General features: G+C 69.0%; 89 pseudogenes; all 89 read left to right on the top strand.

Annotated features, from left to right (window-relative positions):
• Nucleotides 1-1,251: 1,251 nt before the first annotated feature.
• LOC148757234 (5S ribosomal RNA) lies at nucleotides 1,252-1,371 on the top strand (annotated as a pseudogene).
• A 2,331-nt stretch (nucleotides 1,372-3,702) lies between these two features.
• On the top strand, nucleotides 3,703-3,822 carry LOC148757233 (5S ribosomal RNA; annotated as a pseudogene).
• Nucleotides 3,823-5,288: 1,466 nt separating this feature from the next.
• On the top strand, nucleotides 5,289-5,407 carry LOC148757232 (5S ribosomal RNA; annotated as a pseudogene).
• A 2,049-nt stretch (nucleotides 5,408-7,456) lies between these two features.
• LOC148757231 (5S ribosomal RNA) lies at nucleotides 7,457-7,576 on the top strand (annotated as a pseudogene).
• A 2,331-nt stretch (nucleotides 7,577-9,907) lies between these two features.
• Nucleotides 9,908-10,027, top strand: LOC148757230 (5S ribosomal RNA; annotated as a pseudogene).
• Nucleotides 10,028-11,493: 1,466 nt separating this feature from the next.
• Nucleotides 11,494-11,612, top strand: LOC148757229 (5S ribosomal RNA; annotated as a pseudogene).
• Nucleotides 11,613-13,661: 2,049 nt separating this feature from the next.
• On the top strand, nucleotides 13,662-13,781 carry LOC148757228 (5S ribosomal RNA; annotated as a pseudogene).
• Nucleotides 13,782-16,112: 2,331 nt separating this feature from the next.
• Nucleotides 16,113-16,232, top strand: LOC148757227 (5S ribosomal RNA; annotated as a pseudogene).
• A 1,467-nt stretch (nucleotides 16,233-17,699) lies between these two features.
• LOC148757226 (5S ribosomal RNA) lies at nucleotides 17,700-17,818 on the top strand (annotated as a pseudogene).
• Nucleotides 17,819-19,867: 2,049 nt separating this feature from the next.
• On the top strand, nucleotides 19,868-19,987 carry LOC148757225 (5S ribosomal RNA; annotated as a pseudogene).
• A 2,331-nt stretch (nucleotides 19,988-22,318) lies between these two features.
• On the top strand, nucleotides 22,319-22,438 carry LOC148757224 (5S ribosomal RNA; annotated as a pseudogene).
• Nucleotides 22,439-23,905: 1,467 nt separating this feature from the next.
• Nucleotides 23,906-24,024, top strand: LOC148757223 (5S ribosomal RNA; annotated as a pseudogene).
• A 2,049-nt stretch (nucleotides 24,025-26,073) lies between these two features.
• Nucleotides 26,074-26,193, top strand: LOC148757222 (5S ribosomal RNA; annotated as a pseudogene).
• Nucleotides 26,194-28,524: 2,331 nt separating this feature from the next.
• Nucleotides 28,525-28,644, top strand: LOC148757221 (5S ribosomal RNA; annotated as a pseudogene).
• A 1,466-nt stretch (nucleotides 28,645-30,110) lies between these two features.
• Nucleotides 30,111-30,229, top strand: LOC148757220 (5S ribosomal RNA; annotated as a pseudogene).
• Nucleotides 30,230-32,279: 2,050 nt separating this feature from the next.
• Nucleotides 32,280-32,399, top strand: LOC148757219 (5S ribosomal RNA; annotated as a pseudogene).
• Nucleotides 32,400-33,966: 1,567 nt separating this feature from the next.
• Nucleotides 33,967-34,085, top strand: LOC148757218 (5S ribosomal RNA; annotated as a pseudogene).
• A 2,049-nt stretch (nucleotides 34,086-36,134) lies between these two features.
• On the top strand, nucleotides 36,135-36,254 carry LOC148757217 (5S ribosomal RNA; annotated as a pseudogene).
• A 3,918-nt stretch (nucleotides 36,255-40,172) lies between these two features.
• LOC148757216 (5S ribosomal RNA) lies at nucleotides 40,173-40,291 on the top strand (annotated as a pseudogene).
• Nucleotides 40,292-42,340: 2,049 nt separating this feature from the next.
• On the top strand, nucleotides 42,341-42,460 carry LOC148757215 (5S ribosomal RNA; annotated as a pseudogene).
• Nucleotides 42,461-44,791: 2,331 nt separating this feature from the next.
• On the top strand, nucleotides 44,792-44,911 carry LOC148757214 (5S ribosomal RNA; annotated as a pseudogene).
• A 3,635-nt stretch (nucleotides 44,912-48,546) lies between these two features.
• On the top strand, nucleotides 48,547-48,666 carry LOC148757213 (5S ribosomal RNA; annotated as a pseudogene).
• Nucleotides 48,667-50,997: 2,331 nt separating this feature from the next.
• On the top strand, nucleotides 50,998-51,117 carry LOC148757212 (5S ribosomal RNA; annotated as a pseudogene).
• A 3,635-nt stretch (nucleotides 51,118-54,752) lies between these two features.
• LOC148757211 (5S ribosomal RNA) lies at nucleotides 54,753-54,872 on the top strand (annotated as a pseudogene).
• A 2,321-nt stretch (nucleotides 54,873-57,193) lies between these two features.
• LOC148757210 (5S ribosomal RNA) lies at nucleotides 57,194-57,313 on the top strand (annotated as a pseudogene).
• Nucleotides 57,314-58,856: 1,543 nt separating this feature from the next.
• Nucleotides 58,857-58,975, top strand: LOC148757209 (5S ribosomal RNA; annotated as a pseudogene).
• Nucleotides 58,976-61,024: 2,049 nt separating this feature from the next.
• On the top strand, nucleotides 61,025-61,144 carry LOC148757208 (5S ribosomal RNA; annotated as a pseudogene).
• A 2,331-nt stretch (nucleotides 61,145-63,475) lies between these two features.
• On the top strand, nucleotides 63,476-63,595 carry LOC148757207 (5S ribosomal RNA; annotated as a pseudogene).
• Nucleotides 63,596-65,121: 1,526 nt separating this feature from the next.
• LOC148757206 (5S ribosomal RNA) lies at nucleotides 65,122-65,240 on the top strand (annotated as a pseudogene).
• Nucleotides 65,241-67,289: 2,049 nt separating this feature from the next.
• LOC148757205 (5S ribosomal RNA) lies at nucleotides 67,290-67,409 on the top strand (annotated as a pseudogene).
• A 2,330-nt stretch (nucleotides 67,410-69,739) lies between these two features.
• LOC148757204 (5S ribosomal RNA) lies at nucleotides 69,740-69,859 on the top strand (annotated as a pseudogene).
• A 2,332-nt stretch (nucleotides 69,860-72,191) lies between these two features.
• Nucleotides 72,192-72,311, top strand: LOC148757203 (5S ribosomal RNA; annotated as a pseudogene).
• A 2,331-nt stretch (nucleotides 72,312-74,642) lies between these two features.
• LOC148757202 (5S ribosomal RNA) lies at nucleotides 74,643-74,762 on the top strand (annotated as a pseudogene).
• A 1,523-nt stretch (nucleotides 74,763-76,285) lies between these two features.
• On the top strand, nucleotides 76,286-76,404 carry LOC148757201 (5S ribosomal RNA; annotated as a pseudogene).
• Nucleotides 76,405-78,453: 2,049 nt separating this feature from the next.
• Nucleotides 78,454-78,573, top strand: LOC148757200 (5S ribosomal RNA; annotated as a pseudogene).
• Nucleotides 78,574-82,592: 4,019 nt separating this feature from the next.
• LOC148757199 (5S ribosomal RNA) lies at nucleotides 82,593-82,711 on the top strand (annotated as a pseudogene).
• A 2,049-nt stretch (nucleotides 82,712-84,760) lies between these two features.
• On the top strand, nucleotides 84,761-84,880 carry LOC148757198 (5S ribosomal RNA; annotated as a pseudogene).
• Nucleotides 84,881-87,211: 2,331 nt separating this feature from the next.
• On the top strand, nucleotides 87,212-87,331 carry LOC148757197 (5S ribosomal RNA; annotated as a pseudogene).
• A 1,605-nt stretch (nucleotides 87,332-88,936) lies between these two features.
• On the top strand, nucleotides 88,937-89,056 carry LOC148757196 (5S ribosomal RNA; annotated as a pseudogene).
• A 2,047-nt stretch (nucleotides 89,057-91,103) lies between these two features.
• Nucleotides 91,104-91,223, top strand: LOC148757195 (5S ribosomal RNA; annotated as a pseudogene).
• A 2,331-nt stretch (nucleotides 91,224-93,554) lies between these two features.
• Nucleotides 93,555-93,674, top strand: LOC148757194 (5S ribosomal RNA; annotated as a pseudogene).
• Nucleotides 93,675-95,279: 1,605 nt separating this feature from the next.
• Nucleotides 95,280-95,399, top strand: LOC148757193 (5S ribosomal RNA; annotated as a pseudogene).
• Nucleotides 95,400-97,447: 2,048 nt separating this feature from the next.
• On the top strand, nucleotides 97,448-97,567 carry LOC148757192 (5S ribosomal RNA; annotated as a pseudogene).
• A 2,329-nt stretch (nucleotides 97,568-99,896) lies between these two features.
• On the top strand, nucleotides 99,897-100,016 carry LOC148757191 (5S ribosomal RNA; annotated as a pseudogene).
• A 1,620-nt stretch (nucleotides 100,017-101,636) lies between these two features.
• LOC148757190 (5S ribosomal RNA) lies at nucleotides 101,637-101,755 on the top strand (annotated as a pseudogene).
• Nucleotides 101,756-103,804: 2,049 nt separating this feature from the next.
• On the top strand, nucleotides 103,805-103,924 carry LOC148757189 (5S ribosomal RNA; annotated as a pseudogene).
• Nucleotides 103,925-106,255: 2,331 nt separating this feature from the next.
• On the top strand, nucleotides 106,256-106,375 carry LOC148757188 (5S ribosomal RNA; annotated as a pseudogene).
• A 1,609-nt stretch (nucleotides 106,376-107,984) lies between these two features.
• On the top strand, nucleotides 107,985-108,104 carry LOC148757187 (5S ribosomal RNA; annotated as a pseudogene).
• Nucleotides 108,105-110,152: 2,048 nt separating this feature from the next.
• On the top strand, nucleotides 110,153-110,272 carry LOC148757186 (5S ribosomal RNA; annotated as a pseudogene).
• Nucleotides 110,273-112,603: 2,331 nt separating this feature from the next.
• On the top strand, nucleotides 112,604-112,723 carry LOC148757185 (5S ribosomal RNA; annotated as a pseudogene).
• Nucleotides 112,724-114,332: 1,609 nt separating this feature from the next.
• On the top strand, nucleotides 114,333-114,452 carry LOC148757184 (5S ribosomal RNA; annotated as a pseudogene).
• A 2,048-nt stretch (nucleotides 114,453-116,500) lies between these two features.
• On the top strand, nucleotides 116,501-116,620 carry LOC148757183 (5S ribosomal RNA; annotated as a pseudogene).
• A 2,331-nt stretch (nucleotides 116,621-118,951) lies between these two features.
• Nucleotides 118,952-119,071, top strand: LOC148757182 (5S ribosomal RNA; annotated as a pseudogene).
• Nucleotides 119,072-120,664: 1,593 nt separating this feature from the next.
• Nucleotides 120,665-120,784, top strand: LOC148757181 (5S ribosomal RNA; annotated as a pseudogene).
• Nucleotides 120,785-122,832: 2,048 nt separating this feature from the next.
• LOC148757180 (5S ribosomal RNA) lies at nucleotides 122,833-122,952 on the top strand (annotated as a pseudogene).
• Nucleotides 122,953-125,283: 2,331 nt separating this feature from the next.
• Nucleotides 125,284-125,403, top strand: LOC148757179 (5S ribosomal RNA; annotated as a pseudogene).
• A 1,594-nt stretch (nucleotides 125,404-126,997) lies between these two features.
• On the top strand, nucleotides 126,998-127,117 carry LOC148757178 (5S ribosomal RNA; annotated as a pseudogene).
• Nucleotides 127,118-129,165: 2,048 nt separating this feature from the next.
• On the top strand, nucleotides 129,166-129,285 carry LOC148757177 (5S ribosomal RNA; annotated as a pseudogene).
• A 2,331-nt stretch (nucleotides 129,286-131,616) lies between these two features.
• LOC148757176 (5S ribosomal RNA) lies at nucleotides 131,617-131,736 on the top strand (annotated as a pseudogene).
• Nucleotides 131,737-133,342: 1,606 nt separating this feature from the next.
• On the top strand, nucleotides 133,343-133,462 carry LOC148757175 (5S ribosomal RNA; annotated as a pseudogene).
• A 2,048-nt stretch (nucleotides 133,463-135,510) lies between these two features.
• LOC148757174 (5S ribosomal RNA) lies at nucleotides 135,511-135,630 on the top strand (annotated as a pseudogene).
• Nucleotides 135,631-137,961: 2,331 nt separating this feature from the next.
• Nucleotides 137,962-138,081, top strand: LOC148757173 (5S ribosomal RNA; annotated as a pseudogene).
• A 1,606-nt stretch (nucleotides 138,082-139,687) lies between these two features.
• LOC148757172 (5S ribosomal RNA) lies at nucleotides 139,688-139,807 on the top strand (annotated as a pseudogene).
• A 2,048-nt stretch (nucleotides 139,808-141,855) lies between these two features.
• Nucleotides 141,856-141,975, top strand: LOC148757171 (5S ribosomal RNA; annotated as a pseudogene).
• A 2,331-nt stretch (nucleotides 141,976-144,306) lies between these two features.
• On the top strand, nucleotides 144,307-144,426 carry LOC148757170 (5S ribosomal RNA; annotated as a pseudogene).
• Nucleotides 144,427-146,029: 1,603 nt separating this feature from the next.
• On the top strand, nucleotides 146,030-146,149 carry LOC148757169 (5S ribosomal RNA; annotated as a pseudogene).
• Nucleotides 146,150-148,197: 2,048 nt separating this feature from the next.
• Nucleotides 148,198-148,317, top strand: LOC148757168 (5S ribosomal RNA; annotated as a pseudogene).
• Nucleotides 148,318-150,648: 2,331 nt separating this feature from the next.
• On the top strand, nucleotides 150,649-150,768 carry LOC148757167 (5S ribosomal RNA; annotated as a pseudogene).
• Nucleotides 150,769-152,374: 1,606 nt separating this feature from the next.
• LOC148757166 (5S ribosomal RNA) lies at nucleotides 152,375-152,494 on the top strand (annotated as a pseudogene).
• A 2,048-nt stretch (nucleotides 152,495-154,542) lies between these two features.
• Nucleotides 154,543-154,662, top strand: LOC148757165 (5S ribosomal RNA; annotated as a pseudogene).
• Nucleotides 154,663-156,993: 2,331 nt separating this feature from the next.
• LOC148757164 (5S ribosomal RNA) lies at nucleotides 156,994-157,113 on the top strand (annotated as a pseudogene).
• A 1,606-nt stretch (nucleotides 157,114-158,719) lies between these two features.
• LOC148757163 (5S ribosomal RNA) lies at nucleotides 158,720-158,839 on the top strand (annotated as a pseudogene).
• A 2,048-nt stretch (nucleotides 158,840-160,887) lies between these two features.
• Nucleotides 160,888-161,007, top strand: LOC148757162 (5S ribosomal RNA; annotated as a pseudogene).
• Nucleotides 161,008-163,338: 2,331 nt separating this feature from the next.
• Nucleotides 163,339-163,458, top strand: LOC148757161 (5S ribosomal RNA; annotated as a pseudogene).
• Nucleotides 163,459-165,051: 1,593 nt separating this feature from the next.
• LOC148757160 (5S ribosomal RNA) lies at nucleotides 165,052-165,171 on the top strand (annotated as a pseudogene).
• Nucleotides 165,172-167,219: 2,048 nt separating this feature from the next.
• Nucleotides 167,220-167,339, top strand: LOC148757159 (5S ribosomal RNA; annotated as a pseudogene).
• Nucleotides 167,340-169,670: 2,331 nt separating this feature from the next.
• On the top strand, nucleotides 169,671-169,790 carry LOC148757158 (5S ribosomal RNA; annotated as a pseudogene).
• A 1,605-nt stretch (nucleotides 169,791-171,395) lies between these two features.
• On the top strand, nucleotides 171,396-171,515 carry LOC148757157 (5S ribosomal RNA; annotated as a pseudogene).
• A 2,048-nt stretch (nucleotides 171,516-173,563) lies between these two features.
• LOC148757156 (5S ribosomal RNA) lies at nucleotides 173,564-173,683 on the top strand (annotated as a pseudogene).
• A 2,048-nt stretch (nucleotides 173,684-175,731) lies between these two features.
• On the top strand, nucleotides 175,732-175,851 carry LOC148757155 (5S ribosomal RNA; annotated as a pseudogene).
• A 4,044-nt stretch (nucleotides 175,852-179,895) lies between these two features.
• Nucleotides 179,896-180,015, top strand: LOC148757154 (5S ribosomal RNA; annotated as a pseudogene).
• Nucleotides 180,016-182,063: 2,048 nt separating this feature from the next.
• LOC148757153 (5S ribosomal RNA) lies at nucleotides 182,064-182,183 on the top strand (annotated as a pseudogene).
• Nucleotides 182,184-190,638: 8,455 nt separating this feature from the next.
• Nucleotides 190,639-190,758, top strand: LOC148757152 (5S ribosomal RNA; annotated as a pseudogene).
• Nucleotides 190,759-192,806: 2,048 nt separating this feature from the next.
• LOC148757151 (5S ribosomal RNA) lies at nucleotides 192,807-192,926 on the top strand (annotated as a pseudogene).
• Nucleotides 192,927-201,338: 8,412 nt separating this feature from the next.
• Nucleotides 201,339-201,458, top strand: LOC148757150 (5S ribosomal RNA; annotated as a pseudogene).
• A 2,048-nt stretch (nucleotides 201,459-203,506) lies between these two features.
• On the top strand, nucleotides 203,507-203,626 carry LOC148757149 (5S ribosomal RNA; annotated as a pseudogene).
• An 8,455-nt stretch (nucleotides 203,627-212,081) lies between these two features.
• LOC148757148 (5S ribosomal RNA) lies at nucleotides 212,082-212,201 on the top strand (annotated as a pseudogene).
• Nucleotides 212,202-214,249: 2,048 nt separating this feature from the next.
• On the top strand, nucleotides 214,250-214,369 carry LOC148757147 (5S ribosomal RNA; annotated as a pseudogene).
• Nucleotides 214,370-216,700: 2,331 nt separating this feature from the next.
• On the top strand, nucleotides 216,701-216,820 carry LOC148757146 (5S ribosomal RNA; annotated as a pseudogene).
• The last annotated feature ends 51,017 nt before the right edge of the window (nucleotides 216,821-267,837 follow it).

The raw sequence follows: 267,837 nt of genomic DNA, 5'->3' as shown, positions 1-267,837 counted from the left end.
CCCCCTCTTTCTCTGTCTCTGTCCATGTCTCTCTGTATGTCTAGGTACATACAGGTACATATAGGTGTATATTTCGATCTCGCTCCCTCTTTCTCCTCCTCCCGTTCTCTCTGTCGGTCCCTGTCCTGCGGGGACTCTGGTCCCTCTGCCCGCACAAGAACGCAGGATATGGCGAGGCCAAGAGGGAACACCAACAGAGCCACGGATAGGGGGCTCATAGCACTATGTCTCACGGGCGGCTGGCTCGGAGACACGGCAAGCCGGAGCCGCCCGATCCCCAACCTGTCGGCCGCTTCTCTGCCAACCCACCGACACACCGCCCGTCGACCCGCCAAGCGGGCCCACTGCAATCCGCGCCCCTCTGCAATTTGCAGTCCACCATCCGCGCTTCCTAGCTTGGCCACCGCAGCTCCTCCGGTGGCCAGTGGCCAACTGGCAACAGCTGATGGCCAAGCGGTCACAGCTGATGACCATGCAGCCCGCAAGCAGCACCCCTCCACGCGAGGCCCAGAGCCTGGAGAGTGCTCTCTGCGAGTCTGTCCCCACAGTCCCCGTCTGTCTCTCTCCGCCTCTCTCTTGCTCCGTCTCTGGCCTTCTCTCATCCTCTCTCTCACCTCCCTGGGTCAGGAGAGGTGACGTGTAGCCAGTGAAGGGACCGGACATCGGGCGGGGCTCCGGTCGCTGACGAGGGTTCCAGGGCCCAGACTGAAGGCTTGTGACGAAGGGTGGCTGCAGACTGGAGATGCTGCACCCTGGTGGCGCGGGTGGCTCTCCCTGGCTTTGGGCCTGTGGATGGGTCCGGTCAGGGCCAGGGCCTGGGTTGCACGTCCCTAGGGCCGGAGGGGACTGAGAGGACCCTGCGACCCCCTCGGTGGCCCTGAGAGGTGGGGACAGCACAGCAGCAAGGGGGGTGTGCGGTTGTGGGGCTGGGGGGAGATGAGAGGGGTTGGGGTAGGGGGGCGGGGTGAAAGCCCTTCGGGGCCTGGGGAGGCCCAGGATGCCAGGGCGCCCAGACATATGTCACAGTCAGGGAAGTGACAGAGGCCCGTGGAGCCACTGGGGGGCGCGAAGGGGCCTCGCTGCTGGCCAGGAGTAGCCCGTCGCCCACACCAGCGGCGTCCGGAGGAGGCGGGGAGCGGGCGGCAGGCGCTCGGGCAGACGTGCTCGCCACCCTAGCGGCCCAGCAGCACGGCGCGCGGTCAGAGGCAGGCCGGGAGCAGGCTCTTGGGGCGCGGGGAGCCGGGTCCCAGCGTCTACGGCCATACCACCCTGAACGCGCCCGATCTCCTCTGATCTCGGGAGCTAAGCAGGGAGGGGCCTGGTTAGTACTTGGATGGGAGACCGCCTGGGAATAGCTGCAGGCTTTTGCTCGCCTCTCCTTTTGCGCCGCCGCCCCGGCGTGGCTCCCTCCGAACCCCTGCCGCCCTTTGCCCCTCTGCAGCCGCCCAGGCAGCCGAAGGTCCCCCTGGCCAGAGGAGGGTCAGTCGCCCGGCACTACAAGCTCGCATCCCCGGCCGCACACCAGGCCTGTCGGCCAGGGCTCCCCCCCACTCCCTCTTCTTAGTGCTCTTCGCCGAGGCAGGCCGTCAGCCTGCAGCAGTCAGCCGCGTCTCGGTCGCCGCCGCCGCCGCCACCGCCATCGCAGGGCTCCCTCTCGCTCCCCGACCCTGCCGCCGCCGCAACCCCCAACGCCCAAGCCCAGGGCTGCCTGCCGGCGCAGGCCTCCACCAGGCTCTCTCCATCCCAGGACGTGCCGGTGCTTTGCACCTCGGCCCGAGCCCAGGGCACGCCCATCCCTGCGCCTGCCCCCGGGACCCGACACACAGGATCGGCGTGTCCTCGGGCAAACGGGACGCCCACCCGCCCCGCCCCACCGGAGTCTTCTGTCTCCGCTGGCAGGCACCTCGCCCCACACCCCCGCGCGTCCCCTCCCGTCTCCCACAAGAGCCAGGAGCCCTCCCTTCCCGCCGGCCACGGTGTCCCTGAAACACAGGGCACAAAGAGCCGGGACAAACCAGGGGACGGCGGGAGCAGCACCCCAACACACCACGCGCCATCGACTCCGGGGGAGACCACCACAAGGGCAGAGCAGGCACGCAGGCGCACAACCCTCACAACCAGGGTGCCTGGGGGCTGCCACTCTCCTCCCGCGGGCGGGTGCCTGGGCGGGGCTCAGAGACCACAGGCCCTCCGGAGACCCTGGCGGCCCGCCCCGGAGGCTTCAATGGTGACTGCCAACGCCAGGGCAATGCCTCCTTAGCGGAGCCCAGCCCCGGGCACGACCACACTCCGGTGGAGGAGCTGCCACTTCAACACAGCCTCAGTGCGTCTGTAACAGTCCGTGTGCCCGCCTGTGCGTCCCTCACACCCTCCCCCACCCCATATCCGTCGGGCTCTGTGACGTGCCTGTTGGGCTCTGGCTCTGGCTCAGGAGCTCTCTCCCCGCGTGCCAGCCCCCTCTTTCTCTGTCTCTGTCCATGTCTCTCTGTATGTCTAGATACATACATGTACATATACGAGCATATTTCCATCTCGCTCCCTCTTACTCCTCCTCCCGTTCTGTCTGTCTGTCCCTGTCCTGCGGGGACTCTAGCCCCTCTGCCCGCACAAGAATGCAGGATTTGGCGAGGCCAAGAGGGAACACCAACAGACCACGGATAGGGGGCTCATAGCACCATGTCTCACGGGCGGCTGGCTCGGAGACTCGGCAAGCCGGAGCCGCCCGATCCCCAGCCTGCCGGCCGATTCTCTGCCAACCAACAGACCCACCAACCTACCGACCCACCAAGCCGGCCAACTGCAGTCCGCGCCCCTCTGCAATTTGCAGTCCACAATCCGCGCTTCCTAGCTTGGCCACCGCAGCTCTGCCGGTGGCCAATGGCCAACTGGCAACAGCTGATGGCCAAGCGGTCACAGCTGATATCCATGCAGCCCGCACGCAGCACCCCTCCACGCGAGGCCCAGAGCCTGGAGAGTGCTCTCTGCGAGTCTGTCCCCACAGTCCCCGTCTGTCTCTCTCCGCCTCTCTCTTGCTCCGTCTCTGGCCTTCTCTCATCCTCTCTCTCACCTCCCTGGGTCAGGAGAGGTGACGTGTAGCCAGTGAAGTGAACAGTGATCGGGCGGGACGCCGGTCGCTGACGAGGGGCGAGAACCCAGAAAGAAGGCTGTGTGAGGAAGGGTGGCGGCAGACTGGAGGTGCTGCCCCCTGGTGGCGGGTGGCTCTCCCTGGCTTTGGGCCAGTGGGTGGGGCCGGCCAGGGCCAGGGCCTGGGTTGCACGTCCCTAGGGTGGAGGGGACTGAGAGGACCCTGCGACCCCCTCGGTGGCCCTGAGAGGTGGGGACAGCACAGCAGCAAGGGGGGTGTGCGGTTGTGGGGCTGGGGGGAGATGAGAGGGGTTGGGGTAGGGGGGCGGGGTAAAAGCCCTTCGGGGCCTGGGGAGGCCCAGGATGCCAGGGCGCCCAGACATATGTCACAGTCAGGGAACTGACAGAGGCCCGTTAGAGCCACTGGGGGGCGCGAAGGGGCCTCGCTGCGGGCCAGGAGGAGCCCGTCGCCCACACCAGCGGCGTCTGGAGGAGGCGGGGAGCTGGCGGGAGGCGCTCGGGCAGACATGCTCGCCACCCGAGCGGCCCAGCAGCATGGCGTGCGCTCAGAAGCAGGTCGGGAGCAGGCTCTTGGAGTGCCGGGAGCCGGGTCCCAGCGCCTAAGGCCACACCACCCTGCACGCGCCAGATCTCGTCTGATCTCGGGAGCTAAGCAGGGAGGGGCCTGGTTAGTACTTGGATGGGAGACCGCCTGGGAATAGCTGCAGGCTTTTGCTCGCCTCTCCTTTTGCGCCGCGGCCCCGGCGTGGCTCCCTCCGAACCCCTGCCGCCCCTTGCCTCTCTGCAGCCGCCCAGCCAGCCGAAGGTCCCCCTGACCAGCAGAGGGTTAGCCGCCAGGCACTACAAGCTGGCAGCCCCGGCCGCACACCAGGCCCGTCGGCCAGGGCTCCCCCGCACACCCTCTTCTCAGTCCTCTTCAGTCCCGGAGGCTGTCATCTCGATCCCTTCGCCGACCTTCGATCGCCGCCCCCGCCAACAGCGCTGCCCTCGCCCCCGCCGCCACCGCCAAATCCGCCGCCATCACCGCGATCTCCACACCCCCCTCCAGCGCTGACCTCACCCCTGCCCCCGCCCTCGCCACCGCCATCGCTGTAGTGCTTCAATCTCCCGCCTCTGCTCTCCCCTCCTCCGCCGCCAGCACCGCCCTCTTCCCCGCTACCGCCGCCGCCGGCGCCAACCCTCCCCGCGCCCAGCGCCCGCCGACACAGCCCCCAACGCTGCCGCCGCCTCCATCGCCGACCTCGCAACCCTCCCGCGCCGCCGCCGCCGCGATCACCGCGCTCCCCACCCCCTCCGCCAGCGCTGCCCTCGCCCCCTCCCCGCCCCCGCTGCCGCCATCGCCGTACTCCCTCAAACTCCCTCCTCTGCTCTCCCCCCCTCGGCCGCCAGCACCGCGCTCCCCACCCCCGCCGCCGCCATTGCCGCACTCCCTCAATCTCCCTCCTCTGCTCTCCCCGCCTCCTGCACCGCCATCTCCCCCGCCCCCGCCCCAGGCCCGCCGCCGCCACCATCGCCATACTCCCTCAATCTCCCGCCTCTGCTCTCCCGGCCTCCTCCGCCCCCGCCGCCGCCGCCGACGCCGCCGCCGCCGCCATCGACCCCCGTGCCCCAGCGCCCACCGTCAAAGCCCCCATTGTCGCCACCGCCATGGCCGCCCTGGCGCCATCCTCGCGGTTGCCATCGCCTACCTCCCCACCCTCCCTCGCCTCCGCCGCGTCCCCCGCCGCCGCAGCCCCCCCCTCCGCAGCCGCCCAAGCCGCCGCCGCGGGGTCCTCCCACAACTCCCAAGCCCAGGGTTGCCTGCTGGTGCAGGCCTCCCCCAGCCTTGGGGGTGCGGTTGTTGGTAAACCTGGTGGCGGTAGGGGGGCGGGGTGTATGGCGGTCTGGGTCCGGGGAGTCCCAGGATGCCAGAGTTCCACGACTTCTGGCACCATCAGGGAAGTGGCAGTGTCCCATGGAGCCTCGGGTGGCGCGAAGGGGCCTCGCTGCCGGCCAGGAGTAGCCCGCCGCCCACGCCAGGGGCATTCGGAAGAGGCGGGGAGCCGGACTGGGGGGGGGGACGCGGTGCTGGCAGAGCCGGCCAGCGGGTCGATGCTCGCCACCGGAGCCGCGCATCTGCATGGCGGGCGCTCACGAGGCAGGCCGGGAGCAGGCTCTTGGCGCGCGGGGAGCCGAGTCCCATCGTCTATGACCATACCACCCTGAACGCGCCCGATCTCCTCTGATCTCGGGAGCTAAGCAGGGAGGGGCCTGGTTAGTGCTTGGATGGGAGACCGCCTGGGAATACCTGTAGGCTTTTGCTCGCCTCTCCTTTTGCGCCGCCGCCCCTGCGTGGCTCCCTCCGAACCCCTGCCGCCCCTTGCCCCTCTGCAGCCGCCCATCCAGCCGAAGGTCCCCCTGGCCAGAGGCCGGTCAGCCACCCGGCGCTACAAGCTGGCAGCCCCGGCCGCACACCAGGCCCGTCGGCCAGGGCTCACCCCCACACCCTCTTCTTAGTCCTCTTCGCTGAGGCAGGCAGTCAGCCAGCAGTAGTTAGCCGAGCCTGTGTCTCCGCCGGCAGGCACCTCTCCCCACACCCCCGCGCGCCCCCTCCCATCGCCCACAAGAGCCAGGAACCCTCCCTTCCCGCAGTGGCCCCAACACACAGGGTACAAAGAGCCGGGACAAAGCAGGGGACTGAGGGAGGAGCACCCCAACACACCGCACGCCCTCGGACTCCAGGAGAGACCACCACAAGGGGAAGTGCAGGCACGCAGGCACACAACACTCTCAACCAGGGTGCCTGTGGGCTGCCACTCTCCTCCCGCGGGGCGGGGGGTTCCTGGGCGGGGCTCGGAGCCCACTGGCCCTCCCGCCCGGCCCGGGGGCTTCAAGGGTGACTTTCAATGCCCGGGCACTGCCTCCTTAGTGGAGCCCAGCCACGGGCATGACCACACTTCGGTTGAGAAGCTGCCACTTCAAAGCAGCGTCAGTGCGTCTGTCCCAGTCCGTGTGCCCGCTTGTGCGTCCCTCCCCCCTCCCCCACCCCATGTCTCTCTGGCTCTGTGACGTGCCTGTTGGGCTCTGGCTCTGGCTCAGGAGCTCTCTCCCCGCGTGCCAGCCCCCTCTTTCTCTGTCTCTGTCCATGTCTCTCTGTATGTCTAGGTACATACAGGTACATATAGGTGTATATTTCGATCTCGCTCCCTCTTTCTCCTCCTCCCGTTCTCTCTGTCGGTCCCTGTCCTGCGGGGACTCTGGTCCCTCTGCCCGCACAAGAACGCAGGATATGGCGAGGCCAAGAGGGAACACCAACAGAGCCACGGATAGGGGGCTCATAGCACTATGTCTCACGGGCGGCTGGCTCGGAGACACGGCAAGCCGGAGCCGCCCGATCCCCAACCTGTCGGCCGCTTCTCTGCCAACCCACCGACACACCGCCCGTCGACCCGCCAAGCGGGCCCACTGCAATCCGCGCCCCTCTGCAATTTGCAGTCCACCATCCGCGCTTCCTAGCTTGGCCACCGCAGCTCCTCCGGTGGCCAGTGGCCAACTGGCAACAGCTGATGGCCAAGCGGTCACAGCTGATGACCATGCAGCCCCCAAGCAGCACCCCTCCACGCGAGGCCCAGAGCCTGGAGAGTGCTCTCTGCGAGTCTGTCCCCACAGTCCCCGTCTGTCTCTCTCCGCCTCTCTCTTGCTCCGTCTCTGGCCTTCTCTCATCCTCTCTCTCACCTCCCTGGGTCAGGAGAGGTGACGTGTAGCCAGTGAAGGGACCGGACATCGGGCGGGGCTCCGGTCGCTGACGAGGGTTCCAGGGCCCAGACTGAAGGCTTGTGACGAAGGGTGGCTGCAGACTGGAGATGCTGCACCCTGGTGGCGCGGGTGGCTCTCCCTGGCTTTGGGCCTGTGGATGGGTCCGGTCAGGGCCAGGGCCTGGGTTGCACGTCCCTAGGGCCGGAGGGGACTGAGAGGACCCTGCGACCCCCTCGGTGGCCCTGAGAGGTGGGGACAGCACAGCAGCAAGGGGGGTGTGCGGTTGTGGGGCTGGGGGGAGATGAGAGGGGTTGGGGTAGGGGGGCGGGGTGAAAGCCCTTCGGGGCCTGGGGAGGCCCAGGATGCCAGGGCGCCCAGACATATGTCACAGTCAGGGAACTGACAGAGGCCCGTGGAGCCACTGGGGGGCGCGAAGGGGCCTCGCTGCTGGCCAGGAGTAGCCCGTCGCCCACACCAGCGGCGTCCGGAGGAGGCGGGGAGCGGGCGGCAGGCGCTCGGGCAGACGTGCTCGCCACCCTAGCGGCCCAGCAGCACGGCGCGCGGTCAGAGGCAGGCCGGGAGCAGGCTCTTGGGGCGCGGGGAGCCGGGTCCCAGCGTCTACGGCCATACCACCCTGAACGCGCCCGATCTCCTCTGATCTCGGGAGCTAAGCAGGGAGGGGCCTGGTTAGTACTTGGATGGGAGACCGCCTGGGAATAGCTGCAGGCTTTTGCTCGCCTCTCCTTTTGCGCCGCCGCCCCGGCGTGGCTCCCTCCGAACCCCTGCCGCCCTTTGCCCCTCTGCAGCCGCCCAGGCAGCCGAAGGTCCCCCTGGCCAGAGGAGGGTCAGTCGCCCGGCACTACAAGCTCGCATCCCCGGCCGCACACCAGGCCTGTCGGCCAGGGCTCCCCCCCACTCCCTCTTCTTAGTGCTCTTCGCCGAGGCAGGCCGTCAGCCTGCAGCAGTCAGCCGCGTCTCGGTCGCCGCCGCCGCCGCCACCGCCATCGCAGGGCTCCCTCTCGCTCCCCGACCCTGCCGCCGCCGCAACCCCCAACGCCCAAGCCCAGGGCTGCCTGCCGGCGCAGGCCTCCACCAGGCTCTCTCCATCCCAGGACGTGCCGGTGCTTTGCACCTCGGCCCGAGCCCAGGGCACGCCCATCCCTGCGCCTGCCCCCGGGACCCGACACACAGGATCGGCGTGTCCTCGGGCAAACGGGACGCCCACCCGCCCCGCCCCACCGGAGTCTTCTGTCTCCGCTGGCAGGCACCTCGCCCCACACCCCCGCGCGTCCCCTCCCGTCTCCCACAAGAGCCAGGAGCCCTCCCTTCCCGCCGGCCACGGTGTCCCTGAAACACAGGGCACAAAGAGCCGGGACAAACCAGGGGACGGCGGGAGCAGCACCCCAACACACCACGCGCCATCGACTCCGGGGGAGACCACCACAAGGGCAGAGCAGGCACGCAGGCGCACAACCCTCACAACCAGGGTGCCTGGGGGCTGCCACTCTCCTCCCGCGGGCGGGTGCCTGGGCGGGGCTCAGAGACCACAGGCCCTCCGGAGACCCTGGCGGCCCGCCCCGGAGGCTTCAATGGTGACTGCCAACGCCAGGGCAATGCCTCCTTAGCGGAGCCCAGCCCCGGGCACGACCACACTCCGGTGGAGGAGCTGCCACTTCAACACAGCCTCAGTGCGTCTGTAACAGTCCGTGTGCCCGCCTGTGCGTCCCTCACACCCTCCCCCACCCCATATCCGTCGGGCTCTGTGACGTGCCTGTTGGGCTCTGGCTCTGGCTCAGGAGCTCTCTCCCCGCGTGCCAGCCCCCTCTTTCTCTGTCTCTGTCCATGTCTCTCTGTATGTCTAGATACATACATGTACATATACGAGCATATTTCCATCTCGCTCCCTCTTACTCCTCCTCCCGTTCTGTCTGTCTGTCCCTGTCCTGCGGGGACTCTAGCCCCTCTGCCCGCACAAGAATGCAGGATTTGGCGAGGCCAAGAGGGAACACCAACAGACCACGGATAGGGGGCTCATAGCACCATGTCTCACGGGCGGCTGGCTCGGAGACTCGGCAAGCCGGAGCCGCCCGATCCCCAGCCTGCCGGCCGATTCTCTGCCAACCAACAGACCCACCAACCTACCGACCCACCAAGCCGGCCAACTGCAGTCCGCGCCCCTCTGCAATTTGCAGTCCACAATCCGCGCTTCCTAGCTTGGCCACCGCAGCTCTGCCGGTGGCCAATGGCCAACTGGCAACAGCTGATGGCCAAGCGGTCACAGCTGATATCCATGCAGCCCGCACGCAGCACCCCTCCACGCGAGGCCCAGAGCCTGGAGAGTGCTCTCTGCGAGTCTGTCCCCACAGTCCCCGTCTGTCTCTCTCCGCCTCTCTCTTGCTCCGTCTCTGGCCTTCTCTCATCCTCTCTCTCACCTCCCTGGGTCAGGAGAGGTGACGTGTAGCCAGTGAAGTGAACAGTGATCGGGCGGGACGGCGGTCGCTGACGAGGGGCGAGAACCCAGAAAGAAGGCTGTGTGAGGAAGGGTGGCGGCAGACTGGAGGTGCTGCCCCCTGGTGGCGGGTGGCTCTCCCTGGCTTTGGGCCAGTGGGTGGGGCCGGCCAGGGCCAGGGCCTGGGTTGCACGTCCCTAGGGTGGAGGGGACTGAGAGGACCCTGCGACCCCCTCGGTGGCCCTGAGAGGTGGGGACAGCACAGCAGCAAGGGGGGTGTGCGGTTGTGGGGCTGGGGGGAGATGAGAGGGGTTGGGGTAGGGGGGCGGGGTAAAAGCCCTTCGGGGCCTGGGGAGGCCCAGGATGCCAGGGCGCCCAGACATATGTCACAGTCAGGGAACTGACAGAGGCCCGTTAGAGCCACTGGGGGGCGCGAAGGGGCCTCGCTGCGGGCCAGGAGGAGCCCGTCGCCCACACCAGCGGCGTCTGGAGGAGGCGGGGAGCTGGCGGGAGGCGCTCGGGCAGACATGCTCGCCACCCGAGCGGCCCAGCAGCATGGCGTGCGCTCAGAAGCAGGTCGGGAGCAGGCTCTTGGAGTGCCGGGAGCCGGGTCCCAGCGCCTAAGGCCACACCACCCTGCACGCGCCAGATCTCGTCTGATCTCGGGAGCTAAGCAGGGAGGGGCCTGGTTAGTACTTGGATGGGAGACCGCCTGGGAATAGCTGCAGGCTTTTGCTCGCCTCTCCTTTTGCGCCGCGGCCCCGGCGTGGCTCCCTCCGAACCCCTGCCGCCCCTTGCCTCTCTGCAGCCGCCCAGCCAGCCGAAGGTCCCCCTGACCAGCAGAGGGTTAGCCGCCAGGCACTACAAGCTGGCAGCCCCGGCCGCACACCAGGCCCGTCGGCCAGGGCTGCCCCGCACACCCTCTTCTCAGTCCTCTTCAGTCCCGGAGGCTGTCATCTCGATCCCTTCGCCGACCTTCGATCGCCGCCACCGCCAACAGCGCTGCCCTCGCCCCCGCCGCCACCGCCAAATCCGCCGCCATCACCGCGATCTCCACACCCCCCTCCAGCGCTGACCTCACCCCTGCCCCCGCCCTTGCCACCGCCATCGCTGTACTGCTTCAATCTCCCGCCTCTGCTCTCCCCTCCTCCGCCACCAGCACCGCCCTCTTCCCCGCTACCGCCGCCGCCGGCGCCAACCCTCCCCGCGCCCAGCGCCCGCCGACACAGCCCCCAACGCTGCCGCCGCCTCCATCGCCGACCTCGCAACCCTCCCGCGCCGCCGCCGCCGCGATCACCGCGCTCCCCACCCCCTCCGCCAGCGCTGCCCTCGCCCCCTCCCCGCCCCCGCTGCCGCCATCGCCGTACTCCCTCAAACTCCCTCCTCTGCTCTCCCCCCCTCGGCCGCCAGCACCGCGCTCCCCACCCCCGCCGCCGCCATTGCCGCACTCCCTCAATCTCCCTCCTCTGCTCTCCCCGCCTCCTGCACCGCCATCTCCCCCGCCCCCGCCCCAGGCCCGCCGCCGCCACCATCGCCATACTCCCTCAATCTCCCGCCTCTGCTCTCCCGGCCTCCTCCGCCCCCGCCGCCGCCGCCGACGCCGCCGCCGCCGCCATCGACCCCCGTGCCCCAGCGCCCACCGTCAAAGCCCCCATTGTCGCCACCGCCATGGCCGCCCTGGCGCCATCCTCGCGGTTGCCATCGCCTACCTCCCCACCCTCCCTCGCCTCCGCCGCGTCCCCCGCCGCCGCAGCCCCCCCCTCCGTAGCCGCCCAAGCCGCCGCCGCGGGGTCCTCCCACAACTCCCAAGCCCAGGGTTGCCTGCTGGTGCAGGCCTCCCCCAGCCTTGGGGGTGCGGTTGTTGGTAAACCTGGTGGCGGTAGGGGGGCGGGGTGTATGGCGGTCTGGGTCCGGGGAGTCCCAGGATGCCAGAGTTCCACGACTTCTGGCACCATCAGGGAAGTGGCAGTGTCCCATGGAGCCTCGGGTGGCGCGAAGGGGCCTCGCTGCCGGCCAGGAGTAGCCCGCCGCCCACGCCAGGGGCATTCGGAAGAGGCGGGGAGCCGGACTGGGGGGGGGGACGCGGTGCTGGCAGAGCTGGCCAGCGGGTCGATGCTCGCCACCGGAGCCGCGCATCTGCATGGCGGGCGCTCACGAGGCAGGCCGGGAGCAGGCTCTTGGCGCGCGGGGAGCCGAGTCCCATCGTCTATGACCATACCACCCTGAACGCGCCCGATCTCCTCTGATCTCGGGAGCTAAGCAGGGAGGGGCCTGGTTAGTGCTTGGATGGGAGACCGCCTGGGAATACCTGTAGGCTTTTGCTCGCCTCTCCTTTTGCGCCGCCGCCCCTGCGTGGCTCCCTCCGAACCCCTGCCGCCCCTTGCCCCTCTGCAGCCGCCCATCCAGCCGAAGGTCCCCCTGGCCAGAGGCCGGTCAGCCACCCGGCGCTACAAGCTGGCAGCCCCGGCCGCACACCAGGCCCGTCGGCCAGGGCTCACCCCCACACCCTCTTCTTAGTCCTCTTCGCTGAGGCAGGCAGTCAGCCAGCAGTAGTTAGCCGAGCCTGTGTCTCCGCCGGCAGGCACCTCTCCCCACACCCCCGCGCGCCCCCTCCCATCGCCCACAAGAGCCAGGAACCCTCCCTTCCCGCAGTGGCCCCAACACACAGGGTACAAAGAGCCGGGACAAAGCAGGGGACTGAGGGAGGAGCACCCCAACACACCGCACGCCCTCGGACTCCAGGAGAGACCACCACAAGGGGAAGTGCAGGCACGCAGGCACACAACACTCTCAACCAGGGTGCCTGTGGGCTGCCACTCTCCTCCCGCGGGGCGGGGGGTTCCTGGGCGGGGCTCGGAGCCCACTGGCCCTCCCGCCCGGCCCGGGGGCTTCAAGGGTGACTTTCAATGCCCGGGCACTGCCTCCTTAGTGGAGCCCAGCCACGGGCATGACCACACTTCGGTTGAGAAGCTGCCACTTCAAAGCAGCGTCAGTGCGTCTGTCCCAGTCCGTGTGCCCGCTTGTGCGTCCCTCCCCCCTCCCCCACCCCATGTCTCTCTGGCTCTGTGACGTGCCTGTTGGGCTCTGGCTCTGGCTCAGGAGCTCTCTCCCCGCGTGCCAGCCCCCTCTTTCTCTGTCTCTGTCCATGTCTCTCTGTATGTCTAGGTACATACAGGTACATATAGGTGTATATTTCGATCTCGCTCCCTCTTTCTCCTCCTCCCGTTCTCTCTGTCGGTCCCTGTCCTGCGGGGACTCTGGTCCCTCTGCCCGCACAAGAACGCAGGATATGGCGAGGCCAAGAGGGAACACCAACAGAGCCACGGATAGGGGGCTCATAGCACTATGTCTCACGGGCGGCTGGCTCGGAGACACGGCAAGCCGGAGCCGCCCGATCCCCAACCTGTCGGCCGCTTCTCTGCCAACCCACCGACACACCGCCCGTCGACCCGCCAAGCGGGCCCACTGCAATCCGCGCCCCTCTGCAATTTGCAGTCCACCATCCGCGCTTCCTAGCTTGGCCACCGCAGCTCCTCCGGTGGCCAGTGGCCAACTGGCAACAGCTGATGGCCAAGCGGTCACAGCTGATGACCATGCAGCCCCCAAGCAGCACCCCTCCACGCGAGGCCCAGAGCCTGGAGAGTGCTCTCTGCGAGTCTGTCCCCACAGTCCCCGTCTGTCTCTCTCCGCCTCTCTCTTGCTCCGTCTCTGGCCTTCTCTCATCCTCTCTCTCACCTCCCTGGGTCAGGAGAGGTGACGTGTAGCCAGTGAAGGGACCGGACATCGGGCGGGGCTCCGGTCGCTGACGAGGGTTCCAGGGCCCAGACTGAAGGCTTGTGACGAAGGGTGGCTGCAGACTGGAGATGCTGCACCCTGGTGGCGCGGGTGGCTCTCCCTGGCTTTGGGCCTGTGGATGGGTCCGGTCAGGGCCAGGGCCTGGGTTGCACGTCCCTAGGGCCGGAGGGGACTGAGAGGACCCTGCGACCCCCTCGGTGGCCCTGAGAGGTGGGGACAGCACAGCAGCAAGGGGGGTGTGCGGTTGTGGGGCTGGGGGGAGATGAGAGGGGTTGGGGTAGGGGGGCGGGGTGAAAGCCCTTCGGGGCCTGGGGAGGCCCAGGATGCCAGGGCGCCCAGACATATGTCACAGTCAGGGAACTGACAGAGGCCCGTGGAGCCACTGGGGGGCGCGAAGGGGCCTCGCTGCTGGCCAGGAGTAGCCCGTCGCCCACACCAGCGGCGTCCGGAGGAGGCGGGGAGCGGGCGGCAGGCGCTCGGGCAGACGTGCTCGCCACCCTAGCGGCCCAGCAGCACGGCGCGCGGTCAGAGGCAGGCCGGGAGCAGGCTCTTGGGGCGCGGGGAGCCGGGTCCCAGCGTCTACGGCCATACCACCCTGAACGCGCCCGATCTCCTCTGATCTCGGGAGCTAAGCAGGGAGGGGCCTGGTTAGTACTTGGATGGGAGACCGCCTGGGAATAGCTGCAGGCTTTTGCTCGCCTCTCCTTTTGCGCCGCCGCCCCGGCGTGGCTCCCTCCGAACCCCTGCCGCCCTTTGCCCCTCTGCAGCCGCCCAGGCAGCCGAAGGTCCCCCTGGCCAGAGGAGGGTCAGTCGCCCGGCACTACAAGCTCGCATCCCCGGCCGCACACCAGGCCTGTCGGCCAGGGCTCCCCCCCACTCCCTCTTCTTAGTGCTCTTCGCCGAGGCAGGCCGTCAGCCTGCAGCAGTCAGCCGCGTCTCGGTCGCCGCCGCCGCCGCCACCGCCATCGCAGGGCTCCCTCTCGCTCCCCGACCCTGCCGCCGCCGCAACCCCCAACGCCCAAGCCCAGGGCTGCCTGCCGGCGCAGGCCTCCACCAGGCTCTCTCCATCCCAGGACGTGCCGGTGCTTTGCACCTCGGCCCGAGCCCAGGGCACGCCCATCCCTGCGCCTGCCCCCGGGACCCGACACACAGGATCGGCGTGTCCTCGGGCAAACAGGACGCCCACCCGCCCCGCCCCACCGGAGTCTTCTGTCTCCGCTGGCAGGCACCTCGCCCCACACCCCCGCGCGTCCCCTCCCGTCTCCCACAAGAGCCAGGAGCCCTCCCTTCCCGCCGGCCACGGTGTCCCTGAAACACAGGGCACAAAGAGCCGGGACAAACCAGTGGACGGCGGGAGCAGCACCCCAACACACCACGCGCCATCGACTCCGGGGGAGACCACCACAAGGGCAGAGCAGGCACGCAGGCGCACAACCCTCACAACCAGGGTGCCTGGGGGCTGCCTCTCTCCTCCCGCGGGCGGGTGCCTGGGCGGGGCTCAGAGACCACAGGCCCTCCGGAGACCCTGGCGGCCCGCCCCGGAGGCTGCAATGGTGACTGCCAACGCCAGGGCAATGCCTCCTTAGCGGAGCCCAGCCCCGGGCACGACCACACTCCGGTGGAGGAGCTGCCACTTCAACACAGCCTCAGTGCGTCTGTAACAGTCCGTGTGCCCGCCTGTGCGTCCCTCACACCCTCCCCCACCCCATATCCGTCGGGCTCTGTGACGTGCCTGTTGGGCTCTGGCTCTGGCTCAGGAGCTCTCTCCCCGCGTGCCAGCCCCCTCTTTCTCTGTCTCTGTCCATGTCTCTCTGTATGTCTAGATACACACATGTACATATACGAGCATATTTCCATCTCGCTCCCTCTTACTCCTCCTCCCGTTCTGTCTGTCTGTCCCTGTCCTGCGGGGACTCTAGCCCCTCTGCCCGCACAAGAATGCAGGATTTGGCGAGGCCAAGAGGGAACACCAACAGACCACGGATAGGGGGCTCATAGCACCATGTCTCACGGGCGGCTGGCTCGGAGACTCGGCAAGCCGGAGCCGCCCGATCCCCAGCCTGCCGGCCGATTCTCTGCCAACCAACAGACCCACCAACCTACCGACCCACCAAGCCGGCCAACTGCAGTCCGCGCCCCTCTGCAATTTGCAGTCCACAATCCGCGCTTCCTAGCTTGGCCACCGCAGCTCTGCCGGTGGCCAATGGCCAACTGGCAACAGCTGATGGCCAAGCGGTCACAGCTGATATCCATGCAGCCCGCACGCAGCACCCCTCCACGCGAGGCCCAGAGCCTGGAGAGTGCTCTCTGCGAGTCTGTCCCCACAGTCCCCGTCTGTCTCTCTCCGCCTCTCTCTTGCTCCGTCTCTGGCCTTCTCTCATCCTCTCTCTCACCTCCCTGGGTCAGGAGAGGTGACGTGTAGCCAGTGAAGTGAACAGTGATCGGGCGGGACGCCGGTCGCTGACGAGGGGCGAGAACCCAGAAAGAAGGCTGTGTGAGGAAGGGTGGCGGCAGACTGGAGGTGCTGCCCCCTGGTGGCGGGTGGCTCTCCCTGGCTTTGGGCCAGTGGGTGGGGCCGGCCAGGGCCAGGGCCTGGGTTGCACGTCCCTAGGGTGGAGGGGACTGAGAGGACCCTGCGACCCCCTCGGTGGCCCTGAGAGGTGGGGACAGCACAGCAGCAAGGGGGGTGTGCGGTTGTGGGGCTGGGGGGAGATGAGAGGGGTTGGGGTAGGGGGGCGGGGTAAAAGCCCTTCGGGGCCTGGGGAGGCCCAGGATGCCAGGGCGCCCAGACATATGTCACAGTCAGGGAACTGACAGAGGCCCGTTAGAGCCACTGGGGGGCGCGAAGGGGCCTCGCTGCGGGCCAGGAGGAGCCCGTCGCCCACACCAGCGGCGTCTGGAGGAGGCGGGGAGCTGGCGGGAGGCGCTCGGGCAGACATGCTCGCCACCCGAGCGGCCCAGCAGCATGGCGTGCGCTCAGAAGCAGGTCGGGAGCAGGCTCTTGGAGTGCCGGGAGCCGGGTCCCAGCGCCTAAGGCCACACCACCCTGCACGCGCCAGATCTCGTCTGATCTCGGGAGCTAAGCAGGGAGGGGCCTGGTTAGTACTTGGATGGGAGACCGCCTGGGAATAGCTGCAGGCTTTTGCTCGCCTCTCCTTTTGCGCCGCGGCCCCGGCGTGGCTCCCTCCGAACCCCTGCCGCCCCTTGCCTCTCTGCAGCCGCCCAGCCAGCCGAAGGTCCCCCTGACCAGCAGAGGGTTAGCCGCCAGGCACTACAAGCTGGCAGCCCCGGCCGCACACCAGGCCCGTCGGCCAGGGCTCCCCCGCACACCCTCTTCTCAGTCCTCTTCAGTCCCGGAGGCTGTCATCTCGATCCCTTCGCCGACCTTCGATCGCCGCCCCCGCCAACAGCGCTGCCCTCGCCCCCGCCGCCACCGCCAAATCCGCCGCCATCACCGCGATCTCCACACCCCCCTCCAGCGCTGACCTCACCCCTGCCCCCGCCCTTGCCACCGCCATCGCTGTACTGCTTCAATCTCCCGCCTCTGCTCTCCCCTCCTCCGCCGCCAGCACCGCCCTCTTCCCCGCTACCGCCGCCGCCGGCGCCAACCCTCCCCGCGCCCAGCGCCCGCCGACACAGCCCCCAACGCTGCCGCCGCCTCCATCGCCGACCTCGCAACCCTCCCGCGCCGCCGCCGCCGCGATCACCGCGCTCCCCACCCCCTCCGCCAGCGCTGCCCTCGCCCCCTCCCCGCCCCCGCTGCCGCCATCGCCGTACTCCCTCAAACTCCCTCCTCTGCTCTCCCCCCCTCGGCCGCCAGCACCGCGCTCCCCACCCCCGCCGCCGCCATTGCCGCACTCCCTCAATCTCCCTCCTCTGCTCTCCCCGCCTCCTGCACCGCCATCTCCCCCGCCCCCGCCCCAGGCCCGCCGCCGCCACCATCGCCATACTCCCTCAATCTCCCGCCTCTGCTCTCCCGGCCTCCTCCGCCCCCGCCGCCGCCGCCGACGCCGCCGCCGCCGCCATCGACCCCCGTGCCCCAGCGCCCACCGTCAAAGCCCCCATTGTCGCCACCGCCATGGCCGCCCTGGCGCCATCCTCGCGGTTGCCATCGCCTACCTCCCCACCCTCCCTCGCCTCCGCCGCGTCCCCCGCCGCCGCAGCCCCCCCCTCCGCAGCCGCCCAAGCCGCCGCCGCGGGGTCCTCCCACAACTCCCAAGCCCAGGGTTGCCTGCTGGTGCAGGCCTCCCCCAGCCTTGGGGGTGCGGTTGTTGGTAAACCTGGTGGCGGTAGGGGGGCGGGGTGTATGGCGGTCTGGGTCCGGGGAGTCCCAGGATGCCAGAGTTCCACGACTTCTGGCACCATCAGGGAAGTGGCAGTGTCCCATGGAGCCTCGGGTGGCGCGAAGGGGCCTCGCTGCCGGCCAGGAGTAGCCCGCCGCCCACGCCAGGGGCATTCGGAAGAGGCGGGGAGCCGGACTGGGGGGGGGGGACGCGGTGCTGGCAGAGCCGGCCAGCGGGTCGATGCTCGCCACCGGAGCCGCGCATCTGCATGGCGGGCGCTCACGAGGCAGGCCGGGAGCAGGCTCTTGGCGCGCGGGGAGCCGAGTCCCATCGTCTATGACCATACCACCCTGAACGCGCCCGATCTCCTCTGATCTCGGGAGCTAAGCAGGGAGGGGCCTGGTTAGTGCTTGGATGGGAGACCGCCTGGGAATACCTGTAGGCTTTTGCTCGCCTCTCCTTTTGCGCCGCCGCCCCTGCGTGGCTCCCTCCGAACCTCTGCCGCCCCTTGCCCCTCTGCAGCCGCCCATCCAGCCGAAGGTCCCCCTGGCCAGAGGCCGGTCAGCCACCCGGCGCTACAAGCTGGCAGCCCCGGCCGCACACCAGGCCCGTCGGCCAGGGCTCACCCCCACACCCTCTTCTTAGTCCTCTTCGCTGAGGCAGGCAGTCAGCCAGCAGCAGTTAGCCGAGCCTGTGTCTCCGCCGGCAGGCACCTCTCCCCACACCCCCGCGCGCCCCCTCCCATCGCCCACAAGAGCCAGGAACCCTCCCTTCCCGCAGTGGCCCCAACACACAGGGTACAAAGAGCCGGGACAAAGCAGGGGACTGAGGGAGGAGCACCCCAACACACCGCACGCCCTCGGACTCCAGGAGAGACCACCACAAGGGGAAGTGCAGGCACGCAGGCACACAACACTCTCAACCAGGGTGCCTGTGGGCTGCCACTCTCCTCCCGCGGGGCGGGGGGTTCCTGGGCGGGGCTCGGAGCCCACTGGCCCTCCCGCCCGGCCCGGGGGCTTCAAGGGTGACTTTCAATGCCCGGGCACTGCCTCCTTAGTGGAGCCCAGCCACGGGCATGACCACACTTCGGTTGAGAAGCTGCCACTTCAAAGCAGCGTCAGTGCGTCTGTCCCAGTCCGTGTGCCCGCTTGTGCGTCCCTCCCCCCTCCCCCACCCCATGTCTCTCTGGCTCTGTGACGTGCCTGTTGGGCTCTGGCTCTGGCTCAGGAGCTCTCTCCCCGCGTGCCAGCCCCCTCTTTCTCTGTCTCTGTCCATGTCTCTCTGTATGTCTAGGTACATACAGGTACATATAGGTGTATATTTCGATCTCGCTCCCTCTTTCTCCTCCTCCCGTTCTCTCTGTCGGTCCCTGTCCTGCGGGGACTCTGGTCCCTCTGCCCGCACAAGAACGCAGGATATGGCGAGGCCAAGAGGGAACACCAACAGAGCCACGGATAGGGGGCTCATAGCACTATGTCTCACGGGCGGCTGGCTCGGAGACACGGCAAGCCGGAGCCGCCCGATCCCCAACCTGTCGGCCGCTTCTCTGCCAACCCACCGACACACCGCCCGTCGACCCGCCAAGCGGGCCCACTGCAATCCGCGCCCCTCTGCAATTTGCAGTCCACCATCCGCGCTTCCTAGCTTGGCCACCGCAGCTCCTCCGGTGGCCAGTGGCCAACTGGCAACAGCTGATGGCCAAGCGGTCACAGCTGATGACCATGCAGCCCGCAAGCAGCACCCCTCCACGCGAGGCCCAGAGCCTGGAGAGTGCTCTCTGCGAGTCTGTCCCCACAGTCCCCGTCTGTCTCTCTCCGCCTCTCTCTTGCTCCGTCTCTGGCCTTCTCTCATCCTCTCTCTCACCTCCCTGGGTCAGGAGAGGTGACGTGTAGCCAGTGAAGGGACCGGACATCGGGCGGGGCTCCGGTCGCTGACGAGGGTTCCAGGGCCCAGACTGAAGGCTTGTGATGAAGGGTGGCTGCAGACTGGAGATGCTGCACCCTGGTGGCGCGGGTGGCTCTCCCTGGCTTTGGGCCTGTGGATGGGTCCGGTCAGGGCCAGGGCCTGGGTTGCACGTCCCTAGGGCCGGAGGGGACTGAGAGGACCCTGCGACCCCCTCGGTGGCCCTGAGAGGTGGGGACAGCACAGCAGCAAGGGGGGTGTGCGGTTGTGGGGCTGGGGGGAGATGAGAGGGGTTGGGGTAGGGGGGCGGGGTGAAAGCCCTTCGGGGCCTGGGGAGGCCCAGGATGCCAGGGCGCCCAGACATATGTCACAGTCAGGGAACTGACAGAGGCCCGTGGAGCCACTGGGGGGCGCGAAGGGGCCTCGCTGCTGGCCAGGAGTAGCCCGTCGCCCACACCAGCGGCGTCCGGAGGAGGCGGGGAGCGGGCGGCAGGCGCTCGGGCAGACGTGCTCGCCACCCTAGCGGCCCAGCAGCACGGCGCGCGGTCAGAGGCAGGCCGGGAGCAGGCTCTTGGGGCGCGGGGAGCCGGGTCCCAGCGTCTACGGCCATACCACCCTGAACGCGCCCGATCTCCTCTGATCTCGGGAGCTAAGCAGGGAGGGGCCTGGTTAGTACTTGGATGGGAGACCGCCTGGGAATAGCTGCAGGCTTTTGCTCGCCTCTCCTTTTGCGCCGCCGCCCCGGCGTGGCTCCCTCCGAACCCCTGCCGCCCTTTGCCCCTCTGCAGCCGCCCAGGCAGCCGAAGGTCCCCCTGGCCAGAGGAGGGTCAGTCGCCCGGCACTACAAGCTCGCATCCCCGGCCGCACACCAGGCCTGTCGGCCAGGGCTCCCCCCCACTCCCTCTTCTTAGTGCTCTTCGCCGAGGCAGGCCGTCAGCCTGCAGCAGTCAGCCGCGTCTCGGTCGCCGCCGCCGCCGCCACCGCCATCGCAGGGCTCCCTCTCGCTCCCCGACCCTGCCGCCGCCGCAACCCCCAACGCCCAAGCCCAGGGCTGCCTGCCGGCGCAGGCCTCCACCAGGCTCTCTCCATCCCAGGACGTGCCGGTGCTTTGCACCTCGGCCCGAGCCCAGGGCACGCCCATCCCTGCGCCTGCCCCCGGGACCCGACACACAGGATCGGCGTGTCCTCGGGCAAACGGGACGCCCACCCGCCCCGCCCCACCGGAGTCTTCTGTCTCCGCTGGCAGGCACCTCGCCCCACACCCCCGCGCGTCCCCTCCCGTCTCCCACAAGAGCCAGGAGCCCTCCCTTCCCGCCGGCCACGGTGTCCCTGAAACACAGGGCACAAAGAGCCGGGACAAACCAGGGGACGGCGGGAGCAGCACCCCAACACACCACGCGCCATCGACTCCGGGGGAGACCACCACAAGGGCAGAGCAGGCACGCAGGCGCACAACCCTCACAACCAGGGTGCCTGGGGGCTGCCACTCTCCTCCCGCGGGCGGGTGCCTGGGCGGGGCTCAGAGACCACAGGCCCTCCGGAGACCCTGGCGGCCCGCCCCGGAGGCTTCAATGGTGACTGCCAACGCCAGGGCAATGCCTCCTTAGCGGAGCCCAGCCCCGGGCACGACCACACTCCGGTGGAGGAGCTGCCACTTCAACACAGCCTCAGTGCGTCTGTAACAGTCCGTGTGCCCGCCTGTGCGTCCCTCACACCCTCCCCCACCCCATATCCGTCGGGCTCTGTGACGTGCCTGTTGGGCTCTGGCTCTGGCTCAGGAGCTCTCTCCCCGCGTGCCAGCCCCCTCTTTCTCTGTCTCTGTCCATGTCTCTCTGTATGTCTAGATACATACATGTACATATACGAGCATATTTCCATCTCGCTCCCTCTTACTCCTCCTCCCGTTCTGTCTGTCTGTCCCTGTCCTGCGGGGACTCTAGCCCCTCTGCCCGCACAAGAATGCAGGATTTGGCGAGGCCAAGAGGGAACACCAACAGACCACGGATAGGGGGCTCATAGCACCATGTCTCACGGGCGGCTGGCTCGGAGACTCGGCAAGCCGGAGCCGCCCGATCCCCAGCCTGCCGGCCGATTCTCTGCCAACCAACAGACCCACCAACCTACCGACCCACCAAGCCGGCCAACTGCAGTCCGCGCCCCTCTGCAATTTGCAGTCCACAATCCGCGCTTCCTAGCTTGGCCACCGCAGCTCTGCCGGTGGCCAATGGCCAACTGGCAACAGCTGATGGCCAAGCGGTCACAGCTGATATCCATGCAGCCCGCACGCAGCACCCCTCCACGCGAGGCCCAGAGCCTGGAGAGTGCTCTCTGCGAGTCTGTCCCCACAGTCCCCGTCTGTCTCTCTCCGCCTCTCTCTTGCTCCGTCTCTGGCCTTCTCTCATCCTCTCTCTCACCTCCCTGGGTCAGGAGAGGTGACGTGTAGCCAGTGAAGTGAACAGTGATCGGGCGGGACGCCGGTCGCTGACGAGGGGCGAGAACCCAGAAAGAAGGCTGTGTGAGGAAGGGTGGCGGCAGACTGGAGGTGCTGCCCCCTGGTGGCGGGTGGCTCTCCCTGGCTTTGGGCCAGTGGGTGGGGCCGGCCAGGGCCAGGGCCTGGGTTGCACGTCCCTAGGGTGGAGGGGACTGAGAGGACCCTGCGACCCCCTCGGTGGCCCTGAGAGGTGGGGACAGCACAGCAGCAAGGGGGGTGTGCGGTTGTGGGGCTGGGGGGAGATGAGAGGGGTTGGGGTAGGGGGGCGGGGTAAAAGCCCTTCGGGGCCTGGGGAGGCCCAGGATGCCAGGGCGCCCAGACATATGTCACAGTCAGGGAACTGACAGAGGCCCGTTAGAGCCACTGGGGGGCGCGAAGGGGCCTCGCTGCGGGCCAGGAGGAGCCCGTCGCCCACACCAGCGGCGTCTGGAGGAGGCGGGGAGCTGGCGGGAGGCGCTCGGGCAGACATGCTCGCCACCCGAGCGGCCCAGCAGCATGGCGTGCGCTCAGAAGCAGGTCGGGAGCAGGCTCTTGGAGTGCCGGGAGCCGGGTCCCAGCGCCTAAGGCCACACCACCCTGCACGCGCCAGATCTCGTCTGATCTCGGGAGCTAAGCAGGGAGGGGCCTGGTTAGTACTTGGATGGGAGACCGCCTGGGAATAGCTGCAGGCTTTTGCTCGCCTCTCCTTTTGCGCCGCGGCCCCGGCGTGGCTCCCTCCGAACCCCTGCCGCCCCTTGCCTCTCTGCAGCCGCCCAGCCAGCCGAAGGTCCCCCTGACCAGCAGAGGGTTAGCCGCCAGGCACTACAAGCTGGCAGCCCCGGCCGCACACCAGGCCCGTCGGCCAGGGCTGCCCCGCACACCCTCTTCTCAGTCCTCTTCAGTCCCGGAGGCTGTCATCTCGATCCCTTCGCCGACCTTCGATCGCCGCCACCGCCAACAGCGCTGCCCTCGCCCCCGCCGCCACCGCCAAATCCGCCGCCATCACCGCGATCTCCACACCCCCCTCCAGCGCTGACCTCACCCCTGCCCCCGCCCTTGCCACCGCCATCGCTGTACTGCTTCAATCTCCCGCCTCTGCTCTCCCCTCCTCCGCCGCCAGCACCGCCCTCTTCCCCGCTACCGCCGCCGCCGGCGCCAACCCTCCCCGCGCCCAGCGCCCGCCGACACAGCCCCCAACGCTGCCGCCGCCTCCATCGCCGACCTCGCAACCCTCCCGCGCCGCCGCCGCCGCGATCACCGCGCTCCCCACCCCCTCCGCCAGCGCTGCCCTCGCCCCCTCCCCGCCCCCGCTGCCGCCATCGCCGTACTCCCTCAAACTCCCTCCTCTGCTCTCCCCCCCTCGGCCGCCAGCACCGCGCTCCCCACCCCCGCCGCCGCCATTGCCGCACTCCCTCAATCTCCCTCCTCTGCTCTCCCCGCCTCCTGCACCGCCATCTCCCCCGCCCCCGCCCCAGGCCCGCCGCCGCCACCATCGCCATACTCCCTCAATCTCCCGCCTCTGCTCTCCCGGCCTCCTCCGCCCCCGCCGCCGCCGCCGACGCCGCCGCCGCCGCCATCGACCCCCGTGCCCCAGCGCCCACCGTCAAAGCCCCCATTGTCGCCACCGCCATGGCCGCCCTGGCGCCATCCTCGCGGTTGCCATCGCCTACCTCCCCACCCTCCCTCGCCTCCGCCGCGTCCCCCGCCGCCGCAGCCCCCCCCTCCGCAGCCGCCCAAGCCGCCGCCGCGGGGTCCTCCCACAACTCCCAAGCCCAGGGTTGCCTGCTGGTGCAGGCCTCCCCCAGCCTTGGGGGTGCGGTTGTTGGTAAACCTGGTGGCGGTAGGGGGGCGGGGTGTATGGCGGTCTGGGTCCGGGGAGTCCCAGGATGCCAGAGTTCCACGACTTCTGGCACCATCAGGGAAGTGGCAGTGTCCCATGGAGCCTCGGGTGGCGCGAAGGGGCCTCGCTGCCGGCCAGGAGTAGCCCGCCGCCCACGCCAGGGGCATTCGGAAGAGGCGGGGAGCCGGACTGGGGGGGGGGGACGCGGTGCTGGCAGAGCCGGCCAGCGGGTCGATGCTCGCCACCGGAGCCGCGCATCTGCATGGCGGGCGCTCACGAGGCAGGCCGGGAGCAGGCTCTTGGCGCGCGGGGAGCCGAGTCCCATCGTCTATGACCATACCACCCTGAACGCGCCCGATCTCCTCTGATCTCGGGAGCTAAGCAGGGAGGGGCCTGGTTAGTGCTTGGATGGGAGACCGCCTGGGAATACCTGTAGGCTTTTGCTCGCCTCTCCTTTTGCGCCGCCGCCCCTGCGTGGCTCCCTCCGAACCCCTGCCGCCCCTTGCCCCTCTGCAGCCGCCCATCCAGCCGAAGGTCCCCCTGGCCAGAGGCCGGTCAGCCACCCGGCGCTACAAGCTGGCAGCCCCGGCCGCACACCAGGCCCGTCGGCCAGGGCTCACCCCCACACCCTCTTCTTAGTCCTCTTCGCTGAGGCAGGCAGTCAGCCAGCAGCAGTTAGCCGAGCCTGTGTCTCCGCCGGCAGGCACCTCTCCCCACACCCCCGCGCGCCCCCTCCCATCGCCCACAAGAGCCAGGAACCCTCCCTTCTCGCAGTGGCCCCAACACACAGGGTACAAAGAGCCGGGACAAAGCAGGGGACTGAGGGAGGAGCACCCCAACACACCGCACGCCCTCGGACTCCAGGAGAGACCACCACAAGGGGAAGTGCAGGCACGCAGGCACACAACACTCTCAACCAGGGTGCCTGTGGGCTGCCACTCTCCTCCCGCGGGGCGGGGGGTTCCTGGGCGGGGCTCGGAGCCCACTGGCCCTCCCGCCCGGCCCGGGGGCTTCAAGGGTGACTTTCAATGCCCGGGCACTGCCTCCTTAGTGGAGCCCAGCCACGGGCATGACCACACTTCGGTTGAGAAGCTGCCACTTCAAAGCAGCGTCAGTGCGTCTGTCCCAGTCCGTGTGCCCGCTTGTGCGTCCCTCCCCCCTCCCCCACCCCATGTCTCTCTGGCTCTGTGACGTGCCTGTTGGGCTCTGGCTCTGGCTCAGGAGCTCTCTCCCCGCGTGCCAGCCCCCTCTTTCTCTGTCTCTGTCCATGTCTCTCTGTATGTCTAGGTACATACAGGTACATATAGGTGTATATTTCGATCTCGCTCCCTCTTTCTCCTCCTCCCGTTCTCTCTGTCGGTCCCTGTCCTGCGGGGACTCTGGTCCCTCTGCCCGCACAAGAACGCAGGATATGGCGAGGCCAAGAGGGAACACCAACAGAGCCACGGATAGGGGGCTCATAGCACTATGTCTCACGGGCGGCTGGCTCGGAGACACGGCAAGCCGGAGCCGCCCGATCCCCAACCTGTCGGCCGCTTCTCTGCCAACCCACCGACACACCGCCCGTCGACCCGCCAAGCGGGCCCACTGCAATCCGCGCCCCTCTGCAATTTGCAGTCCACCATCCGCGCTTCCTAGCTTGGCCACCGCAGCTCCTCCGGTGGCCAGTGGCCAACTGGCAACAGCTGATGGCCAAGCGGTCACAGCTGATGACCATGCAGCCCGCAAGCAGCACCCCTCCACGCGAGGCCCAGAGCCTGGAGAGTGCTCTCTGCGAGTCTGTCCCCACAGTCCCCGTCTGTCTCTCTCCGCCTCTCTCTTGCTCCGTCTCTGGCCTTCTCTCATCCTCTCTCTCACCTCCCTGGGTCAGGAGAGGTGACGTGTAGCCAGTGAAGGGACCGGACATCGGGCGGGGCTCCGGTCGCTGACGAGGGTTCCAGGGCCCAGACTGAAGGCTTGTGATGAAGGGTGGCTGCAGACTGGAGATGCTGCATCCTGGTGGCGCGGGTGGCTCTCCCTGGCTTTGGGCCTGTGGATGGGTCCGGTCAGGGTCAGGGCCTGGGTTGCACGTCCCTAGGGCCGGAGGGGACTGAGAGGACCCTGCGACCCCCTCGGTGGCCCTGAGAGGTGGGGACAGCACAGCAGCAAGGGGGGTGTGCGGTTGTGGGGCTGGGGGGAGATGAGAGGGGTTGGGGTAGGGGGGCGGGGTGAAAGCCCTTCGGGGCCTGGGGAGGCCCAGGATGCCAGGGCGCCCAGACATATGTCACAGTCAGGGAAGTGACAGAGGCCCGTGGAGCCACTGGGGGGCGCGAAGGGGCCTCGCTGCTGGCCAGGAGTAGCCCGTCGCCCACACCAGCGGCGTCCGGAGGAGGCGGGGAGCGGGCGGCAGGCGCTCGGGCAGACGTGCTCGCCACCCTAGCGGCCCAGCAGCACGGCGCGCGGTCAGAGGCAGGCCGGGAGCAGGCTCTTGGGGCGCGGGGAGCCGGGTCCCAGCGTCTACGGCCATACCACCCTGAACGCGCCCGATCTCCTCTGATCTCGGGAGCTAAGCAGGGAGGGGCCTGGTTAGTACTTGGATGGGAGACCGCCTGGGAATAGCTGCAGGCTTTTGCTCGCCTCTCCTTTTGCGCCGCCGCCCCGGCGTGGCTCCCTCCGAACCCCTGCCGCCCTTTGCCCCTCTGCAGCCGCCCAGGCAGCCGAAGGTCCCCCTGGCCAGAGGAGGGTCAGTCGCCCGGCACTACAAGCTCGCATCCCCGGCCGCACACCAGGCCTGTCGGCCAGGGCTCCCCCCCACTCCCTCTTCTTAGTGCTCTTCGCCGAGGCAGGCCGTCAGCCTGCAGCAGTCAGCCGCGTCTCGGTCGCCGCCGCCGCCGCCACCGCCATCGCAGGGCTCCCTCTCGCTCCCCGACCCTGCCGCCGCCGCAACCCCCAACGCCCAAGCCCAGGGCTGCCTGCCGGCGCAGGCCTCCACCAGGCTCTCTCCATCCCAGGACGTGCCGGTGCTTTGCACCTCGGCCCGAGCCCAGGGCACGCCCATCCCTGCGCCTGCCCCCGGGACCCGACACACAGGATCGGCGTGTCCTCGGGCAAACGGGACGCCCACCCGCCCCGCCCCACCGGAGTCTTCTGTCTCCGCTGGCAGGCACCTCGCCCCACACCCCCGCGCGTCCCCTCCCGTCTCCCACAAGAGCCAGGAGCCCTCCCTTCCCGCCGGCAACGGTGTCCCTGAAACACAGGGCACAAAGAGCCGGGACAAACCAGGGGACGGCGGGAGCAGCACCCCAACACACCACGCGCCATCGACTCCGGGGGAGACCACCACAAGGGCAGAGCAGGCACGCAGGCGCACAACCCTCACAACCAGGGTGCCTGGGGGCTGCCTCTCTCCTCCCGCGGGCGGGTGCCTGGGCGGGGCTCAGAGACCACAGGCCCTCCGGAGACCCTGGCGGCCCGCCCCGGAGGCTGCAATGGTGACTGCCAACGCCAGGGCAATGCCTCCTTAGCGGAGCCCAGCCCCGGGCACGACCACACTCCGGTGGAGGAGCTGCCACTTCAACACAGCCTCAGTGCGTCTGTAACAGTCCGTGTGCCCGCCTGTGCGTCCCTCACACCCTCCCCCACCCCATATCCGTCGGGCTCTGTGACGTGCCTGTTGGGCTCTGGCTCTGGCTCAGGAGCTCTCTCCCCGCGTGCCAGCCCCCTCTTTCTCTGTCTCTGTCCATGTCTCTCTGTATGTCTAGATACATACATGTACATATACGAGCATATTTCCATCTCGCTCCCTCTTACTCCTCCTCCCGTTCTGTCTGTCTGTCCCTGTCCTGCGGGGACTCTAGCCCCTCTGCCCGCACAAGAATGCAGGATTTGGCGAGGCCAAGAGGGAACACCAACAGACCACGGATAGGGGGCTCATAGCACCATGTCTCACGGGCGGCTGGCTCGGAGACTCGGCAAGCCGGAGCCGCCCGATCCCCAGCCTGCCGGCCGATTCTCTGCCAACCAACAGACCCACCAACCTACCGACCCACCAAGCCGGCCAACTGCAGTCCGCGCCCCTCTGCAATTTGCAGTCCACAATCCGCGCTTCCTAGCTTGGCCACCGCAGCTCTGCCGGTGGCCAATGGCCAACTGGCAACAGCTGATGGCCAAGCGGTCACAGCTGATATCCATGCAGCCCGCACGCAGCACCCCTCCACGCGAGGCCCAGAGCCTGGAGAGTGCTCTCTGCGAGTCTGTCCCCACAGTCCCCGTCTGTCTCTCTCCGCCTCTCTCTTGCTCCGTCTCTGGCCTTCTCTCATCCTCTCTCTCACCTCCCTGGGTCAGGAGAGGTGACGTGTAGCCAGTGAAGTGAACAGTGATCGGGCGGGACGCCGGTCGCTGACGAGGGGCGAGAACCCAGAAAGAAGGCTGTGTGAGGAAGGGTGGCGGCAGACTGGAGGTGCTGCCCCCTGGTGGCGGGTGGCTCTCCCTGGCTTTGGGCCAGTGGGTGGGGCCGGCCAGGGCCAGGGCCTGGGTTGCACGTCCCTAGGGTGGAGGGGACTGAGAGGACCCTGCGACCCCCTCGGTGGCCCTGAGAGGTGGGGACAGCACAGCAGCAAGGGGGGTGTGCGGTTGTGGGGCTGGGGGGAGATGAGAGGGGTTGGGGTAGGGGGGCGGGGTAAAAGCCCTTCGGGGCCTGGGGAGGCCCAGGATGCCAGGGCGCCCAGACATATGTCACAGTCAGGGAACTGACAGAGGCCCGTTAGAGCCACTGGGGGGCGCGAAGGGGCCTCGCTGCGGGCCAGGAGGAGCCCGTCGCCCACACCAGCGGCGTCTGGAGGAGGCGGGGAGCTGGCGGGAGGCGCTCGGGCAGACATGCTCGCCACCCGAGCGGCCCAGCAGCATGGCGTGCGCTCAGAAGCAGGTCGGGAGCAGGCTCTTGGAGTGCCGGGAGCCGGGTCCCAGCGCCTAAGGCCACACCACCCTGCACGCGCCAGATCTCGTCTGATCTCGGGAGCTAAGCAGGGAGGGGCCTGGTTAGTACTTGGATGGGAGACCGCCTGGGAATAGCTGCAGGCTTTTGCTCGCCTCTCCTTTTGCGCCGCGGCCCCGGCGTGGCTCCCTCCGAACCCCTGCCGCCCCTTGCCTCTCTGCAGCCGCCCAGCCAGCCGAAGGTCCCCCTGACCAGCAGAGGGTTAGCCGCCAGGCACTACAAGCTGGCAGCCCCGGCCGCACACCAGGCCCGTCGGCCAGGGCTGCCCCGCACACCCTCTTCTCAGTCCTCTTCAGTCCCGGAGGCTGTCATCTCGATCCCTTCGCCGACCTTCGATCGCCGCCACCGCCAACAGCGCTGCCCTCGCCCCCGCCGCCACCGCCAAATCCGCCGCCATCACCGCGATCTCCACACCCCCCTCCAGCGCTGACCTCACCCCTGCCCCCGCCCTTGCCACCGCCATCGCTGTACTGCTTCAATCTCCCGCCTCTGCTCTCCCCTCCTCCGCCGCCAGCACCGCCCTCTTCCCCGCTACCGCCGCCGCCGGCGCCAACCCTCCCCGCGCCCAGCGCCCGCCGACACAGCCCCCAACGCTGCCGCCGCCTCCATCGCCGACCTCGCAACCCTCCCGCGCCGCCGCCGCCGCGATCACCGCGCTCCCCACCCCCTCCGCCAGCGCTGCCCTCGCCCCCTCCCCGCCCCCGCTGCCGCCATCGCCGTACTCCCTCAAACTCCCTCCTCTGCTCTCCCCCCCTCGGCCGCCAGCACCGCGCTCCCCACCCCCGCCGCCGCCATTGCCGCACTCCCTCAATCTCCCTCCTCTGCTCTCCCCGCCTCCTGCACCGCCATCTCCCCCGCCCCCGCCCCAGGCCCGCCGCCGCCACCATCGCCATACTCCCTCAATCTCCCGCCTCTGCTCTCCCGGCCTCCTCCGCCCCCGCCGCCGCCGCCGACGCCGCCGCCGCCGCCATCGACCCCCGTGCCCCAGCGCCCACCGTCAAAGCCCCCATTGTCGCCACCGCCATGGCCGCCCTGGCGCCATCCTCGCGGTTGCCATCGCCTACCTCCCCACCCTCCCTCGACTCCGCCGCGTCCCCCGCCGCCGCAGCCCCCCCCTCCGCAGCCGCCCAAGCCGCCGCCGCGGGGTCCTCCCACAACTCCCAAGCCCAGGGTTGCCTGCTGGTGCAGGCCTCCCCCAGCCTTGGGGGTGCGGTTGTTGGTAAACCTGGTGGCGGTAGGGGGGCGGGGTGTATGGCGGTCTGGGTCCGGGGAGTCCCAGGATGCCAGAGTTCCACGACTTCTGGCACCATCAGGGAAGTGGCAGTGTCCCATGGAGCCTCGGGTGGCGCGAAGGGGCCTCGCTGCCGGCCAGGAGTAGCCCGCCGCCCACGCCAGGGGCATTCGGAAGAGGCGGGGAGCCGGACTGGGGGGGGGGACGCGGTGCTGGCAGAGCCGGCCAGCGGGTCGATGCTCGCCACCGGAGCCGCGCATCTGCATGGCGGGCGCTCACGAGGCAGGCCGGGAGCAGGCTCTTGGCGCGCGGGGAGCCGAGTCCCATCGTCTATGACCATACCACCCTGAACGCGCCCGATCTCCTCTGATCTCGGGAGCTAAGCAGGGAGGGGCCTGGTTAGTGCTTGGATGGGAGACCGCCTGGGAATACCTGTAGGCTTTTGCTCGCCTCTCCTTTTGCGCCGCCGCCCCTGCGTGGCTCCCTCCGAACCCCTGCCGCCCCTTGCCCCTCTGCAGCCGCCCATCCAGCCGAAGGTCCCCCTGGCCAGAGGCCGGTCAGCCACCCGGCGCTACAAGCTGGCAGCCCCGGCCGCACACCAGGCCCGTCGGCCAGGGCTCACCCCCACACCCTCTTCTTAGTCCTCTTCGCTGAGGCAGGCAGTCAGCCAGCAGCAGTTAGCCGAGCCTGTGTCTCCGCCGGCAGGCACCTCTCCCCACACCCCCGCGCGCCCCCTCCCATCGCCCACAAGAGCCAGGAACCCTCCCTTCCCGCAGTGGCCCCAACACACAGGGTACAAAGAGCCGGGACAAAGCAGGGGACTGAGGGAGGAGCACCCCAACACACCGCACGCCCTCGGACTCCAGGAGAGACCACCACAAGGGGAAGTGCAGGCACGCAGGCACACAACACTCTCAACCAGGGTGCCTGTGGGCTGCCACTCTCCTCCCGCGGGGCGGGGGGTTCCTGGGCGGGGCTCGGAGCCCACTGGCCCTCCCGCCCGGCCCGGGGGCTTCAAGGGTGACTTTCAATGCCCGGGCACTGCCTCCTTAGTGGAGCCCAGCCACGGGCATGACCACACTTCGGTTGAGAAGCTGCCACTTCAAAGCAGCGTCAGTGCGTCTGTCCCAGTCCGTGTGCCCGCTTGTGCGTCCCTCCCCCCTCCCCCACCCCATGTCTCTCTGGCTCTGTGACGTGCCTGTTGGGCTCTGGCTCTGGCTCAGGAGCTCTCTCCCCGCGTGCCAGCCCCCTCTTTCTCTGTCTCTGTCCATGTCTCTCTGTATGTCTAGGTACATACAGGTACATATAGGTGTATATTTCGATCTCGCTCCCTCTTTCTCCTCCTCCCGTTCTCTCTGTCGGTCCCTGTCCTGCGGGGACTCTGGTCCCTCTGCCCGCACAAGAACGCAGGATATGGCGAGGCCAAGAGGGAACACCAACAGAGCCACGGATAGGGGGCTCATAGCACTATGTCTCACGGGCGGCTGGCTCGGAGACACGGCAAGCCGGAGCCGCCCGATCCCCAACCTGTCGGCCGCTTCTCTGCCAACCCACCGACACACCGCCCGTCGACCCGCCAAGCGGGCCCACTGCAATCCGCGCCCCTCTGCAATTTGCAGTCCACCATCCGCGCTTCCTAGCTTGGCCACCGCAGCTCCTCCGGTGGCCAGTGGCCAACTGGCAACAGCTGATGGCCAAGCGGTCACAGCTGATGACCATGCAGCCCCCAAGCAGCACCCCTCCACGCGAGGCCCAGAGCCTGGAGAGTGCTCTCTGCGAGTCTGTCCCCACAGTCCCCGTCTGTCTCTCTCCGCCTCTCTCTTGCTCCGTCTCTGGCCTTCTCTCATCCTCTCTCTCACCTCCCTGGGTCAGGAGAGGTGACGTGTAGCCAGTGAAGGGACCGGACATCGGGCGGGGCTCCGGTCGCTGACGAGGGTTCCAGGGCCCAGACTGAAGGCTTGTGACGAAGGGTGGCTGCAGACTGGAGATGCTGCACCCTGGTGGCGCGGGTGGCTCTCCCTGGCTTTGGGCCTGTGGATGGGTCCGGTCAGGGCCAGGGCCTGGGTTGCACGTCCCTAGGGCCGGAGGGGACTGAGACGACCCTGCGACCCCCTCGGTGGCCCTGAGAGGTGGGGACAGCACAGCAGCAAGGGGGGTGTGCGGTTGTGGGGCTGGGGGGAGATGAGAGGGGTTGGGGTAGGGGGGCGGGGTGAAAGCCCTTCGGGGCCTGGGGAGGCCCAGGATGCCAGGGCGCCCAGACATATGTCACAGTCAGGGAACTGACAGAGGCCCGTTAGAGCCACTGGGGGGCGCGAAGGGGCCTCGCTGCGGGCCAGGAGGAGCCCGTCGCCCACACCAGCGGCGTCTGGAGGAGGCGGGGAGCTGGCGGGAGGCGCTCGGGCAGACATGCTCGCCACCCGAGCGGCCCAGCAGCATGGCGTGCGCTCAGAAGCAGGTCGGGAGCAGGCTCTTGGAGTGCCGGGAGCCGGGTCCCAGCGCCTAAGGCCACACCACCCTGCACGCACCAGATCTCGTCTGATCTCGGGAGCTAAGCAGGGAGGGGCCTGGTTAGTACTTGGATGGGAGACCGCCTGGGAATAGCTGCAGGCTTTTGCTCGCCTCTCCTTTTGCGCCGCGGCCCCGGTGTGGCTCCCTCCGAACCCCTGCCGCCCCTTGCCTCTCTGCAGCCGCCCAGCCAGCCGAAGGTCCCCCTGACCAGCAGAGGGTTAGCCGCCAGGCACTACAAGCTGGCAGCCCCGGCCGCACACCAGGCCGCTCGGCCAGGGCTGCCCCGCACACCCTCTTCTCAGTCCTCTTCAGTCCCGGAGGCTGTCATCTCGATCCCTTCGCCGACCTTCGATCGCCGCCACCGCCAACAGCGCTGCCCTCGCCCCCGCCGCCACCGCCAAATCCGCCGCCATCACCGCGCTCCCCACACCCCCCTCCAGCGCTGACCTCACCCCTGCCCCCGCCCTCGCCACCGCCATCGCTGTAGTGCTTCAATCTCCCGCCTCTGCTCTCCCCTCCTCCGCCGCCAGCACCGCCCTCTTCCCCGCTACCGCCGCCGCCGGCGCCAACCCTCCCCGCGCCCAGCGCCCGCCGACACAGCCCCCAACGCTGCCGCCGCCTCCATCGCCGACCTCGCAACCCTCCCGCGCCGCAGCCGACGCCGCCGCCGCCGCCGCCGCCATCGCTGCTCGCGATCAGCCCCCGCTTCTCCCGCCGCCGCCGCCGCGATCACCGCGCTCCCCACCCCCTCCGCCAGCGCTGCCCTCGCCCCCTCCCCGCCCCCGCTGCCGCCATCGCCGTACTCCCTCAAACTCCCTCCTCTGCTCTCTCCCCCTCGGCCGCCAGCACCGCGCTCCCCATCCCCGCCGCCAGCGCTGCCCTCTTCCCCACCCCCGCCCCCGCCGCCGCCATTGCCGCACTCCCTCAATCTCCCTCCTCTGCTCTCCCCGCCTCCTGCACCGCCATCTCCCCCGCCCCCGCCCCAGGCCCGCCGCCGCCACCATCGCCATACTCCCTCAATCTCCCGCCTCTGCTCTCCCGGCCTCCTCCGCCCCCGCCGCCGCCGCCGACGCCGCCGCCGCCGCCATCGACCCCCGTGCCCCAGCGCCCACCGTCAAAGCCCCCATTGTCGCCACCGCCATGGCCGCCCTGGCGCCATCCTCGCGGTTGCCATCGCCTACCTCCCCACCCTCCCTCGCCTCCGCCGCGTCCCCCGCCGCCGCAGCCCCCCCCTCCGCAGCCGCCCAAGCCGCCGCCGCGGGGTCCTCCCACAACTCCCAAGCCCAGGGTTGCCTGCTGGTGCAGGCGTCCCCCAGCCTTGGGGGTGCGGTTGTTGGTAAACCTGGTGGCGGTAGGGGGGCGGGGTGTATGGCGGTCTGGGTCCGGGGAGTCCCAAGATGCCAGAGTTCCACGACTTCTGGCACCATCAGGGAAGTGGCAGTGTCCCATGGAGCCTCGGGTGGCGCGAAGGGGCCTCGCTGCCGGCCAGGAGTAGCCCGCCGCCCACGCCAGGGGCATTCGGAAGAGGCGGGGAGCCGGACTGGGGGGGGGGACGCGGTGCTGGCAGAGCCGGCCAGCGGGTCGATGCTCGCCACCGGAGCCGCGCATCTGCATGGCGGGCGCTCACGAGGCAGGCCGGGAGCAGGCTCTTGGCGCGCGGGGAGCCGAGTCCCATCGTCTATGACCATACCACCCTGAACGCGCCCGATCTCCTCTGATCTCGGGAGCTAAGCAGGGAGGGGCCTGGTTAGTGCTTGGATGGGAGACCGCCTGGGAATACCTGTAGGCTTTTGCTCGCCTCTCCTTTTGCGCCGCCGCCCCTGCGTGGCTCCCTCCGAACCCCTGCCGCCCCTTGCCCCTCTGCAGCCGCCCATCCAGCCGAAGGTCCCCCTGGCCAGAGGCCGGTCAGCCACCCGGCGCTACAAGCTGGCAGCCCCGGCCGCACACCAGGCCCGTCGGCCAGGGCTCACCCCCACACCCTCTTCTTAGTCCTCTTCGCTGAGGCAGGCAGTCAGCCAGCAGCAGTTAGCCGAGCCTGTGTCTCCGCCGGCAGGCACCTCTCCCCACACCCCCGCGCGCCCCCTCCCATCGCCCACAAGAGCCAGGAACCCTCCCTTCCCGCAGTGGCCCCAACACACAGGGTACAAAGTGCCGGGACAAAGCAGGGGACTGAGGGAGGAGCACCCCAACACACCGCACGCCCTCGGACTCCAGGAGAGACCACCACAAGGGGAAGTGCAGGCACGCAGGCACACAACACTCTCAACCAGGGTGCCTGTGGGCTGCCACTCTCCTCCCGCGGGGCGGGGGGTTCCTGGGCGGGGCTCGGAGCCCACTGGCCCTCCCGCCCGGCCCGGGGGCTTCAAGGGTGACTTTCAATGCCCGGGCACTGCCTCCTTAGTGGAGCCCAGCCACGGGCATGACCACACTTCGGTTGAGAAGCTGCCACTTCAAAGCAGCGTCAGTGCGTCTGTCCCAGTCCGTGTGCCCGCTTGTGCGTCCCTCCCCCCTCCCCCACCCCATGTCTCTCTGGCTCTGTGACGTGCCTGTTGGGCTCTGGCTCTGGCTCAGGAGCTCTCTCCCCGCGTGCCAGCCCCCTCTTTCTCTGTCTCTGTCCATGTCTCTCTGTATGTCTAGGTACATACAGGTACATATAGGTGTATATTTCGATCTCGCTCCCTCTTTCTCCTCCTCCCGTTCTCTCTGTCGGTCCCTGTCCTGCGGGGACTCTGGTCCCTCTGCCCGCACAAGAACGCAGGATATGGCGAGGCCAAGAGGGAACACCAACAGAGCCACGGATAGGGGGCTCATAGCACTATGTCTCACGGGCGGCTGGCTCGGAGACACGGCAAGCCGGAGCCGCCCGATCCCCAACCTGTCGGCCGCTTCTCTGCCAACCCACCGACACACCGCCCGTCGACCCGCCAAGCGGGCCCACTGCAATCCGCGCCCCTCTGCAATTTGCAGTCCACCATCCGCGCTTCCTAGCTTGGCCACCGCAGCTCCTCCGGTGGCCAGTGGCCAACTGGCAACAGCTGATGGCCAAGCGGTCACAGCTGATGACCATGCAGCCCCCAAGCAGCACCCCTCCACGCGAGGCCCAGAGCCTGGAGAGTGCTCTCTGCGAGTCTGTCCCCACAGTCCCCGTCTGTCTCTCTCCGCCTCTCTCTTGCTCCGTCTCTGGCCTTCTCTCATCCTCTCTCTCACCTCCCTGGGTCAGGAGAGGTGACGTGTAGCCAGTGAAGGGACCGGACATCGGGCGGGGCTCCGGTCGCTGACGAGGGTTCCAGGGCCCAGACTGAAGGCTTGTGACGAAGGGTGGCTGCAGACTGGAGATGCTGCACCCTGGTGGCGCGGGTGGCTCTCCCTGGCTTTGGGCCTGTGGATGGGTCCGGTCAGGGCCAGGGCCTGGGTTGCACGTCCCTAGGGCCGGAGGGGACTGAGAGGACCCTGCGACCCCCTCGGTGGCCCTGAGAGGTGGGGACAGCACAGCAGCAAGGGGGGTGTGCGGTTGTGGGGCTGGGGGGAGATGAGAGGGGTTGGGGTAGGGGGGCGGGGTGAAAGCCCTTCGGGGCCTGGGGAGGCCCAGGATGCCAGGGCGCCCAGACATATGTCACAGTCAGGGAAGTGACAGAGGCCCGTGGAGCCACTGGGGGGCGCGAAGGGGCCTCGCTGCTGGCCAGGAGTAGCCCGTCGCCCACACCAGCGGCGTCCGGAGGAGGCGGGGAGCGGGCGGCAGGCGCTCGGGCAGACGTGCTCGCCACCCTAGCGGCCCAGCAGCACGGCGCGCGGTCAGAGGCAGGCCGGGAGCAGGCTCTTGGGGCGCGGGGAGCCGGGTCCCAGCGTCTACGGCCATACCACCCTGAACGCGCCCGATCTCCTCTGATCTCGGGAGCTAAGCAGGGAGGGGCCTGGTTAGTACTTGGATGGGAGACCGCCTGGGAATAGCTGCAGGCTTTTGCTCGCCTCTCCTTTTGCGCCGCCGCCCCGGCGTGGCTCCCTCCGAACCCCTGCCGCCCTTTGCCCCTCTGCAGCCGCCCAGGCAGCCGAAGGTCCCCCTGGCCAGAGGAGGGTCAGTCGCCCGGCACTACAAGCTCGCATCCCCGGCCGCACACCAGGCCTGTCGGCCAGGGCTCCCCCCCACTCCCTCTTCTTAGTGCTCTTCGCCGAGGCAGGCCGTCAGCCTGCAGCAGTCAGCCGCGTCTCGGTCGCCGCCGCCGCCGCCACCGCCATCGCAGGGCTCCCTCTCGCTCCCCGACCCTGCCGCCGCCGCAACCCCCAACGCCCAAGCCCAGGGCTGCCTGCCGGCGCAGGCCTCCACCAGGCTCTCTCCATCCCAGGACGTGCCGGTGCTTTGCACCTCGGCCCGAGCCCAGGGCACGCCCATCCCTGCGCCTGCCCCCGGGACCCGACACACAGGATCGGCGTGTCCTCGGGCAAACGGGACGCCCACCCGCCCCGCCCCACCGGAGTCTTCTGTCTCCGCTGGCAGGCACCTCGCCCCACACCCCCGCGCGTCCCCTCCCGTCTCCCACAAGAGCCAGGAGCCCTCCCTTCCCGCCGGCAACGGTGTCCCTGAAACACAGGGCACAAAGAGCCGGGACAAACCAGGGGACGGCGGGAGCAGCACCCCAACACACCACGCGCCATCGACTCCGGGGGAGACCACCACAAGGGCAGAGCAGGCACGCAGGCGCACAACCCTCACAACCAGGGTGCCTGGGGGCTGCCTCTCTCCTCCCGCGGGCGGGTGCCTGGGCGGGGCTCAGAGACCACAGGCCCTCCGGAGACCCTGGCGGCCCGCCCCGGAGGCTGCAATGGTGACTGCCAACGCCAGGGCAATGCCTCCTTAGCGGAGCCCAGCCCCGGGCACGACCACACTCCGGTGGAGGAGCTGCCACTTCAACACAGCCTCAGTGCGTCTGTAACAGTCCGTGTGCCCGCCTGTGCGTCCCTCACACCCTCCCCCACCCCATATCCGTCGGGCTCTGTGACGTGCCTGTTGGGCTCTGGCTCTGGCTCAGGAGCTCTCTCCCCGCGTGCCAGCCCCCTCTTTCTCTGTCTCTGTCCATGTCTCTCTGTATGTCTAGATACATACATGTACATATACGAGCATATTTCCATCTCGCTCCCTCTTACTCCTCCTCCCGTTCTGTCTGTCTGTCCCTGTCCTGCGGGGACTCTAGCCCCTCTGCCCGCACAAGAATGCAGGATTTGGCGAGGCCAAGAGGGAACACCAACAGACCACGGATAGGGGGCTCATAGCACCATGTCTCACGGGCGGCTGGCTCGGAGACTCGGCAAGCCGGAGCCGCCCGATCCCCAGCCTGCCGGCCGATTCTCTGCCAACCAACAGACCCACCAACCTACCGACCCACCAAGCCGGCCAACTGCAGTCCGCGCCCCTCTGCAATTTGCAGTCCACAATCCGCGCTTCCTAGCTTGGCCACCGCAGCTCTGCCGGTGGCCAATGGCCAACTGGCAACAGCTGATGGCCAAGCGGTCACAGCTGATATCCATGCAGCCCGCACGCAGCACCCCTCCACGCGAGGCCCAGAGCCTGGAGAGTGCTCTCTGCGAGTCTGTCCCCACAGTCCCCGTCTGTCTCTCTCCGCCTCTCTCTTGCTCCGTCTCTGGCCTTCTCTCATCCTCTCTCTCACCTCCCTGGGTCAGGAGAGGTGACGTGTAGCCAGTGAAGTGAACAGTGATCGGGCGGGACGCCGGTCGCTGACGAGGGGCGAGAACCCAGAAAGAAGGCTGTGTGAGGAAGGGTGGCGGCAGACTGGAGGTGCTGCCCCCTGGTGGCGGGTGGCTCTCCCTGGCTTTGGGCCAGTGGGTGGGGCCGGCCAGGGCCAGGGCCTGGGTTGCACGTCCCTAGGGTGGAGGGGACTGAGAGGACCCTGCGACCCCCTCGGTGGCCCTGAGAGGTGGGGACAACACAGCAGCAAGGGGGGTGTGCGGTTGTGGGGCTGGGGGGAGATGAGAGGGGTTGGGGTAGGGGGGCGGGGTAAAAGCCCTTCGGGGCCTGGGGAGGCCCAGGATGCCAGGGCGCCCAGACATATGTCACAGTCAGGGAACTGACAGAGGCCCGTTAGAGCCACTGGGGGGCGCGAAGGGGCCTCGCTGCGGGCCAGGAGGAGCCCGTCGCCCACACCAGCGGCGTCTGGAGGAGGCGGGGAGCTGGCGGGAGGCGCTCGGGCAGACATGCTCGCCACCCGAGCGGCCCAGCAGCATGGCGGGCGCTCAGAAGCAGGTCGGGAGCAGGCTCTTGGAGTGCCCGGAGCCGGGTCCCAGCGCCTAAGGCCACACCACCCTGCACGCGCCAGATCTCCTCTGATCTCGGGAGCTAAGCAGGGAGGGGCCTGGTTAGTACTTGGATGGGAGACCGCCTGGGAATAGCTGCAGGCTTTTGCTCGCCTCTCCTTTTGCGCCGCGGCCCCGGCGTGGCTCCCTCCGAACCCCTGCCGCCCCTTGCCTCTCTGCAGCCGCCCAGCCAGCCGAAGGTCCCCCTGACCAGCAGAGGGTTAGCCGCCAGGCACTACAAGCTGGCAGCCCCGGCCGCACACCAGGCCCGTCGGCCAGGGCTCCCCCGCACACCCTCTTCTCAGTCCTCTTCAGTCCCGGAGGCTGTCATCTCGATCCCTTCGCCGACCTTCGATCGCCGCCCCCGCCAACAGCGCTGCCCTCGCCCCCGCCGCCACCGCCAAATCCGCCGCCATCACCGCGATCTCCACACCCCCCTCCAGCGCTGACCTCACCCCTGCCCCCGCCCTTGCCACCGCCATCGCTGTACTGCTTCAATCTCCCGCCTCTGCTCTCCCCTCCTCCGCCGCCAGCACCGCCCTCTTCCCCGCTACCGCCGCCGCCGGCGCCAACCCTCCCCGCGCCCAGCGCCCGCCGACACAGCCCCCAACGCTGCCGCCGCCTCCATCGCCGACCTCGCAACCCTCCCGCGCCGCCGCCGCCGCGATCACCGCGCTCCCCACCCCCTCCGCCAGCGCTGCCCTCGCCCCCTCCCCGCCCCCGCTGCCGCCATCGCCGTACTCCCTCAAACTCCCTCCTCTGCTCTCCCCCCCTCGGCCGCCAGCACCGCGCTCCCCACCCCCGCCGCCGCCATTGCCGCACTCCCTCAATCTCCCTCCTCTGCTCTCCCCGCCTCCTGCACCGCCATCTCCCCCGCCCCCGCCCCAGGCCCGCCGCCGCCACCATCGCCATACTCCCTCAATCTCCCGCCTCTGCTCTCCCGGCCTCCTCCGCCCCCGCCGCCGCCGCCGCCGCCGCCGCCGCCGCCATCGACCCCCGTGCCCCAGCGCCCACCGTCAAAGCCCCCATTGTCGCCACCGCCATGGCCGCCCTGGCGCCATCCTCGCGGTTGCCATCGCCTACCTCCCCACCCTCCCTCGCCTCCGCCGCGTCCCCCGCCGCCGCAGCCCCCCCCTCCGCAGCCGCCCAAGCCGCCGCCGCGGGGTCCTCCCACAACTCCCAAGCCCAGGGTTGCCTGCTGGTGCAGGCCTCCCCCAGCCTTGGGGGTGCGGTTGTTGGTAAACCTGGTGGCGGTAGGGGGGCGGGGTGTATGGCGGTCTGGGTCCGGGGAGTCCCAGGATGCCAGAGTTCCACGACTTCTGGCACCATCAGGGAAGTGGCAGTGTCCCATGGAGCCTCGGGTGGCGCGAAGGGGCCTCGCTGCCGGCCAGGAGTAGCCCGCCGCCCACGCCAGGGGCATTCGGAAGAGGCGGGGAGCCGGACTGGGGGGGGGGGACGCGGTGCTGGCAGAGCCGGCCAGCGGGTCGATGCTCGCCACCGGAGCCGCGCATCTGCATGGCGGGCGCTCACGAGGCAGGCCGGGAGCAGGCTCTTGGCGCGCGGGGAGCCGAGTCCCATCGTCTATGACCATACCACCCTGAACGCGCCCGATCTCCTCTGATCTCGGGAGCTAAGCAGGGAGGGGCCTGGTTAGTGCTTGGATGGGAGACCGCCTGGGAATACCTGTAGGCTTTTGCTCGCCTCTCCTTTTGCTCCGCCGCCCCTGCGTGGCTCCCTCCGAACCCCTGCCGCCCCTTGCCCCTCTGCAGCCGCCCATCCAGCCGAAGGTCCCCCTGGCCAGAGGCCGGTCAGCCACCCGGCGCTACAAGCTGGCAGCCCCGGCCGCACACCAGGCCCGTCGGCCAGGGCTCACCCCCACACCCTCTTCTTAGTCCTCTTCGCTGAGGCAGGCAGTCAGCCAGCAGCAGTTAGCCGAGCCTGTGTCTCCGCCGGCAGGCACCTCTCCCCACACCCCCGCGCGCCCCCTCCCATCGCCCACAAGAGCCAGGAACCCTCCCTTCCCGCAGTGGCCCCAACACACAGGGTACAAAGAGCCGGGACAAAGCAGGGGACTGAGGGAGGAGCACCCCAACACACCGCACGCCCTCGGACTCCAGGAGAGACCACCACAAGGGGAAGTGCAGGCACGCAGGCACACAACACTCTCAACCAGGGTGCCTGTGGGCTGCCACTCTCCTCCCGCAGGGCGGGGGGTTCCTGGGCGGGGCTCGGAGCCCACTGGCCCTCCCGCCCGGCCCGGGGGCTTCAAGGGTGACTTTCAATGCCCGGGCACTGCCTCCTTAGTGGAGCCCAGCCACGGGCATGACCACACTTCGGTTGAGAAGCTGCCACTTCAAAGCAGCGTCAGTGCGTCTGTCCCAGTCCGTGTGCCCGCTTGTGCGTCCCTCCCCCCTCCCCCACCCCATGTCTCTCTGGCTCTGTGACGTGCCTGTTGGGCTCTGGCTCTGGCTCAGGAGCTCTCTCCCCGCGTGCCAGCCCCCTCTTTCTCTGTCTCTGTCCATGTCTCTCTGTATGTCTAGGTACATACAGGTACATATAGGTGTATATTTCGATCTCGCTCCCTCTTTCTCCTCCTCCCGTTCTCTCTGTCGGTCCCTGTCCTGCGGGGACTCTGGTCCCTCTGCCCGCACAAGAACGCAGGATATGGCGAGGCCAAGAGGGAACACCAACAGAGCCACGGATAGGGGGCTCATAGCACTATGTCTCACGGGCGGCTGGCTCGGAGACACGGCAAGCCGGAGCCGCCCGATCCCCAACCTGTCGGCCGCTTCTCTGCCAACCCACCGACACACCGCCCGTCGACCCGCCAAGCGGGCCCACTGCAATCCGCGCCCCTCTGCAATTTGCAGTCCACCATCCGCGCTTCCTAGCTTGGCCACCGCAGCTCCTCCGGTGGCCAGTGGCCAACTGGCAACAGCTGATGGCCAAGCGGTCACAGCTGATGACCATGCAGCCCCCAAGCAGCACCCCTCCACGCGAGGCCCAGAGCCTGGAGAGTGCTCTCTGCGAGTCTGTCCCCACAGTCCCCGTCTGTCTCTCTCCGCCTCTCTCTTGCTCCGTCTCTGGCCTTCTCTCATCCTCTCTCTCACCTCCCTGGGTCAGGAGAGGTGACGTGTAGCCAGTGAAGGGACCGGACATCGGGCGGGGCTCCGGTCGCTGACGAGGGTTCCAGGGCCCAGACTGAAGGCTTGTGACGAAGGGTGGCTGCAGACTGGAGATGCTGCACCCTGGTGGCGCGGGTGGCTCTCCCTGGCTTTGGGCCTGTGGATGGGTCCGGTCAGGGCCAGGGCCTGGGTTGCACGTCCCTAGGGCCGGAGGGGACTGAGAGGACCCTGCGACCCCCTCGGTGGCCCTGAGAGGTGGGGACAGCACAGCAGCAAGGGGGGTGTGCGGTTGTGGGGCTGGGGGGAGATGAGAGGGGTTGGGGTAGGGGGGCGGGGTGAAAGCCCTTCGGGGCCTGGGGAGGCCCAGGATGCCAGGGCGCCCAGACATATGTCACAGTCAGGGAAGTGACAGAGGCCCGTGGAGCCACTGGGGGGCGCGAAGGGGCCTCGCTGCGGGCCAGGAGTAGCCCGTCGCCCACACCAGCGGCGTCCGGAGGAGGCGGGGAGCGGGCGGCAGGCGCTCGGGCAGACGTGCTCGCCACCCTAGCGGCCCAGCAGCACGGCGCGCGGTCAGAGGCAGGCCGGGAGCAGGCTCTTGGGGCGCGGGGAGCCGGGTCCCAGCGTCTACGGCCATACCACCCTGAACGCGCCCGATCTCCTCTGATCTCGGGAGCTAAGCAGGGAGGGGCCTGGTTAGTACTTGGATGGGAGACCGCCTGGGAATAGCTGCAGGCTTTTGCTCGCCTCTCCTTTTGCGCCGCCGCCCCGGCGTGGCTCCCTCCGAACCCCTGCCGCCCTTTGCCCCTCTGCAGCCGCCCAGGCAGCCGAAGGTCCCCCTGGCCAGAGGAGGGTCAGTCGCCCGGCACTACAAGCTCGCATCCCCGGCCGCACACCAGGCCTGTCGGCCAGGGCTCCCCCCCACTCCCTCTTCTTAGTGCTCTTCGCCGAGGCAGGCCGTCAGCCTGCAGCAGTCAGCCGCGTCTCGGTCGCCGCCGCCGCCGCCACCGCCATCGCAGGGCTCCCTCTCGCTCCCCGACCCTGCCGCCGCCGCAACCCCCAACGCCCAAGCCCAGGGCTGCCTGCCGGCGCAGGCCTCCACCAGGCTCTCTCCATCCCAGGACGTGCCGGTGCTTTGCACCTCGGCCCGAGCCCAGGGCACGCCCATCCCTGCGCCTGCCCCCGGGACCCGACACACAGGATCGGCGTGTCCTCGGGCAAACGGGACGCCCACCCGCCCCGCCCCACCGGAGTCTTCTGTCTCCGCTGGCAGGCACCTCGCCCCACACCCCCGCGCGTCCCCTCCCGTCTCCCACAAGAGCCAGGAGCCCTCCCTTCCCGCCGGCAACGGTGTCCCTGAAACACAGGGCACAAAGAGCCGGGACAAACCAGGGGACGGCGGGAGCAGCACCCCAACACACCACGCGCCATCGACTCCGGGGGAGACCACCACAAGGGCAGAGCAGGCACGCAGGCGCACAACCCTCACAACCAGGGTGCCTGGGGGCTGCCTCTCTCCTCCCGCGGGCGGGTGCCTGGGCGGGGCTCAGAGACCACAGGCCCTCCGGAGACCCTGGCGGCCCGCCCCGGAGGCTTCAATGGTGACTGCCAACGCCAGGGCAATGCCTCCTTAGCGGAGCCCAGCCCCGGGCACGACCACACTCCGGTGGAGGAGCTGCCACTTCAACACAGCCTCAGTGCGTCTGTAACAGTCCGTGTGCCCGCCTGTGCGTCCCTCACACCCTCCCCCACCCCATATCCGTCGGGCTCTGTGACGTGCCTGTTGGGCTCTGGCTCTGGCTCAGGAGCTCTCTCCCCGCGTGCCAGCCCCCTCTTTCTCTGTCTCTGTCCATGTCTCTCTGTATGTCTAGATACATACATGTACATATACGAGCATATTTCCATCTCGCTCCCTCTTACTCCTCCTCCCGTTCTGTCTGTCTGTCCCTGTCCTGCGGGGACTCTAGCCCCTCTGCCCGCACAAGAATGCAGGATTTGGCGAGGCCAAGAGGGAACACCAACAGACCACGGATAGGGGGCTCATAGCACCATGTCTCACGGGCGGCTGGCTCGGAGACTCGGCAAGCCGGAGCCGCCCGATCCCCAGCCTGCCGGCCGATTCTCTGCCAACCAACAGACCCACCAACCTACCGACCCACCAAGCCGGCCAACTGCAGTCCGCGCCCCTCTGCAATTTGCAGTCCACAATCCGCGCTTCCTAGCTTGGCCACCGCAGCTCCTCCGGTGGCCAGTGGCCAACTGGCAACAGCTGATGGCCAAGCGGTCACAGCTGATATCCATGCAGCCCGCACGCAGCACCCCTCCACGCGAGGCCCAGAGCCTGGAGAGTGCTCTCTGCGAGTCTGTCCCCACAGTCCCCGTCTGTCTCTCTCCGCCTCTCTCTTGCTCCGTCTCTGGCCTTCTCTCATCCTCTCTCTCACCTCCCTGGGTCAGGAGAGGTGACGTGTAGCCAGTGAAGTGAACAGTGATCGGGCGGGACGCCGGTCGCTGACGAGGGGCGAGAACCCAGAAAGAAGGCTGTGTGAGGAAGGGTGGCGGCAGACTGGAGGTGCTGCCCCCTGGTGGCGGGTGGCTCTCCCTGGCTTTGGGCCAGTGGGTGGGGCCGGCCAGGGCCAGGGCCTGGGTTGCACGTCCCTAGGGTGGAGGGGACTGAGAGGACCCTGCGACCCCCTCGGTGGCCCTGAGAGGTGGGGACAGCACAGCAGCAAGGGGGGTGTGCGGTTGTGGGGCTGGGGGGAGATGAGAGGGGTTGGGGTAGGGGGGCGGGGTGAATGCCCTTCGGGGCCTGGGGAGGCCCAGGATGCCAGGGCGCCCAGACATATGTCACAGTCAGGGAACTGACAGAGGCCCGTTAGAGCCACTGGGGGGCGCGAAGGGGCCTCGCTGCGGGCCAGGAGGAGCCCGTCGCCCACACCAGCGGCGTCTGGAGGAGGCGGGGAGCTGGCGGGAGGCGCTCGGGCAGACATGCTCGCCACCCGAGCGGCCCAGCAGCATGGCGTGCGCTCAGAAGCAGGTCGGGAGCAGGCTCTTGGAGTGCCGGGAGCCGGGTCCCAGCGCCTAAGGCCACACCACCCTGCACGCGCCAGATCTCGTCTGATCTCGGGAGCTAAGCAGGGAGGGGCCTGGTTAGTACTTGGATGGGAGACCGCCTGGGAATAGCTGCAGGCTTTTGCTCGCCTCTCCTTTTGCGCCGCGGCCCCGGCGTGGCTCCCTCCGAACCCCTGCCGCCCCTTGCCTCTCTGCAGCCGCCCAGCCAGCCGAAGGTCCCCCTGACCAGCAGAGGGTTAGCCGCCAGGCACTACAAGCTGGCAGCCCCGGCCGCACACCAGGCCCGTCGGCCAGGGCTCCCCCGCACACCCTCTTCTCAGTCCTCTTCAGTCCCGGAGGCTGTCATCTCGATCCCTTCGCCGACCTTCGATCGCCGCCACCGCCAACAGCGCTGCCCTCGCCCCCGCCGCCACCGCCAAATCCGCCGCCATCACCGCGATCTCCACACCCCCCTCCAGCGCTGACCTCACCCCTGCCCCCGCCCTTGCCACCGCCATCGCTGTACTGCTTCAATCTCCCGCCTCTGCTCTCCCGTCCTCCGCCGCCAGCACCGCCCTCTTCCCCGCTACCGCCGCCGCCGGCGCCAACCCTCCCCGCGCCCAGCGCCCGCCGACACAGCCCCCAACGCTGCCGCCGCCTCCATCGCCGACCTCGCAACCCTCCCGCGCCGCCGCCGCCGCGATCACCGCGCTCCCCACCCCCTCCGCCAGCGCTGCCCTCGCCCCCTCCCCGCCCCCGCTGCCGCCATCGCCGTACTCCCTCAAACTCCCTCCTCTGCTCTCCCCCCCTCGGCAGCCAGCACCGCGCTCCCCACCCCCGCCGCCGCCATTGCCGCACTCCCTCAATCTCCCTCCTCTGCTCTCCCCGCCTCCTGCACCGCCATCTCCCCCGCCCCCGCCCCAGGCCCGCCGCCGCCACCATCGCCATACTCCCTCAATCTCCCGCCTCTGCTCTCCCGGCCTCCTCCGCCCCCGCCGCCGCCGCCGACGCCGCCGCCGCCGCCATCGACCCCCGTGCCCCAGCGCCCACCGTCAAAGCCCCCATTGTCGCCACCGCCATGGCCGCCCTGGCGCCATCCTCGCGGTTGCCATCGCCTACCTCCCCACCCTCCCTCGCCTCCGCCGCGTCCCCCGCTGCCGCAGCCCCCCCCTCCGCAGCCGCCCAAGCCGCCGCCGCGGGGTCCTCCCACAACTCCCAAGCCCAGGGTTGCCTGCTGGTGCAGGCCTCCCCCAGCCTTGGGGGTGCGGTTGTTGGTAAACCTGGTGGCGGTAGGGGGGCGGGGTGTATGGCGGTCTGGGTCCGGGGAGTCCCAGGATGCCAGAGTTCCACGACTTCTGGCACCATCAGGGAAGTGGCAGTGTCCCATGGAGCCTCGGGTGGCGCGAAGGGGCCTCGCTGCCGGCCAGGAGTAGCCCGCCGCCCACGCCAGGGGCATTCGGAAGAGGCGGGGAGCCGGACTGGGGGGGGGGGACGCGGTGCTGGCAGAGCCGGCCAGCGGGTCGATGCTCGCCACCGGAGCCGCGCATCTGCATGGCGGGCGCTCACGAGGCAGGCCGGGAGCAGGCTCTTGGCGCGCGGGGAGCCGAGTCCCATCGTCTATGACCATACCACCCTGAACGCGCCAGATCTCCTCTGATCTCGGGAGCTAAGCAGGGAGGGGCCTGGTTAGTGCTTGGATGGGAGACCGCCTGGGAATACCTGTAGGCTTTTGCTCGCCTCTCCTTTTGCGCCGCCGCCCCTGCGTGGCTCCCTCCGAACCCCTGCCGCCCCTTGCCCCTCTGCAGCCGCCCATCCAGCCGAAGGTCCCCCTGGCCAGAGGCCGGTCAGCCACCCGGCGCTACAAGCTGGCAGCCCCGGCCGCACACCAGGCCCGTCGGCCAGGGCTCACCCCCACACCCTCTTCTTAGTCCTCTTCGCTGAGGCAGGCAGTCAGCCAGCAGCAGTTAGCCGAGCCTGTGTCTCCGCCGGCAGGCACCTCTCCCCACACCCCCGCGCGCCCCCTCCCATCGCCCACAAGAGCCAGGAACCCTCCCTTCCCGCAGTGGCCCCAACACACAGGGTACAAAGTGCCGGGACAAAGCAGGGGACTGAGGGAGGAGCACCCCAACACACCGCACGCCCTCGGACTCCAGGAGAGACCACCACAAGGGGAAGTGCAGGCACGCAGGCACACAACACTCTCAACCAGGGTGCCTGTGGGCTGCCACTCTCCTCCCGCGGGGCGGGGGGTTCCTGGGCGGGGCTCGGAGCCCACTGGCCCTCCCGCCCGGCCCGGGGGCTTCAAGGGTGACTTTCAATGCCCGGGCACTGCCTCCTTAGTGGAGCCCAGCCACGGGCATGACCACACTTCGGTTGAGAAGCTGCCACTTCAAAGCAGCGTCAGTGCGTCTGTCCCAGTCCGTGTGCCCTCTTGTGCGTCCCTCCCCCCTCCCCCACCCCATGTCTCTCTGGCTCTGTGACGTGCCTGTTGGGCTCTGGCTCTGGCTCAGGAGCTCTCTCCCCGCGTGCCAGCCCCCTCTTTCTCTGTCTCTGTCCATGTCTCTCTGTATGTCTAGATACATACATGTACATATACGAGCATATTTCCATCTCGCTCCCTCTTACTCCTCCTCCCGTTCTCTCTGTCGGTCCCTGTCCTGCGGGGACTCTGGTCCCTCTGCTCGCACAAGAACGCAGGATATGGCGAGGCCAAGAGGGAACACCAACAGAGCCACGGATAGGGGGCTCATAGCACTATGTCTCACGGGCGGCTGGCTCGGAGACACGGCAAGCCGGAGCCGCCCGATCCCCAACCTGTCGGCCGCTTCTCTGCCAACCCACCGACACACCGCCCGTCGACCCGCCAAGCGGGCCCACTGCAATCCGCGCCCCTCTGCAATTTGCAGTCCACCATCCGCGCTTCCTAGCTTGGCCACCGCAGCTCCTCCGGTGGCCAGTGGCCAACTGGCAACAGCTGATGGCCAAGCGGTCACAGCTGATGACCATGCAGCCCCCAAGCAGCACCCCTCCACGCGAGGCCCAGAGCCTGGAGAGTGCTCTCTGCGAGTCTGTCCCCACAGTCCCCGTCTGTCTCTCTCCGCCTCTCTCTTGCTCCGTCTCTGGCCTTCTCTCATCCTCTCTCTCACCTCCCTGGGTCAGGAGAGGTGACGTGTAGCCAGTGAAGGGACCGGACATCGGGCGGGGCTCCGGTCGCTGACGAGGGTTCCAGGGCCCAGACTGAAGGCTTGTGACGAAGGGTGGCTGCAGACTGGAGATGCTGCACCCTGGTGGCGCGGGTGGCTCTCCCTGGCTTTGGGCCTGTGGATGGGTCCGGTCAGGGCCAGGGCCTGGGTTGCACGTCCCTAGGGCCGGAGGGGACTGAGAGGACCCTGCGACCCCCTCGGTGGCCCTGAGAGGTGGGGACAGCACAGCAGCAAGGGGGGTGTGCGGTTGTGGGGCTGGGGGGAGATGAGAGGGGTTGGGGTAGGGGGGCGGGGTGAAAGCCCTTCGGGGCCTGGGGAGGCCCAGGATGCCAGGGCGCCCAGACATATGTCACAGTCAGGGAAGTGACAGAGGCCCGTGGAGCCACTGGGGGGCGCGAAGGGGCCTCGCTGCGGGCCAGGAGTAGCCCGTCGCCCACACCAGCGGCGTCCGGAGGAGGCGGGGAGCGGGCGGCAGGCGCTCGGGCAGACGTGCTCGCCACCCTAGCGGCCCAGCAGCACGGCGCGCGGTCAGAGGCAGGCCGGGAGCAGGCTCTTGGGGCGCGGGGAGCCGGGTCCCAGCGTCTACGGCCATACCACCCTGAACGCGCCCGATCTCCTCTGATCTCGGGAGCTAAGCAGGGAGGGGCCTGGTTAGTACTTGGATGGGAGACCGCCTGGGAATAGCTGCAGGCTTTTGCTCGCCTCTCCTTTTGCGCCGCCGCCCCGGCGTGGCTCCCTCCGAACCCCTGCCGCCCTTTGCCCCTCTGCAGCCGCCCAGGCAGCCGAAGGTCCCCCTGGCCAGAGGAGGGTCAGTCGCCCGGCACTACAAGCTCGCATCCCCGGCCGCACACCAGGCCTGTCGGCCAGGGCTCCCCCCCACTCCCTCTTCTTAGTGCTCTTCGCCGAGGCAGGCCGTCAGCCTGCAGCAGTCAGCCGCGTCTCGGTCGCCGCCGCCGCCGCCACCGCCATCGCAGGGCTCCCTCTCGCTCCCCGACCCTGCCGCCGCCGCAACCCCCAACGCCCAAGCCCAGGGCTGCCTGCCGGCGCAGGCCTCCACCAGGCTCTCTCCATCCCAGGACGTGCCGGTGCTTTGCACCTCGGCCCGAGCCCAGGGCACGCCCATCCCTGCGCCTGCCCCCGGGACCCGACACACAGGATCGGCGTGTCCTCGGGCAAACGGGACGCCCACCCGCCCCGCCCCACCGGAGTCTTCTGTCTCCGCTGGCAGGCACCTCGCCCCACACCCCCGCGCGTCCCCTCCCGTCTCCCACAAGAGCCAGGAGCCCTCCCTTCCCGCCGGCAACGGTGTCCCTGAAACACAGGGCACAAAGAGCCGGGACAAACCAGGGGACGGCGGGAGCAGCACCCCAACACACCACGCGCCATCGACTCCGGGGGAGACCACCACAAGGGCAGAGCAGGCACGCAGGCGCACAACCCTCACAACCAGGGTGCCTGGGGGCTGCCTCTCTCCTCCCGCGGGCGGGTGCCTGGGCGGGGCTCAGAGACCACAGGCCCTCCGGAGACCCTGGCGGCCCGCCCCGGAGGCTTCAATGGTGACTGCCAACGCCAGGGCAATGCCTCCTTAGCGGAGCCCAGCCCCGGGCACGACCACACTCCGGTGGAGGAGCTGCCACTTCAACACAGCCTCAGTGCGTCTGTAACAGTCCGTGTGCCCGCCTGTGCGTCCCTCACACCCTCCCCCACCCCATATCCGTCGGGCTCTGTGACGTGCCTGTTGGGCTCTGGCTCTGGCTCAGGAGCTCTCTCCCCGCGTGCCAGCCCCCTCTTTCTCTGTCTCTGTCCATGTCTCTCTGTATGTCTAGATACATACATGTACATATACGAGCATATTTCCATCTCGCTCCCTCTTACTCCTCCTCCCGTTCTGTCTGTCTGTCCCTGTCCTGCGGGGACTCTAGCCCCTCTGCCCGCACAAGAATGCAGGATTTGGCGAGGCCAAGAGGGAACACCAACAGACCACGGATAGGGGGCTCATAGCACCATGTCTCACGGGCGGCTGGCTCGGAGACTCGGCAAGCCGGAGCCGCCCGATCCCCAGCCTGCCGGCCGATTCTCTGCCAACCAACAGACCCACCAACCTACCGACCCACCAAGCCGGCCAACTGCAGTCCGCGCCCCTCTGCAATTTGCAGTCCACAATCCGCGCTTCCTAGCTTGGCCACCGCAGCTCCTCCGGTGGCCAGTGGCCAACTGGCAACAGCTGATGGCCAAGCGGTCACAGCTGATATCCATGCAGCCCGCACGCAGCACCCCTCCACGCGAGGCCCAGAGCCTGGAGAGTGCTCTCTGCGAGTCTGTCCCCACAGTCCCCGTCTGTCTCTCTCCGCCTCTCTCTTGCTCCGTCTCTGGCCTTCTCTCATCCTCTCTCTCACCTCCCTGGGTCAGGAGAGGTGACGTGTAGCCAGTGAAGTGAACAGTGATCGGGCGGGACGCCGGTCGCTGACGAGGGGCGAGAACCCAGAAAGAAGGCTGTGTGAGGAAGGGTGGCGGCAGACTGGAGGTGCTGCCCCCTGGTGGCGGGTGGCTCTCCCTGGCTTTGGGCCAGTGGGTGGGGCCGGCCAGGGCCAGGGCCTGGGTTGCACGTCCCTAGGGTGGAGGGGACTGAGAGGACCCTGCGACCCCCTCGGTGGCCCTGAGAGGTGGGGACAGCACAGCAGCAAGGGGGGTGTGCGGTTGTGGGGCTGGGGGGAGATGAGAGGGGTTGGGGTAGGGGGGCGGGGTGAATGCCCTTCGGGGCCTGGGGAGGCCCAGGATGCCAGGGCGCCCAGACATATGTCACAGTCAGGGAACTGACAGAGGCCCGTTAGAGCCACTGGGGGGCGCGAAGGGGCCTCGCTGCGGGCCAGGAGGAGCCCGTCGCCCACACCAGCGGCGTCTGGAGGAGGCGGGGAGCTGGCGGGAGGCGCTCGGGCAGACATGCTCGCCACCCGAGCGGCCCAGCAGCATGGCGTGCGCTCAGAAGCAGGTCGGGAGCAGGCTCTTGGAGTGCCGGGAGCCGGGTCCCAGCGCCTAAGGCCACACCACCCTGCACGCGCCAGATCTCGTCTGATCTCGGGAGCTAAGCAGGGAGGGGCCTGGTTAGTACTTGGATGGGAGACCGCCTGGGAATAGCTGCAGGCTTTTGCTCGCCTCTCCTTTTGCGCCGCGGCCCCGGCGTGGCTCCCTCCGAACCCCTGCCGCCCCTTGCCTCTCTGCAGCCGCCCAGCCAGCCGAAGGTCCCCCTGACCAGCAGAGGGTTAGCCGCCAGGCACTACAAGCTGGCAGCCCCGGCCGCACACCAGGCCCGTCGGCCAGGGCTGCCCCGCACACCCTCTTCTCAGTCCTCTTCAGTCCCGGAGGCTGTCATCTCGATCCCTTCGCCGACCTTCGATCGCCGCCACCGCCAACAGCGCTGCCCTCGCCCCCGCCGCCACCGCCAAATCCGCCGCCATCACCGCGATCTCCACACCCCCCTCCAGCGCTGACCTCACCCCTGCCCCCGCCCTTGCCACCGCCATCGCTGTACTGCTTCAATCTCCCGCCTCTGCTCTCCCGTCCTCCGCCGCCAGCACCGCCCTCTTCCCCGCTACCGCCGCCGCCGGCGCCAACCCTCCCCGCGCCCAGCGCCCGCCGACACAGCCCCCAACGCTGCCGCCGCCTCCATCGCCGACCTCGCAACCCTCCCGCGCCGCCGCCGCCGCGATCACCGCGCTCCCCACCCCCTCCGCCAGCGCTGCCCTCGCCCCCTCCCCGCCCCCGCTGCCGCCATCGCCGTACTCCCTCAAACTCCCTCCTCTGCTCTCCCCCCCTCGGCAGCCAGCACCGCGCTCCCCACCCCCGCCGCCGCCATTGCCGCACTCCCTCAATCTCCCTCCTCTGCTCTCCCCGCCTCCTGCACCGCCATCTCCCCCGCCCCCGCCCCAGGCCCGCCGCCGCCACCATCGCCATACTCCCTCAATCTCCCGCCTCTGCTCTCCCGGCCTCCTCCGCCCCCGCCGCCGCCGCCGACGCCGCCGCCGCCGCCATCGACCCCCGTGCCCCAGCGCCCACCGTCAAAGCCCCCATTGTCGCCACCGCCATCGCCGCCCTGGCGCCATCCTCGCGGTTGCCATCGCCTACCTCCCCACCCTCCCTCGCCTCCGCCGCGTCCCCCGCTGCCGCAGCCCCCCCCTCCGCAGCCGCCCAAGCCGCCGCCGCGGGGTCCTCCCACAACTCCCAAGCCCAGGGTTGCCTGCTGGTGCAGGCCTCCCCCAGCCTTGGGGGTGCGGTTGTTGGTAAACCTGGTGGCGGTAGGGGGGCGGGGTGTATGGCGGTCTGGGTCCGGGGAGTCCCAGGATGCCAGAGTTCCACGACTTCTGGCACCATCAGGGAAGTGGCAGTGTCCCATGGAGCCTCGGGTGGCGCGAAGGGGCCTCGCTGCCGGCCAGGAGTAGCCCGCCGCCCACGCCAGGGGCATTCGGAAGAGGCGGGGAGCCGGACTGGGGGGGGGGGACGCGGTGCTGGCAGAGCCGGCCAGCGGGTCGATGCTCGCCACCGGAGCCGCGCATCTGCATGGCGGGCGCTCACGAGGCAGGCCGGGAGCAGGCTCTTGGCGCGCGGGGAGCCGAGTCCCATCGTCTATGACCATACCACCCTGAACGCGCCAGATCTCCTCTGATCTCGGGAGCTAAGCAGGGAGGGGCCTGGTTAGTGCTTGGATGGGAGACCGCCTGGGAATACCTGTAGGCTTTTGCTCGCCTCTCCTTTTGCGCCGCCGCCCCTGCGTGGCTCCCTCCGAACCCCTGCCGCCCCTTGCCCCTCTGCAGCCGCCCATCCAGCCGAAGGTCCCCCTGGCCAGAGGCCGGTCAGCCACCCGGCGCTACAAGCTGGCAGCCCCGGCCGCACACCAGGCCCGTCGGCCAGGGCTCACCCCCACACCCTCTTCTTAGTCCTCTTCGCTGAGGCAGGCAGTCAGCCAGCAGCAGTTAGCCGAGCCTGTGTCTCCGCCGGCAGGCACCTCTCCCCACACCCCCGCGCGCCCCCTCCCATCGCCCACAAGAGCCAGGAACCCTCCCTTCCCGCAGTGGCCCCAACACACAGGGTACAAAGTGCCGGGACAAAGCAGGGGACTGAGGGAGGAGCACCCCAACACACCGCACGCCCTCGGACTCCAGGAGAGACCACCACAAGGGGAAGTGCAGGCACGCAGGCACACAACACTCTCAACCAGGGTGCCTGTGGGCTGCCACTCTCCTCCCGCGGGGCGGGGGGTTCCTGGGCGGGGCTCGGAGCCCACTGGCCCTCCCGCCCGGCCCGGGGGCTTCAAGGGTGACTTTCAATGCCCGGGCACTGCCTCCTTAGTGGAGCCCAGCCACGGGCATGACCACACTTCGGTTGAGAAGCTGCCACTTCAAAGCAGCGTCAGTGCGTCTGTCCCAGTCCGTGTGCCCGCTTGTGCGTCCCTCCCCCCTCCCCCACCCCATGTCTCTCTGGCTCTGTGACGTGCCTGTTGGGCTCTGGCTCTGGCTCAGGAGCTCTCTCCCCGCGTGCCAGCCCCCTCTTTCTCTGTCTCTGTCCATGTCTCTCTGTATGTCTAGATACATACATGTACATATACGAGCATATTTCCATCTCGCTCCCTCTTACTCCTCCTCCCGTTCTCTCTGTCGGTCCCTGTCCTGCGGGGACTCTGGTCCCTCTGCTCGCACAAGAACGCAGGATATGGCGAGGCCAAGAGGGAACACCAACAGAGCCACGGATAGGGGGCTCATAGCACTATGTCTCACGGGCGGCTGGCTCGGAGACACGGCAAGCCGGAGCCGCCCGATCCCCAACCTGTCGGCCGCTTCTCTGCCAACCCACCGACACACCGCCCGTCGACCCGCCAAGCGGGCCCACTGCAATCCGCGCCCCTCTGCAATTTGCAGTCCACCATCCGCGCTTCCTAGCTTGGCCACCGCAGCTCCTCCGGTGGCCAGTGGCCAACTGGCAACAGCTGATGGCCAAGCGGTCACAGCTGATGACCATGCAGCCCCCAAGCAGCACCCCTCCACGCGAGGCCCAGAGCCTGGAGAGTGCTCTCTGCGAGTCTGTCCCCACAGTCCCCGTCTGTCTCTCTCCGCCTCTCTCTTGCTCCGTCTCTGGCCTTCTCTCATCCTCTCTCTCACCTCCCTGGGTCAGGAGAGGTGACGTGTAGCCAGTGAAGGGACCGGACATCGGGCGGGGCTCCGGTCGCTGACGAGGGTTCCAGGGCCCAGACTGAAGGCTTGTGATGAAGGGTGGCTGCAGACTGGAGATGCTGCACCCTGGTGGCGCGGGTGGCTCTCCCTGGCTTTGGGCCTGTGGATGGGTCCGGTCAGGGCCAGGGCCTGGGTTGCACGTCCCTAGGGCCGGAGGGGACTGAGAGGACCCTGCGACCCCCTCGGTGGCCGTGAGAGGTGGGGACAGCACAGCAGCAAGGGGGGTGTGCGGTTGTGGGGCTGGGGGGAGATGAGAGGGGTTGGGGTAGGGGGGCGGGGTGAATGCCCTTCGGGGCCTGGGGAGGCCCAGGATGCCAGGGCGCCCAGACATATGTCACAGTCAGGGAAGTGACAGAGGCCCGTGGAGTCACTGGGGGGCGCGAAGGGGCCTCGCTGCTGGCCAGGAGTAGCCCGTCGCCCACACCAGCGGCGTCCGGAGGAGGCGGGGAGCGGGCGGCAGGCGCTCAGGCAGACGTGCTCGCCACCCTAGCGGCCCAGCAGCACGGCGCGCGGTCAGAGGCAGGCCGGGAGCAGGCTCTTGGGGCGCGGGGAGCCGGGTCCCAGCGTCTACGGCCATACCACCCTGAACGCGCCCGATCTCCTCTGATCTCGGGAGCTAAGCAGGGAGGGGCCTGGTTAGTACTTGGATGGGAGACCGCCTGGGAATAGCTGCAGGCTTTTGCTCGCCTCTCCTTTTGCGCCGCCGCCCCGGCGTGGCTCCCTCCGAACCCCTGCCGCCCTTTGCCCCTCTGCAGCCGCCCAGGCAGCCGAAGGTCCCCCTGGCCAGAGGAGGGTCAGTCGCCCGGCACTACAAGCTCGCATCCCCGGCCGCACACCAGGCCTGTCGGCCAGGGCTCCCCCCCACTCCCTCTTCTTAGTGCTCTTCGCCGAGGCAGGCCGTCAGCCTGCAGCAGTCAGCCGCGTCTCGGTCGCCGCCACCGCCATCGCAGGGCTCCCTCTCGCTCCCCGACCCTGCCGCCGCCGCAACCCCCAACGCCCAAGCCCAGGGCTGCCTGCCGGCGCAGGCCTCCACCAGGCTCTCTCCATCCCAGGACGTGCCGGTGCTTTGCACCTCGGCCCGAGCCCAGGGCACGCCCATCCCTGCGCCTGCCCCCGGGACCCGACACACAGGATCGGCGTGTCCTCGGGCAAACGGGACGCCCACCCGCCCCGCCCCACCGGAGTCTTCTGTCTCCGCTGGCAGGCACCTCCCCCCACACCCCCGCGCGCCCCTCCCGTCTCCCACAAGAGCCAGGTGCCCTCCCTTCCCGCCGGCCACGGTGTCCCTGAAACACAGGGCACAAAGAGCCGGGACAAACCAGGGGACGGCGGGAGCAGCACCCCAACACACCACGCGCCATCGACTCCGGGGGAGACCACCACAAGGGCAGAGCAGGCAAGCAGGCGCACAACCCTCACAACCAGGGTGCCTGGGGGCTGCCACTCTCCTCCCGCGGGCGGGTGCCTGGGCGGGGCTCAGAGACCACAGGCCCTCCGGAGACCCTGGCGGCCCGCCCCGGAGGCTTCAATGGTGACTGCCAACGCCAGGGCAATGCCTCCTTAGCGGAGCCCAGCCCCGGGCACGACCACACTCCGGTGGAGGAGCTGCCACTTCAACACAGCCTCAGTGCGTCTGTAACAGTCCGTGTGCCCGCCTGTGCGTCCCTCACACCCTCCCCCACCCCATATCCGTCGGGCTCTGTGACGTGCCTGTTGGGCTCTGGCTCTGGCTCAGGAGCTCTCTCCCCGCGTGCCAGCCCCCTCTTTCTCTGTCTCTGTCCATGTCTCTCTGTATGTCTAGATACACACATGTACATATACGAGCATATTTCCATCTCGCTCCCTCTTACTCCTCCTCCCGTTCTGTCTGTCTGTCCCTGTCCTGCGGGGACTCTAGCCCCTCTGCCCGCACAAGAATGCAGGATTTGGCGAGGCCAAGAGGGAACACCAACAGACCACGGATAGGGGGCTCATAGCACCATGTCTCACGGGCGGCTGGCTCGGAGACTCGGCAAGCCGGAGCCGCCCGATCCCCAGCCTGCCGGCCGATTCTCTGCCAACCAACAGACCCACCAACCTACCGACCCACCAAGCCGGCCAACTGCAGTCCGCGCCCCTCTGCAATTTGCAGTCCACAATCCGCGCTTCCTAGCTTGGCCACCGCAGCTCTGCCGGTGGCCAATGGCCAACTGGCAACAGCTGATGGCCAAGCGGTCACAGCTGATATCCATGCAGCCCGCACGCAGCACCCCTCCACGCGAGGCCCAGAGCCTGGAGAGTGCTCTCTGCGAGTCTGTCCCCACAGTCCCCGTCTGTCTCTCTCCGCCTCTCTCTTGCTCCGTCTCTGGCCTTCTCTCATCCTCTCTCTCACCTCCCTGGGTCAGGAGAGGTGACGTGTAGCCAGTGAAGTGAACAGTGATCGGGCGGGACGCCGGTCGCTGACGAGGGGCGAGAACCCAGAAAGAAGGCTGTGTGAGGAAGGGTGGCGGCAGACTGGAGGTGCTGCCCCCTGGTGGCGGGTGGCTCTCCCTGGCTTTGGGCCAGTGGGTGGGGCCGGCCAGGGCCAGGGCCTGGGTTGCACGTCCCTAGGGTGGAGGGGACTGAGAGGACCCTGCGACCCCCTCGGTGGCCCTGAGAGGTGGGGACAGCACAGCAGCAAGGGGGGTGTGCGGTTGTGGGGCTGGGGGGAGATGAGAGGGGTTGGGGTAGGGGGGCGGGGTAAAAGCCCTTCGGGGCCTGGGGAGGCCCAGGATGCCAGGGCGCCCAGACATATGTCACAGTCAGGGAACTGACAGAGGCCCGTTAGAGCCACTGGGGGGCGCGAAGGGGCCTCGCTGCGGGCCAGGAGGAGCCCGTCGCCCACACCAGCGGCGTCTGGAGGAGGCGGGGAGCTGGCGGGAGGCGCTCGGGCAGACATGCTCGCCACCCGAGCGGCCCAGCAGCATGGCGTGCGCTCAGAAGCAGGTCGGGAGCAGGCTCTTGGAGTGCCGGGAGCCGGGTCCCAGCGCCTAAGGCCACACCACCCTGCACGCGCCAGATCTCGTCTGATCTCGGGAGCTAAGCAGGGAGGGGCCTGGTTAGTACTTGGATGGGAGACCGCCTGGGAATAGCTGCAGGCTTTTGCTCGCCTCTCCTTTTGCGCCGCGGCCCCGGCGTGGCTCCCTCCGAACCCCTGCCGCCCCTTGCCTCTCTGCAGCCGCCCAGCCAGCCGAAGGTCCCCCTGACCAGCAGAGGGTTAGCCGCCAGGCACTACAAGCTGGCAGCCCCGGCCGCACACCAGGCCCGTCGGCCAGGGCTCCCCCGCACACCCTCTTCTCAGTCCTCTTCAGTCCCGGAGGCTGTCATCTCGATCCCTTCGCCGACCTTCGATCGCCGCCCCCGCTAACAGCGCTGCCCTCGCCCCCGCCGCCACCGCCAAATCCGCCGCCATCACCGCGATCTCCACACCCCCCTCCAGCGCTGACCTCACCCCTGCCCCCGCCCTCGCCACCGCCATCGCTGTACTGCTTCAATCTCCCGCCTCTGCTCTCCCCTCCTCTGCCGCCAGCACCGCCCTCTTCCCCGCTACCGCCGCCGCCGGCGCCAACCCTCCCCGCGCCCAGCGCCCGCCGACACAGCCCCCAACGCTGCCGCCGCCTCCATCGCCGACCTCGCAACCCTCCCGCGCCGCAGCCGCCGCCGCCGCCGCCGCCGCCGCCGCCGCCATCGCTGCTCGCGATCAGCCCCCGCTTCTCCCGCCGCCGCCGCCGCGATCACCGCGCTCCCCACCCCCTCCGCCAGCGCTGCCCTCGCCCCCTCCCCGCCCCCGCTGCCGCCATCGCCGTACTCCCTCAAACTCCCTCCTCTGCTCTCCCCCCCTCGGCCGCCAGCACCGCGCTCCCCACCCCCGCCCCCGCCGCCGCCATTGCCGCACTCCCTCAATCTCCCTCCTCTGCTCTCCCCGCCTCCTGCACCGCCATCTCCCCCGCCCCCGCCCCAGGCCCGCCGCCGCCACCATCGCCATACTCCCTCAATCTCCCGCCTCTGCTCTCCCGGCCTCCTCCGCCCCCGCCGCCGCCGCCGACGCCGCCGCCGCCGCCATCGACCCCCGTGCCCAGCGCCCACCGTCAAAGCCCCCATTGTCGCCACCGCCATCGCCGCCCTGGCGCCATCCTCGCGGTTGCCATCGCCTACCTCCCCACCCTCCCTCGCCTCCGCCGCGTCCCCCGCCGCCGCAGCCCCCCCCTCCGCAGCCGCCCAAGCCGCCGCCGCGGGGTCCTCCCACAACTCCCAAGCCCAGGGTTGCCTGCTGGTGCAGGCCTCCCCCAGCCTTGGGGGTGCGGTTGTTGGTAAACCTGGTGGCGGTAGGGGGGCGGGGTGTATGGCGGTCTGGGTCCGGGGAGTCCCAGGATGCCAGAGTTCCACGACTTCTGGCACCATCAGGGAAGTGGCAGTGTCCCATGGAGCCTCGGGTGGCGCGAAGGGGCCTCGCTGCCGGCCAGGAGTAGCCCGCCGCCCACGCCAGGGGCATTCGGAAGAGGCGGGGAGCCGGACTGGGGGGGGGGGACGCGGTGCTGGCAGAGCCGGCCAGCGGGTCGATGCTCGCCACCGGAGCCGCGCATCTGCATGGCGGGCGCTCACGAGGCAGGCCGGGAGCAGGCTCTTGGCGCGCGGGGAGCCGAGTCCCATCGTCTATGACCATACCACCCTGAACGCGCCCGATCTCCTCTGATCTCGGGAGCTAAGCAGGGAGGGGCCTGGTTAGTGCTTGGATGGGAGACCGCCTGGGAATACCTGTAGGCTTTTGCTCGCCTCTCCTTTTGCGCCGCCGCCCCTGCGTGGCTCCCTCCGAACCCCTGCCGCCCCTTGCCCCTCTGCAGCCGCCCATCCAGCCGAAGGTCCCCCTGGCCAGAGGCCGGTCAGCCACCCGGCGCTACAAGCTGGCAGCCCCGGCCGCACACCAGGCCCGTCGGCCAGGGCTCACCCCCACACCCTCTTCTTAGTCCTCTTCGCTGAGGCAGGCAGTCAGCCAGCAGCAGTTAGCCGAGCCTGTGTCTCCGCCGGCAGGCACCTCTCCCCACACCCCCGCGCGCCCCCTCCCATCGCCCACAAGAGCCAGGAACCCTCCCTTCCCGCAGTGGCCCCAACACACAGGGTACAAAGTGCCGGGACAAAGCAGGGGACTGAGGGAGGAGCACCCCAACACACCGCACGCCCTCGGACTCCAGGAGAGACCACCACAAGGGGAAGTGCAGGCACGCAGGCACACAACACTCTCAACCAGGGTGCCTGTGGGCTGCCACTCTCCTCCCGCGGGGCGGGGGGTTCCTGGGCGGGGCTCGGAGCCCACTGGCCCTCCCGCCCGGCCCGGGGGCTTCAAGGGTGACTTTCAATGCCCGGGCACTGCCTCCTTAGTGGAGCCCAGCCACGGGCATGACCACACTTCGGTTGAGAAGCTGCCACTTCAAAGCAGCGTCAGTGCGTCTGTCCCAGTCCGTGTGCCCGCTTGTGCGTCCCTCCCCCCTCCCCCACCCCATGTCTCTCTGGCTCTGTGACGTGCCTGTTGGGCTCTGGCTCTGGCTCAGGAGCTCTCTCCCCGCGTGCCAGCCCCCTCTTTCTCTGTCTCTGTCCATGTCTCTCTGTATGTCTAGGTACATACAGGTACATATAGGTGTGTATTTCGATCTCGCTCCCTCTTTCTCCTCCTCCCGTTCTCTCTGTCGGTCCCTGTCCTGCGGGGACTCTGGTCCCTCTGCCCGCACAAGAACGCAGGATATGGCGAGGCCAAGAGGGAACACCAACAGAGCCACGGATAGGGGGCTCATAGCACTATGTCTCACGGGCGGCTGGCTCGGAGACACGGCAAGCCGGAGCCGCCCGATCCCCAACCTGTCGGCCGCTTCTCTGCCAACCCACCGACACACCGCCCGTCGACCCGCCAAGCGGGCCCACTGCAATCCGCGCCCCTCTGCAATTTGCAGTCCACCATCCGCGCTTCCTAGCTTGGCCACCGCAGCTCCTCCGGTGGCCAGTGGCCAACTGGCAACAGCTGATGGCCAAGCGGTCACAGCTGATGACCATGCAGCCCCCAAGCAGCACCCCTCCACGCGAGGCCCAGAGCCTGGAGAGTGCTCTCTGCGAGTCTGTCCCCACAGTCCCCGTCTGTCTCTCTCCGCCTCTCTCTTGCTCCGTCTCTGGCCTTCTCTCATCCTCTCTCTCACCTCCCTGGGTCAGGAGAGGTGACGTGTAGCCAGTGAAGGGACCGGACATCGGGCGGGGCTCCGGTCGCTGACGAGGGTTCCAGGGCCCAGACTGAAGGCTTGTGATGAAGGGTGGCTGCAGACTGGAGATGCTGCACCCTGGTGGCGCGGGTGGCTCTCCCTGGCTTTGGGCCTGTGGATGGGTCCGGTCAGGGCCAGGGCCTGGGTTGCACGTCCCTAGGGCCGGAGGGGACTGAGAGGACCCTGCGACATCCTCGGTGGCCCTGAGAGGTGGGGACAGCACAGCAGCAAGGGGGGTGTGCGGTTGTGGGGCTGGGGGGAGATGAGAGGGGTTGGGGTAGGGGGGCGGGGTGAAAGCCCTTCGGGGCCTGGGGAGGCCCAGGATGCCAGGGCGCCCAGACATATGTCACTGTCAGGGAAGTGACAGAGGCCCGTGGAGCCACTGGGGGGCGCGAAGGGGCCTCGCTGCGGGCCAGGAGTAGCCCGTCGCCCACACCAGCGGCGTCCGGAGGAGGCGGGGAGCGGGCGGCAGGCGCTCGGGCAGACGTGCTCGCCACCCTAGCGGCCCAGCAGCACGGCGCGCGGTCAGAGGCAGGCCGGGAGCAGGCTCTTGGGGCGCGGGGAGCCGGGTCCCAGCGTCTACGGCCATACCACCCTGAACGCGCCCGATCTCCTCTGATCTCGGGAGCTAAGCAGGGAGGGGCCTGGTTAGTACTTGGATGGGAGACCGCCTGGGAATAGCTGCAGGCTTTTGCTCGCCTCTCCTTTTGCGCCGCCGCCCCGGCGTGGCTCCCTCCGAACCCCTGCCGCCCTTTGCCCCTCTGCAGCCGCCCAGGCAGCCGAAGGTCCCCCTGGCCAGAGGAGGGTCAGTCGCCCGGCACTACAAGCTCGCATCCCCGGCCGCACACCAGGCCTGTCGGCCAGGGCTCCCCCCCACTCCCTCTTCTTAGTGCTCTTCGCCGAGGCAGGCCGTCAGCCTGCAGCAGTCAGCCGCGTCTCGGTCGCCGCCGCCGCCGCCACCGCCATCGCAGGGCTCCCTCTCGCTCCCCGACCCTGCCGCCGCCGCAACCCCCAACGCCCAAGCCCAGGGCTGCCTGCCGGCGCAGGCCTCCACCAGGCTCTCTCCATCCCAGGACGTGCCGGTGCTTTGCACCTCGGCCCGAGCCCAGGGCACGCCCATCCCTGCGCCTGCCCCCGGGACCCGACACACAGGATCGGCGTGTCCTCGGGCAAACGGGACGCCCACCCGCCCCGCCCCACCGGAGTCTTCTGTCTCCGCTGGCAGGCACCTCGCCCCACACCCCCGCGCGTCCCCTCCCGTCTCCCACAAGAGCCAGGAGCCCTCCCTTCCCGCCGGCCACGGTGTCCCTGAAACACAGGGCACAAAGAGCCGGGACAAACCAGGGGACGGCGGGAGCAGCACCCCAACACACCACGCGCCATCGACTCCGGGGGAGACCACCACAAGGGCAGAGCAGGCACGCAGGCGCACAACCCTCACAACCAGGGTGCCTGGGGGCTGCCACTCTCCTCCCGCGGGCGGGTGCCTGGGCGGGGCTCAGAGACCACAGGCCCTCCGGAGACCCTGGCGGCCCGCCCCGGAGGCTTCAATGGTGACTGCCAACGCCAGGGCAATGCCTCCTTAGCGGAGCCCAGCCCCGGGCACGACCACACTCCGGTGGAGGAGCTGCCACTTCAACACAGCCTCAGTGCGTCTGTAACAGTCCGTGTGCCCGCCTGTGCGTCCCTCACACCCTCCCCCACCCCATATCCGTCGGGCTCTGTGACGTGCCTGTTGGGCTCTGGCTCTGGCTCAGGAGCTCTCTCCCCGCGTGCCAGCCCCCTCTTTCTCTGTCTCTGTCCATGTCTCTCTGTATGTCTAGATACATACATGTACATATACGAGCATATTTCCATCTCGCTCCCTCTTACTCCTCCTCCCGTTCTGTCTGTCTGTCCCTGTCCTGCGGGGACTCTAGCCCCTCTGCCCGCACAAGAATGCAGGATTTGGCGAGGCCAAGAGGGAACACCAACAGACCACGGATAGGGGGCTCATAGCACCATGTCTCACGGGCGGCTGGCTCGGAGACTCGGCAAGCCGGAGCCGCCCGATCCCCAGCCTGCCGGCCGATTCTCTGCCAACCAACAGACCCACCAACCTACCGACCCACCAAGCCGGCCAACTGCAGTCCGCGCCCCTCTGCAATTTGCAGTCCACAATCCGCGCTTCCTAGCTTGGCCACTGCAGCTCTGCCGGTGGCCAATGGCCAACTGGCAACAGCTGATGGCCAAGCGGTCACAGCTGATATCCATGCAGCCCGCACGCAGCACCCCTCCACGCGAGGCCCAGAGCCTGGAGAGTGCTCTCTGCGAGTCTGTCCCCACAGTCCCCGTCTGTCTCTCTCCGCCTCTCTCTTGCTCCGTCTCTGGCCTTCTCTCATCCTCTCTCTCACCTCCCTGGGTCAGGAGAGGTGACGTGTAGCCAGTGAAGTGAACAGATATCGGGCGGGACGCCGGTCGCTGACGAGGGGCGAGAACCCAGAAAGAAGGCTGTGTGAGGAAGGGTGGCGGCAGACTGGAGGTGCTGCCCCCTGGTGGCGGGTGGCTCTCCCTGGCTTTGGGCCAGTGGGTGGGGCCGGCCAGGGCCAGGGCCTGGGTTGCACGTCCCTAGGGTGGAGGGGACTGAGAGGACCCTGCGACCCCCTCGGTGGCCCTGAGAGGTGGGGACAGCACAGCAGCAAGGGGGGTTTGCGGTTGTGGGGCTGGGGGGAGATGAGAGGGGTTGGGGTAGGGGGGCGGGGTAAAAGCCCTTCGGGGCCTGGGGAGGCCCAGGATGCCAGGGCGCCCAGACATATGTCACAGTCAGGGAACTGACAGAGGCCCGTTAGAGCCACTGGGGGGCACGAAGGGGCCTCGCTGCGGGCCAGGAGGAGCCCGTCGCCCACACCAGCGGCGTCTGGAGGAGGCGGGGAGCTGGCGGGAGGCGCTCGGGCAGACATGCTCGCCACCCGAGCGGCCCAGCAGCATGGCGTGCGCTCAGAAGCAGGTCGGGAGCAGGCTCTTGGAGTGCCGGGAGCCGGGTCCCAGCGCCTAAGGCCACACCACCCTGCACGCGCCAGATCTCGTCTGATCTCGGGAGCTAAGCAGGGAGGGGCCTGGTTAGTACTTGGATGGGAGACCGCCTGGGAATAGCTGCAGGCTTTTGCTCGCCTCTCCTTTTGCGCCGCGGCCCCGGCGTGGCTCCCTCCGAACCCCTGCCGCCCCTTGCCTCTCTGCAGCCGCCCAGCCAGCCGAAGGTCCCCCTGACCAGCAGAGGGTTAGCCGCCAGGCACTACAAGCTGGCAGCCCCGGCCGCACACCAGGCCCGTCGGCCAGGGCTCCCCCGCACACCCTCTTCTCAGTCCTCTTCAGTCCCGGAGGCTGTCATCTCGATCCCTTCGCCGACCTTCGATCGCCGCCACCGCCAACAGCGCTGCCCTCGCCCCCGCCGCCACCGCCAAATCCGCCGCCATCACCGCGATCTCCACACCCCCCTCCAGCGCTGACCTCACCCCTGCCCCCGCCCTCGCCACCGCCATCGCTGTAGTGCTTCAATCTCCCGCCTCTGCTCTCCCCTCCTCCGCCGCCAGCACCGCCCTCTTCCCCGCTACCGCCGCCGCCGGCGCCAACCCTCCCCGCGCCCAGCGCCCGCCGACACAGCCCCCAACGCTGCCGCCGCCTCCATCGCCGACCTCGCAACCCTCCCGCGCCGCAGCCGACGCCGCCATCGCTGCTCGCGATCAGCCCCCGCTTCTCCCGCTGCCGCCGCCGCGATCACCGCGCTCCCCACCCCCTCCGCCAGCGCTGCCCTCGCCCCCTCCCCGCCCCCGCTGCCGCCATCGCCGTACTCCCTCAAACTCCCTCCTCTGCTCTCCCCCCCTCGGCCGCCAGCACCGCGCTCCCCACCCCCGCCCCCGCCGCCGCCATTGCCGCACTCCCTCAATCTCCCTCCTCTGCTCTCCCCGCCTCCTGCACCGCCATCTCCCCCGCCCCCGCCCCAGGCCCGCCGCCGCCACCATCGCCATACTCCCTCAATCTCCCGCCTCTGCTCTCCCGGCCTCCTCCGTCCCCGCCGCTGCCGCCGACGCCGCCGCCGCCGCCGCCATCGACCCCCGTGCCCCAGCGCCCACCGTCAAAGCCCCCATTGTCGCCACCGCCATCGCCGCCCTGGCGCCATCCTCGCGGTTGCCATCGCCTACCTCCCCACCCTCCCTCGCCTCCGCCGCGTCCCCCGCCGCCGCAGCCCCCCCCTCCGCAGCCGCCCAAGCCGCCGCCGCGGGGTCCTCCCACAACTCCCAAGCCCAGGGTTGCCTGCTGGTGCAGGCCTCCCCCAGCCTTGGGGGTGCGGTTGTTGGTAAACCTGGTGGCGGTAGGGGGGCGGGGTGTATGGCGGTCTGGGTCCGGGGAGTCCCAGGATGCCAGAGTTCCACGACTTCTGGCACCATCAAGGAAGTGGCAGTGTCCCATGGAGCCTCGGGTGGCGCGAAGGGGCCTCGCTGCCGGCCAGGAGTAGCCCGCCGCCCACGCCAGGGGCATTCGGAAGAGGCGGGGAGCCGGACTGGGGGGGGGGGACGCGGTGCTGGCAGAGCCGGCCAGCGGGTCGATGCTCGCCACCGGAGCCGCGCATCTGCATGGCGGGCGCTCACGAGGCAGGCCGGGAGCAGGCTCTTGGCGCGCGGGGAGCCGAGTCCCATCGTCTATGACCATACCACCCTGAACGCGCCCGATCTCCTCTGATCTCGGGAGCTAAGCAGGGAGGGGCCTGGTTAGTGCTTGGATGGGAGACCGCCTGGGAATACCTGTAGGCTTTTGCTCGCCTCTCCTTTTGCGCCGCCGTCCCTGCGTGGCTCCCTCCGAACCCCTGCCGCCCCTTGCCCCTCTGCAGCCGCCCATCCAGCCGAAGGTCCCCCTGGCCAGAGGCCGGTCAGCCACCCGGCGCTACAAGCTGGCAGCCCCGGCCGCACACCAGGCCCGTCGGCCAGGGCTCACCCCCACACCCTCTTCTTAGTCCTCTTCGCTGAGGCAGGCAGTCAGCCAGCAGCAGTTAGCCGAGCCTGTGTCTCCGCCGGCAGGCACCTCTCCCCACACCCCCGCGCGCCCCCTCCCATCGCACACAAGAGCCAGGAACCCTCCCTTCCCTCAGTGGCCCCAACACACAGGGTACAAAGTGCCGGGACAAAGCAGGGGACTGAGGGAGGAGCACCCCAACACACCGCACGCCCTCGGACTCCAGGAGAGACCACCACAAGGGGAAGTGCAGGCACGCAGGCACACAACACTCTCAACCAGGGTGCCTGTGGGCTGCCACTCTCCTCCCGCGGGGCGGGGGGTTCCTGGGCGGGGCTCGGAGCCCACTGGCCCTCCCGCCCGGCCCGGGGGCTTCAAGGGTGACTTTCAATGCCCGGGCACTGCCTCCTTAGTGGAGCCCAGCCACGGGCATGACCACACTTCGGTTGAGAAGCAGCCACTTCAAAGCAGCGTCAGTGCGTCTGTCCCAGTCCGTGTGCCCGCTTGTGCGTCCCTCTCCCCTCCCCCACCCCATGTCTCTCTGGCTCTGTGACGTGCCTGTTGGGCTCTGGCTCTGGCTCAGGAGCTCTCTCCCCGCGTGCCAGCCCCCTCTTTCTCTGTCTCTGTCCATGTCTCTCTGTATGTCTAGGTACATACAGGTACATATAGGTGTGTATTTCGATCTCACTCCCTCTTTCTCCTCCTCCCGTTCTCTCTGTCGGTCCCTGTCCTGCGGGGACTCTGGTCCCTCTGCCCGCACAAGAACGCAGGATATGGCGAGGCCAAGAGGGAACACCAACAGAGCCACGGATAGGGGGCTCATAGCACTATGTCTCACGGGCGGCTGGCTCGGAGACACGGCAAGCCGGAGCCGCCCGATCCCCAACCTGTCGGCCGCTTCTCTGCCAACCCACCGACACACCGCCCGTCGACCCGCCAAGCGGGCCCACTGCAATCCGCGCCCCTCTGCAATTTGCAGTCCACCATCCGCGCTTCCTAGCTTGGCCACCGCAGCTCCTCCGGTGGCCAGTGGCCAACTGGCAACAGCTGATGGCCAAGCGGTCACAGCTGATGACCATGCAGCCCCCAAGGAGCACCCCTCCACGCGAGGCCCAGAGCCTGGAGAGTGCTCTCTGCGAGTCTGTCCCCACAGTCCCCGTCTGTCTCTCTCCGCCTCTCTTTTGCTCCGTCTCTGGCCTTCTCTCATCCTCTCTCTCACCTCCCTGGGTCATGAGAGGTGACGTGTAGCCAGTGAAGGGACCGGACATCGGGCGGGGCTCCGGTCGCTGACGAGGGTTCCAGGGCCCAGACTGAAGGCTTGTGACGAAGGGTGGCTGCAGACTAGAGATGCTGCACCCTGGTGGCGCGGGTGGCTCTCCCTGGCTTTGGGCCTGTGGATGGGTCCGGTCAGGGCCAGGGCCTGGGTTGCACGTCCCTAGGGCCGGAGGGGACTGAGAGGACCCTGCGACCCCCTCGGTGGCCCTGAGAGGTGGGGACAGCACAGCAGCAAGGGGGGTGTGCGGTTGTGGGGCTGGGGGGAGATGAGAGGGGTTGGGGTAGGGGGGCGGGGTGAAAGCCCTTCGGGGCCTGGGGAGGCCCAGGATGCCAGGGCGCCCAGACATATGTCACAGTCAGGGAAGTGACAGAAGCCCGTGGAGCCACTGGGGGGCGCGAAGGGGCCTCGCTGCGGGCCAGGAGTAGCCCGTCGCCCACACCAGCGGCGTCCGGAGGAGGCGGGGAGCGGGCGGCAGGCGCTCGGGCAGACGTGCTCGCCACCCTAGCGGACCAGCAGCACGGCGCGCGGTCAGAGGCAGGCCGGGAGCAGGCTCTTGGGGCGCGGGGAGCCGGGTCCCAGCGTCTACGGCCATACCACCCTGAACGCGCCCGATCTCCTCTGATCTCGGGAGCTAAGCAGGGAGGGGCCTGGTTAGTACTTGGATGGGAGACCGCCTGGGAATAGCTGCAGGCTTTTGCTCGCCTCTCCTTTTGCGCCGCCGCCCCGGCGTGGCTCCCTCCGAACCCCTGCCGCCCTTTGCCCCTCTGCAGCCGCCCAGGCAGCCGAAGGTCCCCCTGGCCAGAGGAGGGTCAGTCGCCCGGCACTACAAGCTCGCATCCCCGGCCGCACACCAGGCCTGTCGGCCAGGGCTCCCCCCCACTCCCTCTTCTTAGTGCTCTTCGCCGAGGCAGGCCGTCAGCCTGCAGCAGTCAGCCGCGTCTCGGTCGCCGCCGCCGCCGCCACCGCCATCGCAGGGCTCCCTCTCGCTCCCCGACCCTGCCGCCGCCGCAACCCCCAACGCCCAAGCCCAGGGCTGCCTGCCGGCGCAGGCCTCCACCAGGCTCTCTCCATCCCAGGACGTGCCGGTGCTTTGCACCTCGGCCCGAGCCCAGGGCACGCCCATCCCTGCGCCTGCCCCCGGGACCCGACACACAGGATCGGCGTGTCCTCGGGCAAACGGGACGCCCACCCGCCCCGCCCCACCGGAGTCTTCTGTCTCCGCTGGCAGGCACCTCGCCCCACACCCCCGCGCGCCCCTCCCGTCTCCCACAAGAGCCAGGAGCCCTCCCTTCCCGCCAGCCACGGTGTCCCTGAAACACAGGGCACAAAGAGCCGGGACAAACCAGGGGACGGCGGGAGCAGCACCCCAACACACCACGCGCCATCGACTCCGGGGGAGACCACCACAAGGGCAGAGCAGGCACGCAGGCGCACAACCCTCACAACCAGGGTGCCTGGGGGCTAACTCTCTCCTCCCGCGGGCGGGTGCCTGGGCGGGGCTCAGAGACCACAGGCCCTCCGGAGACCCTGGCGGCCCGCCCCGGAGGCTTCAATGGTGACTGCCAACGCCAGGGCAATGCCTCCTTAGCGGAGCCCAGCCCCGGGCACGACCACACTCCGGTGGAGGAGCTGCCACTTCAACACAGCCTCAGTGCGTCTGTAACAGTCCGTGTGCCCGCCTGTGCGTCCCTCACACCCTCCCCCACCCCATATCCCTCGGGCTCTGTGACGTGCCTGTTGGGCTCTGGCTCTGGCTCAGGAGCTCTCTCCCCGCGTGCCAGCCCCCTCTTTCTCTGTCTCTGTCCATGTCTCTCTGTATGTCTAGATACACACATGTACATATACGAGCATATTTCCATCTCGCTCCCTCTTACTCCTCCTCCCGTTCTGTCTGTCTGTCCCTGTCCTGCGGGGACTCTAGCCCCTCTGCCCGCACAAGAATGCAGGATTTGGCGAGGCCAAGAGGGAACACCAACAGACCACGGATAGGGGGCTCATAGCACCATGTCTCACGGGCGGCTGGCTCGGAGACTCGGCAAGCCGGAGCCGCCCGATCCCCAGCCTGCCGGCCGATTCTCTACCAACCAACAGACCCACCAACCTACCGACCCACCAAGCCGGCCAACTGCAGTCCGCGCCCCTCTGCAATTTGCAGTCCACAATCCGCGCTTCCTAGCTTGGCCACCGCAGCTCTGCCGGTGGCCAATGGCCAACTGGCAACAGCTGATGGCCAAGCGGTCACAGCTGATATCCATGCAGCCCGCACGCAGCACCCCTCCACGCGAGGCCCAGAGCCTGGAGAGTGCTCTCTGCGAGTCTGTCCCCACAGTCCCCGTCTGTCTCTCTCCGCCTCTCTCTTGCTCCGTCTCTGGCCTTCTCTCATCCTCTCTCTCACCTCCCTGGGTCAGGAGAGGTGACGTGTAGCCAGTGAAGTGAACAGTGATCGGGCGGGACGCCGGTCGCTGACGAGGGGCGAGAACCCAGAAAGAAGGCTGTGTGAGGAAGGGTGGCGGCAGACTGGAGGTGCTGCCCCCTGGTGGCGGGTGGCTCTCCCTGGCTTTGGGCCAGTGGGTGGGGCCGGCCAGGGCCAGGGCCTGGGTTGCACGTCCCTCTGGCCGGAGGGGACTGAGAGGACCCTGCGACCCCCTCGGTGGCCCTGAGAGGTGGGGACAGCACAGCAGCAAGGGGGGTGTGCGGTTGTGGGGCTGGGGGGAGATGAGAGGGGTTGGGGTAGGGGGGCGGGGTGAAAGCCCTTCGGGGCCTGGGGAGGCCCAGGATGCCAGGGCGCCCAGACATATGTCACAGTCAGGGAAGTGACAGAGGCCCGTGGAGCCACTGGGGGGCGCGAAGGGGCCTCGCTGCGGGCCAGGAGTAGCCCGTCGCCCACACCAGCGGCGTCCGGAGGAGGCGGGGAGCGGGCGGCAGGCGCTCGGGCAGACGTGCTCGCCACCCTAGCGGCCCAGCAGCACGGCGCGCGGTCAGAGGCAGGCCGGGAGCAGGCTCTTGGGGCGCGGGGAGCCGGGTCCCAGCGTCTACGGCCATACCACCCTGAACGCGCCCGATCTCCTCTGATCTCGGGAGCTAAGCAGGGAGGGGCCTGGTTAGTACTTGGATGGGAGACCGCCTGGGAATAGCTGCAGGCTTTTGCTCGCCTCTCCTTTTGCGCCGCCGCCCCGGCGTGGCTCCCTCCGAACCCCTGCCGCCCTTTGCCCCTCTGCAGCCGCCCAGGCAGCCGAAGGTCCCCCTGGCCAGAGGAGGGTCAGTCGCCCGGCACTACAAGCTCGCATCCCCGGCCGCACACCAGGCCTGTCGGCCAGGGCTCCCCCCCACTCCCTCTTCTTAGTGCTCTTCGCCGAGGCAGGCCGTCAGCCTGCAGCAGTCAGCCGCGTCTCGGTCGCCGCCGCCGCCGCCACCGCCATCGCAGGGCTCCCTCTCGCTCCCCGACCCTGCCGCCGCCGCAACCCCCAACGCCCAAGCCCAGGGCTGCCTGCCGCCGCAGGCCTCCACCAGGCTCTCTCCATCCCAGGACGTGCCGGTGCTTTGCACCTCGGCCCGAGCCCAGGGCACGCCCATCCCTGCGCCTGCCCCCGGGACCCGACACACAGGATCGGCGTGTCCTCGGGCAAACGGGACGCCCACCCGCCCCGCCCCACCGGAGTCTTCTTTCTCCGCTGGCAGGCACCTCGCCCCACACCCCCGCGCGTCCCCTCCCGTCTCCCACAAGAGCCAGGAGCCCTCCCTTCCCGCCGGCCACGGTGTCCCTGAAACACAGGGCACAAAGAGCCGGGACAAACCAGGGGACGGCGGGAGCAACACCCCAACACACCACGCGCCATCGACTCCGGGGGAGACCACCACAAGGGCAGAGCAGGCACGCAGGCGCACAACCCTCACAACCAGGGTGCCTGGGGGCTGCCACTCTCCTCCCGCGGGCGGGTGCCTGGGCGGGGCTCAGAGACCACAGGCCCTCCGGAGACCCTGGCGGCCCGCCCCGGAGGCTTCAATGGTGACTGCCAACCCCAGGGCAATGCCTCCTTAGCGGAGCCCAGCCCCGGGCACGACCACACTCCGGTGGAGGAGCTGCCACTTCAACACAGCCTCAGTGCGTCTGTAACAGTCCGTGTGCCCGCCTGTGCGTCCCTCACACCCTCCCCCACCCCATATCCGTCGGGCTCTGTGACGTGCCTGTTGGGCTCTGGCTCTGGCTCAGGAGCTCTCTCCCCGCGTGCCAGCCCCCTCTTTCTCTGTCTCTGTCCATGTCTCTCTGTATGTCTAGATACATACATGTACATATACGAGCATATTTCCATCTCGCTCCCTCTTACTCCTCCTCCCGTTCTGTCTGTCTGTCCCTGTCCTGCGGGGACTCTAGCCCCTCTGCCCGCACAAGAATGCAGGATTTGGCGAGGCCAAGAGGGAACACCAACAGACCACGGATAGGGGGCTCATAGCACCATGTCTCACGGGCGGCTGGCTGGGAGACTCGGCAAGCCGGAGCCGCCCGATCCCCAACCTGTCGGCCGCTTCTCTGCCAACCCACCGACACACCGCCCGTCGACCCGCCAAGCGGGCCCACTGCAATCCGCGCCCCTCTGCAATTTGCAGTCCACCATCCGCGCTTCCTAGCTTGGCCACCGCAGCTCCTCCGGTGGCCAGTGGCCAACTGGCAACAGCTGATGGCCAAGCGGTCACAGCTGATGACCATGCAGCCCCCAAGCAGCACCCCTCCACGCGAGGCCCAGAGCCTGGAGAGTGCTCTCTGCGAGTCTGTCCCCACAGTCCCCGTCTGTCTCTCTCCGCCTCTCTCTTGCTCCGTCTCTGGCCTTCTCTCATCCTCTCTCTCACCTCCCTGGGTCAGGAGAGGTGACGTGTAGCCAGTGAAGGGACCGGACATCGGGCGGGGCTCCGGTCGCTGACGAGGGTTCCAGGGCCCAGACTGAAGGCTTGTGATGAAGGGTGGCTGCAGACTGGAGATGCTGCACCCTGGTGGCGCGGGTGGCTCTCCCTGGCTTTGGGCCTGTGGATGGGTCCGGTCAGGGCCAGGGCCTGGGTTGCACGTCCCTAGGGCCGGAGGGGACTGAGAGGACCCTGCGACCCCCTCGGTGGCCCTGAGAGGTGGGGACAGCACAGCAGCAAGGGGGGTGTGCGGTTGTGGGGCTGGGGGGAGATGAGAGGGGTTGGGGTAGGGGGGCGGGGTGAAAGCCCTTCGGGGCCTGGGGAGGCCCAGGATGCCAGGGCGCCCAGACATATGTCACAGTCAGGGAAGTGACAGAGGCCCGTGGAGCCACTGGGGGGCGCGAAGGGGCCTCGCTGCGGGCCAGGAGTAGCCCGTCGCCCACACCAGCGGCGTCCGGAGGAGGCGGGGAGCGGGCGGCAGGCGCTCGGGCAGACGTGCTCGCCACCCTAGCGGCCCAGCAGCACGGCGCGCGGTCAGAGGCAGGCCGGGAGCAGGCTCTTGGGGCGCGGGGAGCCGGGTCCCAGCGTCTACGGCCATACCACCCTGAACGCGCCCGATCTCCTCTGATCTCGGGAGCTAAGCAGGGAGGGGCCTGGTTAGTACTTGGATGGGAGACCGCCTGGGAATAGCTGCAGGCTTTTGCTCGCCTCTCCTTTTGCGCCGCCGCCCCGGCGTGGCTCCCTCCGAACCCCTGCCGCCCTTTGCCCCTCTGCAGCCGCCCAGGCAGCCGAAGGTCCCCCTGGCCAGAGGAGGGTCAGTCGCCCGGCACTACAAGCTCGCATCCCCGGCCGCACACCAGGCCTGTCGGCCAGGGCTCCCCCCCACTCCCTCTTCTTAGTGCTCTTCGCCGAGGCAGGCCGTCAGCCTGCAGCAGTCAGCCGCGTCTCGGTCGCCGCCGCCGCCGCCACCGCCATCGCAGGGCTCCCTCTCGCTCCCCGACCCTGCCGCCGCCGCAACCCCCAACGCCCAAGCCCAGGGCTGCCTGCCGGCGCAGGCCTCCACCAGGCTCTCTCCATCCCAGGACGTGCCGGTGCTTTGCACCTCGGCCCGAGCCCAGGGCACGCCCATCCCTGCGCCTGCCCCCGGGACCCGACACACAGGATCGGCGTGTCCTCGGGCAAACGGGACGCCCACCCGCCCCGCCCCACCGGAGTCTTCTGTCTCCGCTGGCAGGCACCTCGCCCCACACCCCCGCGCGTCCCCTCCCGTCTCCCACAAGAGCCAGGAGCCCTCCCTTCCCGCCGGCCACGGTGTCCCTGAAACACAGGGCACAAAGAGCCGGGACAAACCAGGGGACGGCGGGAGCAGCACCCCAACACACCACGCGCCATCGACTCCGGGGGAGACCACCACAAGGGCAGAGCAGGCACGCAGGCGCACAACCCTCACAACCAGGGTGCCTGGGGGCTGCCACTCTCCTCCCGCGGGCGGGTGCCTGGGCGGGGCTCAGAGACCACAGGCCCTCCGGAGACCCTGGCGGCCCGCCCCGGAGGCTTCAATGGTGACTGCCAACGCCAGGGCAATGCCTCCTTAGCGGAGCCCAGCCCCGGGCACGACCACACTCCGGTGGAGGAGCTGCCACTTCAACACAGCCTCAGTGCGTCTGTAACAGTCCGTGTGCCCGCCTGTGCGTCCCTCACACCCTCCCCCACCCCATATCCGTCGGGCTCTGTGACGTGCCTGTTGGGCTCTGGCTCTGGCTCAGGAGCTCTCTCCCCGCGTGCCAGCCCCCTCTTTCTCTGTCTCTGTCCATGTCTCTCTGTATGTCTAGATACACACATGTACATATACGAGCATATTTCCATCTCGCTCCCTCTTACTCCTCCTCCCGTTCTGTCTGTCTGTCCCTGTCCTGCGGGGACTCTAGCCCCTCTGCCCGCACAAGAATGCAGGATTTGGCGAGGCCAAGAGGGAACACCAACAGACCACGGATAGGGGGCTCATAGCACCATGTCTCACGGGCGGCTGGCTCGGAGACTCGGCAAGCCGGAGCCGCCCGATCCCCAGCCTGCCGGCCGATTCTCTGCCAACCAACAGACCCACCAACCTACCGACCCACCAAGCCGGCCAACTGCAGTCCGCGCCCCTCTGCAATTTGCAGTCCACAATCCGCGCTTCCTAGCTTGGCCACCGCAGCTCTGCCGGTGGCCAATGGCCAACTGGCAACAGCTGATGGCCAAGCGGTCACAGCTGATATCCATGCAGCCCGCACGCAGCACCCCTCCACGCGAGGCCCAGAGCCTGGAGAGTGCTCTCTGCGAGTCTGTCCCCACAGTCCCCGTCTGTCTCTCTCCGCCTCTCTCTTGCTCCGTCTCTGGCCTTCTCTCATCCTCTCTCTCACCTCCCTGGGTCAGGAGAGGTGACGTGTAGCCAGTGAAGTGAACAGTGATCGGGCGGGACGCCGGTCGCTGACGAGGGGCGAGAACCCAGAAAGAAGGCTGTGTGAGGAAGGGTGGCGGCAGACTGGAGGTGCTGCCCCCTGGTGGCGGGTGGCTCTCCCTGGCTTTGGGCCAGTGGGTGGGGCCGGCCAGGGCCAGGGCCTGGGTTGCACGTCCCTAGGGTGGAGGGGACTGAGAGGACCCTGCGACCCCCTCGGTGGCCCTGAGAGGTGGGGACAGCACAGCAGCAAGGGGGGTGTGCGGTTGTGGGGCTGGGGGGAGATGAGAGGGGTTGGGGTAGGGGGGCGGGGTAAAAGCCCTTCGGGGCCTGGGGAGGCCCAGGATGCCAGGGCGCCCAGACATATGTCACAGTCAGGGAAGTGACAGAGGCCCGTTAGAGCCACTGGGGGGCGCGAAGGGGCCTCGCTGCGGGCCAGGAGGAGCCCGTCGCCCACACCAGCGGCGTCTGGAGGAGGCGGGGAGCTGGCGGGAGGCGCTCGGGCAGACATGCTCGCCACCCGAGCGGCCCAGCAGCATGGCGTGCGCTCAGAAGCAGGTCGGGAGCAGGCTCTTGGAGTGCCGGGAGCCGGGTCCCAGCGCCTAAGGCCACACCACCCTGCACGCGCCAGATCTCGTCTGATCTCGGGAGCTAAGCAGGGAGGGGCCTGGTTAGTACTTGGATGGGAGACCGCCTGGGAATAGCTGCAGGCTTTTGCTCGCCTCTCCTTTTGCGCCGCGGCCCCGGCGTGGCTCCCTCCGAACCCCTGCCGCCCCTTGCCTCTCTGCAGCCGCCCAGCCAGCCGAAGGTCCCCCTGACCAGCAGAGGGTTAGCCGCCAGGCACTACAAGCTGGCAGCCCCGGCCGCACACCAGGCCCGTCGGCCAGGGCTCCCCCGCACACCCTCTTCTCAGTCCTCTTCAGTCCCGGAGGCTGTCATCTCGATCCCTTCGCCGACCTTCGATCGCCGCCACCGCCAACAGCGCTGCCCTCGCCCCCGCCGCCACCGCCAAATCCGCCGCCATCACCGCGATCTCCACACCCCCCTCCAGCGCTGACCTCACCCCTGCCCCCGCCCTCGCCACCGCCATCGCTGTACTGCTTCAATCTCCCGCCTCTGCTCTCCCCTCCTCCGCCGCCAGCACCGCCCTCTTCCCCGCTACCGCCGCCGCCGGCGCCAACCCTCCCCGCGCCCAGCGCCCGCCGACACAGCCCCCAACGCTGCCGCCGCCTCCATCGCCGACCTCGCAACCCTCCCGCGCCGCAGCCGACGCCGCCATCGCTGCTCGCGATCAGCCCCCGCTTCTCCCGCCGCCGCCGCCGCGATCACCGCGCTCCCCACCCCCTCCGCCAGCGCTGCCCTCGCCCCCTCCCCGCCCCCGCTGCCGCCATCGCCGGACTCCCTCAAACTCCCTCCTCTGCTCTCCCCCCCTCGGCCGCCAGCACCGCGCTCCCCACCCCCGCCCCCGCCGCCGCCATTGCCGCACTCCCTCAATCTCCCTCCTCTGCTCTCCCCGCCTCCTGCACCGCCATCTCCCCCGCCCCCGCCCCAGGCCCGCCGCCGCCACCATCGCCATACTCCCTCAATCTCCCGCCTCTGCTCTCCCGGCCTCCTCCGCCCCCGCCGCCGCCGCCGACGCCGCCGCCGCCGCCATCGACCCCCGTGCCCAGCGCCCACCGTCAAAGCCCCCATTGTCGCCACCGCCATCGCCGCCCTGGCGCCATCCTCGCGGTTGCCATCGCCTACCTCCCCACCCTCCCTCGCCTCCGCCGCGTCCCCCGCCGCCGCAGCCCCCCCCTCCGCAGCCGCCCAAGCCGCCGCCGCGGGGTCCTCCCACAACTCCCAAGCCCAGGGTTGCCTGCTGGTGCAGGCCTCCCCCAGCCTTGGGGGTGCGGTTGTTGGTAAACCTGGTGGCGGTAGGGGGGCGGGGTGTATGGCGGTCTGGGTCCGGGGAGTCCCAGGATGCCAGAGTTCCACGACTTCTGGCACCATCAGGGAAGTGGCAGTGTCCCATGGAGCCTCGGGTGGCGCGAAGGGGCCTCGCTGCCGGCCAGGAGTAGCCCGCCGCCCACGCCAGGGGCATTCGGAAGAGGCGGGGAGCCGGACTGGGGGGGGGGGGACGCGGTGCTGGCAGAGCCGGCCAGCGGGTCGATGCTCGCCACCGGAGCCGCGCATCTGCATGGCGGGCGCTCACGAGGCAGGCCGGGAGCAGGCTCTTGGCGCGCGGGGAGCCGAGTCCCATCGTCTATGACCATACCACCCTGAACGCGCCCGATCTCCTCTGATCTCGGGAGCTAAGCAGGGAGGGGCCTGGTTAGTGCTTGGATGGGAGACCGCCTGGGAATACCTGTAGGCTTTTGCTCGCCTCTCCTTTTGCGCCGCCGCCCCTGCGTGGCTCCCTCCGAACCCCTGCCGCCCCTTGCCCCTCTGCAGCCGCCCATCCAGCCGAAGGTCCCCCTGGCCAGAGGCCGGTCAGCCACCCGGCGCTACAAGCTGGCAGCCCCGGCCGCACACCAGGCCCGTCGGCCAGGGCTCACCCCCACACCCTCTTCTTAGTCCTCTTCGCTGAGGCAGGCAGTCAGCCAGCAGCAGTTAGCCGAGCCTGTGTCTCCGCCGGCAGGCACCTCTCCCCACACCCCCGCGCGCCCCCTCCCATCGCCCACAAGAGCCAGGAACCCTCCCTTCCCGCAGTGGCCCCAACACACAGGGTACAAAGTGCCGGGACAAAGCAGGGGACTGAGGGAGGAGCACCCCAACACACCGCACGCCCTCGGACTCCAGGAGAGACCACCACAAGGGGAAGTGCAGGCACGCAGGCACACAACACTCTCAACCAGGGTGCCTGTGGGCTGCCACTCTCCTCCCGCGGGGCGGGGGGTTCCTGGGCGGGGCTCGGAGCCCACTGGCCCTCCCGCCCGGCCCGGGGGCTTCAAGGGTGACTTTCAATGCCCGGGCACTGCCTCCTTAGTGGAGCCCAGCCACGGGCATGACCACACTTCGGTTGAGAAGCTGCCACTTCAAAGCAGCGTCAGTGCGTCTGTCCCAGTCCGTGTGCCCGCTTGTGCGTCCCTCCCCCCTCCCCCACCCCATGTCTCTCTGGCTCTGTGACGTGCCTGTTGGGCTCTGGCTCTGGCTCAGGAGCTCTCTCCCCGCGTGCCAGCCCCCTCTTTCTCTGTCTCTGTCCATGTCTCTCTGTATGTCTAGGTACATACAGGTACATATAGGTGTGTATTTCGATCTCGCTCCCTCTTTCTCCTCCTCCCGTTCTCTCTGTCGGTCCCTGTCCTGCGGGGACTCTGGTCCCTCTGCCAGCACAAGAACGCAGGATATGGCGAGGCCAAGAGGGAACACCAACAGAGCCACGGATAGGGGGCTCATAGCACTATGTCTCACGGGCGGCTGGCTCGGAGACACGGCAAGCCGGAGCCGCCCGATCCCCAACCTGTCGGCCGCTTCTCTGCCAACCCACCGACACACCGCCCGTCGACCCGCCAAGCGGGCCCACTGCAATCCGCGCCCCTCTGCAATTTGCAGTCCACCATCCGCGCTTCCTAGCTTGGCCACCGCAGCTCCTCCGGTGGCCAGTGGCCAACTGGCAACAGCTGATGGCCAAGCGGTCACAGCTGATGACCATGCAGCCCCCAAGCAGCACCCCTCCACGCGAGGCCCAGAGCCTGGAGAGTGCTCTCTGCGAGTCTGTCCCCACAGTCCCCGTCTGTCTCTCTCCGCCTCTCTCTTGCTCCGTCTCTGGCCTTCTCTCATCCTCTCTCTCACCTCCCTGGGTCAGGAGAGGTGACGTGTAGCCAGTGAAGGGACCGGACATCGGGCGGGGCTCCGGTCGCTGACGAGGGTTCCAGGGCCCAGACTGAAGGCTTGTGATGAAGGTTGGCTGCAGACTGGAGATGCTGCACCCTGGTGGCGCGGGTGGCTCTCCCTGGCTTTGGGCCTGTGGATGGGTCCGGTCAGGGCCAGGGCCTGGGTTGCACGTCCCTAGGGCCGGAGGGGACTGAGAGGACCCTGCGACATCCTCGGTGGCCCTGAGAGGTGGGGACAGCACAGCAGCAAGGGGGGTGTGCGGTTGTGGGGCTGGGGGGAGATGAGAGGGGTTGGGGTAGGGGGGCGGGGTGAAAGCCCTTCGGGGCCTGGGGAGGCCCAGGATGCCAGGGCGCCCAGACATATGTCACTGTCAGGGAAGTGACAGAGGCCCGTGGAGCCACTGGGGGGCGCGAAGGGGCCTCGCTGCGGGCCAGGAGTAGCCCGTCGCCCACACCAGCGGCGTCCGGAGGAGGCGGGGAGCGGGCGGCAGGCGCTCGGGCAGACGTGCTCGCCACCCTAGCGGCCCAGCAGCACGGCGCGCGGTCAGAGGCAGGCCGGGAGCAGGCTCTTGGGGCGCGGGGAGCCGGGTCCCAGCGTCTACGGCCATACCACCCTGAACGCGCCCGATCTCCTCTGATCTCGGGAGCTAAGCAGGGAGGGGCCTGGTTAGTACTTGGATGGGAGACCGCCTGGGAATAGCTGCAGGCTTTTGCTCGCCTCTCCTTTTGCGCCGCCGCCCCGGCGTGGCTCCCTCCGAACCCCTGCCGCCCTTTGCCCCTCTGCAGCCGCCCAGGCAGCCGAAGGTCCCCCTGGCCAGAGGAGGGTCAGTCGCCCGGCACTACAAGCTCGCATCCCCGGCCGCACACCAGGCCTGTCGGCCAGGGCTCCCCCCCACTCCCTCTTCTTAGTGCTCTTCGCCGAGGCAGGCCGTCAGCCTGCAGCAGTCAGCCGCGTCTCGGTCGCCGCCGCCGCCGCCACCGCCATCGCAGGGCTCCCTCTCGCTCCCCGACCCTGCCGCCGCCGCAACCCCCAACGCCCAAGCCCAGGGCTGCCTGCCGGCGCAGGCCTCCACCAGGCTCTCTCCATCCCAGGACGTGCCGGTGCTTTGCACCTCGGCCCGAGCCCAGGGCACGCCCTTCCCTGCGCCTGCCCCCGGGACCCGACACACAGGATCGGCGTGTCCTCGGGCAAACGGGACGCCCACCCGCCCCGCCCCACCGGAGTCTTCTGTCTCCGCTGGCAGGCACCTCGCCCCACACCCCCGCGCGTCCCCTCCCGTCTCCCACAAGAGCCAGGAGCCCTCCCTTCCCGCCGGCCACGGTGTCCCTGAAACACAGGGCACAAAGAGCCGGGACAAACCAGGGGACGGCGGGAGCAGCACCCCAACACACCACGCGCCATCGACTCCGGGGGAAGACCACCACAAGGGCAGAGCAGGCACGCAGGCGCACAACCCTCACAACCAGGGTGCCTGGGGGCTGCCACTCTCCTCCCGCGGGCGGGTGCCTGGGCGGGGCTCAGAGACCACAGGCCCTCCGGAGACCCTGGCGGCCCGCCCCGGAGGCTTCAATGGTGACTGCCAACGCCAGGGCAATGCCTCCTTAGCGGAGCCCAGCCCCGGGCACGACCACACTCCGGTGGAGGAGCTGCCACTTCAACACAGCCTCAGTGCGTCTGTAACAGTCCGTGTGCCCGCCTGTGCGTCCCTCACACCCTCCCCCACCCCATATCCGTCGGGCTCTGTGACGTGCCTGTTGGGCTCTGGCTCTGGCTCAGGAGCTCTCTCCCCGCGTGCCAGCCCCCTCTTTCTCTGTCTCTGTCCATGTCTCTCTGTATGTCTAGATACATACATGTACATATACGAGCATATTTCCATCTCGCTCCCTCTTACTCCTCCTCCCGTTCTGTCTGTCTGTCCCTGTCCTGCGGGGACTCTAGCCCCTCTGCCCGCACAAGAATGCAGGATTTGGCGAGGCCAAGAGGGAACACCAACAGACCACGGATAGGGGGCTCATAGCACCATGTCTCACGGGCGGCTGGCTCGGAGACTCGGCAAGCCGGAGCCGCCCGATCCCCAGCCTGCCGGCCGATTCTCTGCCAACCAACAGACCCACCAACCTACCGACCCACCAAGCCGGCCAACTGCAGTCCGCGCCCCTCTGCAATTTGCAGTCCACAATCCGCGCTTCCTAGCTTGGCCACCGCAGCTCTGCCGGTGGCCAATGGCCAACTGGCAACAGCTGATGGCCAAGCGGTCACAGCTGATATCCATGCAGCCCGCACGCAGCACCCCTCCACGCGAGGCCCAGAGCCTGGAGAGTGCTCTCTGCGAGTCTGTCCCCACAGTCCCCGTCTGTCTCTCTCCGCCTCTCTCTTGCTCCGTCTCTGGCCTTCTCTCATCCTCTCTCTCACCTCCCTGGGTCAGGAGAGGTGACGTGTAGCCAGTGAAGTGAACAGTGATCGGGCGGGACGCCGGTCGCTGACGAGGGGCGAGAACCCAGAAAGAAGGCTGTGTGAGGAAGGGTGGCGGCAGACTGGAGGTGCTGCCCCCTGGTGGCGGGTGGCTCTCCCTGGCTTTGGGCCAGTGGGTGGGGCCGGCCAGGGCCAGGGCCTGGGTTGCACGTCCCTAGGGTGGAGGGGACTGAGAGGACCCTGCGACCCCCTCGGTGGCCCTGAGAGGTGGGGACAGCACAGCAGCAAGGGGGGTGTGCGGTTGTGGGGCTGGGGGGAGATGAGAGGGGTTGGGGTAGGGGGGCGGGGTAAAAGCCCTTCGGGGCCTGGGGAGGCCCAGGATGCCAGGGCGCCCAGACATATGTCACAGTCAGGGAACTGACAGAGGCCCGTTAGAGCCACTGGGGGGCACGAAGGGGCCTCGCTGCGGGCCAGGAGGAGCCCGTCGCCCACACCAGCGGCGTCTGGAGGAGGCGGGGAGCTGGCGGGAGGCGCTCGGGCAGACATGCTCGCCACCCGAGCGGCCCAGCAGCATGGCGTGCGCTCAGAAGCAGGTCGGGAGCAGGCTCTTGGAGTGCCGGGAGCCGGGTCCCAGCGCCTAAGGACACACCACCCTGCACGCGCCAGATCTCGTCTGATCTCGGGAGCTAAGCAGGGAGGGGCCTGGTTAGTACTTGGATGGGAGACCGCCTGGGAATAGCTGCAGGCTTTTGCTCGCCTCTCCTTTTGCGCCGCGGCCCCGGCGTGGCTCCCTCCGAACCCCTGCCGCCCCTTGCCTCTCTGCAGCCGCCCAGCCAGCCGAAGGTCCCCCTGACCAGCAGAGGGTTAGCCGCCAGGCACTACAAGCTGGCAGCCCCGGCCGCACACCAGGCCGCTCGGCCAGGGCTGCCCCGCACACCCTCTTCTCAGTCCTCTTCAGTTCCGGAGGCTGTCATCTCGATCCCTTCGCCGACCTTCGGTCGCCGCCACCGCCAACAGCGCTGCCCTCGCCCCCGCCGCCACCGCCAAATCCGCCGCCATCACCGCGCTCCCCACACCCCCCTCCAGCGCTGACCTCACCCCTGCCCCCGCCCTCGCCACCGCCATCGCTGTACTGCTTCAATCTCCCGCCTCTGCTCTCCCCTCCTCCGCCGCCAGCACCGCCCTCTTCCCCGCTACCGCCGCCGCCGGCGCCAACCCTCCCCGCGCCCAGCGCCCGCCGACACAGCCCCCAACGCTGCCGCCGCCTCCATCGCCGACCTCGCAACCCTCCCGCGCCGCAGCCGACGCCGCCGCCGCCGCCGCCGCCATCGCTGCTCGCGATCAGCCCCCGCTTCTCCCGCCGCCGCCGCCGCGATCACCGCGCTCCCCACCCCCTCCGCCAGCGCTGCCCTCGCCCCCTCCCCGCCCCCGCTGCCGCCATCGCCGTACTCCCTCAAACTCCCTCCTCTGCTCTCTCCCCCTCGGCCGCCAGCACCGCGCTCCCCATCCCCGCCGCCAGCGCTGCCCTCTTCCCCACCCCCGCCCCCGCCGCCGCCATTGCCGCACTCCCTCAATCTCCCTCCTCTGCTCTCCCCGCCTCCTGCACCGCCATCTCCCCCGCCCCCGCCCCAGGCCCGCCGCCGCCACCATCGCCATACTCCCTCAATCTCCCGCCTCTGCTCTCCCGGCCTCCTCCGCCCCCGCCGCCGCCGCCCACGCCGCCGCCGCCGCCATCGACCCCCGTGCCCCAGCGCCCACCGTCAAAGCCCCATTGTCGCCACCGCCATCGCCGCCCTGGCGCCATCCTCGCGGTTGCCATCGCCTACCTCCCCACCCTCCCTCGCCTCCGCCGCGTCCCCCGCCGCCGCAGCCCCCCCCTCCGCAGCCGCCCAAGCCGCCGCCGCGGGGTCCTCCCACAACTCCCAAGCCCAGGGTTGCCTGCTGGTGCAGGCCTCCCCCAGCCTTGGGGGTGCGGTTGTTGGTAAACCTGGTGGCGGTAGGGGGGCGGGGTGTATGGCGGTCTGGGTCCGGGGAGTCCCAGGATGCCAGAGTTCCACGACTTCTGGCACCATCAGGGAAGTGGCAGTGTCCCATGGAGCCTCGGGTGGCGCGAAGGGGCCTCGCTGCCGGCCAGGAGTAGCCCGCCGCCCACGCCAGGGGCATTCGGAAGAGGCGGGGAGCCGGACTGGGGGGGGGGGACGCGGTGCTGGCAGAGCCGGCCAGCGGGTCGATGCTCGCCACCGGAGCCGCGCATCTGCATGGCGGGCGCTCACGAGGCAGGCCGGGAGCAGGCTCTTGGCGCGCGGGGAGCCGAGTCCCATCGTCTATGACCATACCACCCTGAACGCGCCCGATCTCCTCTGATCTCGGGAGCTAAGCAGGGAGGGGCCTGGTTAGTGCTTGGATGGGAGACCGCCTGGGAATACCTGTAGGCTTTTGCTCGCCTCTCCTTTTGCGCCGCCGCCCCTGCGTGGCTCCCTCCGAACCCCTGCCGCCCCTTGCCCCTCTGCAGCCGCCCATCCAGCCGAAGGTCCCCCTGGCCAGAGGCCGGTCAGCCACCCGGCGCTACAAGCTGGCAGCCCCGGCCGCACACCAGGCCCGTCGGCCAGGGCTCACCCCCACACCCTCTTCTTAGTCCTCTTCGCTGAGGCAGGCAGTCAGCCAGCAGCAGTTAGCCGAGCCTGTGTCTCCGCCGGCAGGCACCTCTCCCCACACCCCCGCGCGCCCCCTCCCATCGCCCACAAGAGCCAGGAACCCTCCCTTCCCGCAGTGGCCCCAACACACAGGGTACAAAGTGCCGGGACAAAGCAGGGGACTGAGGGAGGAGCACCCCAACACACCGCACGCCCTCGGACTCCAGGAGAGACCACCACAAGGGGAAGTGCAGGCACGCAGGCACACAACACTCTCAACCAGGGTGCCTGTGGGCTGCCACTCTCCTCCCGCGGGGCGGGGGGTTCCTGGGCGGGGCTCGGAGCCCACTGGCCCTCCCGCCCGGCCCGGGGGCTTCAAGGGTGACTTTCAATGCCCGGGCACTGCCTCCTTAGTGGAGCCCAGCCACGGGCATGACCACACTTCGGTTGAGAAGCTGCCACTTCAAAGCAGCGTCAGTGCGTCTGTCCCAGTCCGTGTGCCCTCTTGTGCGTCCCTCCCCCCTCCACCACCCCATGTCTCTCTGGCTCTGTGACGTGCCTGTTGGGCTCTGGCTCTGGCTCAGGAGCTCTCTCCCCGCGTGCCAGCCCCCTCTTTCTCTGTCTCTGTCCATGTCTCTCTGTATGTCTAGGTACATACAGGTACATATAGGTGTATATTTCGATCTCGCTCCCTCTTTCTCCTCCTCCCGTTCTCTCTGTCGGTCCCTGTCCTGCGGGGACTCTAGTCCCTCTGCCCGCCCAAGAACGCAGGATATGGCGAGGCCAAGAGGGAACACCAACAGAGCCACGGATAGGGGGCTCATAGCACTATGTCTCACGGGCGGCTGGCTCGGAGACACGGCAAGCCGGAGCCGCCCGATCCCCAACCTGTCGGCCGCTTCTCTGCCAACCCACCGACACACCGCCCGTCGACCCGCCAAGCGGGCCCACTGCAATCCGCGCCCCTCTGCAATTTGCAGTCCACCATCCGCGCTTCCTAGCTTGGCCACCGCAGCTCTGCCGGTGGCCAATGGCCAACTGGCAACAGCTGATGGCCAAGCGGTCACAGCTGATGACCATGCAGCCCCCAAGCAGCACCCCTCCACGCGAGGCCCAGAGCCTGGAGAGTGCTCTCTGCGAGTCTGTCCCCACAGTCCCCGTCTGTCTCTCTCCGCCTCTCTCTTGCTCCGTCTCTGGCCTTCTCTCATCCTCTCTCTCACCTCCCTGGGTCAGGAGAGGTGACGTGTAGCCAGTGAAGGGACCGGACATCGGGCGGGGCTCCGGTCGCTGACGAGGGTTCCAGGGCCCAGACTGAAGGCTTGTGACGAAGGGTGGCTGCAGACTGGAGATGCTGCACCCTGGTGGCGCGGGTGGCTCTCCCTGGCTTTGGGCCTGTGGATGGGTCCGGTCAGGGCCAGGGCCTGGGTTGCACGTCCCTAGGGCCGGAGGGGACTGAGAGGACCCTGCGACCCCCTCGGTGGCCCTGAGAGGTGGGGACAGCACAGCAGCAAGGGGGGTGTGCGGTTGTGGGGCTGGGGGGAGATGAGAGGGGTTGGGGTAGGGGGGCGGGGTGAAAGCCCTTCGGGGCCTGGGGAGGCCCAGGATGCCAGGGCGCCCAGACATATGTCACAGTCAGGGAAGTGACAGAGGCCCGTGGAGCCACTGGGGGGCGCGAAGGGGCCTCGCTGCGGGCCTGGAGTAGCCCGTCGCCCACACCAGCGGCGTCCGGAGGAGGCGGGGAGCGGGCGGCAGGCGCTCGGGCAGACGTGCTCGCCACCCTAGCGGCCCAGCAGCACGGCGCGCGGTCAGAGGCAGGCCGGGAGCAGGCTCTTGGGGCGCGGGGAGCCGGGTCCCAGCGTCTACGGCCATACCACCCTGAACGCGCCCGATCTCCTCTGATCTCGGGAGCTAAGCAGGGAGGGGCCTGGTTAGTACTTGGATGGGAGACCGCCTGGGAATAGCTGCAGGCTTTTGCTCGCCTCTCCTTTTGCGCCGCCGCCCCGGCGTGGCTCCCTCCGAACCCCTGCCGCCCTTTGCCCCTCTGCAGCCGCCCAGGCAGCCGAAGGTCCCCCTGGCCAGAGGAGGGTCAGTCGCCCGGCACTACAAGCTCGCATCCCCGGCCGCACACCAGGCCTGTCGGCCAGGGCTCCCCCCCACTCCCTCTTCTTAGTGCTCTTCGCCGAGGCAGGCCGTCAGCCTGCAGCAGTCAGCCGCGTCTCGGTCGCCGCCGCCGCCGCCACCGCCATCGCAGGGCTCCCTCTCGCTCCCCGACCCTGCCGCCGCCGCAACCCCCAACGCCCAAGCCCAGGGCTGCCTGCCGGCGCAGGCCTCCACCAGGCTCTCTCCATCCCAGGACGTGCCGGTGCTTTGCACCTCGGCCCGAGCCCAGGGCACGCCCATCCCTGCGCCTGCCCCCGGGACCCGACACACAGGATCGGCGTGTCCTCGGGCAAACGGGACGCCCACCCGCCCCGCCCCACCGGAGTCTTCTGTCTCCGCTGGCAGGCACCTCGCCCCACACCCCCGCGCGTCCCCTCCCGTCTCCCACAAGAGCCAGGAGCCCTCCCTTCCCGCCGGCCACGGTGTCCCTGAAACACAGGGCACAAAGAGCCGGGACAAACCAGGGGACGGCGGGAGCAGCACCCCAACACACCACGCGCCATCGACTCCGGGGGAGACCACCACAAGGGCAGAGCAGGCACGCAGGCGCACAACCCTCACAACCAGGGTGCCTGGGGGCTGCCACTCTCCTCCCGCGGGCGGGTGCCTGGGCGGGGCTCAGAGACCACAGGCCCTCCGGAGACCCTGGCGGCCCGCCCCGGAGGCTTCAATGGTGACTGCCAACGCCAGGGCAATGCCTCCTTAGCGGAGCCCAGCCCCGGGCACGACCACACTCCGGTGGAGGAGCTGCCACTTCAACACAGCCTCAGTGCGTCTGTAACAGTCCGTGTGCCCGCCTGTGCGTCCCTCACACCCTCCCCCACCCCATATCCGTCGGGCTCTGTGACGTGCCTGTTGGGCTCTGGCTCTGGCTCAGGAGCTCTCTCCCCGCGTGCCAGCCCCCTCTTTCTCTGTCTCTGTCCATGTCTCTCTGTATGTCTAGATACACACATGTACATATACGAGCATATTTCCATCTCGCTCCCTCTTACTCCTCCTCCCGTTCTGTCTGTCTGTCCCTGTCCTGCGGGGACTCTAGCCCCTCTGCCCGCACAAGAATGCAGGATTTGGCGAGGCCAAGAGGGAACACCAACAGACCACGGATAGGGGGCTCATAGCACCATGTCTCACGGGCGGCTGGCTCGGAGACTCGGCAAGCCGGAGCCGCCCGATCCCCAGCCTGCCGGCCGATTCTCTGCCAACCAACAGACCCACCAACCTACCGACCCACCAAGCCGGCCAACTGCAGTCCGCGCCCCTCTGCAATTTGCAGTCCACAATCCGCGCTTCCTAGCTTGGCCACCGCAGCTCTGCCGGTGGCCAATGGCCAACTGGCAACAGCTGATGGCCAAGCGGTCACAGCTGATATCCATGCAGCCCGCACGCAGCACCCCTCCACGCGAGGCCCAGAGCCTGGAGAGTGCTCTCTGCGAGTCTGTCCCCACAGTCCCCGTCTGTCTCTCTCCGCCTCTCTCTTGCTCCGTCTCTGGCCTTCTCTCATCCTCTCTCTCACCTCCCTGGGTCAGGAGAGGTGACGTGTAGCCAGTGAAGTGAACAGTGATCGGGCGGGACGCCGGTCGCTGACGAGGGGCGAGAACCCAGAAAGAAGGCTGTGTGAGGAAGGGTGGCGGCAGACTGGAGGTGCTGCCCCCTGGTGGCGGGTGGCTCTCCCTGGCTTTGGGCCAGTGGGTGGGGCCGGCCAGGGCCAGGGCCTGGGTTGCACGTCCCTAGGGTGGAGGGGACTGAGAGGACCCTGCGACCCCCTCGGTGGCCCTGAGAGGTGGGGACAGCACAGCAGCAAGGGGGGTGTGCGGTTGTGGGGCTGGGGGGAGATGAGAGGGGTTGGGGTAGGGGGGCGGGGTAAAAGCCCTTCGGGGCCTGGGGAGGCCCAGGATGCCAGGGCGCCCAGACATATGTCACAGTCAGGGAAGTGACAGAGGCCCGTTAGAGCCACTGGGGGGCGCGAAGGGGCCTCGCTGCGGGCCAGGAGGAGCCCGTCGCCCACACCAGCGGCGTCTGGAGGAGGCGGGGAGCTGGCGGGAGGCGCTCGGGCAGACATGCTCGCCACCCGAGCGGCCCAGCAGCATGGCGTGCGCTCAGAAGCAGGTCGGGAGCAGGCTCTTGGAGTGCCGGGAGCCGGGTCCCAGCGCCTAAGGCCACACCACCCTGCACGCGCCAGATCTCGTCTGATCTCGGGAGCTAAGCAGGGAGGGGCCTGGTTAGTACTTGGATGGGAGACCGCCTGGGAATAGCTGCAGGCTTTTGCTCGCCTCTCCTTTTGCGCCGCGGCCCCGGCGTGGCTCCCTCCGAACCCCTGCCGCCCCTTGCCTCTCTGCAGCCGCCCAGCCAGCCGAAGGTCCCCCTGACCAGCAGAGGGTTAGCCGCCAGGCACTACAAGCTGGCAGCCCCGGCCGCACACCAGGCCCCTCGGCCAGGGCTCCCCCGCACACCCTCTTCTCAGTCCTCTTCAGTCCCGGAGGCTGTCATCTCGATCCCTTCGCCGACCTTCGATCGCCGCCACCGCCAACAGCGCTGCCCTCGCCCCCGCCGCCACCGCCAAATCCGCCGCCATCACCGCGCTCCCCACACCCCCCTCCAGCGCTGACCTCACCCCTGCCCCCGCCCTCGCCACCGCCATCGCTGTACTGCTTCAATCTCCCGCCTCTGCTCTCCCCTCCTCCGCCGCCAGCACCGCCCTCTTCCCCGCTACCGCCGCCGCCGGCGCCAACCCTCCCCGCGCCCAGCGCCCGCCGACACAGACCCCAACGCTGCCGCCGCCTCCATCGCCGACCTCGCAACCCTCCCGCGCCGCAGCCGCCGCCGCCGCCGCCGCCGCCGCCGCCGCCGCCATCGCTGCTCGCGATCAGCCCCCGCTTCTCCCGCCGCCGCCGCGATCACCGCGCTCCCCACCCCCTCCGCCAGCGCTGCCCTCGCCCCCTCCCCGCCCCCGCTGCCGCCATCGCCGTACTCCCTCAAACTCCCTCCTCTGCTCTCCCCCCCTCGGCCGCCAGCACCGCGCTCCCCATCCCCGCCGCCAGCGCTGCCCTCTTCCCCACCCCCGCCCCCGCCGCCGCCATTGCCGCACTCCCTCAATCTCCCTCCTCTGCTCTCCCCGCCTCCTGCACCGCCATCTCCCCCGCCCCCGCCCCAGGCCCGCCTCCGCCACCATCGCCATACTCCCTCAATCTCCCGCCTCTGCTCTCCCGGCCTCCTCCGCCCCCGCCGCTGCCGCCGACGCCGCCGCCGCCGCCGCCATCGACCCCCGTGCCCCAGCGCCCACCGTCAAAGCCCCCATTGTCGCCACCGCCATCGCCGCCCTGGCGCCATCCTCGCGGTTGCCATCGCCTACCTCCCCACCCTCCCTCGCCTCCGCCGCGTCCCCCGCTGCCACTGCTGCCGCCGCCGCCGCCGCCGCCGCAGCCCCCCCCTCCGCAGCCGCCCAAGCCGCCGTCGCGGGGTCCTCCCACAACTCCCAAGCCCAGGGTTGCCTGCTGGTGCAGGCCTCCCCCAGCCTTGGGGGTGCGGTTGTTGGTAAACCTGGTGGCGGTAGGGGGGCGGGGTGTATGGCGGTCTGGGTCCGGGGAGTCCCAGGATGCCAGAGTTCCACGACTTCTGGCACCATCAGGGAAGTGGCAGTGTCCCATGGAGCCTCGGGTGGCGCGAAGGGGCCTCGCTGCCGGCCAGGAGTAGCCCGCCGCCCACGCCAGGGGCATTCGGAAGAGGCGGGGAGCCGGACTGGGGGGGGGGGGACGCGGTGCTGGCAGAGCCGGCCAGCAGGTCGATGCTCGCCACCGGAGCCGCGCATCTGCATGGCGGGCGCTCACGAGGCAGGCCGGGAGCAGGCTCTTGGGGCGCGGGGAGCCGAGTCCCATCGTCTATGGCCATACCACCCTGAACGCGCCCGATCTCCTCTGATCTCGGGAGCTAAGCAGGGAGGGGCCTGGTTAGTGCTTGGATGGGAGACCGCCTGGGAATACCTGTAGGCTTTTGCTCGCCTCTCCTTTTGCGCCGCCGCCCCTGCGTGGCTCCCTCCGAACCCCTGCCGCCCCTTGCCCCTCTGCAGCCGCCCATCCAGCCGAAGGTCCCCCTGGCCAGAGGCCGGTCAGCCACCCGGCGCTACAAGCTGGCAGCCCCGGCCGCACACCAGGCCCGTCGGCCAGGGCTCACCCCCACACCCTCTTCTTAGTCCTCTTCGCTGAGGCAGGCAGTCAGCCAGCAGCAGTTAGCCGAGCCTGTGTCTCCGCCGGCAGGCACCTCTCCCCACACCCCCGCGCGCCCCCTCCCATCGCCCACAAGAGCCAGGAACCCTCCCTTCCCGCAGTGGCCCCAACACACAGGGTACAAAGAGCCGGGACAAAGCAGGGGACTGAGGGAGGAGCACCCCAACACACCGCACGCCCTCGGACTCCAGGAGAGACCACCACAAGGGGAAGTGCAGGCACGCAGGCACACAACACTCTCAACCAGGGTGCCTGTGGGCTGCCACTCTCCTCCCGCGGGGCGGGGGGTTCCTGGGCGGGGCTCGGAGCCCACTGGCCCTCCCGCCCGGCCCGGGGGCTTCAAGGGTGACTTTCAATGCCCGGGCACTGCCTCCTTAGTGGAGCCCAGCCACGGGCATGACCACACTTCGGTTGAGAAGCTGCCACTTCAAAGCAGCGTCAGTGCGTCTGTCCCAGTCCGTGTGCCCGCTTGTGCGTCCCTCCCCCCTCCCCCACCCCATGTCTCTCTGGCTCTGTGACGTGCCTGTTGGGCTCTGGCTCTGGCTCAGGAGCTCTCTCCCCGCGTGCCAGCCCCCTCTTTCTCTGTCTCTGTCCATGTCTCTCTGTATGTCTAGGTACATACAGGTACATATAGGTGTATATTTCGATCTCGCTCCCTCTTTCTCCTCCTCCCGTTCTCTCTGTCGGTCCCTGTCCTGCGGGGACTCTAGTCCCTCTGCCCGCACAAGAACGCAGGATATGGCGAGGCCAAGAGGGAACACCAACAGAGCCACGGATAGGGGGCTCATAGCACTATGTCTCACGGGCGGCTGGCTCGGAGACACGGTAAGCCGGAGCCGCCCGATCCCCAACCTGTCGGCCGCTTCTCTGCCAACCCACCGACACACCGCCCGTCGACCCGCCAAGCGGGCCCACTGCAATCCGCGCCCCTCTGCAATTTGCAGTCCACAATCCGCGCTTCCTAGCTTGGCCACCGCAGCTCCTCCGGTGGCCAGTGGCCAACTGGCAACAGCTGATGGCCAAGCGGTCACAGCTGATGACCATGCAGCCCCCAAGCAGCACCCCTCCACGCGAGGCCCAGAGCCTGGAGAGTGCTCTCTGCGAGTCTGTCCCCACAGTCCCCGTCTGTCTCTCTCCGCCTCTCTCTTGCTCCGTCTCTGGCCTTCTCTCATCCTCTCTCTCACCTCCCTGGGTCAGGAGAGGTGACGTGTAGCCAGTGAAGGGACCGGACATCGGGCGGGGCTCCGGTCGCTGACGAGGGTTCCAGGGCCCAGACTGAAGGCTTGTGACGAAGGGTGGCTGCAGACTGGAGATGCTGCACCCTGGTGGCGCGGGTGGCTCTCCCTGGCTTTGGGCCTGTGGATGGGTCCGGTCAGGGCCAGGGCCTGGGTTGCACGTCCCTAGGGCCGGAGGGGACTGAGAGGACCCTGCGACCCCCTCGGTGGCCCTGAGAGGTGGGGACAGCACAGCAGCAAGGGGGGTGTGCGGTTGTGGGGCTGGGGGGAGATGAGAGGGGTTGGGGTAGGGGGGCGGGGTGAAAGCCCTTCGGGGCCTGGGGAGGCCCAGGATGCCAGGGCGCCCAGACATATGTCACAGTCAGGGAAGTGACAGAGGCCCGTGGAGCCACAGGGGGCGCGAAGGGGCCTCGCTGCGGGCCAGGAGTAGCCCGTCGCCCACACCAGCGGCGTCCGGAGGAGGCGGGGAGCGGGCGGCAGGCGCTCGGGCAGACGTGCTCGCCACCCTAGCGGCCCAGCAGCACGGCGCGCGGTCAGAGGCAGGCCGGGAGCAGGCTCTTGGGGCGCGGGGAGCCGGGTCCCAGCGTCTACGGCCATACCACCCTGAACGCGCCCGATCTCCTCTGATCTCGGGAGCTAAGCAGGGAGGGGCCTGGTTAGTACTTGGATGGGAGACCGCCTGGGAATAGCTGCAGGCTTTTGCTCGCCTCTCCTTTTGCGCCGCCGCCCCGGCGTGGCTCCCTCCGAACCCCTGCCGCCCTTTGCCCCTCTGCAGCCGCCCAGGCAGCCGAAGGTCCCCCTGGCCAGAGGAGGGTCAGTCGCCCGGCACTACAAGCTCGCATCCCCGGCCGCACACCAGGCCTGTCGGCCAGGGCTCCCCCCCACTCCCTCTTCTTAGTGCTCTTCGCCGAGGCAGGCCGTCAGCCTGCAGCAGTCAGCCGCGTCTCGGTCGCCGCCGCCGCCGCCACCGCCATCGCAGGGCTCCCTCTCGCTCCCCGACCCTGCCGCCGCCGCAACCCCCAACGCCCAAGCCCAGGGCTGCCTGCCGGCGCAGGCCTCCACCAGGCTCTCTCCATCCCAGGACGTGCCGGTGCTTTGCACCTCGGCCCGAGCCCAGGGCACGCCCATCCCTGCGCCTGCCCCCGGGACCCGACACACAGGATCGGCGTGTCCTCGGGCAAACGGGACGCCCACCCGCCCCGCCCCACCGGAGTCTTCTGTCTCCGCTGGCAGGCACCTCGCCCCACACCCCCGCGCGTCCCCTCCCGTCTCCCACAAGAGCCAGGAGCCCTCCCTTCCCGCCGGCCACGGTGTCCCTGAAACACAGGGCACAAAGAGCCGGGACAAACCAGGGGACGGCGGGAGCAGCACCCCAACACACCACGCGCCATCGACTCCGGGGGAGACCACCACAAGGGCAGAGCAGGCACGCAGGCGCACAACCCTCACAACCAGGGTGCCTGGGGGCTGCCACTCTCCTCCCGCGGGCGGGTGCCTGGGCGGGGCTCAGAGACCACAGGCCCTCCGGAGACCCTGGCGGCCCGCCCCGGAGGCTTCAATGGTGACTGCCAACGCCAGGGCAATGCCTCCTTAGCGGAGCCCAGCCCCGGGCACGACCACACTCCGGTGGAGGAGCTGCCACTTCAACACAGCCTCAGTGCGTCTGTAACAGTCCGTGTGCCCGCCTGTGCGTCCCTCACACCCTCCCCCACCCCATATCCGTCGGGCTCTGTGACGTGCCTGTTGGGCTCTGGCTCTGGCTCAGGAGCTCTCTCCCCGCGTGCCAGCCCCCTCTTTCTCTGTCTCTGTCCATGTCTCTCTGTATGTCTAGATACACACATGTACATATACGAGCATATTTCCATCTCGCTCCCTCTTACTCCTCCTCCCGTTCTGTCTGTCTGTCCCTGTCCTGCGGGGACTCTAGCCCCTCTGCCCGCACAAGAATGCAGGATTTGGCGAGGCCAAGAGGGAACACCAACAGACCACGGATAGGGGGCTCATAGCACCATGTCTCACGGGCGGCTGGCTCGGAGACTCGGCAAGCCGGAGCCGCCCGATCCCCAGCCTGCCGGCCGATTCTCTGCCAACCAACAGACCCACCAACCTACCGACCCACCAAGCCGGCCAACTGCAGTCCGCGCCCCTCTGCAATTTGCAGTCCACAATCCGCGCTTCCTAGCTTGGCCACCGCAGCTCTGCCGGTGGCCAATGGCCAACTGGCAACAGCTGATGGCCAAGCGGTCACAGCTGATATCCATGCAGCCCGCACGCAGCACCCCTCCACGCGAGGCCCAGAGCCTGGAGAGTGCTCTCTGCGAGTCTGTCCCCACAGTCCCCGTCTGTCTCTCTCCGCCTCTCTCTTGCTCCGTCTCTGGCCTTCTCTCATCCTCTCTCTCACCTCCCTGGGTCAGGAGAGGTGACGTGTAGCCAGTGAAGTGAACAGTGATCGGGCGGGACGCCGGTCGCTGACGAGGGGCGAGAACCCAGAAAGAAGGCTGTGTGAGGAAGGGTGGCGGCAGACTGGAGGTGCTGCCCCCTGGTGGCGGGTGGCTCTCCCTGGCTTTGGGCCAGTGGGTGGGGCCGGCCAGGGCCAGGGCCTGGGTTGCACGTCCCTAGGGTGGAGGGGACTGAGAGGACCCTGCGACCCCCTCGGTGGCCCTGAGAGGTGGGGACAGCACAGCAGCAAGGGGGGTGTGCGGTTGTGGGGCTGGGGGGAGATGAGAGGGGTTGGGGTAGGGGGGCGGGGTAAAAGCCCTTCGGGGCCTGGGGAGGCCCAGGATGCCAGGGCGCCCAGACATATGTCACAGTCAGGGAAGTGACAGAGGCCCGTTAGAGCCACTGGGGGGCGCGAAGGGGCCTCGCTGCGGGCCAGGAGGAGCCCGTCGCCCACACCAGCGGCGTCTGGAGGAGGCGGGGAGCTGGCGGGAGGCGCTCGGGCAGACATGCTCGCCACCCGAGCGGCCCAGCAGCATGGCGTGCGCTCAGAAGCAGGTCGGGAGCAGGCTCTTGGAGTGCCGGGAGCCGGGTCCCAGCGCCTAAGGCCACACCACCCTGCACGCGCCAGATCTCGTCTGATCTCGGGAGCTAAGCAGGGAGGGGCCTGGTTAGTACTTGGATGGGAGACCGCCTGGGAATAGCTGCAGGCTTTTGCTCGCCTCTCCTTTTGCGCCGCGGCCCCGGCGTGGCTCCCTCCGAACCCCTGCCGCCCCTTGCCTCTCTGCAGCCGCCCAGCCAGCCGAAGGTCCCCCTGACCAGCAGAGGGTTAGCCGCCAGGCACTACAAGCTGGCAGCCCCGGCCGCACACCAGGCCCCTCGGCCAGGGCTCCCCCGCACACCCTCTTCTCAGTCCTCTTCAGTCCCGGAGGCTGTCATCTCGATCCCTTCGCCGACCTTCGATCGCCGCCACCGCCAACAGCGCTGCCCTCGCCCCCGCCGCCACCGCCAAATCCGCCGCCATCACCGCGCTCCCCACACCCCCCTCCAGCGCTGACCTCACCCCTGCCCCCGCCCTCGCCACCGCCATCGCTGTACTGCTTCAATCTCCCGCCTCTGCTCTCCCCTCCTCCGCCGCCAGCACCGCCCTCTTCCCCGCTACCGCCGCCGCCGGCGCCAACCCTCCCCGCGCCCAGCGCCCGCCGACACAGCCCCCAACGCTGCCGCCGCCTCCATCGCCGACCTCGCAACCCTCCCGCGCCGCAGCCGCCGCCGCCGCCGCCGCCGCCGCCGCCGCCGCCATCGCTGCTCGCGATCAGCCCCCGCTTCTCCCGCCGCCGCCGCGATCACCGCGCTCCCCACCCCCTCCGCCAGCGCTGCCCTCGCCCCCTCCCCGCCCCCGCTGCCGCCATCGCCGTACTCCCTCAAACTCCCTCCTCTGCTCTCCCCCCCTCGGCCGCCAGCACCGCGCTCCCCATCCCCGCCGCCAGCGCTGCCCTCTTCCCCACCCCCGCCCCCGCCGCCGCCATTGCCGCACTCCCTCAATCTCCCTCCTCTGCTCTCCCCGCCTCCTGCACCGCCATCTCCCCCGCCCCCGCCCCAGGCCCGCCTCCGCCACCATCGCCATACTCCCTCAATCTCCCGCCTCTGCTCTCCCGGCCTCCTCCGCCCCCGCCGCTGCCGCCGACGCCGCCGCCGCCGCCGCCATCGACCCCCGTGCCCCAGCGCCCACCGTCAAAGCCCCCATTGTCGCCACCGCCATCGCCGCCCTGGCGCCATCCTCGCGGTTGCCATCGCCTACCTCCCCACCCTCCCTCGCCTCCGCCGCGTCCCCCGCTGCCACTGCTGCCGCCGCCGCCGCCGCCGCCGCAGCCCCCCCCTCCGCAGCCGCCCAAGCCGCCGTCGCGGGGTCCTCCCACAACTCCCAAGCCCAGGGTTGCCTGCTGGTGCAGGCCTCCCCCAGCCTTGGGGGTGCGGTTGTTGGTAAACCTGGTGGCGGTAGGGGGGCGGGGTGTATGGCGGTCTGGGTCCGGGGAGTCCCAGGATGCCAGAGTTCCACGACTTCTGGCACCATCAGGGAAGTGGCAGTGTCCCATGGAGCCTCGGGTGGCGCGAAGGGGCCTCGCTGCCGGCCAGGAGTAGCCCGCCGCCCACGCCAGGGGCATTCGGAAGAGGCGGGGAGCCGGACTGGGGGGGGGGGGACGCGGTGCTGGCAGAGCCGGCCAGCAGGTCGATGCTCGCCACCGGAGCCGCGCATCTGCATGGCGGGCGCTCACGAGGCAGGCCGGGAGCAGGCTCTTGGGGCGCGGGGAGCCGAGTCCCATCGTCTATGGCCATACCACCCTGAACGCGCCCGATCTCCTCTGATCTCGGGAGCTAAGCAGGGAGGGGCCTGGTTAGTGCTTGGATGGGAGACCGCCTGGGAATACCTGTAGGCTTTTGCTCGCCTCTCCTTTTGCGCCGCCGCCCCTGCGTGGCTCCCTCCGAACCCCTGCCGCCCCTTGCCCCTCTGCAGCCGCCCATCCAGCCGAAGGTCCCCCTGGCCAGAGGCCGGTCAGCCACCCGGCGCTACAAGCTGGCAGCCCCGGCCGCACACCAGGCCCGTCGGCCAGGGCTCACCCCCACACCCTCTTCTTAGTCCTCTTCGCTGAGGCAGGCAGTCAGCCAGCAGCAGTTAGCCGAGCCTGTGTCTCCGCCGGCAGGCACCTCTCCCCACACCCCCGCGCGCCCCCTCCCATCGCCCACAAGAGCCAGGAACCCTCCCTTCCCGCAGTGGCCCCAACACACAGGGTACAAAGAGCCGGGACAAAGCAGGGGACTGAGGGAGGAGCACCCCAACACACCGCACGCCCTCGGACTCCAGGAGAGACCACCACAAGGGGAAGTGCAGGCACGCAGGCACACAACACTCTCAACCAGGGTGCCTGTGGGCTGCCACTCTCCTCCCGCGGGGCGGGGGGTTCCTGGGCGGGGCTCGGAGCCCACTGGCCCTCCCGCCCGGCCCGGGGGCTTCAAGGGTGACTTTCAATGCCCGGGCACTGCCTCCTTAGTGGAGCCCAGCCACGGGCATGACCACACTTCGGTTGAGAAGCTGCCACTTCAAAGCAGCGTCAGTGCGTCTGTCCCAGTCCGTGTGCCCGCTTGTGCGTCCCTCCCCCCTCCCCCACCCCATGTCTCTCTGGCTCTGTGACGTGCCTGTTGGGCTCTGGCTCTGGCTCAGGAGCTCTCTCCCCGCGTGCCAGCCCCCTCTTTCTCTGTCTCTGTCCATGTCTCTCTGTATGTCTAGGTACATACAGGTACATATAGGTGTATATTTCGATCTCGCTCCCTCTTTCTCCTCCTCCCGTTCTCTCTGTCGGTCCCTGTCCTGCGGGGACTCTAGTCCCTCTGCCCGCACAAGAACGCAGGATATGGCGAGGCCAAGAGGGAACACCAACAGAGCCACGGATAGGGGGCTCATAGCACTATGTCTCACGGGCGGCTGGCTCGGAGACACGGCAAGCCGGAGCCGCCCGATCCCCAACCTGTCGGCCGCTTCTCTGCCAACCCACCGACACACCGCCCGTCGACCCGCCAAGCGGGCCCACTGCAATCCGCGCCCCTCTGCAATTTGCAGTCCACCATCCGCGCTTCCTAGCTTGGCCACCGCAGCTCCTCCGGTGGCCAGTGGCCAACTGGCAACAGCTGATGGCCAAGCGGTCACAGCTGATGACCATGCAGCCCCCAAGCAGCACCCCTCCACGCGAGGCCCAGAGCCTGGAGAGTGCTCTCTGCGAGTCTGTCCCCACAGTCCCCGTCTGTCTCTCTCCGCCTCTCTCTTGCTCCGTCTCTGGCCTTCTCTCATCCTCTCTCTCACCTCCCTGGGTCAGGAGAGGTGACGTGTAGCCAGTGAAGGGACCGGACATCGGGCGGGGCTCCGGTCGCTGACGAGGGTTCCAGGGCCCAGACTGAAGGCTTGTGACGAAGGGTGGCTGCAGACTGGAGATGCTGCACCCTGGTGGCGCGGGTGGCTCTCCCTGGCTTTGGGCCTGTGGATGGGTCCGGTCAGGGCCAGGGCCTGGGTTGCACGTCCCTAGGGCCGGAGGGGACTGAGAGGACCCTGCGACCCCCTCGGTGGCCCTGAGAGGTGGGGACAGCACAGCAGCAAGGGGGGTGTGCGGTTGTGGGGCTGGGGGGAGATGAGAGGGTTTGGGGTAGGGGGGCGGGGTGAAAGCCCTTCGGGGCCTGGGGAGGCCCAGGATGCCAGGGCGCCCAGACATATGTCACAGTCAGGGAAGTGACAGAGGCCCGTGGAGCCACTGGGGGGCGCGAAGGGGCCTCGCTGCGGGCCAGGAGTAGCCCGTCGCCCACACCAGCGGCGTCCGGAGGAGGCGGGGAGCGGGCGGCAGGCGCTCGGGCAGACGTGCTCGCCACCCTAGCGGCCCAGCAGCACGGCGCGCGGTCAGAGGCAGGCCGGGAGCAGGCTCTTGGGGCGCGGGGAGCCGGGTCCCAGCGTCTACGGCCATACCACCCTGAACGCGCCCGATCTCCTCTGATCTCGGGAGCTAAGCAGGGAGGGGCCTGGTTAGTACTTGGATGGGAGACCGCCTGGGAATAGCTGCAGGCTTTTGCTCGCCTCTCCTTTTGCGCCGCCGCCCCGGCGTGGCTCCCTCCGAACCCCTGCCGCCCTTTGCCCCTCTGCAGCCGCCCAGGCAGCCGAAGGTCCCCCTGGCCAGAGGAGGGTCAGTCGCCCGGCACTACAAGCTCGCATCCCCGGCCGCACACCAGGCCTGTCGGCCAGGGCTCCCCCCCACTCCCTCTTCTTAGTGCTCTTCGCCGAGGCAGGCCGTCAGCCTGCAGCAGTCAGCCGCGTCTCGGTCGCCGCCGCCGCCGCCACCGCCATCGCAGGGCTCCCTCTCGCTCCCCGACCCTGCCGCCGCCGCAACCCCCAACGCCCAAGCCCAGGGCTGCCTGCCGGCGCAGGCCTCCACCAGGCTCTCTCCATCCCAGGACGTGCCGGTGCTTTGCACCTCGGCCCGAGCCCAGGGCACGCCCATCCCTGCGCCTGCCCCCGGGACCCGACACACAGGATCGGCGTGTCCTCGGGCAAACGGGACGCCTACCCGCCCCGCCCCACCGGAGTCTTCTGTCTCCGCTGGCAGGCACCTCGCCCCACACCCCCGCGCGCCCCTCCCGTCTCCCACAAGAGCCAGGAGCCCTCCCTTCCCGCCGGCCACGGTGTCCCTGAAACACAGGGCACAAAGAGCCGGGACAAACCAGGGGACGGCGGGAGCAGCACCCCAACACACCACGCGCCATCGACTCCGGGGGAGACCACCACAAGGGCAGAGCAGGCACGCAGGCGCACAACCCTCACAACCAGGGTGCCTGGGGGCTGCCTCTCTCCTCCCGCGGGCGGGTGCCTGGGCGGGGCTCAGAGACCACAGGCCCTCCGGAGACCCTGGCGGCCCGCCCCGGAGGCTTCAATGGTGACTGCCAACGCCAGGGCAATGCCTCCTTAGCGGAGCCCAGCCCCGGGCACGACCACACTCCGGTGGAGGAGCTGCCACTTCAACACAGCCTCAGTGCGTCTGTAACAGTCCGTGTGCCCGCCTGTGCGTCCCTCACACCCTCCCCCACCCCATATCCGTCGGGCTCTGTGACGTGCCTGTTGGGCTCTGGCTCTGGCTCAGGAGCTCTCTCCCCGCGTGCCAGCCCCCTCTTTCTCTGTCTCTGTCCATGTCTCTCTGTATGTCTAGATACACACATGTACATATACGAGCATATTTCCATCTCGCTCCCTCTTACTCCTCCTCCCGTTCTGTCTGTCTGTCCCTGTCCTGCGGGGACTCTAGCCCCTCTGCCCGCACAAGAATGCAGGATTTGGCGAGGCCAAGAGGGAACACCAACAGACCACGGATAGGGGGCTCATAGCACCATGTCTCACGGGCGGCTGGCTCGGAGACTCGGCAAGCCGGAGCCGCCCGATCCCCAGCCTGCCGGCCGATTCTCTGCCAACCAACAGACCCACCAACCTACCGACCCACCAAGCCGGCCAACTGCAGTCCGCGCCCCTCTGCAATTTGCAGTCCACAATCCGCGCTTCCTAGCTTGGCCACCGCAGCTCTGCCGGTGGCCAATGGCCAACTGGCAACAGCTGATGGCCAAGCGGTCACAGCTGATATCCATGCAGCCCGCACGCAGCACCCCTCCACGCGAGGCCCAGAGCCTGGAGAGTGCTCTCTGCGAGTCTGTCCCCACAGTCCCCGTCTGTCTCTCTCCGCCTCTCTCTTGCTCCGTCTCTGGCCTTCTCTCATCCTCTCTCTCACCTCCCTGGGTCAGGAGAGGTGACGTGTAGCCAGTGAAGTGAACAGTGATCGGGCGGGACGCCGGTCGCTGACGAGGGGCGAGAACCCAGAAAGAAGGCTGTGTGAGGAAGGGTGGCGGCAGACTGGAGGTGCTGCCCCCTGGTGGCGGGTGGCTCTCCCTGGCTTTGGGCCAGTGGGTGGGGCCGGCCAGGGCCAGGGCCTGGGTTGCACGTCCCTAGGGTGGAGGGGACTGAGAGGACCCTGCGACCCCCTCGGTGGCCCTGAGAGGTGGGGACAGCACAGCAGCAAGGGGGGTGTGCGGTTGTGGGGCTGGGGGGAGATGAGAGGGGTTGGGGTAGGGGGGCGGGGTAAAAGCCCTTCGGGGCCTGGGGAGGCCCAGGATGCCAGGGCGCCCAGACATATGTCACAGTCAGGGAAGTGACAGAGGCCCGTTAGAGCCACTGGGGGCGCGAAGGGGCCTCGCTGCGGGCCAGGAGGAGCCCGTCGCCCACACCAGCGGCGTCTGGAGGAGGCGGGGAGCTGGCGGGAGGCGCTCGGGCAGACATGCTCGCCACCCGAGCGGCCCAGCAGCATGGCGTGCGCTCAGAAGCAGGTCGGGAGCAGGCTCTTGGAGTGCCGGGAGCCGGGTCCCAGCGCCTAAGGCCACACCACCCTGCACGCGCCAGATCTCGTCTGATCTCGGGAGCTAAGCAGGGAGGGGCCTGGTTAGTACTTGGATGGGAGACCGCCTGGGAATAGCTGCAGGCTTTTGCTCGCCTCTCCTTTTGCGCCGCGGCCCCGGCGTGGCTCCCTCCGAACCCCTGCCGCCCCTTGCCTCTCTGCAGCCGCCCAGCCAGCCGAAGGTCCCCCTGACCAGCAGAGGGTTAGCCGCCAGGCACTACAAGCTGGCAGCCCCGGCCGCACACCAGGCCCCTCGGCCAGGGCTCCCCCGCACACCCTCTTCTCAGTCCTCTTCAGTCCCGGAGGCTGTCATCTCGATCCCTTCGCCGACCTTCGATCGCCGCCACCGCCAACAGCGCTGCCCTCGCCCCCGCCGCCACCGCCAAATCCGCCGCCATCACCGCGCTCCCCACACCCCCCTCCAGCGCTGACCTCACCCCTGCCCCCGCCCTCGCCACCGCCATCGCTGTACTGCTTCAATCTCCCGCCTCTGCTCTCCCCTCCTCCGCCGCCAGCACCGCCCTCTTCCCCGCTACCGCCGCCGCCGGCGCCAACCCTCCCCGCGCCCAGCGCCCGCCGACACAGCCCCCAACGCTGCCGCCGCCTCCATCGCCGACCTCGCAACCCTCCCGCGCCGCAGCCGACGCCGCCGCCGCCGCCGCCGCCATCGCTGCTCGCGATCAGCCCCCGCTTCTCCCGCCGCCGCCACCGCGATCACCGCGCTCCCCACCCCCTCCGCCAGCGCTGCCCTCGCCCCCTCCCCGCCCCCGCTGCCGCCATCGCCGTACTCCCTCAAACTCCCTCCTCTGCTCTCCCCCCCTCGGCCGCCAGCACCGCGCTCCCCATCCCCGCCGCCAGCGCTGCCCTCTTCCCCACCCTCGCCCCCGCCGCCGCCATTGCCGCACTCCCTCAATCTCCCTCCTCTGCTCTCCCCGCCTCCTGCACCGCCATCTCCCCCGCCCCCGCCCCAGGCCCGCCGCCGCCACCATCGCCATACTCCCTCAATCTCCCGCCTCTGCTCTGCCGGCCTCCTCGGCCCCCGCCGCCGCCGCCGACGCCGCCGCCGCCGCCGCCATCGACCCCCGTGCCCCAGCGCCCACCGTCAAAGCCCCCATTGTCGCCACCGCCATCGCCGCCCTGGCGCCATCCTCGCGGTTGCCATCGCCTACCTCCCCACCCTCCCTCGCCTCCGCCGCGTCCCCCGCCGCCACTGCTGCCGCCGCCGCCGCCGCCGCCGCCGCCGCCGCCGCCGCCGCCGCCGCACCCCCCCCTCCGTAGCCGCCCAAGCCGCCGCCGCGGGGTCCTCCCACAACTCCCAAGCCCAGGGTTGCCTGCTGGTGCAGGCCTCCCCCAGCCTTGGGGGTGCGGTTGTTGGTAAACCTGGTGGCGGTAGGGGGGCGGGGTGTATGGCGGTCTGGGTCCGGGGAGTCCCAGGATGCCAGAGTTCCACGACTTCTGGCACCATCAGGGAAGTGGCAGTGTCCCATGGAGCCTCGGGTGGCGCGAAGGGGCCTCGCTGCCGGCCAGGAGTAGCCCGCCGCCCACGCCAGGGGCATTCGGAAGCGGCGGGGAGCCGGACTGGGGGGGGGGACGCGGTGCTGGCAGAGCCGGCCAGCGGGTCGATGCTCGCCACCGGAGCCGCGCATCTGCATGGCGGGCGCTCACGAGGCAGGCCGGGAGCAGGCTCTTGGCGCGCGGGGAGCCGAGTCCCATCGTCTATGACCATACCACCCTGAACGCGCCCGATCTCCTCTGATCTCGGGAGCTAAGCAGGGAGGGGCCTGGTTAGTGCTTGGATGGGAGACCGCCTGGGAATACCTGTAGGCTTTTGCTCGCCTCTCCTTTTGCGCCGCCGCCCCTGCGTGGCTCCCTCCGAACCCCTGCCGCCCCTTGCCCCTCTGCAGCCGCCCATCCAGCCGAAGGTCCCCCTGGCCAGAGGCCGGTCAGCCACCCGGCGCTACAAGCTGGCAGCCCCGGCCGCACACCAGGCCCGTCGGCCAGGGCTCACCCCCACACCCTCTTCTTAGTCCTCTTCGCTGAGGCAGGCAGTCAGCCAGCAGCAGTTAGCCGAGCCTGTGTCTCCGCCGGCAGGCACCTCTCCCCACACCCCCGCGCGCCCCCTCCCATCGCCCACAAGAGCCAGGAACCCTCCCTTCCCGCAGTGGCCCCAACACACAGGGTACAAAGAGCCGGGACAAAGCAGGGGACTGAGGGAGGAGCACCCCAACACACCGCACGCCCTCGGACTCCAGGAGAGACCACCACAAGGGGAAGTGCAGGCACGCAGGCACACAACACTCTCAACCAGGGTGCCTGTGGGCTGCCACTCTCCTCCCGCGGGGCGGGGGGTTCCTGGGCGGGGCTCGGAGCCCACTGGCCCTCCCGCCCGGCCCGGGGGCTTCAAGGGTGACTTTCAATGCCCGGGCACTGCCTCCTTAGTGGAGCCCAGCCACGGGCATGACCACACTTCGGTTGAGAAGCTGCCACTTCAAAGCAGCGTCAGTGCGTCTGTCCCAGTCCGTGTGCCCGCTTGTGCGTCCCTCCCCCCTCCACCACCCCATGTCTCTCTGGCTCTGTGACGTGCCTGTTGGGCTCTGGCTCTGGCTCAGGAGCTCTCTCCCCGCGTGCCAGCCCCCTCTTTCTCTGTCTCTGTCCATGTCTCTCTGTATGTCTAGGTACATACAGGTACATATAGGTGTATATTTCGATCTCGCTCCCTCTTTCTCCTCCTCCCGTTCTCTCTGTCGGTCCCTGTCCTGCGGGGACTCTAGTCCCTCTGCCCGCACAAGAACGCAGGATATGGCGAGGCCAAGAGGGAACACCAACAGAGCCACGGATAGGGGGCTCATAGCACTATGTCTCACGGGCGGCTGGCTCGGAGACACGGCAAGCCGGAGCCGCCCGATCCCCAACCTGTCGGCCGCTTCTCTGCCAACCCACCGACACACCGCCCGTCGACCCGCCAAGCGGGCCCACTGCAATCCGCGCCCCTCTGCAATTTGCAGTCCACCATCCGCGCTTCCTAGCTTGGCCACCGCAGCTCCTCCGGTGGCCAGTGGCCAACTGGCAACAGCTGATGGCCAAGCGGTCACAGCTGATGACCATGCAGCCCCCAAGCAGCACCCCTCCACGCGAGGCCCAGAGCCTGGAGAGTGCTCTCTGCGAGTCTGTCCCCACAGTCCCCGTCTGTCTCTCTCCGCCTCTCTCTTGCTCCGTCTCTGGCCTTCTCTCATCCTCTCTCTCACCTCCCTGGGTCAGGAGAGGTGACGTGTAACCAGTGAAGGGACCGGACATCGGGCGGGGCTCCGGTCGCTGACGAGGGTTCCAGGGCCCAGACTGAAGGCTTGTAACGAAGGGTGGCTGCAGACTGGAGATGCTGCACCCTGGTGGCGCGGGTGGCTCTCCCTGGCTTTGGGCCTGTGGATGGGTCCGGTCAGGGCCAGGGCCTGGGTTGCACGTCCCTAGGGCCGGAGGGGACTGAGAGGACCCTGCGACCCCCTCGGTGGCCCTGAGAGGTGGGGACAGCACAGCAGCAAGGGGGGTGTGCGGTTGTGGGGCTGGGGGGAGATGAGAGGGGTTGGGGTAGGGGGGCGGGGTGAAAGCCCTTCGGGACCTGGGGAGGCCCAGGATGCCAGGGCGCCCAGACATATGTCACAGTCAGGGAAGTGACAGAGGCCCGTGGAGCCACTGGGGGGCGCGAAGGGGCCTCGCTGCGGGCCAGGAGTAGCCCGTCGCCCACACCAGCAGCGTCCGGAGGAGGCGGGGAGCGGGCGGCAGGCGCTCGGGCAGACGTGCTCGCCACCCTAGCGGCCCAGCAGCACGGCGCGCGGTCAGAGGCAGGCCGGGAGCAGGCTCTTGGGGCGCGGGGAGCCGGGTCCCAGCGTCTACGGCCATACCACCCTGAACGCGCCCGATCTCCTCTGATCTCGGGAGCTAAGCAGGGAGGGGCCTGGTTAGTACTTGGATGGGAGACCGCCTGGGAATAGCTGCAGGCTTTTGCTCGCCTCTCCTTTTGCGCCGCCGCCCCGGCGTGGCTCCCTCCGAACCCCTGCCGCCCTTTGCCCCTCTGCAGCCGCCCAGGCAGCCGAAGGTCCCCCTGGCCAGAGGAGGGTCAATCGCCCGGCACTACAAGCTCGCATCCCCGGCCGCACACCAGGCCTGTCGGCCAGGGCTCCCCCCCACTCCCTCTTCTTAGTGCTCTTCGCCGAGGCAGGCCGTCAGCCTGCAGCAGTCAGCCGCGTCTCGGTCGCCGCCGCCGCCGCCACCGCCATCGCAGGGCTCCCTCTAGCTCCCCGACCCTGCCGCCGCCGCAACCCCCAACGCCCAAGCCCAGGGCTGCCTGCCGGCGCAGGCCTCCACCAGGCTCTCTCCATCCCAGGACGTGCCGGTGCTTTGCACCTCGGCCCGAGCCCAGGGCACGCCCATCCCTGCGCCTGCCCCCGGGACCCGACACACAGGATCGGCGTGTCCTCGGGCAAACGGGACGCCCACCCGCCCCGCCCCACCGGAGTCTTCTGTCTCCGCTGGCAGGCACCTCGCCCCACACCCCCGCGCGTCCCCTCCCGTCTCCCACAAGAGCCAGGAGCCCTCCCTTCCCGCCGGCCACGGTGTCCCTGAAACACAGGGCACAAAGAGCCGGGACAAACCAGGGGACGGCGGGAGCAGCACCCCAACACACCACGCGCCATCGACTCCGGGGGAGACCACCACAAGGGCAGAGCAGGCACGCAGGCGCACAACCCTCACAACCAGGGTGCCTGGGGGCTGCCACTCTCCTCCCGCGGGCGGGTGCCTGGGCGGGGCTCAGAGACCACAGGCCCTCCGGAGACCCTGGCGGCCCGCCCCGGAGGCTTCAATGGTGACTGCCAACGCCAGGGCAATGCCTCCTTAGCGGAGCCCAGCCCCGGGCACGACCACACTCCGGTGGAGGAGCTGCCACTTCAACACAGCCTCAGTGCGTCTGTAACAGTCCGTGTGCCCGCCTGTGCGTCCCTCACACCCTCCCCCACCCCATATCCGTCGGGCTCTGTGACGTGCCTGTTGGGCTCTGGCTCTGGCTCAGGAGCTCTCTCCCCGCGTGCCAGCCCCCTCTTTCTCTGTCTCTGTCCATGTCTCTCTGTATGTCTAGATACACACATGTACATATACGAGCATATTTCCATCTCGCTCCCTCTTACTCCTCCTCCCGTTCTGTCTGTCTGTCCCTGTCCTGCGGGGACTCTAGCCCCTCTGCCCGCACAAGAATGCAGGATTTGGCGAGGCCAAGAGGGAACACCAACAGACCACGGATAGGGGGCTCATAGCACCATGTCTCACGGGCGGCTGGCTCGGAGACTCGGCAAGCCGGAGCCGCCCGATCCCCAGCCTGCCGGCCGATTCTCTGCCAACCAACAGACCCACCAACCTACCGACCCACCAAGCCGGCCAACTGCAGTCCGCGCCCCTCTGCAATTTGCAGTCCACAATCCGCGCTTCCTAGCTTGGCCACCGCAGCTCTGCCGGTGGCCAATGGCCAACTGGCAACAGCTGATGGCCAAGCGGTCACAGCTGATATCCATGCAGCCCGCACGCAGCACCCCTCCACGCGAGGCCCAGAGCCTGGAGAGTGCTCTCTGCGAGTCTGTCCCCACAGTCCCCGTCTGTCTCTCTCCGCCTCTCTCTTGCTCCGTCTCTGGCCTTCTCTCATCCTCTCTCTCACCTCCCTGGGTCAGGAGAGGTGACGTGTAGCCAGTGAAGTGAACAGTGATCGGGCGGGACGCCGGTCGCTGACGAGGGGCGAGAACCCAGAAAGAAGGCTGTGTGAGGAAGGGTGGCGGCAGACTGGAGGTGCTGCCCCCTGGTGGCGGGTGGCTCTCCCTGGCTTTGGGCCAGTGGGTGGGGCCGGCCAGGGCCAGGGCCTGGGTTGCACGTCCCTAGGGTGGAGGGGACTGAGAGGACCCTGCGACCCCCTCGGTGGCCCTGAGAGGTGGGGACAGCACAGCAGCAAGGGGGGTGTGCGGTTGTGGGGCTGGGGGGAGATGAGAGGGGTTGGGGTAGGGGGGCGGGGTAAAAGCCCTTCGGGGCCTGGGGAGGCCCAGGATGCCAGGGCGCCCAGACATATGTCACAGTCAGGGAAGTGACAGAGGCCCGTTAGAGCCACTGGGGGGCGCGAAGGGGCCTCGCTGCGGGCCAGGAGGAGCCCGTCGCCCACACCAGCGGCGTCTGGAGGAGGCGGGGAGCTGGCGGGAGGCGCTCGGGCAGACATGCTCGCCACCCGAGCGGCCCAGCAGCATGGCGTGCGCTCAGAAGCAGGTCGGGAGCAGGCTCTTGGAGTGCCGGGAGCCGGGTCCCAGCGCCTAAGGCCACACCACCCTGCACGCGCCAGATCTCGTCTGATCTCGGGAGCTAAGCAGGGAGGGGCCTGGTTAGTACTTGGATGGGAGACCGCCTGGGAATAGCTGCAGGCTTTTGCTCGCCTCTCCTTTTGCGCCGCGGCCCCGGCGTGGCTCCCTCCGAACCCCTGCCGCCCCTTGCCTCTCTGCAGCCGCCCAGCCAGCCGAAGGTCCCCCTGACCAGCAGAGGGTTAGCCGCCAGGCACTACAAGCTGGCAGCCCCGGCCGCACACCAGGCCCCTCGGCCAGGGCTCCCCCGCACACCCTCTTCTCAGTCCTCTTCAGTCCCGGAGGCTGTCATCTCGATCCCTTCGCCGACCTTCGATCGCCGCCACCGCCAACAGCGCTGCCCTCGCCCCCGCCGCCACCGCCAAATCCGCCGCCATCACCGCGCTCCCCACACCCCCCTCCAGCGCTGACCTCACCCCTGCCCCCGCCCTCGCCACCGCCATCGCTGTACTGCTTCAATCTCCCGCCTCTGCTCTCCCCTCCTCCGCCGCCAGCACCGCCCTCTTCCCCGCTACCGCCGCCGCCGGCGCCAACCCTCCCCGCGCCCAGCGCCCGCCGACACAGCCCCCAACGCTGCCGCCGCCTCCATCGCCGACCTCGCAACCCTCCCGCGCCGCAGCCGCCGCCGCCGCCGCCGCCGCCGCCGCCGCCGCCGCCATCGCTGCTCGCGATCAGCCCCCGCTTCTCCCGCCGCCGCCGCCGCGATCACCGCGCTCCCCACCCCCTCCGCCAGCGCTGCCCTCGCCCCCTCCCCGCCCCCGCTGCCGCCATCGCCGTACTCCCTCAAACTCCCTCCTCTGCTCTCCCCCCCTCGGCCGCCAGCACCGCGCTCCCCATCCCCGCCGCCAGCGCTGCCCTCTTCCCCACCCCCGCCCCCGCCGCCGCCATTGCCGCACTCCCTCAATCTCCCTCCTCTGCTCTCCCCGCCTCCTGCACCGCCATCTCCCCCGCCCCCGCCCCAGGCCCGCCTCCGCCACCATCGCCATACTCCCTCAATCTCCCGCCTCTGCTCTCCCGGCCTCCTCCGTCCCCGCCGCTGCCGCCGACGCCGCCGCCGCCGCCGCCATCGACCCCCGTGCCCCAGCGCCCACCGTCAAAGCCCCCATTGTCGCCACCGCCATCGCCGCCCTGGCGCCATCCTCGCGGTTGCCATCGCCTACCTCCCCACCCTCCCTCGCCTCCGCCGCGTCCCCCGCTGCCACTGCTGCCGCCGCCGCCGCCGCCGCCGCAGCCCCCCCCTCCGCAGCCGCCCAAGCCGCCGTCGCGGGGTCCTCCCACAACTCCCAAGCCCAGGGTTGCCTGCTGGTGCAGGCCTCCCCCAGCCTTGGGGGTGCGGTTGTTGGTAAACCTGGTGGCGGTAGGGGGGCGGGGTGTATGGCGGTCTGGGTCCGGGGAGTCCCAGGATGCCAGAGTTCCACGACTTCTGGCACCATCAGGGAAGTGGCAGTGTCCCATGGAGCCTCGGGTGGCGCGAAGGGGCCTCGCTGCCGGCCAGGAGTAGCCCGCCGCCCACGCCAGGGGCATTCGGAAGAGGCGGGGAGCCGGACTGGGGGGGGGGACGCGGTGCTGGCAGAGCCGGCCAGCAGGTCGATGCTCGCCACCGGAGCCGCGCATCTGCATGGCGGGCGCTCACGAGGCAGGCCGGGAGCAGGCTCTTGGGGCGCGGGGAGCCGAGTCCCATCGTCTATGGCCATACCACCCTGAACGCGCCCGATCTCCTCTGATCTCGGGAGCTAAGCAGGGAGGGGCCTGGTTAGTGCTTGGATGGGACACCGCCTGGGAATACCTGTAGGCTTTTGCTCGCCTCTCCTTTTGCGCCGCCGCCCCTGCGTGGCTCCCTCCGAACCCCTGCCGCCCCTTGCCCCTCTGCAGCCGCCCATCCAGCCGAAGGTCCCCCTGGCCAGAGGCCGGTCAGCCACCCGGCGCTACAAGCTGGCAGCCCCGGCCGCACACCAGGCCCGTCGGCCAGGGCTCACCCCCACACCCTCTTCTTAGTCCTCTTCGCTGAGGCAGGCAGTCAGCCAGCAGCAGTTAGCCGAGCCTGTGTCTCCGCCGGCAGGCACCTCTCCCCACACCCCCGCGCGCCCCCTCCCATCGCCCACAAGAGCCAGGAACCCTCCCTTCCCGCAGTGGCCCCAACACACAGGGTACAAAGAGCCGGGACAAAGCAGGGGACTGAGGGAGGAGCACCCCAACACACCGCACGCCCTCGGACTCCAGGAGAGACCACCACAAGGGGAAGTGCAGGCACGCAGGCACACAACACTCTCAACCAGGGTGCCTGTGGGCTGCCACTCTCCTCCCGCGGGGCGGGGGGTTCCTGGGCGGGGCTCGGAGCCCACTGGCCCTCCCGCCCGGCCCGGGGGCTTCAAGGGTGACTTTCAATGCCCGGGCACTGCCTCCTTAGTGGAGCCCAGCCACGGGCATGACCACACTTCGGTTGAGAAGCTGCCACTTCAAAGCAGCGTCAGTGCGTCTGTCCCAGTCCGTGTGCCCGCTTGTGCGTCCCTCCCCCCTCCACCACCCCATGTCTCTCTGGCTCTGTGACGTGCCTGTTGGGCTCTGGCTCTGGCTCAGGAGCTCTCTCCCCGCGTGCCAGCCCCCTCTTTCTCTGTCTCTGTCCATGTCTCTCTGTATGTCTAGGTACATACAGGTACATATAGGTGTATATTTCGATCTCGCTCCCTCTTTCTCCTCCTCCCGTTCTCTCTGTCGGTCCCTGTCCTGCGGGGACTCTAGTCCCTCTGCCCGCACAAGAACGCAGGATATGGCGAGGCCAAGAGGGAACACCAACAGAGCCACGGATAGGGGGCTCATAGCACTATGTCTCACGGGCGGCTGGCTCGGAGACACGGCAAGCCGGAGCCGCCCGATCCCCAACCTGTCGGCCGCTTCTCTGCCAACCCACCGACACACCGCCCGTCGACCCGCCAAGCGGGCCCATTGCAATCCGCGCCCCTCTGCAATTTGCAGTCCACCATCCGCGCTTCCTAGCTTGGCCACCGCAGCTCCTCCGGTGGCCAGTGGCCAACTGGCAACAGCTGATGGCCAAGCGGTCACAGCTGATGACCATGCAGCCCCCAAGCAGCACCCCTCCACGCGAGGCCCAGAGCCTGGAGAGTGCTCTCTGCGAGTCTGTCCCCACAGTCCCCGTCTGTCTCTCTCCGCCTCTCTCTTGCTCCGTCTCTGGCCTTCTCTCATCCTCTCTCTCACCTCCCTGGGTCAGGAGAGGTGACGTGTAGCCAGTGAAGGGACCGGACATCGGGCGGGGCTCCGGTCGCTGACGAGGGTTCCAGGGCCCAGACTGAAGGCTTGTGACGAAGGGTGGCTGCAGACTGGAGATGCTGCACCCTGGTGGCGCGGGTGGCTCTCCCTGGCTTTGGGCCTGTGGATGGGTCCGGTCAGGGCCAGGGCCTGGGTTGCACGTCCCTAGGGCCGGAGGGGACTGAGAGGACCCTGCGACCCCCTCGGTGGCCCTGAGAGGTGGGGACAGCACAGCAGCAAGGGGGGTGTGCGGTTGTGGGGCTGGGGGGAGATGAGAGGGGTTGGGGTAGGGGGGCGGGGTGAAAGCCCTTCGGGGCCTGGGGAGGCCCAGGATGCCAGGGCGCCCAGACATATGTCACAGTCAGGGAAGTGACAGAGGCCCGTGGAGCCACTGGGGGGCGCGAAGGGGCCTCGCTGCGGGCCAGGAGTAGCCCGTCGCCCACACCAGCGGCGTCCGGAGGAGGCGGGGAGCGGGCGGCAGGCGCTCGGGCAGACGTGCTCGCCACCCTAGCGACCCAGCAGCACGGCGCGCGGTCAGAGGCAGGCCGGGAGCAGGCTCTTGGGGCGCGGGGAGCCGGGTCCCAGCGTCTACGGCCATACCACCCTGAACGCGCCCGATCTCCTCTGATCTCGGGAGCTAAGCAGGGAGGGGCCTGGTTAGTACTTGGATGGGAGACCGCCTGGGAATAGCTGCAGGCTTTTGCTCGCCTCTCCTTTTGCGCCGCCGCCCCGGCGTGGCTCCCTCCGAACCCCTGCCGCCCTTTGCCCCTCTGCAGCCGCCCAGGCAGCCGAAGGTCCCCCTGGCCAGAGGAGGGTCAGTCGCCCGGCACTACAAGCTCGCATCCCCGGCCGCACACCAGGCCTGTCGGCCAGGGCTCCCCCCCACTCCCTCTTCTTAGTGCTCTTCGCCGAGGCAGGCCGTCAGCCTGCAGCAGTCAGCCGCGTCTCGGTCGCCGCCGCCGCCGCCACCGCCATCGCAGGGCTCCCTCTCGCTCCCCGACCCTGCCGCCGCCGCAACCCCCAACGCCCAAGCCCAGGGCTGCCTGCCGGCGCAGGCCTCCACCAGGCTCTCTCCATCCCAGGACGTGCCGGTGCTTTGCACCTCGGCCCGAGCCCAGGGCACGCCCATCCCTGCGCCTGCCCCCGGGACCCGACACACAGGATCGGCGTGTCCTCGGGCAAACGGGACGCCCACCCGCCCCGCCCCACCGGAGTCTTCTGTCTCCGCTGGCAGGCACCTCGCCCCACACCCCCGCGCGTCCCCTCCCGTCTCCCACAAGAGCCAGGAGCCCTCCCTTCCCGCCGGCCACGGTGTCCCTGAAACACAGGGCACAAAGAGCCGGGACAAACCAGGGGACGGCGGGAGCAGCACCCCAACACACCACGCGCCATCGACTCCGGGGGAGACCACCACAAGGGCAGAGCAGGCACGCAGGCGCACAACCCTCACAACCAGGGTGCCTGGGGGCTGCCACTCTCCTCCCGCGGGCGGGTGCCTGGGCGGGGCTCAGAGACCACAGGCCCTCCGGAGACCCTGGCGGCCCGCCCCGGAGGCTTCAATGGTGACTGCCAACGCCAGGGCAATGCCTCCTTAGCGGAGCCCAGCCCCGGGCACGACCACACTCCGGTGGAGGAGCTGCCACTTCAACACAGCCTCAGTGCGTCTGTAACAGTCCGTGTGCCCGCCTGTGCGTCCCTCACACCCTCCCCCACCCCATATCCGTCGGGCTCTGTGACGTGCCTGTTGGGCTCTGGCTCTGGCTCAGGAGCTCTCTCCCCGCGTGCCAGCCCCCTCTTTCTCTGTCTCTGTCCATGTCTCTCTGTATGTCTAGATACACACATGTACATATACGAGCATATTTCCATCTCGCTCCCTCTTACTCCTCCTCCCGTTCTGTCTGTCTGTCCCTGTCCTGCGGGGACTCTAGCCCCTCTGCCCGCACAAGAATGCAGGATTTGGCGAGGCCAAGAGGGAACACCAACAGACCACGGATAGGGGGCTCATAGCACCATGTCTCACGGGCGGCTGGCTCGGAGACTCGGCAAGCCGGAGCCGCCCGATCCCCAGCCTGCCGGCCGATTCTCTGCCAACCAACAGACCCACCAACCTACCGACCCACCAAGCCGGCCAACTGCAGTCCGCGCCCCTCTGCAATTTGCAGTCCACAATCCGCGCTTCCTAGCTTGGCCACCGCAGCTCTGCCGGTGGCCAATGGCCAACTGGCAACAGCTGATGGCCAAGCGGTCACAGCTGATATCCATGCAGCCCGCACGCAGCACCCCTCCACGCGAGGCCCAGAGCCTGGAGAGTGCTCTCTGCGAGTCTGTCCCCACAGTCCCCGTCTGTCTCTCTCCGCCTCTCTCTTGCTCCGTCTCTGGCCTTCTCTCATCCTCTCTCTCACCTCCCTGGGTCAGGAGAGGTGACGTGTAGCCAGTGAAGTGAACAGTGATCGGGCGGGACGCCGGTCGCTGACGAGGGGCGAGAACCCAGAAAGAAGGCTGTGTGAGGAAGGGTGGCGGCAGACTGGAGGTGCTGCCCCCTGGTGGCGGGTGGCTCTCCCTGGCTTTGGGCCAGTGGGTGGGGCCGGCCAGGGCCAGGGCCTGGGTTGCACGTCCCTAGGGTGGAGGGGACTGAGAGGACCCTGCGACCCCCTCGGTGGCCCTGAGAGGTGGGGACAGCACAGCAGCAAGGGGGGTGTGCGGTTGTGGGGCTGGGGGGAGATGAGAGGGGTTGGGGTAGGGGGGCGGGGTAAAAGCCCTTCGGGGCCTGGGGAGGCCCAGGATGCCAGGGCGCCCAGACATATGTCACAGTCAGGGAAGTGACAGAGGCCCGTTAGAGCCACTGGGGGGCGCGAAGGGGCCTCGCTGCGGGCCAGGAGGAGCCCGTCGCCCACACCAGCGGCGTCTGGAGGAGGCGGGGAGCTGGCGGGAGGCGCTCGGGCAGACATGCTCGCCACCCGAGCGGCCCAGCAGCATGGCGTGCGCTCAGAAGCAGGTCGGGAGCAGGCTCTTGGAGTGCCGGGAGCCGGGTCCCAGCGCCTAAGGCCACACCACCCTGCACGCGCCAGATCTCGTCTGATCTCGGGAGCTAAGCAGGGAGGGGCCTGGTTAGTACTTGGATGGGAGACCGCCTGGGAATAGCTGCAGGCTTTTGCTCGCCTCTCCTTTTGCGCCGCGGCCCCGGCGTGGCTCCCTCCGAACCCCTGCCGCCCCTTGCCTCTCTGCAGCCGCCCAGCCAGCCGAAGGTCCCCCTGACCAGCAGAGGGTTAGCCGCCAGGCACTACAAGCTGGCAGCCCCGGCCGCACACCAGGCCCCTCGGCCAGGGCTCCCCCGCACACCCTCTTCTCAGTCCTCTTCAGTCCCGGAGGCTGTCATCTCGATCCCTTCGCCGACCTTCGATCGCCGCCACCGCCAACAGCGCTGCCCTCGCCCCCGCCGCCACCGCCAAATCCGCCGCCATCACCGCGCTCCCCACACCCCCCTCCAGCGCTGACCTCACCCCTGCCCCCGCCCTCGCCACCGCCATCGCTGTACTGCTTCAATCTCCCGCCTCTGCTCTCCCCTCCTCCGCCGCCAGCACCGCCCTCTTCCCCGCTACCGCCGCCGCCGGCGCCAACCCTCCCCGCGCCCAGCGCCCGCCGACACAGCCCCCAACGCTGCCGCCGCCTCCATCGCCGACCTCGCAACCCTCCCGCGCCGCAGCCGCCGCCGCCGCCGCCGCCGCCGCCGCCGCCGCCGCCGCCATCGCTGCTCGCGATCAGCCCCCGCTTCTCCCGCCGCCGCCGCGATCACCGCGCTCCCCACCCCCTCCGCCAGCGCTGCCCTCGCCCCCTCCCCGCCCCCGCTGCCGCCATCGCCGTACTCCCTCAAACTCCCTCCTCTGCTCTCCCCCCCTCGGCCGCCAGCACCGCGCTCCCCATCCCCGCCGCCAGCGCTGCCCTCTTCCCCACCCCCGCCCCCGCCGCCGCCATTGCCGCACTCCCTCAATCTCCCTCCTCTGCTCTCCCCGCCTCCTGCACCGCCATCTCCCCCGCCCCCGCCCCAGGCCCGCCTCCGCCACCATCGCCATACTCCCTCAATCTCCCGCCTCTGCTCTCCCGGCCTCCTCCGTCCCCGCCGCTGCCGCCGACGCCGCCGCCGCCGCCGCCATCGACCCCCGTGCCCCAGCGCCCACCGTCAAAGCCCCCATTGTCGCCACCGCCATCGCCGCCCTGGCGCCATCCTCGCGGTTGCCATCGCCTACCTCCCCACCCTCCCTCGCCTCCGCCGCGTCCCCCGCTGCCACTGCTGCCGCCGCCGCCGCCGCCGCCGCAGCCCCCCCCTCCGCAGCCGCCCAAGCCGCCGTCGCGGGGTCCTCCCACAACTCCCAAGCCCAGGGTTGCCTGCTGGTGCAGGCCTCCCCCAGCCTTGGGGGTGCGGTTGTTGGTAAACCTGGTGGCGGTAGGGGGGCGGGGTGTATGGCGGTCTGGGTCCGGGGAGTCCCAGGATGCCAGAGTTCCACGACTTCTGGCACCATCAGGGAAGTGGCAGTGTCCCATGGAGCCTCGGGTGGCGCGAAGGGGCCTCGCTGCCGGCCAGGAGTAGCCCGCCGCCCACGCCAGGGGCATTCGGAAGAGGCGGGGAGCCGGACTGGGGGGGGGGACGCGGTGCTGGCAGAGCCGGCCAGCAGGTCGATGCTCGCCACCGGAGCCGCGCATCTGCATGGCGGGCGCTCACGAGGCAGGCCGGGAGCAGGCTCTTGGGGCGCGGGGAGCCGAGTCCCATCGTCTATGGCCATACCACCCTGAACGCGCCCGATCTCCTCTGATCTCGGGAGCTAAGCAGGGAGGGGCCTGGTTAGTGCTTGGATGGGACACCGCCTGGGAATACCTGTAGGCTTTTGCTCGCCTCTCCTTTTGCGCCGCCGCCCCTGCGTGGCTCCCTCCGAACCCCTGCCGCCCCTTGCCCCTCTGCAGCCGCCCATCCAGCCGAAGGTCCCCCTGGCCAGAGGCCGGTCAGCCACCCGGCGCTACAAGCTGGCAGCCCCGGCCGCACACCAGGCCCGTCGGCCAGGGCTCACCCCCACACCCTCTTCTTAGTCCTCTTCGCTGAGGCAGGCAGTCAGCCAGCAGCAGTTAGCCGAGCCTGTGTCTCCGCCGGCAGGCACCTCTCCCCACACCCCCGCGCGCCCCCTCCCATCGCCCACAAGAGCCAGGAACCCTCCCTTCCCGCAGTGGCCCCAACACACAGGGTACAAAGAGCCGGGACAAAGCAGGGGACTGAGGGAGGAGCACCCCAACACACCGCACGCCCTCGGACTCCAGGAGAGACCACCACAAGGGGAAGTGCAGGCACGCAGGCACACAACACTCTCAACCAGGGTGCCTGTGGGCTGCCACTCTCCTCCCGCGGGGCGGGGGGTTCCTGGGCGGGGCTCGGAGCCCACTGGCCCTCCCGCCCGGCCCGGGGGCTTCAAGGGTGACTTTCAATGCCCGGGCACTGCCTCCTTAGTGGAGCCCAGCCACGGGCATGACCACACTTCGGTTGAGAAGCTGCCACTTCAAAGCAGCGTCAGTGCGTCTGTCCCAGTCCGTGTGCCCGCTTGTGCGTCCCTCCCCCCTCCACCACCCCATGTCTCTCTGGCTCTGTGACGTGCCTGTTGGGCTCTGGCTCTGGCTCAGGAGCTCTCTCCCCGCGTGCCAGCCCCCTCTTTCTCTGTCTCTGTCCATGTCTCTCTGTATGTCTAGGTACATACAGGTACATATAGGTGTATATTTCGATCTCGCTCCCTCTTTCTCCTCCTCCCGTTCTCTCTGTCGGTCCCTGTCCTGCGGGGACTCTAGTCCCTCTGCCCGCACAAGAACGCAGGATATGGCGAGGCCAAGAGGGAACACCAACAGAGCCACGGATAGGGGGCTCATAGCACTATGTCTCACGGGCGGCTGGCTCGGAGACACGGCAAGCCGGAGCCGCCCGATCCCCAACCTGTCGGCCGCTTCTCTGCCAACCCACCGACACACCGCCCGTCGACCCGCCAAGCGGGCCCACTGCAATCCGCGCCCCTCTGCAATTTGCAGTCCACCATCCGCGCTTCCTAGCTTGGCCACCGCAGCTCCTCCGGTGGCCAGTGGCCAACTGGCAACAGCTGATGGCCAAGCGGTCACAGCTGATGACCATGCAGCCCCCAAGCAGCACCCCTCCACGCGAGGCCCAGAGCCTGGAGAGTGCTCTCTGCGAGTCTGTCCCCACAGTCCCCGTCTGTCTCTCTCCGCCTCTCTCTTGCTCCGTCTCTGGCCTTCTCTCATCCTCTCTCTCACCTCCCTGGGTCAGGAGAGGTGACGTGTAGCCAGTGAAGGGACCGGACATCGGGCGGGGCTCCGGTCGCTGACGAGGGTTCCAGGGCCCAGACTGAAGGCTTGTGACGAAGGGTGGCTGCAGACTGGAGATGCTGCACCCTGGTGGCGCGGGTGGCTCTCCCTGGCTTTGGGCCTGTGGATGGGTCCGGTCAGGGCCAGGGCCTGGGTTGCACGTCCCTAGGGCCGGAGGGGACTGAGAGGACCCTGCGACCCCCTCGGTGGCCCTGAGAGGTGGGGACAGCACAGCAGCAAGGGGGGTGTGCGGTTGTGGGGCTGGGGGGAGATGAGAGGGGTTGGGGTAGGGGGGCGGGGTGAAAGCCCTTCGGGGCCTGGGGAGGCCCAGGATGCCAGGGCGCCCAGACATATGTCACAGTCAGGGAAGTGACAGAGGCCCGTGGAGCCACTGGGGGGCGCGAAGGGGCCTCGCTGCGGGCCAGGAGTAGCCCGTCGCCCACACCAGCGGCGTCCGGAGGAGGCGGGGAGCGGGCGGCAGGCGCTCGGGCAGACGTGCTCGCCACCCTAGCGGCCCAGCAGCACGGCGCGCGGTCAGAGGCAGGCCGGGAGCAGGCTCTTGGGGCGCGGGGAGCCGGGTCCCAGCGTCTACGGCCATACCACCCTGAACGCGCCCGATCTCCTCTGATCTCGGGAGCTAAGCAGGGAGGGGCCTGGTTAGTACTTGGATGGGAGACCGCCTGGGAATAGCTGCAGGCTTTTGCTCGCCTCTCCTTTTGCGCCGCCGCCCCGGCGTGGCTCCCTCCGAACCCCTGCCGCCCTTTGCCCCTCTGCAGCCGCCCAGGCAGCCGAAGGTCCCCCTGGCCAGAGGAGGGTCAGTCGCCCGGCACTACAAGCTCGCATCCCCGGCCGCACACCAGGCCTGTCGGCCAGGGCTCCCCCCCACTCCCTCTTCTTAGTGCTCTTCGCCGAGGCAGGCCGTCAGCCTGCAGCAGTCAGCCGCGTCTCGGTCGCCGCCGCCGCCGCCACCGCCATCGCAGGGCTCCCTCTCGCTCCCCGACCCTGCCGCCGCCGCAACCCCCAACGCCCAAGCCCAGGGCTGCCTGCCGGCGCAGGCCTCCACCAGGCTCTCTCCATCCCAGGACGTGCCGGTGCTTTGCACCTCGGCCCGAGCCCAGGGCACGCCCATCCCTGCGCCTGCCCCCGGGACCCGACACACAGGATCGGCGTGTCCTCGGGCAAACGGGACGCCCACCCGCCCCGCCCCACCGGAGTCTTCTGTCTCCGCTGGCAGGCACCTCGCCCCACACCCCCGCGCGTCCCCTCCCGTCTCCCACAAGAGCCAGGAGCCCTCCCTTCCCGCCGGCCACGGTGTCCCTGAAACACAGGGCACAAAGAGCCGGGACAAACCAGGGGACGGCGGGAGCAGCACCCCAACACACCACGCGCCATCGACTCCGGGGGAGACCACCACAAGGGCAGAGCAGGCACGCAGGCGCACAACCCTCACAACCAGGGTGCCTGGGGGCTGCCACTCTCCTCCCGCGGGCGGGTGCCTGGGCGGGGCTCAGAGACCACAGGCCCTCCGGAGACCCTGGCGGCCCGCCCCGGAGGCTTCAATGGTGACTGCCAACGCCAGGGCAATGCCTCCTTAGCGGAGCCCAGCCCCGGGCACGACCACACTCCGGTGGAGGAGCTGCCACTTCAACACAGCCTCAGTGCGTCTGTAACAGTCCGTGTGCCCGCCTGTGCGTCCCTCACACCCTCCCCCACCCCATATCCGTCGGGCTCTGTGACGTGCCTGTTGGGCTCTGGCTCTGGCTCAGGAGCTCTCTCCCCGCGTGCCAGCCCCCTCTTTCTCTGTCTCTGTCCATGTCTCTCTGTATGTCTAGATACACACATGTACATATACGAGCATATTTCCATCTCGCTCCCTCTTACTCCTCCTCCCGTTCTGTCTGTCTGTCCCTGTCCTGCGGGGACTCTAGCCCCTCTGCCCGCACAAGAATGCAGGATTTGGCGAGGCCAAGAGGGAACACCAACAGACCACGGATAGGGGGCTCATAGCACCATGTCTCACGGGCGGCTGGCTCGGAGACTCGGCAAGCCGGAGCCGCCCGATCCCCAGCCTGCCGGCCGATTCTCTGCCAACCAACAGACCCACCAACCTACCGACCCACCAAGCCGGCCAACTGCAGTCCGCGCCCCTCTGCAATTTGCAGTCCACAATCCGCGCTTCCTAGCTTGGCCACCGCAGCTCTGCCGGTGGCCAATGGCCAACTGGCAACAGCTGATGGCCAAGCGGTCACAGCTGATATCCATGCAGCCCGCACGCAGCACCCCTCCACGCGAGGCCCAGAGCCTGGAGAGTGCTCTCTGCGAGTCTGTCCCCACAGTCCCCGTCTGTCTCTCTCCGCCTCTCTCTTGCTCCGTCTCTGGCCTTCTCTCATCCTCTCTCTCACCTCCCTGGGTCAGGAGAGGTGACGTGTAGCCAGTGAAGTGAACAGTGATCGGGCGGGACGCCGGTCGCTGACGAGGGGCGAGAACCCAGAAAGAAGGCTGTGTGAGGAAGGGTGGCGGCAGACTGGAGGTGCTGCCCCCTGGTGGCGGGTGGCTCTCCCTGGCTTTGGGCCAGTGGGTGGGGCCGGCCAGGGCCAGGGCCTGGGTTGCACGTCCCTAGGGTGGAGGGGACTGAGAGGACCCTGCGACCCCCTCGGTGGCCCTGAGAGGTGGGGACAGCACAGCAGCAAGGGGGGTGTGCGGTTGTGGGGCTGGGGGGAGATGAGAGGGGTTGGGGTAGGGGGGCGGGGTAAAAGCCCTTCGGGGCCTGGGGAGGCCCAGGATGCCAGGGCGCCCAGACATATGTCACAGTCAGGGAAGTGACAGAGGCCCGTTAGAGCCACTGGGGGGCGCGAAGGGGCCTCGCTGCGGGCCAGGAGGAGCCCGTCGCCCACACCAGCGGCGTCTGGAGGAGGCGGGGAGCTGGCGGGAGGCGCTCGGGCAGACATGCTCGCCACCCGAGCGGCCCAGCAGCATGGCGTGCGCTCAGAAGCAGGTCGGGAGCAGGCTCTTGGAGTGCCGGGAGCCGGGTCCCAGCGCCTAAGGCCACACCACCCTGCACGCGCCAGATCTCGTCTGATCTCGGGAGCTAAGCAGGGAGGGGCCTGGTTAGTACTTGGATGGGAGACCGCCTGGGAATAGCTGCAGGCTTTTGCTCGCCTCTCCTTTTGCGCCGCGGCCCCGGCGTGGCTCCCTCCGAACCCCTGCCGCCCCTTGCCTCTCTGCAGCCGCCCAGCCAGCCGAAGGTCCCCCTGACCAGCAGAGGGTTAGCCGCCAGGCACTACAAGCTGGCAGCCCCGGCCGCACACCAGGCCCCTCGGCCAGGGCTCCCCCGCACACCCTCTTCTCAGTCCTCTTCAGTCCCGGAGGCTGTCATCTCGATCCCTTCGCCGACCTTCGATCGCCGCCACCGCCAACAGCGCTGCCCTCGCCCCCGCCGCCACCGCCAAATCCACCGCCATCACCGCGCTCCCCACACCCCCCTCCAGCGCTGACCTCACCCCTGCCCCCGCCCTCGCCACCGCCATCGCTGTACTGCTTCAATCTCCCGCCTCTGCTCTCCCCTCCTCCGCCGCCAGCACCGCCCTCTTCCCCGCTACCGCCGCCGCCGGCGCCAACCCTCCCCGCGCCCAGCGCCCGCCGACACAGCCCCCAACGCTGCCGCCGCCTCCATCGCCGACCTCGCAACCCTCCCGCGCCGCAGCCGCCGCCGCCGCCGCCGCCGCCATCGCTGCTCGCGATCAGCCCCCGCTTCTCCCGCCGCCGCCGCGATCACCGCGCTCCCCACCCCCTCCGCCAGCGCTGCCCTCGCCCCCTCCCCGCCCCCGCTGCCGCCATCGCCGTACTCCCTCAAACTCCCTCCTCTGCTCTCCCCCCCTCGGCCGCCAGCACCGCGCTCCCCATCCCCGCCGCCAGCGCTGCCCTCTTCCCCACCCCCGCCCCCGCCGCCGCCATTGCCGCACTCCCTCAATCTCCCTCCTCTGCTCTCCCCGCCTCCTGCACCGCCATCTCCCCCGCCCCCGCCCCAGGCCCGCCTCCGCCACCATCGCCATACTCCCTCAATCTCCCGCCTCTGCTCTCCCGGCCTCCTCCGCCCCCGCCGCTGCCGCCGACGCCGCCGCCGCCGCCGCCATCGACCCCCGTGCCCCAGCGCCCACCGTCAAAGCCCCCATTGTCGCCACCGCCATCGCCGCCCTGGCGCCATCCTCGCGGTTGCCATCGCCTACCTCCCCACCCTCCCTCGCCTCCGCCGCGTCCCCCGCTGCCACTGCTGCCGCCGCCGCCGCCGCCGCCGCAGCCCCCCCCTCCGCAGCCGCCCAAGCCGCCGTCGCGGGGTCCTCCCACAACTCCCAAGCCCAGGGTTGCCTGCTGGTGCAGGCCTCCCCCAGCCTTGGGGGTGCGGTTGTTGGTAAACCTGGTGGCGGTAGGGGGGCGGGGTGTATGGCGGTCTGGGTCCGGGGAGTCCCAGGATGCCAGAGTTCCACGACTTCTGGCACCATCAGGGAAGTGGCAGTGTCCCATGGAGCCTCGGGTGGCGCGAAGGGGCCTCGCTGCCGGCCAGGAGTAGCCCGCCGCCCACGCCAGGGGCATTCGGAAGAGGCGGGGAGCCGGACTGGGGGGGGGGGGACGCGGTGCTGGCAGAGCCGGCCAGCGGGTCGATGCTCGCCACCGGAGCCGCGCATCTGCATGGCGGGCGCTCACGAGGCAGGCCGGGAGCAGGCTCTTGGGGCGCGGGGAGCCGAGTCCCATCGTCTATGGCCATACCACCCTGAACGCGCCCGATCTCCTCTGATCTCGGGAGCTAAGCAGGGAGGGGCCTGGTTAGTGCTTGGATGGGACACCGCCTGGGAATACCTGTAGGCTTTTGCTCGCCTCTCCTTTTGCGCCGCCGCCCCTGCGTGGCTCCCTCCGAACCCCTGCCGCCCCTTGCCCCTCTGCAGCCGCCCATCCAGCCGAAGGTCCCCCTGGCCAGAGGCCGGTCAGCCACCCGGCGCTACAAGCTGGCAGCCCCGGCCGCACACCAGGCCCGTCGGCCAGGGCTCACCCCCACACCCTCTTCTTAGTCCTCTTCGCTGAGGCAGGCAGTCAGCCAGCAGCAGTTAGCCGAGCCTGTGTCTCCGCCGGCAGGCACCTCTCCCCACACCCCCGCGCGCCCCCTCCCATCGCCCACAAGAGCCAGGAACCCTCCCTTCCCGCAGTGGCCCCAACACACAGGGTACAAAGAGCCGGGACAAAGCAGGGGACTGAGGGAGGAGCACCCCAACACACCGCACGCCCTCGGACTCCAGGAGAGACCACCACAAGGGGAAGTGCAGGCACGCAGGCACACAACACTCTCAACCAGGGTGCCTGTGGGCTGCCACTCTCCTCCCGCGGGGCGGGGGGTTCCTGGGCGGGGCTCGGAGCCCACTGGCCCTCCCGCCCGGCCCGGGGGCTTCAAGGGTGACTTTCAATGCCCGGGCACTGCCTCCTTAGTGGAGCCCAGCCACGGGCATGACCACACTTCGGTTGAGAAGCTGCCACTTCAAAGCAGCGTCAGTGCGTCTGTCCCAGTCCGTGTGCCCGCTTGTGCGTCCCTCCCCCCTCCACCACCCCATGTCTCTCTGGCTCTGTGACGTGCCTGTTGGGCTCTGGCTCTGGCTCAGGAGCTCTCTCCCCGCGTGCCAGCCCCCTCTTTCTCTGTCTCTGTCCATGTCTCTCTGTATGTCTAGGTACATACAGGTACATATAGGTGTATATTTCGATCTCGCTCCCTCTTTCTCCTCCTCCCGTTCTCTCTGTCGGTCCCTGTCCTGCGGGGACTCTAGTCCCTCTGCCCGCACAAGAACGCAGGATATGGCGAGGCCAAGAGGGAACACCAACAGAGCCACGGATAGGGGGCTCATAGCACTATGTCTCACGGGCGGCTGGCTCGGAGACACGGCAAGCCGGAGCCGCCCGATCCCCAACCTGTCGGCCGCTTCTCTGCCAACCCACCGACACACCGCCCGTCGACCCGCCAAGCGGGCCCACTGCAATCCGCGCCCCTCTGCAATTTGCAGTCCACCATCCGCGCTTCCTAGCTTGGCCACCGCAGCTCCTCCGGTGGCCAGTGGCCAACTGGCAACAGCTGATGGCCAAGCGGTCACAGCTGATGACCATGCAGCCCCCAAGCAGCACCCCTCCACGCGAGGCCCAGAGCCTGGAGAGTGCTCTCTGCGAGTCTGTCCCCACAGTCCCCGTCTGTCTCTCTCCGCCTCTCTCTTGCTCCGTCTCTGGCCTTCTCTCATCCTCTCTCTCACCTCCCTGGGTCAGGAGAGGTGACGTGTAGCCAGTGAAGGGACCGGACATCGGGCGGGGCTCCGGTCGCTGACGAGGGTTCCAGGGCCCAGACTGAAGGCTTGTGACGAAGGGTGGCTGCAGACTGGAGATGCTGCACCCTGGTGGCGCGGGTGGCTCTCCCTGGCTTTGGGCCTGTGGATGGGTCCGGTCAGGGCCAGGGCCTGGGTTGCACGTCCCTAGGGCCGGAGGGGACTGAGAGGACCCTGCGACCCCCTCGGTGGCCCTGAGAGGTGGGGACAGCACAGCAGCAAGGGGGGTGTGCGGTTGTGGGGCTGGGGGGAGATGAGAGGGGTTGGGGTAGGGGGGCGGGGTGAAAGCCCTTCGGGGCCTGGGGAGGCCCAGGATGCCAGGGCGCCCAGACATATGTCACAGTCAGGGAAGTGACAGAGGCCCGTGGAGCCACTGGGGGGCGCGAAGGGGCCTCGCTGCGGGCCAGGAGTAGCCCGTCGCCCACACCAGCGGCGTCCGGAGGAGGCGGGGAGCGGGCGGCAGGCGCTCGGGCAGACGTGCTCGCCACCCTAGCGGCCCAGCAGCACGGCGCGCGGTCAGAGGCAGGCCGGGAGCAGGCTCTTGGGGCGCGGGGAGCCGGGTCCCAGCGTCTACGGCCATACCACCCTGAACGCGCCCGATCTCCTCTGATCTCGGGAGCTAAGCAGGGAGGGGCCTGGTTAGTACTTGGATGGGAGACCGCCTGGGAATAGCTGCAGGCTTTTGCTCGCCTCTCCTTTTGCGCCGCCGCCCCGGCGTGGCTCCCTCCGAACCCCTGCCGCCCTTTGCCCCTCTGCAGCCGCCCAGGCAGCCGAAGGTCCCCCTGGCCAGAGGAGGGTCAGTCGCCCGGCACTACAAGCTCGCATCCCCGGCCGCACACCAGGCCTGTCGGCCAGGGCTCCCCCCCACTCCCTCTTCTTAGTGCTCTTCGCCGAGGCAGGCCGTCAGCCTGCAGCAGTCAGCCGCGTCTCGGTCGCCGCCGCCGCCGCCACCGCCATCGCAGGGCTCCCTCTCGCTCCCCGACCCTGCCGCCGCCGCAACCCCCAACGCCCAAGCCCAGGGCTGCCTGCCGGCGCAGGCCTCCACCAGGCTCTCTCCATCCCAGGACGTGCCGGTGCTTTGCACCTCGGCCCGAGCCCAGGGCACGCCCATCCCTGCGCCTGCCCCCGGGACCCGACACACAGGATCGGCGTGTCCTCGGGCAAACGGGACGCCCACCCGCCCCGCCCCACCGGAGTCTTCTGTCTCCGCTGGCAGGCACCTCGCCCCACACCCCCGCGCGTCCCCTCCCGTCTCCCACAAGAGCCAGGAGCCCTCCCTTCCCGCCGGCCACGGTGTCCCTGAAACACAGGGCACAAAGAGCCGGGACAAACCAGGGGACGGCGGGAGCAGCACCCCAACACACCACGCGCCATCGACTCCGGGGGAGACCACCACAAGGGCAGAGCAGGCACGCAGGCGCACAACCCTCACAACCAGGGTGCCTGGGGGCTGCCACTCTCCTCCCGCGGGCGGGTGCCTGGGCGGGGCTCAGAGACCACAGGCCCTCCGGAGACCCTGGCGGCCCGCCCCGGAGGCTTCAATGGTGACTGCCAACGCCAGGGCAATGCCTCCTTAGCGGAGCCCAGCCCCGGGCACGACCACACTCCGGTGGAGGAGCTGCCACTTCAACACAGCCTCAGTGCGTCTGTAACAGTCCGTGTGCCCGCCTGTGCGTCCCTCACACCCTCCCCCACCCCATATCCGTCGGGCTCTGTGACGTGCCTGTTGGGCTCTGGCTCTGGCTCAGGAGCTCTCTCCCCGCGTGCCAGCCCCCTCTTTCTCTGTCTCTGTCCATGTCTCTCTGTATGTCTAGATACACACATGTACATATACGAGCATATTTCCATCTCGCTCCCTCTTACTCCTCCTCCCGTTCTGTCTGTCTGTCCCTGTCCTGCGGGGACTCTAGCCCCTCTGCCCGCACAAGAATGCAGGATTTGGCGAGGCCAAGAGGGAACACCAACAGACCACGGATAGGGGGCTCATAGCACCATGTCTCACGGGCGGCTGGCTCGGAGACTCGGCAAGCCGGAGCCGCCCGATCCCCAGCCTGCCGGCCGATTCTCTGCCAACCAACAGACCCACCAACCTACCGACCCACCAAGCCGGCCAACTGCAGTCCGCGCCCCTCTGCAATTTGCAGTCCACAATCCGCGCTTCCTAGCTTGGCCACCGCAGCTCTGCCGGTGGCCAATGGCCAACTGGCAACAGCTGATGGCCAAGCGGTCACAGCTGATATCCATGCAGCCCGCACGCAGCACCCCTCCACGCGAGGCCCAGAGCCTGGAGAGTGCTCTCTGCGAGTCTGTCCCCACAGTCCCCGTCTGTCTCTCTCCGCCTCTCTCTTGCTCCGTCTCTGGCCTTCTCTCATCCTCTCTCTCACCTCCCTGGGTCAGGAGAGGTGACGTGTAGCCAGTGAAGTGAACAGTGATCGGGCGGGACGCCGGTCGCTGACGAGGGGCGAGAACCCAGAAAGAAGGCTGTGTGAGGAAGGGTGGCGGCAGACTGGAGGTGCTGCCCCCTGGTGGCGGGTGGCTCTCCCTGGCTTTGGGCCAGTGGGTGGGGCCGGCCAGGGCCAGGGCCTGGGTTGCACGTCCCTAGGGTGGAGGGGACTGAGAGGACCCTGCGACCCCCTCGGTGGCCCTGAGAGGTGGGGACAGCACAGCAGCAAGGGGGGTGTGCGGTTGTGGGGCTGGGGGGAGATGAGAGGGGTTGGGGTAGGGGGGCGGGGTAAAAGCCCTTCGGGGCCTGGGGAGGCCCAGGATGCCAGGGCGCCCAGACATATGTCACAGTCAGGGAAGTGACAGAGGCCCGTTAGAGCCACTGGGGGGCGCGAAGGGGCCTCGCTGCGGGCCAGGAGGAGCCCGTCGCCCACACCAGCGGCGTCTGGAGGAGGCGGGGAGCTGGCGGGAGGCGCTCGGGCAGACATGCTCGCCACCCGAGCGGCCCAGCAGCATGGCGTGCGCTCAGAAGCAGGTCGGGAGCAGGCTCTTGGAGTGCCGGGAGCCGGGTCCCAGCGCCTAAGGCCACACCACCCTGCACGCGCCAGATCTCGTCTGATCTCGGGAGCTAAGCAGGGAGGGGCCTGGTTAGTACTTGGATGGGAGACCGCCTGGGAATAGCTGCAGGCTTTTGCTCGCCTCTCCTTTTGCGCCGCGGCCCCGGCGTGGCTCCCTCCGAACCCCTGCCGCCCCTTGCCTCTCTGCAGCCGCCCAGCCAGCCGAAGGTCCCCCTGACCAGCAGAGGGTTAGCCGCCAGGCACTACAAGCTGGCAGCCCCGGCCGCACACCAGGCCCCTCGGCCAGGGCTCCCCCGCACACCCTCTTCTCAGTCCTCTTCAGTCCCGGAGGCTGTCATCTCGATCCCTTCGCCGACCTTCGATCGCCGCCACCGCCAACAGCGCTGCCCTCGCCCCCGCCGCCACCGCCAAATCCACCGCCATCACCGCGCTCCCCACACCCCCCTCCAGCGCTGACCTCACCCCTGCCCCCGCCCTCGCCACCGCCATCGCTGTACTGCTTCAATCTCCCGCCTCTGCTCTCCCCTCCTCCGCCGCCAGCACCGCCCTCTTCCCCGCTACCGCCGCCGCCGGCGCCAACCCTCCCCGCGCCCAGCGCCCGCCGACACAGCCCCCAACGCTGCCGCCGCCTCCATCGCCGACCTCGCAACCCTCCCGCGCCGCAGCCGCCGCCGCCGCCGCCGCCGCCATCGCTGCTCGCGATCAGCCCCCGCTTCTCCCGCCGCCGCCGCGATCACCGCGCTCCCCACCCCCTCCGCCAGCGCTGCCCTCGCCCCCTCCCCGCCCCCGCTGCCGCCATCGCCGTACTCCCTCAAACTCCCTCCTCTGCTCTCCCCCCCTCGGCCGCCAGCACCGCGCTCCCCATCCCCGCCGCCAGCGCTGCCCTCTTCCCCACCCCCGCCCCCGCCGCCGCCATTGCCGCACTCCCTCAATCTCCCTCCTCTGCTCTCCCCGCCTCCTGCACCGCCATCTCCCCCGCCCCCGCCCCAGGCCCGCCTCCGCCACCATCGCCATACTCCCTCAATCTCCCGCCTCTGCTCTCCCGGCCTCCTCCGCCCCCGCCGCTGCCGCCGACGCCGCCGCCGCCGCCGCCATCGACCCCCGTGCCCCAGCGCCCACCGTCAAAGCCCCCATTGTCGCCACCGCCATCGCCGCCCTGGCGCCATCCTCGCGGTTGCCATCGCCTACCTCCCCACCCTCCCTCGCCTCCGCCGCGTCCCCCGCTGCCACTGCTGCCGCCGCCGCCGCCGCCGCCGCAGCCCCCCCCTCCGCAGCCGCCCAAGCCGCCGTCGCGGGGTCCTCCCACAACTCCCAAGCCCAGGGTTGCCTGCTGGTGCAGGCCTCCCCCAGCCTTGGGGGTGCGGTTGTTGGTAAACCTGGTGGCGGTAGGGGGGCGGGGTGTATGGCGGTCTGGGTCCGGGGAGTCCCAGGATGCCAGAGTTCCACGACTTCTGGCACCATCAGGGAAGTGGCAGTGTCCCATGGAGCCTCGGGTGGCGCGAAGGGGCCTCGCTGCCGGCCAGGAGTAGCCCGCCGCCCACGCCAGGGGCATTCGGAAGAGGCGGGGAGCCGGACTGGGGGGGGGGGGGACGCGGTGCTGGCAGAGCCGGCCAGCGGGTCGATGCTCGCCACCGGAGCCGCGCATCTGCATGGCGGGCGCTCACGAGGCAGGCCGGGAGCAGGCTCTTGGGGCGCGGGGAGCCGAGTCCCATCGTCTATGGCCATACCACCCTGAACGCGCCCGATCTCCTCTGATCTCGGGAGCTAAGCAGGGAGGGGCCTGGTTAGTGCTTGGATGGGACACCGCCTGGGAATACCTGTAGGCTTTTGCTCGCCTCTCCTTTTGCGCCGCCGCCCCTGCGTGGCTCCCTCCGAACCCCTGCCGCCCCTTGCCCCTCTGCAGCCGCCCATCCAGCCGAAGGTCCCCCTGGCCAGAGGCCGGTCAGCCACCCGGCGCTACAAGCTGGCAGCCCCGGCCGCACACCAGGCCCGTCGGCCAGGGCTCACCCCCACACCCTCTTCTTAGTCCTCTTCGCTGAGGCAGGCAGTCAGCCAGCAGCAGTTAGCCGAGCCTGTGTCTCCGCCGGCAGGCACCTCTCCCCACACCCCCGCGCGCCCCCTCCCATCGCCCACAAGAGCCAGGAACCCTCCCTTCCCGCAGTGGCCCCAACACACAGGGTACAAAGAGCCGGGACAAAGCAGGGGACTGAGGGAGGAGCACCCCAACACACCGCACGCCCTCGGACTCCAGGAGAGACCACCACAAGGGGAAGTGCAGGCACGCAGGCACACAACACTCTCAACCAGGGTGCCTGTGGGCTGCCACTCTCCTCCCGCGGGGCGGGGGGTTCCTGGGCGGGGCTCGGAGCCCACTGGCCCTCCCGCCCGGCCCGGGGGCTTCAAGGGTGACTTTCAATGCCCGGGCACTGCCTCCTTAGTGGAGCCCAGCCACGGGCATGACCACACTTCGGTTGAGAAGCTGCCACTTCAAAGCAGCGTCAGTGCGTCTGTCCCAGTCCGTGTGCCCGCTTGTGCGTCCCTCCCCCCTCCCCCACCCCATGTCTCTCTGGCTCTGTGACGTGCCTGTTGGGCTCTGGCTCTGGCTCAGGAGCTCTCTCCCCGCGTGCCAGCCCCCTCTTTCTCTGTCTCTGTCCATGTCTCTCTGTATGTCTAGGTACATACAGGTACATATAGGTGTATATTTCGATCTCGCTCCCTCTTTCTCCTCCTCCCGTTCTCTCTGTCGGTCCCTGTCCTGCGGGGACTCTAGTCCCTCTGCCCGCACAAGAACGCAGGATATGGCGAGGCCAAGAGGGAACACCAACAGAGCCACGGATAGGGGGCTCATAGCACTATGTCTCACGGGCGGCTGGCTCGGAGACACGGCAAGCCGGAGCCGCCCGATCCCCAACCTGTCGGCCGCTTCTCTGCCAACCCACCGACACACCGCCCGTCGACCCGCCAAGCGGGCCCACTGCAATCCGCGCCCCTCTGCAATTTGCAGTCCACCATCCGCGCTTCCTAGCTTGGCCACCGCAGCTCCTCCGGTGGCCAGTGGCCAACTGGCAACAGCTGATGGCCAAGCGGTCACAGCTGATGACCATGCAGCCCCCAAGCAGCACCCCTCCACGCGAGGCCCAGAGCCTGGAGAGTGCTCTCTGCGAGTCTGTCCCCACAGTCCCCGTCTGTCTCTCTCCGCCTCTCTCTTGCTCCGTCTCTGGCCTTCTCTCATCCTCTCTCTCACCTCCCTGGGTCAGGAGAGGTGACGTGTAGCCAGTGAAGGGACCGGACATCGGGCGGGGCTCCGGTCGCTGACGAGGGTTCCAGGGCCCAGACTGAAGGCTTGTGACGAAGGGTGGCTGCAGACTGGAGATGCTGCACCCTGGTGGCGCGGGTGGCTCTCCCTGGCTTTGGGCCTGTGGATGGGTCCGGTCAGGGCCAGGGCCTGGGTTGCACGTCCCTAGGGCCGGAGGGGACTGAGAGGACCCTGCGACCCCCTCGGTGGCCCTGAGAGGTGGGGACAGCACAGCAGCAAGGGGGGTGTGCGGTTGTGGGGCTGGGGGGAGATGAGAGGGGTTGGGGTAGGGGGGCGGGGTGAAAGCCCTTCGGGGCCTGGGGAGGCCCAGGATGCCAGGGCGCCCAGACATATGTCACAGTCAGGGAAGTGACAGAGGCCCGTGGAGCCACTGGGGGGCGCGAAGGGGCCTCGCTGCGGGCCAGGAGTAGCCCGTCGCCCACACCAGCGGCGTCCGGAGGAGGCGGGGAGCGGGCGGCAGGCGCTCGGGCAGACGTGCTCGCCACCCTAGCGGCCCAGCAGCACGGCGCGCGGTCAGAGGCAGGCCGGGAGCAGGCTCTTGGGGCGCGGGGAGCCGGGTCCCAGCGTCTACGGCCATACCACCCTGAACGCGCCCGATCTCCTCTGATCTCGGGAGCTAAGCAGGGAGGGGCCTGGTTAGTACTTGGATGGGAGACCGCCTGGGAATAGCTGCAGGCTTTTGCTCGCCTCTCCTTTTGCGCCGCCGCCCCGGCGTGGCTCCCTCCGAACCCCTGCCGCCCTTTGCCCCTCTGCAGCCGCCCAGGCAGCCGAAGGTCCCCCTGGCCAGAGGAGGGTCAGTCGCCCGGCACTACAAGCTCGCATCCCCGGCCGCACACCAGGCCTGTCGGCCAGGGCTCCCCCCCACTCCCTCTTCTTAGTGCTCTTCGCCGAGGCAGGCCGTCAGCCTGCAGCAGTCAGCCGCGTCTCGGTCGCCGCCGCCGCCGCCACCGCCATCGCAGGGCTCCCTCTCGCTCCCCGACCCTGCCGCCGCCGCAACCCCCAACGCCCAAGCCCAGGGCTGCCTGCCGGCGCAGGCCTCCACCAGGCTCTCTCCATCCCAGGACGTGCCGGTGCTTTGCACCTCGGCCCGAGCCCAGGGCACGCCCATCCCTGCGCCTGCCCCCGGGACCCGACACACAGGATCGGCGTGTCCTCGGGCAAACGGGACGCCCACCCGCCCCGCCCCACCGGAGTCTTCTGTCTCCGCTGGCAGGCACCTCGCCCCACACCCCCGCGCGTCCCCTCCCGTCTCCCACAAGAGCCAGGAGCCCTCCCTTCCCGCCGGCCACGGTGTCCCTGAAACACAGGGCACAAAGAGCCGGGACAAACCAGGGGACGGCGGGAGCAGCACCCCAACACACCACGCGCCATCGACTCCGGGGGAGACCACCACAAGGGCAGAGCAGGCACGCAGGCGCACAACCCTCACAACCAGGGTGCCTGGGGGCTGCCACTCTCCTCCCGCGGGCGGGTGCCTGGGCGGGGCTCAGAGACCACAGGCCCTCCGGAGACCCTGGCGGCCCGCCCCGGAGGCTTCAATGGTGACTGCCAACGCCAGGGCAATGCCTCCTTAGCGGAGCCCAGCCCCGGGCACGACCACACTCCGGTGGAGGAGCTGCCACTTCAACACAGCCTCAGTGCGTCTGTAACAGTCCGTGTGCCCGCCTGTGCGTCCCTCACACCCTCCCCCACCCCATATCCGTCGGGCTCTGTGACGTGCCTGTTGGGCTCTGGCTCTGGCTCAGGAGCTCTCTCCCCGCGTGCCAGCCCCCTCTTTCTCTGTCTCTGTCCATGTCTCTCTGTATGTCTAGATACACACATGTACATATACGAGCATATTTCCATCTCGCTCCCTCTTACTCCTCCTCCCGTTCTGTCTGTCTGTCCCTGTCCTGCGGGGACTCTAGCCCCTCTGCCCGCACAAGAATGCAGGATTTGGCGAGGCCAAGAGGGAACACCAACAGACCACGGATAGGGGGCTCATAGCACCATGTCTCACGGGCGGCTGGCTCGGAGACTCGGCAAGCCGGAGCCGCCCGATCCCCAGCCTGCCGGCCGATTCTCTGCCAACCAACAGACCCACCAACCTACCGACCCACCAAGCCGGCCAACTGCAGTCCGCGCCCCTCTGCAATTTGCAGTCCACAATCCGCGCTTCCTAGCTTGGCCACCGCAGCTCTGCCGGTGGCCAATGGCCAACTGGCAACAGCTGATGGCCAAGCGGTCACAGCTGATATCCATGCAGCCCGCACGCAGCACCCCTCCACGCGAGGCCCAGAGCCTGGAGAGTGCTCTCTGCGAGTCTGTCCCCACAGTCCCCGTCTGTCTCTCTCCGCCTCTCTCTTGCTCCGTCTCTGGCCTTCTCTCATCCTCTCTCTCACCTCCCTGGGTCAGGAGAGGTGACGTGTAGCCAGTGAAGTGAACAGTGATCGGGCGGGACGCCGGTCGCTGACGAGGGGCGAGAACCCAGAAAGAAGGCTGTGTGAGGAAGGGTGGCGGCAGACTGGAGGTGCTGCCCCCTGGTGGCGGGTGGCTCTCCCTGGCTTTGGGCCAGTGGGTGGGGCCGGCCAGGGCCAGGGCCTGGGTTGCACGTCCCTAGGGTGGAGGGGACTGAGAGGACCCTGCGACCCCCTCGGTGGCCCTGAGAGGTGGGGACAGCACAGCAGCAAGGGGGGTGTGCGGTTGTGGGGCTGGGGGGAGATGAGAGGGGTTGGGGTAGGGGGGCGGGGTAAAAGCCCTTCGGGGCCTGGGGAGGCCCAGGATGCCAGGGCGCCCAGACATATGTCACAGTCAGGGAAGTGACAGAGGCCCGTTAGAGCCACTGGGGGGCGCGAAGGGGCCTCGCTGCGGGCCAGGAGGAGCCCGTCGCCCACACCAGCGGCGTCTGGAGGAGGCGGGGAGCTGGCGGGAGGCGCTCGGGCAGACATGCTCGCCACCCGAGCGGCCCAGCAGCATGGCGTGCGCTCAGAAGCAGGTCGGGAGCAGGCTCTTGGAGTGCCGGGAGCCGGGTCCCAGCGCCTAAGGCCACACCACCCTGCACGCGCCAGATCTCGTCTGATCTCGGGAGCTAAGCAGGGAGGGGCCTGGTTAGTACTTGGATGGGAGACCGCCTGGGAATAGCTGCAGGCTTTTGCTCGCCTCTCCTTTTGCGCCGCGGCCCCGGCGTGGCTCCCTCCGAACCCCTGCCGCCCCTTGCCTCTCTGCAGCCGCCCAGCCAGCCGAAGGTCCCCCTGACCAGCAGAGGGTTAGCCGCCAGGCACTACAAGCTGGCAGCCCCGGCCGCACACCAGGCCCCTCGGCCAGGGCTCCCCCGCACACCCTCTTCTCAGTCCTCTTCAGTCCCGGAGGCTGTCATCTCGATCCCTTCGCCGACCTTCGATCGCCGCCACCGCCAACAGCGCTGCCCTCGCCCCCGCCGCCACCGCCAAATCCGCCGCCATCACCGCGCTCCCCACACCCCCCTCCAGCGCTGACCTCACCCCTGCCCCCGCCCTCGCCACCGCCATCGCTGTACTGCTTCAATCTCCCGCCTCTGCTCTCCCCTCCTCCGCCGCCAGCACCGCCCTCTTCCCCGCTACCGCCGCCGCCGGCGCCAACCCTCCCCGCGCCCAGCGCCCGCCGACACAGCCCCCAACGCTGCCGCCGCCTCCATCGCCGACCTCGCAACCCTCCCGCGCCGCAGCCGCCGCCGCCGCCGCCGCCGCCGCCGCCGCCGCCATCGCTGCTCGCGATCAGCCCCCGCTTCTCCCGCCGCCGCCGCGATCACCGCGCTCCCCACCCCCTCCGCCAGCGCTGCCCTCGCCCCCTCCCCGCCCCCGCTGCCGCCATCGCCGTACTCCCTCAAACTCCCTCCTCTGCTCTCCCCCCCTCGGCCGCCAGCACCGCGCTCCCCATCCCCGCCGCCAGCGCTGCCCTCTTCCCCACCCCCGCCCCCGCCGCCGCCATTGCCGCACTCCCTCAATCTCCCTCCTCTGCTCTCCCCGCCTCCTGCACCGCCATCTCCCCCGCCCCCGCCCCAGGCCCGCCTCCGCCACCATCGCCATACTCCCTCAATCTCCCGCCTCTGCTCTCCCGGCCTCCTCCGTCCCCGCCGCTGCCGCCGACGCCGCCGCCGCCGCCGCCGCCATCGACCCCCGTGCCCCAGCGCCCACCGTCAAAGCCCCCATTGTCGCCACCGCCATCGCCGCCCTGGCGCCATCCTCGCGGTTGCCATCGCCTACCTCCCCACCCTCCCTCGCCTCCGCCGCGTCCCCCGCTGCCACTGCTGCCGCCGCCGCCGCCGCCGCCGCAGCCCCCCCCTCCGCAGCCGCCCAAGCCGCCGTCGCGGGGTCCTCCCACAACTCCCAAGCCCAGGGTTGCCTGCTGGTGCAGGCCTCCCCCAGCCTTGGGGGTGCGGTTGTTGGTAAACCTGGTGGCGGTAGGGGGGCGGGGTGTATGGCGGTCTGGGTCCGGGGAGTCCCAGGATGCCAGAGTTCCACGACTTCTGGCACCATCAGGGAAGTGGCAGTGTCCCATGGAGCCTCGGGTGGCGCGAAGGGGCCTCGCTGCCGGCCAGGAGTAGCCCGCCGCCCACGCCAGGGGCATTCGGAAGAGGCGGGGAGCCGGACTGGGGGGGGGGACGCGGTGCTGGCAGAGCCGGCCAGCGGGTCGATGCTCGCCACCGGAGCCGCGCATCTGCATGGCGGGCGCTCACGAGGCAGGCCGGGAGCAGGCTCTTGGGGCGCGGGGAGCCGAGTCCCATCGTCTATGGCCATACCACCCTGAACGCGCCCGATCTCCTCTGATCTCGGGAGCTAAGCAGGGAGGGGCCTGGTTAGTGCTTGGATGGGACACCGCCTGGGAATACCTGTAGGCTTTTGCTCGCCTCTCCTTTTGCGCCGCCGCCCCTGCGTGGCTCCCTCCGAACCCCTGCCGCCCCTTGCCCCTCTGCAGCCGCCCATCCAGCCGAAGGTCCCCCTGGCCAGAGGCCGGTCAGCCACCCGGCGCTACAAGCTGGCAGCCCCGGCCGCACACCAGGCCCGTCGGCCAGGGCTCACCCCCACACCCTCTTCTTAGTCCTCTTCGCTGAGGCAGGCAGTCAGCCAGCAGCAGTTAGCCGAGCCTGTGTCTCCGCCGGCAGGCACCTCTCCCCACACCCCCGCGCGCCCCCTCCCATCGCCCACAAGAGCCAGGAACCCTCCCTTCCCGCAGTGGCCCCAACACACAGGGTACAAAGAGCCGGGACAAAGCAGGGGACTGAGGGAGGAGCACCCCAACACACCGCACGCCCTCGGACTCCAGGAGAGACCACCACAAGGGGAAGTGCAGGCACGCAGGCACACAACACTCTCAACCAGGGTGCCTGTGGGCTGCCACTCTCCTCCCGCGGGGCGGGGGGTTCCTGGGCGGGGCTCGGAGCCCACTGGCCCTCCCGCCCGGCCCGGGGGCTTCAAGGGTGACTTTCAATGCCCGGGCACTGCCTCCTTAGTGGAGCCCAGCCACGGGCATGACCACACTTCGGTTGAGAAGCTGCCACTTCAAAGCAGCGTCAGTGCGTCTGTCCCAGTCCGTGTGCCCGCTTGTGCGTCCCTCCCCCCTCCCCCACCCCATGTCTCTCTGGCTCTGTGACGTGCCTGTTGGGCTCTGGCTCTGGCTCAGGAGCTCTCTCCCCGCGTGCCAGCCCCCTCTTTCTCTGTCTCTGTCCATGTCTCTCTGTATGTCTAGGTACATACAGGTACATATAGGTGTATATTTCGATCTCGCTCCCTCTTTCTCCTCCTCCCGTTCTCTCTGTCGGTCCCTGTCCTGCGGGGACTCTAGTCCCTCTGCCCGCACAAGAACGCAGGATATGGCGAGGCCAAGAGGGAACACCAACAGAGCCACGGATAGGGGGCTCATAGCACTATGTCTCACGGGCGGCTGGCTCGGAGACACGGCAAGCCGGAGCCGCCCGATCCCCAACCTGTCGGCCGCTTCTCTGCCAACCCACCGACACACCGCCCGTCGACCCGCCAAGCGGGCCCACTGCAATCCGCGCCCCTCTGCAATTTGCAGTCCACCATCCGCGCTTCCTAGCTTGGCCACCGCAGCTCCTCCGGTGGCCAGTGGCCAACTGGCAACAGCTGATGGCCAAGCGGTCACAGCTGATGACCATGCAGCCCCCAAGCAGCACCCCTCCACGCGAGGCCCAGAGCCTGGAGAGTGCTCTCTGCGAGTCTGTCCCCACAGTCCCCGTCTGTCTCTCTCCGCCTCTCTCTTGCTCCGTCTCTGGCCTTCTCTCATCCTCTCTCTCACCTCCCTGGGTCAGGAGAGGTGACGTGTAGCCAGTGAAGGGACCGGACATCGGGCGGGGCTCCGGTCGCTGACGAGGGTTCCAGGGCCCAGACTGAAGGCTTGTGACGAAGGGTGGCTGCAGACTGGAGATGCTGCACCCTGGTGGCGCGGGTGGCTCTCCCTGGCTTTGGGCCTGTGGATGGGTCCGGTCAGGGCCAGGGCCTGGGTTGCACGTCCCTAGGGCCGGAGGGGACTGAGAGGACCCTGCGACCCCCTCGGTGGCCCTGAGAGGTGGGGACAGCACAGCAGCAAGGGGGGTGTGCGGTTGTGGGGCTGGGGGGAGATGAGAGGGGTTGGGGTAGGGGGGCGGGGTGAAAGCCCTTCGGGGCCTGGGGAGGCCCAGGATGCCAGGGCGCCCAGACATATGTCACAGTCAGGGAAGTGACAGAGGCCCGTGGAGCCACTGGGGGGCGCGAAGGGGCCTCGCTGCGGGCCAGGAGTAGCCCGTCGCCCACACCAGCGGCGTCCGGAGGAGGCGGGGAGCGGGCGGCAGGCGCTCGGGCAGACGTGCTCGCCACCCTAGCGGCCCAGCAGCACGGCGCGCGGTCAGAGGCAGGCCGGGAGCAGGCTCTTGGGGCGCGGGGAGCCGGGTCCCAGCGTCTACGGCCATACCACCCTGAACGCGCCCGATCTCCTCTGATCTCGGGAGCTAAGCAGGGAGGGGCCTGGTTAGTACTTGGATGGGAGACCGCCTGGGAATAGCTGCAGGCTTTTGCTCGCCTCTCCTTTTGCGCCGCCGCCCCGGCGTGGCTCCCTCCGAACCCCTGCCGCCCTTTGCCCCTCTGCAGCCGCCCAGGCAGCCGAAGGTCCCCCTGGCCAGAGGAGGGTCAGTCGCCCGGCACTACAAGCTCGCATCCCCGGCCGCACACCAGGCCTGTCGGCCAGGGCTCCCCCCCACTCCCTCTTCTTAGTGCTCTTCGCCGAGGCAGGCCGTCAGCCTGCAGCAGTCAGCCGCGTCTCGGTCGCCGCCGCCGCCGCCACCGCCATCGCAGGGCTCCCTCTCGCTCCCCGACCCTGCCGCCGCCGCAACCCCCAACGCCCAAGCCCAGGGCTGCCTGCCGGCGCAGGCCTCCACCAGGCTCTCTCCATCCCAGGACGTGCCGGTGCTTTGCACCTCGGCCCGAGCCCAGGGCACGCCCATCCCTGCGCCTGCCCCCGGGACCCGACACACAGGATCGGCGTGTCCTCGGGCAAACGGGACGCCCACCCGCCCCGCCCCACCGGAGTCTTCTGTCTCCGCTGGCAGGCACCTCGCCCCACACCCCCGCGCGTCCCCTCCCGTCTCCCACAAGAGCCAGGAGCCCTCCCTTCCCGCCGGCCACGGTGTCCCTGAAACACAGGGCACAAAGAGCCGGGACAAACCAGGGGACGGCGGGAGCAGCACCCCAACACACCACGCGCCATCGACTCCGGGGGAGACCACCACAAGGGCAGAGCAGGCACGCAGGCGCACAACCCTCACAACCAGGGTGCCTGGGGGCTGCCACTCTCCTCCCGCGGGCGGGTGCCTGGGCGGGGCTCAGAGACCACAGGCCCTCCGGAGACCCTGGCGGCCCGCCCCGGAGGCTTCAATGGTGACTGCCAACGCCAGGGCAATGCCTCCTTAGCGGAGCCCAGCCCCGGGCACGACCACACTCCGGTGGAGGAGCTGCCACTTCAACACAGCCTCAGTGCGTCTGTAACAGTCCGTGTGCCCGCCTGTGCGTCCCTCACACCCTCCCCCACCCCATATCCGTCGGGCTCTGTGACGTGCCTGTTGGGCTCTGGCTCTGGCTCAGGAGCTCTCTCCCCGCGTGCCAGCCCCCTCTTTCTCTGTCTCTGTCCATGTCTCTCTGTATGTCTAGATACACACATGTACATATACGAGCATATTTCCATCTCGCTCCCTCTTACTCCTCCTCCCGTTCTGTCTGTCTGTCCCTGTCCTGCGGGGACTCTAGCCCCTCTGCCCGCACAAGAATGCAGGATTTGGCGAGGCCAAGAGGGAACACCAACAGACCACGGATAGGGGGCTCATAGCACCATGTCTCACGGGCGGCTGGCTCGGAGACTCGGCAAGCCGGAGCCGCCCGATCCCCAGCCTGCCGGCCGATTCTCTGCCAACCAACAGACCCACCAACCTACCGACCCACCAAGCCGGCCAACTGCAGTCCGCGCCCCTCTGCAATTTGCAGTCCACAATCCGCGCTTCCTAGCTTGGCCACCGCAGCTCTGCCGGTGGCCAATGGCCAACTGGCAACAGCTGATGGCCAAGCGGTCACAGCTGATATCCATGCAGCCCGCACGCAGCACCCCTCCACGCGAGGCCCAGAGCCTGGAGAGTGCTCTCTGCGAGTCTGTCCCCACAGTCCCCGTCTGTCTCTCTCCGCCTCTCTCTTGCTCCGTCTCTGGCCTTCTCTCATCCTCTCTCTCACCTCCCTGGGTCAGGAGAGGTGACGTGTAGCCAGTGAAGTGAACAGTGATCGGGCGGGACGCCGGTCGCTGACGAGGGGCGAGAACCCAGAAAGAAGGCTGTGTGAGGAAGGGTGGCGGCAGACTGGAGGTGCTGCCCCCTGGTGGCGGGTGGCTCTCCCTGGCTTTGGGCCAGTGGGTGGGGCCGGCCAGGGCCAGGGCCTGGGTTGCACGTCCCTAGGGTGGAGGGGACTGAGAGGACCCTGCGACCCCCTCGGTGGCCCTGAGAGGTGGGGACAGCACAGCAGCAAGGGGGGTGTGCGGTTGTGGGGCTGGGGGGAGATGAGAGGGGTTGGGGTAGGGGGGCGGGGTAAAAGCCCTTCGGGGCCTGGGGAGGCCCAGGATGCCAGGGCGCCCAGACATATGTCACAGTCAGGGAAGTGACAGAGGCCCGTTAGAGCCACTGGGGGGCGCGAAGGGGCCTCGCTGCGGGCCAGGAGGAGCCCGTCGCCCACACCAGCGGCGTCTGGAGGAGGCGGGGAGCTGGCGGGAGGCGCTCGGGCAGACATGCTCGCCACCCGAGCGGCCCAGCAGCATGGCGTGCGCTCAGAAGCAGGTCGGGAGCAGGCTCTTGGAGTGCCGGGAGCCGGGTCCCAGCGCCTAAGGCCACACCACCCTGCACGCGCCAGATCTCGTCTGATCTCGGGAGCTAAGCAGGGAGGGGCCTGGTTAGTACTTGGATGGGAGACCGCCTGGGAATAGCTGCAGGCTTTTGCTCGCCTCTCCTTTTGCGCCGCGGCCCCGGCGTGGCTCCCTCCGAACCCCTGCCGCCCCTTGCCTCTCTGCAGCCGCCCAGCCAGCCGAAGGTCCCCCTGACCAGCAGAGGGTTAGCCGCCAGGCACTACAAGCTGGCAGCCCCGGCCGCACACCAGGCCCCTCGGCCAGGGCTCCCCCGCACACCCTCTTCTCAGTCCTCTTCAGTCCCGGAGGCTGTCATCTCGATCCCTTCGCCGACCTTCGATCGCCGCCACCGCCAACAGCGCTGCCCTCGCCCCCGCCGCCACCGCCAAATCCGCCGCCATCACCGCGCTCCCCACACCCCCCTCCAGCGCTGACCTCACCCCTGCCCCCGCCCTCGCCACCGCCATCGCTGTACTGCTTCAATCTCCCGCCTCTGCTCTCCCCTCCTCCGCCGCCAGCACCGCCCTCTTCCCCGCTACCGCCGCCGCCGGCGCCAACCCTCCCCGCGCCCAGCGCCCGCCGACACAGCCCCCAACGCTGCCGCCGCCTCCATCGCCGACCTCGCAACCCTCCCGCGCCGCAGCCGCCGCCGCCGCCGCCGCCGCCGCCGCCGCCGCCATCGCTGCTCGCGATCAGCCCCCGCTTCTCCCGCCGCCGCCGCGATCACCGCGCTCCCCACCCCCTCCGCCAGCGCTGCCCTCGCCCCCTCCCCGCCCCCGCTGCCGCCATCGCCGTACTCCCTCAAACTCCCTCCTCTGCTCTCCCCCCCTCGGCCGCCAGCACCGCGCTCCCCATCCCCGCCGCCAGCGCTGCCCTCTTCCCCACCCCCGCCCCCGCCGCCGCCATTGCCGCACTCCCTCAATCTCCCTCCTCTGCTCTCCCCGCCTCCTGCACCGCCATCTCCCCCGCCCCCGCCCCAGGCCCGCCTCCGCCACCATCGCCATACTCCCTCAATCTCCCGCCTCTGCTCTCCCGGCCTCCTCCGTCCCCGCCGCTGCCGCCGACGCCGCCGCCGCCGCCGCCGCCATCGACCCCCGTGCCCCAGCGCCCACCGTCAAAGCCCCCATTGTCGCCACCGCCATCGCCGCCCTGGCGCCATCCTCGCGGTTGCCATCGCCTACCTCCCCACCCTCCCTCGCCTCCGCCGCGTCCCCCGCTGCCACTGCTGCCGCCGCCGCCGCCGCCGCCGCAGCCCCCCCCTCCGCAGCCGCCCAAGCCGCCGTCGCGGGGTCCTCCCACAACTCCCAAGCCCAGGGTTGCCTGCTGGTGCAGGCCTCCCCCAGCCTTGGGGGTGCGGTTGTTGGTAAACCTGGTGGCGGTAGGGGGGCGGGGTGTATGGCGGTCTGGGTCCGGGGAGTCCCAGGATGCCAGAGTTCCACGACTTCTGGCACCATCAGGGAAGTGGCAGTGTCCCATGGAGCCTCGGGTGGCGCGAAGGGGCCTCGCTGCCGGCCAGGAGTAGCCCGCCGCCCACGCCAGGGGCATTCGGAAGAGGCGGGGAGCCGGACTGGGGGGGGGGACGCGGTGCTGGCAGAGCCGGCCAGCAGGTCGATGCTCGCCACCGGAGCCGCGCATCTGCATGGCGGGCGCTCACGAGGCAGGCCGGGAGCAGGCTCTTGGGGCGCGGGGAGCCGAGTCCCATCGTCTATGGCCATACCACCCTGAACGCGCCCGATCTCCTCTGATCTCGGGAGCTAAGCAGGGAGGGGCCTGGTTAGTGCTTGGATGGGACACCGCCTGGGAATACCTGTAGGCTTTTGCTCGCCTCTCCTTTTGCGCCGCCGCCCCTGCGTGGCTCCCTCCGAACCCCTGCCGCCCCTTGCCCCTCTGCAGCCGCCCATCCAGCCGAAGGTCCCCCTGGCCAGAGGCCGGTCAGCCACCCGGCGCTACAAGCTGGCAGCCCCGGCCGCACACCAGGCCCGTCGGCCAGGGCTCACCCCCACACCCTCTTCTTAGTCCTCTTCGCTGAGGCAGGCAGTCAGCCAGCAGCAGTTAGCCGAGCCTGTGTCTCCGCCGGCAGGCACCTCTCCCCACACCCCCGCGCGCCCCCTCCCATCGCCCACAAGAGCCAGGAACCCTCCCTTCCCGCAGTGGCCCCAACACACAGGGTACAAAGAGCCGGGACAAAGCAGGGGACTGAGGGAGGAGCACCCCAACACACCGCACGCCCTCGGACTCCAGGAGAGACCACCACAAGGGGAAGTGCAGGCACGCAGGCACACAACACTCTCAACCAGGGTGCCTGTGGGCTGCCACTCTCCTCCCGCGGGGCGGGGGGTTCCTGGGCGGGGCTCGGAGCCCACTGGCCCTCCCGCCCGGCCCGGGGGCTTCAAGGGTGACTTTCAATGCCCGGGCACTGCCTCCTTAGTGGAGCCCAGCCACGGGCATGACCACACTTCGGTTGAGAAGCTGCCACTTCAAAGCAGCGTCAGTGCGTCTGTCCCAGTCCGTGTGCCCGCTTGTGCGTCCCTCCCCCCTCCCCCACCCCATGTCTCTCTGGCTCTGTGACGTGCCTGTTGGGCTCTGGCTCTGGCTCAGGAGCTCTCTCCCCGCGTGCCAGCCCCCTCTTTCTCTGTCTCTGTCCATGTCTCTCTGTATGTCTAGGTACATACAGGTACATATAGGTGTATATTTCGATCTCGCTCCCTCTTTCTCCTCCTCCCGTTCTCTCTGTCGGTCCCTGTCCTGCGGGGACTCTAGTCCCTCTGCCCGCACAAGAACGCAGGATATGGCGAGGCCAAGAGGGAACACCAACAGAGCCACGGATAGGGGGCTCATAGCACTATGTCTCACGGGCGGCTGGCTCGGAGACACGGCAAGCCGGAGCCGCCCGATCCCCAACCTGTCGGCCGCTTCTCTGCCAACCCACCGACACACCGCCCGTCGACCCGCCAAGCGGGCCCATTGCAATCCGCGCCCCTCTGCAATTTGCAGTCCACCATCCGCGCTTCCTAGCTTGGCCACCGCAGCTCCTCCGGTGGCCAGTGGCCAACTGGCAACAGCTGATGGCCAAGCGGTCACAGCTGATGACCATGCAGCCCCCAAGCAGCACCCCTCCACGCGAGGCCCAGAGCCTGGAGAGTGCTCTCTGCGAGTCTGTCCCCACAGTCCCCGTCTGTCTCTCTCCGCCTCTCTCTTGCTCCGTCTCTGGCCTTCTCTCATCCTCTCTCTCACCTCCCTGGGTCAGGAGAGGTGACGTGTAGCCAGTGAAGGGACCGGACATCGGGCGGGGCTCCGGTCGCTGACGAGGGTTCCAGGGCCCAGACTGAAGGCTTGTGACGAAGGGTGGCTGCAGACTGGAGATGCTGCACCCTGGTGGCGCGGGTGGCTCTCCCTGGCTTTGGGCCTGTGGATGGGTCCGGTCAGGGCCAGGGCCTGGGTTGCACGTCCCTAGGGCCGGAGGGGACTGAGAGGACCCTGCGACCCCCTCGGTGGCCCTGAGAGGTGGGGACAGCACAGCAGCAAGGGGGGTGTGCGGTTGTGGGGCTGGGGGGAGATGAGAGGGGTTGGGGTAGGGGGGCGGGGTGAAAGCCCTTCGGGGCCTGGGGAGGCCCAGGATGCCAGGGCGCCCAGACATATGTCACAGTCAGGGAAGTGACAGAGGCCCGTGGAGCCACTGGGGGGCGCGAAGGGGCCTCGCTGCGGGCCAGGAGTAGCCCGTCGCCCACACCAGCGGCGTCCGGAGGAGGCGGGGAGCGGGCGGCAGGCGCTCGGGCAGACGTGCTCGCCACCCTAGCGGCCCAGCAGCACGGCGCGCGGTCAGAGGCAGGCCGGGAGCAGGCTCTTGGGGCGCGGGGAGCCGGGTCCCAGCGTCTACGGCCATACCACCCTGAACGCGCCCGATCTCCTCTGATCTCGGGAGCTAAGCAGGGAGGGGCCTGGTTAGTACTTGGATGGGAGACCGCCTGGGAATAGCTGCAGGCTTTTGCTCGCCTCTCCTTTTGCGCCGCCGCCCCGGCGTGGCTCCCTCCGAACCCCTGCCGCCCTTTGCCCCTCTGCAGCCGCCCAGGCAGCCGAAGGTCCCCCTGGCCAGAGGAGGGTCAGTCGCCCGGCACTACAAGCTCGCATCCCCGGCCGCACACCAGGCCTGTCGGCCAGGGCTCCCCCCCACTCCCTCTTCTTAGTGCTCTTCGCCGAGGCAGGCCGTCAGCCTGCAGCAGTCAGCCGCGTCTCGGTCGCCGCCGCCGCCGCCACCGCCATCGCAGGGCTCCCTCTCGCTCCCCGACCCTGCCGCCGCCGCAACCCCCAACGCCCAAGCCCAGGGCTGCCTGCCGGCGCAGGCCTCCACCAGGCTCTCTCCATCCCAGGACGTGCCGGTGCTTTGCACCTCGGCCCGAGCCCAGGGCACGCCCATCCCTGCGCCTGCCCCCGGGACCCGACACACAGGATCGGCGTGTCCTCGGGCAAACGGGACGCCCACCCGCCCCGCCCCACCGGAGTCTTCTGTCTCCGCTGGCAGGCACCTCGCCCCACACCCCCGCGCGTCCCCTCCCGTCTCCCACAAGAGCCAGGAGCCCTCCCTTCCCGCCGGCCACGGTGTCCCTGAAACACAGGGCACAAAGAGCCGGGACAAACCAGGGGACGGCGGGAGCAGCACCCCAACACACCACGCGCCATCGACTCCGGGGGAGACCACCACAAGGGCAGAGCAGGCACGCAGGCGCACAACCCTCACAACCAGGGTGCCTGGGGGCTGCCACTCTCCTCCCGCGGGCGGGTGCCTGGGCGGGGCTCAGAGACCACAGGCCCTCCGGAGACCCTGGCGGCCCGCCCCGGAGGCTTCAATGGTGACTGCCAACGCCAGGGCAATGCCTCCTTAGCGGAGCCCAGCCCCGGGCACGACCACACTCCGGTGGAGGAGCTGCCACTTCAACACAGCCTCAGTGCGTCTGTAACAGTCCGTGTGCCCGCCTGTGCGTCCCTCACACCCTCCCCCACCCCATATCCGTCGGGCTCTGTGACGTGCCTGTTGGGCTCTGGCTCTGGCTCAGGAGCTCTCTCCCCGCGTGCCAGCCCCCTCTTTCTCTGTCTCTGTCCATGTCTCTCTGTATGTCTAGATACACACATGTACATATACGAGCATATTTCCATCTCGCTCCCTCTTACTCCTCCTCCCGTTCTGTCTGTCTGTCCCTGTCCTGCGGGGACTCTAGCCCCTCTGCCCGCACAAGAATGCAGGATTTGGCGAGGCCAAGAGGGAACACCAACAGACCACGGATAGGGGGCTCATAGCACCATGTCTCACGGGCGGCTGGCTCGGAGACTCGGCAAGCCGGAGCCGCCCGATCCCCAGCCTGCCGGCCGATTCTCTGCCAACCAACAGACCCACCAACCTACCGACCCACCAAGCCGGCCAACTGCAGTCCGCGCCCCTCTGCAATTTGCAGTCCACAATCCGCGCTTCCTAGCTTGGCCACCGCAGCTCTGCCGGTGGCCAATGGCCAACTGGCAACAGCTGATGGCCAAGCGGTCACAGCTGATATCCATGCAGCCCGCACGCAGCACCCCTCCACGCGAGGCCCAGAGCCTGGAGAGTGCTCTCTGCGAGTCTGTCCCCACAGTCCCCGTCTGTCTCTCTCCGCCTCTCTCTTGCTCCGTCTCTGGCCTTCTCTCATCCTCTCTCTCACCTCCCTGGGTCAGGAGAGGTGACGTGTAGCCAGTGAAGTGAACAGTGATCGGGCGGGACGCCGGTCGCTGACGAGGGGCGAGAACCCAGAAAGAAGGCTGTGTGAGGAAGGGTGGCGGCAGACTGGAGGTGCTGCCCCCTGGTGGCGGGTGGCTCTCCCTGGCTTTGGGCCAGTGGGTGGGGCCGGCCAGGGCCAGGGCCTGGGTTGCACGTCCCTAGGGTGGAGGGGACTGAGAGGACCCTGCGACCCCCTCGGTGGCCCTGAGAGGTGGGGACAGCACAGCAGCAAGGGGGGTGTGCGGTTGTGGGGCTGGGGGGAGATGAGAGGGGTTGGGGTAGGGGGGCGGGGTAAAAGCCCTTCGGGGCCTGGGGAGGCCCAGGATGCCAGGGCGCCCAGACATATGTCACAGTCAGGGAAGTGACAGAGGCCCGTTAGAGCCACTGGGGGGCGCGAAGGGGCCTCGCTGCGGGCCAGGAGGAGCCCGTCGCCCACACCAGCGGCGTCTGGAGGAGGCGGGGAGCTGGCGGGAGGCGCTCGGGCAGACATGCTCGCCACCCGAGCGGCCCAGCAGCATGGCGTGCGCTCAGAAGCAGGTCGGGAGCAGGCTCTTGGAGTGCCGGGAGCCGGGTCCCAGCGCCTAAGGCCACACCACCCTGCACGCGCCAGATCTCGTCTGATCTCGGGAGCTAAGCAGGGAGGGGCCTGGTTAGTACTTGGATGGGAGACCGCCTGGGAATAGCTGCAGGCTTTTGCTCGCCTCTCCTTTTGCGCCGCGGCCCCGGCGTGGCTCCCTCCGAACCCCTGCCGCCCCTTGCCTCTCTGCAGCCGCCCAGCCAGCCGAAGGTCCCCCTGACCAGCAGAGGGTTAGCCGCCAGGCACTACAAGCTGGCAGCCCCGGCCGCACACCAGGCCCCTCGGCCAGGGCTCCCCCGCACACCCTCTTCTCAGTCCTCTTCAGTCCCGGAGGCTGTCATCTCGATCCCTTCGCCGACCTTCGATCGCCGCCACCGCCAACAGCGCTGCCCTCGCCCCCGCCGCCACCGCCAAATCCGCCGCCATCACCGCGCTCCCCACACCCCCCTCCAGCGCTGACCTCACCCCTGCCCCCGCCCTCGCCACCGCCATCGCTGTACTGCTTCAATCTCCCGCCTCTGCTCTCCCCTCCTCCGCCGCCAGCACCGCCCTCTTCCCCGCTACCGCCGCCGCCGGCGCCAACCCTCCCCGCGCCCAGCGCCCGCCGACACAGCCCCCAACGCTGCCGCCGCCTCCATCGCCGACCTCGCAACCCTCCCGCGCCGCAGCCGCCGCCGCCGCCGCCGCCGCCGCCGCCGCCGCCATCGCTGCTCGCGATCAGCCCCCGCTTCTCCCGCCGCCGCCGCGATCACCGCGCTCCCCACCCCCTCCGCCAGCGCTGCCCTCGCCCCCTCCCCGCCCCCGCTGCCGCCATCGCCGTACTCCCTCAAACTCCCTCCTCTGCTCTCCCCCCCTCGGCCGCCAGCACCGCGCTCCCCATCCCCGCCGCCAGCGCTGCCCTCTTCCCCACCCCCGCCCCCGCCGCCGCCATTGCCGCACTCCCTCAATCTCCCTCCTCTGCTCTCCCCGCCTCCTGCACCGCCATCTCCCCCGCCCCCGCCCCAGGCCCGCCTCCGCCACCATCGCCATACTCCCTCAATCTCCCGCCTCTGCTCTCCCGGCCTCCTCCGTCCCCGCCGCTGCCGCCGACGCCGCCGCCGCCGCCGCCATCGACCCCCGTGCCCCAGCGCCCACCGTCAAAGCCCCCATTGTCGCCACCGCCATCGCCGCCCTGGCGCCATCCTCGCGGTTGCCATCGCCTACCTCCCCACCCTCCCTCGCCTCCGCCGCGTCCCCCGCTGCCACTGCTGCCGCCGCCGCCGCCGCCGCCGCAGCCCCCCCCTCCGCAGCCGCCCAAGCCGCCGTCGCGGGGTCCTCCCACAACTCCCAAGCCCAGGGTTGCCTGCTGGTGCAGGCCTCCCCCAGCCTTGGGGGTGCGGTTGTTGGTAAACCTGGTGGCGGTAGGGGGGCGGGGTGTATGGCGGTCTGGGTCCGGGGAGTCCCAGGATGCCAGAGTTCCACGACTTCTGGCACCATCAGGGAAGTGGCAGTGTCCCATGGAGCCTCGGGTGGCGCGAAGGGGCCTCGCTGCCGGCCAGGAGTAGCCCGCCGCCCACGCCAGGGGCATTCGGAAGAGGCGGGGAGCCGGACTGGGGGGGGGGACGCGGTGCTGGCAGAGCCGGCCAGCAGGTCGATGCTCGCCACCGGAGCCGCGCATCTGCATGGCGGGCGCTCACGAGGCAGGCCGGGAGCAGGCTCTTGGGGCGCGGGGAGCCGAGTCCCATCGTCTATGGCCATACCACCCTGAACGCGCCCGATCTCCTCTGATCTCGGGAGCTAAGCAGGGAGGGGCCTGGTTAGTGCTTGGATGGGACACCGCCTGGGAATACCTGTAGGCTTTTGCTCGCCTCTCCTTTTGCGCCGCCGCCCCTGCGTGGCTCCCTCCGAACCCCTGCCGCCCCTTGCCCCTCTGCAGCCGCCCATCCAGCCGAAGGTCCCCCTGGCCAGAGGCCGGTCAGCCACCCGGCGCTACAAGCTGGCAGCCCCGGCCGCACACCAGGCCCGTCGGCCAGGGCTCACCCCCACACCCTCTTCTTAGTCCTCTTCGCTGAGGCAGGCAGTCAGCCAGCAGCAGTTAGCCGAGCCTGTGTCTCCGCCGGCAGGCACCTCTCCCCACACCCCCGCGCGCCCCCTCCCATCGCCCACAAGAGCCAGGAACCCTCCCTTCCCGCAGTGGCCCCAACACACAGGGTACAAAGAGCCGGGACAAAGCAGGGGACTGAGGGAGGAGCACCCCAACACACCGCACGCCCTCGGACTCCAGGAGAGACCACCACAAGGGGAAGTGCAGGCACGCAGGCACACAACACTCTCAACCAGGGTGCCTGTGGGCTGCCACTCTCCTCCCGCGGGGCGGGGGGTTCCTGGGCGGGGCTCGGAGCCCACTGGCCCTCCCGCCCGGCCCGGGGGCTTCAAGGGTGACTTTCAATGCCCGGGCACTGCCTCCTTAGTGGAGCCCAGCCACGGGCATGACCACACTTCGGTTGAGAAGCTGCCACTTCAAAGCAGCGTCAGTGCGTCTGTCCCAGTCCGTGTGCCCGCTTGTGCGTCCCTCCCCCCTCCACCACCCCATGTCTCTCTGGCTCTGTGACGTGCCTGTTGGGCTCTGGCTCTGGCTCAGGAGCTCTCTCCCCGCGTGCCAGCCCCCTCTTTCTCTGTCTCTGTCCATGTCTCTCTGTATGTCTAGGTACATACAGGTACATATAGGTGTATATTTCGATCTCGCTCCCTCTTTCTCCTCCTCCCGTTCTCTCTGTCGGTCCCTGTCCTGCGGGGACTCTAGTCCCTCTGCCCGCACAAGAACGCAGGATATGGCGAGGCCAAGAGGGAACACCAACAGAGCCACGGATAGGGGGCTCATAGCACTATGTCTCACGGGCGGCTGGCTCGGAGACACGGCAAGCCGGAGCCGCCCGATCCCCAACCTGTCGGCCGCTTCTCTGCCAACCCACCGACACACCGCCCGTCGACCCGCCAAGCGGGCCCATTGCAATCCGCGCCCCTCTGCAATTTGCAGTCCACCATCCGCGCTTCCTAGCTTGGCCACCGCAGCTCCTCCGGTGGCCAGTGGCCAACTGGCAACAGCTGATGGCCAAGCGGTCACAGCTGATGACCATGCAGCCCCCAAGCAGCACCCCTCCACGCGAGGCCCAGAGCCTGGAGAGTGCTCTCTGCGAGTCTGTCCCCACAGTCCCCGTCTGTCTCTCTCCGCCTCTCTCTTGCTCCGTCTCTGGCCTTCTCTCATCCTCTCTCTCACCTCCCTGGGTCAGGAGAGGTGACGTGTAGCCAGTGAAGGGACCGGACATCGGGCGGGGCTCCGGTCGCTGACGAGGGTTCCAGGGCCCAGACTGAAGGCTTGTGACGAAGGGTGGCTGCAGACTGGAGATGCTGCACCCTGGTGGCGCGGGTGGCTCTCCCTGGCTTTGGGCCTGTGGATGGGTCCGGTCAGGGCCAGGGCCTGGGTTGCACGTCCCTAGGGCCGGAGGGGACTGAGAGGACCCTGCGACCCCCTCGGTGGCCCTGAGAGGTGGGGACAGCACAGCAGCAAGGGGGGTGTGCGGTTGTGGGGCTGGGGGGAGATGAGAGGGGTTGGGGTAGGGGGGCGGGGTGAAAGCCCTTCGGGGCCTGGGGAGGCCCAGGATGCCAGGGCGCCCAGACATATGTCACAGTCAGGGAAGTGACAGAGGCCCGTGGAGCCACTGGGGGGCGCGAAGGGGCCTCGCTGCGGGCCAGGAGTAGCCCGTCGCCCACACCAGCGGCGTCCGGAGGAGGCGGGGAGCGGGCGGCAGGCGCTCGGGCAGACGTGCTCGCCACCCTAGCGGCCCAGCAGCACGGCGCGCGGTCAGAGGCAGGCCGGGAGCAGGCTCTTGGGGCGCGGGGAGCCGGGTCCCAGCGTCTACGGCCATACCACCCTGAACGCGCCCGATCTCCTCTGATCTCGGGAGCTAAGCAGGGAGGGGCCTGGTTAGTACTTGGATGGGAGACCGCCTGGGAATAGCTGCAGGCTTTTGCTCGCCTCTCCTTTTGCGCCGCCGCCCCGGCGTGGCTCCCTCCGAACCCCTGCCGCCCTTTGCCCCTCTGCAGCCGCCCAGGCAGCCGAAGGTCCCCCTGGCCAGAGGAGGGTCAGTCGCCCGGCACTACAAGCTCGCATCCCCGGCCGCACACCAGGCCTGTCGGCCAGGGCTCCCCCCCACTCCCTCTTCTTAGTGCTCTTCGCCGAGGCAGGCCGTCAGCCTGCAGCAGTCAGCCGCGTCTCGGTCGCCGCCGCCGCCGCCACCGCCATCGCAGGGCTCCCTCTCGCTCCCCGACCCTGCCGCCGCCGCAACCCCCAACGCCCAAGCCCAGGGCTGCCTGCCGGCGCAGGCCTCCACCAGGCTCTCTCCATCCCAGGACGTGCCGGTGCTTTGCACCTCGGCCCGAGCCCAGGGCACGCCCATCCCTGCGCCTGCCCCCGGGACCCGACACACAGGATCGGCGTGTCCTCGGGCAAACGGGACGCCCACCCGCCCCGCCCCACCGGAGTCTTCTGTCTCCGCTGGCAGGCACCTCGCCCCACACCCCCGCGCGTCCCCTCCCGTCTCCCACAAGAGCCAGGAGCCCTCCCTTCCCGCCGGCCACGGTGTCCCTGAAACACAGGGCACAAAGAGCCGGGACAAACCAGGGGACGGCGGGAGCAGCACCCCAACACACCACGCGCCATCGACTCCGGGGGAGACCACCACAAGGGCAGAGCAGGCACGCAGGCGCACAACCCTCACAACCAGGGTGCCTGGGGGCTGCCACTCTCCTCCCGCGGGCGGGTGCCTGGGCGGGGCTCAGAGACCACAGGCCCTCCGGAGACCCTGGCGGCCCGCCCCGGAGGCTTCAATGGTGACTGCCAACGCCAGGGCAATGCCTCCTTAGCGGAGCCCAGCCCCGGGCACGACCACACTCCGGTGGAGGAGCTGCCACTTCAACACAGCCTCAGTGCGTCTGTAACAGTCCGTGTGCCCGCCTGTGCGTCCCTCACACCCTCCCCCACCCCATATCCGTCGGGCTCTGTGACGTGCCTGTTGGGCTCTGGCTCTGGCTCAGGAGCTCTCTCCCCGCGTGCCAGCCCCCTCTTTCTCTGTCTCTGTCCATGTCTCTCTGTATGTCTAGATACACACATGTACATATACGAGCATATTTCCATCTCGCTCCCTCTTACTCCTCCTCCCGTTCTGTCTGTCTGTCCCTGTCCTGCGGGGACTCTAGCCCCTCTGCCCGCACAAGAATGCAGGATTTGGCGAGGCCAAGAGGGAACACCAACAGACCACGGATAGGGGGCTCATAGCACCATGTCTCACGGGCGGCTGGCTCGGAGACTCGGCAAGCCGGAGCCGCCCGATCCCCAGCCTGCCGGCCGATTCTCTGCCAACCAACAGACCCACCAACCTACCGACCCACCAAGCCGGCCAACTGCAGTCCGCGCCCCTCTGCAATTTGCAGTCCACAATCCGCGCTTCCTAGCTTGGCCACCGCAGCTCTGCCGGTGGCCAATGGCCAACTGGCAACAGCTGATGGCCAAGCGGTCACAGCTGATATCCATGCAGCCCGCACGCAGCACCCCTCCACGCGAGGCCCAGAGCCTGGAGAGTGCTCTCTGCGAGTCTGTCCCCACAGTCCCCGTCTGTCTCTCTCCGCCTCTCTCTTGCTCCGTCTCTGGCCTTCTCTCATCCTCTCTCTCACCTCCCTGGGTCAGGAGAGGTGACGTGTAGCCAGTGAAGTGAACAGTGATCGGGCGGGACGCCGGTCGCTGACGAGGGGCGAGAACCCAGAAAGAAGGCTGTGTGAGGAAGGGTGGCGGCAGACTGGAGGTGCTGCCCCCTGGTGGCGGGTGGCTCTCCCTGGCTTTGGGCCAGTGGGTGGGGCCGGCCAGGGCCAGGGCCTGGGTTGCACGTCCCTAGGGTGGAGGGGACTGAGAGGACCCTGCGACCCCCTCGGTGGCCCTGAGAGGTGGGGACAGCACAGCAGCAAGGGGGGTGTGCGGTTGTGGGGCTGGGGGGAGATGAGAGGGGTTGGGGTAGGGGGGCGGGGTAAAAGCCCTTCGGGGCCTGGGGAGGCCCAGGATGCCAGGGCGCCCAGACATATGTCACAGTCAGGGAAGTGACAGAGGCCCGTTAGAGCCACTGGGGGGCGCGAAGGGGCCTCGCTGCGGGCCAGGAGGAGCCCGTCGCCCACACCAGCGGCGTCTGGAGGAGGCGGGGAGCTGGCGGGAGGCGCTCGGGCAGACATGCTCGCCACCCGAGCGGCCCAGCAGCATGGCGTGCGCTCAGAAGCAGGTCGGGAGCAGGCTCTTGGAGTGCCGGGAGCCGGGTCCCAGCGCCTAAGGCCACACCACCCTGCACGCGCCAGATCTCGTCTGATCTCGGGAGCTAAGCAGGGAGGGGCCTGGTTAGTACTTGGATGGGAGACCGCCTGGGAATAGCTGCAGGCTTTTGCTCGCCTCTCCTTTTGCGCCGCGGCCCCGGCGTGGCTCCCTCCGAACCCCTGCCGCCCCTTGCCTCTCTGCAGCCGCCCAGCCAGCCGAAGGTCCCCCTGACCAGCAGAGGGTTAGCCGCCAGGCACTACAAGCTGGCAGCCCCGGCCGCACACCAGGCCCCTCGGCCAGGGCTCCCCCGCACACCCTCTTCTCAGTCCTCTTCAGTCCCGGAGGCTGTCATCTCGATCCCTTCGCCGACCTTCGATCGCCGCCACCGCCAACAGCGCTGCCCTCGCCCCCGCCGCCACCGCCAAATCCGCCGCCATCACCGCGCTCCCCACACCCCCCTCCAGCGCTGACCTCACCCCTGCCCCCGCCCTCGCCACCGCCATCGCTGTACTGCTTCAATCTCCCGCCTCTGCTCTCCCCTCCTCCGCCGCCAGCACCGCCCTCTTCCCCGCTACCGCCGCCGCCGGCGCCAACCCTCCCCGCGCCCAGCGCCCGCCGACACAGCCCCCAACGCTGCCGCCGCCTCCATCGCCGACCTCGCAACCCTCCCGCGCCGCAGCCGCCGCCGCCGCCGCCGCCGCCGCCGCCGCCGCCATCGCTGCTCGCGATCAGCCCCCGCTTCTCCCGCCGCCGCCGCGATCACCGCGCTCCCCACCCCCTCCGCCAGCGCTGCCCTCGCCCCCTCCCCGCCCCCGCTGCCGCCATCGCCGTACTCCCTCAAACTCCCTCCTCTGCTCTCCCCCCCTCGGCCGCCAGCACCGCGCTCCCCATCCCCGCCGCCAGCGCTGCCCTCTTCCCCACCCCCGCCCCCGCCGCCGCCATTGCCGCACTCCCTCAATCTCCCTCCTCTGCTCTCCCCGCCTCCTGCACCGCCATCTCCCCCGCCCCCGCCCCAGGCCCGCCTCCGCCACCATCGCCATACTCCCTCAATCTCCCGCCTCTGCTCTCCCGGCCTCCTCCGTCCCCGCCGCTGCCGCCGACGCCGCCGCCGCCGCCGCCGCCATCGACCCCCGTGCCCCAGCGCCCACCGTCAAAGCCCCCATTGTCGCCACCGCCATCGCCGCCCTGGCGCCATCCTCGCGGTTGCCATCGCCTACCTCCCCACCCTCCCTCGCCTCCGCCGCGTCCCCCGCTGCCACTGCTGCCGCCGCCGCCGCCGCCGCCGCAGCCCCCCCCTCCGCAGCCGCCCAAGCCGCCGTCGCGGGGTCCTCCCACAACTCCCAAGCCCAGGGTTGCCTGCTGGTGCAGGCCTCCCCCAGCCTTGGGGGTGCGGTTGTTGGTAAACCTGGTGGCGGTAGGGGGGCGGGGTGTATGGCGGTCTGGGTCCGGGGAGTCCCAGGATGCCAGAGTTCCACGACTTCTGGCACCATCAGGGAAGTGGCAGTGTCCCATGGAGCCTCGGGTGGCGCGAAGGGGCCTCGCTGCCGGCCAGGAGTAGCCCGCCGCCCACGCCAGGGGCATTCGGAAGAGGCGGGGAGCCGGACTGGGGGGGGGGACGCGGTGCTGGCAGAGCCGGCCAGCAGGTCGATGCTCGCCACCGGAGCCGCGCATCTGCATGGCGGGCGCTCACGAGGCAGGCCGGGAGCAGGCTCTTGGGGCGCGGGGAGCCGAGTCCCATCGTCTATGGCCATACCACCCTGAACGCGCCCGATCTCCTCTGATCTCGGGAGCTAAGCAGGGAGGGGCCTGGTTAGTGCTTGGATGGGACACCGCCTGGGAATACCTGTAGGCTTTTGCTCGCCTCTCCTTTTGCGCCGCCGCCCCTGCGTGGCTCCCTCCGAACCCCTGCCGCCCCTTGCCCCTCTGCAGCCGCCCATCCAGCCGAAGGTCCCCCTGGCCAGAGGCCGGTCAGCCACCCGGCGCTACAAGCTGGCAGCCCCGGCCGCACACCAGGCCCGTCGGCCAGGGCTCACCCCCACACCCTCTTCTTAGTCCTCTTCGCTGAGGCAGGCAGTCAGCCAGCAGCAGTTAGCCGAGCCTGTGTCTCCGCCGGCAGGCACCTCTCCCCACACCCCCGCGCGCCCCCTCCCATCGCCCACAAGAGCCAGGAACCCTCCCTTCCCGCAGTGGCCCCAACACACAGGGTACAAAGAGCCGGGACAAAGCAGGGGACTGAGGGAGGAGCACCCCAACACACCGCACGCCCTCGGACTCCAGGAGAGACCACCACAAGGGGAAGTGCAGGCACGCAGGCACACAACACTCTCAACCAGGGTGCCTGTGGGCTGCCACTCTCCTCCCGCGGGGCGGGGGGTTCCTGGGCGGGGCTCGGAGCCCACTGGCCCTCCCGCCCGGCCCGGGGGCTTCAAGGGTGACTTTCAATGCCCGGGCACTGCCTCCTTAGTGGAGCCCAGCCACGGGCATGACCACACTTCGGTTGAGAAGCTGCCACTTCAAAGCAGCGTCAGTGCGTCTGTCCCAGTCCGTGTGCCCGCTTGTGCGTCCCTCCCCCCTCCACCACCCCATGTCTCTCTGGCTCTGTGACGTGCCTGTTGGGCTCTGGCTCTGGCTCAGGAGCTCTCTCCCCGCGTGCCAGCCCCCTCTTTCTCTGTCTCTGTCCATGTCTCTCTGTATGTCTAGGTACATACAGGTACATATAGGTGTATATTTCGATCTCGCTCCCTCTTTCTCCTCCTCCCGTTCTCTCTGTCGGTCCCTGTCCTGCGGGGACTCTAGTCCCTCTGCCCGCACAAGAACGCAGGATATGGCGAGGCCAAGAGGGAACACCAACAGAGCCACGGATAGGGGGCTCATAGCACTATGTCTCACGGGCGGCTGGCTCGGAGACACGGCAAGCCGGAGCCGCCCGATCCCCAACCTGTCGGCCGCTTCTCTGCCAACCCACCGACACACCGCCCGTCGACCCGCCAAGCGGGCCCATTGCAATCCGCGCCCCTCTGCAATTTGCAGTCCACCATCCGCGCTTCCTAGCTTGGCCACCGCAGCTCCTCCGGTGGCCAGTGGCCAACTGGCAACAGCTGATGGCCAAGCGGTCACAGCTGATGACCATGCAGCCCCCAAGCAGCACCCCTCCACGCGAGGCCCAGAGCCTGGAGAGTGCTCTCTGCGAGTCTGTCCCCACAGTCCCCGTCTGTCTCTCTCCGCCTCTCTCTTGCTCCGTCTCTGGCCTTCTCTCATCCTCTCTCTCACCTCCCTGGGTCAGGAGAGGTGACGTGTAGCCAGTGAAGGGACCGGACATCGGGCGGGGCTCCGGTCGCTGACGAGGGTTCCAGGGCCCAGACTGAAGGCTTGTGACGAAGGGTGGCTGCAGACTGGAGATGCTGCACCCTGGTGGCGCGGGTGGCTCTCCCTGGCTTTGGGCCTGTGGATGGGTCCGGTCAGGGTCAGGGCCTGGGTTGCACGTCCCTAGGGCCGGAGGGGACTGAGAGGACCCTGCGACCCCCTCGGTGGCCCTGAGAGGTGGGGACAGCACAGCAGCAAGGGGGGTGTGCGGTTGTGGGGCTGGGGGGAGATGAGAGGGGTTGGGGTAGGGGGGCGGGGTGAAAGCCCTTCGGGGCCTGGGGAGGCCCAGGATGCCAGGGCGCCCAGACATATGTCACAGTCAGGGAAGTGACAGAGGCCCGTGGAGCCACTGGGGGGCGCGAAGGGGCCTCGCTGCGGGCCAGGAGTAGCCCGTCGCCCACACCAGCGGCGTCCGGAGGAGGCGGGGAGCGGGCGGCAGGCGCTCGGGCAGACGTGCTCGCCACCCTAGCGGCCCAGCAGCACGGCGCGCGGTCAGAGGCAGGCCGGGAGCAGGCTCTTGGGGCGCGGGGAGCCGGGTCCCAGCGTCTACGGCCATACCACCCTGAACGCGCCCGATCTCCTCTGATCTCGGGAGCTAAGCAGGGAGGGGCCTGGTTAGTACTTGGATGGGAGACCGCCTGGGAATAGCTGCAGGCTTTTGCTCGCCTCTCCTTTTGCGCCGCCGCCCCGGCGTGGCTCCCTCCGAACCCCTGCCGCCCTTTGCCCCTCTGCAGCCGCCCAGGCAGCCGAAGGTCCCCCTGGCCAGAGGAGGGTCAGTCGCCCGGCACTACAAGCTCGCATCCCCGGCCGCACACCAGGCCTGTCGGCCAGGGCTCCCCCCCACTCCCTCTTCTTAGTGCTCTTCGCCGAGGCAGGCCGTCAGCCTGCAGCAGTCAGCCGCGTCTCGGTCGCCGCCGCCGCCGCCACCGCCATCGCAGGGCTCCCTCTCGCTCCCCGACCCTGCCGCCGCCGCAACCCCCAACGCCCAAGCCCAGGGCTGCCTGCCGGCGCAGGCCTCCACCAGGCTCTCTCCATCCCAGGACGTGCCGGTGCTTTGCACCTCGGCCCGAGCCCAGGGCACGCCCATCCCTGCGCCTGCCCCCGGGACCCGACACACAGGATCGGCGTGTCCTCGGGCAAACGGGACGCCCACCCGCCCCGCCCCACCGGAGTCTTCTGTCTCCGCTGGCAGGCACCTCGCCCCACACCCCCGCGCGTCCCCTCCCGTCTCCCACAAGAGCCAGGAGCCCTCCCTTCCCGCCGGCCACGGTGTCCCTGAAACACAGGGCACAAAGAGCCGGGACAAACCAGGGGACGGCGGGAGCAGCACCCCAACACACCACGCGCCATCGACTCCGGGGGAGACCACCACAAGGGCAGAGCAGGCACGCAGGCGCACAACCCTCACAACCAGGGTGCCTGGGGGCTGCCACTCTCCTCCCGCGGGCGGGTGCCTGGGCGGGGCTCAGAGACCACAGGCCCTCCGGAGACCCTGGCGGCCCGCCCCGGAGGCTTCAATGGTGACTGCCAACGCCAGGGCAATGCCTCCTTAGCGGAGCCCAGCCCCGGGCACGACCACACTCCGGTGGAGGAGCTGCCACTTCAACACAGCCTCAGTGCGTCTGTAACAGTCCGTGTGCCCGCCTGTGCGTCCCTCACACCCTCCCCCACCCCATATCCGTCGGGCTCTGTGACGTGCCTGTTGGGCTCTGGCTCTGGCTCAGGAGCTCTCTCCCCGCGTGCCAGCCCCCTCTTTCTCTGTCTCTGTCCATGTCTCTCTGTATGTCTAGATACACACATGTACATATACGAGCATATTTCCATCTCGCTCCCTCTTACTCCTCCTCCCGTTCTGTCTGTCTGTCCCTGTCCTGCGGGGACTCTAGCCCCTCTGCCCGCACAAGAATGCAGGATTTGGCGAGGCCAAGAGGGAACACCAACAGACCACGGATAGGGGGCTCATAGCACCATGTCTCACGGGCGGCTGGCTCGGAGACTCGGCAAGCCGGAGCCGCCCGATCCCCAGCCTGCCGGCCGATTCTCTGCCAACCAACAGACCCACCAACCTACCGACCCACCAAGCCGGCCAACTGCAGTCCGCGCCCCTCTGCAATTTGCAGTCCACAATCCGCGCTTCCTAGCTTGGCCACCGCAGCTCTGCCGGTGGCCAATGGCCAACTGGCAACAGCTGATGGCCAAGCGGTCACAGCTGATATCCATGCAGCCCGCACGCAGCACCCCTCCACGCGAGGCCCAGAGCCTGGAGAGTGCTCTCTGCGAGTCTGTCCCCACAGTCCCCGTCTGTCTCTCTCCGCCTCTCTCTTGCTCCGTCTCTGGCCTTCTCTCATCCTCTCTCTCACCTCCCTGGGTCAGGAGAGGTGACGTGTAGCCAGTGAAGTGAACAGTGATCGGGCGGGACGCCGGTCGCTGACGAGGGGCGAGAACCCAGAAAGAAGGCTGTGTGAGGAAGGGTGGCGGCAGACTGGAGGTGCTGCCCCCTGGTGGCGGGTGGCTCTCCCTGGCTTTGGGCCAGTGGGTGGGGCCGGCCAGGGCCAGGGCCTGGGTTGCACGTCCCTAGGGTGGAGGGGACTGAGAGGACCCTGCGACCCCCTCGGTGGCCCTGAGAGGTGGGGACAGCACAGCAGCAAGGGGGGTGTGCGGTTGTGGGGCTGGGGGGAGATGAGAGGGGTTGGGGTAGGGGGGCGGGGTAAAAGCCCTTCGGGGCCTGGGGAGGCCCAGGATGCCAGGGCGCCCAGACATATGTCACAGTCAGGGAAGTGACAGAGGCCCGTTAGAGCCACTGGGGGGCGCGAAGGGGCCTCGCTGCGGGCCAGGAGGAGCCCGTCGCCCACACCAGCGGCGTCTGGAGGAGGCGGGGAGCTGGCGGGAGGCGCTCGGGCAGACATGCTCGCCACCCGAGCGGCCCAGCAGCATGGCGTGCGCTCAGAAGCAGGTCGGGAGCAGGCTCTTGGAGTGCCGGGAGCCGGGTCCCAGCGCCTAAGGCCACACCACCCTGCACGCGCCAGATCTCGTCTGATCTCGGGAGCTAAGCAGGGAGGGGCCTGGTTAGTACTTGGATGGGAGACCGCCTGGGAATAGCTGCAGGCTTTTGCTCGCCTCTCCTTTTGCGCCGCGGCCCCGGCGTGGCTCCCTCCGAACCCCTGCCGCCCCTTGCCTCTCTGCAGCCGCCCAGCCAGCCGAAGGTCCCCCTGACCAGCAGAGGGTTAGCCGCCAGGCACTACAAGCTGGCAGCCCCGGCCGCACACCAGGCCCCTCGGCCAGGGCTCCCCCGCACACCCTCTTCTCAGTCCTCTTCAGTCCCGGAGGCTGTCATCTCGATCCCTTCGCCGACCTTCGATCGCCGCCACCGCCAACAGCGCTGCCCTCGCCCCCGCCGCCACCGCCAAATCCGCCGCCATCACCGCGCTCCCCACACCCCCCTCCAGCGCTGACCTCACCCCTGCCCCCGCCCTCGCCACCGCCATCGCTGTACTGCTTCAATCTCCCGCCTCTGCTCTCCCCTCCTCCGCCGCCAGCACCGCCCTCTTCCCCGCTACCGCCGCCGCCGGCGCCAACCCTCCCCGCGCCCAGCGCCCGCCGACACAGCCCCCAACGCTGCCGCCGCCTCCATCGCCGACCTCGCAACCCTCCCGCGCCGCAGCCGCCGCCGCCGCCGCCGCCGCCGCCGCCGCCGCCATCGCTGCTCGCGATCAGCCCCCGCTTCTCCCGCCGCCGCCGCGATCACCGCGCTCCCCACCCCCTCCGCCAGCGCTGCCCTCGCCCCCTCCCCGCCCCCGCTGCCGCCATCGCCGTACTCCCTCAAACTCCCTCCTCTGCTCTCCCCCCCTCGGCCGCCAGCACCGCGCTCCCCATCCCCGCCGCCAGCGCTGCCCTCTTCCCCACCCCCGCCCCCGCCGCCGCCATTGCCGCACTCCCTCAATCTCCCTCCTCTGCTCTCCCCGCCTCCTGCACCGCCATCTCCCCCGCCCCCGCCCCAGGCCCGCCTCCGCCACCATCGCCATACTCCCTCAATCTCCCGCCTCTGCTCTCCCGGCCTCCTCCGTCCCCGCCGCTGCCGCCGACGCCGCCGCCGCCGCCGCCGCCATCGACCCCCGTGCCCCAGCGCCCACCGTCAAAGCCCCCATTGTCGCCACCGCCATCGCCGCCCTGGCGCCATCCTCGCGGTTGCCATCGCCTACCTCCCCACCCTCCCTCGCCTCCGCCGCGTCCCCCGCTGCCACTGCTGCCGCCGCCGCCGCCGCCGCCGCAGCCCCCCCCTCCGCAGCCGCCCAAGCCGCCGTCGCGGGGTCCTCCCACAACTCCCAAGCCCAGGGTTGCCTGCTGGTGCAGGCCTCCCCCAGCCTTGGGGGTGCGGTTGTTGGTAAACCTGGTGGCGGTAGGGGGGCGGGGTGTATGGCGGTCTGGGTCCGGGGAGTCCCAGGATGCCAGAGTTCCACGACTTCTGGCACCATCAGGGAAGTGGCAGTGTCCCATGGAGCCTCGGGTGGCGCGAAGGGGCCTCGCTGCCGGCCAGGAGTAGCCCGCCGCCCACGCCAGGGGCATTCGGAAGAGGCGGGGAGCCGGACTGGGGGGGGGGACGCGGTGCTGGCAGAGCCGGCCAGCAGGTCGATGCTCGCCACCGGAGCCGCGCATCTGCATGGCGGGCGCTCACGAGGCAGGCCGGGAGCAGGCTCTTGGGGCGCGGGGAGCCGAGTCCCATCGTCTATGGCCATACCACCCTGAACGCGCCCGATCTCCTCTGATCTCGGGAGCTAAGCAGGGAGGGGCCTGGTTAGTGCTTGGATGGGACACCGCCTGGGAATACCTGTAGGCTTTTGCTCGCCTCTCCTTTTGCGCCGCCGCCCCTGCGTGGCTCCCTCCGAACCCCTGCCGCCCCTTGCCCCTCTGCAGCCGCCCATCCAGCCGAAGGTCCCCCTGGCCAGAGGCCGGTCAGCCACCCGGCGCTACAAGCTGGCAGCCCCGGCCGCACACCAGGCCCGTCGGCCAGGGCTCACCCCCACACCCTCTTCTTAGTCCTCTTCGCTGAGGCAGGCAGTCAGCCAGCAGCAGTTAGCCGAGCCTGTGTCTCCGCCGGCAGGCACCTCTCCCCACACCCCCGCGCGCCCCCTCCCATCGCCCACAAGAGCCAGGAACCCTCCCTTCCCGCAGTGGCCCCAACACACAGGGTACAAAGAGCCGGGACAAAGCAGGGGACTGAGGGAGGAGCACCCCAACACACCGCACGCCCTCGGACTCCAGGAGAGACCACCACAAGGGGAAGTGCAGGCACGCAGGCACACAACACTCTCAACCAGGGTGCCTGTGGGCTGCCACTCTCCTCCCGCGGGGCGGGGGGTTCCTGGGCGGGGCTCGGAGCCCACTGGCCCTCCCGCCCGGCCCGGGGGCTTCAAGGGTGACTTTCAATGCCCGGGCACTGCCTCCTTAGTGGAGCCCAGCCACGGGCATGACCACACTTCGGTTGAGAAGCTGCCACTTCAAAGCAGCGTCAGTGCGTCTGTCCCAGTCCGTGTGCCCGCTTGTGCGTCCCTCCCCCCTCCACCACCCCATGTCTCTCTGGCTCTGTGACGTGCCTGTTGGGCTCTGGCTCTGGCTCAGGAGCTCTCTCCCCGCGTGCCAGCCCCCTCTTTCTCTGTCTCTGTCCATGTCTCTCTGTATGTCTAGGTACATACAGGTACATATAGGTGTATATTTCGATCTCGCTCCCTCTTTCTCCTCCTCCCGTTCTCTCTGTCGGTCCCTGTCCTGCGGGGACTCTAGTCCCTCTGCCCGCACAAGAACGCAGGATATGGCGAGGCCAAGAGGGAACACCAACAGAGCCACGGATAGGGGGCTCATAGCACTATGTCTCACGGGCGGCTGGCTCGGAGACACGGCAAGCCGGAGCCGCCCGATCCCCAACCTGTCGGCCGCTTCTCTGCCAACCCACCGACACACCGCCCGTCGACCCGCCAAGCGGGCCCATTGCAATCCGCGCCCCTCTGCAATTTGCAGTCCACCATCCGCGCTTCCTAGCTTGGCCACCGCAGCTCCTCCGGTGGCCAGTGGCCAACTGGCAACAGCTGATGGCCAAGCGGTCACAGCTGATGACCATGCAGCCCCCAAGCAGCACCCCTCCACGCGAGGCCCAGAGCCTGGAGAGTGCTCTCTGCGAGTCTGTCCCCACAGTCCCCGTCTGTCTCTCTCCGCCTCTCTCTTGCTCCGTCTCTGGCCTTCTCTCATCCTCTCTCTCACCTCCCTGGGTCAGGAGAGGTGACGTGTAGCCAGTGAAGGGACCGGACATCGGGCGGGGCTCCGGTCGCTGACGAGGGTTCCAGGGCCCAGACTGAAGGCTTGTGACGAAGGGTGGCTGCAGACTGGAGATGCTGCACCCTGGTGGCGCGGGTGGCTCTCCCTGGCTTTGGGCCTGTGGATGGGTCCGGTCAGGGCCAGGGCCTGGGTTGCACGTCCCTAGGGCCGGAGGGGACTGAGAGGACCCTGCGACCCCCTCGGTGGCCCTGAGAGGTGGGGACAGCACAGCAGCAAGGGGGGTGTGCGGTTGTGGGGCTGGGGGGAGATGAGAGGGGTTGGGGTAGGGGGGCGGGGTGAAAGCCCTTCGGGGCCTGGGGAGGCCCAGGATGCCAGGGCGCCCAGACATATGTCACAGTCAGGGAAGTGACAGAGGCCCGTGGAGCCACTGGGGGGCGCGAAGGGGCCTCGCTGCGGGCCAGGAGTAGCCCGTCGCCCACACCAGCGGCGTCCGGAGGAGGCGGGGAGCGGGCGGCAGGCGCTCGGGCAGACGTGCTCGCCACCCTAGCGGCCCAGCAGCACGGCGCGCGGTCAGAGGCAGGCCGGGAGCAGGCTCTTGGGGCGCGGGGAGCCGGGTCCCAGCGTCTACGGCCATACCACCCTGAACGCGCCCGATCTCCTCTGATCTCGGGAGCTAAGCAGGGAGGGGCCTGGTTAGTACTTGGATGGGAGACCGCCTGGGAATAGCTGCAGGCTTTTGCTCGCCTCTCCTTTTGCGCCGCCGCCCCGGCGTGGCTCCCTCCGAACCCCTGCCGCCCTTTGCCCCTCTGCAGCCGCCCAGGCAGCCGAAGGTCCCCCTGGCCAGAGGAGGGTCAGTCGCCCGGCACTACAAGCTCGCATCCCCGGCCGCACACCAGGCCTGTCGGCCAGGGCTCCCCCCCACTCCCTCTTCTTAGTGCTCTTCGCCGAGGCAGGCCGTCAGCCTGCAGCAGTCAGCCGCGTCTCGGTCGCCGCCGCCGCCGCCACCGCCATCGCAGGGCTCCCTCTCGCTCCCCGACCCTGCCGCCGCCGCAACCCCCAACGCCCAAGCCCAGGGCTGCCTGCCGGCGCAGGCCTCCACCAGGCTCTCTCCATCCCAGGACGTGCCGGTGCTTTGCACCTCGGCCCGAGCCCAGGGCACGCCCATCCCTGCGCCTGCCCCCGGGACCCGACACACAGGATCGGCGTGTCCTCGGGCAAACGGGACGCCCACCCGCCCCGCCCCACCGGAGTCTTCTGTCTCCGCTGGCAGGCACCTCGCCCCACACCCCCGCGCGTCCCCTCCCGTCTCCCACAAGAGCCAGGAGCCCTCCCTTCCCGCCGGCCACGGTGTCCCTGAAACACAGGGCACAAAGAGCCGGGACAAACCAGGGGACGGCGGGAGCAGCACCCCAACACACCACGCGCCATCGACTCCGGGGGAGACCACCACAAGGGCAGAGCAGGCACGCAGGCGCACAACCCTCACAACCAGGGTGCCTGGGGGCTGCCACTCTCCTCCCGCGGGCGGGTGCCTGGGCGGGGCTCAGAGACCACAGGCCCTCCGGAGACCCTGGCGGCCCGCCCCGGAGGCTTCAATGGTGACTGCCAACGCCAGGGCAATGCCTCCTTAGCGGAGCCCAGCCCCGGGCACGACCACACTCCGGTGGAGGAGCTGCCACTTCAACACAGCCTCAGTGCGTCTGTAACAGTCCGTGTGCCCGCCTGTGCGTCCCTCACACCCTCCCCCACCCCATATCCGTCGGGCTCTGTGACGTGCCTGTTGGGCTCTGGCTCTGGCTCAGGAGCTCTCTCCCCGCGTGCCAGCCCCCTCTTTCTCTGTCTCTGTCCATGTCTCTCTGTATGTCTAGATACACACATGTACATATACGAGCATATTTCCATCTCGCTCCCTCTTACTCCTCCTCCCGTTCTGTCTGTCTGTCCCTGTCCTGCGGGGACTCTAGCCCCTCTGCCCGCACAAGAATGCAGGATTTGGCGAGGCCAAGAGGGAACACCAACAGACCACGGATAGGGGGCTCATAGCACCATGTCTCACGGGCGGCTGGCTCGGAGACTCGGCAAGCCGGAGCCGCCCGATCCCCAGCCTGCCGGCCGATTCTCTGCCAACCAACAGACCCACCAACCTACCGACCCACCAAGCCGGCCAACTGCAGTCCGCGCCCCTCTGCAATTTGCAGTCCACAATCCGCGCTTCCTAGCTTGGCCACCGCAGCTCTGCCGGTGGCCAATGGCCAACTGGCAACAGCTGATGGCCAAGCGGTCACAGCTGATATCCATGCAGCCCGCACGCAGCACCCCTCCACGCGAGGCCCAGAGCCTGGAGAGTGCTCTCTGCGAGTCTGTCCCCACAGTCCCCGTCTGTCTCTCTCCGCCTCTCTCTTGCTCCGTCTCTGGCCTTCTCTCATCCTCTCTCTCACCTCCCTGGGTCAGGAGAGGTGACGTGTAGCCAGTGAAGTGAACAGTGATCGGGCGGGACGCCGGTCGCTGACGAGGGGCGAGAACCCAGAAAGAAGGCTGTGTGAGGAAGGGTGGCGGCAGACTGGAGGTGCTGCCCCCTGGTGGCGGGTGGCTCTCCCTGGCTTTGGGCCAGTGGGTGGGGCCGGCCAGGGCCAGGGCCTGGGTTGCACGTCCCTAGGGTGGAGGGGACTGAGAGGACCCTGCGACCCCCTCGGTGGCCCTGAGAGGTGGGGACAGCACAGCAGCAAGGGGGGTGTGCGGTTGTGGGGCTGGGGGGAGATGAGAGGGGTTGGGGTAGGGGGGCGGGGTAAAAGCCCTTCGGGGCCTGGGGAGGCCCAGGATGCCAGGGCGCCCAGACATATGTCACAGTCAGGGAAGTGACAGAGGCCCGTTAGAGCCACTGGGGGGCGCGAAGGGGCCTCGCTGCGGGCCAGGAGGAGCCCGTCGCCCACACCAGCGGCGTCTGGAGGAGGCGGGGAGCTGGCGGGAGGCGCTCGGGCAGACATGCTCGCCACCCGAGCGGCCCAGCAGCATGGCGTGCGCTCAGAAGCAGGTCGGGAGCAGGCTCTTGGAGTGCCGGGAGCCGGGTCCCAGCGCCTAAGGCCACACCACCCTGCACGCGCCAGATCTCGTCTGATCTCGGGAGCTAAGCAGGGAGGGGCCTGGTTAGTACTTGGATGGGAGACCGCCTGGGAATAGCTGCAGGCTTTTGCTCGCCTCTCCTTTTGCGCCGCGGCCCCGGCGTGGCTCCCTCCGAACCCCTGCCGCCCCTTGCCTCTCTGCAGCCGCCCAGCCAGCCGAAGGTCCCCCTGACCAGCAGAGGGTTAGCCGCCAGGCACTACAAGCTGGCAGCCCCGGCCGCACACCAGGCCCCTCGGCCAGGGCTCCCCCGCACACCCTCTTCTCAGTCCTCTTCAGTCCCGGAGGCTGTCATCTCGATCCCTTCGCCGACCTTCGATCGCCGCCACCGCCAACAGCGCTGCCCTCGCCCCCGCCGCCACCGCCAAATCCACCGCCATCACCGCGCTCCCCACACCCCCCTCCAGCGCTGACCTCACCCCTGCCCCCGCCCTCGCCACCGCCATCGCTGTACTGCTTCAATCTCCCGCCTCTGCTCTCCCCTCCTCCGCCGCCAGCACCGCCCTCTTCCCCGCTACCGCCGCCGCCGGCGCCAACCCTCCCCGCGCCCAGCGCCCGCCGACACAGCCCCCAACGCTGCCGCCGCCTCCATCGCCGACCTCGCAACCCTCCCGCGCCGCAGCCGCCGCCGCCGCCGCCGCCGCCATCGCTGCTCGCGATCAGCCCCCGCTTCTCCCGCCGCCGCCGCGATCACCGCGCTCCCCACCCCCTCCGCCAGCGCTGCCCTCGCCCCCTCCCCGCCCCCGCTGCCGCCATCGCCGTACTCCCTCAAACTCCCTCCTCTGCTCTCCCCCCCTCGGCCGCCAGCACCGCGCTCCCCATCCCCGCCGCCAGCGCTGCCCTCTTCCCCACCCCCGCCCCCGCCGCCGCCATTGCCGCACTCCCTCAATCTCCCTCCTCTGCTCTCCCCGCCTCCTGCACCGCCATCTCCCCCGCCCCCGCCCCAGGCCCGCCTCCGCCACCATCGCCATACTCCCTCAATCTCCCGCCTCTGCTCTCCCGGCCTCCTCCGCCCCCGCCGCTGCCGCCGACGCCGCCGCCGCCGCCGCCATCGACCCCCGTGCCCCAGCGCCCACCGTCAAAGCCCCCATTGTCGCCACCGCCATCGCCGCCCTGGCGCCATCCTCGCGGTTGCCATCGCCTACCTCCCCACCCTCCCTCGCCTCCGCCGCGTCCCCCGCTGCCACTGCTGCCGCCGCCGCCGCCGCCGCCGCAGCCCCCCCCTCCGCAGCCGCCCAAGCCGCCGTCGCGGGGTCCTCCCACAACTCCCAAGCCCAGGGTTGCCTGCTGGTGCAGGCCTCCCCCAGCCTTGGGGGTGCGGTTGTTGGTAAACCTGGTGGCGGTAGGGGGGCGGGGTGTATGGCGGTCTGGGTCCGGGGAGTCCCAGGATGCCAGAGTTCCACGACTTCTGGCACCATCAGGGAAGTGGCAGTGTCCCATGGAGCCTCGGGTGGCGCGAAGGGGCCTCGCTGCCGGCCAGGAGTAGCCCGCCGCCCACGCCAGGGGCATTCGGAAGAGGCGGGGAGCCGGACTGGGGGGGGGGGGACGCGGTGCTGGCAGAGCCGGCCAGCAGGTCGATGCTCGCCACCGGAGCCGCGCATCTGCATGGCGGGCGCTCACGAGGCAGGCCGGGAGCAGGCTCTTGGGGCGCGGGGAGCCGAGTCCCATCGTCTATGGCCATACCACCCTGAACGCGCCCGATCTCCTCTGATCTCGGGAGCTAAGCAGGGAGGGGCCTGGTTAGTGCTTGGATGGGAGACCGCCTGGGAATACCTGTAGGCTTTTGCTCGCCTCTCCTTTTGCGCCGCCGCCCCTGCGTGGCTCCCTCCGAACCCCTGCCGCCCCTTGCCCCTCTGCAGCCGCCCATCCAGCCGAAGGTCCCCCTGGCCAGAGGCCGGTCAGCCACCCGGCGCTACAAGCTGGCAGCCCCGGCCGCACACCAGGCCCGTCGGCCAGGGCTCACCCCCACACCCTCTTCTTAGTCCTCTTCGCTGAGGCAGGCAGTCAGCCAGCAGCAGTTAGCCGAGCCTGTGTCTCCGCCGGCAGGCACCTCTCCCCACACCCCCGCGCGCCCCCTCCCATCGCCCACAAGAGCCAGGAACCCTCCCTTCCCGCAGTGGCCCCAACACACAGGGTACAAAGAGCCGGGACAAAGCAGGGGACTGAGGGAGGAGCACCCCAACACACCGCACGCCCTCGGACTCCAGGAGAGACCACCACAAGGGGAAGTGCAGGCACGCAGGCACACAACACTCTCAACCAGGGTGCCTGTGGGCTGCCACTCTCCTCCCGCGGGGCGGGGGGTTCCTGGGCGGGGCTCGGAGCCCACTGGCCCTCCCGCCCGGCCCGGGGGCTTCAAGGGTGACTTTCAATGCCCGGGCACTGCCTCCTTAGTGGAGCCCAGCCACGGGCATGACCACACTTCGGTTGAGAAGCTGCCACTTCAAAGCAGCGTCAGTGCGTCTGTCCCAGTCCGTGTGCCCGCTTGTGCGTCCCTCCCCCCTCCCCCACCCCATGTCTCTCTGGCTCTGTGACGTGCCTGTTGGGCTCTGGCTCTGGCTCAGGAGCTCTCTCCCCGCGTGCCAGCCCCCTCTTTCTCTGTCTCTGTCCATGTCTCTCTGTATGTCTAGGTACATACAGGTACATATAGGTGTATATTTCGATCTCGCTCCCTCTTTCTCCTCCTCCCGTTCTCTCTGTCGGTCCCTGTCCTGCGGGGACTCTAGTCCCTCTGCCCGCACAAGAACGCAGGATATGGCGAGGCCAAGAGGGAACACCAACAGAGCCACGGATAGGGGGCTCATAGCACTATGTCTCACGGGCGGCTGGCTCGGAGACACGGCAAGCCGGAGCCGCCCGATCCCCAACCTGTCGGCCGCTTCTCTGCCAACCCACCGACACACCGCCCGTCGACCCGCCAAGCGGGCCCACTGCAATCCGCGCCCCTCTGCAATTTGCAGTCCACCATCCGCGCTTCCTAGCTTGGCCACCGCAGCTCCTCCGGTGGCCAGTGGCCAACTGGCAACAGCTGATGGCCAAGCGGTCACAGCTGATGACCATGCAGCCCCCAAGCAGCACCCCTCCACGCGAGGCCCAGAGCCTGGAGAGTGCTCTCTGCGAGTCTGTCCCCACAGTCCCCGTCTGTCTCTCTCCGCCTCTCTCTTGCTCCGTCTCTGGCCTTCTCTCATCCTCTCTCTCACCTCCCTGGGTCAGGAGAGGTGACGTGTAGCCAGTGAAGGGACCGGACATCGGGCGGGGCTCCGGTCGCTGACGAGGGTTCCAGGGCCCAGACTGAAGGCTTGTAACGAAGGGTGGCTGCAGACTGGAGATGCTGCACCCTGGTGGCGCGGGTGGCTCTCCCTGGCTTTGGGCCTGTGGATGGGTCCGGTCAGGGCCAGGGCCTGGGTTGCACGTCCCTAGGGCCGGAGGGGACTGAGAGGACCCTGCGACCCCCTCGGTGGCCCTGAGAGGTGGGGACAGCACAGCAGCAAGGGGGGTGTGCGGTTGTGGGGCTGGGGGGAGATGAGAGGGGTTGGGGTAGGGGGGCGGGGTGAAAGCCCTTCGGGGCCTGGGGAGGCCCAGGATGCCAGGGCGCCCAGACATATGTCACAGTCAGGGAAGTGACAGAGGCCCGTGGAGCCACTGGGGGGCGCGAAGGGGCCTCGCTGCGGGCCAGGAGTAGCCCGTCGCCCACACCAGCGGCGTCCGGAGGAGGCGGGGAGCGGGCGGCAGGCGCTCGGGCAGACGTGCTCGCCACCCTAGCGGCCCAGCAGCACGGCGCGCGGTCAGAGGCAGGCCGGGAGCAGGCTCTTGGGGCGCGGGGAGCCGGGTCCCAGCGTCTACGGCCATACCACCCTGAACGCGCCCGATCTCCTCTGATCTCGGGAGCTAAGCAGGGAGGGGCCTGGTTAGTACTTGGATGGGAGACCGCCTGGGAATAGCTGCAGGCTTTTGCTCGCCTCTCCTTTTGCGCCGCCGCCCCGGCGTGGCTCCCTCCGAACCCCTGCCGCCCTTTGCCCCTCTGCAGCCGCCCAGGCAGCCGAAGGTCCCCCTGGCCAGAGGAGGGTCAGTCGCCCGGCACTACAAGCTCGCATCCCCGGCCGCACACCAGGCCTGTCGGCCAGGGCTCCCCCCCACTCCCTCTTCTTAGTGCTCTTCGCCGAGGCAGGCCGTCAGCCTGCAGCAGTCAGCCGCGTCTCGGTCGCCGCCGCCGCCGCCACCGCCATCGCAGGGCTCCCTCTCGCTCCCCGACCCTGCCGCCGCCGCAACCCCCAACGCCCAAGCCCAGGGCTGCCTGCCGGCGCAGGCCTCCACCAGGCTCTCTCCATCCCAGGACGTGCCGGTGCTTTGCACCTCGGCCCGAGCCCAGGGCACGCCCATCCCTGCGCCTGCCCCCGGGACCCGACACACAGGATCGGCGTGTCCTCGGGCAAACGGGACGCCCACCCGCCCCGCCCCACCGGAGTCTTCTGTCTCCGCTGGCAGGCACCTCGCCCCACACCCCCGCGCGTCCCCTCCCGTCTCCCACAAGAGCCAGGAGCCCTCCCTTCCCGCCGGCCACGGTGTCCCTGAAACACAGGGCACAAAGAGCCGGGACAAACCAGGGGACGGCGGGAGCAGCACCCCAACACACCACGCGCCATCGACTCCGGGGGAGACCACCACAAGGGCAGAGCAGGCACGCAGGCGCACAACCCTCACAACCAGGGTGCCTGGGGGCTGCCACTCTCCTCCCGCGGGCGGGTGCCTGGGCGGGGCTCAGAGACCACAGGCCCTCCGGAGACCCTGGCGGCCCGCCCCGGAGGCTTCAATGGTGACTGCCAACGCCAGGGCAATGCCTCCTTAGCGGAGCCCAGCCCCGGGCACGACCACACTCCGGTGGAGGAGCTGCCACTTCAACACAGCCTCAGTGCGTCTGTAACAGTCCGTGTGCCCGCCTGTGCGTCCCTCACACCCTCCCCCACCCCATATCCGTCGGGCTCTGTGACGTGCCTGTTGGGCTCTGGCTCTGGCTCAGGAGCTCTCTCCCCGCGTGCCAGCCCCCTCTTTCTCTGTCTCTGTCCATGTCTCTCTGTATGTCTAGATACACACATGTACATATACGAGCATATTTCCATCTCGCTCCCTCTTACTCCTCCTCCCGTTCTGTCTGTCTGTCCCTGTCCTGCGGGGACTCTAGCCCCTCTGCCCGCACAAGAATGCAGGATTTGGCGAGGCCAAGAGGGAACACCAACAGACCACGGATAGGGGGCTCATAGCACCATGTCTCACGGGCGGCTGGCTCGGAGACTCGGCAAGCCGGAGCCGCCCGATCCCCAGCCTGCCGGCCGATTCTCTGCCAACCAACAGACCCACCAACCTACCGACCCACCAAGCCGGCCAACTGCAGTCCGCGCCCCTCTGCAATTTGCAGTCCACAATCCGCGCTTCCTAGCTTGGCCACCGCAGCTCTGCCGGTGGCCAATGGCCAACTGGCAACAGCTGATGGCCAAGCGGTCACAGCTGATATCCATGCAGCCCGCACGCAGCACCCCTCCACGCGAGGCCCAGAGCCTGGAGAGTGCTCTCTGCGAGTCTGTCCCCACAGTCCCCGTCTGTCTCTCTCCGCCTCTCTCTTGCTCCGTCTCTGGCCTTCTCTCATCCTCTCTCTCACCTCCCTGGGTCAGGAGAGGTGACGTGTAGCCAGTGAAGTGAACAGTGATCGGGCGGGACGCCGGTCGCTGACGAGGGGCGAGAACCCAGAAAGAAGGCTGTGTGAGGAAGGGTGGCGGCAGACTGGAGGTGCTGCCCCCTGGTGGCGGGTGGCTCTCCCTGGCTTTGGGCCAGTGGGTGGGGCCGGCCAGGGCCAGGGCCTGGGTTGCACGTCCCTAGGGTGGAGGGGACTGAGAGGACCCTGCGACCCCCTCGGTGGCCCTGAGAGGTGGGGACAGCACAGCAGCAAGGGGGGTGTGCGGTTGTGGGGCTGGGGGGAGATGAGAGGGGTTGGGGTAGGGGGGCGGGGTAAAAGCCCTTCGGGGCCTGGGGAGGCCCAGGATGCCAGGGCGCCCAGACATATGTCACAGTCAGGGAAGTGACAGAGGCCCGTTAGAGCCACTGGGGGGCGCGAAGGGGCCTCGCTGCGGGCCAGGAGGAGCCCGTCGCCCACACCAGCGGCGTCTGGAGGAGGCGGGGAGCTGGCGGGAGGCGCTCGGGCAGACATGCTCGCCACCCGAGCGGCCCAGCAGCATGGCGTGCGCTCAGAAGCAGGTCGGGAGCAGGCTCTTGGAGTGCCGGGAGCCGGGTCCCAGCGCCTAAGGCCACACCACCCTGCACGCGCCAGATCTCGTCTGATCTCGGGAGCTAAGCAGGGAGGGGCCTGGTTAGTACTTGGATGGGAGACCGCCTGGGAATAGCTGCAGGCTTTTGCTCGCCTCTCCTTTTGCGCCGCGGCCCCGGCGTGGCTCCCTCCGAACCCCTGCCGCCCCTTGCCTCTCTGCAGCCGCCCAGCCAGCCGAAGGTCCCCCTGACCAGCAGAGGGTTAGCCGCCAGGCACTACAAGCTGGCAGCCCCGGCCGCACACCAGGCCCCTCGGCCAGGGCTCCCCCGCACACCCTCTTCTCAGTCCTCTTCAGTCCCGGAGGCTGTCATCTCGATCCCTTCGCCGACCTTCGATCGCCGCCACCGCCAACAGCGCTGCCCTCGCCCCCGCCGCCACCGCCAAATCCGCCGCCATCACCGCGCTCCCCACACCCCCCTCCAGCGCTGACCTCACCCCTGCCCCCGCCCTCGCCACCGCCATCGCTGTACTGCTTCAATCTCCCGCCTCTGCTCTCCCCTCCTCCGCCGCCAGCACCGCCCTCTTCCCCGCTACCGCCGCCGCCGGCGCCAACCCTCCCCGCGCCCAGCGCCCGCCGACACAGCCCCCAACGCTGCCGCCGCCTCCATCGCCGACCTCGCAACCCTCCCGCGCCGCAGCCGCCGCCGCCGCCGCCGCCGCCGCCGCCGCCGCCATCGCTGCTCGCGATCAGCCCCCGCTTCTCCCGCCGCCGCCGCGATCACCGCGCTCCCCACCCCCTCCGCCAGCGCTGCCCTCGCCCCCTCCCCGCCCCCGCTGCCGCCATCGCCGTACTCCCTCAAACTCCCTCCTCTGCTCTCCCCCCCTCGGCCGCCAGCACCGCGCTCCCCATCCCCGCCGCCAGCGCTGCCCTCTTCCCCACCCCCGCCCCCGCCGCCGCCATTGCCGCACTCCCTCAATCTCCCTCCTCTGCTCTCCCCGCCTCCTGCACCGCCATCTCCCCCGCCCCCGCCCCAGGCCCGCCTCCGCCACCATCGCCATACTCCCTCAATCTCCCGCCTCTGCTCTCCCGGCCTCCTCCGCCCCCGCCGCTGCCGCCGACGCCGCCGCCGCCGCCGCCATCGACCCCCGTGCCCCAGCGCCCACCGTCAAAGCCCCCATTGTCGCCACCGCCATCGCCGCCCTGGCGCCATCCTCGCGGTTGCCATCGCCTACCTCCCCACCCTCCCTCGCCTCCGCCGCGTCCCCCGCTGCCACTGCTGCCGCCGCCGCCGCCGCCGCCGCAGCCCCCCCCTCCGCAGCCGCCCAAGCCGCCGTCGCGGGGTCCTCCCACAACTCCCAAGCCCAGGGTTGCCTGCTGGTGCAGGCCTCCCCCAGCCTTGGGGGTGCGGTTGTTGGTAAACCTGGTGGCGGTAGGGGGGCGGGGTGTATGGCGGTCTGGGTCCGGGGAGTCCCAGGATGCCAGAGTTCCACGACTTCTGGCACCATCAGGGAAGTGGCAGTGTCCCATGGAGCCTCGGGTGGCGCGAAGGGGCCTCGCTGCCGGCCAGGAGTAGCCCGCCGCCCACGCCAGGGGCATTCGGAAGAGGCGGGGAGCCGGACTGGGGGGGGGGGGACGCGGTGCTGGCAGAGCCGGCCAGCAGGTCGATGCTCGCCACCGGAGCCGCGCATCTGCATGGCGGGCGCTCACGAGGCAGGCCGGGAGCAGGCTCTTGGGGCGCGGGGAGCCGAGTCCCATCGTCTATGGCCATACCACCCTGAACGCGCCCGATCTCCTCTGATCTCGGGAGCTAAGCAGGGAGGGGCCTGGTTAGTGCTTGGATGGGAGACCGCCTGGGAATACCTGTAGGCTTTTGCTCGCCTCTCCTTTTGCGCCGCCGCCCCTGCGTGGCTCCCTCCGAACCCCTGCCGCCCCTTGCCCCTCTGCAGCCGCCCATCCAGCCGAAGGTCCCCCTGGCCAGAGGCCGGTCAGCCACCCGGCGCTACAAGCTGGCAGCCCCGGCCGCACACCAGGCCCGTCGGCCAGGGCTCACCCCCACACCCTCTTCTTAGTCCTCTTCGCTGAGGCAGGCAGTCAGCCAGCAGCAGTTAGCCGAGCCTGTGTCTCCGCCGGCAGGCACCTCTCCCCACACCCCCGCGCGCCCCCTCCCATCGCCCACAAGAGCCAGGAACCCTCCCTTCCCGCAGTGGCCCCAACACACAGGGTACAAAGAGCCGGGACAAAGCAGGGGACTGAGGGAGGAGCACCCCAACACACCGCACGCCCTCGGACTCCAGGAGAGACCACCACAAGGGGAAGTGCAGGCACGCAGGCACACAACACTCTCAACCAGGGTGCCTGTGGGCTGCCACTCTCCTCCCGCGGGGCGGGGGGTTCCTGGGCGGGGCTCGGAGCCCACTGGCCCTCCCGCCCGGCCCGGGGGCTTCAAGGGTGACTTTCAATGCCCGGGCACTGCCTCCTTAGTGGAGCCCAGCCACGGGCATGACCACACTTCGGTTGAGAAGCTGCCACTTCAAAGCAGCGTCAGTGCGTCTGTCCCAGTCCGTGTGCCCGCTTGTGCGTCCCTCCCCCCTCCCCCACCCCATGTCTCTCTGGCTCTGTGACGTGCCTGTTGGGCTCTGGCTCTGGCTCAGGAGCTCTCTCCCCGCGTGCCAGCCCCCTCTTTCTCTGTCTCTGTCCATGTCTCTCTGTATGTCTAGGTACATACAGGTACATATAGGTGTATATTTCGATCTCGCTCCCTCTTTCTCCTCCTCCCGTTCTCTCTGTCGGTCCCTGTCCTGCGGGGACTCTAGTCCCTCTGCCCGCACAAGAACGCAGGATATGGCGAGGCCAAGAGGGAACACCAACAGAGCCACGGATAGGGGGCTCATAGCACTATGTCTCACGGGCGGCTGGCTCGGAGACACGGCAAGCCGGAGCCGCCCGATCCCCAACCTGTCGGCCGCTTCTCTGCCAACCCACCGACACACCGCCCGTCGACCCGCCAAGCGGGCCCACTGCAATCCGCGCCCCTCTGCAATTTGCAGTCCACCATCCGCGCTTCCTAGCTTGGCCACCGCAGCTCCTCCGGTGGCCAGTGGCCAACTGGCAACAGCTGATGGCCAAGCGGTCACAGCTGATGACCATGCAGCCCCCAAGCAGCACCCCTCCACGCGAGGCCCAGAGCCTGGAGAGTGCTCTCTGCGAGTCTGTCCCCACAGTCCCCGTCTGTCTCTCTCCGCCTCTCTCTTGCTCCGTCTCTGGCCTTCTCTCATCCTCTCTCTCACCTCCCTGGGTCAGGAGAGGTGACGTGTAGCCAGTGAAGGGACCGGACATCGGGCGGGGCTCCGGTCGCTGACGAGGGTTCCAGGGCCCAGACTGAAGGCTTGTGACGAAGGGTGGCTGCAGACTGGAGATGCTGCACCCTGGTGGCGCGGGTGGCTCTCCCTGGCTTTGGGCCTGTGGATGGGTCCGGTCAGGGCCAGGGCCTGGGTTGCACGTCCCTAGGGCCGGAGGGGACTGAGAGGACCCTGCGACCCCCTCGGTGGCCCTGAGAGGTGGGGACAGCACAGCAGCAAGGGGGGTGTGCGGTTGTGGGGCTGGGGGGAGATGAGAGGGTTTGGGGTAGGGGGGCGGGGTGAAAGCCCTTCGGGGCCTGGGGAGGCCCAGGATGCCAGGGCGCCCAGACATATGTCACAGTCAGGGAAGTGACAGAGGCCCGTGGAGCCACTGGGGGGCGCGAAGGGGCCTCGCTGCGGGCCAGGAGTAGCCCGTCGCCCACACCAGCGGCGTCCGGAGGAGGCGGGGAGCGGGCGGCAGGCGCTCGGGCAGACGTGCTCGCCACCCTAGCGGCCCAGCAGCACGGCGCGCGGTCAGAGGCAGGCCGGGAGCAGGCTCTTGGGGCGCGGGGAGCCGGGTCCCAGCGTCTACGGCCATACCACCCTGAACGCGCCCGATCTCCTCTGATCTCGGGAGCTAAGCAGGGAGGGGCCTGGTTAGTGCTTGGATGGGAGACCGCCTGGGAATACCTGTAGGCTTTTGCTCGCCTCTCCTTTTGCGCCGCCGCCCCTGCGTGGCTCCCTCCGAACCCCTGCCGCCCCTTGCCCCTCTGCAGCCGCCCATCCAGCCGAAGGTCCCCCTGGCCAGAGGCCGGTCAGCCACCCGGCGCTACAAGCTGGCAGCCCCGGCCGCACACCAGGCCCGTCGGCCAGGGCTCACCCCCACACCCTCTTCTTAGTCCTCTTCGCTGAGGCAGGCAGTCAGCCAGCAGCAGTTAGCCGAGCCTGTGTCTCCGCCGGCAGGCACCTCTCCCCACACCCCCGCGCGCCCCCTCCCATCGCCCACAAGAGCCAGGAACCCTCCCTTCCCGCAGTGGCCCCAACACACAGGGTACAAAGAGCCGGGACAAAGCAGGGGACTGAGGGAGGAGCACCCCAACACACCGCACGCCCTCGGACTCCAGGAGAGACCACCACAAGGGGAAGTGCAGGCACGCAGGCACACAACACTCTCAACCAGGGTGCCTGTGGGCTGCCACTCTCCTCCCGCGGGGCGGGGGGTTCCTGGGCGGGGCTCGGAGCCCACTGGCCCTCCCGCCCGGCCCGGGGGCTTCAAGGGTGACTTTCAATGCCCGGGCACTGCCTCCTTAGTGGAGCCCAGCCACGGGCATGACCACACTTCGGTTGAGAAGCTGCCACTTCAAAGCAGCGTCAGTGCGTCTGTCCCAGTCCGTGTGCCCGCTTGTGCGTCCCTCCCCCCTCCCCCACCCCATGTCTCTCTGGCTCTGTGACGTGCCTGTTGGGCTCTGGCTCTGGCTCAGGAGCTCTCTCCCCGCGTGCCAGCCCCCTCTTTCTCTGTCTCTGTCCATGTCTCTCTGTATGTCTAGGTACATACAGGTACATATAGGTGTATATTTCGATCTCGCTCCCTCTTTCTCCTCCTCCCGTTCTCTCTGTCGGTCCCTGTCCTGCGGGGACTCTAGTCCCTCTGCCCGCACAAGAACGCAGGATATGGCGAGGCCAAGAGGGAACACCAACAGAGCCACGGATAGGGGGCTCATAGCACTATGTCTCACGGGCGGCTGGCTCGGAGACACGGCAAGCCGGAGCCGCCCGATCCCCAACCTGTCGGCCGCTTCTCTGCCAACCCACCGACACACCGCCCGTCGACCCGCCAAGCGGGCCCACTGCAATCCGCGCCCCTCTGCAATTTGCAGTCCACCATCCGCGCTTCCTAGCTTGGCCACCGCAGCTCCTCCGGTGGCCAGTGGCCAACTGGCAACAGCTGATGGCCAAGCGGTCACAGCTGATGACCATGCAGCCCCCAAGCAGCACCCCTCCACGCGAGGCCCAGAGCCTGGAGAGTGCTCTCTGCGAGTCTGTCCCCACAGTCCCCGTCTGTCTCTCTCCGCCTCTCTCTTGCTCCGTCTCTGGCCTTCTCTCATCCTCTCTCTCACCTCCCTGGGTCAGGAGAGGTGACGTGTAGCCAGTGAAGGGACCGGACATCGGGCGGGGCTCCGGTCGCTGACGAGGGTTCCAGGGCCCAGACTGAAGGCTTGTGACGAAGGGTGGCTGCAGACTGGAGATGCTGCACCCTGGTGGCGCGGGTGGCTCTCCCTGGCTTTGGGCCTGTGGATGGGTCCGGTCAGGGCCAGGGCCTGGGTTGCACGTCCCTAGGGCCGGAGGGGACTGAGAGGACCCTGCGACCCCCTCGGTGGCCCTGAGAGGTGGGGACAGCACAGCAGCAAGGGGGGTGTGCGGTTGTGGGGCTGGGGGGAGATGAGAGGGGTTGGGGTAGGGGGGCGGGGTGAAAGCCCTTCGGGGCCTGGGGAGGCCCAGGATGCCAGGGCGCCCAGACATATGTCACAGTCAGGGAAGTGACAGAGGCCCGTGGAGCCACTGGGGGGCGCGAAGGGGCCTCGCTGCGGGCCAGGAGTAGCCCGTCGCCCACACCAGCGGCGTCCGGAGGAGGCGGGGAGCGGGCGGCAGGCGCTCGGGCAGACGTGCTCGCCACCCTAGCGGCCCAGCAGCACGGCGCGCGGTCAGAGGCAGGCCGGGAGCAGGCTCTTGGGGCGCGGGGAGCCGGGTCCCAGCGTCTACGGCCATACCACCCTGAACGCGCCCGATCTCCTCTGATCTCGGGAGCTAAGCAGGGAGGGGCCTGGTTAGTACTTGGATGGGAGACCGCCTGGGAATAGCTGCAGGCTTTTGCTCGCCTCTCCTTTTGCGCCGCCGCCCCGGCGTGGCTCCCTCCGAACCCCTGCCGCCCTTTGCCCCTCTGCAGCCGCCCAGGCAGCCGAAGGTCCCCCTGGCCAGAGGAGGGTCAGTCGCCCGGCACTACAAGCTCGCATCCCCGGCCGCACACCAGGCCTGTCGGCCAGGGCTCCCCCCCACTCCCTCTTCTTAGTGCTCTTCGCCGAGGCAGGCCGTCAGCCTGCAGCAGTCAGCCGCGTCTCGGTCGCCGCCGCCGCCGCCACCGCCATCGCAGGGCTCCCTCTCGCTCCCCGACCCTGCCGCCGCCGCAACCCCCAACGCCCAAGCCCAGGGCTGCCTGCCGGCGCAGGCCTCCACCAGGCTCTCTCCATCCCAGGACGTGCCGGTGCTTTGCACCTCGGCCCGAGCCCAGGGCACGCCCATCCCTGCGCCTGCCCCCGGGACCCGACACACAGGATCGGCGTGTCCTCGGGCAAACGGGACGCCCACCCGCCCCGCCCCACCGGAGTCTTCTGTCTCCGCTGGCAGGCACCTCGCCCCACACCCCCGCGCGTCCCCTCCCGTCTCCCACAAGAGCCAGGAGCCCTCCCTTCCCGCCGGCCACGGTGTCCCTGAAACACAGGGCACAAAGAGCCGGGACAAACCAGGGGACGGCGGGAGCAGCACCCCAACACACCACGCGCCATCGACTCCGGGGGAGACCACCACAAGGGCAGAGCAGGCACGCAGGCGCACAACCCTCACAACCAGGGTGCCTGGGGGCTGCCACTCTCCTCCCGCGGGCGGGTGCCTGGGCGGGGCTCAGAGACCACAGGCCCTCCGGAGACCCTGGCGGCCCGCCCCGGAGGCTTCAATGGTGACTGCCAACGCCAGGGCAATGCCTCCTTAGCGGAGCCCAGCCCCGGGCACGACCACACTCCTGTGGAGGAGCTGCCACTTCAACACAGCCTCAGTGCGTCTGTAACAGTCCGTGTGCCCGCCTGTGCGTCCCTCACACCCTCCCCCACCCCATATCCGTCGGGCTCTGTGACGTGCCTGTTGGGCTCTGGCTCTGGCTCAGGAGCTCTCTCCCCGCGTGCCAGCCCCCTCTTTCTCTGTCTCTGTCCATGTCTCTCTGTATGTCTAGATACACACATGTACATATACGAGCATATTTCCATCTCGCTCCCTCTTACTCCTCCTCCCGTTCTGTCTGTCTGTCCCTGTCCTGCGGGGACTCTAGCCCCTCTGCCCGCACAAGAATGCAGGATTTGGCGAGGCCAAGAGGGAACACCAACAGACCACGGATAGGGGGCTCATAGCACCATGTCTCACGGGCGGCTGGCTCGGAGACTCGGCAAGCCGGAGCCGCCCGATCCCCAGCCTGCCGGCCGATTCTCTGCCAACCAACAGACCCACCAACCTACCGACCCACCAAGCCGGCCAACTGCAGTCCGCGCCCCTCTGCAATTTGCAGTCCACAATCCGCGCTTCCTAGCTTGGCCACCGCAGCTCTGCCGGTGGCCAATGGCCAACTGGCAACAGCTGATGGCCAAGCGGTCACAGCTGATATCCATGCAGCCCGCACGCAGCACCCCTCCACGCGAGGCCCAGAGCCTGGAGAGTGCTCTCTGCGAGTCTGTCCCCACAGTCCCCGTCTGTCTCTCTCCGCCTCTCTCTTGCTCCGTCTCTGGCCTTCTCTCATCCTCTCTCTCACCTCCCTGGGTCAGGAGAGGTGACGTGTAGCCAGTGAAGTGAACAGTGATCGGGCGGGACGCCGGTCGCTGACGAGGGGCGAGAACCCAGAAAGAAGGCTGTGTGAGGAAGGGTGGCGGCAGACTGGAGGTGCTGCCCCCTGGTGGCGGGTGGCTCTCCCTGGCTTTGGGCCAGTGGGTGGGGCCGGCCAGGGCCAGGGCCTGGGTTGCACGTCCCTAGGGTGGAGGGGACTGAGAGGACCCTGCGACCCCCTCGGTGGCCCTGAGAGGTGGGGACAGCACAGCAGCAAGGGGGGTGTGCGGTTGTGGGGCTGGGGGGAGATGAGAGGGGTTGGGGTAGGGGGGCGGGGTAAAAGCCCTTCGGGGCCTGGGGAGGCCCAGGATGCCAGGGCGCCCAGACATATGTCACAGTCAGGGAAGTGACAGAGGCCCGTTAGAGCCACTGGGGGGCGCGAAGGGGCCTCGCTGCGGGCCAGGAGGAGCCCGTCGCCCACACCAGCGGCGTCTGGAGGAGGCGGGGAGCTGGCGGGAGGCGCTCGGGCAGACATGCTCGCCACCCGAGCGGCCCAGCAGCATGGCGTGCGCTCAGAAGCAGGTCGGGAGCAGGCTCTTGGAGTGCCGGGAGCCGGGTCCCAGCGCCTAAGGCCACACCACCCTGCACGCGCCAGATCTCGTCTGATCTCGGGAGCTAAGCAGGGAGGGGCCTGGTTAGTACTTGGATGGGAGACCGCCTGGGAATAGCTGCAGGCTCTTGCTCGCCTCTCCTTTTGCGCCGCGGCCCCGGCGTGGCTCCCTCCGAACCCCTGCCGCCCCTTGCCTCTCTGCAGCCGCCCAGCCAGCCGAAGGTCCCCCTGACCAGCAGAGGGTTAGCCGCCAGGCACTACAAGCTGGCAGCCCCGGCCGCACACCAGGCCCCTCGGCCAGGGCTCCCCCGCACACCCTCTTCTCAGTCCTCTTCAGTCCCGGAGGCTGTCATCTCGATCCCTTCGCCGACCTTCGATCGCCGCCACCGCCAACAGCGCTGCCCTCGCCCCCGCCGCCACCGCCAAATCCACCGCCATCACCGCGCTCCCCACACCCCCCTCCAGCGCTGACCTCACCCCTGCCCCCGCCCTCGCCACCGCCATCGCTGTACTGCTTCAATCTCCCGCCTCTGCTCTCCCCTCCTCCGCCGCCAGCACCGCCCTCTTCCCCGCTACCGCCGCCGCCGGCGCCAACCCTCCCCGCGCCCAGCGCCCGCCGACACAGCCCCCAACGCTGCCGCCGCCTCCATCGCCGACCTCGCAACCCTCCCGCGCCGCAGCCGCCGCCGCCGCCGCCGCCGCCATCGCTGCTCGCGATCAGCCCCCGCTTCTCCCGCCGCCGCCGCGATCACCGCGCTCCCCACCCCCTCCGCCAGCGCTGCCCTCGCCCCCTCCCCGCCCCCGCTGCCGCCATCGCCGTACTCCCTCAAACTCCCTCCTCTGCTCTCCCCCCCTCGGCCGCCAGCACCGCGCTCCCCATCCCCGCCGCCAGCGCTGCCCTCTTCCCCACCCCCGCCCCCGCCGCCGCCATTGCCGCACTCCCTCAATCTCCCTCCTCTGCTCTCCCCGCCTCCTGCACCGCCATCTCCCCCGCCCCCGCCCCAGGCCCGCCTCCGCCACCATCGCCATACTCCCTCAATCTCCCGCCTCTGCTCTCCCGGCCTCCTCCGCCCCCGCCGCTGCCGCCGACGCCGCCGCCGCCGCCGCCATCGACCCCCGTGCCCCAGCGCCCACCGTCAAAGCCCCCATTGTCGCCACCGCCATCGCCGCCCTGGCGCCATCCTCGCGGTTGCCATCGCCTACCTCCCCACCCTCCCTCGCCTCCGCCGCGTCCCCCGCTGCCACTGCTGCCGCCGCCGCCGCCGCCGCCGCAGCCCCCCCCTCCGCAGCCGCCCAAGCCGCCGTCGCGGGGTCCTCCCACAACTCCCAAGCCCAGGGTTGCCTGCTGGTGCAGGCCTCCCCCAGCCTTGGGGGTGCGGTTGTTGGTAAACCTGGTGGCGGTAGGGGGGCGGGGTGTATGGCGGTCTGGGTCCGGGGAGTCCCAGGATGCCAGAGTTCCACGACTTCTGGCACCATCAGGGAAGTGGCAGTGTCCCATGGAGCCTCGGGTGGCGCGAAGGGGCCTCGCTGCCGGCCAGGAGTAGCCCGCCGCCCACGCCAGGGGCATTCGGAAGAGGCGGGGAGCCGGACTGGGGGGGGGGGGACGCGGTGCTGGCAGAGCCGGCCAGCAGGTCGATGCTCGCCACCGGAGCCGCGCATCTGCATGGCGGGCGCTCACGAGGCAGGCCGGGAGCAGGCTCTTGGGGCGCGGGGAGCCGAGTCCCATCGTCTATGGCCATACCACCCTGAACGCGCCCGATCTCCTCTGATCTCGGGAGCTAAGCAGGGAGGGGCCTGGTTAGTGCTTGGATGGGAGACCGCCTGGGAATACCTGTAGGCTTTTGCTCGCCTCTCCTTTTGCGCCGCCGCCCCTGCGTGGCTCCCTCCGAACCCCTGCCGCCCCTTGCCCCTCTGCAGCCGCCCATCCAGCCGAAGGTCCCCCTGGCCAGAGGCCGGTCAGCCACCCGGCGCTACAAGCTGGCAGCCCCGGCCGCACACCAGGCCCGTCGGCCAGGGCTCACCCCCACACCCTCTTCTTAGTCCTCTTCGCTGAGGCAGGCAGTCAGCCAGCAGCAGTTAGCCGAGCCTGTGTCTCCGCCGGCAGGCACCTCTCCCCACACCCCCGCGCGCCCCCTCCCATCGCCCACAAGAGCCAGGAACCCTCCCTTCCCGCAGTGGCCCCAACACACAGGGTACAAAGAGCCGGGACAAAGCAGGGGACTGAGGGAGGAGCACCCCAACACACCGCACGCCCTCGGACTCCAGGAGAGACCACCACAAGGGGAAGTGCAGGCACGCAGGCACACAACACTCTCAACCAGGGTGCCTGTGGGCTGCCACTCTCCTCCCGCGGGGCGGGGGGTTCCTGGGCGGGGCTCGGAGCCCACTGGCCCTCCCGCCCGGCCCGGGGGCTTCAAGGGTGACTTTCAATGCCCGGGCACTGCCTCCTTAGTGGAGCCCAGCCACGGGCATGACCACACTTCGGTTGAGAAGCTGCCACTTCAAAGCAGCGTCAGTGCGTCTGTCCCAGTCCGTGTGCCCGCTTGTGCGTCCCTCCCCCCTCCCCCACCCCATGTCTCTCTGGCTCTGTGACGTGCCTGTTGGGCTCTGGCTCTGGCTCAGGAGCTCTCTCCCCGCGTGCCAGCCCCCTCTTTCTCTGTCTCTGTCCATGTCTCTCTGTATGTCTAGGTACATACAGGTACATATAGGTGTATATTTCGATCTCGCTCCCTCTTTCTCCTCCTCCCGTTCTCTCTGTCGGTCCCTGTCCTGCGGGGACTCTAGTCCCTCTGCCCGCACAAGAACGCAGGATATGGCGAGGCCAAGAGGGAACACCAACAGAGCCACGGATAGGGGGCTCATAGCACTATGTCTCACGGGCGGCTGGCTCGGAGACACGGCAAGCCGGAGCCGCCCGATCCCCAACCTGTCGGCCGCTTCTCTGCCAACCCACCGACACACCGCCCGTCGACCCGCCAAGCGGGCCCACTGCAATCCGCGCCCCTCTGCAATTTGCAGTCCACCATCCGCGCTTCCTAGCTTGGCCACCGCAGCTCCTCCGGTGGCCAGTGGCCAACTGGCAACAGCTGATGGCCAAGCGGTCACAGCTGATGACCATGCAGCCCCCAAGCAGCACCCCTCCACGCGAGGCCCAGAGCCTGGAGAGTGCTCTCTGCGAGTCTGTCCCCACAGTCCCCGTCTGTCTCTCTCCGCCTCTCTCTTGCTCCGTCTCTGGCCTTCTCTCATCCTCTCTCTCACCTCCCTGGGTCAGGAGAGGTGACGTGTAGCCAGTGAAGGGACCGGACATCGGGCGGGGCTCCGGTCGCTGACGAGGGTTCCAGGGCCCAGACTGAAGGCTTGTGACGAAGGGTGGCTGCAGACTGGAGATGCTGCACCCTGGTGGCGCGGGTGGCTCTCCCTGGCTTTGGGCCTGTGGATGGGTCCGGTCAGGGCCAGGGCCTGGGTTGCACGTCCCTAGGGCCGGAGGGGACTGAGAGGACCCTGCGACCCCCTCGGTGGCCCTGAGAGGTGGGGACAGCACAGCAGCAAGGGGGGTGTGCGGTTGTGGGGCTGGGGGGAGATGAGAGGGGTTGGGGTAGGGGGGCGGGGTGAAAGCCCTTCGGGGCCTGGGGAGGCCCAGGATGCCAGGGCGCCCAGACATATGTCACAGTCAGGGAAGTGACAGAGGCCCGTGGAGCCACTGGGGGGCGTGAAGGGGCCTCGCTGCGGGCCAGGAGTAGCCCGTCGCCCACACCAGCGGCGTCCGGAGGAGGCGGGGAGCGGGCGGCAGGCGCTCGGGCAGACGTGCTCGCCACCCTAGCGGCCCAGCAGCACGGCGCGCGGTCAGAGGCAGGCCGGGAGCAGGCTCTTGGGGCGCGGGGAGCCGGGTCCCAGCGTCTACGGCCATACCACCCTGAACGCGCCCGATCTCCTCTGATCTCGGGAGCTAAGCAGGGAGGGGCCTGGTTAGTACTTGGATGGGAGACCGCCTGGGAATAGCTGCAGGCTTTTGCTCGCCTCTCCTTTTGCGCCGCCGCCCCGGCGTGGCTCCCTCCGAACCCCTGCCGCCCTTTGCCCCTCTGCAGCCGCCCAGGCAGCCGAAGGTCCCCCTGGCCAGAGGAGGGTCAGTCGCCCGGCACTACAAGCTCGCATCCCCGGCCGCACACCAGGCCTGTCGGCCAGGGCTCCCCCCCACTCCCTCTTCTTAGTGCTCTTCGCCGAGGCAGGCCGTCAGCCTGCAGCAGTCAGCCGCGTCTCGGTCGCCGCCGCCGCCGCCACCGCCATCGCAGGGCTCCCTCTCGCTCCCCGACCCTGCCGCCGCCGCAACCCCCAACGCCCAAGCCCAGGGCTGCCTGCCGGCGCAGGCCTCCACCAGGCTCTCTCCATCCCAGGACGTGCCGGTGCTTTGCACCTCGGCCCGAGCCCAGGGCACGCCCATCCCTGCGCCTGCCCCCGGGACCCGACACACAGGATCGGCGTGTCCTCGGGCAAACGGGACGCCCACCCGCCCCGCCCCACCGGAGTCTTCTGTCTCCGCTGGCAGGCACCTCGCCCCACACCCCCGCGCGTTGTGGGGAGCCATGGTTTCTTGCAACCCTGAACCTTGCAGACTGGCTCGGTTTCTGCCCCCATAACATTGTCTCTGCCTTATCTGAGAAGCGCCTAACGGCTGCTGAGGAATGTGGTGAAAACGGCCAGTTCCCAGACACAGAAAACTAAGGGCTTTCTAGATAATTAGTAGAGTCTGTCTCCTTGAAATATTTACTTTTGTGAGTTTCAGTGACCTTGTATCTTCTATGTCAAAGTAAGGTTGAAGCTGGAAAGATTTACTTTCGCTGAGATAATGCATATCTTCTTCGTTTAACTGCACGTACTCAAATTGTATATATTGGTTAGAGATAATAAACTCAGGGCTTCAGCATGACTGAAGACCGGCCGCATTAGCATTTGTGTGTGTCTTTTATTTCATTCCCACTCCCCCATTCAGGTACTGATCGACTCGTGGCGGCTGGCCCGTCACACTTGGCGCCCGAACAGGGACCTGAATACGGGGGTAACAGTGAGGAACACCACGTGGCGAGGGCCCAGCTCGTAGAGAGCTTATCAGTGGATGCGTGGTGAGTAAGGCACAATACCCCTCGGTCGAATGAATGTGTGAGTGAGTGATAGCTCCACGACTTCGTGTTACGGAGCTTGATTGGGCCCTAATCTGCGGTTCCGGTTCTGTCATACGGCATAACGGTGACTGGACTTCTGTCTACCTGTCCGGGGGGTTATACCGGAGCGCCTCTAGCTAAGACAGATTTGGCTCCGCGAGGGGCACGGCCAGACGGGCATCAGAGTGTTTTCTTTGTTTGAAAGAAGGGCCGAGTTAGGGTGAAGGATGGGTCACGCTAGCAGCAAGGACCTGTATGTTAGAGGACTTAAGAAATTGCTTGCCGCCCGTGGCAGTCGGGTGAGCAGAGAACAGTTAGATAAGTTTTTAGAATTTGTAAAAGAAGTTTGTCCATGGTTTCCAGAAGAAGGCACTGTCAGTCTGGAAACTTGGGAGAAAGTGGGAGAGCAGTTACAAGATTATTATGCTGCCCACGGACCTCAGCAGATCCCTGTAGAAACATTCGGGTTGTGGACCTTGATTAGAGATTGTTTAGATCTCAGGCGTAAGAGCTGTAAGCTAGAGAAAGTAAAACAAGCTGGCAATGAAGAAATTCTTTCATCTGCCGCTTCTCTGGCAGAGAGAGAAAAGGGGGAGGAAGCCAAACCCACAGAAGAATTTTTTAAAGATACAGAGCCTATTTATCAGGAACCTCCGGTCGAGGACTGGGAAGATTTAGACTCTCAGGATCAGAAAGACTTAGAGGATGAAGCAGCCAAACATAATAGGAACAAATACCCTCCTTTGGTGGCTATGGCTCAAGAAGGCAGACAACCTGCAGGCACTACACTTTCTTTTGCAGATCAGCTAAAAAAGATTCAGGGACAGCTGATTGAGCTTAAAGTTGCTGTGGACGAAGGAAATTGTCCTCGGAGTCCCCAGATTCCTTTTAGAAATCAATGGAATCCTCGGGGTAAAGATCCCCCTTGGAAGCAGAGGTGCAAAGATTACAAGCTGCACTCACTTCCCTCTCTGTTCAAATGCAATTAGTCCAGGCTCAACAGACTGGGCCTTTATTAAAATCTCAATCAAAATAGAAGCCTAGGTTACAATTAAGCTCTCCTCCAAGTGTAGTTGCAGGGCTAGATCCACTGCCCGAGGCCCCTGTTGTAGCCCCTGTGACAATGAGACAATTACCAGGCGTAAAAGATCAAAGGTCCCCCCTACAAAAGAGTTTACAAGCTGCTAGTACAGGACCAACTTTAAAAGGGACACATTGCTTCCTCCAATTCTCCCTGGAATTATCCCATTTTTGATATTATAAAAAAAAAATCTGGTAAGTGGAGATTATGACAAGATTTAAAAAAAGTTAATAAAACCATGGAATTAATGGGAGCCTTACAGACAGGCTTGCCCTGTCCTACAGCCATACCAAAAAACACATATAAAATTGTTTTGGACTTAAAAGATTGTTTTTATACTATACCTTTAAATCCTGATGACTGCCCTAGATTTGCTTTCAGTGTTCCTTCTGTTAATTTACAAAAACCTTTTAAGAGATATCATTGGCTAGTGCTACCTCAAAAAATGGCTAGTAGCCCTACATTATGTCAAAAATTTGTATCAGCTGCTATAAAACCTACCTAAAGGACATTTTCAGATATTTACATCATCCACTACATGGATGACATACTTCTTGCCCACTCTTGTGAACCAAAGTTGCTTGCTGCTTTTGCTCACTTACAAAAAAAGCTCCACAATTATGGGCTGGTTATAGCCCCCCAAAAAAAAAAAATTCAGCAAGTGCCTCCTTACTCTTATCTGGGATATTGTTTAATGCCTCAGGCCATTGTGCCTCAAAAAATACAAATCCGGCGACATTGTTTAAAAACATTAAATGATTTCCAAAAGCTACTGGGAGACATCTATAGATACCCATCCACGCCCCTAGGGTGTGGAAAAGCTCTCACTTTCTACAGCTACAAAAGGACTTTCCACTTCAGACCCTGTTAAATGGATAAAGACTTTGGGTAGAGGGTTTGCTGGAGATATTGCTATTCTGTTTATTGTTCTGTTTATTTTACATAGTCCTCAGATGTGGACAAATAGCCCTCCGACAGGCTGTAAATGAAATAACTACACGTTCTGTGTTTCTCATACTTCAAAAAAAAAAAAAAAGGGGGAGATGTAGTCACACAACAGCCTAGCCGACTGTCCCCCCTGTCTTTCCTTAAGGAAAGAAGAGTCTGTAAGACTGTGCCTTTTTAGAAACTTTGCTTATCTCTATATTTTACACCTTATGTCTCTCTGTCTGGTCCCCAAAAGATGGTTTACAGCCAAAGACGGGTAAGATATCTCACGGGAGATACAACCTAAGCCAGGCAAAACCGAGTGGGGACCCCCAATGAGCTGCCTTAAAAGATCCAAAAAGGAGCCTTGCCTCCCCTTCCCCCTGCCTGGGAAAAGCCACTGCTGTCTCTGGCTTTCCTCAAAGGAGATTGGTAGCCAATGACGGGTAATGATCAGTAAGCGTTTTTACAACCTAAGACAGGAGTCGATCGCTTTGATGATTGATATCCAATGACGGGTAAGTGAAAATGTCTCTACTGACTACCTAAGCCAGACACGATCTCAAAAATAAAAAATAAAAAAGGGGGATATGTAGGGAATTGGAGCATTAAGGGTTAAGAAAATGTAACTTCAAGCAGAGTTTGGGAGGATCGCTAAGGGAAACTCCGATAAGCATAAAGAACAAACAGACACCTGCTGTTCTGGGGATGAGAAATTACCAAAGAAATAAAGACAGTCAGGGCCAAACTTTGAGAAAACGTAACTAATCTGTACTTGCTGCCTCAGCCGCTTTATGTAACCTTCTTGTTTCTGTGTGTATAAAAAAAAGCTGGCTTCATGATAAAATTCAAAGTATGAGAGAAGCTGAACCTTTAAAATTTGATGCAGCTCAGGCTGCCTCTGAGTTTGTTGATGTTCTTAGGAGTGTTTTGCCCTCTATGCCTTATATTACCCATTCTGTTATAATATTTCTTACATTGGGCATCTGTGTCTGCTTGGTTCTGTGCCTACTCCCTATCCTCATCAGATGTTTCATCAACAAAATGTTAGACTTACGAGCTGACATCCATCAGCTTGAGCTCAAGGCGAAGCCTTAAGTCTTTCTCCCCCATGCATTTAAAGGGGCGGATTAGCCAAAGACGGGTAAATACTTGGGAGCCGCTTCAACACCTAAGACAGGGCTTGTATTAATAAAATATGAGTACCAATGACGGGTAAGTTGAGGCAGGCGTCCTGGGATGCCTAAGTCAGGCACCGTCACCTCGCCATCCTGGCTGGATGGACTTTGCTTTTATAAAATAAAAAAGGGGGAGATGTGGGGAGCCATGGTTTCTTGCAACCCTGAACCTTGCAGACTGGCTCGGTTTCTGCCCCCATAACATTGTCTCTGCCTTATCTGAGAAGCGCCTAACGGCTGCTGAGGAATGTGGTGAAAACGGCCAGTTCCCAGACACAGAAAACTAAGGGCTTTCTAGACAATTAGTAGAGTCTGTCTCCTTGAAATATTTACTTTTGTGAGTTTCAGTGACCTTGTATCTTCTATGTCAAAGTAAGGTTGAAGCTGGAAAGATTTACTTTCGCTGAGATAATGCATATCTTCTTCGTTTAACTGCACGTACTCAAATTGTATATATTGGTTAGAGATAATAAACTCAGGGCTTCAGCATGACTGAAGACCGGCCGCATTAGCATTTGTGTGTGTCTTTTATTTCATTCCCACTCCCCCATTCAGGTACTGATCGACTCGTGGCGGCTGGCCCGTCACAGCGCGTCCCCTCCCGTCTCCCACAAGAGCCAGGAGCCCTCCCTTCCCGCCGGCCACGGTGTCCCTGAAACACAGGGCACAAAGAGCCGGGACAAACCAGGGGACGGCGGGAGCAGCACCCCAACACACCACGCGCCATCGACTCCGGGGGAGACCACCACAAGGGCAGAGCAGGCACGCAGGCGCACAACCCTCACAACCAGGGTGCCTGGGGGCTGCCACTCTCCTCCCGCGGGCGGGTGCCTGGGCGGGGCTCAGAGACCACAGGCCCTCCGGAGACCCTGGCGGCCCGCCCCGGAGGCTTCAATGGTGACTGCCAACGCCAGGGCAATGCCTCCTTAGCGGAGCCCAGCCCCGGGCACGACCACACTCCGGTGGAGGAGCTGCCACTTCAACACAGCCTCAGTGCGTCTGTAACAGTCCGTGTGCCCGCCTGTGCGTCCCTCACACCCTCCCCCACCCCATATCCGTCGGGCTCTGTGACGTGCCTGTTGGGCTCTGGCTCTGGCTCAGGAGCTCTCTCCCCGCGTGCCAGCCCCCTCTTTCTCTGTCTCTGTCCATGTCTCTCTGTATGTCTAGATACACACATGTACATATACGAGCATATTTCCATCTCGCTCCCTCTTACTCCTCCTCCCGTTCTGTCTGTCTGTCCCTGTCCTGCGGGGACTCTAGCCCCTCTGCCCGCACAAGAATGCAGGATTTGGCGAGGCCAAGAGGGAACACCAACAGACCACGGATAGGGGGCTCATAGCACCATGTCTCACGGGCGGCTGGCTCGGAGACTCGGCAAGCCGGAGCCGCCCGATCCCCAGCCTGCCGGCCGATTCTCTGCCAACCAACAGACCCACCAACCTACCGACCCACCAAGCCGGCCAACTGCAGTCCGCGCCCCTCTGCAATTTGCAGTCCACAATCCGCGCTTCCTAGCTTGGCCACCGCAGCTCTGCCGGTGGCCAATGGCCAACTGGCAACAGCTGATGGCCAAGCGGTCACAGCTGATATCCATGCAGCCCGCACGCAGCACCCCTCCACGCGAGGCCCAGAGCCTGGAGAGTGCTCTCTGCGAGTCTGTCCCCACAGTCCCCGTCTGTCTCTCTCCGCCTCTCTCTTGCTCCGTCTCTGGCCTTCTCTCATCCTCTCTCTCACCTCCCTGGGTCAGGAGAGGTGACGTGTAGCCAGTGAAGTGAACAGTGATCGGGCGGGACGCCGGTCGCTGACGAGGGGCGAGAACCCAGAAAGAAGGCTGTGTGAGGAAGGGTGGCGGCAGACTGGAGGTGCTGCCCCCTGGTGGCGGGTGGCTCTCCCTGGCTTTGGGCCAGTGGGTGGGGCCGGCCAGGGCCAGGGCCTGGGTTGCACGTCCCTAGGGTGGAGGGGACTGAGAGGACCCTGCGACCCCCTCGGTGGCCCTGAGAGGTGGGGACAGCACAGCAGCAAGGGGGGTGTGCGGTTGTGGGGCTGGGGGGAGATGAGAGGGGTTGGGGTAGGGGGGCGGGGTAAAAGCCCTTCGGGGCCTGGGGAGGCCCAGGATGCCAGGGCGCCCAGACATATGTCACAGTCAGGGAAGTGACAGAGGCCCGTTAGAGCCACTGGGGGGCGCGAAGGGGCCTCGCTGCGGGCCAGGAGGAGCCCGTCGCCCACACCAGCGGCGTCTGGAGGAGGCGGGGAGCTGGCGGGAGGCGCTCGGGCAGACATGCTCGCCACCCGAGCGGCCCAGCAGCATGGCGTGCGCTCAGAAGCAGGTCGGGAGCAGGCTCTTGGAGTGCCGGGAGCCGGGTCCCAGCGCCTAAGGCCACACCACCCTGCACGCGCCAGATCTCGTCTGATCTCGGGAGCTAAGCAGGGAGGGGCCTGGTTAGTACTTGGATGGGAGACCGCCTGGGAATAGCTGCAGGCTCTTGCTCGCCTCTCCTTTTGCGCCGCGGCCCCGGCGTGGCTCCCTCCGAACCCCTGCCGCCCCTTGCCTCTCTGCAGCCGCCCAGCCAGCCGAAGGTCCCCCTGACCAGCAGAGGGTTAGCCGCCAGGCACTACAAGCTGGCAGCCCCGGCCGCACACCAGGCCCCTCGGCCAGGGCTCCCCCGCACACCCTCTTCTCAGTCCTCTTCAGTCCCGGAGGCTGTCATCTCGATCCCTTCGCCGACCTTCGATCGCCGCCACCGCCAACAGCGCTGCCCTCGCCCCCGCCGCCACCGCCAAATCCGCCGCCATCACCGCGCTCCCCACACCCCCCTCCAGCGCTGACCTCACCCCTGCCCCCGCCCTCGCCACCGCCATCGCTGTACTGCTTCAATCTCCCGCCTCTGCTCTCCCCTCCTCCGCCGCCAGCACCGCCCTCTTCCCCGCTACCGCCGCCGCCGGCGCCAACCCTCCCCGCGCCCAGCGCCCGCCGACACAGCCCCCAACGCTGCCGCCGCCTCCATCGCCGACCTCGCAACCCTCCCGCGCCGCAGCCGCCGCCGCCGCCGCCGCCGCCGCCGCCGCCGCCATCGCTGCTCGCGATCAGCCCCCGCTTCTCCCGCCGCCGCCGCCGCGATCACCGCGCTCCCCACCCCCTCCGCCAGCGCTGCCCTCGCCCCCTCCCCGCCCCCGCTGCCGCCATCGCCGTACTCCCTCAAACTCCCTCCTCTGCTCTCCCCCCCTCGGCCGCCAGCACCGCGCTCCCCATCCCCGCCGCCAGCGCTGCCCTCTTCCCCACCCCCGCCCCCGCCGCCGCCATTGCCGCACTCCCTCAATCTCCCTCCTCTGCTCTCCCCGCCTCCTGCACCGCCATCTCCCCCGCCCCCGCCCCAGGCCCGCCGCCGCCACCATCGCCATACTCCCTCAATCTCCCGCCTCTGCTCTCCCGGCCTCCTCCGCCCCCGCCGCCGCCGCCGACGCCGCCGCCGCCGCCGCCATCGACCCCCGTGCCCCAGCGCCCACCGTCAAAGCCCCCATTGTCGCCACCGCCATCGCCGCCCTGGCGCCATCCTCGCGGTTGCCATCGCCTACCTCCCCACCCTCCCTCGCCTCCGCCGCGTCCCCCGCCGCCACTGCTGCCGCCGCCGCCGCCGCCGCCGCCGCCGCCGCCGCCGCCGCCGCCGCCGCCGCACCCCCCCCTCCGTAGCCGCCCAAGCCGCCGCCGCGGGGTCCTCCCACAACTCCCAAGCCCAGGGTTGCCTGCTGGTGCAGGCCTCTCCCAGCCTTGGGGGTGCGGTTGTTGGTAAACCTGGTGGCGGTAGGGGGGCGGGGTGTATGGCGGTCTGGGTCCGGGGAGTCCCCGGATGCCAGAGTTCCACGACTTCTGGCACCATCAGGGAAGTGGCAGTGTCCCATGGAGCCTCGGGTGGCGCGAAGGGGCCTCGCTGCCGGCCAGGAGTAGCCCGCCGCCCACGCCAGGGGCATTCGGAAGAGGCGGGGAGCCGGACTGGGGGGGGGGGACGCGGTGCTGGCAGAGCCGGCCAGCGGGTCGATGCTCGCCACCGGAGCCGCGCATCTGCATGGCGGGCGCTCACGAGGCAGGCCGGGAGCAGGCTCTTGGGGCGCGGGGAGCCGAGTCCCATCGTCTATGGCCATACCACCCTGAACGCGCCCGATCTCCTCTGATCTCGGGAGCTAAGCAGGGAGGGGCCTGGTTAGTGCTTGGATGGGACACCGCCTGGGAATACCTGTAGGCTTTTGCTCGCCTCTCCTTTTGCGCCGCCGCCCCTGCGTGGCTCCCTCCGAACCCCTGCCGCCCCTTGCCCCTCTGCAGCCGCCCATCCAGCCGAAGGTCCCCCTGGCCAGAGGCCGGTCAGCCACCCGGCGCTACAAGCTGGCAGCCCCGGCCGCACACCAGGCCCGTTGGCCAGGGCTCACCCCCACACCCTCTTCTTAGTCCTCTTCGCTGAGGCAGGCAGTCAGCCAGCAGCAGTTAGCCGAGCCTGTGTCTCCGCCGGCAGGCACCTCTCCCCACACCCCCGCGCGCCCCCTCCCATCGCCCACAAGAGCCAGGAACCCTCCCTTCCCGCAGTGGCCCCAACACACAGGGTACAAAGAGCCGGGACAAAGCAGGGGACTGAGGGAGGAGCACCCCAACACACCGCACGCCCTCGGACTCCAGGAGAGACCACCACAAGGGGAAGTGCAGGCACGCAGGCACACAACACTCTCAACCAGGGTGCCTGTGGGCTGCCACTCTCCTCCCGCGGGGCGGGGGGTTCCTGGGCGGGGCTCGGAGCCCACTGGCCCTCCCGCCCGGCCCGGGGGCTTCAAGGGTGACTTTCAATGCCCGGGCACTGCCTCCTTAGTGGAGCCCAGCCACGGGCATGACCACACTTCGGTTGAGAAGCTGCCACTTCAAAGCAGCGTCAGTGCGTCTGTCCCAGTCCGTGTGCCCGCTTGTGCGTCCCTCCCCCCTCCCCCACCCCATGTCTCTCTGGCTCTGTGACGTGCCTGTTGGGCTCTGGCTCTGGCTCAGGAGCTCTCTCCCCGCGTGCCAGCCCCCTCTTTCTCTGTCTCTGTCCATGTCTCTCTGTATGTCTAGGTACATACAGGTACATATAGGTGTATATTTCGATCTCGCTCCCTCTTTCTCCTCCTCCCGTTCTCTCTGTCGGTCCCTGTCCTGCGGGGACTCTAGTCCCTCTGCCCGCACAAGAACGCAGGATATGGCGAGGCCAAGAGGGAACACCAACAGAGCCACGGATAGGGGGCTCATAGCACTATGTCTCACGGGCGGCTGGCTCGGAGACACGGCAAGCCGGAGCCGCCCGATCCCCAACCTGTCGGCCGCTTCTCTGCCAACCCACCGACACACCGCCCGTCGACCCGCCAAGCGGGCCCACTGCAATCCGCGCCCCTCTGCAATTTGCAGTCCACCATCCGCGCTTCCTAGCTTGGCCACCGCAGCTCCTCCGGTGGCCAGTGGCCAACTGGCAACAGCTGATGGCCAAGCGGTCACAGCTGATGACCATGCAGCCCCCAAGCAGCACCCCTCCACGCGAGGCCCAGAGCCTGGAGAGTGCTCTCTGCGAGTCTGTCCCCACAGTCCCCGTCTGTCTCTCTCCGCCTCTCTCTTGCTCCGTCTCTGGCCTTCTCTCATCCTCTCTCTCACCTCCCTGGGTCAGGAGAGGTGACGTGTAGCCAGTGAAGGGACCGGACATCGGGCGGGGCTCCGGTCGCTGACGAGGGTTCCAGGGCCCAGACTGAAGGCTTGTGACGAAGGGTGGCTGCAGACTGGAGATGCTGCACCCTGGTGGCGCGGGTGGCTCTCCCTGGCTTTGGGCCTGTGGATGGGTCCGGTCAGGGCCAGGGCCTGGGTTGCACGTCCCTAGGGCCGGAGGGGACTGAGAGGACCCTGCGACCCCCTCGGTGGCCCTGAGAGGTGGGGACAGCACAGCAGCAAGGGGGGTGTGCGGTTGTGGGGCTGGGGGGAGATGAGAGGGGTTGGGGTAGGGGGGCGGGGTGAAAGCCCTTCGGGGCCTGGGGAGGCCCAGGATGCCAGGGCGCCCAGACATATGTCACAGTCAGGGAAGTGACAGAGGCCCGTGGAGCCACTGGGGGGCGCGAAGGGGCCTCGCTGCGGGCCAGGAGTAGCCCGTCGCCCACACCAGCGGCGTCCGGAGGAGGCGGGGAGCGGGCGGCAGGCGCTCGGGCAGACGTGCTCGCCACCCTAGCGGCCCAGCAGCACGGCGCGCGGTCAGAGGCAGGCCGGGAGCAGGCTCTTGGGGCGCGGGGAGCCGGGTCCCAGCGTCTACGGCCATACCACCCTGAACGCGCCCGATCTCCTCTGATCTCGGGAGCTAAGCAGGGAGGGGCCTGGTTAGTACTTGGATGGGAGACCGCCTGGGAATAGCTGCAGGCTTTTGCTCGCCTCTCCTTTTGCGCCGCCGCCCCGGCGTGGCTCCCTCCGAACCCCTGCCGCCCTTTGCCCCTCTGCAGCCGCCCAGGCAGCCGAAGGTCCCCCTGGCCAGAGGAGGGTCAGTCGCCCGGCACTACAAGCTCGCATCCCCGGCCGCACACCAGGCCTGTCGGCCAGGGCTCCCCCCCACTCCCTCTTCTTAGTGCTCTTCGCCGAGGCAGGCCGTCAGCCTGCAGCAGTCAGCCGCGTCTCGGTCGCCGCCGCCGCCGCCACCGCCATCGCAGGGCTCCCTCTCGCTCCCCGACCCTGCCGCCGCCGCAACCCCCAACGCCCAAGCCCAGGGCTGCCTGCCGGCGCAGGCCTCCACCAGGCTCTCTCCATCCCAGGACGTGCCGGTGCTTTGCACCTCGGCCCGAGCCCAGGGCACGCCCATCCCTGCGCCTGCCCCCGGGACCCGACACACAGGATCGGCGTGTCCTCGGGCAAACGGGACGCCCACCCGCCCCGCCCCACCGGAGTCTTCTGTCTCCGCTGGCAGGCACCTCGCCCCACACCCCCGCGCGTTGTGGGGAGCCATGGTTTCTTGCAACCCTGAACCTTGCAGACTGGCTCGGTTTCTGCCCCCATAACATTGTCTCTGCCTTATCTGAGAAGCGCCTAACGGCTGCTGAGGAATGTGGTGAAAACGGCCAGTTCCCAGACACAGAAAACTAAGGGCTTTCTAGATAATTAGTAGAGTCTGTCTCCTTGAAATATTTACTTTTGTGAGTTTCAGTGACCTTGTATCTTCTATGTCAAAGTAAGGTTGAAGCTGGAAAGATTTACTTTCGCTGAGATAATGCATATCTTCTTCGTTTAACTGCACGTACTCAAATTGTATATATTGGTTAGAGATAATAAACTCAGGGCTTCAGCATGACTGAAGACCGGCCGCATTAGCATTTGTGTGTGTCTTTTATTTCATTCCCACTCCCCCATTCAGGTACTGATCGACTCGTGGCGGCTGGCCCGTCACACTTGGCGCCCGAACAGGGACCTGAATACGGGGGTAACAGTGAGGAACACCACGTGGCGAGGGCCCAGCTCGTAGAGAGCTTATCAGTGGATGCGTGGTGAGTAAGGCACAATACCCCTCGGTCGAATGAATGTGTGAGTGAGTGATAGCTCCACGACTTCGTGTTACGGAGCTTGATTGGGCCCTAATCTGCGGTTCCGGTTCTGTCATACGGCATAACGGTGACTGGACTTCTGTCTACCTGTCCGGGGGGTTATACCGGAGCGCCTCTAGCTAAGACAGATTTGGCTCCGCGAGGGGCACGGCCAGACGGGCATCAGAGTGTTTTCTTTGTTTGAAAGAAGGGCCGAGTTAGGGTGAAGGATGGGTCACGCTAGCAGCAAGGACCTGTATGTTAGAGGACTTAAGAAATTGCTTGCCGCCCGTGGCAGTCGGGTGAGCAGAGAACAGTTAGATAAGTTTTTAGAATTTGTAAAAGAAGTTTGTCCATGGTTTCCAGAAGAAGGCACTGTCAGTCTGGAAACTTGGGAGAAAGTGGGAGAGCAGTTACAAGATTATTATGCTGCCCACGGACCTCAGCAGATCCCTGTAGAAACATTCGGGTTGTGGACCTTGATTAGAGATTGTTTAGATCTCAGGCGTAAGAGCTGTAAGCTAGAGAAAGTAAAACAAGCTGGCAATGAAGAAATTCTTTCATCTGCCGCTTCTCTGGCAGAGAGAGAAAAGGGGGAGGAAGCCAAACCCACAGAAGAATTTTTTAAAGATACAGAGCCTATTTATCAGGAACCTCCGGTCGAGGACTGGGAAGATTTAGACTCTCAGGATCAGAAAGACTTAGAGGATGAAGCAGCCAAACATAATAGGAACAAATACCCTCCTTTGGTGGCTATGGCTCAAGAAGGCAGACAACCTGCAGGCACTACACTTTCTTTTGCAGATCAGCTAAAAAAGATTCAGGGACAGCTGATTGAGCTTAAAGTTGCTGTGGACGAAGGAAATTGTCCTCGGAGTCCCCAGATTCCTTTTAGAAATCAATGGAATCCTCGGGGTAAAGATCCCCCTTGGAAGCAGAGGTGCAAAGATTACAAGCTGCACTCACTTCCCTCTCTGTTCAAATGCAATTAGTCCAGGCTCAACAGACTGGGCCTTTATTAAAATCTCAATCAAAATAGAAGCCTAGGTTACAATTAAGCTCTCCTCCAAGTGTAGTTGCAGGGCTAGATCCACTGCCCGAGGCCCCTGTTGTAGCCCCTGTGACAATGAGACAATTACCAGGCGTAAAAGATCAAAGGTCCCCCCTACAAAAGAGTTTACAAGCTGCTAGTACAGGACCAACTTTAAAAGGGACACATTGCTTCCTCCAATTCTCCCTGGAATTATCCCATTTTTGATATTATAAAAAAAAAATCTGGTAAGTGGAGATTATGACAAGATTTAAAAAAAGTTAATAAAACCATGGAATTAATGGGAGCCTTACAGACAGGCTTGCCCTGTCCTACAGCCATACCAAAAAACACATATAAAATTGTTTTGGACTTAAAAGATTGTTTTTATACTATACCTTTAAATCCTGATGACTGCCCTAGATTTGCTTTCAGTGTTCCTTCTGTTAATTTACAAAAACCTTTTAAGAGATATCATTGGCTAGTGCTACCTCAAAAAATGGCTAGTAGCCCTACATTATGTCAAAAATTTGTATCAGCTGCTATAAAACCTACCTAAAGGACATTTTCAGATATTTACATCATCCACTACATGGATGACATACTTCTTGCCCACTCTTGTGAACCAAAGTTGCTTGCTGCTTTTGCTCACTTACAAAAAAAGCTCCACAATTATGGGCTGGTTATAGCCCCCCAAAAAAAAAAAATTCAGCAAGTGCCTCCTTACTCTTATCTGGGATATTGTTTAATGCCTCAGGCCATTGTGCCTCAAAAAATACAAATCCGGCGACATTGTTTAAAAACATTAAATGATTTCCAAAAGCTACTGGGAGACATCTATAGATACCCATCCACGCCCCTAGGGTGTGGAAAAGCTCTCACTTTCTACAGCTACAAAAGGACTTTCCACTTCAGACCCTGTTAAATGGATAAAGACTTTGGGTAGAGGGTTTGCTGGAGATATTGCTATTCTGTTTATTGTTCTGTTTATTTTACATAGTCCTCAGATGTGGACAAATAGCCCTCCGACAGGCTGTAAATGAAATAACTACACGTTCTGTGTTTCTCATACTTCAAAAAAAAAAAAAAAGGGGGAGATGTAGTCACACAACAGCCTAGCCGACTGTCCCCCCTGTCTTTCCTTAAGGAAAGAAGAGTCTGTAAGACTGTGCCTTTTTAGAAACTTTGCTTATCTCTATATTTTACACCTTATGTCTCTCTGTCTGGTCCCCAAAAGATGGTTTACAGCCAAAGACGGGTAAGATATCTCACGGGAGATACAACCTAAGCCAGGCAAAACCGAGTGGGGACCCCCAATGAGCTGCCTTAAAAGATCCAAAAAGGAGCCTTGCCTCCCCTTCCCCCTGCCTGGGAAAAGCCACTGCTGTCTCTGGCTTTCCTCAAAGGAGATTGGTAGCCAATGACGGGTAATGATCAGTAAGCGTTTTTACAACCTAAGACAGGAGTCGATCGCTTTGATGATTGATATCCAATGACGGGTAAGTGAAAATGTCTCTACTGACTACCTAAGCCAGACACGATCTCAAAAATAAAAAATAAAAAAGGGGGATATGTAGGGAATTGGAGCATTAAGGGTTAAGAAAATGTAACTTCAAGCAGAGTTTGGGAGGATCGCTAAGGGAAACTCCGATAAGCATAAAGAACAAACAGACACCTGCTGTTCTGGGGATGAGAAATTACCAAAGAAATAAAGACAGTCAGGGCCAAACTTTGAGAAAACGTAACTAATCTGTACTTGCTGCCTCAGCCGCTTTATGTAACCTTCTTGTTTCTGTGTGTATAAAAAAAAGCTGGCTTCATGATAAAATTCAAAGTATGAGAGAAGCTGAACCTTTAAAATTTGATGCAGCTCAGGCTGCCTCTGAGTTTGTTGATGTTCTTAGGAGTGTTTTGCCCTCTATGCCTTATATTACCCATTCTGTTATAATATTTCTTACATTGGGCATCTGTGTCTGCTTGGTTCTGTGCCTACTCCCTATCCTCATCAGATGTTTCATCAACAAAATGTTAGACTTACGAGCTGACATCCATCAGCTTGAGCTCAAGGCGAAGCCTTAAGTCTTTCTCCCCCATGCATTTAAAGGGGCGGATTAGCCAAAGACGGGTAAATACTTGGGAGCCGCTTCAACACCTAAGACAGGGCTTGTATTAATAAAATATGAGTACCAATGACGGGTAAGTTGAGGCAGGCGTCCTGGGATGCCTAAGTCAGGCACCGTCACCTCGCCATCCTGGCTGGATGGACTTTGCTTTTATAAAATAAAAAAGGGGGAGATGTGGGGAGCCATGGTTTCTTGCAACCCTGAACCTTGCAGACTGGCTCGGTTTCTGCCCCCATAACATTGTCTCTGCCTTATCTGAGAAGCGCCTAACGGCTGCTGAGGAATGTGGTGAAAACGGCCAGTTCCCAGACACAGAAAACTAAGGGCTTTCTAGACAATTAGTAGAGTCTGTCTCCTTGAAATATTTACTTTTGTGAGTTTCAGTGACCTTGTATCTTCTATGTCAAAGTAAGGTTGAAGCTGGAAAGATTTACTTTCGCTGAGATAATGCATATCTTCTTCGTTTAACTGCACGTACTCAAATTGTATATATTGGTTAGAGATAATAAACTCAGGGCTTCAGCATGACTGAAGACCGGCCGCATTAGCATTTGTGTGTGTCTTTTATTTCATTCCCACTCCCCCATTCAGGTACTGATCGACTCGTGGCGGCTGGCCCGTCACAGCGCGTCCCCTCCCGTCTCCCACAAGAGCCAGGAGCCCTCCCTTCCCGCCGGCCACGGTGTCCCTGAAACACAGGGCACAAAGAGCCGGGACAAACCAGGGGACGGCGGGAGCAGCACCCCAACACACCACGCGCCATCGACTCCGGGGGAGACCACCACAAGGGCAGAGCAGGCACGCAGGCGCACAACCCTCACAACCAGGGTGCCTGGGGGCTGCCACTCTCCTCCCGCGGGCGGGTGCCTGGGCGGGGCTCAGAGACCACAGGCCCTCCGGAGACCCTGGCGGCCCGCCCCGGAGGCTTCAATGGTGACTGCCAACGCCAGGGCAATGCCTCCTTAGCGGAGCCCAGCCCCGGGCACGACCACACTCCGGTGGAGGAGCTGCCACTTCAACACAGCCTCAGTGCGTCTGTAACAGTCCGTGTGCCCGCCTGTGCGTCCCTCACACCCTCCCCCACCCCATATCCGTCGGGCTCTGTGACGTGCCTGTTGGGCTCTGGCTCTGGCTCAGGAGCTCTCTCCCCGCGTGCCAGCCCCCTCTTTCTCTGTCTCTGTCCATGTCTCTCTGTATGTCTAGATACACACATGTACATATACGAGCATATTTCCATCTCGCTCCCTCTTACTCCTCCTCCCGTTCTGTCTGTCTGTCCCTGTCCTGCGGGGACTCTAGCCCCTCTGCCCGCACAAGAATGCAGGATTTGGCGAGGCCAAGAGGGAACACCAACAGACCACGGATAGGGGGCTCATAGCACCATGTCTCACGGGCGGCTGGCTCGGAGACTCGGCAAGCCGGAGCCGCCCGATCCCCAGCCTGCCGGCCGATTCTCTGCCAACCAACAGACCCACCAACCTACCGACCCACCAAGCCGGCCAACTGCAGTCCGCGCCCCTCTGCAATTTGCAGTCCACAATCCGCGCTTCCTAGCTTGGCCACCGCAGCTCTGCCGGTGGCCAATGGCCAACTGGCAACAGCTGATGGCCAAGCGGTCACAGCTGATATCCATGCAGCCCGCACGCAGCACCCCTCCACGCGAGGCCCAGAGCCTGGAGAGTGCTCTCTGCGAGTCTGTCCCCACAGTCCCCGTCTGTCTCTCTCCGCCTCTCTCTTGCTCCGTCTCTGGCCTTCTCTCATCCTCTCTCTCACCTCCCTGGGTCAGGAGAGGTGACGTGTAGCCAGTGAAGTGAACAGTGATCGGGCGGGACGCCGGTCGCTGACGAGGGGCGAGAACCCAGAAAGAAGGCTGTGTGAGGAAGGGTGGCGGCAGACTGGAGGTGCTGCCCCCTGGTGGCGGGTGGCTCTCCCTGGCTTTGGGCCAGTGGGTGGGGCCGGCCAGGGCCAGGGCCTGGGTTGCACGTCCCTAGGGTGGAGGGGACTGAGAGGACCCTGCGACCCCCTCGGTGGCCCTGAGAGGTGGGGACAGCACAGCAGCAAGGGGGGTGTGCGGTTGTGGGGCTGGGGGGAGATGAGAGGGGTTGGGGTAGGGGGGCGGGGTAAAAGCCCTTCGGGGCCTGGGGAGGCCCAGGATGCCAGGGCGCCCAGACATATGTCACAGTCAGGGAAGTGACAGAGGCCCGTTAGAGCCACTGGGGGGCGCGAAGGGGCCTCGCTGCGGGCCAGGAGGAGCCCGTCGCCCACACCAGCGGCGTCTGGAGGAGGCGGGGAGCTGGCGGGAGGCGCTCGGGCAGACATGCTCGCCACCCGAGCGGCCCAGCAGCATGGCGTGCGCTCAGAAGCAGGTCGGGAGCAGGCTCTTGGAGTGCCGGGAGCCGGGTCCCAGCGCCTAAGGCCACACCACCCTGCACGCGCCAGATCTCGTCTGATCTCGGGAGCTAAGCAGGGAGGGGCCTGGTTAGTACTTGGATGGGAGACCGCCTGGGAATAGCTGCAGGCTCTTGCTCGCCTCTCCTTTTGCGCCGCGGCCCCGGCGTGGCTCCCTCCGAACCCCTGCCGCCCCTTGCCTCTCTGCAGCCGCCCAGCCAGCCGAAGGTCCCCCTGACCAGCAGAGGGTTAGCCGCCAGGCACTACAAGCTGGCAGCCCCGGCCGCACACCAGGCCCCTCGGCCAGGGCTCCCCCGCACACCCTCTTCTCAGTCCTCTTCAGTCCCGGAGGCTGTCATCTCGATCCCTTCGCCGACCTTCGATCGCCGCCACCGCCAACAGCGCTGCCCTCGCCCCCGCCGCCACCGCCAAATCCACCGCCATCACCGCGCTCCCCACACCCCCCTCCAGCGCTGACCTCACCCCTGCCCCCGCCCTCGCCACCGCCATCGCTGTACTGCTTCAATCTCCCGCCTCTGCTCTCCCCTCCTCCGCCGCCAGCACCGCCCTCTTCCCCGCTACCGCCGCCGCCGGCGCCAACCCTCCCCGCGCCCAGCGCCCGCCGACACAGCCCCCAACGCTGCCGCCGCCTCCATCGCCGACCTCGCAACCCTCCCGCGCCGCAGCCGCCGCCGCCGCCGCCGCCGCCATCGCTGCTCGCGATCAGCCCCCGCTTCTCCCGCCGCCGCCGCGATCACCGCGCTCCCCACCCCCTCCGCCAGCGCTGCCCTCGCCCCCTCCCCGCCCCCGCTGCCGCCATCGCCGTACTCCCTCAAACTCCCTCCTCTGCTCTCCCCCCCTCGGCCGCCAGCACCGCGCTCCCCATCCCCGCCGCCAGCGCTGCCCTCTTCCCCACCCCCGCCCCCGCCGCCGCCATTGCCGCACTCCCTCAATCTCCCTCCTCTGCTCTCCCCGCCTCCTGCACCGCCATCTCCCCCGCCCCCGCCCCAGGCCCGCCTCCGCCACCATCGCCATACTCCCTCAATCTCCCGCCTCTGCTCTCCCGGCCTCCTCCGCCCCCGCCGCTGCCGCCGACGCCGCCGCCGCCGCCGCCATCGACCCCCGTGCCCCAGCGCCCACCGTCAAAGCCCCCATTGTCGCCACCGCCATCGCCGCCCTGGCGCCATCCTCGCGGTTGCCATCGCCTACCTCCCCACCCTCCCTCGCCTCCGCCGCGTCCCCCGCTGCCACTGCTGCCGCCGCCGCCGCCGCCGCCGCAGCCCCCCCCTCCGCAGCCGCCCAAGCCGCCGTCGCGGGGTCCTCCCACAACTCCCAAGCCCAGGGTTGCCTGCTGGTGCAGGCCTCCCCCAGCCTTGGGGGTGCGGTTGTTGGTAAACCTGGTGGCGGTAGGGGGGCGGGGTGTATGGCGGTCTGGGTCCGGGGAGTCCCAGGATGCCAGAGTTCCACGACTTCTGGCACCATCAGGGAAGTGGCAGTGTCCCATGGAGCCTCGGGTGGCGCGAAGGGGCCTCGCTGCCGGCCAGGAGTAGCCCGCCGCCCACGCCAGGGGCATTCGGAAGAGGCGGGGAGCCGGACTGGGGGGGGGGGGACGCGGTGCTGGCAGAGCCGGCCAGCAGGTCGATGCTCGCCACCGGAGCCGCGCATCTGCATGGCGGGCGCTCACGAGGCAGGCCGGGAGCAGGCTCTTGGGGCGCGGGGAGCCGAGTCCCATCGTCTATGGCCATACCACCCTGAACGCGCCCGATCTCCTCTGATCTCGGGAGCTAAGCAGGGAGGGGCCTGGTTAGTGCTTGGATGGGAGACCGCCTGGGAATACCTGTAGGCTTTTGCTCGCCTCTCCTTTTGCGCCGCCGCCCCTGCGTGGCTCCCTCCGAACCCCTGCCGCCCCTTGCCCCTCTGCAGCCGCCCATCCAGCCGAAGGTCCCCCTGGCCAGAGGCCGGTCAGCCACCCGGCGCTACAAGCTGGCAGCCCCGGCCGCACACCAGGCCCGTCGGCCAGGGCTCACCCCCACACCCTCTTCTTAGTCCTCTTCGCTGAGGCAGGCAGTCAGCCAGCAGCAGTTAGCCGAGCCTGTGTCTCCGCCGGCAGGCACCTCTCCCCACACCCCCGCGCGCCCCCTCCCATCGCCCACAAGAGCCAGGAACCCTCCCTTCCCGCAGTGGCCCCAACACACAGGGTACAAAGAGCCGGGACAAAGCAGGGGACTGAGGGAGGAGCACCCCAACACACCGCACGCCCTCGGACTCCAGGAGAGACCACCACAAGGGGAAGTGCAGGCACGCAGGCACACAACACTCTCAACCAGGGTGCCTGTGGGCTGCCACTCTCCTCCCGCGGGGCGGGGGGTTCCTGGGCGGGGCTCGGAGCCCACTGGCCCTCCCGCCCGGCCCGGGGGCTTCAAGGGTGACTTTCAATGCCCGGGCACTGCCTCCTTAGTGGAGCCCAGCCACGGGCATGACCACACTTCGGTTGAGAAGCTGCCACTTCAAAGCAGCGTCAGTGCGTCTGTCCCAGTCCGTGTGCCCGCTTGTGCGTCCCTCCCCCCTCCCCCACCCCATGTCTCTCTGGCTCTGTGACGTGCCTGTTGGGCTCTGGCTCTGGCTCAGGAGCTCTCTCCCCGCGTGCCAGCCCCCTCTTTCTCTGTCTCTGTCCATGTCTCTCTGTATGTCTAGGTACATACAGGTACATATAGGTGTATATTTCGATCTCGCTCCCTCTTTCTCCTCCTCCCGTTCTCTCTGTCGGTCCCTGTCCTGCGGGGACTCTAGTCCCTCTGCCCGCACAAGAACGCAGGATATGGCGAGGCCAAGAGGGAACACCAACAGAGCCACGGATAGGGGGCTCATAGCACTATGTCTCACGGGCGGCTGGCTCGGAGACACGGCAAGCCGGAGCCGCCCGATCCCCAACCTGTCGGCCGCTTCTCTGCCAACCCACCGACACACCGCCCGTCGACCCGCCAAGCGGGCCCACTGCAATCCGCGCCCCTCTGCAATTTGCAGTCCACCATCCGCGCTTCCTAGCTTGGCCACCGCAGCTCCTCCGGTGGCCAGTGGCCAACTGGCAACAGCTGATGGCCAAGCGGTCACAGCTGATGACCATGCAGCCCCCAAGCAGCACCCCTCCACGCGAGGCCCAGAGCCTGGAGAGTGCTCTCTGCGAGTCTGTCCCCACAGTCCCCGTCTGTCTCTCTCCGCCTCTCTCTTGCTCCGTCTCTGGCCTTCTCTCATCCTCTCTCTCACCTCCCTGGGTCAGGAGAGGTGACGTGTAGCCAGTGAAGGGACCGGACATCGGGCGGGGCTCCGGTCGCTGACGAGGGTTCCAGGGCCCAGACTGAAGGCTTGTGACGAAGGGTGGCTGCAGACTGGAGATGCTGCACCCTGGTGGCGCGGGTGGCTCTCCCTGGCTTTGGGCCTGTGGATGGGTCCGGTCAGGGCCAGGGCCTGGGTTGCACGTCCCTAGGGCCGGAGGGGACTGAGAGGACCCTGCGACCCCCTCGGTGGCCCTGAGAGGTGGGGACAGCACAGCAGCAAGGGGGGTGTGCGGTTGTGGGGCTGGGGGGAGATGAGAGGGGTTGGGGTAGGGGGGCGGGGTGAAAGCCCTTCGGGGCCTGGGGAGGCCCAGGATGCCAGGGCGCCCAGACATATGTCACAGTCAGGGAAGTGACAGAGGCCCGTGGAGCCACTGGGGGGCGCGAAGGGGCCTCGCTGCGGGCCAGGAGTAGCCCGTCGCCCACACCAGCGGCGTCCGGAGGAGGCGGGGAGCGGGCGGCAGGCGCTCGGGCAGACGTGCTCGCCACCCTAGCGGCCCAGCAGCACGGCGCGCGGTCAGAGGCAGGCCGGGAGCAGGCTCTTGGGGCGCGGGGAGCCGGGTCCCAGCGTCTACGGCCATACCACCCTGAACGCGCCCGATCTCCTCTGATCTCGGGAGCTAAGCAGGGAGGGGCCTGGTTAGTACTTGGATGGGAGACCGCCTGGGAATAGCTGCAGGCTTTTGCTCGCCTCTCCTTTTGCGCCGCCGCCCCGGCGTGGCTCCCTCCGAACCCCTGCCGCCCTTTGCCCCTCTGCAGCCGCCCAGGCAGCCGAAGGTCCCCCTGGCCAGAGGAGGGTCAGTCGCCCGGCACTACAAGCTCGCATCCCCGGCCGCACACCAGGCCTGTCGGCCAGGGCTCCCCCCCACTCCCTCTTCTTAGTGCTCTTCGCCGAGGCAGGCCGTCAGCCTGCAGCAGTCAGCCGCGTCTCGGTCGCCGCCGCCGCCGCCACCGCCATCGCAGGGCTCCCTCTCGCTCCCCGACCCTGCCGCCGCCGCAACCCCCAACGCCCAAGCCCAGGGCTGCCTGCCGGCGCAGGCCTCCACCAGGCTCTCTCCATCCCAGGACGTGCCGGTGCTTTGCACCTCGGCCCGAGCCCAGGGCACGCCCATCCCTGCGCCTGCCCCCGGGACCCGACACACAGGATCGGCGTGTCCTCGGGCAAACGGGACGCCCACCCGCCCCGCCCCACCGGAGTCTTCTGTCTCCGCTGGCAGGCACCTCGCCCCACACCCCCGCGCGTTGTGGGGAGCCATGGTTTCTTGCAACCCTGAACCTTGCAGACTGGCTCGGTTTCTGCCCCCATAACATTGTCTCTGCCTTATCTGAGAAGCGCCTAACGGCTGCTGAGGAATGTGGTGAAAACGGCCAGTTCCCAGACACAGAAAACTAAGGGCTTTCTAGATAATTAGTAGAGTCTGTCTCCTTGAAATATTTACTTTTGTGAGTTTCAGTGACCTTGTATCTTCTATGTCAAAGTAAGGTTGAAGCTGGAAAGATTTACTTTCGCTGAGATAATGCATATCTTCTTCGTTTAACTGCACGTACTCAAATTGTATATATTGGTTAGAGATAATAAACTCAGGGCTTCAGCATGACTGAAGACCGGCCGCATTAGCATTTGTGTGTGTCTTTTATTTCATTCCCACTCCCCCATTCAGGTACTGATCGACTCGTGGCGGCTGGCCCGTCACACTTGGCGCCCGAACAGGGACCTGAATACGGGGGTAACAGTGAGGAACACCACGTGGCGAGGGCCCAGCTCGTAGAGAGCTTATCAGTGGATGCGTGGTGAGTAAGGCACAATACCCCTCGGTCGAATGAATGTGTGAGTGAGTGATAGCTCCACGACTTCGTGTTACGGAGCTTGATTGGGCCCTAATCTGCGGTTCCGGTTCTGTCATACGGCATAACGGTGACTGGACTTCTGTCTACCTGTCCGGGGGGTTATACCGGAGCGCCTCTAGCTAAGACAGATTTGGCTCCGCGAGGGGCACGGCCAGACGGGCATCAGAGTGTTTTCTTTGTTTGAAAGAAGGGCCGAGTTAGGGTGAAGGATGGGTCACGCTAGCAGCAAGGACCTGTATGTTAGAGGACTTAAGAAATTGCTTGCCGCCCGTGGCAGTCGGGTGAGCAGAGAACAGTTAGATAAGTTTTTAGAATTTGTAAAAGAAGTTTGTCCATGGTTTCCAGAAGAAGGCACTGTCAGTCTGGAAACTTGGGAGAAAGTGGGAGAGCAGTTACAAGATTATTATGCTGCCCACGGACCTCAGCAGATCCCTGTAGAAACATTCGGGTTGTGGACCTTGATTAGAGATTGTTTAGATCTCAGGCGTAAGAGCTGTAAGCTAGAGAAAGTAAAACAAGCTGGCAATGAAGAAATTCTTTCATCTGCCGCTTCTCTGGCAGAGAGAGAAAAGGGGGAGGAAGCCAAACCCACAGAAGAATTTTTTAAAGATACAGAGCCTATTTATCAGGAACCTCCGGTCGAGGACTGGGAAGATTTAGACTCTCAGGATCAGAAAGACTTAGAGGATGAAGCAGCCAAACATAATAGGAACAAATACCCTCCTTTGGTGGCTATGGCTCAAGAAGGCAGACAACCTGCAGGCACTACACTTTCTTTTGCAGATCAGCTAAAAAAGATTCAGGGACAGCTGATTGAGCTTAAAGTTGCTGTGGACGAAGGAAATTGTCCTCGGAGTCCCCAGATTCCTTTTAGAAATCAATGGAATCCTCGGGGTAAAGATCCCCCTTGGAAGCAGAGGTGCAAAGATTACAAGCTGCACTCACTTCCCTCTCTGTTCAAATGCAATTAGTCCAGGCTCAACAGACTGGGCCTTTATTAAAATCTCAATCAAAATAGAAGCCTAGGTTACAATTAAGCTCTCCTCCAAGTGTAGTTGCAGGGCTAGATCCACTGCCCGAGGCCCCTGTTGTAGCCCCTGTGACAATGAGACAATTACCAGGCGTAAAAGATCAAAGGTCCCCCCTACAAAAGAGTTTACAAGCTGCTAGTACAGGACCAACTTTAAAAGGGACACATTGCTTCCTCCAATTCTCCCTGGAATTATCCCATTTTTGATATTATAAAAAAAAAATCTGGTAAGTGGAGATTATGACAAGATTTAAAAAAAGTTAATAAAACCATGGAATTAATGGGAGCCTTACAGACAGGCTTGCCCTGTCCTACAGCCATACCAAAAAACACATATAAAATTGTTTTGGACTTAAAAGATTGTTTTTATACTATACCTTTAAATCCTGATGACTGCCCTAGATTTGCTTTCAGTGTTCCTTCTGTTAATTTACAAAAACCTTTTAAGAGATATCATTGGCTAGTGCTACCTCAAAAAATGGCTAGTAGCCCTACATTATGTCAAAAATTTGTATCAGCTGCTATAAAACCTACCTAAAGGACATTTTCAGATATTTACATCATCCACTACATGGATGACATACTTCTTGCCCACTCTTGTGAACCAAAGTTGCTTGCTGCTTTTGCTCACTTACAAAAAAAGCTCCACAATTATGGGCTGGTTATAGCCCCCCAAAAAAAAAAAATTCAGCAAGTGCCTCCTTACTCTTATCTGGGATATTGTTTAATGCCTCAGGCCATTGTGCCTCAAAAAATACAAATCCGGCGACATTGTTTAAAAACATTAAATGATTTCCAAAAGCTACTGGGAGACATCTATAGATACCCATCCACGCCCCTAGGGTGTGGAAAAGCTCTCACTTTCTACAGCTACAAAAGGACTTTCCACTTCAGACCCTGTTAAATGGATAAAGACTTTGGGTAGAGGGTTTGCTGGAGATATTGCTATTCTGTTTATTGTTCTGTTTATTTTACATAGTCCTCAGATGTGGACAAATAGCCCTCCGACAGGCTGTAAATGAAATAACTACACGTTCTGTGTTTCTCATACTTCAAAAAAAAAAAAAAAGGGGGAGATGTAGTCACACAACAGCCTAGCCGACTGTCCCCCCTGTCTTTCCTTAAGGAAAGAAGAGTCTGTAAGACTGTGCCTTTTTAGAAACTTTGCTTATCTCTATATTTTACACCTTATGTCTCTCTGTCTGGTCCCCAAAAGATGGTTTACAGCCAAAGACGGGTAAGATATCTCACGGGAGATACAACCTAAGCCAGGCAAAACCGAGTGGGGACCCCCAATGAGCTGCCTTAAAAGATCCAAAAAGGAGCCTTGCCTCCCCTTCCCCCTGCCTGGGAAAAGCCACTGCTGTCTCTGGCTTTCCTCAAAGGAGATTGGTAGCCAATGACGGGTAATGATCAGTAAGCGTTTTTACAACCTAAGACAGGAGTCGATCGCTTTGATGATTGATATCCAATGACGGGTAAGTGAAAATGTCTCTACTGACTACCTAAGCCAGACACGATCTCAAAAATAAAAAATAAAAAAGGGGGATATGTAGGGAATTGGAGCATTAAGGGTTAAGAAAATGTAACTTCAAGCAGAGTTTGGGAGGATCGCTAAGGGAAACTCCGATAAGCATAAAGAACAAACAGACACCTGCTGTTCTGGGGATGAGAAATTACCAAAGAAATAAAGACAGTCAGGGCCAAACTTTGAGAAAACGTAACTAATCTGTACTTGCTGCCTCAGCCGCTTTATGTAACCTTCTTGTTTCTGTGTGTATAAAAAAAAGCTGGCTTCATGATAAAATTCAAAGTATGAGAGAAGCTGAACCTTTAAAATTTGATGCAGCTCAGGCTGCCTCTGAGTTTGTTGATGTTCTTAGGAGTGTTTTGCCCTCTATGCCTTATATTACCCATTCTGTTATAATATTTCTTACATTGGGCATCTGTGTCTGCTTGGTTCTGTGCCTACTCCCTATCCTCATCAGATGTTTCATCAACAAAATGTTAGACTTACGAGCTGACATCCATCAGCTTGAGCTCAAGGCGAAGCCTTAAGTCTTTCTCCCCCATGCATTTAAAGGGGCGGATTAGCCAAAGACGGGTAAATACTTGGGAGCCGCTTCAACACCTAAGACAGGGCTTGTATTAATAAAATATGAGTACCAATGACGGGTAAGTTGAGGCAGGCGTCCTGGGATGCCTAAGTCAGGCACCGTCACCTCGCCATCCTGGCTGGATGGACTTTGCTTTTATAAAATAAAAAAGGGGGAGATGTGGGGAGCCATGGTTTCTTGCAACCCTGAACCTTGCAGACTGGCTCGGTTTCTGCCCCCATAACATTGTCTCTGCCTTATCTGAGAAGCGCCTAACGGCTGCTGAGGAATGTGGTGAAAACGGCCAGTTCCCAGACACAGAAAACTAAGGGCTTTCTAGACAATTAGTAGAGTCTGTCTCCTTGAAATATTTACTTTTGTGAGTTTCAGTGACCTTGTATCTTCTATGTCAAAGTAAGGTTGAAGCTGGAAAGATTTACTTTCGCTGAGATAATGCATATCTTCTTCGTTTAACTGCACGTACTCAAATTGTATATATTGGTTAGAGATAATAAACTCAGGGCTTCAGCATGACTGAAGACCGGCCGCATTAGCATTTGTGTGTGTCTTTTATTTCATTCCCACTCCCCCATTCAGGTACTGATCGACTCGTGGCGGCTGGCCCGTCACAGCGCGTCCCCTCCCGTCTCCCACAAGAGCCAGGAGCCCTCCCTTCCCGCCGGCCACGGTGTCCCTGAAACACAGGGCACAAAGAGCCGGGACAAACCAGGGGACGGCGGGAGCAGCACCCCAACACACCACGCGCCATCGACTCCGGGGGAGACCACCACAAGGGCAGAGCAGGCACGCAGGCGCACAACCCTCACAACCAGGGTGCCTGGGGGCTGCCACTCTCCTCCCGCGGGCGGGTGCCTGGGCGGGGCTCAGAGACCACAGGCCCTCCGGAGACCCTGGCGGCCCGCCCCGGAGGCTTCAATGGTGACTGCCAACGCCAGGGCAATGCCTCCTTAGCGGAGCCCAGCCCCGGGCACGACCACACTCCGGTGGAGGAGCTGCCACTTCAACACAGCCTCAGTGCGTCTGTAACAGTCCGTGTGCCCGCCTGTGCGTCCCTCACACCCTCCCCCACCCCATATCCGTCGGGCTCTGTGACGTGCCTGTTGGGCTCTGGCTCTGGCTCAGGAGCTCTCTCCCCGCGTGCCAGCCCCCTCTTTCTCTGTCTCTGTCCATGTCTCTCTGTATGTCTAGATACACACATGTACATATACGAGCATATTTCCATCTCGCTCCCTCTTACTCCTCCTCCCGTTCTGTCTGTCTGTCCCTGTCCTGCGGGGACTCTAGCCCCTCTGCCCGCACAAGAATGCAGGATTTGGCGAGGCCAAGAGGGAACACCAACAGACCACGGATAGGGGGCTCATAGCACCATGTCTCACGGGCGGCTGGCTCGGAGACTCGGCAAGCCGGAGCCGCCCGATCCCCAGCCTGCCGGCCGATTCTCTGCCAACCAACAGACCCACCAACCTACCGACCCACCAAGCCGGCCAACTGCAGTCCGCGCCCCTCTGCAATTTGCAGTCCACAATCCGCGCTTCCTAGCTTGGCCACCGCAGCTCTGCCGGTGGCCAATGGCCAACTGGCAACAGCTGATGGCCAAGCGGTCACAGCTGATATCCATGCAGCCCGCACGCAGCACCCCTCCACGCGAGGCCCAGAGCCTGGAGAGTGCTCTCTGCGAGTCTGTCCCCACAGTCCCCGTCTGTCTCTCTCCGCCTCTCTCTTGCTCCGTCTCTGGCCTTCTCTCATCCTCTCTCTCACCTCCCTGGGTCAGGAGAGGTGACGTGTAGCCAGTGAAGTGAACAGTGATCGGGCGGGACGCCGGTCGCTGACGAGGGGCGAGAACCCAGAAAGAAGGCTGTGTGAGGAAGGGTGGCGGCAGACTGGAGGTGCTGCCCCCTGGTGGCGGGTGGCTCTCCCTGGCTTTGGGCCAGTGGGTGGGGCCGGCCAGGGCCAGGGCCTGGGTTGCACGTCCCTAGGGTGGAGGGGACTGAGAGGACCCTGCGACCCCCTCGGTGGCCCTGAGAGGTGGGGACAGCACAGCAGCAAGGGGGGTGTGCGGTTGTGGGGCTGGGGGGAGATGAGAGGGGTTGGGGTAGGGGGGCGGGGTAAAAGCCCTTCGGGGCCTGGGGAGGCCCAGGATGCCAGGGCGCCCAGACATATGTCACAGTCAGGGAAGTGACAGAGGCCCGTTAGAGCCACTGGGGGGCGCGAAGGGGCCTCGCTGCGGGCCAGGAGGAGCCCGTCGCCCACACCAGCGGCGTCTGGAGGAGGCGGGGAGCTGGCGGGAGGCGCTCGGGCAGACATGCTCGCCACCCGAGCGGCCCAGCAGCATGGCGTGCGCTCAGAAGCAGGTCGGGAGCAGGCTCTTGGAGTGCCGGGAGCCGGGTCCCAGCGCCTAAGGCCACACCACCCTGCACGCGCCAGATCTCGTCTGATCTCGGGAGCTAAGCAGGGAGGGGCCTGGTTAGTACTTGGATGGGAGACCGCCTGGGAATAGCTGCAGGCTCTTGCTCGCCTCTCCTTTTGCGCCGCGGCCCCGGCGTGGCTCCCTCCGAACCCCTGCCGCCCCTTGCCTCTCTGCAGCCGCCCAGCCAGCCGAAGGTCCCCCTGACCAGCAGAGGGTTAGCCGCCAGGCACTACAAGCTGGCAGCCCCGGCCGCACACCAGGCCCCTCGGCCAGGGCTCCCCCGCACACCCTCTTCTCAGTCCTCTTCAGTCCCGGAGGCTGTCATCTCGATCCCTTCGCCGACCTTCGATCGCCGCCACCGCCAACAGCGCTGCCCTCGCCCCCGCCGCCACCGCCAAATCCGCCGCCATCACCGCGCTCCCCACACCCCCCTCCAGCGCTGACCTCACCCCTGCCCCCGCCCTCGCCACCGCCATCGCTGTACTGCTTCAATCTCCCGCCTCTGCTCTCCCCTCCTCCGCCGCCAGCACCGCCCTCTTCCCCGCTACCGCCGCCGCCGGCGCCAACCCTCCCCGCGCCCAGCGCCCGCCGACACAGCCCCCAACGCTGCCGCCGCCTCCATCGCCGACCTCGCAACCCTCCCGCGCCGCAGCCGCCGCCGCCGCCGCCGCCGCCGCCGCCGCCGCCATCGCTGCTCGCGATCAGCCCCCGCTTCTCCCGCCGCCGCCGCCGCGATCACCGCGCTCCCCACCCCCTCCGCCAGCGCTGCCCTCGCCCCCTCCCCGCCCCCGCTGCCGCCATCGCCGTACTCCCTCAAACTCCCTCCTCTGCTCTCCCCCCCTCGGCCGCCAGCACCGCGCTCCCCATCCCCGCCGCCAGCGCTGCCCTCTTCCCCACCCCCGCCCCCGCCGCCGCCATTGCCGCACTCCCTCAATCTCCCTCCTCTGCTCTCCCCGCCTCCTGCACCGCCATCTCCCCCGCCCCCGCCCCAGGCCCGCCGCCGCCACCATCGCCATACTCCCTCAATCTCCCGCCTCTGCTCTCCCGGCCTCCTCCGCCCCCGCCGCCGCCGCCGACGCCGCCGCCGCCGCCGCCATCGACCCCCGTGCCCCAGCGCCCACCGTCAAAGCCCCCATTGTCGCCACCGCCATCGCCGCCCTGGCGCCATCCTCGCGGTTGCCATCGCCTACCTCCCCACCCTCCCTCGCCTCCGCCGCGTCCCCCGCCGCCACTGCTGCCGCCGCCGCCGCCGCCGCCGCCGCCGCCGCCGCCGCCGCCGCCGCCGCCGCACCCCCCCCTCCGTAGCCGCCCAAGCCGCCGCCGCGGGGTCCTCCCACAACTCCCAAGCCCAGGGTTGCCTGCTGGTGCAGGCCTCTCCCAGCCTTGGGGGTGCGGTTGTTGGTAAACCTGGTGGCGGTAGGGGGGCGGGGTGTATGGCGGTCTGGGTCCGGGGAGTCCCCGGATGCCAGAGTTCCACGACTTCTGGCACCATCAGGGAAGTGGCAGTGTCCCATGGAGCCTCGGGTGGCGCGAAGGGGCCTCGCTGCCGGCCAGGAGTAGCCCGCCGCCCACGCCAGGGGCATTCGGAAGAGGCGGGGAGCCGGACTGGGGGGGGGGGACGCGGTGCTGGCAGAGCCGGCCAGCGGGTCGATGCTCGCCACCGGAGCCGCGCATCTGCATGGCGGGCGCTCACGAGGCAGGCCGGGAGCAGGCTCTTGGGGCGCGGGGAGCCGAGTCCCATCGTCTATGGCCATACCACCCTGAACGCGCCCGATCTCCTCTGATCTCGGGAGCTAAGCAGGGAGGGGCCTGGTTAGTGCTTGGATGGGACACCGCCTGGGAATACCTGTAGGCTTTTGCTCGCCTCTCCTTTTGCGCCGCCGCCCCTGCGTGGCTCCCTCCGAACCCCTGCCGCCCCTTGCCCCTCTGCAGCCGCCCATCCAGCCGAAGGTCCCCCTGGCCAGAGGCCGGTCAGCCACCCGGCGCTACAAGCTGGCAGCCCCGGCCGCACACCAGGCCCGTTGGCCAGGGCTCACCCCCACACCCTCTTCTTAGTCCTCTTCGCTGAGGCAGGCAGTCAGCCAGCAGCAGTTAGCCGAGCCTGTGTCTCCGCCGGCAGGCACCTCTCCCCACACCCCCGCGCGCCCCCTCCCATCGCCCACAAGAGCCAGGAACCCTCCCTTCCCGCAGTGGCCCCAACACACAGGGTACAAAGAGCCGGGACAAAGCAGGGGACTGAGGGAGGAGCACCCCAACACACCGCACGCCCTCGGACTCCAGGAGAGACCACCACAAGGGGAAGTGCAGGCACGCAGGCACACAACACTCTCAACCAGGGTGCCTGTGGGCTGCCACTCTCCTCCCGCGGGGCGGGGGGTTCCTGGGCGGGGCTCGGAGCCCACTGGCCCTCCCGCCCGGCCCGGGGGCTTCAAGGGTGACTTTCAATGCCCGGGCACTGCCTCCTTAGTGGAGCCCAGCCACGGGCATGACCACACTTCGGTTGAGAAGCTGCCACTTCAAAGCAGCGTCAGTGCGTCTGTCCCAGTCCGTGTGCCCGCTTGTGCGTCCCTCCCCCCTCCCCCACCCCATGTCTCTCTGGCTCTGTGACGTGCCTGTTGGGCTCTGGCTCTGGCTCAGGAGCTCTCTCCCCGCGTGCCAGCCCCCTCTTTCTCTGTCTCTGTCCATGTCTCTCTGTATGTCTAGGTACATACAGGTACATATAGGTGTATATTTCGATCTCGCTCCCTCTTTCTCCTCCTCCCGTTCTCTCTGTCGGTCCCTGTCCTGCGGGGACTCTAGTCCCTCTGCCCGCACAAGAACGCAGGATATGGCGAGGCCAAGAGGGAACACCAACAGAGCCACGGATAGGGGGCTCATAGCACTATGTCTCACGGGCGGCTGGCTCGGAGACACGGCAAGCCGGAGCCGCCCGATCCCCAACCTGTCGGCCGCTTCTCTGCCAACCCACCGACACACCGCCCGTCGACCCGCCAAGCGGGCCCACTGCAATCCGCGCCCCTCTGCAATTTGCAGTCCACCATCCGCGCTTCCTAGCTTGGCCACCGCAGCTCCTCCGGTGGCCAGTGGCCAACTGGCAACAGCTGATGGCCAAGCGGTCACAGCTGATGACCATGCAGCCCCCAAGCAGCACCCCTCCACGCGAGGCCCAGAGCCTGGAGAGTGCTCTCTGCGAGTCTGTCCCCACAGTCCCCGTCTGTCTCTCTCCGCCTCTCTCTTGCTCCGTCTCTGGCCTTCTCTCATCCTCTCTCTCACCTCCCTGGGTCAGGAGAGGTGACGTGTAGCCAGTGAAGGGACCGGACATCGGGCGGGGCTCCGGTCGCTGACGAGGGTTCCAGGGCCCAGACTGAAGGCTTGTGACGAAGGGTGGCTGCAGACTGGAGATGCTGCACCCTGGTGGCGCGGGTGGCTCTCCCTGGCTTTGGGCCTGTGGATGGGTCCGGTCAGGGCCAGGGCCTGGGTTGCACGTCCCTAGGGCCGGAGGGGACTGAGAGGACCCTGCGACCCCCTCGGTGGCCCTGAGAGGTGGGGACAGCACAGCAGCAAGGGGGGTGTGCGGTTGTGGGGCTGGGGGGAGATGAGAGGGGTTGGGGTAGGGGGGCGGGGTGAAAGCCCTTCGGGGCCTGGGGAGGCCCAGGATGCCAGGGCGCCCAGACATATGTCACAGTCAGGGAAGTGACAGAGGCCCGTGGAGCCACTGGGGGGCGCGAAGGGGCCTCGCTGCGGGCCAGGAGTAGCCCGTCGCCCACACCAGCAGCGTCCGGAGGAGGCGGGGAGCGGGCGGCAGGCGCTCGGGCAGACGTGCTCGCCACCCTAGCGGCCCAGCAGCACGGCGCGCGGTCAGAGGCAGGCCGGGAGCAGGCTCTTGGGGCGCGGGGAGCCGGGTCCCAGCGTCTACGGCCATACCACCCTGAACGCGCCCGATCTCCTCTGATCTCGGGAGCTAAGCAGGGAGGGGCCTGGTTAGTACTTGGATGGGAGACCGCCTGGGAATAGCTGCAGGCTTTTGCTCGCCTCTCCTTTTGCGCCGCCGCCCCGGCGTGGCTCCCTCCGAACCCCTGCCGCCCTTTGCCCCTCTGCAGCCGCCCAGGCAGCCGAAGGTCCCCCTGGCCAGAGGAGGGTCAATCGCCCGGCACTACAAGCTCGCATCCCCGGCCGCACACCAGGCCTGTCGGCCAGGGCTCCCCCCCACTCCCTCTTCTTAGTGCTCTTCGCCGAGGCAGGCCGTCAGCCTGCAGCAGTCAGCCGCGTCTCGGTCGCCGCCGCCGCCGCCACCGCCATCGCAGGGCTCCCTCTCGCTCCCCGACCCTGCCGCCGCCGCAACCCCCAACGCCCAAGCCCAGGGCTGCCTGCCGGCGCAGGCCTCCACCAGGCTCTCTCCATCCCAGGACGTGCCGGTGCTTTGCACCTCGGCCCGAGCCCAGGGCACGCCCATCCCTGCGCCTGCCCCCGGGACCCGACACACAGGATCGGCGTGTCCTCGGGCAAACGGGACGCCCACCCGCCCCGCCCCACCGGAGTCTTCTGTCTCCGCTGGCAGGCACCTCGCCCCACACCCCCGCGCGTCCCCTCCCGTCTCCCACAAGAGCCAGGAGCCCTCCCTTCCCGCCGGCCACGGTGTCCCTGAAACACAGGGCACAAAGAGCCGGGACAAACCAGGGGACGGCGGGAGCAGCACCCCAACACACCACGCGCCATCGACTCCGGGGGAGACCACCACAAGGGCAGAGCAGGCACGCAGGCGCACAACCCTCACAACCAGGGTGCCTGGGGGCTGCCACACTCCTCCCGTAGGCGGGTGCCTGGGCGGGGCTCAGAGACCACAGGCCCTCCGGAGACCCTGGCGGCCCGCCCCGGAGGCTTCAATGGTGACTGCCAACGCCAGGGCAATGCCTCCTTAGCGGAGCCCAGCCCCGGGCACGACCACACTCCGGTGGAGGAGCTGCCACTTCAACACAGCCTCAGTGCGTCTGTAACAGTCCGTGTGCCCGCCTGTGCGTCCCTCACACCCTCCCCCACCCCATATCCGTCGGGCTCTGTGACGTGCCTGTTGGGCTCTGGCTCTGGCTCAGGAGCTCTCTCCCCGCGTGCCAGCCCCCTCTTTCTCTGTCTCTGTCCATGTCTCTCTGTATGTCTAGATACACACATGTACATATACGAGCATATTTCCATCTCGCTCCCTCTTACTCCTCCTCCCGTTCTGTCTGTCTGTCCCTGTCCTGCGGGGACTCTAGCCCCTCTGCCCGCACAAGAATGCAGGATTTGGCGAGGCCAAGAGGGAACACCAACAGACCACGGATAGGGGGCTCATAGCACCATGTCTCACGGGCGGCTGGCTCGGAGACTCGGCAAGCCGGAGCCGCCCGATCCCCAGCCTGCCGGCCGATTCTCTGCCAACCAACAGACCCACCAACCTACCGACCCACCAAGCCGGCCAACTGCAGTCCGCGCCCCTCTGCAATTTGCAGTCCACAATCCGCGCTTCCTAGCTTGGCCACCGCAGCTCTGCCGGTGGCCAATGGCCAACTGGCAACAGCTGATGGCCAAGCGGTCACAGCTGATATCCATGCAGCCCGCACGCAGCACCCCTCCACGCGAGGCCCAGAGCCTGGAGAGTGCTCTCTGCGAGTCTGTCCCCACAGTCCCCGTCTGTCTCTCTCCGCCTCTCTCTTGCTCCGTCTCTGGCCTTCTCTCATCCTCTCTCTCACCTCCCTGGGTCAGGAGAGGTGACGTGTAGCCAGTGAAGTGAACAGTGATCGGGCGGGACGCCGGTCGCTGACGAGGGGCGAGAACCCAGAAAGAAGGCTGTGTGAGGAAGGGTGGCGGCAGACTGGAGGTGCTGCCCCCTGGTGGCGGGTGGCTCTCCCTGGCTTTGGGCCAGTGGGTGGGGCCGGCCAGGGCCAGGGCCTGGGTTGCACGTCCCTAGGGTGGAGGGGACTGAGAGGACCCTGCGACCCCCTCGGTGGCCCTGAGAGGTGGGGACAGCACAGCAGCAAGGGGGGTGTGCGGTTGTGGGGCTGGGGGGAGATGAGAGGGGTTGGGGTAGGGGGGCGGGGTAAAAGCCCTTCGGGGCCTGGGGAGGCCCAGGATGCCAGGGCGCCCAGACATATGTCACAGTCAGGGAAGTGACAGAGGCCCGTTAGAGCCACTGGGGGGCGCGAAGGGGCCTCGCTGCGGGCCAGGAGGAGCCCGTCGCCCACACCAGCGGCGTCTGGAGGAGGCGGGGAGCTGGCGGGAGGCGCTCGGGCAGACATGCTCGCCACCCGAGCGGCCCAGCAGCATGGCGTGCGCTCAGAAGCAGGTCGGGAGCAGGCTCTTGGAGTGCCGGGAGCCGGGTCCCAGCGCCTAAGGCCACACCACCCTGCACGCGCCAGATCTCGTCTGATCTCGGGAGCTAAGCAGGGAGGGGCCTGGTTAGTACTTGGATGGGAGACCGCCTGGGAATAGCTGCAGGCTTTTGCTCGCCTCTCCTTTTGCGCCGCGGCCCCGGCGTGGCTCCCTCCGAACCCCTGCCGCCCCTTGCCTCTCTGCAGCCGCCCAGCCAGCCGAAGGTCCCCCTGACCAGCAGAGGGTTAGCCGCCAGGCACTACAAGCTGGCAGCCCCGGCCGCACACCAGGCCCCTCGGCCAGGGCTCCCCCGCACACCCTCTTCTCAGTCCTCTTCAGTCCCGGAGGCTGTCATCTCGATCCCTTCGCCGACCTTCGATCGCCGCCACCGCCAACAGCGCTGCCCTCGCCCCCGCCGCCACCGCCAAATCCACCGCCATCACCGCGCTCCCCACACCCCCCTCCAGCGCTGACCTCACCCCTGCCCCCGCCCTCGCCACCGCCATCGCTGTACTGCTTCAATCTCCCGCCTCTGCTCTCCCCTCCTCCGCCGCCAGCACCGCCCTCTTCCCCGCTACCGCCGCCGGCGGCGCCAACCCTCCCCGCGCCCAGCGCCCGCCGACACAGCCCCCAACGCTGCCGCCGCCTCCATCGCCGACCTCGCAACCCTCCCGCGCCGCAGCCGCCGCCGCCGCCGCCGCCGCCGCCATCGCTGCTCGCGATCAGCCCCCGCTTCTCCCGCCGCCGCCGCCGCGATCACCGCGCTCCCCACCCCCTCCGCCAGCGCTGCCCTCGCCCCCTCCCCGCCCCCGCTGCCGCCATCGCCGTACTCCCTCAAACTCCCTCCTCTGCTCTCCCCCCCTCGGCCGCCAGCACCGCGCTCCCCATCCCCGCCGCCAGCGCTGCCCTCTTCCCCACCCCCGCCCCCGCCGCCGCCATTGCCGCACTCCCTCAATCTCCCTCCTCTGCTCTCCTCGCCTCCTGCACCGCCATCTCCCCCTCCCCCGCCCCCGCCGCCGCCATCGCCCCCCACTTGCCCCAGCGCCCACCGTCAAAGCCCCCATTGTCGCCGCCGCCATCGCCGCCCTGGCGCCATCCTTTCGGTTGCCATCGCCTACCTCCCCACCCTCCCTTGCCTCCGCCGCTTCTCCCGCTGCCGCCGCCTCAGCCGCCTCCTCCACAGCTGCCCACGCCGCCGCCGCGGGGTCCTCCTACAACTCCCAAGCCCAGGGTTGCCTGCTGGTGCAAGCCTCCACCACCCTTGGGCGTGCGGTTGAGGGTAAACCCCATTCCCACGTCCCCCTGGTCTCCCGGTCCCACCGTCCCCCCAACCCCCTGTCTCCCGGTCCCCCGGTTCCCCCGTCCCCCCATACCCCAGTCCCCTGGTCTCCCTGTCCCCACGTACCGCCATCCCCCCTTCTCCTGATCCCCCGTCCCTCGGTCTCCAGGTCCCGCCGTCCTCCTGTCCACCCGTTACCCCGTCCCCCCTTACCCCCGTCCCCCTCGTCCACCGGTCTCCCGGTTCCCCCGTCCCCCCATCTCCCGGTCTCCCTGTCCCCCGGTCCCTGGTTCTCTCCATCAGCCCGTCCCCGCATCCCACGGTCTCCCGGTCCACCCGTCCCCTCGTCCCCCGGTTCCCCCGTACCCCCATTCCCCAGTCTCCCATTCCCCCGGTCTCCCGGTCCACTCGTCCACCGGTCTCCCGGTACCCCGGTGCCCCAGTCCAACCGTGCCACCATCCCCCTGACCCCCGTCCCCCGGTCCCCCTGTCCCCCCGTCCCCCGGTCTGCCGGTCCCACTGTCCCCCCGTCCCCGGTCTCCTAGACCCCCGGTCTACCGGTCTCCCCGTCCCCCGTTCTCACAGTCCCCCAGGCCCCCGGACTCCAGGTCCCCCATCCTCCCTTCCCCTGGTCTCCCGTTCGCCTGGTCCCATGGTCCCACCATCCCAGCGTCCCCCCGTACCCCCGTCACCCGGTCTCCCGGTCCTCGATCGATCCCCAGGTCTCCCGGTCCCCCCTTTTCCCCGACTACGGTCTACCGGTCTCCCGTTCCTCCCGTCCCCCCGTCCCCCATTCTCCCGGTCCCTCGGTCTCCCAGTACCCCCATACCCCGTACCCCGGTCTCCTGGTCTTCCCGTCCCCCTGTCCATCGTTACACGGTCCCCCGGTCTCCCGGTCCCCCCGTCACCCGTCCCCCGGTCTCCCGGTCCCCCAGTCCCCCAGTCTCCCGGTCCCCCCGTCCCCCCCTCCCCCGATCTCCCAGTCCCCCCGACCCCCATTCCCTGGTCTCCCGGTCACCCAGTCTCCTGATTCCTTGGTCTCCCGGTCCACCGGTCCCACCGTCCCACTGTCCCACCGTCCCCCGGTCTCCCGTTCCCCCGGTTTCCCGGTCCCCTGGTCTCCCGGTCCCCTTTTGTCCCGGTCTCTCGGTCCCCCGGTCTCCCAGTCCCGCGATCCCCCGGTATCCCGTTACCCCGCCCCCCGCCCCCGGTCCCCCGGTCCCCCGTTCCCCCGTCCCCCCGTCCGGCGATCTCCCGGTACCCCGATCCCCCGGTCTCCCGGTCCCCCCGTACCCCGACCTTGGTCTCCCGGTTCCCCGGTCTCCCGTTCCCCCGTCCCCCCGTCACCAGTCTCCCGGTCACCTGGTCCCCCCTTCCCCCCGACCCCCACTTTCCCGGTCCCCCGGTCCCCCTGTCTCCCGGTCCCCCCCACCCCCAGTCCCCCGGTCTCCCGGTCCCCCCGTCCCCCCTTCCCCCTATCTCCTGGTCTCCCGGTACCCCGTCCCCCCTTCCCCCGGTCTCCCGGTACCCGGGTCTCCCCGTCCCCCCTTTCCCCGGTCTCCCCGTCCCCCAGTCCCCCTGTCCCCTTCCCCCTGTCTCCCAGTCCCCTGGTCTCCTGGTCCCCACGTCCCCCCGTCCTCCGGGCTCCCGGTCCCCCCGTGGCCACGTCCACCGGTCTCCTGGTCCTCAGGTTCCCGGTCCCCCCGTCCCCCCGTCCCCCTGTCTCCTGGTCTGGCGCTCCCCCGGTCTCCCGGTCCCCCAATCTCCCGGTCCCCCCATCCCCCGGTCTCCCCGTCCCCCGATCCCACCGTCCCCCCGTCCCCACGTCCTTCGGTCTCCCCGTCCCCCTGTCTCCCGGTCCCCCCGTACCCCCGTCCCCCTATGCTGGTCTCCCCGTCCCCACGTCCACTGGTCTCCCGGTCCCCCCGTCCCCCCATACCACGTTCTACCGGTCACCATGTCCCCCGTTCCCGCCATCCCCCTGTTCCCCGGTCCTTTGGTCTCCCGGTCTCCCGATCCCCCCGTCCCCCCCGTCCCCCGGTCTCCTGGTCTCCTGGTCCCCCCGTACCCCCGTCCCCCGGTATCCCGGTCCCCCGGTACTCCCGTCCCCTCAGTCCCACCGTCCCCCAGGTCCCTCCGTCCACCTGGTCCCTCAGTCCGCGGTCCCCCTTGCCCTGGTCCACCCGACCCCCCGGTCGCCTCGTACCCCCATCCCCCCATCCCCTGGCCCACTAGTCCACCCATCCCCTCATTCCCCAGTCCCCCCAGTCCCCCAGTCTCCCGGTTCCACGGTCCCCCCGTCCCCCCGGTCTCCCCGTTCCCCAGTCCCTCTGTCCCCCTGACACCCCATCTCCCCATCCCCCGGTCCCCATATCTCCCGGTGCCCCCGTCCTCCGGTTCCCCGGTCCCCCCGTCTCCCAGTCACTCCGTCTCACGGTCCCCCCGTCACCCCTTCCCCCGGTCCCCCGTCCATCGGTACCACGTCTCCCGGTCCCCCCGTCCCCAGGACCCCCATCTCCCGGTCCCCCATTCTCACAGTCCACCCATGCCCCGGTTGCCCCGTCCCCCCGTCCCCCCGTCTCCCATCCTACGGTACCCCGTCATCCGGTCCCCCGTCTCCTGGTCCCCTGTTTCCCGGGCCCCCGGTCTCCCGGGTCCCCCTATCCCCCCGTCCCCCAGTCTCCCATTCCCACATGCTCCCATTCCCCCCATTCCCCCGGCCCCCGGTCTCCCGGTCCCTCTTCCCCCCATCCCCTGGTCTCCTGGTTCCCCGGTCCCTCGTTCTTCCGGTCCCCCCGTCCCCCCGTCCCCCAATCTCCCGGTTCCCCGGTCCCACGGTCCCCCCATTCCTCCCTCCCCTGGTCTCCCGGTCCCCCAGTCACCCCGTCTCCCCGTCCTCCTGTCCCCCGATCTCCCGTTGCCCTGGTCTCCGTGTCCCCTGGTCACCTGGTGCCTCGGTCTCACGGTCCCCCCTTTCCCCCATCCCCTGGACTACAGGTTCCCCGGTCCCCCGTCCACCTGTCTCCCGTACTCCTGGTCCCCCGGTCTCACCGTCCCCCCATCCCCCCATCCCCCAGTCTCCATTTCCCCCAGTCCCCCCGTCTCCCAGTCTCCCGGGCCCCGGTCCCCCTTCCCCGGTCCCCACTTTCACCCATCCCCGGTCCCCCGATCCACCCGTCCCCCCGTACCCCGGTCTTCCATTCCCCCGGTCACCCCGTCCCCCCAACACCCCGTCCCCGGGTCTCAGGGTCCCCCAGTCTCCCGGTACCCCTTTCCCCCAGTATCCCGGTCCCCTGGTCCCCCAGTCTCCAAGTCCCACCGTACCCCTGTCATACGGTCCCCAGGTCTACCGTCCCCCGTCCCCCCGTCCCACGGTCTCTCGGTCCCCTGATCCCCTGGTCCCCCCGTCCCCCCGTCCCCCCGTCTCACGGTCCCCAAGTCTCCCGGTCCCCCCATCCCCCGTTCCCCGGTCTCCCGGTCGCCCGTTCTCCCGGTCCCCACGTCCCCCCATCACCCGGTCTCCCTGTCCCCCGGTCCCACCATCCCCTCAGTCCCCCGTCCCACCGGTCCCTCCGTCCACCCAGTTCTCCTGACCGCGGTACCCCTGGCCCCAGTCCACCCGACCCCCCGGGCGCCTCGTCCCCCGTCTCCCGTCCCCCCTTCCCCCGGTCCCCTGTCCAGCGGTCCCCCGTCTCCCGGTCCCCACATCCCCAGGTCCCCCATCCCCTGGTCCCCCATTCTCGCAGTCCCCGTGTCCCCCGGTCCCCCGTCCCCCTGTCCCTCAGTCCCCCCGTCCCCTGGTCCCCCTTCTCCCATTCTCCCGATCCCCAAGAACCCCATCCCCCGGTCCCCCATTCCCACAGTCCACCCGTCCCCCGGTTCCCCCGTCCCCCCAGTCTCCCATCCCCCAGACCCCGTCCCCCGGTGCCCTGTCTCCCGGTCCCCTGTCTCCCGGTTCCACGGTCTACCGGTCCCCCGGTCTCCTGGTCCCCACGTCCCCCTTTCCCCGGTCTCCCGGTCCCCCGGTCTCACGGTCCCCCTGTGCCCCCATCACCCGTTCTCCCGGTCCCCCGGTTCCTCGTCCACCCATCCCCCCATAACCCGGTCTCATCGTCCCGCGGTCTCCCGGTCCCCCCATCCCACCTTTCCCCGTTCTCTTGGTCCCCGGTCCCCCATCATTCCGTCCCCCCGTCCCCCGGTCTCCCAGTCCCACGTGCTCCCGTTCCCTCAGTCCCCCGTTCCCCCGGCCGACCCGTCCCCCGGTCTACCCGTCCCCCGGTCTACCCGTCCCCTCGTCTCCCCGTCCCCCCGGTCCCCCCGTCCCCCGTTCCCCCGGTCTCCCCGTCCTCTGGTTCCCCCATCCCCCGGTCTGCCCATCTCCCCGTCCCACCGTCGCACCGGTCACACCGTCCGCCGTCCACACGTCCGCACGTCCCCCCGTCCCCCGTCCCCCCGTCCCCCCATCCCCTGGTCTCCCCGTCCTACGGTCCCCCCCCGTCCCCCCGTCCCACGGTCTCCCAGTCCCCCAGTCCCCCCGGTCCCGCGTCTCACTGGTCCACCCGTCCTCTGGTCCCCCGGTCCCCCCGTCCACCGGTCTCCCCGTCCCACCGTCCCCCCGTCCACCGGTCTCGCCTTCTCCCCGTCCCCCCGTCCCCCTGGCCCCCGGTCTCCCCTTCTCCCCGTCCCCCCGTCCCCCCGTCCACCCTGTCTCCCCATCTCTCCGTCTACCCGTCCCCCCGTTGCCCCCGTCCCCCAGTCCCCGGTCCCCCCGTCCCCCGGTCTCGCAGTCTCCCTTCCCCCCATTTCCCTGTCCCCCCGTCCCCCTGGTCCCCCCGTCACCTAGTCTCCCCTTCTCCCCGTCTCCCCATCCCCCTGGTCCCCCAGTCACAGCGTCCCCCGTTCTACACGTCCCCCCGGTCCCCCCATCCCCTGGTTCGCTGGTCTGACCGACCCTGGTCCCCCGTTCCCCCGGTACACCCTTCCCCCGGTCTGCCTGTCCCCCCCCCCGCCGTCCCCTCCGTACACCCGCTCTCCCCGTCCCCCGTTCCCCCGGTCCAACCGTCCCCCGTTCCCCCGGTCCCCCGTCCCCTGGTCACCCGTCTCCACGTCTGCCGTCCCCCCGTCCCCCCGTCCCCCTGCCCCCGGTCTCCCCATCCCTCGGTCCCCGGTTCCCCCGTGCCCTGTTCTCCCCGTCTCCTGGTCCCCCTGTCCCCCGTCACCCTGGTCTCCCAGTCTCCCCGTCCCCCAGTCCCCCCGTTCCCCCCGACCCCCGGTCCTCCGGTCTCCCCGTCCCTTGTCCCCCGGTCTCCCGTCCCCCGGTCCCCCGTTCCCCCTGTCCCCCGGTCTCCCCGTCTCCCCGTCTCCCAGTTCCCCGGTCCCCCTGTCCCCCGTTCCCCCGGTCCCCCAGTCCCCCGGTCTCCCCATCTCCCCGTCTCCCTGTCTCCCCGTCCCCCCAGTCCCACCGTCCCCCAGTCCCCCAGTCAACCCGTCCCCCTGTCCCCCGGTCCCCCCGTCCCCCGGTCCCCCGGTCTCCCCGTCCCTCGTCCCCCCGGTCTCCCGTCCCCCGGTCCCCCGGTCCCACAGTCCCCCGTCCCCCCGGTCCCCCCGTCCCTCCGTCCCCCGGTCCCCCAGTCCCCCCGTCCCCCGGTATCCCCATCTCCCCATCCCCCCGATCCCCAGGTCCCCCGTCCCCCGGTCTCCCCGTCTCCCCATCTCCCCGTCTCCCCGTCCCCCTGTTCCCCCGGTCCCCGTCCCCTGGTCTCCACATCTCCCCTTCCCCCTGTCCCCCCGGTCCCCTCGTCCCCCGGTCTCCCCGTCTCCCCATCCCCCCGGTACCCCAAGTCCCCCGGTCTCCCCGTCCCCTGGTCGCCCGCTCCCCCGGTCCCCCCGTCCCCCTGTATACCCGTCCCCCTGGTCCCCACGACCACCGTTCACCCGTTTCCCGGTCCCCCTGTAACCCTGTCCCCCGGTCCCCCTGTAACCCCGTCCCCCGGTCTCCCCGTCTCCCTGTCCCCCCCTTCCCCCGGTCTCCCCGTCCCCCACTCCCTCGATCCCCCGGTCTCCCCGTTCCCACCGTCCCCCTGTCTCACCGTATCCCAGTCTCCCCGTCCCCCCGTCTCCCCGTTCCCACCGTCCCCCGGTCTCACCGTAACCCAGTCTCCCCTACCCCCCATCCCCCCGTACCCCGGATCCCCGGTCTCCCGTCCCCCTGGTCCCCCCGTCCCCCGGTCTCCCGGTCTCCCCGTCTCCCCGTCCACCGTTCCCCCGTCCCCCGGGTCCCCCCGTCCCCCGACCTCCGGTCTCCCCGTCCCCGGGTCCCTGGTCCCCCCATCCCCCGGTCTCCCCGACTTCCCGTCTCCACTTCCCCCCGGTTCCCCGGTCCCCCGGTCCCCCCGTCCCTCGGTCTCCCCGTCTCACCGTCTCCCCGTCGCCCCGGTACCCCCGTCCCCTGGTCTCCCCGTCTCCCCGTCCCCCCGTACCCCCGGGTTCCCCGTCTCCCAGTCCCCCAGTACCCCCGGGCTCCCCGTCCCCTGGTCCCCCCTTCCCCCCGTTCCCCCGGTCCCCCCGTCTCCCGGTCTGCCCGTCTCACCGTGTCCCCGTCCCCCCGGGCCCCCGTACCCCCGTCCCCCGGTTCCCCGGTCTCCCCGTCCCCCTGGTCCCCCAGTCCCCCGGTCTCCCCGTCTCCCCATCTCCCCGTCCCCCCGGTCCCCCGGTCTCCCCGTCACCCCGGTTCCCCATCCCCCGATCCCCCGTCCCCCGGTCTCCCCATCCCCCAGTCCCCCCGTACCTCCGGTCTCCTAGTCCCCCCGTCTCCCCATCCCCCCGGTCTCCCCGTCTCCCCTCACCTACGTCCCCCCGTCCCCCGGTCTCCCTGTCCCCCCGTCTCCCTGTCCCCTCAGTCCCCCAGTCCCCTGGTCTCCCTGTCTCCCCGTCTCCATGCCCCCCCGGTCCCCCCGTCCTTCGGACTCCCCGTCTCCCCCTCTCCCTGTCCCCCCATCCCTCGTCGCACCGGTCTGCCCGGTCTCCCCATCTCCCGGTCCTCCGGTCCCCCGGTCCCTCCATCCCCGATATCCCCGTCACCCCGGTCACCCCGTCCCCCATTTCCCCGGTCCCCCCATCCCCCGGTCTCCCCGTCTCCCTGTCCCCCCGCTCCCCCAGGTCCCCCGATCCCCCGTCTCCCCGTCCCCCTGTCCCCCGGTCTCCCTGTCTCCCCGTCCCCTCGGTTCCCCAGGTCCCCCGGTCCCCCCATCCCCCGGTCTCCCCGTCTCCCGTCTCGCCGTCCCCCCGGTCCCCCTGTCCCCCGTCTCCCCGTTTCCCCATCCCCCCTGTCCCCGCGTCCCCGGTCCGCCGGTCTACACGTCTCCACGTCCCCCGGTCCCCCGGTACCCCCGTCCCTCGGTCTCCCCGCCTCCCCGTCTCCCCGTACCCCCATTCTCCCCGTCCCCACGTTACCACCGTCCCCCAGTCCCCCGGTATCCCCGTCCCCCCGTCCCCCTGTTCCCTTGGTCTTCCCGTCCCCCCGTCCCCCTGTCCCCCCTTCTCCCCGTTTCCCCGTCCCCTCCGTCCCCCGTCCCCCCATCCTCCCGGTCTCCCAGTCCCCCGTCCCCTCGGTCCCCCCTTCCCCCGGTCTCCCTGTCTCCCTGTCTCCCTGTCCCCCCTGTCCCCCATTCCCCGGTCTCCCCATCTCCCGGTCTCCTTGTCACCCCGGTCCTCCCTTCCCCAGTCCCCCGGTGTCCCCATCCCCCGGTACCCCGTCCCCCGGTCTCCCCTTTTCGCCGTCCCCCTGTCCCCCGGTCCTCCGGTCCCCCCATCCCCCGGTCCACCCGTCCCCCGGTCCCCCAGTCCCGAGGTCTCCCCTCTCCTTGTCTCCCCGTCCCCCCGTTCCCCCGATCCCTCGGTCCCACCGTACCCCAGTCCCCCAGTCCCCCCGTAACACAGTCTCCCCGTCGCCCCATCCCACCGTCCCCCCGTCCCCCAGTATCCCCATCTCCCTGTCTCCCTGTCCCCCGTTCCCCGTTCCGCCCGTCCACCGGTCTCCCCGTGCCCCCGTCCCCCCGTCTCCCCGGTCTCCCCGTCCGCCCGTCCCCCCGTCCCCCCGGTCTCCCCGTCCCCCCGTCCCGCCGTCCCCCCGGTCTCCCTGTCGCCCCGTCCCCTCGGTCCCCCGGTTCCCCGGTCTCCCTGTCTCCCCGTTTCCCTGTCCCCACGGTCCCCTGGTCCCCCAGTCCCCCCGACCCCATTCTCACCGTCCCCCCGGTCTCCCCGTCCCCCCTTCCCCCCGTCTCCCCGGTCTCCCCATCCCTCCATCCCCCCATCCCTCCGGTCTCCCTTTCCACCCGTCCCCCCATCCCCCCATTTCTCCGTCCCTCCGAGCTTCCCGTCCCCCGTCCCCCCGTCCCCCCGTCCCTCCGAGCTTCCCGTCCCCCGTCCCCTCGGTCCCCTCGTCCCCCGATCCCCCGATCCTCCGGTCCCACCGTACCCCAGTCCTCCGTTCCCCCCGTACCACAGTCTCTCCGTCTCCCCATCCCACCATCCCCCCGTCCCCCGGTCTCCCCATCTCCCTGTCTCCCCGTCCCCCTGTCCCCCATTCCCCCGTCCCCCGGTCCCCCCGTCCCCAGGTCTCCCAGTCTCCCAGTCTCACCGTCCCCCCGGTTCCCCAGTCCCCCGATCCCCCTGTCACCCAGTCCCCCAGTCCCCCGTCCCCCGGTCTCCGCGTCCCCCCGTCCCACCAGTCGCCAGTCCCCCCATTCCCCCCGTCTCCCGGTTCCCCGGTCCGCCCGTCCCCGGGTCTCCCCATGTCCCCGTATCCCCGGTCCCCCTGTCTCCCGGTCTCCCCGTCTCCTGGTCCCCCGTTCCCCCCGTCCCCCGGTCCCCCCGTCCCCCGGTCTCCCCTTTCCACGGTCCCCCCCCCCCCGTCCCCGATCTCCCCGTCGACCCGGTCCCCCGGTCCCACGGTCCCCCGTCCCCCAGTCTCCTTGTCTTCCCGTCCCCCCATCCCCCCGTTGCCCCGTCCCCCCGTCCCTCCGTCCGACCGTCCCCCCATCCCCCCGTCCCTTCAGTCCCCCGGTCCGCCGTCCCCGGTCTACACGTCACCCCTCCCCCAGTACCCCCTGTGTCCCCATTTCCCCGTCCCCCCATTTTCCCGGTGTCCCCGTCCCCCTATCCCACGTTCCCCCCATCCCCCTGTCTCCCCATCTCCCGGTTTCCTCGTCACACCGGTGCTCCCTTCCCCCGGTCCCCTGGTGTCCCCGCCCTCGGTCCCCCGTCGCCCGGTCTCCCTGTCCCCTCGTTCCCTTTCCCTTCGGGCCCCCCCGTTCCCCTGTCTCCCTGTCTCCCCGTCTCCCTGTCCCCTCATCCCCCAGTCCCCCGGTCTCCCCGTCTCCCCATCCCCTGGTCCCCCGGTCCCCCGGTCCCCCCGTCCCCAGGTCTCCCCGTCCCCCCGTCCCCCCATCCCCCCGGTCCCCCCGGTCTCCCTGTCCCCCGGTCCCCCGGTCCCCCGTTCCCCGGTCTCCCCATCCCCCGGTCCCCCGGTCCCCCCATTCCTCGGTCTCCCCGTCTCCCCGTCTCCCCGTCCCCCCGGTCCCCCTGTCCCCCAGTCCCCCCGTCACCCTGTCCCCTGGTCTCCGCGTCCCCCCGTCCCCCCAGTCCCCAGTCCCCCCAGTCCCCCCGTCTCCCGGTTCCACGGTCCCCCCATCCCCCCGGTCTCCCCGTCCCCCCCGGTCTCCCCGTCTCCGCGTCCCCTCCTTCCCCCCGTCCCCCTGTCCCCCCGGTCTCCCTTTCCCCCCGTCCCCTCGGGCCCCCTGTCCCCCGGTCTCCCTGTCTCCTCGTCTCCCTGTCCCCCCAGTCCCCCGGTCTCCCTGTCCTTCGGTCCCCCGGTCCCCCGATCCCCCGTCCCTCGGTCTCCCCGTCTCCCCGAACCTCCGGTATCTCCGTCCCCCCGTCCCCACGTCCCTCCGGTCTCCCCGTCCTTCGATCTCCCCATCTCCCCGTCTACCCGTGCCCCCATCCCCCCGTCGCCCCGGTCCGCCCAATCTCCCTGTCCGTCGATCCCCCGGTTCGCCGATCCCCCTGTTCCACGGTCTCCCTGTCCCCCCAGTCCCCACGTCCCCTGTTCCCACGGTCTCCCCGTCTCCCCGCCCCCCCCGTGCCCCTCTCCCCCGGTCTACCCGTTTCCCCGTCACCCCGGTCCCCGCGTCCCCCGGTCCCCAGGTCTCCCCGTCCCCGCGTCCCCCGGTCTCCCTGTCCACCGGTCTCCCCGTGCCCCCGTCCCGCCTTCTCCCTGGTCTCCCCGTCCCCCCGTCCCCCCGTGCCCCTGGTCTCCCCGTCGACCCCTCCCCCCGTCCCCCCGTCCCCCTGGTCTCCCCGTCGCCCCGTCCCGCCGTCCCCCCGGTCTCCCCTCTCCCCGTCTCACCGTCCCCCCGGTCCCCCTTTCCCCCGGTGCCCACATCCCCCAGTCTCCACATCCACCCGGTCCACCCGTCACCCCGTCTCCCCGGTCTCCCTGTCCCCCCCGTCCCCTCGGTCCACCGGTCCCCCGGTCTCCCCGGCTCCCGGCCTCCCCGTCTCCCCTTCCCCCTGGTCCCCCCGTCCCCCTGTCCCCCGGTCCCCCTGTCCCCCAATCTCCCCGTCCCCCCGTCCCCCCTTCTCCGGGTCTCCCCGTCTCCCCGTCCCCACGTTCCTCCGTCCCCGCGTCCCCCCGGTCTCCCCGTCCCAAGGTCCCCACGTCCCCGATCTCCCCGTCGCCCCGGTCCCCCGGTCCCACGGTCCCCCCGTCCCCAGTTCTCCTCGTCTTCCCGTCCCCCCATTCACCCGTCCCCCCCGTCCCCCCGTCCCCCCGTCCCTTCAGTCCCCCGGACCCCCCGTCCCCCGGTCTACACGTCACCCCTCCCCCAGTACCCCCTGTGTCCCCGTTTCCACGTCCCCCCATTTCCCAGGTCTCCCCGTCCCCCTGTCCCACGTTCCCCCGTCCCCCGGTCTCCCTGTCCCCCAATCCCCCAGTCCCCCCGTCCCCCAGTCCCCCGGTCCCCCGTCCCCCGGTCGCCGCGTCCCCCCGTCCCCCCAGTCCCCAGTCCCCCCAGTCCCCCCGTCTCCCGGTTCCACGGTTCCCCCGTCCCCGGGTCTCCCCATGTCCCCGTACCCCCGTACCCCGGTCTCCCGGTCTCCCCGTCTCCCCTTCCCCCCGGTCCCCCCGTCCCACTGTCCCCCGTTCTCCCCGTCCTCCTGTCCCCCGGGCCCCCTGTCCCCCGGTCTCCCTGTCCCCCCGTCCCCCCTTCTCCCGGTCTCCCCGTCTCCCCGTCCCCCCGGTCCCCCTGTCCCCCAGTCCCCCAGTCACCCTGTCCCCCGGTCTCCCCGTCCCCCGGTCCTTCCGTCCCCAGGTCTCCCCTCTCCCCGTCTCCCCGGTCCCCCCGGTCCCCCAGTCCTCTGGTCCCACCGTACCCCATTCTCCCGGTCCCCCCGTACCACAGTCTCCCCGTCTCCCCATCCCACTGTCCCCCCGTCCACCGGTCTCTGCGTCCCCCCGGTACCCCAGTCCCCCGGTCCCCCCGTACCCCAGTCCCCCGGTCCCCCCATCCCCCGGTCTCCGTGTCCCACTGTCCCCCCAGTCCCCAGTCCCCCCAGTCCCCCCGTTTCCCGGATCCTTGGTCCCCCCGTCCCTCGGTCTCCCCGTGTCCCCGTACCTCCGGTCCCCCCGTCCCTCGGTCTCCCCGTCCCCATGTCCCCCCTTCTCCCGGTCTCCCCGTCTCCCCGTCCCCACGTCCCTCCGTCCCCACATCCCCCCGGTCTCTCCATCTCCCCATCCCCCCGGTCTCCCGGTCACCCGTCCCCCGGTCTCCCCGTCCCCCCATCCCCTCATCTCCCCGGTCTCCCCGTCCCACCATCCCCCCGTATCCACGGTCTCCCCGTCCCCCCATCTCCCCGTCTCCTCGGTCTCCCCGTCCCCCCCGGTCCCCCCGTCCCACGGTCTCCCCGTCCCCCTGGTCCCCCCGTCCCCCATCCCCGCGGTCCCCCAGTCCCCCGGTGCCCCCATCCCCCAGTCTCCACCTCCCACCGGTCCCCCGGTATCCCCGTCCCCCGGTCCCCTGGTCCCCCCATCCCTTGGTCTCCCCGTATCCACGTCCCCCCATCCCCCTGGTCGCCCCATCCCCCGGTCCCCGGGTCACCTGGTCCCCCCGTCCCTCGGTCTCCCCGTCTCCCCATCCCCCCTGTCCCCCCATCCACCGGTATCACCATGTCCCCATCTCCCCGGTCCCATGATCCCCCGTCCCCCGGTCTCCCCGTCCCCCCGAACCCCCTGTCTCCCCGTCTCCTCATCCCCCCGTCCCCCCGGTCTCCCCGTCCACCGGTCTCCCTGTCCCCCCGTCCCCCTGTCTATCCGGTCTCCCCTACCCCCCGTCCCCCTGTCCCCACGGTCTCCCCGTCCCCCCATCCCCCTGTCTATCTGGTCTCCCCTTCCCCCTGTCCCCCCGTCCCCCCAATCTACCCATCCCCCCGTCCCCCCGTCCCCCCGTTCCGCCGTCTCCACGTGCCCTCCGTCCCCCCGTAGCCCGTCCCCCTGGTCTCCCTGTCCCCCCATCACCTCGGTCCCACCGTCCCCTGTCTCCGCGTCCCCCCGGTACCCCAGTCCCCCGGTCCCCCGTCCCACGGTCTCCCCATCCCCCCGTCCCCCGGTCCCCCAGTCTCACCGTCCCCCGGTCCCCTGGTCCCCCCGTCCCCCGGTCTCCCCGTCCCATGTCCCCCCTTCTCCCTGTCTCCCCGTCTCCCCGTGCACAAGTCTCCCTGTCCCCCCATCCCCCCGTCCTTCGTCTCCCTGGTCTCCCCGTCCCCCCGTCCCCACGTCCCCCCGGTCTCCCATCTCCCCGTCAGCTCCGTCCCCCCGTCCCCCTGTCCCCCCGGTCTCCCTGTCCCCCCGTCCCCTCGGTCCCCCCGTCCCCCGGTCTCCTTGTCTCCCCGTCTCCATGTCCCCCTGGTCTCCCCATCCCCCAAGTCCCCCGGTCCCCCGGTCTCCCCGTCCCTGGTCCCTCCGTCCCCCGGTCTCCCCGTCCCCCGGGCCCCCGGTCCCCCCATCCCCTGCTCTCCCCGTATCCCCGTCTCCCCGTCCCCCCGGTCCCCCCATCCCCCGGTTTCCCCATCTCCCTCTCTCCCCATCCCCCTGTTACCCCAGTCCCCTGGTCACCAAGTCTCCCCGTCCCCCCGGTCCCCCGTCCTCCGGTCTCCCCGTCTCCCCGTCTCCCCGTCCCACTGTCCCCCGTCGCCCCTGTCCCCCCAGTCTCCCCGTCCCCTGGTCTCCCGGTTCCCAGGTCCCCCGGTGTCCCCGTCTCCCAGTCTCCCCGTGACCCCAGTCCCCCCATCCCAGGGTCTACCCATCTCCCAGTCGCCCCGTCCCCCCAGTCGCTCCGGTCCCCCGGTCTCCCCGTCCCCCCGGCCCCCCGGCCCCCGGTCCCACGGTCTCCCCGTCTCCCCGGTCTCCCCGTCCCCAGGTCCCCGGTCCCCCCATCCCCAGGTCTCCCCGATACCCCGTCCCTCCGTTCGCCCGGTCCCCCTGTCCCCCGTTCTCCCTGTCCCACCGTCCCCCCGGTCCCCCGTCCCCCCGGTCCCCCGGTCCCCCGTCCCCCGGTCCCCCCGTTCCCCGGTCCCCCGGTCCCCCCGTCCCCCGGTCTCCCCGTCTTCCCGTCTCCACTTTATTCCGGTCCCCCCGTCCCCCGGTCCCGCGGTCCCCCGGTCCCCCGGTCCCCCCGTCCAGGGGTCTCCCTGTCCCCCGGTCTCCTCGTCTTCCCGTCCCCCCGTCCCCCTGTCCCCCCGGTCCCCCCGATCTCCCCGTCCCCCCGTCCCCCTGTCCCCCCGGTCCCCCCGATTTCCCCGTCCCACGGTCCCCCCGTCCCCGATCTCCCCGTCGCCCCGGGCCCCCGGTCCCACGGTCCCCCCGTCCCCCGGTCTCCTCGTCTTCCAGTCCCCCCGTTCCCCCGTCCCCCCGTCCCCCGGTCTCCTCGTCTTCCCGTCCCCCCGTCCCCCCGTTGCCCCGTCTGCCCATCCCTCCATCCCACCGTCCCCCCATCCCCCCGTCCCTTCAGTCCCCCTGTCCCCGTCCCCCGGTCTACATGTCACCCCTCCCCCAGTACCCCCTGTGTCCCCGTTTCCCCGTCCCCCCATTTCCCCTGTCTCCCCGTCCCCCTGTCCCACGTTCCCTCCGTCCCCCGTTCTCCCCGTCCCCCAATCCCCCGGTCCCCCCGTCCCCCAGTCCCCCAGTACCCTGTCCCCCGGTCTCCGCCTCCCCCCGTCCCCCCAGTCCCCAGTCCCCCCAGTCCCCCCGTCTCCCGGTTCCACGGTCCCCCCATCCCCCCGGTCTCTCCATCCCCCCGTCCCCCCGTCCCCCGTCTCCCGGTCTCCCCATCTGCCGGTCCCCCGGTCCCTCCGTCCCCCGGTCTCCCCGTCCCCCCGTCCCACGGTCCACCGGTTTCCCCTTCCCCTGGTCCCCCGGTCTCCCCTTCCCCCGGTCTCCCCGTCATCCTGTCCCAACTTATCCCGGTCTCCCCGTCTCCGTGTCCACCAGTCGCCCTGTCCCCCCGTCCCCCCGTCTCCCCGGCCTCACCGCCCCCCGTACCCACGTCCCCCCGGTCTCCCCGTCCCCCCCGGTCTCCCCGTCTCCGCGTCCCCTCCTTCCCCCCGTCCCCCTGTCCCCCCGTCTCCCTTTCCCCCCGTCCCCTCGGGCCCCCTGTCCCCCGGTCTCCCTGTCTCCCCGTCTCCCTGTCCCCCCAGTCTCCAGGTCTCCCTGTCCTTCGGTCCCCCGGTCCCCCGATCCCCCGTCCCTCGGTCTCCCCGTCTCCCCGAACCTCCGGTATCTCCGTCCCCCCGTCCCCACGTCCCTCCGGTCTCCCCGTCCTTCGGTCTCCCCATCTCCCCGTCTACCCGTGCCCCCATCCCCCCATCGCCCCGGTCCGCCCAATCTCCCTGTCCGTCGATCCCCCGGTTCGCCGATCCCCCTGTTCCACGGTCTCCCTGTCCCCCCAGTCCCCACGTCCCCTGTTCCCACGGTCTCCCCGTCTCCCCGCCCCCCCGTGCCCCTCTCCCCCGGTCTACCCGTTTCCCCGTCACCCCGGTCCCCGCGTCCCCCGGTCCCCAGGTCTCCCCGTCCCCGCGTCCCCCGGTCTCCCTGTCCACCGGTCTCCCCGTGCCCCCGTCCCCCCGTCCCCCTGGTCTCCCTGTCGAACCCTCCCCCCGTCCCCCCGTCCCCCTGGTCTCCCCGTCGCCCCGTCCCGCCGTCCCCCCGGTCTCCCCTCACCCCGTCTCACCGTCCCCCCGGTCCCCCTTTCCCCCGGTGCCCACACCCCCAGTCTCCACATCCACCCGGTCCACCCGTCCCCCCGTCTCCCCGGTCTCCCTGTCCCCCCCGTCCCCTCGGTCCACCGGTCCCCCGGTCTCCCCGGCTCCCGGGCTCCCCGTCTCCCCTTCCCCCTGGTCCCCCCGTCCCCCTGTCCGCCGGTCCCCCTGTCCCTCGATCTCCCCGTCCCCCCGTCCCCCCTTCTCCGGGTCTCCCCGTCTCCCCGTCCCCACGTCCCTCCGTCCCCGCGTCCCCCCAGTCTCCCCGTCCCAAGGTCCCCACGTCCCCGATCTCCCCGTCGCCCCGGTCCCCCGGTCCCACGGTCCCCCCGTCCCCAGTTCTCCTCGTCTTCCCATCCCCCCATTCACCCGTCCCCCCGTCCCCCCGTACCCCCGTCCCTTCAGTCCCCCGGACCCCCCCGTCCCCCGGTCTACACGTCACCCCTCCCCCAGTACCCCCTGTGTCCCCATTCCCCCGTCCCCCCATCACACGGTCCCCCGGTCTCCCCTTCCCCCTGTCACCCCAGTCTCCCCGTCACCCCGTCCCCCCGTCCCCCCGGTCTCCCCGTCTCCCCATCCCCCCTGTTCCCCCGTCTCCCCTTACCCCGGTCTCCCGGTCCCCCTGTCCCCTCTGTCCCCCCTTCCCCGGTCTCCCCGTCTCCCCGTCTCCATGTCCCCCTGGTCTCCCCGTCCCCCCAGTCCCCCCGGTCCCCCATCTCCCCATCCCCCCGGTCCCCCCGTCCCCCGTTTCCCCGGTCTCCCCGTTCCCCGGTCCCCCGGTCCCCCCATCCCCTGCTCTCCCCGTATCCCCGTCTCCCCGTCCCCCCGGTACCCCCGTCCCCCGGTTTCCCCATCTCCCTCTCTCCCCATCCCCCTGTTACCCCAGTCCCCTGGTCACCAAGTCTCCCCGTCCCCCCGGTCCCCCGTCCTCCGGTCTCCCCGTCTCCCCGTCTCCCCGTCCCACTGTCCCCCGTCGCCCCGGTCCCCCCGTCTCCCCGTACCCCGGTCCCCCGGTTCCCCGGTCCCCCGGTGTCCCCGTCTCCCAGTCTCCCCGTGACCCCAGTCCCCCCATCCCCCGGTCTACACATCTCCCAGTCGCCCCGTCCCTCCAGTCCCTCCGGTCCCTCGGTCTCCCCGTCCCCCTGGTCCCCCCCGTCCCCAGGTCCCCCTATCTCCCCGTCTCCCCGGTCCCCCCGTCCTCCTGTCCCCTGGTCCCCCCTTCCTCCCGTCCCCCCAGTCCCCCCGTCCCCCGGTCTCCCAGTCCCCCCACCACCCGTCCCCCGGTCCCCCGGTACCCCCGTTCACCGGTCTACTCGTCTCCCTGTCTCCCCGTCCCCCCATCTCCCGGTACCCCGGTCTCCCCGTCCCCCGGTCCCCCGTTCCCCCAGTCCACTTGTCTCCCCGTACCCCCATCACCACGTCCCCCGGTCTCCCCGTCTCCCCGTCTCCTCGTCCCCCTTGTCCCAACGTCCCCCGGTCCCGCCATCCCCCGATCCCCCGGTACCCCCGTCCCCCGGTCTCACCGTCTCCCCATCTCCCCGTACCCCCTGTCACCCCATCCCCCGGTTCCCCGGTCTCCTCGTTTCCCCGTCTGCTTGTCCCCCGGGTGCCCCCGTCCCCCCGGTCCCCCCGTCCCCCGGTCTCCCCGTCCCCCGGTCCCGCGGTCCCCCAGTCCTCTTGTCTCCCCGTCCCCCCGTCCCCCTGTCCCACCGGTCTCCCGGTCCCCCGGTTCCCCGATCCCCTTGTCCCCCGGTCTCCCCGTCTCCTTGTCCCTCAGGTCCCCCCGTCCCCCGGTTACCCCGTCCCCCGGTCCCCCGGTACTGCCGTCCCCCGGTCTCCCCGTCTCCCCGTCTCCCCGTCCCCCCGGTCACCCCGTCCCCCGGTTCCCCGGTCTTGCCGTCCCTCGGTACCCCGGTCCCCCTGTCCCCCGGTCTCAGAGTCTCCCCGTACCCTGTCCCCCCGGTCCCCTGGTCGCACAGTCCCCCGTTCCCCCGGTCTCCTCGTCTCCCCGTCCCCCAGTTCCCCCGGTCTCCCTGTCCCACGGTCTCTACGTCCCACGGTCTCCCCGTCTCCGCGTCTCCCCATCCCCCCGGTCCCCCGTCCTCCGGTCCCCCGTCACACCGTCGCCCGGTCCCCTTGTCCCCCAGTCCCCCGGTTTCCCCGTCTCCTTTTCCCCCCAGTCCCCCCGTCCCACGGTCCCCCGGTCTCCCTGTCCCACCGGTCCCCCGTCCCCTGTCCCACAGTCCCAGCTTCCCCCCGTCTCCCCGGTCTACCCGACATCCCTTCCGCCGTCCCCCCTGTCTCCCCGTCCCCCCTTTCCCCGGTCCACCGGTCCCCCGGTCCCCCTGTCCCCCAGTCTCCCTGTCCCCCCGTCCCACCGTCCCCCGGTCCCCCGGTCTCCCCGTCCCCCCGTCACCCCGGTCTCCCCGTCACACCGTTACCCCGTCCCCCCGGTCTCCCGGTCCCCCTGTCCCATCTGTCCCCCCGTCCCCCGGTCTCCCCGTCTCCCCGTCTCCATGTCCCCCCGGTCCCATCGTCCTCCGGTCTCCCCGTCTCCCCCTCTCCCCGTCCCACTGTCCCCCGTCGCCCCGGTCCCCCCGGTCTCCCCTTCCCCTGGTCCCCCGGTTCCCTGGTCCCCCAGTGTCCCCGTATCCCAGTCTCCGCGTCCCCCTAGTCCCCCCATCCCCCGGTCTACCAGTCTCCCAGTTGCCCCGTCCCCCCAGTCTCCCCGGTCCCCCGGTCTCCCCGTCACCCCGGTCCCCCCGTCCCCCGGTCGCCTGGTCTCCCCGTCTCCCCTTCCCCCCGTCCCCCCGGTTCCCCCGTCCCCCGGTCTCCCAGTCCCCCCATCCCCCCGTCCCCCGGTCCCCCGGTACCCCCGTCCCCCGGTCTCCCCGTCCCCCGGTTCCCCGTTCTCCCCATCCCTCGGTACCCCAGTCCCCCCGTAACCCGGTCTCAGAGTCTCCTTGTACCCTATCCCCCCGGTCCCCTGGTCGCACCGTCCCCCGGTGCCCCGGTCTCTTTGTCTCCCCGTCCCCCCGTTCCCCCGGTCTCCCCGTCTCCGCGTCTCCCCGTCCCCCGTTCCCCCCGTTATCCGGTCCCCTGTAACACCGACGCCCGGTCCCCCAGTCCCCCCGTCCCGCAGGCTCCCCGTCTCCTTGTCCCCCCGGTCCCCCAGTCCCCCAGTCCCCTGGTCTCCCTGTCCCACCGGTCCCCCCGTCCCCCTGTCCCCAGGTCCACGCTTCCCCCCGTCCCCCCGGTCTCCCCGTCTCCCCTTCCACCCGTCCCCACGGTCCCCCTGTCCCCTGGTCTCCCCGTGCCCCAGTCCCCCCGTCCCCCGATCCCCCGGTCCCCCCGTCCGCCGGTCTCCCCGTCTCGCCGTCCCCCCGGTCCCCCAGTCACCACTTCCCCCGGTCTCCCCGTCTCCCCGTCCACCGTAACCCCGGGACTCCCCGTCCCCCATTCCCCTGGTCCCCCAGTCCCCCATTTTCCCGGTCCCGCCGTCCCCGGGTCTCCCCGTCACCCCGGTCCCCCAGTCCCCCGGTCACCCCGTCCCCTGGTCTTCCCGTCTCCCCGTCCCCCCGTACCCCCGGGTTCCCCGTCTCCCAGTCCCCCTGTACACCCGGGCTCCCCGTCCCCGGGTTCTCCCTTCCCCCCGTCCCCCGGTCTCCCCGTCTCCCTTTCTCCCCTTCCCCCGTCCCCCGGTCTCCCCGTCTCCCTGTCTCCCCATCCCCCCGGTCCACCCGTCCCGCCATCCCCAGGTCTTCCTGTGCCCCGGTCCTCCGGTCCCCCAGTCCCCCGTCCCCAGGTCCCCCCGTCCCCCCGTCCCCCTGTCTCCCATTCCCCCGGTCTACCGGTCCACTGGTCTCCAGGTCCCCCGGTCTCCCGGTCCTCCAGAACCCCTGTCTCCCGAACACCCCGTCCCCCTGTCCACCGGTGTCCTGGTCCCACCATCCCCCGGTCTCCCGGTCTCATGTCAACCCGTCCCCCCGTCCCCCCTTCCACCCGTACCCTGGTCTCCCGGTCCCCCGGTCCCCCGGTCTCCCGTTCCCTCCGTAGCCCCTTCCCTAGGTCTCCCGGTCCCCGATTTCCCAGTCTCTCTGTCCCCCTGTTCACTGGTCTCCCGTTCTCCCATCCCCCCATTCAGCGATATACCGGTCACCCATTCTCCCGGTCCCCCAGTCCCCCCGTCCCCCTTTCCCCGGTCCGCCGGACTCCTGGTCCCCCCCGTCCCCCCGTCCCCCGGTCTCACGTTCCCCCTGTCTCCCGGGCCCCCCGTCCCCCCGTTCACCGGTCTCCCGTTCCCCCTGTCTCCCGGTCCGCCCGTCCCCCCGTCCCCCGGTCTCCCGATCCGCCGGGCTCCTGGTCCCCCCGTCCCCCCTTCCCCAGCTCTCCCGGTCCCCTGTCCCCCCGTCCCCCATTCCCCGGTCTCCCTTTCCCCCGGTCTACCGATCCACCTGTCCACCGTTCTCCCGGTTCCACGGTGCCCCGGTGCCCTCGTCCCCCCGTCCCCCGTTCTCCCGGTCCCTCGGTCTCCCTGTCCCCCCGTCCCCCCGTCCCCCAATCTCCCGGTCCCTCGGACTCCTGATCCCCCCATCCCCCCATCCACCTGTCTCCCAGTCAACCCGCCCCCGGTCTCCCTGTCCACTCATCCCCACGTCTACCAGTCTCCCGATCCCCCGTCCACCCGTTCACCGGTGTCCCGTTCCCCCGGTCTGCCGGTCCCCTCTTCCCCCGTCCCCTGGTCTCACGGTGCCCAGGTCCCAACGTCCCCCCGTCCCCCGGTCTCCCGTTCCCCCGGCCTCCCGGTCCCCGGGTCCCCCAGTCCCAACTTACCCCGATCTCCCGGTCCCCCGGTCCCCCCGTCCCCTGGTCCCCCGGTCTCCCCATCCCCGCGGTTCTCCCGTCCCCTGCTCCCCCGGTCTCCCCGTCGCCCTGGTCCCCCCGTCCCCCCGTCCCCCTGTGCCCCGGTCCCCCCTTCCCCCATCCCCCCGGTCTCCCCGTCTCCTTGTCTCCCCTTCCCCTGGTCACCCCGGTCCCCCAGTCCCCCGGTCACCCCGTCCCCTGGTCTCCCCAGCTTTCCGTCCCCCCGATCCCCCGGTCCCCCTGTCCCCCAGTCACACCGTCCCCCGGTCTCCCCGTCCCCCTGTCCCCCCCGTCCCCCCGTCCCCCCGTCCCCCTGTGCCCCGGTCCCCCCTTCCCCCATCCCCCCGGTCTCCCCGTCTCCCCATCTCCCCGTCACCCCGGTCCTCCGGTCTCCCCATCACCCCGGTCCCCCCGGTCCCCCGGTCTCCCGTCCCCCCGTCCCTCGGACCCCATTCTCCCCGTCCCTCGGTACCCCGGTCCCCCCGTCACCCGGTCTCCCAGTCTCCCCGAACACTGTCCCGCCGGTCCCCCGGTTCCCCGTCCCCCGGTCTCCCGGTCTCCCCGTCTCCCCGTCCCCCATTCTCCCGATCTCCCCGTCCCCCGGTCCCTCTGTCCCCTGGTCTCCCCGTCTCCCCGTCCCCCTGTCCTTCGGACCCCGTCTCCTGGTCCCCCTTCCCCACCTCCCCCTGTCCCCCGGTCCCCCGGTCTCCCCGTCTCCCCGTCTTCCGTTCTCCCGGTCTCCCCGTCCCCAGGTCCCTCCGTCCTCCCGGTCTCCCCGTCTCCCCGTCTCTCCGTCCCCCCTTCCCCCGTCCCCTGGTCCCCCGGTCCCCGCGTCCCCCGGTCTCCCGGTCTCCTTGTCTCCCCTTCCTCCCTGTCCCCCATCTCCCGGTCCCCCCGTCACCCCGTCCCCCCGGTCCCCCCGGTCTCCCCATCCCCCCGTCCTCCCCTCCCCCCTGTCTGCACCTCTCCCCGTGCCCCCGTCCCCGTGGTCCAGACGTCCCCCGGTCTCCCTGTCTCCCCTTCTCCCCGTCCCCCCGTCCCCCCGTCCCCCTGGTCCCCCCGGTCTCCCCGTCCCCCCATCCCCCAGTCCCCCGGTCCTCCCCTTCCCTTGGTCCCCCGGTCCCCCCGTCCCCCGGTCTCAGCGTCCCCCCGTCCCCCGTCCCGCCGGCCTCCCCGTCCCCCCGGTCTCCCCATCTCCGCATCCCCTCCGTCCCCCCTCCCCCTGTCCCCCCGGTCTCCCTTTCCCCCCGTCCCCTCGGTCCCCCTGTTCCCAGGTCTCCCTGTCTCCACATCTCCCTGTCCCCCCGGTCCCCCGGTCTCCCCGTCCCCCGGTCCCCCGGTCCACCGGTCCTCCCGTCCCCAGGTCTCCCTGTCCCCCCTTCCCCCCATCCCCCCGGTCCCCCTGGTCTCCAGGTCCCTCGGTACCCCCCGTCCCCCGTGCCCCTGTTTCCCCATCCCCCCGTCGCCCCGGTCAGCCCGATCTCCCAGTCCTCGATCCCCCGGTTCGCCGATCCCCCTGTCCCACGGTCTCCCCGTCCCCCCGGTCCCCCTGTCCCCTGGTTCCACGGTCTCCCCGTCTCCCCATCCCCCCCGGTGCCCCTGTCCCCCGGTCTCCCCTTTTCGCCGTCCCCCCGTCCCCCGGTCCTCCGGTCCCCCCGTCCCCCGGTCCACCCGTCCCCCGGTCCCCCAGTCCCGAGGTCTCCCCTCTCCTCGTCTCCCCGTCCCCCCGTTACCACGATCCCTCGGTCCCACCGTACCCCAGTCCCCCGGTCCCCCCGTAACACAGTCTCCCCGTCGCCCCATCACACCGTCCCCCCGTCCCCCAGTCTCCCCATCTCCCTGTCTCCCCGTCCCCCAGTCCCCCAGTCCCCCGTCCCCCGGTCTCCCCGTCTCCCCGGTCCCCCGGTCTCCGCGTCCCCCCGTACCCCAGTCCCAAGTCCACCCAGTCCCCCCGTCTCCCGGTTCCCCAGTGCCCCCGTCAAACGGTCTCCCCGTTCCCCGGTCCCCCAGTCCACCGGTTTCCCCGTCCCCAGGTCTCCTTGTCCCCCCGTCCCCCATCCCCCCGGTCCCCCCCGGTCTCCCGGTCCCTCGGTTCCCCCGTCCCCCGTGCCCCGGTCTCCCCATCCCCCCGTCGCCCCGGTCGCCAGATCTCCCCGTCCCTCGATCCCCCGGTTCGCCGATCCCCCTGTCCCGTCCCCCCGTCCCCTGGTCCCACGGTCTCCCCATCTCCCCATCCCCCCCGGTCCCCCTGTCCCCCGGTCTCCCCTTTTCCCCGTCCCCCCGTCCCCCGGTCCCCTGGTCTCCCCTTCCCCTGGTCCCCCGGTCCCCCAGTCCCCCGGTCTCACCGTCCCCCCGTCCCCCCGTCCCCCCGGCCTCCCCATCCCCCCGGTCTCCCGTCTCCGCATCCCCTCCGTCCCCCCGTCCCCCTGTCCCCCCGGTCTCCCTTTCCCCCCGTCCCCTCGATCCCCCCGTCCCTCGGTCTCCCTGTCTCCCCATCTCCCTGTTCCCCGGGTCCCCCCGTCCTTAGGTCTCCCCATCTCCCCCTCTCCCCGTCCCCCCATCACCCCGTCGCCTCGGTCCGCCCGGTCTCCCCGTCCCCGCGTCCCCCTGGTCTCCCCATCACCCGGGCCCCCGGTCCCCCGGTCCCCCCATCCCCCGGTCTCCCCATCTCCCCATCTCCCCGTCCCCCCGGTCCCCTGTCCCCTGGTCTCCCCGTTTCCCCGTCCCCCCGGTCCCCGCGTCCCCCGTCCCCCCGGTCTCCACGTCTCCCCGTCCCCCTGCTCCCCCAGGTCCCCCAGTCCCCCCGTCCCCCGGTCTCCCCATCCCCCGTCGCCCCGGTCTGCCCAATCTCCCCGTTGCTCTATCCCCCGGTTCGCCGGTCCCCCTGTCCCACGGTCTCCCCGTCCCCCCTCCCCCCATCCCCAGGTCTCCCCGTCCCCCCTGTCCCCCCGTGCCCTCGGTCCCCCCGGTCTCCCCGTCCCCCGGTCCCCCGGTCCCCCGTCCCCCGGTCCCCCCGTCACCCTGCCCCCGGTCCACCCGTCCCCCGTTCCCCCCGTCCCCAGGTCTCATCTCTCCCTGTCTCCGCGTCCCCCCGGTTCCCTGATCCCCCAGTCCGACCGTACCCCAGTCCCCCGGTCCCCCCGTACCACACTCTCCCCGTCTCCCCGTCCCCCGGTCCCCCAGTCCCCCGGTCCCCCCGTCACCCAGTCCCCCGGTATCCCATCCCCCGGGCTCCGCGTCCCCCCGTGCCCCCAGTCCCCAGTCTCCCCATTCCCCCCGTCTCCCGGTTCCCCGGTACCCCCGTCTCCGGGTCTCCCCATGTCCCAGTACACCCAGTCCCCCGTCTCCCGGTCTCCCCGTCTCCTGGTCCTCCGGTCCCTCCGTCCCACGGTATCCCCGTCCCCCGTCCCTCGGTCCCCCGGTCTCCCCGTCCCCCGGTCTCCCCGTCCACCGCTCTCCCCGTCCCCCCGTCCCCCCGTCTCCCTGGTACCCCGTCCCCCGGTCTCCTGTGTCCCCGTAACCCCGGTCTCCCGGTCCCACGGTCCCCCCGTCCCCTGGTCTCCTCGTATTCCCGTCCCCCCGTTCCCCTGTCCCCCCGTCCCCCCGTCCCCCGGTCTCCTCGTCTTCCCGTCCCCCCGTTGCCCCGTCCGCCAGTCCCTCCGTCACACCGTCCCCCCATCCCCCCGTCCCTTCAGTCCCCCGCTCCCCCCATCCCCCGGTTTACACGTCACCCCTCCCCCAGTACCCCCTGTGTCCCCGTTTCCCCATCCCCCCATTTCCCCGGTCCCCCCGTCCCCCAGTCCCCCGGTACCCCGTCCCCCGGTCTCCGCGTCCCCCCGTCCCCCCAGTCCCCAGTCCCCCCAGTCCCCCCGTCTCCTGGTCCCCCGATCCCCCGTCCCTCGGTCTCCCCGTCCCCCCGAACCCCCGGTCTCTCCGTCCCCACGTCCCCACGTCCCTCCGGTCTCCCCGTCCTTCGGTCTCCCCATCTCCCCGTCTACCCGTGCCCCCATCCCCCCGTCGCCCCGGTCCGCCCAATCTCCCTGTCCGTCGATCCCCCGGTTCGCCGATCCCTCTGTCCCACGGTCTCCCCTTCCCCACGGTCCCCCCGTCCCACGGTCCCCCGGTCTCCCCGTCCCCCTGTCCCCCGGTCCCCCTGTCCCTCGGTCTCCCCGTCCCCCCGTCCCCCCTTCTCCCGGTCTCCCCGTCTCCCCGTCCCCACGTCCCACCGACCCCACATCCCCCCGGATTCCCCGGCTCCCCATCCCCCCGGTCTCCCGGTCCCCCCGTCCCCCAGTCTCCCCTCCCCCCAGTCCCCCCGTCCCCAAGTCCCCCGGTCTCCCCGTCCCCCCGGTCTCCCCGTCTCCCTGTCCCCTCCGTCCCCCAGTCCCCCCGTCCCCCGGTCTCCCTGTACCCCCGTCCCGCCGTCCCCCCGGTCCCACCGTCTCCCTGTCCGCCCTTCCCCTGGTCTCCCTGTCTATCCGTCCCCTCGGTCCCCCCGTCCACCGGTCTCCCAGTCTCCCCGTCCCCCCGGTTCCCCAGGTCTCCCGCTCCCCCCGTCCCCCGGTCACCCCATCCCCCCATCCCCCCGTCCATCCGGGCTCCCCATCCACTGGTCCTCTGGTCCCCCCGTCCCCCGGTCCCACTGTCCCCCGTACCCCGGTCTCCCCGTCTCCCCGTCACCCCGTCCCCCCTTCCCAATATCTCCCCGTCCCCCCTTCCCATCCGTCCCCCAGTCCACCGGTCCCCCGATCCCCCCATCCCCCGGTCTCCCCATCTCCCCGTCTCCCCGTCCCCCATGGTCCCCCTGTCCCCCGGTCTCCCCATCTCGCCGTCCTCCCGGTCTCCGCGTCCCCCGGTCACCTGGTCTCCCCGTCCCCCCGAACCCCCTGTCTCCCCGTCTCGCCGTCCCCCCGTCCCCCCGGTCTCCCCTTCCCACGGTCCCCCCCCATCACCGATCTACCTGTCGACCCGGTCCCCCGGTTTCCTCGTCTTCCCCTACCCCCGTTCCCCCATTCCCCCGTCCCCCCGTCCCCCGGTCTCCTCGTCTTCCCGTCCCCCCGTCCCCCCGTTGCCTCGTCCCCGCGTCCCTCCGTCCGACCGTCCCCACATCCCCCCGTCCCTTCAGTCCCCCGGTCCCCCCTTCCCCCGGTCTACACGTCACCCCTCCCCCAGTACCCCCTGTGTACCCATTTCCCCGTCCCCCCATTTCCCCGGTCTCCCCATCCCCCTATCCCACGTTCCCCCCGTCCCCCTGTCTCCCCATCTCCCGGTCTCCTCGTCACACCGGTCCTCCCTTCCCCCGGTCCCCTGGTGTCCCCGCCCCCGGTCCCCCGTCGCCCGGTCTCCCTGTCCCCTCGTCTCCCTTTCCCCTTGGTCCCCCCGTTCCCCGGTCTCCCTGTCTCCCCGTCTCCCTGTCCCCTCATCCCACCGTCGCCCAGGTCCGCCCGGTCTCCCCATCCACCGGTCCCCCGGTTCCCCGGGCCCCCCGTCCCACGGTCTCCCCGTCCCCCCGGTCCCCCCATCCCCCGGTCCCACGGTCTCCCCGTTCCCCGGTCCCCCGGTCCCCCGGTCCCCCGTCCCCGATATCCCCAGCACCACGGTCCCCACGTCCCCTGGTTCCCCGGTCCCCCCGTCCACCGGTCTCCGCGTCCCCCAGGTCCCGCCGTCCGCCGGTACCCCGGACTCCCCGTCCCCCTGTCCCCCGGACCCCCATCCCCCGGTATCCCCATTTCCCTGTCCCCCTGTCCCCCGGGCCCCTGTCCCTCGGTCTCCCCGTCCCCCCGTCCCCCCTTCTCCCGGTCTCCCAGTCTCCACGTCCCCACGTCCCTCCGTCCCCACATCCCCCCGGTCTCCCCATCTCCCCATCCCCCCGGTCTCCCAGTCCCCCCAGTCCCCCCGTCCCCAAGTCCCCCGGTCTCCCCGTCCCACGGTCCCCCGGTCCCCCCGTCCCCCGGTCTCCCAGTCTCCCCGTCTCACCGTCCTCCCGGTTCCCCAGTCCCCCGTTCCCCCCGTCCCCCGGTCCACTGGTCTCCCCGTCCCCCGGTCCCCCGGTCTCCCCGTCTCCCAGTCTCGCCATCCCCCTAGTCCCCCGGTCTCCCCGTCATCATGGTCTCCCGTTCCCCCGGGCCCCCGTCCGCTGGTCCCCCGGTCTCCCCGTCCCCTGTTCCCCCGTCTCTCGGTCCCCCGTACCCCGGTCTCCCCGTCTCCCCGTCACCCCGTCCCCCCTTCTCAATGTCGCCCGGTCCCCCCTTCCCCTCCGTCCCCCAGTCCACCGGTCCCCCGGTCCCCCCGTCCCCCGTCCCTCGATCCTCCGGTCCCACCGTACCCCAGTCCTCCGTTCCCCCCGTACCACAGTCTCCCCGTCTCCCCATCCCACCGTCCCCCCGTCCCCCGTTCTCCCCTCTCCCCGTCTCCCCGTCCCTCAGGTCCTCCGGTCCCCCGGTCACCCCGTACCCGTACCCCTATCCCCCGGTCCCCTGGTCTCCCCTTCCCCCCGTCCCCCTGTCCCCCCGGTCCCCCCGATCTCCCCGTCCCACGGTCTCCCCGTCCCCGATCTCCCCGTTGCCCCGGTCCCCCGGTCCCACAGTCCCCCCGTCCCCCGGTCTCCTCGTCTTCCCGACCCCCGTCCCCCCGTTGCGCCGTCCGCCCGTCCCTCCGTCCCACCTTCCCCCCATCCCCCCGTCCCTTCAGTCCCCCGGTCCCCCGTGCCCCGGTCTACACGTCACCCCTCCCCCATACCACCTGTGTCCCCGTTACCCCGTCCCCCCATTTCCCCTGTCTCCCCGTCCCCCTGTCCCACGTTCCACCCGTCCCCCTGTCCCCCGGGCCCCTGTCCCTCGGTCTCCCCGTCCCCCCGTCCCCCCTTCTCCCGGTCTCCCCGTCTCCACGTCCCCACGTCCCTCCGTCCCCACAACCCCCCGGTCTCCCCATCTCCCCATCACCCCGGTCTCCGAGTCCCCCCAGTCCCCCCGTCCCCAAGTCCCCCGGTCTCCACGTCCCCCCGTCCCGCCGTCCCCCCGGTCTCCCCGTGTCCCCGTCCCCTTCGTCCCCCAGTCCCTCCGTCCCCACGGTCTCCCTGTCCCCCCGTCCCCTTTGTCCCCCGGTCCCCCGGTCTCCCTGTCTCCCCGTTTCCCTGTCCCCACGGTCCCCCGGTCGCCCAGTCCCCCCGTCCCCCATTCTCCCCGTCCCCCCGGTCCCCCCCGTTCCCCAGTCCCCCGGACTCTCCGTCCACCGGTCTCCCCGTACCCCCGTCCCCCCGTCCCCCCGGGCTCCTCGTCCCCCCGTCCCGCCGTTCCCCCGGTCTCCACGTCTCCCCTTCCCCCCGGTCCTCCCGGCCCCCGGTCTCCCGGTCTCCCCGTCCCCCTGTCCCCCGGTCCCCCTGTCCCTCGGTCTCCCCGTCCCCCCGTCCCCCCTTCTCCCGGTCTCCCCGTCTCCCCGTCCCCACGTCCCACCGACCCCACATCCCCCCGGATTCCCCGGCTCCCCATCCCCCCGGTCTCCCGGTCCCACCGTCCCCCAGTCTCCCCGTCCCCCCAGTCCCCCCGTCCCCAAGTCCCCCGGTCTCCCCGTCCACCGGTCTCGCCGTGCCCCCGTCCCCCGGTCTCCCCGGACTCTTCGTCCCCCGGTCTCCCCGTCCCCCGGTCCCCCGTCCCCCGATCCCCCGTCCCCCGGTCTCCCCGTCCCCCAGTCCCCCCGTCCCTTCAGTCCCCCTGTCCCCCGTGCCCCGGTCTACACGTCACCCCTCCCCCAGTACCACCTGTGTCCCTGTTTCCCCGTCCCCCCATTTACCCTGTCTCCCCGTCCCCCTGTCCCACGTTCCACCCGTCCCCCTGTCCCCCGGGCCCCTGTCCCTCTGTCTCCCCGGTCTCCCCGTCCCCCCGTCCCCCCGTCCCCCCGGTCTCCACGTCCCCCCGTCCCGCCGTTCCCCTGGTCTCCCGGTGTCCCCGTCCCCTTCATCCCCCAGTCCCTCCGTCCTCCCGGTCTCCGTGTCCCCCCGTCCCCTTTGTCCCCCTGTCCCCCGGTCTCCGTGTCTCCCCGTTTCCCTGTCCCCACGGTCCCCCGGTCGCCCAGTCCCCCCGTCCCCCATTCTCCCCATCCCCCCGTTCCCCCCGTTCCCCAGTCCCCCGGTCTCCCCGTCCACCGGTCTCCCCGTCCCCCGTCCCCCCGTCCCCCCGGGCTCCTCGTCCCCCCGTCCCGCCGTTCCCCCGGTCTCCCCGTCTCCCATTCCACACCGGTCCTCCCGGCCCCCGGTCTCCCGGGCTCCTCGTCCCCCCGTCCCGCCTTTCCCCCGGTCTCCCCATCTCCCCATCCCCCCGGTCTCCCGGTCCCACCGTCCCCCAGTCTCCCCGTCCCCCCAGTCCCCCCGTCCCCAAGTCCCCCGGTCTCCCCGTCCACCGGTCTCCCCGTGCCCCCGTCCCCCCGTCTCCCGGGGCTCTTCGTCCCCCGGTACCCCTGTCCCGGATATTCCCGTCACCCCGGTCCCCCCGAACCCCAGTTCCCCGGTCCCCCCGTCCACCGGTCTCCCTGTCCCCCCGTCCCCTCGGTCCCCCCGTCCTTCGGTCTCCCTGTCTCCCCATCTCCCTGTCCCCCCTTCCCCCGTCTCCCCGATCTCCCCGTCCCCCCGTCCCCCCGTCCCCCCGGTCTCCCTGTCTCCGCGTCCCCTCCATCCCCCCGTCCACCTGTCACCCGGGTCTCCCTTTCCCCCCGTCCCCTCGGTCCCTCCGTCCCTTGGTCTCCCTGTCTCCCCATCTCCCTTTTCCCCCGGTCCCACCGTCTTTAGGTCTCCCCATCTCCCCCTCTCCTCGTCCACCCATCCCCCCCGTCTCCCGTTTCCCCAGTACCCCCGTCCCCGTGTCTCCCCATGGCCCAGTACCCCCGGTCCCCCCATCCCCCGACTTCCCCGTCTCCCCGTCCCCCCCCGCTCCCCCAGGTCCCCCGGTCCCCCGGTCCACTGGTCCCCCCGTCCCCCCATCCCCCCGGTCCCCCTGGTCTCCCGGTCCCCCGGTCCCACGGTTCCCCGTGCCCCGGTCTCCCCATCCCCCGGTCCCCCCATCCCTCAGTCTCCCAGTACCCCGTCCCCCGGTCTCCGCGTCCCCCCGTTCCCCCAGTCCCCAGTCCCCCCAGTCCCCCCGTTTCCCGGATCCTCGGTCCCCCCGTCCCCAGGTCTCCCCTTGTCCCCGTACCCCCGGTCCCCCCGTCTCCCGGTCTCCCCGTCTCCCCTTCCCCCCGGTCCCCTCGTCCCACGGTCCCCCGGTCTCCCCGTCCCACTGTCCCCCGGGCCCCCTGTCCCCCGGTCTCCCCGTCCCCCCGTCGCCCCTTCTCCAGGTCTCCCCGTCTCCCCGTCCCCACGTCCCTCGGTCCCCCCATCCCCCCGGTCTCCCCATCTCCCCGTCTCCCCGTCCCCCGATCCCCCGTTCCACCAGTCCCCCTGTCCCCAGTCTCCCCATCTCCCTGTCTCCCCTTCCCCTCCGTCCCCCAGTCCACCGGTCCCCCGGTCCCCCCATCCCCGGGTCTCCCCATGTCCCTGTACCCCTGGTCCCCCCGTCTCCCGGTCTCCCCATCTCCCGGTCCCCCGGTCCCCCAGTCCCCCGGGCTACCCGTCCCCCCGTCCCCCAGTCCCCCCGTCTCCCGTCTCCCAGTCCCCCCTGTCCCCCCATCCACCGGTATCACCATCTCCCCTTCTCCCCGGTCCCATGATCCCCCATCCCCCGGTCTCCCCGTCTCCCCGTCCCCCCGCTCCCCCAGGTCCCCCGGTCCACCCTAATCACGTCCCCCTGTCCCCCCGGTATCCCCGTCTCCCCGTCTCCCCGTCCCCGGATCCCCCGGTCCACCAGTCCCCCTGTCCCCCAGTCTCCCCGTCTCCCCGTCCCCCCATCCCCTGGTCTCCCCGTCTCCCAGTCCCCCCTTACCCCCGGGCTCCCCGTCCCCCGGTCTCCCCTTCCCCCTGTCCCCCGGTCTCCCCGTCTCCCTGTCTCGCCGTCCCCCTGGTCCCCCGGTCTCCCCGTCATCATGGTCTCCTGTTCCCCCGGGCCCCCGCTCCCCCGGTCCCCCCGTCACCCGGTCTGCCCGTCCCCCTGGTCCCCACGAACCCCGGTCTCCCCATCCCCCGGTCCCCCGTTCCCCTCGTCCCCCGGTCTCCCCGTCCCCCACTCCCTCGGTCCCTCGGTCTCCCCGTCTCCCCGTCTCCACATCCCCCAGGTCCCCCGGTCCCCCGTTCCCCGGTCCCCCGGTCTCCCCGTCCCCCGGTCCCCCGGTTCCCCGGTCTCCCCTTCTCCCCGTCCCACTGTCCCCCGTCGCCCCGGTCCCCCCGGTCTCCCCGTCCCCCGGTCCCCCGGTTCCCCGGTCCCCCGGTGTCCCCGTCTCACCGTCTCCCCGTCGCCCCGGTTCCCCCATCCCCCGGTCACCCCGTCTTCCCGTCTCCACTTCCCCCCCGGTTCTCCGGTCCCCCGGTCCCCCCGTCCCTCGGTCTCCCCGTCTCACCGTCTCCCCGTACCCCCGGGTTCACCGTCTCCCCGTCCCCCCGTACCCCCGGGGTTCCCCGTCTCCCAGTCCCCCCCGTACCCCCGGGCTCCCCGTCCCCTGGTCCCCCCTTCCCCCCGTCCCCCCGGTCCCCCCGTCTACCGGTCTGCCCATCTCACCGAGTCCCCGTCCCCCCGGGCCCCCGTCCCCCCGTCCCCCGGTTCCCCGGTCTCCACGTCCCCCTGGTCCCCCAGTCCCCCGGTCTCCCCGTCTCCCCGTCACTCCGGTTCCCCATCCCCCGATCCCCGGTCCCCCGGTCTCCCCGTCCCCCAGTCCCCCCGTCCCCCGGTCCCCCCGTCCCCCGGTCCCCACGTCCCCCGGTCTCCCCGTCTCCCCGCCCCCCAGTCCCCCTGTCCCCCCGTCCCCCGGTCTCCCCGTCTCCCCATCCCACCGTACCCCCGGGCTACCCGTCCCCCGGTCCCCCGGTCCCCCCGTCCCCCAGTTTCCCGGTCCAATGTCTCCACGTCCCACGGTCCCCCTGTCCCCCGGTCTCCCCGTCTCCCTGTCTCCAGGTCCCCCCGGTCCTCCCGTGCCCTGTACACCGTCCCCCCTTCCCCCTTCACCCCGTTCCTCCGGTCCCCCAGTCACACCGTCCCCCGGTCTCCCCGTCTCCCCGTCCCCCAGTACCCCCGGGTTGCCCGTCCCCCAATGCCCTGGTCCCCCCGTACCCCCGGTCCCCCCGTCTCCCGGTCCCCCGGTCCCCCCGTCCCTCGGTCTCCCCGTCTACCCGACTCCACATCCCCCCTGTCCCCCCGTCCCTCGGTCCCCCGGTCCCCCGTTCCCCGTTCCGCCCGTCCACCGGTCTCCCCGTCTCCCCGTCTCTCCGTCACCCCGGTCCCCCCGTCACCCCGGTCCGCCAGTCCCCCGTTCCCCCGGTCTCCCAGTCCCCCGGTCCCTCCGTCCCCCGGTCCCCCGTCCCCCGGTCCCCTTGTCCCCAGGTCTCCTTTCTCCCAGTCCCCCTGTCCCCTCGTCCTCCCGGTCTCCCCGTCTCCCCGTCTCCCCTTCCCTCCTTCCACCCGTCCCCCGGTCCCCCGGTCCCCCCATCCCCTGCTCTCCCCGTCTCCCCTTCCCCCCGGTTCCCCAGGTGCCCCGGTCCCCCCATCCACCGGTCTCCCCGTCTCCCCGTCTCTCCGTCACCCCGGTCCCCCCGTCCCCCGGTCTCCCCGTCTCACCGTACACTGTCCCCCCGTTCCCCGGGTCCCCCGGTCTCCCCGTCTCCCCATCCCCCCCGTGACCCAGGTCTCCCCGTCCACCGGTCTCCCCGTCCCCCCTTCCCCCTGTCTATCTGGTCTCCCCTTCCCCTCGTCCTACGGTCCCCCGGTCTCCCCTTCCCTCTGTCACCCCGGTCTCCGCGTCACCCCGTCCCACCGTCCCCCCGGTCTGCCCGTCTCCCCATCCCCCCCGTTCCCCCGTCACCCTGTCCCCCTGTCCCCCGGTCTCACCGTCCCCCCGGTCCTCCCATCCCCCATTCCCCCGGTCTCCCCATCCCCCGGTCTCCCGTCCCCCTGGTCTACTCGTCCCCCGGTCCCCTGGTCCCCCCGTCCCCCGGTTTCCCCATCCCCCTCTCTCACCATCCCCCTGTTCCCCCCGTCCCCTGGTCACCAAGTCTCCCCGTCCACCCGGTCCCCCGTCCTCCGGTCTCCCCGTCTCCCCGTCTCCCCGTCCCACTGTCCCCCGTCGCCCCGGTCCCCCCGGTCTCCCCGTCACCCGGTCCCCCGGTTCCCCGGTCCCCCGGTGTCCCCGTCTCCCAGTCTCCCCGTGCCCCCAGTCCCCCCATCCCCCGGTCTACCCATCTCCCAGTCGCCCCGTCCCCCCAGTCCCTCCGGTCCCCCGGTCTCCCCGTCACCCCGGTCCCCCCGTCCCCCGGTCCCGCGGTCTCCCGGTCCACCGGTCCCCCTTCCAGCGGTCTCCAGGTCCCCCCGTCCACTCGTACCACCGGTCCCCCCGTCCCCCAGTCTCCCCGTCTCCCCGTCCCCCCATCCCCTGGTCTCCCCATCTCCCTGTCCCCCCGTACCCCCGGGTTCCCCGTCTCCCAGTCCCCCCTTATCCCCGGGCTCCCCGTCCCCCGGTCTCCCCTTCCCCCTGTCCCCCGGTCTCCCCGTCTCCCTGTCTCGCCGTCCCCCTGGTCCCCCGGTCTCCCCGTCATCATGGTCCCCCGTTCCCCCGGGCCCCTGTCCGCCGGTCCCCCGGTCTCCCTGTCCCCTGTTCCCCCGCTCCCCCGGTCCCCCCGACCGGTGGACGGGGAGACCGGGGGACAGGGGGCCCGGGGGACAGGGGGACGGGGAGACCGGGGGACCGTGGGACGGGGGGACCGGGGGGAAGGGGAGACGGGGAGACCGGGAGACGGGGGACCGGGGGTACGGGGACAAGGGGAGACCGGGGGACGGGGGGACCGAGGATCCTGGAAACGGGGGGACTGGGGGGACTGGGGACTGGGGGGACGGGGGGACGCGCAGACGGGGGACGGGGGACCGGGGGACTGGGGGACGGGGGGACCGGGGGACTGGGGTACCGGAGGGACGTGGAGAGCGGGGGACGGGGGGACCGTGGGACCGTGGGACGGGGAGACCGGGGGACGGGGTACTCGGGAACTGGGGGACGGGGAGACAGGGAGATGGGGAGACCGGGGGACGGGGGGAAGGTGGGATGGGGAGACGGGGAGACTGTGGTACGGGGGGACCGGGAGACTGGGGTATAGGGAGACCGGGGACGGGGGGACCGGGGGACGGGGGGACTGGGGGGAGGGGAGACTGGGAGACGGGGGGACCGGGGGACCGGGGGGATGGGGAGATGGGGAGACCGGGGGGATGGGGGGACGGAGGGACGTGGGGACGAGGAAACGGGGAGACCGGGAGAAGGGGGGACGGGGAGACCGGGGGACAGGGGGCCCGGGGGACAGGGGGACGGGGAGACCGGGGGACCGTGGGACGGGGGGACCGGGGGGAAGGGGAGACGGGGAGACCGGGAGACGGGGGGACCGGGGGTACGGGGACAAGGGGAGACCGGGGGAAGGGGGGACCGAGGATCCGGGAAACGGGGGGACTGGGGGGACTGGGGACTGGGGGGACGGGGGGACGCGGAGACGGGGGACGGGGGGACCGGAGGACCGTGGGACGGGGAGACCGGGGGACGGGGTAATGGGGGACTGGGGGACGGGGAGACAGGGAGATAGGGAGACCGGGGGACGGGGGGAAGGTGGGATGGGGAGACGGGGAGACTGTGGTACGGGGGGACCGGGAGACTGGGGTATGGGGAGACCGGGGGACGGGGGGACCGGGGGACGGGGGGACTGGGGGACGGGGAGACTGGGGGACGGGGGATCGGGGGATGGGGAACCGGGGTGCCTGGGAGACCAGGGGACCGGGGGGACGGGGAGACGGGGAGACGGGGAGACCGGGGGACGGGGGGATTGGGGGGACGGGGGACTGGGGGGATGGGGGGACGGGGAGACTGGGATACGGTGAGACCGGGGGACGGTGGGAACGGGGAGACGGGAGGACGGGGAGTCCGGGGGACGGGGAGACGGGAATTCGGGGGACAGGGAGACGGGGAGACTGGGGGACGAGGGGAACGGGGGACCGGGGGATGGGGAGACCGGGCGTCGTGTGGACCAGGGGGATGGGCAGACCGGGGGACGGGGGGACTGGGGGAGCGGGGGACCAGGGGACGGGGAGACCGGGGGACCGGGGGACGGGGGGACCGTGGGACCTGGGGTACCGGGGGGACGGGGAGAGGGGGAGACCGGGGTACGGTGTACCGGGGGGACGGGGACACGGTGTGACAGGGAGACCGGGGGATGGGGGGACCCTGGGGACAAGGAGACGGGGAGACGAGGAGACCGGGGAACCGGGGGTGGGGGGACATGGGGGACGGGGAGACGGGGAGACGGGGAGACCGGGGGACGGGGGGACGGGGGGACGTGGAGACAGGGAGACGGGGAGACCGGGGAACGGGGGGACCGGGGGACCGGGGGACGTGTGGTGGAGGGACTGGGAGACCGGGGGACGGGGGGACTGGGGGGACGGGAGGAAGGGGGGACCAGGGGACAGGGGGACGTGGGGACCGGGAAGACGGGGAGACCGGGGGACCAGGGGAGGGGGGGACCGGGCGGACGGGGAGACCGGGGGACTGGAGGGACTGGGGGGACGAGGCGACTGGGAGATGGGTAGACCGGGGGATGGGGGGACTGGGGGCACGGGGAGACTGGGAGACGGGGACACCGGGGGACCGGGGAACCGGGGGACCGGGGGACGGGGAGACCTGGGGGACCGGGGCGACGGGGGACAGTGGGACGGGGAGACGGGGAGACCGGGGAACCGGGGGACCGGGAGCCCGGGGGAAGGGAGGACCGGGAGACCGGGGGACCGTGAGACCGGGGGACAGGTAGACCGGGGGAACAGGAGACCGGGTGACACGGTACGGGTGGATGGAGAGTAGGGGGAACCGGGAGTCCGGTGGACCGAGGGACTGGTGGACAGAGACACCGGGGTAACAGGAGACCGGGGGAAGGGGGGACGGAGGGACCGAGAGACCGGGGGACCAGAGGACCAGGAGACAATGGGATGGGGGACGAGTGGACGGGTCGACCAGGAGACCGGAAGACCGGGGGACGGGGGGATGGTAGGACGGGGAGACCGGGGGACGTGCAGACGGGGTGACAGGGCGACCGGGGGACCGGGAGACCAGGGAGAGCGAGGACGATGGGACCTGGGGAAGAGGAGACCTGGGGATTGGGGGACGGGGGGACGGGGGGACCGGGAGACCGGTGCACAGAGGGACGGAGGGACCGTGACCGGGGGACGGGAGGGATGGGGGGACCGGGAGACCGAGAGACCGGGGGACCGGGAAACGGGTGATGGAAGGACGGGGGACGGGGGGACCAGGGGACGGGGGGACGGGGGGATGGGGAGACCTGGGGATGGGGGGACCGGAGGTACTGGGAGACGTGGAGACATGGAGACCGGGGGACGGGGCGACGAGGGTCCGCGGGATGGGGGGACCGGGGGTACGGGGGGGACGGGGGACGGAGGGACGGGGAGACCGGGGGACGGGAGGACCGGGGGACGAGTGGACCTGGGTGACGGGGGACCGGGGGGACAGAGGAACGGGGAGACTGTGGGATGGGGGGACAGGGGGACGGGGAGACCAGGGTCGGGGGGACGGGGGGACGGTGGGAAGGAGGGATGGGGGGACGGGGATATGGGGGATGGGGGGACCGGGGGATTGGGGGACAGCAGGATTGGAGGTCGGGGAGAAGGGGGACGTGGGGACCGGGGAACTGGGGGAACGGGGGACGGGGAGATCGTGTGAATGGGGGACGGGGGAATGGGGAGACCGGGGAATGAGGGGATGGGGGGACGGGGGGACGGGGTACGGGGGACCGGGGGGACGGGGAGACTGGCAGACCGGGGAGACGGGGGCATGGGGAGACGGGGAGAAGCGGAAACCGGGGACGGGGGAACCTGTGGACCGGGAGACGAGGAGACCGGGGGACCGGGGGACGGGGGGACTGTGGGGACGGGTAGACGGGGAGATGGGGAGACCGAAGGACGGGGATACCAAAGGACGGGGAGACCGGAGGGACGTGGGGACGTGGGGACGGAGAGACCCGGGGTTCGGGGGGACGGAGAGACCGAGGGACGGGGGATCTGGGGGACCGGGGGACCGGGGGACAGGGGGTACGGGGACACGGGAGTTCGGGGGACGGGGGGACCAGGGAGACGGGGAGACGGGGGGACGGGGAGACCGGTGGACGGGGAGACCGGGGAACTGGGGGACCGGGGGACCGGGGGGATGGGGAGACGGGGAGACAGGGAGACCGGGTTACAGGGGTACCGAGGGGACGGGGGGACAGGGAGACCGAGGGGACGGGATGATGGGCGGACAGAGGGGACGGGGAGACGGGGAGCCCTGGGGGACGGGGGGACGGTGGGAAGGGGAGACCAGGGGACTGGGTGTGCGGGGGACCTGGGGAACGGGGGGACGGGGAGACGGGGAGACCGGTGGACGGGGGGACGTAGTGGACGGGTAGACGGGGAGACCGGGGGAAGGGGGGACGGGGAGATGGTGGGACGGGGGTCCTGGGTGAGCGGGGGACAGGGAGACGGGGAGACCGGGGGACCGGGGGACCGGGGGACGGGGAGACCGGGGGGACGGGGGGACGGGGGGACGGGGAGTCCGGGGAGATGGGGGGACGGGGAGACCTGTGGACGGGGGGACGGGGAGACCGGGAGAAGGGGGGACCGGGGGACCGGGGGACGGGTAGACCGGGGGACCGAGGGACGGGGGATGGGGAGACCGTGGGATGGAGGGACCGGAGGACCGGGAGACGGGGAGACCGGGAGACGGGGGACTGGGGGTACTGGGACATGGGGAGACCCGGGGACGGGGGTACCGGGGAACCGGGAGACGGGGGGACTGGGGAGACTGGGGACTGGGGGCACGAGGGGACACGGAGCCCAGGGGACGGGGAACCGGGGGACTGGGTGACGGGGGGACCGGGCGACTGGGGGACCGGGGGACGGGGAAACGGGGAGACCGTGGGACGGAGGGACCGGAGGACCGGGAGACGGGGAGACCGGGAGACGGGGGACTGGGGGTACTGGGACATGGGGAGACCCGGGGACGCGGGTACCGGGGAACCGGGAGACGGGGGGACTGGGGAGACTGGGGACTGGGGGCATGGGGGGACGCGGAGCCCGGGGGACGGGGTACCGGGGGACTGGGTGACGGGGGGACCGGGGGACTGGGGGACCGGGGGACGGGGAGACGGGGAGACAGGGAGACCGGGGGCCGGGTTACCGGGGGACCGTGGGACGGGGAGACAGGGAGATGGGGAGACCGGGAGACGGTAGGACGGTGGGATGGGGAGACGGGGAGACTGTGGTACGGGGGGACCGGGGGACTGGGGTACGGTGGGACTGGGGGATCGGGGAACCGGGGGGACGCGGAGACAGGGAGAGATGAGACCTGGGGACGGGGGGACCGTGGGACGGGTGGACCGGGGGACAGGGTGACGGGGGGACCGGGGGACGGGGGGACTGGGGGACCTGGGGGAGCGGGGGGACGGGGAGACCGTGGGACAAGGGGACGGGGGGACCGGGGGGACGTGGAGACCGTGGGACAGGGGGACCAGAGAACCGGGGGATCGAGGGACGGGGAGATCGGGCGGACCGGGGCGACGGGGGGATGGGGGCACGGGTAGACGGGGAGATGGGGAGACCGAAGGACGGGGAGACCGTAGGGACGTGGGGATGGGGGGACGGAGATACAGGGGTTTCGGGGGGACGGGGAGACCGGGGGACTGGGGATCGAGGAACCGGGAGATGGGGGGACTTGGGGGACTGGGGACTGGGGTACGGGGGGATCGGGGGACAGGGGGACGGGCAGACCGGGGGACCGGGGGACGCGGGGACCGGGGGGACGGGGAAATGGGGAGATGGGGAGACCGGGGGATGGGCGGACCGGGGGGACGCGGGGACTGGGAGACCGGGCGGACCGAGGCGACGGGGTGATGGGGGGACGGGGAGAGGGGGAGATGGGGAGACCTAAGGACGGGGGGACCCGGGGAACAGGGAGATGGGGAGACAGGGAGACCGAGGGACGGGGGAATCGAGGGGACGGGGGCAAAGGGAGACCGGGGGGACAGGGGGACGGGGGGACAGGGAGACCGGTGGACGGGGGGACCGGGGAACAGGGAGATGTGGAGACAGGGAGACCGAGGGACGGGGGGACCGAGGGGACGAGGGGGACAGGGAAATGGGAATACCGGGGGATGGGGGGACCGGGGGACCGGGGGACGGGGAGTCCGGGGGACCGGCGGACGGCGGGACCTGGGGGACTGGGAGACCGGTGGACGGGGGGACCGGGGAACCAGGGGACGTGGGGACCGTGGTGACGGGGATATCGGGGACGGGGGACCGGGGGACCGGGGGACCGGGGAACGGGGAGACCGTGGGACAGGGGGACGGGGGGACCGGGGGGACGGGGAGACCGTGGGACGGGGGCCCGGGGAACCGGGGGACTGGTGAAAGGGGAGACCGGGTGGACCGGGGCGACGGTGGGATGAGGGGACAGGGAGACGGGGAGACAGTGAGACCGGGGAACGGGGGGACCGAGGGGAAAGGGAGACGAGGGGACAGGGAGACCGGGCGACGGGGGACCGGGGGCGGGGACACCAGGGGACCGGGGGAAGGGAGGACCGGTGTGACGAGGAGACCGGGAGATGGGGAGACAGGGGGACGGGGGGAACGTGGGATAGGGGGACGGGGAGACCGGGGAAATGGGGGGACGGGGAAATGGGTACACAGGGGGTACTGGGGGAGGAGTGACGTGTAGACCGGGGAAGGGGGGACCGGGGGACTCAAGGGACGGGGGGATGTGGGGACGGTCGGACGGAGGGACGGGGGGACGGGGCAACGGGGGGATGGGGGAATGGGGGAACTGGGGTAGGGGAAGACGAGGAAACCGGGGGACGGGGGACCGTGGGACCGGGGGACCGGGTCGACGGGTAGATCGGGGATGGGGGGGGACCTTGGGAAGGGGAGACGGGGGGACGGGGGGACGGCGAGACGGGGAGACAGGGGGTTCGGGGGGATGGGGAGACCGGGTGACCGGGGGACGCGGAGACCGGGGGGACGGCGAGATGGGGAGACCGGGGGACAGGGGGACCATGGGGACGGGGAGACGGGGAGACGGGGAGACCGGGGGATGGGGGGATCGGGGGACCGGTGGACTGGGGGACGGAGGGGAAGGGGGGACGGGGAGATATTGGGAAGTGGGGACGGGGTGACGGGGAGACGGGGAGACCGGTGTACGGGGGGACCGTGGGACCGGGGGACGGGGGACGGGAGGACCAGTGGACGGGGAGCCCGGATGGACGGGGGGATGGGGGGATGGGGAGACCGGGGGACGGGGGGAGCGGGAGACCTGGGGAAACGGGGGGGACGGGGAGACTGGGAGACCGGTGGACGGGGGGACCGAGGGGACGGATAGACAGGGAGACCAGGGGAAGGGCGGACAGGGAGACGGTGGGACCGGGGGGACAGCGGGACGGGGGGACGAGGAGACCGGGGAGACGGGGGACGGGGGCACGGGGAGACCGGTGGACGGGAGACCGGGGGACTTGGGGACTGGGGGACTGGGGGGAGGGGAGACTGGGGACGGGGGGACCGGGGGACCGGGGGCATGGGGAGATGGGGAGACTGGGGGGATGGGGGGACGGAGACACGTGGGGACGGGGAGACGGGAAGAACGGGAGAAGGGGGGACGGGGGGGACGGGGAGACCGGGGGACAGGGGGCACGGGGGACAGGGGGACGGGGAGACCGGGGGACGGGGGGACCGGGAGACCTGGGGAAACGGGGGGACGGGGAGACTGGGAGACCGGTGGACGGGGGACCGAGGGGACGGATAGACAGGGAGACCAGGGGAAGGGCGGACAGGGAGACGGTGGGACCGGGGGGACAGCGGGACGGGGGGACGAGGAGCCCGGGAGACGGGGGGACGGGGGGACGGGGAGACCGGGGAGACGGGGGGACGGGGGCACGGGGAGACCGGTGGACGGGGAGACCGGGGACTTGGGGACTGGGGGACTGGGGGGAGGGGAGACTGGGGGACGGGGGGACCGGGGGACCGGGGCATGGGGAGATGGGGAGACCGGGGGGATGGGGGGACGGAGACACGTGGGGACGGGGAGACGGGAAGAACGGGAGAAGGGGGGACAGGGGGACGGGGAGACCGGGGGACAGGGGGCCCGGGGGACAGGGGGACGGGGAGACCGGGGACCGTGGGACGGGGGGACCGGGGGGAAGGGGAGACGGGGAGACTGGGAGACGGGGGGACTGGGGGGACGGGGGACTGGGGGACGGGGGGACGGGGAGACTGGGATACGGTGAGACCGGGGGACGGTGGGAACGGGGAGACGGGGGACGGGGAGTCCGGGGGACGGGGAGACGGGAATTCGGGGGACAGGGAGACGGGGGAGACCGGGGGACAGGGGGGACCGGCGAACCGGGGGATAGAGGAACGGGGAGATTGGGCGGACCGGGGCGACGGGTGGATGGGGAGACCGGGGGACGGGGGGACGGGGGACTGGGGGACCTGGGGGAGCGGGGGAAGGGGAGACGTGGAGACCGGTGGATGGGGGGACCGGCGGACCGGGGGACGGGGAGACCGTGGGACCAGGGGACGGGGGACCGGGGGGACGGGGAGACCGTGGGACAGGGGGACCAGAGAACCGGGGGATCGAGGGACGGTGAGATCGGGTGGACCGGGGCGACGGGGGGATGGGGGCATGGGTAGACGGGGATATGGGGAGACCGAAGGACGGGGAGACCGGAGGGACGTGGGATGGGGGGACGGAGATACAGGGGTTTCGGGGGGACGGGGAGAGCGGGGGACTGGGGATCAGGGGACCGGGGGACCGGGGGACAGTGAGACCGGGGGGATGGGGAGATTGGGAGACCGGGGCGATAGGGGGATGGAGGGACGTGGGGATGGGGGGACGGAGAGACGGGGAGACAGGGTGTTAGGGGGGACGGGGAGACCGGGGGACGGGGGATCATGGGACCAGGGATAAGGGGAGATGGTGATACCGGTGGATGGGGCGACAGGTGGGACTGGGAGACGGGGAGACGGGGAGACCGGGGGACGGGGGAAAGTGAGATGGGGAGACGGGGAGACTGTGGTACGGGGGGACCGGGAGACTGGGGTACGGTGGGACCAGAGGACCGGGGAGTGGGGGACGGGGAGACGGGGAGAGGGGAGACCTGGGGACGGGGGGACCGGGGGACGGGTGGACCGGGGGACAGGTTGATAGGGGACCGGGGGACAGGGGGACCGGGGGAACGGGGGACAGGGGGACCGGGGGGACGGGGAGACGGGGAGACCGGGGGACGGGGGGACAGGAGGAACGGAGACGGGGGGACTGGGTGGACTGGGGACTGGGGTACGGGGGACGCGGAGACCGGGGGACGGTGTACCGGGGGACTGGGGTCGCGGGGACGGGGAGACAGGGAGATGGGGAGACCGGGGGTACGGGGGGACGGGGAGACCAGTGTACGGGGAGACCGGGGGGACGGGGGGACGGGGAGACGGGGGGACGGTGAGACCGGGGGACGGGGGGACCGGGTGACCAGGGGAAGGGGAGACCGGGGGACCGGGGGACGGCGGGACGGGAAAAACTGGAGACTGGGGGACAGGGGTACGGGGGGGATGGGGAGACTGGGAGACCGTGGGACCAGGGGACGGGGGGACCGGGGGGACGGGGAGACCGTGGGACAGGGGGATCGGCGAACCGGGGGATCGAGGGACGGGGAGGGAGACGGGACGGGCGACGGGGGGGATGGGGGCACTGGTAGACGGGGAGATGGGGAGACCGAAGGACGGGGGACGGAGGGGGCGGAGAGACCGGGGGTTCGGGGGGACGGGAGACCGAGGGAGGGGGGATCGGGGGACCGGCGGACCGGAGGACAGGGAGACCGGGGGACGGGGGGAACGTGGGACAGGGGGACGGGGAGACCGGGAAATGGGGGGACGGGGAAACGGGGACACAGGGGGTACTAGGGGAGGTGTGACGTGTAGACCTGGGGACGGGGTGACCGGGGGACTGAAGGGACCGGGGGATGGGGGGACGGTGGGACGGGGGAACGGGGGGACGGGAAGACGAGGAGACGCGGGGGACGGGGGGACCGTGGGACCGGGGTTCGGGGGCGACGGGGAGATCGGGGACGGGGGGACCGTGGGACGGGGAGACCGGGGGACGGGGGACGGAGGGACGTGGGGACGGGGAGAAGGGGAGACCGGGAGAAGGGGGGACGGGTGTACGGGGAGACCGGAGGACAAGGGGACCGGGGGATAGGGGGACGATGAGACCGGGGGACCTGGGGACAGGGGGGACGGGGGACAGGGAGACCGGGCGGACGGGGGACTGGGGGACGGAGGGGACGGGGAGACGGGGAGACCGGGGGGGACGGCGTGACGGGGGGACGGGGAGACCAGGGGGACGGGGGGATGGGGGGATGGGGAGACCGGGGAGAAGGGGGGACGGGGGCACAGGGAGACCGGTGGACGGGAGACCGGGGGACTTGGGGACGGGGGACTGGGTGGAAGGGGAGACTGGGGGACGGGTGGACCGGGGGACAGGGTGATGGGGGGACGGAGGGACGTGGGGACGGGTAGACGGGGAGACCGGGAGAAGGGGGGACGGGGGGACGGGGAGACCGAGGGACAGGGGGCCGGGAGGACCGGTGGGGAATGGGAGACGGGGAGACCGGGGGAACGGCGGGACGGGGGGACGAGGAGCCCGGGGGGACGGGGAGACGGGGGGACGGGGAGACCGGTGGACGGGGAGACCGGGGGACTGGGGAACGGGGGGACCGGGGTGACGGGGAGAATGGGGGACGGGGGACTGGGCGACCGGGGGACCGTGGGACAGGGAAACGGTGAGACAGGGAGACGGGGGAACGGGGGACAAAGGGGACGGGGGGACAGGGAGACCGGGGGGACGGAGGGACTGGGGGACGAAGGGGACGTGGACACCGGGAGACCGGGGGGATGGCGGGACGGGGGGACGTGGAGACCGGGGGACGGGGGGACGGGGGGACTGGGTGACCGGGGAGACGGGGGGACGGGGGCATGGGGAAACCGGTGGACGGGGAGACCGGGGGACTTGGGGACGGGGGGACTGGGGGGACTGGGAGACCGGTGGGATGGGGAGATGGGGAGACCGGGGGGATGTGGGGACGGAGGGACGTGGGGACGTGGAGACGGTGAGACCGGGAGAAGGGGGGAGGGGGGACGGGGAGACCGAGGGACAGGGGCCCGGGGGACAGGGGGACGGGTGGAACGTGGGACAGGGGGACGGGGAGACAGGGTAAATGGGGGGACGGGGAAACGGGGACACAGGTGGTACTGGGGGAGGGGTGACGTGTAGACCGGGGCACGGGGGACCGGGGGACGGGGGACCGGGGGACGGGGAGACCGGGGGACGAGGGGACCGGGAGACCGGGGGGATGGGGAGATGGAGAGACCGGGGGCATGTGGGGACGGAGGGAAGTGGGGACGGGGAGACGGGGAGACCGGGAGAAGGGGGGAAGGGGGGACAGGGAGACCGGGGGACCGGGGGACGAGAGGACCGGGGAGAGGGGGAGACGGGGAGACCTAAGGACGGTGGTACCGGGGGAACAGGGAGATGGGGAGACAGGGAGACCAAGGGACGGAGGGACCGAGGGGACGGGGGGAAAGGGAGACCCGGGTGACAGGGGGACGGGGGGATGGAGGGGACGCGGAGACAGGGAGACCCGGGGGACGGGGGGACGGGGAGACCGGGGAGATGGGGGGACGGGGGGACAGGGAGATGGGGAGACAGGGAGACCGAAGGACGGGGGGACCGAGGGGACGGAGGGACAGGGAGACCGGTGGACGGGGGGACCGGGGAACCGGGGGACGGGGGGACCGGGGTGACGGGGATATCGGGGACGTGGTTACCGGGGGACAGGTGTACAGGGGGGACGCGGAGACCGGGGGACGGGGGGACCGTGGGAACGTGGGACGGGGAGACCGGGGGACGGGGGCGGTGGGATGAGGAGACAGGGAGACTGTGGTACGGGGGGACCGGGAGATTGGGGTACGGTTGGACCAGAGGACCGGGGGACCGAGGGGACGGGGAGACGGGGAGAGGGGAGACCTGGGGACGGGGGGACTGGGGGATGGGTGGACCGGGGGACAGGGGGACCGGGGCAATGGGGAGACGGGGAGACGGGGATACGGAGGGACGGGGGGGACCGGGGGACCGGGGGATGGGGAGACCGGGGCACGGGGGACCGTGGGACCGGGGGACCGGGAGACCAGGGGACCGGGGGGATGGGGGGACGGGGGGACGGGGAGACCTGGGGACGGGGGGACCAGTGGACCGGGGGACCGGGGGACCTGGGGGAGCGAGATGTGACGGGGAGACGGGGAGGTCGGGGGATGGGGGAACCGTTGGACCGGGGGACGGGGAGACCGTGGGAACGCGGGACGGGGGGACCAGGGGGACGGGGAGACCGTGGGACGGGGGGACTGGGGAAGCGGGAATCGGGGGACGGGGAGATCGGGCGGACCGGGGTGACGGAGAGATGGCGGGACTGGTAGACGGGGAGATGGGGAGACCTAAGGTCGTGGGTACAGGGGGGACAGGGAGACGGGGAGACGGGGAGAACGGGGGACGAGGGGACCGAGAGGATGGGGGGACGGGGAGACGGGGAGACAGGGGGACAGGGGACCGGGGGTACGGGGAGACGGGGAGACCGGTGGATGGGGTGACTGGGGGGACAGGGACACGGGAAGATGGGGAGACCGGGGGACGGGGGACCGGAGGACCGGGGGACCGAGGGATGGGGAGACCAGGAGGACGCGGGGACCGGGAGACCGGGCGGACCGGGGCGACGGGGGGATGCGGGGACGGGGAGAGGGGGAGACGGGAAGACCGAAGGACGGGGAGACGGGGAGACTGGGAGAAGGGGGGACTGGGGGTTGGGGAGACCGGGGGACGGGGGGACCGCGAGAAGGGGGGACTGGGGGTCGGGGAGACCGGGGGACGGGGGGACCGGGGAACCGGGGGACGGGGAGACCGGGAGACGGGGGGACCGGGGGACGGGGGGACGGGTAGCCCGGGGGACTGGGGGACCGGGGGACCGGGAGATGGGGAGACCGGGAGACGGGGGGACCAGGGGTACATGGACATGGGGAGACCCGGGGATGGGGGGACCGGGGGACCGGTGGTCTGGGGGACGGAGGGGAAGGGGGGACCGGGAGACATTGAGAAGGGGGGACGGGGTGACGGGGAGACGGGGAGACCGGGGTACGGGGGACCGTGGGACGGGGGAACAGGGGACCGGGAGACAGGGAGACCGGCGGACGGGGGCCCGGGGGAACGGGAGACCATGATGACGGGGAGACCTGGGGACAAAGGGGACGGGGGGGACAGGGAGACCGGGGGGACGAAGGGACTGGGGGACGAAGGGGACGGGGGGATGGGGAGACCGAGGGACAGGGGCTCGGGGGACAGGGGGACGGGTGGAACGTGGGACAGGGGGACGGGGAGACAGGGGAAATGGGGGGACGGGGAAACGGGGACACAGGTGGTACTGGGGGAGGGGTGACGTGTAGACCGGGGCACGGGGGACCGGGGGACTGAAGGGACGGGGGGACTGGGGGACGGGGAGGACGGGGGGACTGGGGGACGGGGAGACCGGGGGACGGGGGATCGGGGGACGGGGGACCGGTGGACGGGGAGACCGGGGGACGAGGGGACCGGGAAACCGGGGGATGGGGAGATGGAGAGACCGGGGGGATGTGGGGACGGAGGGAAGTGGGGACGGGGAGACGGGGAGACCGGGAGAAGGGGGGAAGGGGGGACGGGGAGACCGGAGGACCGGGGGACGGGTGGACCGGTGAGAGGGGGAGACAGGGAGACCTAAGGACGGTGGGACCGGGGGAACAGGGAGATGGGGAGACAGGGAGACCAAGGGACGGAGGGACCGAGGGGACGGGGGGAAAGGGAGACCCGGGTGACAGGGGGACGGGGGGATGGAGGGGACGCGGAGACAGGGAGACCGGGGGTACGGGGGGACGGGGAGATGGGGAGACATGGAGACCGAAGGACGGGGGGACCGAGGGGACGGGGGGACAGGGAGACCGGTGGACGGGGGGACCGGGGAACCGGGGGACGGGGGGACCGGGGTGACGGGGATATCGGGGACGGGGGTACCGGGGGACAGGGGTACAGGGGGGACGCGGAGACCGGGGGACGGGGGGACCGTGGGACCGTGGGACGGGGAGACCAGGGGACGGGGGCGGTGGGATGAGGAGACAGGGAGACTGTGGTACAAGGGGACCGGGAGATTGGGGTACGGTTGGACCAGAGGACCGGGGGACCGAGGGGACGGGGAGACGGGGAGAGGGGAGACCTGGGGACGGGGGGACTGGGGGACGGGTGGACCGGGGGACAGGGTGACGGGGGGACCGGGGGACAGGGGGACCGGGGCGACGGGGAGACGGGGAGACGGGGATACCGAGGGACGGGGGGGACCGGGGGACCGGGGGATGGGGAGACCGGGGCACGGGGGACCGTGGGACCGTGGGACCGGGAGACCAGGGGGACCGGGGGGATGGGGGGACGGGGGACGGGGAGACCTGGGGACGGGTAGCCCGGGGGACTGGGGGACCGGGGGACCGGGAGATGGTGAGACCGGGAGACGGGGGGACCAGGGGTACAGGGACATGGGGAGACCCGGGGATTGGGGGACCGGGGGACCGCTGGACTGGGGTACGGAGGGGAAGGGGGGACCGGGAGACATTGAGAAGGGGGGACGGGGTGACGGGGAGACGGGGAGACCGGGGTACGGGGGACCGTGGGACGGGGGAACAGGGGACGGGGAGACCGGGGGGACGGCGGGACGGGGGGACGTGGAGACCGGGGGGACGGGGGGACGGGGGCATGGCGAGACCGGCGGACGGGGAGACCGGGGGACTTGGGTACGGGGGGACTGTGGGGACTGGGACACCGGGGGGATGGGGAGATGGGGAGAGCGGGGGGATGTGGGGACGAAGGGACGTGGGGACGGGGGGACGGGGAGACCGAGGGACAGGGGCCCGGGGGACAGGGGGACGGGTGGAACGTGGGACAGGGGGACGGGGAGACAGGGGAAATGGAGGGACGGGGAAACGGTGACACAGGGGGTACTGGGGGAGGGGTGACGTGTAGACCGGGGCACGGGGGACCGGGGGACTGAAGGGACGGGGGGATGGGGGGACGGTGGGATGGAGGGACGGGCGGACGTGGCAAGGGGGGGACGGGGGTCGGGAAGACGAGGAGACCGGGGGACGGGGGGACGGGGGAACGGGGGACGGGGGGACGGGAAGACGAGGAGACCGGGGGACGGGGGGACCGTGAGACCGGGGGACCGGGGCGACGGGGAGATCGGGGACGGGGAGACCGTGGGACGGGGAGATCGGAGGGACCGGGGGGACAGGGGGACGGGGGGAAGGTGAGACCAGGGGACCGGGGATAGGGGTACGGGTACGGGGTGACCGGGGGACCGGAGGACCTGAGGGACGGGGAGACGGGGAGAGGGGAGACCGGGGGACAGGGTGACGCGGGGACCGGGGGACAGGGGGACCGGGGGTACGGGGACACGGGGAGACCGGGGGGCGGGGGGACCGGGGAACTGGGGGACCGGGGGTACGGGGACACGGGGAGACCGGGGGACGGGGGGGATGGGGAGACGGGGAGACAGGGAGACCGGGTTACAGGGGTAACGAGGCGACGGGGGGACAGGGAGACCGGGGGGACGGGATGACGGGGGACGGAGGGGCCGGGGAGACGGGGAGCCCGGGGGGACGGGGGACGGGGGGATTGGGAGACCATGGGACTGGGTGTGCGGGGGACCTGGGGAACAGGGGGGACGGGGAGACGGGGAGACCGGTGGACGGGAAGACCTAGGAGACGGGTAGACGGGGAGACCGGGGGAAGGGGGGACGGGGAGACGGTGGGACGGGGGACCTGGGGGAGCGGGGGACAGGGAGACGGGGAGACCAGGGGACCGGGAGACTGGGGGACGGGGAGACCGGGGGGACGGGGGGACGGGGGGACGGGGAGTCCGGGGAGATGGGGGGACGGGGGGACTGGGAGACCTGTGGACGGGGAGACGGGGAGATCGGGAGAAGGGGGAACCGGGGGACCGGGGGACGGGCAGACCGGGGGACCGAGGGACGGGGGGACGGCGAGACCGTGGGACGGGGGGACCGGGGGACCGGGAGACGGGGAGACCGGGAGACGGGGAACAGGGAGCACGGGGGGACGCGGAGCCCGGGGGACGGGGTACCGGGGGACTGGGTGATGGAGGGACACTGGGACTGGGGGGACGCGGAGACGGGGAGAGATGAGACCTTGGGACGGGGGGACCGGGGGACGGGTGGACCGGGGGACAGGGTGACGGGGGGACCGGGGGACGGGGGAACCGGGGGATGGGGAGACTGGGGGGACCGAAGGCACGGGGGAACGGGGGGACGGGGAGACCTGGGGATGGGGGGATCAGGGGGACGGGGAGTCCGTGGGACAGGGGGACCGGCGAACCGGGGGATAGAGGAACAGGGAGATTGGGCGGACCGGGGCGACGGGGGGATGGGGAGACCGGGGGACGGGGGGACGGGGGGACTGGGGGACCTGGGGGAGCGGGGGACGCGGAGACGTGGAGACCGGGGGATGGGGGGACCGGCGGACCGGGGGACGGGGAGACCGTGGGACCAGGGGACGGGGGGACTGGGGGGACGGGGAGACCGTGGGACAGGGGGACCAGAGAACCGGGGGATCGAGGGACGGGGAGATCGGGCGGACCGGGGCGACGGGGGGATGGGGGCACGGGTAGACGGGGAGATGGGGAGACCGAAGGACGGGGAGACCGTAGGGACGTGGGGATGGGGGGACGGAGATACAGGGGTTTCGGGGGGACGGGGAGAACGGGGGACTGGGGATCGGGGGACCGGGAGATGGGGGGACTTGGGGGACTGGGGACTGGGGTACGGGGGGATCGGGGGACAGGGGGACGGGCAGACCGGGGGACCGGGGGACGCGGGGACCGGGGGGACGAGGAAACGGGGAGACCGGGGGACAGGGGACCGGGGGGGACGGGGAGATGGGGAGATGGGGAGACCGGGGGATGGGGGGAACGGGGGACGGGGGACCGGGTGATGGGGAGAACAGGGGGACGCGGCGATGGGGAGACCGGGCGGACCGAGGCGACGGGGTGATGGGGGGACGGGGAGAGGGGGAGATGGGGAGACCTAAGGACGGGGGGACCCGGGGAACAGGGAGATGGGGAGACAGGGAGACCGAGGGACGGGGGGATCGAGGGGACGGGGGAAAGGGAGACCGGGGGGACAGGGGTACGGGGGGACGTAGGGGACGCGGAGACGGAGAGACCCGGGGGGACGGGGAGACCGGGGGGACGGGGGGACGGGGGGACGGGAAGACCGGGGAGACGGGGGGACGTGGGGACAGGGAGACCGGTGGACTGGGGGACCGGGGAACAGGGAGATGTGGAGACAGGGAGACCGAGGGACGGGGGGACCGAGGGGACAAGGGGGACAGGGAAATGGGGATCCCGGGGGATGGGGGTCCGGGGGACAGGGGGACGGGGA

The sequence above is a fragment of the Rhinolophus sinicus genome, chromosome 9 (genome assembly GCF_057876585.1).
Source record: "Rhinolophus sinicus isolate RSI-liver-muscle chromosome 9, RSI-T2T, whole genome shotgun sequence".
NCBI classification, from domain to species: domain Eukaryota; kingdom Metazoa; phylum Chordata; class Mammalia; order Chiroptera; family Rhinolophidae; genus Rhinolophus; species Rhinolophus sinicus.
The sequence above is the reverse complement of the archived record's forward strand: the minus strand, read 5'-3'. Positions and strand labels throughout refer to the sequence as shown.